The following is a 264,998-nucleotide window of genomic DNA, read 5'->3' on the forward strand; positions in this document are numbered from 1 at the left end:
GACCTTCAGCATGAAATGAAAAGTGTCTGATGCCTCTGGTGTGTTTGGAGGGGCTCTCTCTCTCTCTCTTTTTCCGAAGATGGACAGCCATGCATTATTGATTACAAAACACTCCTGCGATGCTATTTCATCTTCCTCGCGCGGCCTGGGCCCGCGAATTTAGCTTTATTTCAGACCCTGCTTTGCATCGATGCCCGCGCCTTTTTCGATTGGCCGCGTGGTTTTGTTGTTCGTGCGATGACGCCCACCCTTCCCTGTTAACGCCAACCCGGGGAGGCTAAATGGTAGGTATGCAGAAAGAGCTCCCCTTTATCTTCTCCACATCCCCGCGTGGAGACGGAGAGCTGCACAAGACAAAAGACAAAGGTGGGCAGAGACAAACCAGTGTGGTGCACTGAGAGGCTGAAACGCTGTCTAATGGGTATCACAACAACTGTGTCGCATCCAGCAGCTATATTTAGTATTTTAAGCTTATGGAAATAAGTCGTTGTTATAACATATATCTGCACACTTTGTGGAAATATCTAACACTGGCATATGGTTTGTATGTGGGTTCAGTACACCCAGTGAGTCCACAATTTCTGTTTCACTGCCTACATTTCTCATGCTGCTATACTCTCATGCCATGCATATTGTTTACAGATTTTTCTGACACTCTGCTGGTTCTGCTGGTGTTATTTTGCACAACCTGTGCGCTGATAGCAGGATCTCATCTTGTGAATTCAAAGAGTTTCTGTTGCCGACTGTGAGATGTTAAATATTCATTTTGACCAATTAATATTCTATAATTTCCTACCTCAGACTGTAGCAGCAAACGTTGAGGGTTCATGTTGAATTAGATTAGGGGTTTTCTCAATAAAGCAAGCAAACAAACAATAAATAATAATCCCTATGCATGCTGGAAAGCTTGAATACTAAAGCAGAGAAGCAGCCGTCCGGAGAGTGTTGCTGAGCAATGGCCTTACCTCCCTTGTCCCCTGTTGAGGGTGGTCACGGGGGAGGATGCCCATGGCAACCACGGCTGTCAGATGCTGTTTCCATGATGGCAAAGAATGATTGGTTTCATGGATCCGGACAGTGCTCTCTGACAGCGCAGAGGGAGACTTGGCCACACCTGGGAGAAAGGAATACTGGCAGGATGTGAAATGTTACTGAACAAGGTCGTTCCAAGGGTCATCGCAAGACCTGTCACCCGCCCCCCTCCCCAACGCCTCCACCCCTCCAGTCATCGAGGAATTTACAGCCAGGCCTCGTGCTACATATTGAGAATATTGGGTCTGACTTTATCCTTTGTCTGAGTCTGACTCTGTCTTTGTGTGCCACTGCGTGAGGTGGTGGTGAATTCGCAGACAACAATGTCCTGGTTTGGGGAAAGGGACTCAGGCAAGAGCACCCGTTCAGACGGGGACTGATGCATCTGTGGATAGTCTGGTGTCATTAACGTGCAGCAGAGCCACTGACTGCTAAGAAATCAAGAGATAAATCTTTAATTGCGGTATCTTTTTTTTTTTTTTTTTCACAGGACACCTCAGCCGCAAGTGATGCAAACAAGCACCGCATTCTCAAGTCTGACTCATGTCTAGCCTGGTCTGTGGAAAAGCGCAGCCAGTATCATTGATGTCAGTGCTGCTGGCGAGCCTTGTTAGCCCGAATGACAAAGCTAGTGACGGGACTCAATAACAGCGCTCTCCCTCCCTCTCCGCACGTTTTCCACAACACGAGTTTAGCATGTCTCCTCCCGGAGAGGTGGGCTTCCTGACAATCCCACTCCCGGGGCCCGTGACAATTTTAATGATTGATCGCTCTCCTCCTGACTGAGAGCGGACCACAAAAACGAAAAAAACAAAAAAAACAAATGAAAGGAGAGGGAGGAAAGAGGGGCGTGGACAATCCCGCAAGGTCAGAGAGATGTCCAATCTTTTGTTTTTCAGCGGTGAGACCGGCGGCCTGTGGAGCCCGCGACAGGACGGGCAGAGTAACTGGCGGCGTGGCAGGAACAGATGTTCTGACACAATGAACATGCTCTTGGTTGGCTGCTTATTCACTGAAAGTCAAGGGGCTGACTTCCCCTTTTCTGTAACAAAGAAAAATGCAGGCGAGAGTCGAGGCTTTCCACCTGTAGGCCTGGGGAAAATGTTGCTGAGGCAATCAGGTTCGCACTGTTTGATTTACTGTGTGTCCTGCTGCAGACACATAAACACATCTATTTATGGGCATGATACTACGTTAAAGCGCCACCAGTGTGTGTTTGGGTTTTTTCAAGACTCTTACTATAGTACAGCCAGTTGCAGCACGTGTTACATTTAGCATGTAGCATGTAGCATTCTACAAACTCAGACCTCTCTTTTTACTGTTTCTTAAACCCAAAAAGCAATAAAGTAAGATGATCATAAATGCTCATTATTCAGTGTCTTGATTTCACGGCCACTCTTGCTCCTTTCTTTATTTTAAAACAACTGTGCTTTGTCTTCCAGAAACATGTTGAAAATTCTGCTGTCCGTCCCAAAGGCCAGATTATAAGCAGACAGAGACAAGCAAATGAGACCTGAGGCATCCTTTTAAATATTTGCATGGGTGTGTGCAAAGGTTTTTAATAACTTCAGCTCGGGAGGAGGGACATCCCATCACTTATATTAGTATCAGGTATTGACCTGATACTACGCCCGTGCACTTGCGCTTGTAAAGCAGCTCGGATGCCGCTGCACCTGATACCGCTTTGCGCCAGTGTAACGTTAACCTTCTTGTTAGCTGCGAAAGTTGGCAGTGGAGCGGTGATGTCTGAAAAACCCTGCTCTGCTTGTCCGGAGAATGAGTGAAAATGTGTCTCATGTCATGTTATTGTCAGTTTATTATAGAATTAGTTCATCATTAGGTCCTCCACTTTTATTATGTGTGTGACATTTCAGTAGTTTAAGACGCCCTTAGTGTGAGAGTAATTTTGGTTTCTACCTGCCATTGTTTACAGTGGGGCAGTTGGGGTGTGACAGTCTCTTTGTGCTGTGTAGGAAAATAAAGGAGATGGTATGCTGTCCTGCCGCATCGGTGGTGATTAAAAACTAATGCCTAATGCTAAATTGTAACTGGCACGTCTAATAAAAAGGAGTTGAACTGCAATGTTTTTAATGTCCACCCCTGGTTAGCCGAGTGTTACGAAAATGCAGTTCAAGAGCTGGACAGGACATTCACCACATTCACCACAAATCAAGTCCTCTTTGGGAGATCTGGGGAAAACCACAGTCTTCCAGGCAGCTGAGATCAGCGACACAGTCCGAGGTCATCTACACAGTCAGCTTGGCAACTCAAAGGTCAATAAATGAGCGAAACCATTCACAGCTCATTGTCTCTCTCTGCTGGTGATAATGGGCAGTGACGTTATTTCACAATGTGCCTATTACCTTCTTGAACAGTCGATTGGATGTTGTCTGTGGCACTCAAGTTTGAGTTCATCGCTTTTTCATGACATGTTTTTGTTTCATACCTTTATTTCATACCTTTAAGGGACTAAATACAGTGCTGCTTAACAGTATTTGCACCGCTTTATTTGTAAAATCAATCTAAAAGTAGAGAAACCAGTCAAAGTAATAGAAATAATTATAATATATAACATATTATATTATAATAATTATAATACATATTATACTTGTGCTTTTAAATTCTATTTGTGAGTTAGAAAGTATTCGAACCTTAACATTTCCAGTAACTGCTGATCAGTCGTCTACAGCGGTGGAATTTGGTTAAATCTTAGTCCATTCCTCGGTACAGAAACACTTCAATTCAGCAATGTTGGTGGGTTTCCTCACATGAACTGTTTACTTCAAGTCCTTCCACAACATTTCTATTGGATTAAGGTCAGGACTTTGACTTGACCATTCTAAAACATTAATTTTGTCCTTCATTAACCCTTCTTTTATAGAACGGCTTCTGTTCTTGGGGTTGTTGTGTCTTTCTGCGTTTCTCTTCAAATCCAGCTCACAGACAGATGTCCTGACATTTTCTTTTAGAAATTGCTGTTTTTTTTGTCACACAAATGAACGCCTCTCATTTAAACAATAGCAAACTGCGGATGGGCAAAATTGTTCTTTTTGAAGAGCAGTGGCTTTGTACTTGCCACTGCCATGCACACCACGGTTGTTCAGTGCTTTCCAGATGGTGGAGTCATGGACATTAACATAAACCAACATGAGAGAAGCCTTTGCTTGCTGAGAAGTTATCCTGGGTTCCTTTGTGACCTCTTGGACTATCATGCGTCTTGTTTTTGGGCCGACTTCTGTTGGTTGACCATTCTTGAGGAGGGTAACAGTCATCTTAAATCTCCTCCATTTGTTCATAATCTGTCTGACTGTGGATTTGTGGATTCCAAACTCTTTAGAGATGGTTTTTTAACCTTTTCCAGCCTAATGAGCAACAACGACTCCTTTTGTGAGATCCTCAGAAAACTCTTTAGTCATACACTGCCATCATACACAAATCCCTATTTTTTAATCCCTATTTTAGGTTCACATACATTTGCACCTCACTGATATGTAATATTGTCTCACTTTCCTGAATAAACAAACATACAATATAATATGTCTGTTTCATTTGTTTCATTGTGTTCTCTTTGTTTACTTTCAGGACTTCTAAAAGTAGACAAAAAAGAAAAAAATGGCTGATGTTAGCACAAAATACAAATACTTTTAACAACATAAGGATAACTATTGTTATCCTACAGGTTCAATATTCAATAACTTTTGTTTTTATGTGTGTGTGTTACCGGATTGGTCTATTTGGGGTGCTTTTTTGTGTGTTTGTTTCTATTTTAATTGTCCACTTTCGTCCCCTTCCCTTGCTTAAAGACATATTTGAGACTCCTGACAGTATGACTGACACACACACACACACCTAAAAACAATAAATATTTAATCCATTATTTATTCTTAATCCACATAATTGCTCAAAGACCCCTATCGGTGCGCATAAACCTGAAGCTGCACATACAGCGAACCAAACGGTAGATGTCTCCATAGTCCGTGCAGCCGTGTGTCTTCATGGAGACGCTGCTGTCTACAGATGACAGAGTCGCCATTTTGAAAAGCAAATCGTTCACAGCACACCCGCCCTGAGTACTGGAACTATGCCGCGGGGCCGGCCTCGCAAACTGAGAGTTAAAAGCAGCGACGAAACAGGTAACAAGTACCAAAATGCAAGGAATAAAAAGTACAGGTTATGCGCTATCCAAATTACCTGCTCTTACTTAGCCAAACATCTCCGCAGCGTTTATAATAACACTTAAACGTAGTGTATATAGTCCCCGGATATAGTATTGCGGGTGGGCTTTGCTTTGTACGGCGAAGGAGTGATTGAGGCGGAATGATATTAATAACATTTCGGTGCCTCTTCTTATTGGCTTCCAGTCTAAATTGGTGTCCGCGAGGAGAGGACCGGAGCTGTCATGCTGCGATAGCTAATGTAACGCTTCTGGCGGATAATGTTTGTTTATTAGCAATTCCTTGTTAGCTTGTTGTTGCTAACTAGCCCGCGTCGCTACCGTTAGCTTTGCGGCTAACACGCTCAAAATGTTGGCCATTGTTATTTTGGTTCCGCGAAGCTCTGCTGCTGCTGCTGCTGCCGCTGCTGCTGCTGCTGCAGCGAGGCTGTCCAGCTGCTGGTGTTCAGTCGTGTAGGTCGGAGCAAGTTGTCACATCAAACGGCAACTTCACTGTTGAAATGTGTTTTCTGGATGCATTCGTTTTGCACTTAAGATATCACAATTGGATTGCAGTGTCTTTCTTTTTTTTTTTTATGCACGTTAGCTGCAGCCTTATAACTTAAATGTATAATTTCGCTTTATGTCTACGAGTTAAGTTTACAACTAAATCAACAGAAACACACTTTGCGGAACAAGTGGAGACCCGATCGTTTCGTTTAAACCAAGCACACCATGTCCGAGCAGTGCAGGTGACTGACGGCCAAGATGGGCGTGTGGTACCGAGCTGTTTAACGCCGATATCGAGCTGTATCACTGACACCCAAATATCTTCACAAACACAGTGATAGTGTTCACTTTCCAAATTCGTTAGGTGCACCAGTGTGTATGAGTGCATTATAAAACAACAGCAGGCAACTAAATCCCCGTTATAATGTTCAGTTTATATTGGAATAGCACATAAAGGCCAATAATTCAACTGTCAGCCCACTGACTAAAATGGGGTTGTCAAAATAATATGAACAAAATTCAATAGAACTACAAACCACGGCCTCCAAAATAAAAACGACAGCAAATATTAATTTCAAAGAGTGCAAGGGCTGTTATGTTAGATTGCATTTATTTTCACTAGTGTACCTAATTTACAGGCGTTAACAGTGAAACCAAAACACAATTGTATTGTTTTAAATCCATTCATGTTGAGTACACACTGCTGTGCAAACTCACATGGATACCAAGTCATAGTATGTGGCATCATAGCATCATTATAAGCTTCTTGTTTGATATTCTGGAGAAAGGATGGCCGTGTGATGTGGCGTATAGTATAAAAATACAATTTGGATTCATTCATTCATTTTCTGTAACCGCTTGTCTTCTGGGGGGTCGATGGGGGCGCTGGAGCTTATCCCAGCCGTCATTGGGCGAGAGGCGGGGTACACCCTGGACAGGTCACCACTCAGCTGTCTCGCAGGGCTAACACAGAGAGACACAACTATTCACACCCACATGCACATGCATTTAGAATCACCAATTAACCTAAAATGCATGTCTTTGGACGGTGGGAGGAAGCCGGAGTTCCCGGAAAGAACCCACGCAGACACATGCAAACTCTTGACACGGAAAGGTCGATGGATTCGAACCCAGAACCTTCTTGCCGTGAGGCATCTGTGCTAACACAACACACAACACACTACACAACTTTCACAGTCTTAATAAAGACGAGGAGTATAAACTAACAGCAGATTTGTGCATGACGACTAAAAGACTGGGGATCACACACTTAACAACTGCGTCAGATGAGGGATCACAGACTACATGAATTGTCTAAAGACAACTGAACGCATCAAACTCTCTTACAAACTCGAGCGTGACAGTAGCGGTATGCACCAATATCATATAGACTTTTGTGCTCTTGCCACAACTCGATTAATCTCGCCTCTATTTTTATGGTCCAGATACGTAATATCTCTCCTGCTGTCGCTGTTCGCCATTGTTGTTTTGATATTCCTGCCTCTTCCCGTCGTCTTCTGACACTATTTGTTGTGTCCCACTCTTTGCCAGCAAAGAAAAAGTGTTTGCAGTTGGGTCGGTAATCAGTTCACACTACCTGATTGCCTCTATATTTACTGCGGCCGAGGTCGGGTCGGGTCGGGTCTGTTCCCTTCACGCAGTTTGCAGATTGCCCGCCGCCACGACTGGCAATCGTGGGTAAAATCCGGCAAAAGATCTTGTAGCGCATCCTCAGCTCAAAGCCAGTGAACTGTTTTAATTGAAGAGGCTGGTGGAAGATGTGCCACATCATATCGGCTTCTTCACAGGAGAAAGCCTCTTTAATAGCATGACTTAAGTGTCACCTCTTTGTCCTTCTCGTCAGATGCGGACGCCAGCAAAAATAAGGCCGAAGGTTTCGGTGATGGAGAGCTCAAGGACAAGAAGTGCTCCATATGCTCGCAGGTCTTCACCACGGAGAGCCAGTTGCAGAAGCATCTCCGCGAACATGAGGTCAATGACAAGGTGAGTGCAAGCGTGGGAGTGTATGCAGACTGCAGAGTGGAGCATGCTGGCGCTCTTATTGTCACCACGTGCAATTATATTGTGTAATTTTATTTGTGTCTGGTGGTTGTGTCTCACTGATAGCTGCCCAGGAGAATCACTTTATTATCATCAGTCAATTGAGATTTAAATAACTTGATTAGTCTCATTTATGTTGTTATGTTTATGATGTTGATTTCCCGTATTCAAGCTGTTGTTCCTTGAATTGCTCTGAACATATTTGAACTTAGAGTTGTGGTTGTGCACTCAAGCCCTTACTAGAGCTGGGCGTTCATCTGTGAAATACACTTTTTGATAATAGAGGCAACTTTCTACCCAACACCTTCACCTGAGTTTATAGCTGTTGAAGCGTACAACACACTTGCTGCTGTCAAAGCTTCAATACCTGACAGTAGAGTCCCAGCTACAGGTTGGATCCGGGCCAATCTGCTGGCTTAACATTAAAGCTGGAGGTGTCCCGGATTTTTCAGCTCAGGTGATTTTTCACAATGTGGAAGTTTGAAGATGATGTAGATTAGATGCCATTGTCTATTTGGGAAACTCGGCACAGGTCTCCACGTAGTCTGTCAGTCACAATACCCGGGGCCGGCTGCTTCCTAATCTTCTGGAATGTGCTGGTATCAGCAGCACAGTGGACATGCTCTTATCTCCATAGGACATATCTGGGGTCAACCGGATTACACCTGAAGCACACCAGCTTTTACACCGCTGTGTATTTTGCTACTCAGTGCTCATTCATTTTGAAAAAGGAAATAGACGCAGCCTTAGTTGAGCTGATTTGAATTGACTCCATCTGAAGAAGACTTGAAGCTGGACCATAGACTGTATAATAAATATAGACAGTGCGTCCCCGGTTCCTTGCATTGGCCAAACTGACGCTGGTTTCCCAGGGATATGGGAGGCGCCATCTTACGAGTAAAGCAAAACTTACCAGAAAAATTTGACATGCGCTTTAGTGTTTTAGTTTGGCCCAAGTCCCATCCACTAACATGGAGGGGGTGGAGCTTATGACCTATACTGCAGCCAGTCACTAGGGGGAGCTCTACTTGCTTTGGCTTCGCAGCCAAGTGCAAAAGTGATTCTCTGATACGGAAAGTTGAATAGTGGCTAAAGAAACTTTCTTTGGTTGAATTAAAAATAATTGAATTTTTTTAAGATGTGCAAAGCTATTGATAAGATTTTGTGTAACTGAGCGGCTTCCTCCCTCATAATAATGGATTTGTTATGAGCCATTCCACGGGAAAATGCCTCAAGTTACTGTTTAACCTCTCTTCAGTGGTGTGACTGTGCAGAGCTATAATGGGTTTTTGTTTTTTAAGAAGAGCCAAAATATCTTATCCACCCACATTAGCCTGCATGGGGTCTCTCCCTCTGATGGTGCCCACTAACGGTCTTAAATAGCACAGTAAACATTATGTTACGGTTGAATCACAGCCGCAGTCTGCTGCAGTCCTCGCTTGCAATAACAGCGAACTGGCTTCTGTGACTATTTGCATGAATTTTCGTTCCCTCCTTCTATATTTTGTGCTCCAACAAAAGAACGTTCCTGAAATACGTATTGCCGCACACCAGAAAAGGTTGATCCGCACAGCAAGAATCCTCTGAGTCACCGTGCGCGTCAGAGTGTTGCTCACTGATTTTAGAGTATATTTGTACTTTGTAAAGGAAGAAAATTTTTGTGTGCGTGGAGGATATGTTGCGTGGAGGAGGGGGTGCTGGATGTGTTTTTGGAGGTTTTTCAAAAGCTGGAGCCATATTTTTTAATTAATAAAGCCTGCGTACATATACAGAAAAAAAAATGTACCGTAGTATGCTTGATTATATGTGTGAAGTTGGCTTTGACGAAAGGCCTATGAATTCTATTAGAGCTTAATAGAAAATATTACACCGTCAGGCAGTCAAAAAGTGATAAAGCAGCATTCTGTATAAGTTATAAATAAATTTACAGGGCTGTTTCATGCAACAGGCCAAGCTGGGATTGCTAGTCCACCCTTTTCTTTTCTCTTTTACTAGTGGTAGGTGATGTGATTGAGGAGAAAATGGAATAAATTCAATCGCAAGGAGTAGCAGGGAGAGGAGGAAGATAAATGAAATTATAAATATTGCGTTAGGGCAACCACCCGGTTGATGAATGCATATCTTTGCAGGTTGGTTGGTGCGGGTATTATTATTAAGTCTTGACGTGCATATCTGAGCGTTAGCAGTACTCACATCTTTTCCACAAGAAGCACACACATTACATACATAAATGCAGAGAAGGTAGGTGCTTTGCCCTGAGCAAAACAGAAAAAGCATACTGGAGTGAGGCTGGTCTCAGACTACAGGAGTTTTTTAGAAGTTGCCCACTTTTAAAATCAGGTTGCATCACCCACTTCAGGAGAGAAACTTCACAGCTGTTCTCCACTCTCATCTCGAACGCGTGGTCTCTCTGCAGTATTTCAGATTATCCTGACAGATCGGGGAGCATTGACAGAAAATGTAAATAAGTAAATAAATCTGTTGATCTCAGATCTCATTAGTGGCAGTAGATATACCTGCAAGCAGGTTTGCCAAACACCGATCAAGCCAGAAGAAGAAGAACTTGTGTGACTTTGGACTAGTTGGGAAAACTAGCCAAAAAAGCCAAAGACTAGGCCAAGTGTGGATGAGAAAAATGGTTAAATATATAAAAAAAATCAAAATTGGTAGAGCACCGGTGTGTGTTCAAACATCTTGGGAGGTTTATGAGCAGATCTACACACCTCTCACATTACTAGATAATCTGAGTACCGTGCAAGGTACTGATTTGACCTGTAGTCTGAGCCCAACTTAATGAAACCTCTCCTCTCTCGACCGTCTTTCCCAAAGATGGCAACTAACTTCTTCTTCTTCAGCTGCACCTGTAGTTGGGGCCCATTTCAATTTCAAGGCCCCTAGGTTCGCTTTCATTCTCTGAAGAGCAGTAGCCTTTTTGTCTGCCACTCTGTGCAAGACTCACTGGTGTCATTGTTGCACTGCTCTCAGCCTTCGCTGGATCCAGAAGGCATTCTGAAATTAAGTCAGCTGGCTCATCGAATAGAAATGGAATATAATATTGGGGCCATCTCTGCCTCATGGGAAATACTGAGTTTATTTTTATGCTGGCAGTTAATATTCAGTACTTAGGCATCATGGTTGTTTCCCCCTCTGTCTGTCTCTTTCTCCCCTTCACGACAAAAGTGGCTGTTGAAGTAGCACATTATCTGAGATGCAGTTGAGACTTACTCTAGTTCATCTCTTTACTGCCTTCAACAAGAGTAAGAGAAGCTATAAGAAATGCACTGCAGAGAGAGAGAGAGACGTTTGAGTCATTTCCCAGTTGCATTATTCACTGCATTCTTTAACTTCTCTCCCTGTCTGTCTCTTGCAGCCTCATCGATGTGACCACTGCGCACAGACGTTTAACGTGGAGTTCAACCTCACACTACACAAATCCACACACACCACCTCCGACTTCACCTGTCCGGTATGCAACAAAAAGTTCTCCCGCATCGCCAGCCTCAAGTCCCACGTCATGCTGCACGAAAAAGAGGAAGTAAGTCGCCACCGCCGGTCACCGCGACACTTTGCGAGAACTTTATTCCTCCGTGTTGACCACTGTATTCGCTTCTCTTCCACTCCCGCAGAATCTAATCTGCGCAGAGTGCGGGGATGAGTTCATCCTCCAGAGCCAGCTCTCCATGCACCTGGAGGAGCACCGCAAGGAGCTCTCGGGCGTCAGGGTCTACACCTGCAAGACCTGCGACAAGGAGTTCAAGACGTCTGCGCAAATCAAGGAGCACATGAAGAGTCACATCAAGATGAGGTCAGAGAAGGGTTTCAGATGCTGATTTAGCAACTATTTAAAGGAACTAGGAGCCACTTAGAGCCCGAAGGCAATTTAGAGTCTAACATCTGCCACTGCATAATGGCACTTTGCAGCGTCGTTATCTTATGCTACATGACATACCATTTTATTTGCACATTTTTTAATTCTGAGCAAATTCAGATTTGTCTGTGAAGATCGAGTGGCATCCGTATCTGCAGTTAAACTCTTAAATTAATTCCAATAAAGAGCCGAAAGTGGGTGAGCAGCTCCGTAGAGTGAAACTCATTAATTATAGGGATCGCAGATGGACACCCCTTAAATATTTAGTCCAGTCCTCCATCACACTGGATTTGCGGCCATTTAAATCCCTTTCAAAGGCTTTAATGACGGTCTGGAAAGAAAAGATGAGCTTTTTATTTGTTCTCAGGCAATTCTTCCTTGTCGTATGTAAACGCTCAAGTAATCCTTGTAAGGGCAGCTGTTCACAGTGTTGTGCGTAAGCCTTCTGTAGTCTATTACTACTGGAAGCTAAACATTAGCTCCAAGGTCAGAAAAGAGATTCTCAAGTGAACTTTACACTTTTTTATATCTCAGAATTACACATTGGGAAATGGACTGCTTTTATGAAGTAAAAGTAGTTGAAGCTCTTGAACATTTACCTTCGCTTTACTTCAAATCCACAATAAAGTGGATTCAGGCTCTGTTGAAAAGGTAGTATGGAGCCTTTCTGCAGCGCTGCTTCGTAATTATGGAGAATAGTGTGTTTTCTTTTCATGCTAATTGAATTAAATGTAACACGTAAAACTGTTAGCACACTACAGTTTTCATGGTTTAATGATTAGCACTGTGGATTCTGAATCCAGCGATACGAGTTAGAAGAAAAAAAAATCTTGGTGGAATTGGGGATCTGAGGTGTAGTGGTTAGGGAAGCAGCTTTGGGACCGAAGGGTTAGCGTTAGGGTCAGACCTCGCACCTAACAGGCGCTGAAAAAATGGAAGTCCACTGCGAATGGATGCCTCAAATGCAGTTTCATTTAATACCAGGAAAATAATTTCTGTATTGGAGCAGTTCCAAAATGGTGCCTATTAATTCCAGGGTTACATTTCTAAACCTCTGTGATGCACTGCTGTAATGTTGAGCATCCTTTGTGTTCCCTCTGTGGACGTGTTGACGTCAATTCGATTTTTTTTGTGTGTGTGTTTATGTCTTCCACAGGCCGCTCACCTCTAGTTCCAGAAACTACAAGAAAAACATAGATCGCAGCGGGTTCACAAACAGCTGCCATCACTGCGGAAAGGCTTTCAAGAAGCCCAGCCAGCTTGTCAGACACATACGGATACACACAGGTGAGTGAGAGGCACACAAATGCTGGTTTACAGTAGAGATCTAATGCATTTTATACTCAGAGAAGCTACTGTAGAAACAGGGGGGAATCAAGTACACGTGCACATATAATCATTTAGGCAACAACTTGTCTTTATTTTTGCTCATTAGTGAAAAAGGTTAAGGTCAGTCAGTCAGGCTGTTTATATTGTCCCATATATGCCATATATGATATAAGCTTTAATATCAACCCTAGATGACTTTGCAAGTCCGTGTGGAAAAAATAAGTTGAAGGGTTGTATAGTTTTGAGTTGCCTCATTCCATTGTTTTTTAGTTTAGTTCTTGGCTGCGGTTCCAATTCGCTTTTAATATTTTACTTTTTTTTTATTGATATCAAAAAAGTGCTAATAAAATATTGAATTTTCAAGCTTCAGAGAAACCTGTAATGGAGCCATTCTGGAGCCAGGTCTTAAGTAATGAGGGCTCACTAGGGCGCACGTAGGCGCAGTCTGAGACTTTGAAAATGTGTTTTTGGTGGGTGGTGTCGGAGCAGACGGAGGAGGTGCCAGTTTTTATTCTCAATTCAAGTTTCTAAATTCCAACTAAACTGAATTTCTAGGCAGTGTTATTATTATTAGAACTGCAGTGTCACATATGTCTGTCTTACGTTTTTTTCCCTTAAGGCCTGACACCTGACATAACTCCACCAACCCCTCCGTAGTTGGCTTTGTTTACCCTCTATTTCTGGAACACTGTACTCCCCGGCTCGACTCATCACTCAGCTGTCACGCAGCGAGGTTGAGTGAGCAGAATTTCGATTTATAATGTTCTCGTGTTGCTCCGTGACAGTTCAAACCTTCTGTGAGTAATGTAGCCTGTAGCTTCCGCCCACGTGTTGTTTACACACCATTCACATGCTAAATTGCTTCGCTGGCTAGCTGGCTGGATGAATACCGGTAGATGGAGCGGATTCCTCTGTGTTTTCAATCCCCGACAGCTGTAATGCAAGAGCTGGCCTTACGTCGGCTCTGTGCGGTCAGAGCTGTGCAGTCATACTGATACGAAATCAGGTATTATGACACTGACAAAGAGGATGAATTGCTATTCATGTGGATTTAATGAGTCATTCTAGACACTTTGTAGAGTGACACAATCGAAGTGGCATATGGATTTGTCCTTATAAATGGAAACGGCAGAATTTACATCTCAAGCTTGGAGCGTTCTCCTGGGAAAAAACATTTGCCCTAAGGAGAGGATAATGTCAGAATTCTGAGACAGAATCCGAGACGTCTGAACAATCGCAAAATTCTGGCGTGCCTGTACAAATTTGACACACGAATATATATAGTACCTCCTGTATTACTGAAAGATGTGGGTTTTTCCCTGTGCTTCTAACAAAAAAAAAAAAACACGAAAAAAGTGAAGCATCATGCAACCAAGTTAGTTAATCAGAGTAATTTCAGGTGAAGACAGGTGAATGCTATTTCTCATGAGCTGAATTTGATTCTGATCTCAGCTGATTATTTAATGTTGTGCTTTCTTATGCAACAATTATTATTTTTATCCATTTTCTCTGAAATGTTTCACACTGGTTTTCAGTATAATTGCATAGATTTTAGTTTTTTTCATTCATTCGCGGCGGAGCTTTAGCCTATCCCAGCTGTCACTGGGCGAGAGGCGGGGTACACGCTGGACAGGTCGCCAGTCTTTTTCAGGGCTACCACAGAGAGACAGACAACCATTCACACTCACATGGCCAGTTTAGAATCACCAATTAACCTAACGAGCATGTCTTTAGACGGAGAGAACATGTAAACTGCACACAGAAAGGCCCCAGTCGGCCCATGGACAATCAATAATAATGAGTGTAGCTATCTCAAACAGTCTCCCAGTATGGATCTTTATATTTTGAGGTTATTCATTTAGATTCTACAAACTGCAGCTGTCACAAGTGTCACATCGTTTGCCAGTGTTTCCTTATTGCATCCGTCTGACCCGACGTTGCCCTCGCCCACAGGTGAGAGACCCTACAAGTGCTCGCATTGCGGCAAGGCTTTCAACCAGAAGGTGGTGCTGCAGACTCACATGGTGAGACACACCGGAGAGAAGCCTCACCTCTGCATGTTCTGCCCGGCTTCCTTCTCCCAGAAGGGGAACCTGCACTCCCATGTTCAGAGGGTACATTCGGAGGTAAGGACGCACAGTGCAAACACCAGCAATTTTGTTTTTGGAGGATTTCTTTTGTAATTTATTTTTACACAGGTGTAGTAGGTCCAATGATTCATCACCTTCCGGAGTTAAGAAAATGTTGGAAAAGCTGCGAAACAGCATTGAAAACAAGCAGCTGCCCTAATAAGGTTTTGCCCATATTCCTTCCTCATATTATTTTGACAATGTGTAATTTATAGGTTTTCCAAAGGAGAATTGAGACTAATTAACTAATTAACTAACATAAAGTGTAGCATTTTGTAGGCAGCCACATCTAGGGTTTTATTTTCAAGCTGCAGGATAGAATGAAACAGCCTTTGGTAAAATGAGCTTTTAATGTGAAACCCTCTAGTGTTCTTTAATTGCAAAGTTGCAGTAGAGTGTATTGATCAACCAGCAGTAATTCGGGAACCTAAACATCGAAACGTCTCGAAAGAAGCGTTTTAAGTGCTGGCAAAAAGTTTTGCATGCATATATTTGAAGTGCTAACACAGCTGGCCATCATGCTTATGAAATATCAAATACTTTAAATAGACGTTTCATGCTGTTTACCAGCTTTCTGTAATTCAGTATCATTACATTTGTTCTGGTTGTTTTCCAAGGTGTCTGTTTCTTTTTGTGCCTCCTTCGCCGAGACACTGAAATGCCATGCTCACAGCTTGTTACATTCAATGCCGCGGGAGGCCTTGTCATATTGTTTGTCTGGCAGAGAGGGAATGAGGTGAAATTGCCGTCCTTTGTTCGTCATTTGGTTTTTTCCTCCTTTGTAAGCACTTCACAGCAGCCGGGCTTTAAGAGCCCACCTGATTCATGCGGCCTAATTCTGTCCAGGCCTCGGCCTCTTAATGGTGCTCTCTCTCGGTGTCAAAACGTGGTTGAGAGGTCAGCAGAGAAGCACACATCAAAGTCCACCCTACGTGACCAGATATTCACGTCAACAGATGATAAATTCTCCCCCGTGCGTGGACGTGCATGTTAAGAGTTTGCCTGTTGATGTGTGGATTGACTGGGGTGGGAGTATCTCCTGGTTGATGAGCGCTTCCGATAATGTGGCCACGGTGTGAACTGGGTCAGCTCTGCGGCAGCCTGATTGTAGAGCTACGAAATGATCTCCATCACGGGAGGTGGAGTAGGTCCCACATCAGTGCCAGTACATTTTTAGCAAAAAGGTAGCATTATAACGGAAGCTTTGTCCCTACATACCAAACCTCGCTCTAATTTACTGCACCACAGGAAATACCAGCTCATAAACAAGTTTCTGTATTTTTCTTTTGCCGTATAAAATAATATATATTTTATGTCTGAGGAACCTGAAGGAAAGCCACAGGAAATAGGTGCTGTAAAAAACTGACTCTGTATCAAAACACTCACACTTAATTCGCTGTGATGAACTGTCAGGTGGAGCCAGTACTTGGGAGTTAATATTTTAAGATTAGCTTTGCTCTACTCCTCGTATTCAAGTGTGTTGCAAGTAACATTGCATAATCATTCTCTTTCAGTGGTTCAAGTGGTCAAATGGCATGTTAATTCCCAACGTTTTTTACTTTCTCGTGTTTCTCTCTCTCTCTCTCTATCTCTCTCTTTAACCCAAATACATTTGAACCAATTGAATCGAGTTCTCCTACTTGCTGCCGTGATTGTGTGTTCCATGCTTCCATGCTAAAAGCTGGTGATGGGGCCAGCTGATTGAATTACTTCTGGAAAGCCAAACGGCAGGGCTATTTGAATAATGCATCTAATTTCCAGAAGTGTTTTTCAGCTTTACTGTTGCTGATGGAGTTTGCTCTTATGATTGACTCACTTTGTGAATAAATTATAGTAAAGGTGTTATTTGCAATAGACTTCATGAGCAGATGCACTCTTTGGCGGCAGGGGAGAAAAATCATCATGTTCAGTGAGCATGTTGTGGACGGCAACGCTGTCTGCTTATGTAATAGAGCATCTGAAACATTTGCTCATCACAGATTCTGGAGCTAAAGCTCAGAAAACCAGTTGGTTTCCTTGTAATCTGTGATATCAATTTGTTTGAACAATATGCACTGATCAGACATATCATTATGACCACTGACAGGAGAAGTAAATAACATTGACCGTCTTGTGACAATACAGTGTTCTGTTGGGAAACGTTTGGACCTGGCATTCGTGTGGTTGTTACTTAGACATGTAGCACCCACCTAGACCAGACCAGGCACCCCCACCCCATAGCAATGACACTCCTTGATGGCAGCAGGGTTTAGGAACAACTCAAAAAACATGAAGAACAGCACAAAAAATAGGTATTGACCTGGCTTCCAAATTCACTAGATCCCAAACTGATCAAGTATCTGTGGGATGATCCACAGAGGCCCCTCTTCTCAACCCATAGGACCCAAAGGCCCCCCACTAACAACACCATAGGACACCCTCAGAAGGAACATGTCCATTCTCTGAAGAGAGACCTACACAATATTAGGAAGGTGGTCATAATGTTATGCCTGATCGGTGTATATCCACAATGGTACGATTGGAGTCAATTTGGTCTAATAATTTGTTTTATGACAGTTAACAATGAAGTAATGCATTAGCAGTACCAGGAGTGTACCTTTGTATTTTTAATCTAAGTTCCTAAGCAACCTTTTTGAAAGGATTTTAGCAATTAGACTTTAACTAATTACGGCTGATTTCTACTGATTGTGATTCTTACATACTGCATCAGAAACACTCGTCTTGTTTTTCTAGTTCTTTTTTTTTTTTCATTCTTGACACGTCTATTTCTGAGTCTTTTTGCGTGTTTGAGTGCCTTCCAGGGAGAGACTGTATGAAAATGGGCTCATGCCTTTTGAGTGTCGCCAAACGCTAGGGTTGGACAACACATTGATGATTGAGTATCAGAGCATACTCCTGCTTCAGCAGAGACACCAAACCAACACTTTTAGTGCTTCAGAATCAACAGACACTATTGATTTCAACTTCTTCCAGACCTCACTGTTCCATCAGACTCTGCCAACACTTACAGTTCAGCTGACACCTCTGGTGATTTCAGAGACCCTACACTAGCGGGGTTACTTGCCAAGGGCTAGGGAGGGTTGCACTTGGCTGTGGGAATCTGACCATTTCTCTAACTCTCTGAACTCTACATTCACCTCTGATTAAGCAGAAGTCAGAGAACCTGTGCCATTATTTCATCCTTTAAAGTATTTTCATGTCTCGTTGCTCCGCCGTCGTTGGCTGTTTCGCTACTTTTGATTTCCAACGTGTTCAACAAGTACGCCCCAGCCCTTGCTCTTCACCAGATCCACCAAATCAAGTTCAGTGCATTTCAGCAGTTTTATGTTCTTTCAGTCCGTTTGACATATTAAATGTTTTTTTTGGATCCTAAATGTCAGCAGACACTTCACACCATTTCAGTGCCACAAATCCAACACCCGACACCGATTTAAGTCCTTGAACTCCCAACGACTGTCATAGATCTCTGTGACACGCGATTTTCAGAATATGGAAGTACCCTCGGATTGTAGTAGCTGTCTAAAATGTTCTCTTCTGCTAATATCCCCAATCCCACCAAATTTATTTCAGTCAATTCTTCCACCTCTCTGTGATTTCTGTCATCTTCCACCTTTTCTTCTAGATCCAGTTTCTGTTAAAATGTATTTTTCACTGTGATCATCTCCACTCTCTTCACTGCCAGCTCATGCGATTATCTTTTCCAACACTTTTTCTTCTTTTCCATTCTTGTCCTCCCACGCCTTGACCACCGCTAACAGAAAGTAATAGTCCTCACGTGTCCAACCATTTTCCCCGTATGTTTTACACCTGTGCGCACTCGTCAAATACCACGAACCCATCATCCTGTCGCTGATGATACCTTACTTGGGCTGCTTGCCCCCGCATGCCCTCATACTCACAGACATACGCCAAATGCATCTTTCTGAGTGACTTCAGAGTTGAACCGCCTCACTTCACAAACTTTCCCAACTTCCTGAGTACTTACTGTCCACTAACGCTGAGTTTCCACTTTACCAGTAGTTGTCCTTCACAGAAAAGCAATCATTTTGTTGGTGACGACTTTAACATGGGTTTGTTTTTACCATTCTTTCGATTCACATCAGCTTTTGACATTTTGGCATCACACTTGCTGTCATTTCAGTTATGGATGTCCTCTTAGTGTTTTGATTTACTTCACCATCTCTCTTACACAAATACTCCCTCAATTACTAGGATTTTCCAGACGCACGTTGAAACTCTGCCAAACACAATCAAATGTCCTCATACCTACTCTGGTTGTTTGCTCTCACCAAGCTACCCTGAGGCAGATTTAACTCAATCCACAGCTCAGAATTCAGCACTGCCTCCTTCACATTTCAGATTCAATGGTGGTCAAAGCTGTACTTTAGGCTACTGACAATGCCTAAGACTGACCGACTTGATAAAGAAGGGAGGAAGCTGCGCGGACTGGCAGAGATCTCTTCCTCAATAAAATGTCATCCATTACAAAAACTGTACTTGGCATATATAAATAATTGCCCTCTCTGCATTGTTTGGAGAATTTAGGTGGTGATATTCAAGGAGCAATTCCTTTCTACTACCTGGGAGATTACAGAGAATGATAAAGCACTGAATTTTTTCCTTTTTAGATAATTTATACCTACAAATGACGACACGCACTCTTGACATGTGCTTGTACTAACCAGCCATAATTTGCTGTCTGCTGGCATTTATACAAACAAAATACCAGGAAACAAGGATAATACATCTAAAGATCATTTGAGCAAACAGTGGCTGGCGAGAAAGCTAGTTTTGTACTTCAGGTTCTGATCCAAACTGTAGGTACAGTGTAGCTTTGTACCCTGTGTCGTAGCTAGAGGGGGGCTCCATAATATAATGGTAGGGAAAACACTGACATTTCTCACCTGGGACAGTCGCAAATAAATAATTTCTCGTTTCTGCGTCGCAGTGATTTCATTACACAAATGCTTATGATGACAAATGCAACTCCCGTAAGCTCTGCGTAGATTTGCTGCGGAATAAACCAAGCTTTAGTGTAGCTTCCATTATCTGCTACTTATACTTGATAACAAATCAAATACATATGAAGCACTGGTGATCTCCACCAATCACTGTCCAGAATCTAGTACCAATCATCTCTAAGGCCTTGAAAATACGTAATTTCTTTAGTGGCCAAAGAAGTAGGATCTGTTGACTGCTTCCAGCTGAAACAGGCACCCTGAACATTATACAGTACATTACTTGCTCCCTTACAGAAGTTTCTGGATGTTCAGTGACCATTAGCAAAACACATACATACTGTATCTTCTTTGTTATATGTGTTCATGTTCTCTTTCAGACTAAAGGGGTACCACTGTTCCCGTGCATGGACTGCAGCTGTGTATTCAAAAAGCTGGGCAGCCTGAATGCCCACATTAGCAAGATGCACATCTCTGTGATTGAAGTGCCCTCCAGCACTGTGGTAAGAGATACAGAAAACACAAGCACGAAGGTTGTTGCATGTTCTGGATAAAGCATCTGCTTTGATTACATTCAAGTGTACCCAGTCTTTTGACTTTCCCGGAAAAGGTTACTGAGACACACTGGAGGTCTTGCTACAAATATAGTTGGGATTTAAATGTTAGTGTTTAGTGGCTGTGATTAAATCCCAAGGATAACAATACTGCTCCATTCAAAACTTTACTTTGGCATTCATGTTGTGTGTTTTTCCATGTCTGCTTATGCCAGACTTGTGCTTATTTCTTCTTCCCTGTGTAATGAAACAATCAACTAACTCTCAATACTCAGAATTAGAATTATTTAACAGGAATATACCGCATGTCAAACAGCACATTGCCAGATTGATTCATTGCTGTATCTTCTTCACACGAGTTCAGCTTGATTCAAGATGGTTATTGGCTTTGACTTACACAATAGATTATTACTACCAATGTTTCTCAAAATGTAGAATTTTATTTCCTTCCAGCCAATTGTTCCTTTTTCAAAGGAAAATAGTGCTGCTTAGAAAAAAAACCTTTTCATATTCCTATTTTTACTAGTAGATAATTATGATTTTTTCACATTCCCAAGTGGCAGAACCTCTAAAAGCTTCCGACTTATTTCCTCTAAAAGCACTCGCTTTCAGTTTTGTTCTATTAAACAAGTTTCCCTCTAGTCCCTCTAATCAAGTACGACTTCTACCAAATTTCACCTGGTGTACAGTCGAAAATGTTGCGTAGACCCTGCCAGTCTTCTACTTTGTGGTCTGCCTGGTTTGCAACAATGGTAATAATGTGATAATTATTGCGTCATTAAAAAATACAAAGAAACCTAACCCTAAAATTTCTTGAAAAGTGTTTTTGAAGCTCAGTATGGTGCCTCTGGCCATCGCCATCTTGGCAGTGCCCGGCTCCGCCTAAATTCTGGCTAATCCAAAAATGTCCAGAGATCTGGAGTAGGGTTGAGGGAGGCCAGTGATGCCCAGGCAGATGGGTAGCGAACCCCCAGCTCCTTCACTGCACCCACCCCATCCCACCCCACCACACTGGACACCACACCACACCCCCCTGACCCAACCACACAGTTTCTTAAATAGGGAAATTTCCTAACAGACCAAAATCGATATTTGTATCAGTTCTGTAAATGTATTAGATTCTACTATAAAGTTTAATATTTTAAGATGGCAATTTATAGCGCTTTTTTTTAAGTTGTTGCCACCCTCAAGTGGCTATTTGCCGAACTGCAGGTTATAGCTGTTCTCGTCATTTTTCAGCCCAGAAGTTGCCACTTTACGTAAATACAGACGGTAATAATACCGTCAATTTGTTGTCTCTGTTGCGATTCCACGTTATGTCTCAATATGTCCAATGCAGACATTTTTTTTAATAATATCTAATGATTTACTCATTTAATGCTCCAGGGAGCCCATAATAAAAGTTAGTCAGCCCTCAAATTCTGGCCTGTCCCGGCCCTTTGTCACCCCGCTCATTGTCTTCTCCTTTCATTCCCCCTCCTCTCCTCCCATAGGAGACAGAGACAACGGGTCAGTCGGCAGGGGGGTCAGAAGGCGGCGAAGGGGTGACGGATGTCATCCAGCAACTTCTAGAGCTGTCAGAACAGGTCAGCGGGGAGACGGCTGAGCCCCAGCCTGCAGAGCCAGCTATTGCCATGGAAACTGCCATCAACCAGGACATCCTGCAGGTCAGTGAAGGACATTCTCACCCAGTGTTATTACAGTACAAAAAGCACTATCTAGAAGCAATCTTGACCCATCATCCTCAGATAATATCTTAGAGATTTACCTCTGCTCCAAGCCTTGAATGTGGGATACACTCTAAAAGATATGCTTGTGCTTCTCTTTGTCTGTTCGAGGTAGCTAGGCAAAAGCATGCACATATCAACCAACAGTTTAGAGCACTGAAAGTGAGTGCGGCCATTTATAATGAAATGATTTAGATGGAGGTGAATATATTCGGACGCAGATGAAAAGAAAAACGTCTGTCAAGCTGCTTCTCTGCAGGATTTTCGACATTGCCTTTGAAAGCTTTATAGAGAAATGCTGCTAGGAAGTTTAATCAAGCCTAAGATTGCTGACACAGCGAGATGTGATTAACACTGAGCTTTGGTTTTGGATCAAGGCTTTGTCAGTATATTATTATGAGCTTTTTCAGAAGTTGTTAAATGACTGATAATTACAATATATTGTACACGATCAGACCAAGTTCTGTTTACGGATTTGACAAGATTTCATTATCAGCACTTTGTGTTTGCATTACGCTGTTTAGATCTGTCTTTGATAGTTTCATGTACTTGGTGTTTATTTAGTTTTTAAGAAGAGCTCTTTGGGTTCTGTTTCTGTACAGCAAGCTTTGGAAAACAGTGGCCTGAGTGTGGTCCAACCTCTGAGTGACGCCACATCCAGAGAGTCACAGAACCAGAACAACGAGGGCGCCGTTGTAGAGTGCAAGAAAGTACGAGGTCCAGACAAACCACCCAGGGAAAAGAAGAGGAGCATTTTCAAGAAGCCTGTACAAATGCCAGGTATGGGGGACATTGTGTGAGTTTGTAAATTAGTTTAAGGTTTAACTGGCTCGTCCTTTAACTTATACATCTGATTAAATGCTCATATTTAAACTCAGTAAATCCAACAGTGGAACAACAGGACATCTTCTAACTATATTTCAGTTTATTAAGCATTCATTTTTGCTGGCTTCTTTTTAAAGTAAGTTATAAAAAGTAATAAGCAAAGGATTCTTTTTTTTCCCTCACTTCTAAATCTCATCAGTATCTTTATTAATCCTTTAATAAACACAGAAACACCAGGTACCTCCTTCATTTTTCTTTCCTCTCTAGGTTCCATCAGGGAGGAAGACGGCGTTCGCTGGCACGGCTGCCCATACTGCTCCAAGGAGTTTAAGAAACCCAGCGACCTTGTCCGCCACATCCGCATCCACACCCACGAAAAGCCTTTCAAGTGCAAACAGTGCTTCAGAGCGTTTGCAGTCAAGAGCACCCTCACAGCACATATGAAAACGCACACGGGTATCAAGGCCTTTGAGTGCCAGTGCTGTCTGAAGTGCTTCTCCACTTCAGGCAGCATGAAAGTACACATGCGTCTGCATACAGGTGAGAAGCAGGAAGCCAAAGCAAATTCATTATTTTTTTAATTTTATTGTCTTCCTCCTCATGTCACTTAATTCAGTTATTGCACCAACATAATCAGAGTGGATAAGGTTATGTTTTCAGTTTCCTGGCAACCTTTCTAATTAAGATTTCAGCTATATGATCTGGTAAGTGAATATTAACAAACTGCAAAAGCAGGAAATGTGTAAATACAGTGGCGCCACTACAGCTAGAGCCCTCTAGATTTTTATTCATGTATTTGCAATTGTGCTGGATGTGCTGCATCTTAGAGATACAATACATCAAAGGATGTTCCCCTGGGCATGAAATGTCAGCACTACTGTCAATAAACACAACTGAAACAGTTAGATTATGCAGCTGTGCAATAGTCTTTGTCTCCCAGTTAGCTCTAAGCTAAGGCTTTTCATAAAGGCTTTGTGATTTTACAGTTTCATATCTTGGTCACTTTTCTTGCCTTTTGTTTAAGTTTACGTCTTATTTTGTAAACTTTCATTGTTTGTACTTACACATGTACGACTCATTCTCAATTCTCTAAATATCAATTCTCCAAAAATGACATTTTCTCCTCCCTTTTTCCTAGGTGTTCGTCCTTTTCCCTGCCCTCACTGTGACAAGATCTTCCGTACGTCAGGCCACAGGAAGACACACATTGCTTCTCACTTCAAAAGCTTGCAGCAGAAGAAGCACAAATTCCCACGCAAAACCAACAAACCCAAAGTGTCCAAAAGCAACCTACCTCTGCCTGATATGCCCCTGCAGGAACCCATCCTCATCACTGACTTGGGTAAGAACGTGCGTTGACAGGCGTCTGTGTCTCAGGTTGTAGTTGGGGACTTCATCTGCTGTTAGGTATTGAGCAGAATGTTGGATGGAGTTGGTGCTTTCTGTGTCTCTGCGCAAAATGGATGGTCTTTTCATGTGGGAGACTAAACAACTCTTATGTGGCCCTTAACAGGCCTCATTCCATCCCAGAACCCTCGCCTGACTTTCCAACAGTACCTGGATGTGGTGGGGAATGACCGTCCGTACAAGTGCCAGTTCTGCAATAAGGCCTACAAGAAATCAAGCCACCTCAAACAACATGTTAGGTCTGTATTCTCAGTATATAGTGTAAAAAAGGTGTTTTTAGAGCTAGCACAACTATCTTTAATAATATGCTAATAGGTTATTCATTTTCTTCATATACTATACATTAAATTAATGTGACATTTTTTTGCAATAATATGAAAAACACTTTATGATACCAAACTGCCCTCTATTTAAAGCCTCTTGATTTTCTTCACTAGAAAACCACACGTACCACTTTTCTCCATTATATAAATACCAACCAGCAGCCTTTTGTTCTCAAAAAGGTGTCTCTCAGTTTTACCATAGACTGTAAATAAAGATGGACGATGGAACAGCTGCTCAAAAGTGAAGCTAAAGCAAGTAGAGCTCCCCCTAGTGGTTGGCTGCAGTATAGGTCATAAGCTCCACCTCCTCTATGTTAGTGGATGGGACTTGGGCCAAACTAAAACACTAAAATACTTGTCAAATATTTTTTTTTTTAGGCATGGTTTCTGTCATTTTTGGTAGTTAATACAATGCTGATGCATACTGAAGTGTCCATTCTTCTGATAAGTTTCGTTCTAGTTAATTATTTGACGCTATAGAAACAGGATGTGATATCACGATGACTACCAGCCGCCATGCCAATCGCTCTCGAAAACGCATGTCAGTCTGGTGGAAGTGTGGGTGGGGCATCGATAACGCTGCTCCCCTTTTCAGACAGCAATACGCAGACTCTGGCTTCAAACTCGCTAGATGGCGCTGCCCGTATCCCCGGGAAACTAGCGTCAGATTGGCCAGTGCAAGGAAGTGGGACGCGTTCATATTTATATACAGTCTATGGTTTGACCATGTATGTTCAATTCAAAATGTGTCAATATAAACATGTCCAAATGTGAGGATATAAAAGGATGCATGGCCTTCTCAAGCTCAGACCTCATTTTTGAAATACTCACTACTTAAAGATGATTGGACAACATATTGTGACTTAAACTAGAGTCCAGTGTTACACCCAAGTTTCTGACTTAATGTTGTTTATGGACGATCGAACTATTTAAACTAATTGCAAAAAGGGTCCAAGGATGGGTCCTTGGGGAATGACACGGTAGCGGGGCTACCAAAAAGAGAAAACGTCTCAAGCAGCCAAGCATTTTGTATGACTTTTAAGTTTAAGGCAGAATACCTGATGTCAGCTCATTTTTATGTTTTTCTCTCAGGCCAAATCTTCTCTTTGAATACTTCCCCAAGAGAAAGACTTTTTGTCATCAGGTTGTGCATTGGTTTCTAACACAGAATTTATTTACCAGCACCACTGGGAAATTGATAGCGGTCAAAGCAGAAAACCTTAGGTGTGAGTTCTTAGCTTTTGTTAGAAAGTCAGCCTAGAAAATCATATTGGTCAGCTAATGAAAACAGTTTTTAGCTGATTCTGATTCTTCCGATTCAGTTCGGTAACTTAACTTTAGCCTATGACTCGAGCTCATCGACAGATAGTCAGCGGAGGGAGCAGAGGAGCAGAGCAGAGAGAAATGAAGACCTGTTGACAGAGGTGATCTATTTGGTGAGGTTCAGATTGTGAGTACCAAGGGAGGTGAGATTACACTGATGCAACACAGGAAAGGGTGTCGATACAGTGTAGGTCGATAGAGGAAAAGCAATATACTCGTGTCAATATTTGTGTGTATCTACAGTACATGCTATATTTGAAGGCCCTTTGTTTGTTTTAACAATATTATAGATAAAAAGTACTATTTTTTCTACTATTTTTAGATGAATGACATATAACATTGAGACAGTAGCACTAAGAATGATAAGAAATCTAATCATTCAGCTGCTGTGGATTTAAGTTGGCCAAGTAATATAATGTCATGACAGCTCACACCAAAGCATGCATAGTTACTTAGTTATGAAGAGGTAACATGGTTTTCTGTTCTTTTTGCTCATCCTTAATCATTGCACCAGCAAAATCTCAAAGAAAGGCTTTGTGTCGTGGTATTGCTGTGTATTTGAAACTTTGCTCTTACTAGTTTGTTTTAATTTTCTCAGGTCTCATACGGGAGAAAGGCCCTACAAGTGTGTGCAGTGCAGTCGGGGTTTCGCCTCCTCGGGAGTCCTCAAAGCTCACATCCGGACCCACTCGGGCCTAAAGGCGTACAAGTGTCTCATGTGCGACACAACGTTCACCACCAGCGGCAGCCTACGGCGCCACATGACCACTCACAGTGATCTGCGACCTTACATGTGCCCCTACTGCCAGAAGACGTTCAAGTCGTCGCCCAACTGTAGGAAGCACATGAAGACGCACAGGTTTGGATTTTGACGCAAAATTTGTTCACATGTGAGACTGTCTGCAGTGTTTTTGTGGTGGACAAACTGATTCAACCAGAAATGCAATTCTTAAGCGCGATTTGTACGGTGTAACGTACAAACGTAGCCTACGCCGGTTGCGAGCCATTTACAGTCGCTCTGTGAAAACGCTATCCAAATACTAGTCGGCTCTGATTTGATTATCTCGCCCCTGCCAAACCAGGTATGAACTGGCCCAGCAGCTGCAGCCGCAGTCGGGAGAAGATCCCCTGGGTGCAGGCACCGTGGCCCACGACATGCAAGTGGAAATAGAGGGAGACTCTCTCCAGCAGGCCCCGGCTACCACAGCAGAGCAGCAAAGCATGCTAGGACTTGGCCAGAGCGAGGTTGTGAATGGTAGCCAGCAAGTGACACTGGAGGCGCCCTTGACTGACCAAGCACTAGTACAAGGAGAAGGTGAGAGCAACTTTATTTGCAATTAAGAACTGAGTTGTTGTAAAGAACTGAATCAATGTTGGGTAGCTGTGATGTTTGTTGCAATGAAAACGTCCTGCTTTCTGAAAGTCAAGCAGCAAACCAGCCCTGCATCGTGATCAACTTCTCCACGGTCTCCATCTGTTTAGTTTAGTGCTCAGACACACATGGTTTCACAAAATACGGCTAAGCACTCAGCCTCCAGGGGAGCTTCAACACTTGGGAGAGCAATAGAGTGATGTAAATGATCCCTCTATAAAGATAAGGATCTAGTCTCTGAATTGCTCATCATCGCTCTCCTGCACAAAACAGATTCAGTTTGAATTACTTTTTTTCCATACTTAACTTTCCGTTGCATTTCTACAATGAACATTCCTCAAGCACCAGTCTACCTCATTTTCAATATGCATGTCTTGTGGTCAGGTTCTGTGATCTTGACCTCACCAATCAATATTTGAAGACATTTTAATAGTGCATAGACAGTGATTTACCCTGCATACCAAGGAAGTGCACGGTTCAAATTTAAATTTTGTAAATGTAGACATTTCCCAAAAGCAAGGCCAGCGCCTAGTCGACCTCTATCTTTTTTTTAAGGGGTTGACGACTTCAGCTCTGTGTTGAATAGTTTTTGTTACTCTAAAATTTTTCTCAGTCTGCATAACTATGCCTGATGAACTTTATAGTCACATAAGCAAACTGCTGTTTCTTCCACACGGAGTCTGTTGTACTTCCAATCAATGTTTGTTTCTGAGAACGCTTAACCTGCGCTAACCTGTTTTCTTTGCATCTCTTTGGATTGACAGACTCGTATGTGACTGCCCAACATGCTTTGCCTCAGAACATCAGCCAGTTTGAGACACCAGCACTTCCTCAGCCCGCATTTGATCAGCAAGCTCTAACACAAGGTAAATAAAAAAAAAGAGTTAATTCGTTTTCCATGTGTTTATTTTTTCCAGTTTTGGACTTTTGGACATTATCTCTGCAGTGAGGGAAAATTCAGTATAGAGTTTGTCCTTGTATGTGTGTGTGTCTGTAGCAACGCCACCCACATACAAGGACAAACTCTATGCTGAATTTTCCCTCACTGCAGAGATAATTGGGTAGTCGGGTAAATTTTTGTTTCTACTTCTTGCTTCACTTTCAACAATGGCTACTGAAACTTTCGCCAAAATTTTGCCAAAGACGAGTCTTACAAATGTTTGTATCTCCGAGCCTCCTCATTTAACCTTTCCTCGATGTGTTCCATCTTTATTGATCCAAAACAATCAGTTGGAAAATTGCGGAGATGGAGAAGCAGCCGGAAATACTAAAGCGGAAAAAGGCTGCTACCAAGCGGACCAATCACAGCTCTTGCAGTCCCTGTCGCTGTGACGCGTAGTTACATTTCTGGGGAGGTGCACGTCAGGCTGGCGTTAGGGTCTCCATAGGACCTTTGCTGTCAAACTGATGCAGAAGCATAAACCGTGCATTAGTTCCCGCTTTTAAATTGCTCACATTACATGAACAATCTGCAGACCTGTCTTCTGTCTCTCTGTCTTCATTCTTCTGTCTCCACTGTGTAACTCTGAATCCACTGTAGTGCTGTCATGCGTACAGCGTGCTTGCTACCTCACTCCCACCCACTAACTCACCGAGTCTTCATCATGCCAAATGTTTTTTTGCCAACCCGCAACCTGTGTAATCAGACAAGTGAAATTTGGACAGCTGCTCCCGGCAGCATTACAGACAGACGGCAAACATCCATGTGCCGTTACTTTCATGTCTGACAAGAACAAACCTGGAGTGTTATCGCTTTAGGGATAAACCCTCGATTGTGATTAAATTTCCAAGGGCACGCTTTTCATGTGTCTAGACAAGAGGGCTCTTGAGCATCTTATCGTGCAGTATTTTAACCTCCAATGGTTCGCGGTCGGGGCCCAAGAATTGTAATTATATTTGTGGTTCAAGTGCTTCAGCTAATGCCACCGACCCCTGAAGGCATATAGGGGTAACTGTATTGTTTACCTGTTTCCATCTCGCTCACAGAGTAAGGGATCTGTAGTAGGGACAGAGCTGGAGTCCCTGACATTCATGGCAGAGGCAAAGACCTTGAACAAAATCCGGTCCATCATAAACAATGTCCACCACCCTCTACACGACACCATAGTCAGGTAGAGAAGCTCGTTCAGTGACAGGCTGCAGTCTCTGTCCTGCTCCACGGACAGGTTGAGGAGGTTGTTTGTCCCTCAGGCCATTCGACTCTACAATTGCCTTCCTGTGAGGAACCAACTGGACTGTGGTCATTGCAGATACTGCTGTATATTTTTTACGCAGTCACCTCCCTTATCCCAGAGTCTCCTTTGATACATCGCTGAGGCCCAGAGTTTAAAGTTCTGTGCTTCATTCACTTTGTTCAGCGTTAAAAACATTAGAATTTCCAGAAGGGAGCTTTGGCTGCTTCCCTCTCCTGGTTATTTATAGTCAGGAGATATTTTCAGATGTGGGCACAATTTTCAAGTGTTTGAAGAACCTAATTTAAATTCATAGCCTTGAGTGGCTGAATAGATTTTTTTTTTTTTTTTTTTTTTTTTTTAGATCCGAGCTGAATCAAGAAACCCAGAATTTGAAAAGGGTGGTTTTAGCTTAGCAAATCAAGCATTCCCTCTTCAGGACTCCTTCTCATTACATACAAGTATTTCTGTCTGATAAATGTGCGTTCTGTTAAAATGGAAAAATCAAACAACGGTTATGTTTTGTTCACTCGGGAAGGGGCAGATAAAGCAGTGAATATCTACACTCACCTACCAGTTAATTAGATACACTAGCGAAAACAAATGCATTCTAATATACCAGTTGTGCACTTAATCTTAGCTTCATAAAGGTTTTATTTTATTCGGTTACCTTTTTTTTGGCATCCTCAGTTGAATTACTACCTTTCTAGCCTTGTTTCAACATAAACTGGACATTATAACGTTATTAGAATGCATTCGTTTTCACTACTGTGCCTGATGTTTTTTCAAGTAAGTATACACCAATCAGCCACAACATTATGACCACCGACAGGAGAAGTAAATAACATTGACCGTCCCGTGACAATGCAGTGTTCTGCTGGGAAGCTTGTGGACCTGGTATTCATTCATGTGGATGTTACTTGGACATGTACCACCCACCTAGACCAGACCAGTCACCCCCCACCCCATAGCAATGACAGCAGCCATCCCCAGCAGGATGCAGCCTGACACAGGCATACTCACAAAACAGTTTAGGAACAACTCAAAAAACATGAAAAACAGTACAAGGTGTTGACCTGGCCTCCAAATTCACTAGATCCCAAACTGATTGAGTATCTGTGGGATGATGCACAGAGGTCCCTTCCCTCTACCCATAGGATCCAAAGACCCACACTAACAACTTTCTCCCCAGGACAACCTCAGAAGGTCCATGTCCATTCTCTGATGAGTCAGAACTGTTTTGGAGGCACTATGTCAGGAAGGTGGTCATAATCTTATGCCTGATCGGTGTGTCTATAAGTATATCTGTAAATATGGCTGGTTATTCCTATAACTGCATGCTACCTTCGTTCAGAAATCAGCAAATAAATTAAATTACAACAACTCCTCAGTCTTGATAATAATAGAATATCAGCACGTTGCAAACCATCGCGGACACATTAGATTTCCTATCTCGAGGTTGTTGTTTTTTTTTTAATTTTCTGCACAGATAACTTCCAATAACGGACTCAGAGTTGTACATCATCGAGCATGTCTCTGCTGCAAAGTGTAATCTCAGTGCCGACCAGGCAGTTTCAATGAGTGATGGTATTATGCCCAATTTTCAGCAATTTTAGAAAAATCAATAATAGCCCGTCCTCCCTGCTGGCCAGATTTCTGACTGCTGTGCAGATGCTGGAGCAAAACAATCGTGCTCCCAGGTTTAATAGTTTCCAATTATTATTTTTTGCTGGGAGGAAGATTTGTGCTTTTCTTACTCATCCATTGAATTTGTGCTGACTAGTAAATCCACTTCTGGTGTTAAATGCATGATGTAAGGTTTACCTTTGTGTACAGTTTTTCTTTCTTTGCAAGTTGTTTTGCTCAAGAAATGGCAAAGTTTCTTGAAATCAGTTCATCCTAGTACCTCTGTTGGCTCCCTCCAGGCTTCACCATCACCGAATCGAGCTACAATCAGTCCCAGTTCTCCACCGTCCAGCAGCTGCAGGATTCCAGCACCCTGGAGTCCCAGGCCCTCTCCTCCAGCTTCCACCCCCCAAATCTGCTGCACGTTTCCAGTGCGGAGGTGGTGAGTTTGGCGTCCTTCAGCCTTGGCTGCATTCACTTGGTCACAGATTATTAATATTTCGTTATAGATTTGACAGTGAGTCTGTTGAATTACTAGTTTTGTCTTACGCCGGAAGCTCCTTTTATAAAGTGGATAATTACATTACACTTGGAGCAAGCAGCGGCATAGATTAGCATTTGGAGTCTCTCCTGCAAATTATAATATAGAATGCAGTCGTATGTACATAGAGCTAATTTGCAAAGTATCTACAAACAACTCCTCAGATAACGCGATTCATTTATTCTCTCAAGATAGGATGTTATTAAATGTTAAGCAACTAGCGACTTGAACTTTTGGAAAGTGAAGTTTGCCAAATTGGTTTGTCACTCGTGCTTAATGAGAAGGTTGATACCGAGTTTTATGTTTCCTCTTGCTTAGAAATGACTTTATAGTAAATAAACATACATTTCTGTGTGGAGTTTGCAAGTTCTCCCCATGTCCAGATGCTCCTACATTCACATTTCAAATACATGCACGGTAGGTTAAATGGTGATTATACACTATGCCGGCCCTGTGTATGCATGTAAATAGTCTTAGTCCTGTAGAATGTACCCTGTCTCTCTCCCAATGACAGCTAGGAAAGCCTTCAGCCACCCACGACGTTTAGTCTACAGGACAAGGAGCTGTTGATAATGGATGACCCTGATCCCTCTTGTGCCATGTGCACCAACTTATAGAATAGTTCTTTCAGCATCTGCAGAAATGGGCTCTGATTACATTATATTGTGTGAATCCCTACAAGTACATATGTTTAGTGTAAACAACTATTCATATTGGTTTACAAGGACACAGGTCGAAAGTGTTGCAATACGCACCAATCAGGATAAAAAGGTTAATAAGAAAACTTCATGCTGATAGTATAATTATATTTTTAGCGTCATTGGAGGCCAGGCGAGCCTTTTCCCTCTGCTTCAGGTCCGTGTGCTGCTAATTTTCTTGCATCCCGGTTTTAGCTTGCTCCACGTGTAACTAAAAGTAGTTTTGTTCAGCTCGCTTAACTTGGTTAATTGTAATGTGTTTAAATGAGCAGAGCAACAAAACTTATCGATGCATTTGTCTGTTATAAGCGGAGAGCATGCTGCTGATTTGTCTTTGTTAATCCAGACGAACGGGCTTCTTCAGCAGAGCGGTCAAAATGAGCTCCAACTGGCGACGGAGACGCAGGACTACCAGGATGACAGTGAAGACAACACCAAGAGAGCCTACAGGTCAATCTACAGAGTCATTTCTTGTTGCATGTGTGTGCGTCCATGCATGTTCTTGTGTAAACCTGCATGAGTGGCTTCAGAAATTACCTCCTCCTACCCACCATTTAAATCCCAACCCTTTTATGAAACCACCAGAAGTGGTAATTACAGCTTCCACACTCTTCTAGGTCTCTCCTTTTGTCCTCGCACATTATTTTCGCAACTCCGTCAGAATAGATGGCAGTACTGAACTGTTCTCTAAGGTCTCCTCACCTGTTTTCAGCGGTTAATTCCAGCATTTGGCTGAGCAGTTGAAGGACATTCCCCACTTGCTCGTCTTACCAGAGCTCCTCATGTTATATTGCGTGATTGTACTCTAAAGTACTGCAAATCTTTTCCCATTCTGATGTTGTCTACCCCCACTTCTTACCCCCACTTCCCTGAATCCATAACAAGCCTCCTCCTGCCTTGCAGTGAGCGCAACCTAATTTTCAGCAAAGCACTTGGCGTTCTGGCCGAAGAGTTATTTTTTCCCCCTCATCAAACCAGAAAATCTGCCTTCAAAGTTCTTCAAGAGCAGTTTTGAAAACTCCAGGGTGCCCGTCTGTCTATTCATTCCACCATTTAGGGCGGATTGCTCTGCTTCACTTGGGCTGGAGGACCCTTGGGGTTGCAGTTGTTTGTCTGTCGACCGATCACTGGGCATAAACTTCTGCTCGTCTCTTCTTTGTCTTTTGTCGCCTCCCTAAACAAATATTACTGTAGCTCAATGATCGGCATTTTCTGGCCAAATTCTATATCTAATGAGTTCCTTGGTCTTCATAAGTCAAGCTGAACCAGAAGACTCAGTATACAAAAAAGGTCAGAGCCGCCTCTATTTCCTCAGGGGGCTGAGGTCATATAATATCTGCCGGAAGCTGCTGGAGATGATTATATAACTTAAATATCTTTCATATCTATTTCTATGTGATCAAGCTACAGGACACCAAATTTCCCTCGGGATAAATGAAGTTCTAAAGTTATCTATCTATCTATCTATCTGTCTATCTATCTATCTATCTATCTATCTATCTATCTATCTCAGAAACCCTGTTTTCTGTGAGACACCACAAAAGCCGAGTCATCTTATTCTCCCTGGACAGTTTTCTGGCTCTTGGTTTTCCCTCGCTGCAGTGGTTGCATTGTGTTTAACACAAAAACACGTATTTTTCAAAGTTTAAGAAAGATTAAGGGAAACTTCATAAACACTGAGCCTGGGGATATAAATGCCCTTATTTCTCTTTTGGCTACAAAGGCCTCAGTAACTTCACCTGACTTTGATGTCAACGTCTTTTCATTTCAAACTTTTCCTCAGATAAAGCAATACTATCGAGACACATGCCGAAGCGATACATATCTGTCTGCTCATGTATCAAATTTTTAACCTTTTGAAGCAGAGTCACGTCCATAGTTTTATGAGTTTCTCTCAGTTCGTTCATATTTCTAGTTAGATATTTCCCTTCTTGTCAAACTCCTTTGCTCATTCTCACATACTGTGTTTCCATCCCGGACATTAGCTTAATTATCATGCATAAATCCCTCTATGGTTACCGTCGTCTTAGTATTACTGTAGTTGGTTAGTATTAGATTGCTTTTTCAAGCCTGTTCATGTGGCAGAAATTAGTCAGTTCATAATCAGACTCTTAAATCAAATTTCTCAATATGACATAATAAAAGTATTATTTTACATTTAAAGGGGAACTACTGTTTTTTACAACCTGAACCTTATTTCTGGCGTAAAATACGATCGTTTACTCACCCACATAACTTTTGTGTAATTTGTATTCCTTCGGGAGATAATTAGATCAGCGTATATCCATGTAGTGGGAGTGACTGGGGCACCGAAACGCATCCTCTAAATAACGCATTATCTGCCGCGAAACTCGTTCATTTCACCAATATTTTGTTATTGTACGCTAGTGCTATTCCCCGTTGAGTTATCATCCGGGCTCTGGATGATGATAACGGCTACCTCCGGAAGATAATGCGTTATTTAGAGGCTGCGTTTCGGTGCCCCAGTCACTCCCACTACATGGATATATGCAGATCTAAACATCTCCCAAAGGAATACAAATTACACAAAAGTTATATGGATGGGTAAACGACCGTATTTTGTACCACAATAAGGTCCAGGTTGTAAAAAACAGTAGTTCCCCATTAAGGCACAGGCACATCAAGCCAACCATCAAAGAACTACAGCTGTTGAGTGTCGACTGTGTTGTTGCCTCACATTGCTGCTGTCTGGGCCGAAAATGTGTACTTGAACACACTGCAAAGACTGCATCCAGCAGCCAACTAGAACATGCAGTCTGCACCTGCACTCCTCACAAAAGAAGGTGGCAGTAGTTTGTGGTTGCCAGAAACTGAAAAAAAATGAAACCAGAGGAGCTAGAGGTGTGGACACACAGACTGTCACACATACAGTAGCTGGCAGCTGAAAGATGAAAAAAAAACCCAACCTTCTCTGACCCTTGCTCTTGACATTGTCGCTTATTTTCGCCACTTCCTCTTTTCTTCTCGTGAAGCAGCAGCCCGTCAGAACGATCTCTCTTGACGACACTCTCCGTCGCACAATTTAGCATGCTCAACTGGCTGAAAAGCCAGCAACAGAGGACTGATTAGTGCCAACCGGGCAGGACGCCGCAAAAACTAGACACTGGCCAATGGTCGACTATTGGCTCGTAAACCATAAACACTCCCGTGTATGTGCATTAAGATTTTCACTACAAGCAGCAGATTGTGTAGTGTGGAAAAAGCAAGCTCCGCACAAAAACGTCCTACCAGTAACTGTGATCGACATGTATATCTCATTTTTAATTTGTAAAAAGAAATTGAGGGTAAAAATTGTGAGCGATTTCTTACTTCTCCGGGAAGTGAGGCCTGGCTAAGAAATAGTCTGGCACATAAGCACGCATTAATGCAAACCATTGTCATCTTTCCAAAAAGACATGAAAGTGGTTTTCATGTTCTTTTGACATGTACGCAATTGAGCAAACATCACTTACATCACTTACAATCCCTATATCTGCAGCTCTCCTCAGCAAGGTGCCCCTACAAGAATGTGTAAATGTCATGTGGCAGCTGTGGAGTGGTAAATCACGCTTGGACTTGTTTTTCTCTCTCACTCTCTCTCTTCAGATGCGATTGGTGCAACAAAGGCTTCAAAAAGTCAAGCCATCTGAAGCAGCACGTGCGATCCCACACTGGGGAGAAACCGTACAGGTGTAACCTCTGCGGACGAGCCTTCGTGTCAGCCGGAGTTCTGAAGTCCCATCTCAATACGCACACAGGTGAGCTCGCTTTACAACAGCGTCTGCAGAAGCTTGGAGTCTCAAAAAGGTGTACTAAATTACTTGCATTGTTCACACAAAGCTTTTTAAGGTCATAAACCAAGTCATATATTCCATTATCCAATTACTTTTGTGTGAATATTTAAAGGATTTAATTCCATTTAGGTGCAACCTTCACTTTCTGATAAAACAGCTTTCGTTTATCTACCAAAGCCTGGTTTGCTCTTCATTCACACCACAATCACAAATTAAAAAGTTTTAAATTAACACTGTTACACCAGCGCTTCCCACAGTCCTGTGTGCTGCATAATTGAAAATATGTGAAATAGGAAATATAGGAAAAATATGAATCATGAGTATTTAAATGCAGTTATCAGAAGTTTTAGTTTTTAAATTTTAATGATGGATACGAAGGAGGTTTATTTTTGGGGCTTCTTATTAGTTGTGTGAGTGCTTAAAGTTTCCTAATTTAAGTTTTTAAGTCTTTATTCTTCTTGTGGAAAAATTCCCTAAAAGTTTTAAGCGCAACTTCCTGAAACCTGCTGACACTGTGTGAAACTCTGCCTCCGTCATCCCTCGCTAACAGGAGTGAAGCCCTTTAAGTGCAGCGTTTGCGACGCCTCGTTCACCACCAATGGCAGCCTGAACCGCCACATGATTATCCACATCAAGACTTTCAAGTGCTCCATGTGTGACGAGACCTTCCGGACCAGCCTGCTGTGTAAAAGGCACATGAAGAAGGAGCACGCAGTGGAGGATCAAAGTAAGGATACCCAAATTTAGCTTCAAGAGGGGTTGGGTGCCAGGGTATCTCCAGTACCTTTGATAAAATATCAAAAACGCAAGTCTAATATATGGGGTATACAGTAATACCAGACCTGTTATCACAGTTATAGGTCTGGACAGTCAAGAGGTGGAGGAGGACGACGACGACGAAGACGGCGACCAAAAGTCATCGAAGAGGAGGGGCTTGGAAATCATCACTTTCACGGAGGAGCAGGCGGCGGAGCTGGCGAAGGATCCCGGCGAGGAGGCCTCGGTGTCGGAGCGAATCCTGGCCCAGTCGGCGGCGGAGAGGGATCGGATCAGCGAGATCAAAGACAAAGCCGTGGAGCTGGAGACGGAACCAAAGTTCGCCAACTGCTGCAACTTCTGCCCCAAGAGCTTCAAGAAGCCCAGCGATCTTGTCAGGTATATGTTCTATTTATTTATACATAAGCGGAGCAGGGCAATCCTCAGGAAGCAAAGTCTAACGGGTGTCAAGTCAGACCGCCTCTGTTTGAAGTTAAAACCAACCATACTAGTGTATTTTTACTCAACATAAAGTTAGTTGCAAATTAAATAAATGTACACAATTTTCTAAACGGGAGGTGTACTGTTGCACAATTAAACACATAAATATAGATTTAATCTATAACCTGTGGGCTTTGGGTAGCTGTTGTGGAAACTGTAGTCTTTTTTTGGCAAATATTTTAAACTGGAACACAATAAAGCAGAGTCTGCATACAAAAACAGACTGCACCCTTGACTGCGAAACTGGAAATATGGCAGCCACTGTGAGATTAAGTCTAAAGACGCCATGTAGATTCTTTATAGATTTACCATTTTGACCCAACTTATTAACTGCGCATTCCCTACAGTCTAATCTAATACCTGGATATAGGTCAAAGGACTCCAGTGCAAACCAAAGATGAAAAGGAATTTCAAAAGTTGTGATATTTCCATTTTTCTTTCAGGAGCAGAATCCTTGATGACTGTACAGTGTTAAGATATGGTTTAACATTGAAAAGCAGAGAAAGGTTGTCACAAAAGTTCAGGACGGAGTGAAGTACAAAGTCAGAGAAGAGCTGAGGAGGACGAAATAAAGAAATAAATGAGGGCTGAACATCAAAATAGAAAGAGAGGATAGAGAGACAGAGGAAGACAAGAATGTCAACCAGACGCCATTGTTTTCTTTTTATATCCCTATAAATTCCAGTGCACTAACATACTATGTCATTCAGCGAAGTGATATGTTGTTAAATACTGTCTGTGTGTTAAGCGAGTCACGGTGATACATGTGCAAATTGTCTTCTTTTATATGTAGTTATAATCAGTCTGAGGTAAAATGAATGCATGAATGTTATTAATGGAAGGAATTACTAACAAGGGGATTGTGGTCAGTTAAATATTTATCCAGTCTGAAATAATCCCATCCATTCCTTAGACCCTTAACCACAAGGCGGCCAAAACAAGCTTCCTCATCGATTGGCCAGGGTTTAATATTCTCAGTGACCATTTTAGGAATGTTGCTGTTCAGAGTCTTAAGAGCTTTAAGAGATGTAGATGTTTTTCTGAAATATTTTACTGCGTTTTAATGGTGTTTGCTTTAAGCTGTGAGCTGATGCGTAGTGCAGAGCCAGTAAGAGCTGCACAGACGCTAATTAGTGTTAAAAGTATACACCTACCGACCAGTTCATTATGTTCAGTGGTGAAAATGCATGCATATTAATGTAACAGTCCTGCACTAAAGCTTAACTTCATGACTGTTCTTATGTTCAGTTTATACTGAAACAGCATCAGAAATGAGGTAATTCATTTTAACTTTAATTAAAGTGTTTAGTCTGTCAGTCAGCCAAGCCCATTGACTTCAGTGAGGTTGCCAAAATAATAGAAACATCTCGGTACAACACAATTCAGTAGTCCCACAAACCACAGCCTCCAAAATGAAACCACAGTTGAATCGACAGCTCTCTCGGTTATTTTAAACTCATGCTGAATAGTGGTGGGAGTTTCTTAAAAAGAGCGGTGGCAAGCCAAAGCTTAGCTTTACCAACTGTCAGAACAATTATGAGATCAAGACCTAGGTTTAAAAATACTGCAGCTCCCTTTTATACCTATTACAGTGTGGGAAATATTACTTTATTTCGTGAGTGCCTATATAGTATACAGAAAATATCAAAATACCACTCTCAACTATATTACAAATCACCTTTTTCAGCTTTATGAGCTTTTTCCCGCATTGAAGTGTCTAGATTTTTTTTTTACATAAAACAAGGGTTAGTAGGTCGTTCAAAGTCCCCATGCAATTTACAGAGCCAGTTCTGTGTCAGACGTCCTGATAAAAGATGAAAGATGTAAAAAAAAAAAATGACAAGTCAGTAAGAAAGAAAGAGAGTGTGAAAACATTCTGTGTTCAGGCTAGCTTTATTCTAGCGGTGCAAGTAAATATGTGTTTTAAATCCCTGAAGGCGCTTCTTTGTTTTTTTAGACCTGCAAATTCTTATACACTTACTGTGAAGCTGTTCCTCTCCTAAACAACTCGGATACTCACCAGCGAGCCACATTCATTATTTCAATTTTCATATCTATAGTCACCCTTCGTCCCGCAAGAAATTGCCAAAGCTAAGGCACGAGATAGAAGATTGCTCCTGGGTGATAACCAGTGAACACTGGCTTGGCTCTATATAGTCCTTTCTTTTTCTATTATTTCACTCATCCCGTATTTGTTTTTTCTCTTGGCAAAGAAATTGAAATTGCACGCGCTCCCTGTATTTTTACCCATCTTAAGCCTCTCGTCTGTCCTTCTGCACTTTCAAGTTTGACCGTGTCAATCTGATTTGAATGCCCAGGCACATCAGGATCCACACTGGAGAGAGGCCTTATAAGTGTGATGAATGCGGGAAGAGTTTCACAGTGAAGTCAACCCTCGACTGCCACGTGAAAACACATACAGGTTAGTGTTTAAACAATAGACTGTTTTGCCAAGTTGAGTTTGACTGGTTCATGCTTACATGTATCCTACCAGATGTTTGAAGAAATGCATTGAGAACAGTACGAAAGTTCAGGAAAAAGATGTAATTTCAGAGATGGATTAAAGAAATTGTTTGCTATTTTACGAAACTGTACTGTAATATGAATTTTCCAGTGTTCCAGTGCTAAGCTTAGCTTTCTGGCTGCTGCTCGTGGCTTAGTATTGACAGTGAGAGTCATTTATAGCTTGTCACCTAAATGAAAAATGTAAATACAATTATTTTCCATAATGCTGAAATATCCTTTTGGGTAGAAATTTGTGACCACCATGTGTCCATCTCAGGTGTTTTTGAACCTTGTTAAATTAGGGCTGGAAGCTACCTTAGGTGGTAGCTGACTCTGAAGCACTTCCTGTAAGCTCAAGCGTCATTGGTACAGTTGAAACGTTCAACAAAAAAGAAACTTGTTGACCTGACGATTGCCATGTCTTTGCAGGTCAAAAACTGTTCAGCTGTCACATGTGCAACACCTCCTTCTCTACAAAAGGCAGCCTGAAGGTACACATGCGCCTCCACACCGGCTCCAAGCCCTTCAAATGTCCCTTCTGCGAACTCCGCTTCAGAACGTCAGGCCACCGCAAAACCCACATCCAGTGTCACTTCCGCCCAAACAGCGACAGCCGCAAATCCAAGCGGCCTTCCTCGCACGCCGGTCAGTCCAGACAAGGTCAAGACACGGGTGCTGGGCAGGTTGTGGCCTCGGGTCAGGGGCAGCAGCCGGCCGCTTCGGAGGCTCTTCAACCTGTGGGTCTGCTGCAGACGCCCAGCTCGGACCCCAGCATTTACCTCCCGGCCAACCAAGTACTGACAGGGCAATTTGACCAGAATCTGCTGCCGCCAGGACTAGTAGGACAGGCCATCCTGCCCGCCTCCATGTCAGGTAAGGGTAAATGGATGGGATGGTTTGCTGGTTTGCAGAGCTGTAGAAAGCAATCAGGAGAATGTTTCTTAAGTCAAAGTTAATGTGGTTAGGAAGCATTTGAGAGGATTTAATGAGACAAAACTATATAACAAAGTCTCAAATTTAATTATCCTGAAGAGTCATTGTGTTGTGTGTGTTGTGTTATGGATGAGCCACCAATGACACATCTATTATCGACTTTTGGCGCACACTCTTATCGGAACGTCAGTCTGATGATTAATGCACTGAAGACTGTTGGTGCAACTGAACTACTTCATGGTTCATCATTTTTATTGGCGGACGGTCGGTTAGTAATCAAGTGGCAACCTCGGCACTGTTGCTCCGGACAAGATGACATACATCCCGATAAGGCCGATGTCCGCAGAGCGAAGGTGCTTTATCACCGCAAGCCACCTGTGTGCTTCCTTTCCTCCAAACAAAAAAGGCCATTTGACAGTTTTGGAGCCAAATCTACTTTTATGTGATACCAAAAAAATCCATCAAAGCAGCTCCAACCATTCACTTATGATCTTTGTAGTCTTTGTAGGATGCGTATTTGACAGAGATAAAGTGGATGGGTATCAAAGAAAGAGGACGTTTAAGCTTCAGTAAAAGGCTTTCACGCAGCAGAGCGCTGTACGGTTTCCCTGTGTGTGGAAATGATACTAAGGCTTGACGTAAAAAGAGGATTTTCAGAAATCTAGATCAACATTCATTGAAAAGCTGGACGTAGATTCATTTTCAGGTTGCCTCGCTTTTCTCAAGTTTGGGCTCAGGGATTGCTTTTATCAATTACCATTAATAAAAAGCTGAGCTAAGTAAAGTCCTTAATAACCATTTAAGTCAAAGACCTTGACTAAAGTCTGGCCACCTTTTAAAATTACATTCTCATACGGCTCCTGGAGCATGACGGCCGTAGAGGTGGTCTAAAAAGTTTAAACTCACCAATCCTGATGCTCACTCAGCTTCTTTTTTTCTCTTTTTTTTTGTGAAAAGTACACAGTTCACTAAAAGAAAACCTTTCCATGTCCCTCCTCCCTTTCCTCATCAGGGAAAAAAACTGAATAAATATAGAATTTTCTTTCTTGTCAGTCAGTTTGGTGGAGCTTATTCATGAGTTATTCATTTCCCTTACTTGAGAAATACTGTATTCTCGCTCCAGCATAAACCAGCAAGGACTTCTGGTAGCTTAGAAGTCTAGCAGCAGATATAAAGTGTTGGATGTTGTGCCAGCACACCCGGCCTTTAAGTCCAAACGTAAAATATCTGTATTTACCTCCAGCATCAACCTCTTACCATATATTATAGTTACCTCTCACCAGTTTCAAATGTAGCCCTGTCTTTATGCTGGACCTGGCATAACCTATCCACTATAGCTTATATATGACCAAATTTTCCACAATATAAAAAAGTGTGGCAGAAACAGTTTGATCAGAACAGTAGGTTATTTAAAAGGTAAAAGTGTAGCTGCTGAAAATGCTGCCCTTTTGTTGCCTGAAGAGTTCATCAGAATCACATTTTAGTATTAATACGTGACCAATTTTGTGGTAATGTTGAATATCTAAATATATCCGTGTGTGTTTGTGTGTGTTCTGCAGCTGCAGGAGACCTGACGGTGTCTCTACCAGATGGCCTGACGACGCTGGACGGCATCCACTTGCAGCTAACGCCTGCCAACCTGGTGTGTCCCAACGTCCAGATCTCTGGCATCGACACCAGCAACATCAACAACATCACACTACAGGTTAGAACAGCTTTTACTTATTCTTGTGTCAGTACCTTAAGTTGTCAAAAAGATTGTGGTCAGCAGCAGTTTAGATTTGTATAAAATGCCAATGTGGGGTATTACATTAGCATTTGATATCACAGTCATAGATAATGTGATGACACAAAGTACATCTTATATATTGCAAAGTGCATGCTGTCTGATTGCAAAAAGCAAACATTTTTAAATGGTACTGCAACAGTATAACATTTATAAGAGATGTCCAGATAAGAGATGACCCTTTTCTCAGACAAAGTAAAGGGAGTTTTATTTGTATACTTGCAGCTTGAAGCTCAGTACTGATATGAGTAACCTCTAGAATGGAGCCAGAACAGAGAGCATTGTTTCCAGTAGTGTTTACTGTAGAGGAAGACTTTAGGGAATTCATATTTAGAACGAAACAATCCCGGAGCCTGCTTCTTCTCAATGAGACTGTTGCATGGTACATGCTACTAGCATGTAAAACGTGCTGCTTCAGTAGCTTTGGCATGCCTTGCTGGAGTCTTTATATTCCCCGGTTGAGTTGCACATGAATGTCCTCCAGGCAGGAGCAGGCTATCTGCTCTCTGTGTTCTTCTTTTGGGTTTCTTGTTGGGTGCAAATCAGTTTAAATATGCATTACTTCCATGTACTGCCAGTGCTTACCCGAACGAGTAGTTACTTACTGCAACCCCGGATTCTGTGAGTATAGCTGTAGTCTTTGCAGTTGTATGAGTCTGAGTACATGAGCACTGCATCAGACCCCATACTAGTATTGGTGTCAAGACGACACTGATTTCTAAAAGCCTTTTATTTTCTGCAATTACATCATGGCTAATTATTGTTGCTATGAGCATAAATTTCAAACCTTTTTTAATTACAGGCATTGTAAGCCCCAAATAATATCACATTGCTTTACGTCTTATATTTTTTCCCATTTATCCTTTAATTAAGCATAAGACAACAGCAAACAGGAGGCTTTCTAATTATTTTCTCTGTGCGTGCGTATCCAAACCATGTTACCCAATTATTTAAACAGCCTAGTTTGGGCAAAACGGTTTTTTTGATGTGCTGATGCCAGCTCAGTGTTATTTTTGGTGCCGCAATTCTCTAAAAGCTCAATAAAGGGGATTCACTTGCACATTTCATTTAGCCAACAATGAACAAAGGCAAAACCACCCTCTCAGGATTTTCTCTTAATGAGGAGATTTACTTTTAGATCAAGGATCATTTTCGTGTGAGATGTGTTTGAGCCACTGAGTTATGCTCCCGCTGCATTGCCAAGGTGGCAATGTGTTTGCTAATGATGGTTCGTCCAAGACATTCTGCTACCTCGGCTCTACAATGGATGATTGGATATTTTTCTTGCCACAACTTTGCTAGTGAGTGTATATGCACTAAACCAAATGAGCCGTGGAGCTGAGGAAAAGTTCCCCTAGAACACCAAAATGAGATTCAACACAAAGCTGTCGCACGAGAAGACCACGATGAGTTTTGTTCAGTCAACTGTCAAAGCAATAAATTAAAATTTTGTTTCTGAAGCATGTGATCCACACACTGGGGTTCAAATCCGTATGTTTTTTTTTTTTAAATTGTTCAGAGGGTTTTGTTACTCGTGTGCTCTATCGTGTCGTAATAATGACAGTGATGTTTACAATGTCGTCCACAGTGGTGAATGGTTTGCAAGACGTTTTATCATCATTCACATTGATTGAAGGACGTTATTTACATCATACATCATACATTTATATCATATACTAGAATAAAGGATAAGTGCTTAGTATTTTTATGCCAGCTGTGTCCAGTTGTAAACACAGCAGCTCTTTAATGCAGTAAATAGTGGTATATAGTTTATGTGGTTCTTAAACATAGACTGTAAATGAAGATGGACGACGGAACATCTCCTCAAAAGTGAAGCCAAAGCAAGTAGAGCTCCACCTGGTGGCTGGCTACAGTATAGGCCATAAGCTCCGCCTCCTCTATGTTAAGCGGATGGGACTTGGGTCAAACCAAAACATTAAAATACACGTCAAACAATTGTGTAGGGCCGTGACAGTTGGCGAAAAATAAATAAGTACAGTGTATAATTCAACATTTCTTTGTAGCTGGTGGAGGTAGAGCAGAGCTCAGTATTAATTAAACAAAAACGTGAGTGAGTCTGGCGGAAGTGTGGGCGGGTCATCAATAAAGCAGCTCTGCATGTCTCAACCCTCTGACCGTACTGCGCAGACTCTGGTACCAAACTCACAAGATCCCCCCACCCAGCCACCCACCTCCAAGGAAACTAGCGTCAGCTTGGCCAATCCAAGGAAACGGGCACGCATCGTCCATATTTACATACAGTCTATGCTCTTGAATCAGTATGTTCGTACTCTGTTACTACGCTTACTCTCTCCTATAAATATTTTATGCTCTGAACTGCTCAGTTTCCTGTTGAAAGTCATCCAAAAAATATAGGACACGGGCATTCTTGGAGAAAGTGAGCAGTAACATTATATTGCATCGCAATTGTGCATCAAAGACTTACTTTGTCAACAAGTATTACAAAGAAGTCTTTTCCAAATCTTCTCTGTGGTTCTTAAAACAAAAAAAGGAAGAAATCCTCCCGCCTCACGCTGTTGCTGTCAACCCACGCAGAACCCGTCTCCATTTCTTTATTGTTATCACTCTTGCATTTTCATCTGAAGTTTTACACTCTTCCATTCCACAGATTGACCATGCCCTCCTCCAGCAGACCTTACAGCAGGGCAGTCTCCTCTCTCAACCCCTGAGCGTGGACACCGGCCTGGTCTCCCACTCTGGCAGCCAGCTCATGTCTACAAGTGACCCCTCGGTGTCTGCCAATGTTGTCATCCACCCACTGACCAGCCTGGCTCTGCAGTCCTCCACCATTACACCTGCGCAGGCCACAATGGCTGGACTCTCTGACCAGGATGCTTCAGGTGTGTGTGACAATACAGTGAAGAGAGAAAATTACTACCAAGACACTTCCTGTTACGAGACTAATAACTGTCTGTGCCTCACTGTGGGCGGTTCAGGTTCTCAGGACCTAAGCCATGTCATAGGCAGCTCTGGGCTTGTCACAGGAGGCAGCAGCGGTCAGGAGATCACTTTGACCATCAACAATTCCAGCTTGACACAAGCGCTCGCCCAGGTCCAGGCCCAAGCTTCAGCGGCTGGATCCAACACTGCAGCAGGAAACCCCCAGGAGATCACCCTCACCATATCTGGTAGGGACAGCTCGATGCACCACGGGTCCATCTAAATAACACAAAGCTTCAAGTCTTGTCTTTTCACAAGCCCAAAAACAGGCTGTCCAAGGCAAACAAATATGAAAGGAAAATTCCCTCAAGGATAAGTGCAATATTTATTGATTCTCTCTCTCAGCTGGACACGCTGGCTGGTGGAGCATAAAAGCCAGAGGCAGTGATAATTACAGGTCTTTCTTACATTTTGAAAGCCGATTCGGGATTCCAGATTTTTCACCTTCCACGTATATTATCAGCGTCATCCTTCGATGGTCATACTGTATAGCTCCTGGAGATAAACATGCATTGTATCCACAGTGCAGAGGAAAGTTGTAGCTGTGTCACTGAGCCCACAAAGTTAATATTATTCCTTCCGGCGTAACTGTATCCTCCCTGGGCACAATTTAGCATTTTGATTATTGCGCTTTAATTTAAATCCTTCAGACTAAGTCTTTAGGAAGCCTTTTGCTTTTATTTATAGCCTAATTCTTTATTTGTTTTCATTCTCTTGAAGCTACACAGTATCGACCAGACATTCATTGTTGTGGGGGTTTTTTTCCAGCGAATTGCTACATGTTTTCTCCAGAGGATCTGCAGTAACAAAAGCACTTTTTTTTAACACCATAAAAGAAATCCTTTCCCTCAGAAGAATTTCCTGCCAATGCAATACAAGTTCTGTTTCACTGTGAAAGTCGAACAAACTCTATTTTATAGTTAAAAGGTGGACAACTGTGAAGGGGTTTAATTGTATGGTATGTGGTATCAAAAGGTCCTAAAAAGCTTACTCTGGTTATTCAAATGTGTCTATAATTTAGCATTTTTTAAAACATCAATTAGAAAATCAGTCAAAACACTGAATGCATTAAAAATAAAAAATAGAAATAATAATACTTTTAAATGCAAGTAATTTTCCTTGAATGCATTTGCAGGTCAAGATCTGCTGCCCCAGCATAACAATCCTAATGGTGCGGAGATGAACGGCAGCATGACCAACGACCACCTCCTGTCTCAGAGCCCCGCCAACACTGGAATGACAGGTTAGAACGACCGAAGCAGAAATGATTTGCGCGTTGCTAGGAGCGCTCCACAACTTGGAAAAAGATTTTTATAAAACAAAAGCACTCTCTTTAAAATTACTGACATTGTTTCTGCTGCGTTTAGCATGCATCTGCATAAAAACTGTGATTTACGCAGTCCAATTTAACTCATGCACGCTAAATAAAATCATCCGATAAGTCAAATTCCACAGTATAACTTTTTGACGATGACTCTGCCTGGTGTGGAACATCAAATTTAATAGAAGAAGACGTTTCCCCCCCAAACTTTATTGACAAAGAGTTGACTGAGACTAACCAAAGTTGTCAACAGTGGTGCCTACATGGATTCCAGCTTGGTTCATCTTGTCAGCCACTTGTTTGGACAACAAGTCCATGTTTCCGTCCCTCCCTGAGCTTGTCACGTCACCTGATGTGTACGCCACAAAGCCTGCCAGAAAAACATAGTTACGTAGTTACATAGTCAGTCAGTGAAGCCATTTGACACGGCTCTAATAAATGCACAGAAAATCCATCGATGCCTATATCCGTTAACGTCAGTGACCTGAATGACTCACTTGAAAAACCTCTTGACTCTGGGCCACCACTTGATAAATGTAGGCAGTGGCGTAGCAAACAAGTATGAAGTACACGGAGCTTTCTTATCGTAAATATAACCACACTGACTGACTCACAGCGGATTAAATTACCTCCAATTTGATGGAATGAGCAAGCACTGTATTTGATTTAAACATTAGACGACACTAAGAGGACTGAGGCCTTTCTGTAAAGGTGACTGAACGTAAAACCCTTTCTGTTTGTCACAGTTCGGAAAGTGCTTCAAACACAGAAGATATGTGACAGATGAGTGTGTAGTTTCACTCTCCTGCGTCGCCAGTCCAATAAGGAGCATGACTAATGATAGATGTGAGAGTAACTTTAGGTCACGTCCCTTTAATGGTTCAGTAGGAGCTTCCCTTTCCTTCGGACAGATCCCGACATAAAACTAAAGTGTTGAGCTTCAAACTGTCTCTCCATCGGTGCCCTTTTCATGAAATGCCATGGTAAGGTGTGTTCCCCCCACTGTGGAGTCATCAAAGTGTATGGGGGTCTTTCAAGACTAAAAAAGCCTGCTACAATCCAATATCATTCAGAAATATAAATGCAAAATGCAATGGAAAATTCACACCACATGTCGATTCATATGGTGACCTTGCTATGGTATAATGGTAGATTTTCCACTGTGGGATCGGTTGTTGCATGTATTGCATCCATCTTTCTTTCCTTTCCTTACTTCTGTCTTATAGGGCTATGCATTCCCCAAATTCCTCATTTATAGGAAAATATTCACTATATGCTGCCCATGCATCTTTCAAGAGTCGATACATTTGAGTTTGAAAACTCGTTTTTGAATTATTGTCACTTAATAACAGTGCAGGCCAATCTACGATAAGAAAGTAAAGGTTTGCGGACTGTGACTTGAGCAAATATGATCTGCTTTGTCGGAGTTGGCTTCCTGATTGTTCTGTTGACTGGTTTGCTTGTCACCTCGAAGCTTAATCAAATTTCCAGTCTCATCTCTCTCTCTTTATTACCCTCCTCTCAACTCAAGTGGAAAACATCCCCACTGCTTCTCGGAGACACTGAGAGCATCTCTGCTTTTGTTGATTAGATTCAAGCATTCCTGTCACTCCGTATGCAAATATGGCTCAGCCTGCGCGTCGGCTGAGAAACGTCACAGTATTGTCCAGTGTTATTCTCCACTGATATTTCTCTGTGACCGAAGCTAATGCATAGGTTAATATTTTCTAATGAGAGAGAAAATGACCAAAAGGTCTGGCTGAAGTCACGTCAACAAATATTTGGCTATTGTGATGTAGGGGTTATGAAACACAGATCTGCGTTTTGTATTCATCTAAACAGTCCCTATCTTACACTCAACTATGTGGTTTGTAACCATAGAAACAATTCCAATGCAGCTTGGGAGGATTTTACTCAACAAATGAATCTGTAATATTTGCAATAAAAACCATCCTTCATTCTTAGAGTTAGGCTGAAGGATGCATCCTCTGATAGATGCTATCAGTTGTCTCTTAATCTAGCTCTGATACACCGAACGGAGAGTGAAATAATTGCAGTAACTAAATAATTAAAACATAATAAAGATAATCTTTAAATGCTTTATTTTTCTTGTCAATATCTCTGCAGGGAGTGGCATTAAAATAGAATCTGCTACACAGAGTAGTACTAGATTGAAAACCCATTAAATTGCCATCACTGAAAAAAATGGTATAAAAAATGGCCATCCTAAAGGCATCCAGTTGCATTCCCACAAACAGTCGGCTATCGTGACCTGGTCAAGTACACTACACATTTCAGTTTCGATACATTTGCCACAGAAATGTTACGGTTTTGGACGTTGTCACACTCTGTGGACATCTGGTATCAACAACCTGATCACGAGTGCACAGCTCAGAGTGTTTCTGTTCACGCCCACCATTTGCATCCATCTCAAGTCATCACTTGCGATCAGATCTCAGTTCCACAATCACTATGCTAATAAACATTTGGGGCACAGCGGAAGATTTTGGAATAACGTGTTGTCTCTAAACAGTGCATAGCCAACACTGTCGCTTCTGAACCATGAACAGCACTGTTTGTTGGCGACATCATAATAAAAATAGTTTGCGGTGTGTGTGAAAATGTTGGAAAGGGTAACAAGTACCACAGTCTCTCTCGCCTGCCGTGAGCCTATTATTTATTTATCTCTGCAGCTAACATTGGTTATTTTTTAAACAGACACAAAGCTCTCATTATAACTCAAACCCTGAGCGCGCTGACTCGCACAGTAATGGAACTGCTGCTAACAGCCTGCTGTGACGATATAAAATGGAAAATTGTCCATAATTGGAAAAAAAAAACTTACGCTTTTATTAGCGGTAGCCTAAAGTACAGTACAGCTACCTCACTTGTCTAATTTGCATACATCATTATTTTACTTAATTAACAAGAGCAAAAGCTTTTAAAATAGTGTTGTAAAGTGAATGAGGCAAAATTGAGTTGGCGATCCTTAATTGTGACCTAGGACACATTGTGTCTTCACACTGCGAAACTAGTTTGGCTAACTTTGGTCCGATCAATTCGATCTCATTTGGCCTGTTCAGACCTTGCATTAAGATCCAATCTGGGCAATCTTATATGCCAGTGGCTAGCTTTAGGTATGTGTGTTCACATTTGACATTAACATGCATCTCCAAATGTGCCCATAGTTCGCTCTCCAAATCAGATTCAAGCTCTCAAGAACGGCGCTATTTTGTGTGTGTCATGGCTTTGGCAGGCCCATTGTGTCTTGTGCATGTTGATGCCGGGTGTGAACGGGGGCCACAGACAAGCTGGACAATAACACTTATCTCTCTCACACTTGTCAGTCACCAGCCTTCCACCTAGCACCACTTTATCACATACTGCTGCGTCGCAGAGCCTAGTGATGTCCCCCAGCGCCGTGGCCAGCGATGGCAGCGTTACGTTGACGCTCACAGATGCACAGGGTATGCTGGATGGTGTCACTCTAAACCTCAACACACAGGTAAAAACAAATGAACAATGCACTGTCATTAAAGGTGTGCGAAGATTAAATTTACCATCATGTATTTTGTTAGTGCACTTATCAGTATATCTCTTGTTTAGGGTCAGACCTTTCCTGCAGTACTGAATGACTCCGGCCTAGGAGTGCAGCCAGGTGCCCCGGGCCAGCAGGTTATACTGGTCAGCCACCATTCCCAATCCACGAATGGAGCGTCTGACAATGGATATAATGTGAGTGTCTTGTGTGCTTATCTCGCGAAAGAGGTGCCAAAGAAGGTGCCAAAGAAGTAATCTGTGACTCTGTGTCTAATCTAGATTACTAGTGATGGCCTCAAGGGTGTGAAAGACAACCAGACGGAGACTGATAACCGGCCCCAGTGTTTCTACTGTAACGAGGTGTGCCAGAATGCCAATGCGCTGCGACGCCACTGCAGGCAAGCTCACGGCAAGGACCGTTGTCATGTCTGCAGTGTTTGTAGGAAGGCCTTCAAGCGAGCTACACACCTGAAGGTAAGAGCGCCCAAATACTGTAGAGAAGTGTTTTTTAAAATGCCAGATCCATTTCATTAAATGTTTGTTGAGTAGAGCCTAAGTTAATTGCACATGATTCATCAGCCAGCGATTATCTTCTTGCCAAACACAGGATTTGGATCTCTTTCAATTCGCGAAATGTTCCAAACCCCTGCAATTACCACTTACTGCCATAGAGGCTGCCAAAGAGAACAAAATGAAGATCTTCAAAAATACAACTCTAAGCTACTAATGGCTTTGATTTAATGTTAATGGCTCTTGTTCTGATTCAATGTGGTCACTTGTGTAGTGAAAAAAAACTATTGGATAATTACTGCATGGCCGATTATCTTTCATCTGGCAACAAGTTACTTAAACCCAACTGATGCAATGAGTAGCTTCTCATTTCTTAAACAACCATGTGGAAAGACATGTCCTTAGTCTGTTTGAGAAGGGTCAAATCATTGGCATGCATCAAGCAGAGAAAACATCTATGGAGATTGCAGAAACTACTAAAATTGGGTTAAGAACTGTCCAGTGCATTATTAAAAACTGGAAGGATAGTGGGGAACCATCGACTTCGAGGAAGAAATGTGGTCTTTAAAAAATCCTGATTGATTGTAATCGGCGAACGTTTGGTGAAATCAAATTGAAGAAAAACAACAGTAGAACTCAGGGCTATGTTTAATAGTGAAAGTAAGAGCACATACAATGCGAAAGAAACTCAAGGGATTGGGACTGAACAGCTGTGTAGCCTTAAGAAAACCACTAATCAGTGAGGCTAACTGGGAAAAAAAAACTTCAATTTGCTAGGGAGCATAAAGACTGGACTCTGGAGCAATGGAAGAAGGTCATGTGGTCTGATGAGTCCAGATTTACCCTGATTTACCTAATACAAATCATCAGTAAAAATTCTAACATAGCTTTGCAGACACTTGCCTACCTGTTGTACCTATCACCTGCTACTAGGTGGCAGTGTAAAACATGTTTATTTTCAAAGCTTTGTCCTATGGCGGAATAAAACTTCCTTATAGTAGATTGAAACTAAGTTTAAATGTTGTTGGGGTTTTTTTTGTTTTTGTTTTTTTCACGCTTTCCCTCTGCGGTCACTTGAGCCAAACTTTCAACCAGTCTGTTCAACAGTACTTTGCATAGGCTAATACCTCACTTTTCGTAAACAGATAGCAATGCAAATGAATGTGATACCGCCAACAGGTAATCCTCAGGTTTTACGAAAACTCCCATGACACAAATATTTTTGTCGTCTCAGACTAGAAAATGATGGAACAGTTTCTGAGGAAACTGATATATTGTCAAAGGGTGGCCTCACCTATTGAAGCATGTAACAGGAATTCATTAACTGACATTTCAGATAGGCCCTTAAACTGTCACTTAACTCAACAAAACACTTTCATCAAGTGGTGTTTTTCAGCCAAGTTGCACAGATGAGTTTGTCTGCTCCACATTCCCAGGGACCCTCTTCAAATCGTTGTGAAACACTCAAGCAAATATATACCTGCGAGAGTAGATGGATATGGCTTTGTGTGGAACCTCTTTCCCCGCCATATGTTATGTTTCTATGCAAAGGACACTGTGTTATAGGCTTCTGCTTTTTAAAGTGCTCTTCTTTACACTGAGCAGTAATTGTCTCTCCTAATAGCACTGAGATTAGCTAGGTGTCACAGTGAGAGTTCTTTCCTCTTCTGGTCCCCAGGCTGCTCATTAGTCTACAAGCAGAACTCGGATGTTGATTTTAGATTATTTTTTTAAAAAAAGCCCAGGGATGAGAAAGATAAATTAGCAGTCCAGTTATTTTTCATTTTCTTGGCCTATGGATAATAATTTTGCCATTTAATTATAGCCAGACATCCCAAAAACATTCTTTTATATTCTGGGAACATTGAAAATTATACAATGATGAACTTTTACCCATGATCCTCTCTATTTCTGCTTGATGGGAGGGGCAGGCCAGTGGGCCCGTTATGTTTATGTCACAATATTTTCCATTTTATATTTTATGGGATAAATACTATACCATAAATAGATTTTGCAGTTACTCTACATCCTGTCTTCAGAGTAAGCAATGTTCCTGCTTCCTGGATCCACGCAAACAATGACTCAAAAAGCTCCTAAGTGTGTGGTAAAATCTCTGAAAAGTAGGCGTAATGAAGTCACCTCTGAAAAAAACAGTGCGGTTTATCAGTCACAGTTTCAAAATTAAGTTTCAAACTTTCAAAATTAGGGTTTTAAGTTTTCAGAGCTTTAAGACATAATTTCTTAGGGCTAATATTTACAAGGTTTCAAACCTGGAAAACAATCCAGTGCACTGGGAAAACTCTTCGGACTTTCAAAACATTATGCAAGCCTTTAAAACTTAAGGCCTCATTTAACATACTGTAACCCACGCACATAGCCTACGCCTGAGCCATTTATGCTTGTGCACTCATCAGTCTGGCTCGCTCTGGAACACTAGTCAGCGCCGTGTCTTTTTTGGAAGTCGGTTTAATTACTGTTTCTACATTCTTCTTCACTGTCAACAATGGTGACTAAAACCTTCGCCGAAGACGAGTCATACAAATGTTTGTATCTCCAAACCTCCTCATTTAACCTTTCCTCAAAGTGTTCCATCGTTATTGATCCAAAACAATCAGTTCGAAAATTGCATAGATGGAGAAGCAGCCAGAAATACTAAAGCAGAAACACGCTACTACCAAGCGGATCAATCACAGCTCTTGCATTGTGCATGCCAGGCTATAGTGTTAGAGCCTATGTATGGTCTTGGCTGCCACCGTGGCTATGGTGTCAAATTTGCACAGAAGCCTAAACCACCTGTTAGTTTCAGTCTTTTTCAAGCTTGAAAAACATTTTGTTGCAGTTTCACGGCATGGCATGATATTAATGCCGTTTTTTCCAAACAACCTACCTAATGTTTGGCTTCAATTCAGCTCAGTTCTGCAGATTCAGCATTACTACTATTATGTCCTTCCTCTTTCAGCCCTCTGTGAACTTAAACAATTCTATTGCAGCACCATTAACTAATGTTTTCGTAATTCTTTATCAATGTTTCTTGATCAATTTTTTTACTGTGCTGAATAAATATTACACTGGGTAGTATATTATGCACCTGCCAGATTCACTTTTTAGAAGTCGATGGGACATTCCCTCTTTTCAAATGTTGTACTTTAGAAAGGCCAAGCCAGTGCCAGTCGATTGATTGAATTAATAATTGACCTGTCCCGGATTCTAAGCTGTTTTCTAGCTTGGTAAGGTTACACATTTGTCATTATGAAACAAAATGTTATCACAAATGTCACGCACACTAAAGTTCCAGTAGAGGTTTTTACTTTTGTTTGCTAGACAGTGGAATTACATTTTTCGTCAACCTGCCTACAGGAACATGAACGGGTTCACCAACCAGGCCCGTCTCCCAGCTCACAGAAACCCAGACTCTACAACTGCTCCTCCTGCGTGAAGGCCTTCGCTAAGCGCAGCCAGCTGGAAAGACACAACCGAACTCACACAGGTAAAAAAAAAAAAAAAAAACAACTGCGGAACAAGTTTGCATAAGGCATGTCATAAGAAAAATCACCAACATACTGTTTCTAATTACTGTAAAATCAGACATTTTAAATCGACACTACTCTGTAAAGCTTGTTACGTACTCCTCGAGAAGCAAGAAATTTGTTCTTGCTCTTAGCACTGCAAGAACAAGAAAAAAGTTTGTTCTGGCCAGGTCATTAATACTTCACGAGAAGCTCAAATGCAGAACTCCAGGGAAGTCCTCATAGGGCCCTCCTACTGCAGCATACGTCACACACGCTAAGCATTGTGGGAAATGTGGGAGATGGACGACAAGAGATTATTTTCGGATGTCGGCCAGTCCTTTTGGCGACCATGTCATGGCATCACGCCGTTCATTCAGCATGCACTCACACCCAGTATACCAATCTCTAGGAGAGATTAGCGGTCACACTGCGAATATTAGCATTTCCGCTTTTCCGCACCCCCACCCCATAGCAATGACACTCCTTGATGGCAGCAGCCATCCCCAGCAGGACGTTGTATGCCTGATCGGTGTACATTATTTAACATTGGTTTGCAATTTATTCATTCATTTATACGTTCGAGTACATTTATACATGTGATTATTTATTTCTTAATCCCTTTTTAGTTCATTCAATATTTGATAGATAGATATGGATTGTATTGTATATAGTATGGTAGTGCTGACGACAAAATGTTGAATAAATGAAAATGAAAAAAACGATGACAGCTATTACATAGCTGGTGCACAGCTTCCATGTTGTGCCGTTCCCCATTTCACGCAGTAAAATTCCCTCATATGTCTCCACACATAAGATGATTATTGACTGAAACACGGTGAACTCAATGTCATAACAGGATTTGACACAGATGATATAATATTTATCAGCTCTCGTCTTTCAGACTCGCTAATGCACTCAGACGCAGCTAATGCTAATGAGCAGCTAAATGCCTTGAAGGACTCATCTCTCTGTGAAATCCTAAGCTCCCAGGCATGATTAACAGCAATTACTGTATGTAAAGCATCTCTTGACCTGTTACCATTTCAATGGACACATTTGAAAGCTTTTAAGGGACACTCTTTGGACCTCTTCAGACTGGTTCATGTCACAACATTGTGGCAGAAAGTACAAAACCTTCTGATACCACGCTTTTAGTTTGTTTTCTTGTGCCTGGATCTTTAGCGTAAAAAAAGCGACCATGCACTGAATGTCTTGGAGGACTAGTTGTATAGCACCAGGTTCCTTTATGCAAGGAACCTATGCTTTGGATGTTTGGAATCAAATAGCAGCGATGTGAATGACACATCCTTGCATTAGATGTTGGAAAGGATCTTTGTTGTCTGAGAGTTTCTGCTTTGTCATTCTGATGTGAGAAGAAAGAAAACGTGGCTTCGGAGAAAGAAATATAGTTCACAAAAACATCTGTTATCACACAATGGCATCCAGCAGCCGAGGTTTATACGGCCCCTGCTGTTTGTTGTCCCTCAACAGGAATTACTGTCTATAAAATGGCACTTATGGATTTAATATTCCAATATTCTAATTAAAATCATCTACGCGTCAATAAGCATATGCAAAATTAAAATATACTTTGCACGGACACATTATAAACGTCTAATAATCTCTACCAGGGTGGATTTTATCTGTGCTAATTAAACCATAGTGCAAAACGGTATGTCAGGGTCATTTAGTCGCCAGTATCATAAAATGCTTAACTCAACACATGCATATATATATATTTTATTTTTTTATTGCAGGCGAGCGGCCCTTCAAATGCACTCAGTGCGACAAGGCCTTCAACCAGAAGAGCGCCCTGCAGGTCCACATGGTCAAACACACTGGAAAGAAGCCCTTCAAGTGTGAGGTGTGCAGCATCAGGTTCACCCAGAAGAGCAACATGAAGCACCACATGAAGAGATCACACGGCTACGGTGAGCAGCTGGGATTTGTGGAGTAAACATCAAACTTCTCGAGAAACGATCAGATCAGAGAAGCGTCGGCAAGTTTCTTCTGAAGAGAAGACACTGGAGCAGTCGGGTTCAGGTTTTTTCTTTGTTGTGCACCTCGTTTTATTGGCTAATTTTCTAGTCTCAACCTTCTTCATTACACGCTATTTTAAAAAAGTTCAAGGAGACAGCTCAGAATCGCAGCTGGCACTAGCATTAGATAGTCCTGAGATCTCCCTGGCGTGGGTTAACTCTTGTCCGGCTGTCTAAGCCCCTGAGAGATCTTTCAGGTAAGGCTCTCTGTCTGACCCTCTTCTTCTTGGATGACACGAGCCAGCGAGGGATTTTCCAGACAACCTACCCCCTCTGCTTCTTTGTTTCTGGCTCTCTTTTGTTCTGTTCTGACTTTTTTGAGCTTTCTATACTACACTGCATAAATCTACTCTACACAAGTTTGTTAAACCTTTTAGCAGATACAAAAACAGTTTAGGAACGACTCAAAAACATGAAAAAACAGCACAAGGTGTTGACCTGGCCGCTGAATTCACTAGATCCCAAACTGATTAAGTATCTGTGGGATGATCCACAGAGGCCCCTCCCCTCAACCCATAGGACCCAAAGACCCCAAACTAACAACATCCTGTTGCCAGACACAGGACACCCTCAGAAGGCCCATGTCCTTTCTCTGATGAATCGCAACTGCTTTGGAGGCTCAAGGGAGACCTACACAATATTAGGAAGGTGGTCATAATGTTATGCCTGATCAGTGCATTTTAAATACAGTTAGTCTGTATTTACTTGTGCACATAACTTAAAGTTATAACGTTATTTAGCTTCACTTATCACTCATCAGATTTTTTGGCAGTAGCACCCATGGAACACTTTAGAATGCACAGACAGCTGTTTGTGCAGCTGGGACACAAAACAGTGATCATCTCTCCGTATCAAGTTGATTCACTCAGCAGCAGTATTTCCAAGTATCAGTGTAGATGTTATAGTAGTGTTATAATGAATTCCCCTTTCCCAGAGATGTTCCATATCTCATAAAGTAGGCTGTGTGTTCATAGGGCATTGGACATCAAAAGGTGCCCCCGAGCCTTTCAGATGTCGAGCTAGAGGCCACACTGCCTCACTTCATGATCATTATCCCGAACGAGCCTTCTCAGTGCAAATCAACAGTCTCCCCCACGCTCGTCCGCGATGGGCACGCACGCTCCGTACTGCAGGCTCGTTGTTGCCGTAGAGCAGTAAAAGCTGCGCCCACAGATCCATCGGCTTCGTTCACTTGAAGCTTCTTCTTTGATATTAGCTGGTGCACGTCATGAATTTATTACCGCTTCCCGTCAGCCTCAGGTAAGACTTAAGCCGCGGGTCCCCTTTGGTTAACCTTGGCCAAGAGAGCGACCAGCACACACGTATACACACACATTGTTATTCATTTCGTTAAAAAAGGTCCGACCTCGGGGGCCCGGCTGGCCCCTATTGAGCACGACTCGAGGAGGAGAACAGTGCTGACGGATCTGTACGACTTATTCAACTTGAAAACCCAACTCGACAAAAGCGTCCTCGCCTCGGTCTGAGTGTGTGTGGATAATTTAAGAAGTTGTCTCCTAAACAGTGCCCTCTGGAGTGTCGCTGGGAATAAGGCTCAGACCGCACACAAGGTCAGAGCACGCTGAATTCAGTTTTTCAAAGTTTCCTACGGCCATGCTGATCCTAGAAGACTTGCAGTTTACAAAAAAAAACAAATATAAATTAGCTGTTTTAAGGTCAGCTAATGCTTTGCTCATTTACACAGTCTCACACTGAGCTGAACACTAAGTTTGTGTTTGGACTTGAAATCAAACACAGCGTGTGCAGACCGCAGCTAAAGCTCCCTGATGTGACAGAATCCCGAAGTGGGATGGAAAAGACAACCGCCCGCTTGTTTTCTGCTGCCATGCAAAGATTTCCATCAACATTTATTTACTTATTTATTTATTTTTCTAAACAAGAAAAGCACAAAACAATTTTAAGCTCGGGTGGGACCAAGTGACCGAGGTAAACTCCAGATGTCATTAAAAAAAAAAAAGGCGAGGCAATGTCTTTATACTATGAGAGAAGGGACTTTTAAACTCGAGTGTACTAGAAGGGTTTAAAAACCTCCTTGCTGGATCACCGTGAAATTATGTACAGGCATGATCCCCAGATGATTTGGTGATTTCTTGCTTGTTGTTTCTCTGGCGCCACCAAACTTTGGGGTTCGAGTGCACCGTTGGATACGTCCCCTCAGTTTTCACAGTGCCAAAAGGATGCATCCAGATCGCTCCAGAGACCTCCCTGACTTTACATCTAATCGAGCTCATTAGAAGTTCACTTCTTTTTAGATTTGCATGAAATTACGTCCAGACATCTGTGTTCTCTCTCAGCGTAAATTACCGTGACCCCTCTTTAGCTTTTATTTAGCACTCAACATATGTGTTAATCCAAAAGCTTTGGTTTATGACCAGATAGAGTCCTATTCCCATTAGCCTCAGCTAAATTTTGCACAGTTTGAAGCTTGAGTGGGACCGAGTGTCCAAGCTAAACTAGAGATGTTGTAAGAAAAGTGTACTTGTTCAATTGAGGCAATGTCGTCATACTGTTAGAGCAGGGACTTCTAAAATCAAGTGTACTACAGTGGTTTAGAAGCACCATTGGCTGGATCACCAGCTAATAGTTTTTTGAAGTTATTTACAAGCACGATCCCCAGATGGAAATGTTTATTCACTTTGGTGATTTCTTGCTTTTTGTTGTTGTTGTTGTTTTTTTTCTATACCGCCACCAGCAGGTTGAAACTTTAGGCTTTAAGTGCGCCATTGGATATGTCCCCTCAGTTTTCACCGTGCGAAGAGGATGCACCCAGATCACTCTGAGACCTCCCTGACTTTACATCTAATCGAGCTCAATAGAAGTTCACTTTTTAGTGAAATGAATCAACCGCATTAAATGGATTTGCATGAAATTAAGTCCAGACATCTGTGTTCCCTCTCAGAGTAAATTACCGTGACCTCTCTTTAGCTTTTATTTAGCACCATCATCAAGTCAACACATCTGTTGATCCGAAAGCTTCCGTTTATGACCAGATAGAGTCCTATTCCCATTAGCCTCAGATACATTTTGCACAGTTTTAAGCTTGAGTGGGACCAAGTGTCCAAGCTAAATTCGAGATGTTATAATAAAAGTGTACTTGACCAGATAGAGTCCCATTCCCGTTAATCTCAGCTGGATTTTGCGTACATGTAGTACATGTTAGTATTCAGTACTGTAAACTAACACTGTGAGCATGAACACAAACAACTAAATGGTATAATTCTTTTGAAATAAAAAAATAAATATATAACTGCAAGAAAAATAATAACTAGGAGCCATAACCGTAATTATTGCTAGCCGTTTCAAGGATGCCTTTGTTTGCTTTATGTTATTGTTGACTGTGTTCAGAGGAGCAGCGTGTTTCGATCCACAACGTCTCCGTAATCCTCTGATTTTATTGCATCCCGCACAGATTCAAGGCCGCCCCAGACGCAGCGAAAGCGGCCTCGTTACACAACCTGAGCCTCCTCCGTGTTTCACGACGGGGATGCTGTTCTGCTGTTATCTTTCGAATGTTCATTTGAGCCGCACTGACTCATCACAAAGCTCTAATTGGGTTTCGAATGTCTGAAGGGTATTATCTCAGAAACACTGTAATTTGTCAACACGAATTTGGGTCGCCGCGCCCGGAGTCCACTTTCATTCGGAGAAAGAAATGCACGTGGCTCAGCCAGACGCTGTTGTACCTCGATCCTGTCTTTTTTTTTCTTTTATTCAGCCTGGGCTCAGTTTTCCTTTGGACCGCAAACTACTTAATGACATTTCCTGCAGTAGTCACAGCAACATCGAGCTCTTGTCAAAGCCTTTTTCTTGTCCATTCTTGACAATTCTCTTCTTCATTCCTTCCTCGGAGAGCTCTTTTCTTCTTCTCTGTTCTTTCCCTCGTTCTTTTTTCTGTGTTCGGTGATACCAGCTGAAGACAAGATTGAAATATCACTAAAAATCTGCTTATTTATCACCATTTCTATGAGGTATTGATCATTTTCTCCACCAGCAAGCTGGTGCGCAGGACAAAAGAGCTTTTTATTCTTTTAATATTTCACTTCAGCGTTTTCCATTAAGCACGGAGCATTGTTTCGAGGAGGTGTTTTAAAAAGTTCAAATCAATCTTGAGCATTCGTGTCATCGGGGCTGCCTGTTCAGGTTGTTTGTCTCCATCAGAGACTCCGTTAGTCGTTTAGCTGGAGAAAAATAGTTTTTGTTTGCTTGCGAACGGATTCAAAAGCTCTCACTCGTGCGCCTGCAACTTAATGAATATGTGTTTGAAGTGCTTCAGATGTAGAGCAAAAATACAGGGAGGGGGGTAATTAAATGACTCCCACTGTAAAATTTAATTCAGTGTGTGGCCTGCAGCAGGAGAACAAGCGTGTCTGAACCTCTTAGCCTGAGCCGGAGTGACTTACTGTTGTCTCGAGTTATTTTAAGCTGAACGCGCTCTGACACACGGCTCACATCGCATTCACAGCTCATAATGAGCGTATTCCACGTCTGTCGAGTTGTATTATCTCGCCCGTGTAACGGATGCGGCATCTTCAGGAGGAGGAGCGAACTGGCAGAATGTGAGGCGTTAAAACAAATGCTGGAGGAGTGAGGAGAGGAAGGTTGCTTTCTTGACGAATGGTCTCATTTGCATGTCAGCCACTGGCAAATTGAATCCAGAAGCGGAGCTGCTGGTGCTGCTCCGCAAACGCGTGTTTAATGGGCTTTTCTCCTCGTATACAAATCTCCGTCATTGCCAGTCCCTGAGAGAACCACTTCGCTGAAAGAAAGTCATGCAAACCCACGCTCAATTTTCCCCCTTTCGCCTTCCAGGTCAAATCCAAGACGTGGCCGTGGGCAGAGAGGAGCCGGCGCCGCAGGTCGAGGTGACACCTGAACTCGACCTGGAAGTGGTTCCTGAGTCGTCCAGCGACTGGCACAACGTCTTCCCCTGACGACGGTCCACGTGACCCCAAGAGTCACCAAGCACTGTCCCGAGCACTGATTGAGTTTTACAGCTGAGCAGCGAAGCTTTGCCAAACGAACCCTCCTCCCCCCTCTCAGTGGGGGGTTACAAGGTTAGAAAAAGATCGAAGACATTATAAATTTGTTCCAGTGTATGACGAGGGCTTTTACCCCAGTAGCAGTCCCATGCTGTTTATCCAGATTAACAGTGAAGTAAGTGGAGTCTGGTTCCCTGTGATTGGCTTAATGACTTTTTATCTGTTTTGCTCCCGTCTGATTGCCATCAATATGATAACCTCCGGAGAGGTTTGGCCCAATAAACGCAGGCATCCCGGAGAATTCTCCGCTCAGGGGATGCAAGTCCCTCCAATGCTGACCCTGTTGGAAAGAGAGGAAACTGTATTGTGCTGAAAAGGCTCCCCGGAGACTAGAGTCTTGTCTGCTCATTACTGGTCTGCTCACAGGGAGCCGTCGCCATCTGTACCGCTGTCAGAGCTTCAAAAGCGACTGTGTAACAGCATATAAGACAGAAAGCTCTTTTTTTTTTTTTCTCCCCTACTGGTTTACGGGAAACTTGTCACTTTTTTTTTCTTACATATTTATACTGTTATATAACTCATCTGGAAGTGAAATGTCATTGTCACTTTTTAGTTAGAAAACCGCCACCTGTGAGGGATTCAGTGCTCTTTTGAGTTTCTTGAACGACCGTGAGACGAAGCCTTACGTTTTCCCGTTATTGTCCTGTCATCGTTTAGATCCGCAGCAGCGACCATTTGCGTACTGTAGTTCCTTTTGTAAACAGTGCAGTTAGATTGCGTATATATTTTCTGATGAACTGCCGCGACGAGGATGGTTTCGATATGTGTCATTTGAGCATAATGTTCCATTTGTTATAAAGCAAAGCCAATGTACAGACAATAAGATGTTCTCTCCTTTTTTTTTTTTTGCAGTTGTATTTTCTATTGTCCATAATAAATTAAGATTAAAGTAATTTTTCTACTAAATCAGAGACTCACTTCTTTTTATTGCTTAGTGACTACATACTTAAAATGATCTATAACCTCTTCAACACTGTTACAGGAAACGTGTGGGCTGTCTAGTCAAAAGTAAAACGTAGGTATACTGAACCTGTGCACGCACACGGAGGATGAAAGCCACGAAAGAGACATTCCCCTGCTAATTTCATGCCTTTTCCGCACACAGCGAAGCACGACAATGTGACTGCAAGCTAGCAAACGTGTATCCAGATGCACCAATTCTGCTGCAGATGTTTTATATGGAGGGAAGCATGTTTCTGAAGCCCCGAGAGTATGTGTACTACATTTTGATGAGCAAGTACAAATAAAAAGTTAAGAGAGAGAGAGAAAAAAAAAAAAACAGTCAAAAGGGAAGGGAACAGTCAGACTGACAAATAATTCTCCAGATTGTTGTTTTTGGGCTTGGTATACACCAATTTCTGGCAACACAGTGAGGGTACCAAGAGAGACAACCACCCCCAACAAAAAAAAAAAACATAAGCCTGGTTATAAATTTGGGCAAAAGCTTTGAATATACCTCCTCAATATTTTCAGTACTGCCACACTACGTCACATAAAACTTAAAAACAGCCTGTCAGGGTTCGTATGTATCGCAGTGTGGATGATACTAATGTGCAGGTCTGGACGAGCGTGGGGAAACATAATGTTCTCTGTTTTGTTAAACGAAATATAAAATTCACTTTCTAAAAATAAATTGATCATGCATCAGCAGGTTTCCAGCACAGCCAGAACAGACAGTGTCAGAGATAAGAGAGAAATATTAGCAGATGCTAATGTGCTGCTACTTCTCTTTTTTTATGTCACACTCATGCCTGATGACTTTGTAATTTGACCACTCTATATATTATGCTGTGGACAAATGATAAAGTAGCTGTGCAGAGCTTTAAATTCCCATCTCTTTGTATGGCTTCAAACTCATATATCTTGTTTCTCTAACCAGCCTTGGGCCAGAGTTAATTTGTCAATGAAATCTGAAGCGACAGGCCCTTGCCCACAAAGCCCCCATCCATTGTTATAACAAAAGGGCTGTTTATCTGTCTTATTATAAACCGCTTTAGATCTGGCAGTAGTCAAATTTTTGAACTTCAAACTGAATCAGGCAAGCTGTTTCTGAGCTAAACTAACCTAATGTCTTTTAAGCTCTTGAGACCCTACGTCCTCATATGTGGACATTAACTTTTAGGTTTGTGGCAGCTTATTCTACATTCTGCTTCATTTAGACCTGTTGTCCCCATAACTGGACACTTTAGTCTGCCATCTAGTGGTAACAAAAGGTCAATACACTAATCTGTGTAAAAACATGATAGCGGGCATTTCAGCAGATTCGTTCTACAGCCGATCACGGGATAAAAGTAGACAAGGAACAAAATCTCATCAAATTTTACGCTAGAAACGTGTTTATTTATCCTTATTAACTTTTCTAGTTTGATATGACATGTAAATCTAACAAATTCTATCAACAGTAACCACCACCACCTTGCTAATTAGCAAGTACTCATTTGAGGACATTGGGACTTCATTGGACATGAAAATGAACAGTTTTGAAAAGTTTTATATTTGAGCAATGAAGAACAGTGTTTGTTTGCAATCCAATTTTTGCACAGCAATGTTCAGGTATTGAAATAAATAGTTTTATAATTTCTTACACATTGGTGGCTTTATTAGACATAATCCCAGTGTCCACATATGAGGACATTTTTTTCAAAAACTACTTCCTGTTGAAAGATGATGCTTAGTTTTTATACTCCTTAGGTCCTACTAATCCCAAATACCTTGGAGAAATAAAAAATGTCTACCAAACAAAAGCTCGGCTGTCAGGTTAAGACACCATCTGTTGCACCACCATCTGTTGGATACATCCTGTTCTAAGTTACTCCCAAAGCAATCTCTCCAGACAGATATGTAGATATTAATGACATTTTCTACTATTTGTAATTTGAGGTAAAGCACAAGAAGACTTTTATTATGAAGTACTGCAATGTGTTTTGTCAGCGAGCTTACTGTTACCATCAAAAATGGATCTACAGAATGAGACGACTGACAGCTGTCTGACAGCTAGCTGTATTACTTCACCCTGTGCAATTCTGTCTTGTTTTTTCTTTTTGCAAGTGCAATATCCACTCTCATTTTGGTGCAATACTTGGTTTTCGTGAGCAATTCCTCCTATTGAAGTTTGTCTTTATTCATGATATTCATGAATGCCATTATTCAGCCTCCTACTACTCCAGCATTCCATTAAAATTAGTTGGATTTTCACCAATTGTAGTTATTAGTAGTAATGATAGGTTAGCTACTTTAGACTTAATACATTATGTAAATATTTTTTGCACTTTTAACATTTACTTTTATATAGTTTCTCTTGTCTTACCTCATTCTGTTTTTATTCACTGCTGCTGTGACACCTTAATTTCCCCACGTTGATTAATAAAGTTCTATCTTATCTTATCTTGAATAACGCAGGGAGTAATGGATAAAGAAGGAGCAGCCACAGTGAGCTGTTATGTAAAGCTGCAGGCGACCGGCTGGCTTCACGCCTCCCAACTTGTCAGCCAGGTTATTATTTCAGGAAGGAGAGATCAAGTGAGTGAAGAATAAACATTTGTTGAGAAAACTCACATATGCAAGGTAATAGATTGGCATTTAGACTCCCTTCGATGACAAGGGAATGATTTTTTTCCTGTCTGGCAAATAGTTCATTGGATGAAAGCAGTGACGTAGAAATTCAAATTGGAAGAGATAAGGAAATAGATCCCACATTCACTGGAGGGGAAAGGATAATAAATGTACATGTACTCTACGTGTCATAGCTTTCCATAGCTTTTCTGATGCCTCACAGCAAGAAGGTTCTGGGTTCTAATCCATCGGCCGACTGGGGCCTTTCTGTGTGGAGTTTGCATGTTCTCCCTGTGTCTGCGTGGGTTCTCTGTGGGTACTCTGTGGGTACTCCGGCTTCCTCCCACTGTCCAAGACATGCTTGTTGATTCTAAATTGGCCATAGGTGTGAGTGTGAATGGTTGCCCTGCTGTGTTATCTCTGTGGTAGACTGGTGGATAGGCTCCAGCCCCCCCTCGACCCTCCAGAGGACAAGCGGTTACAGAAGATGTCTGTAAACTTGTATTCAGGCTCAAAGCACAATTCATACATACGGTCGGTGTCTGGCATTTTTTTTCATGTGCAACAGTATGACCTGGTTATTTAAGAGGGTTATTTAAGAGGATGAAAGACATTACAAAAGATGCGGTAAAAAGTATTTCCATTCTGGAGAAGTGCCCCGGCCAGCCTTTGTACTTGTGTGATTTCAGTGTGGCATGAAAATACATTCTATACCGTGTGTGATTATACTTGAGCCACAAACATGAGTGCTCCATCGGCTCCAGTCATGAGCCCGGAGAGCTCGGCATGAATAATGACTACCCTGTGACTCACGTATTCACGCCATTTTTTGGGTTTTTTTTTTAAAAAAGAAACCATGTCACACCTTTGTTTGCTGTGATGTGGTGACCTGACCCAGTAACATCGCTCCCTTTCACTGCAGTTTTTTTTCTTCTCTCTTCATGCAACGCTACACAAAAAGCACTCGAAAAATTAAAGCTGGTTTTATCATTTTTATTTTTTTATTCTCAGTTAAGTGGCTGGTCATGTTTTATTACACATACAATAATGAGGAGGGTGTTTACATTCATTCCCAGGATCCATTCAAAGAAATAATAAAAAAAAAACAACAAAAAAAAAGAACACGACACGGCACTCTTGAGGCTCAAGCGCATGCAAACAGTAGGAGGTGGGGAGGGGAGGGGAGGGCGGGAGGCGAACGCTGCACATCACTCACGTCTGCTTTTGGAAGATGGATGCAACAGCTCAAGTGGTGATGCCTGACTCTCCTTTTTTTATTTTAATTTTACAGAAAAACTTGCACAGTCTCAAGGAACATTTTATAATGTGCCACAGAGTTAGTTACAGAGCACCTTTTTGAAATTGTGTGTTGTTGTTTTTTCATAATTATAGTCAATAAAGAAAACACAGTACATCGTATTTGGTAGTCGGGGCGGAAAGGCACTTATTGCTGCTCTACAGTATGTTTGCATAGGATACAAAGACAAAGATGAGGCCTAAAGTAGACTACAATAAAGCATTGAGGAAAAGCCTGAATCTGGCATCATGCTGCAGCTCCAACACCCCGCCTCAGATTCAGTGCACTAGGACGTAATTTAGTTAAATACGGAAACAGTAAATTAATCCTTTCATTATCTCGTGGATTTTTCAAATGTTCAATGCCAGTTGCAGAAAATTGATTTAGAAGGTTTAGAAATGTAACTTTTTCGCCACAACATCCACGGCCGGCCCTTAGGCCCCATGATGACAAACACATAGATCCACATTCACGACAGGACACTTAACTACAGCTGAGACATGAAGGAAGGAAAACGCGCCTGGCTCTCACATTAACGCCAAAAACGTGTTAAGTCGTTCACAAAACAACGCGCAGACACTGGTGTACGTCGAGAGAAGGGGGTGTGCACAGAGGGGGTGACAAAGACGGCACGACGAGACAGAAAACCGCTCTTTTTTTTTTTTTAAATAAACCGAATCCACCCGGCCTTTCATCCAACCAGAAAGCGGCAATGACGGTCAAGTCAGTCGGACTTGCACCGGCCCTAACCTTCTGCTGCTCCGGGTCGGCTTCAGTTTGGCCACCGTTTGTTAGAGAAACAAAGACATCCACAGAAGCCTAAAAAATTATAAATACATTTATATATATATATAAGGACAGAGAGAGAGAGAAGAGAGAGCCATAATGAGGTGGGAGGGGGGGTCATTCAGGCTGCACATGTGAGCGGCTTCAGGATCAACTTCAGCAAAACATTTCACACCGGTGATGATGACTGCACAGACTTAAGCACAACGCATGCAGGGTAGGTAGGTGGGTGGGTGGGGGAAACAGATTGTGTCGCTATCTACCAGCCAAAATAGTGGTTGGGGGGGCAGTAATAGGGGGAGATCAGGGTTTTAGCAAACATTAGAGTGTTAACAGAGGCGTGGGGGGAGGTGTGTGACAAGATTTCCTCCTTTTTCTTCCTCTTTTTTTTTTGTCCCCCTGTGCTCTTGAACATCTGCCCTCGTGCTGTTGGAAACGGTTGTAGACCTCAGCGTTTGGCTGGAGAAGCACTCCTGCTTCCCTGCGTAACAGACAAGACACATCGGATGAAATACGACGGGTGTGCCTCAGCGTGGAAGGACTACACTGATGTTTTTTGGAGTCCGGCCCATGGTCATTTCACCTAGCTTAGCGAGTGATGAAGGCATTTGCCTCATCAGACCGCTTTCTCTAGAGGCCCGGCCAACACTTAAGCAAAAAAGCAAGTAATACGTAATTGTAGCCAATAACTTCTGACAGCAAAATTTCAGCCTTCAACGTTGATGATGGTCATTATGAGTCATCATCCATTTCAAAATATTAGCTGTCTGGATTAGCTGTCACCGCTCTGCCTTTAGGGAAGAGCAGATGGAGCAGTTCATCAGGTTTCATTGGCTCTTTTACCAGTCACACGTAATTAAATTAAGTAACCCTCCAATTTTTTTTTTTTTTTAGTTCTTGGCAAAAAATGAGACCACAGGCTTAACATCGAAAAGTCAGTGTAGTCGTTTCATCTAAGCATTCGACAGGTTTGTTAGTGTGCAGTTTTTCAAGCCTGTGCAGTGATTCACAGGTACAGAAGATGATTTTTTTTATGATTAAATGATATACAGATATGACATGTACTAAGCAGAACTTATGAGAATGTCAAACATATGTACAAATAAAATGCCATACCAGGTCAGCATTGTGAAAGAAGTCACAATAAGTCATAATAATGTCATAAAAAAGAAAATATAGTAAATATAGAAAGAAAGAAAGAAAGAAAGAAAGAAGGAAAGAAAGAAAGAAGCAAAACATTATCTAAAAGTTAAAAAATGCATAAATATATAAAATGTATTTTTTTTTTTTTTTACAAATTACTAAAGTAAGAGAGATAAAACAAATTTCTAAGTTTATAAAACAAAAAAAGGGGGAAAGTGAGTCAAACTGTAATTTTATTTCTGTTCTTTTGGTGGAGAAGAATATTCACATGAGAGTCAGTTTTTGACAGTCAACAATGTGATGTGACGATGAGAAATTATGCTAAAAACATTTTTTAAATTGAAATTATAGCAAAACAAAAAAGTATATGTGCGTGAAACAATAAAACATGCTTTTGTTTTCTATGGCAAAATATGAAAAATGAAACAAATGTATGAGAACGTAAAAGACAAAAAAAATGTAAAAAGTTTGTTAAACATTTGCACAAGAGAGTCAAAAATACTAAATTTAAAAAAAAGAATCGCCCATTGTCAGCTGGTTCCAGCTCTCCCATGACCCTCGAGAGGATAAACAGTAATAAATAATGGATGGATGATGGATGGTTTACTAAGAAACGAATTGAATCAGGTAAGGGGTTAAAACAAATGTATGAGAAAGTAAAATACAGTTACGACAAAGTAGTAGTATAAAGACAATAATAGGAGAGAGCAAATGGAAATATTACGAGAAAGGAAATCATAACAGAAGTAAAAAGCCGATTAATCCCACTGAGTCACTATGGGATGACTCACAGGTCTTTTTTTAATGCTCAGAATATTGTTTATGTGGGGTGTTCCTAGATCATTTGGCATTAAGGAGGAATAAACATTGTGCGGTAGGAGCTGTTCTTTGTGATCATGGATCCTTCAAAGTGTGTTTTTTCATTGCGGTTTTTCAGGCCTTTAAGAGTCAAAGGTTCAGAGTTTTCCATTAGTTTCTTTTTTGTTTTGTTTTTTTGTCCCCAGAAGTTTCAGATCAGACATCCTATTTGATCACAGAGCAGTCACCGAGACTCCATTGTGCTATTTTCCCTCCTACTCCCTCACCCAGATAAAAAAAAGAAAAGAAAAAGAGTGTATACGATTCTGAAAGGCGGAAAAGATTATACAAATGAGACAAATCTTTATGGATTGCTTAAGAAGATAATCCATATTGTGGGAAGCTTTTTACTCCTCCTCATAAAATGAGGGCTGTAGATGGAGCTTTTGTTCTTGTCATTTCGGATGAAATTCATTATCTGTCCCGAAAGAGGGAAAACTCAATACACAGCACTTAGATTTAAATCTCAAATTGAAAGCAGAAAATGAATGGAAATGAAGTGTGAAATGTTAATTAAAAGTTCATATGTCTTTATGCTCATTTCCATTTGGACCGCAATGGCGCTTATGTGCGGAAGAAATGGAAGTGATGGCGTGATGGCACTGAGTCAGCGCTAATTAGTGGTATCACAAAGATTCGAAATAGTCCCAGAAGTCCGTCGTCTCAAGAGCTGTTTACTCGCTCGCAGCTTAGTGACAACGATTTAGCTGTGTAGAAGGGGATGCAGCCCTGGGGGAAATGTGGATTTCTCTCCTCCCTCAGTAATTGCTAAACTAATCAAAGGTGCAGTTAAGAGTGGCTGCCTCATTAAAACCTGACTGGCGTTAAGTACAAAAGCCAACCACTACTTTTCGTGACGTATGAAAACAAAACAACTTATGAGGAGTTTCTCTGCAAAGTGGAAAGTCAAGCGGGTGTGAATACGGCCGTATGAAGTAAGCGCTAAATGAATACGTGCTGAAAGGTTGGCTTGCAGAGTTACGCAGCTTCAGACTGAATGTCCCGGAACTTTCAACGTGGGAGTTTGAAAACTTCATTTCGCTGAGTCACAGCAGGAGCACAGAGTCACCGCTTCCAACTGTGCTCAGAGCAGTTCTGGCATTTCATGTCTGGGGGCTTTTTCGTGAGCAAAACTCTGGCTTCAACCTACTACAGTGAAGACTTGAAAAACTATGTTGAACATTTACAGTAACAACCTGTTATCTCATCACTGGCAATGTTTGTGTTTACACACCGTCTTGCTAGCAGAGGTTTCTTGCTCGTTTAGCCTAGCTTTACTCGCTTTAGCTAGCAGATGTCGCAGAACTTTGGCATGTGTTTATGAGTTTAAACATCCTATTTAGTATTTATGGGCAGTCTATGCAACTATTTTGTCGAACACATTGCAGTGTAATTATGAAAGAATATATTTAATACTTTATTTTTTTTAAGCTGTAAGCTTTGTATTAGCGCATGTTAGCAAACATTTGGCAAATTCACACCCTGAGCAGACATGAAGTGACATTAGCTTGTGACGGCAATTTCCTGCCAATAGTCCCGTGATTTATTTTATTTTATACATAGATATTTTTTTATTTTGCTGTGTTTATGGCGTCTCATTGCTAACCTTAACCAGCTAGGTTTTAAGCTAACCGCTAGTTTACTGTTTTTCTGCAGCGAAAAACACTTAGATAAAAATGTGTTTTATTCTCTGTTAATTTAACATCAGCAACATACTGTACATTTATCGACTAACAACAACTTTTTTTAAAAAAAGTTTAAAATCTTATTATGGGACACCATTTAGCCTATTTAGAACTAAAATTCTGAATAGTTAAACCCTGTACTGTCAAAAAATAGACTTCTACGGGATGCAGTTTGTACTTTGCAGTTTGTTTTTTGCCCTTTTAACCATGAAAATTAACTAAATAAGGAAGTTAATGTAATTTCATAGAAAAATTAAAAAACAACAACAACATTACAGGACTTGAATAATAACTTTTTCAGGTATACTACTTTGTGAGTCCAAGGAGACTGCAACGCTTGGCAGGTGATCGATGATACTGCATAACGCTGTTTAGATTATACATACAGGTATATTATGCACAAGCAGCTTTGTTTTCCTTGAAAGGCAGGTAGAGTGTGTTAGCCACAGCCCCTCTAAACACTTATCAGACCTGGATCTACTATCTTCAGCATGATTATATCAGCACTGGCGTAAAGCTCGTAGCATGCATGAGGCTCAATCTTGTCTCTAAAAGCATCTGATTATTCTGCCGCTGGCTGCCGTAGTAATTAGATTATGATGTCTTCTAAGCGTATCAATGTTGAACAAATGTGCAGTGCGTTAAAATCAAGTATCCCTCCATCACGGATCAGTTACTCACTCGGTTGCTGATCACATCACTGAGGCAGAAGAGAAAACAGGGGGCAAGACAGTGATTAGGAAAAGAAAAATTAGTGATTTCATTTCCAGGAAAGACTTGCAGTGCGGAGAAGACACTGGGAAATAACAGAGTGTTTGACAAGCATTTTTTTTTTGTGTGTGTGTGTGTGTTTTGTTTTTACCATTTTGAAGATCCTAGTCAGGGAGCCTTTGCCGTCCCCTGCGCTGGCCTTCTTGCCTTTAGACTGTGACTTCTGCTGGCCCTGGAGAGAAGGAGTCAACCTATGTTAAGTTCAGCATCGGATTCATTTTCAGTTCAGTTTAGTACAGAGTGGCGAGAAATTCAAACAGTTACGAGAGAAGAGAATAAAACACATAAGACCCTCGTCTCCAGGCCTGTGCTCAGGAGTGATGGATCGGTGTGCTCTCCGAAACCCCCAAATATTGGAGCGCCACTTGGTATCGATTGCGGCGCACTCCAATTCTGCCCTACTTTTGCAGTATAATTGTGTCCCACTTCAGGCAAGAATCTTCCTCCAAGTGCTTGAATTATGCATGAGCTATAAAAAGCTACAAAGCAGCAAGTTTTCTGCTCGTAGGAGAGAGAAATTCATTGCACAACGTTCAGCTTTCTGAAAACATGCACAAGTCAGACACACGGTGTCTGGTTATCATCATGTCGACATGTTGGGTGTTTAAATATATGACAGCAAATGCAAAACTACCAAGCTCTTGTAGAGATCTTGAAGATTTATTCAGTTTTAGCAAACCAGAAAAATGTGTTATCGGCACTTGGGCACAACCGCCTATAGTGACTTTGTCCTTTCAAGTAGAAAAATTTACTTTTAGACTTGTTTTTAAACCAGTTTCCAGTTTGAGTTTCCTCCTGGTGAAAAGCTCTTAGGGACTGTTTAAAAATTACTGGAGCGGACAAACTTACTGCAGAGACAAAAACAAATAAATCTATATATAATTTCTCAATGGGAAACCAGATTGCACCTTTGTGGACAATCGCATAAGTAAATGTTGTCTTTTTTGAATTCATGCAGCAATGAATGATGCTGCAATGAAATGCAACTTCAGTACGAGGAAATAAATAAGAATGACCCCAGTTCCTTTTTGTTCGCTCCTTTTCCCCTTGCCAGCAACTTTTGTACAGTCCCTTAGTTGAGTCTGGTTTCCCCATTTTACCCACAAACCACCCTTCCTCACACTCTGTTATTATGAATATCCACTGTACACACATGATATGGATAAGTCAGCCTGCATTGCCACAAAATGGACATAAATGGACTGAAGCCAGGAGGAAATGAGGGTGTTATCACCGATGTATGGACAGATTACAAAGGCCTAAGTGGTTGATGGTGAGTAAATGGAACGAGAGCCACAGGCGTCATGTGGTTTGAGAGGATGACCCCACTTACACCTTCAAGTTTAATTAGGCATGATACCTCCGGGTTTTTTTTGTTGTTTTGTTTTGTTTTATTTTTCATTTTCTAACCACCTACCAGGCCCATCTTGGCTGCTAGTCCTCTCCACTGGATGTGCAGAGAGACAAGAGACAAGGACAAGAGGCAGGGGGGAGAGGAGACAAAAGGAAAAAAACAAAAAGAAAAACTTGTGTCTTACTCAGCGCAAAGGCAGGATGGGAAGGAGAGGAGGCAGGTGGGAGAGTCCGTCCGGAGGGAGGGGAAGGAGTCACAGGGTCACAGTGGGTGAAGGAGCAGAGGAGGAGCAGATATGAGGGGAGGGGGGAAGAGAGAGGAGCAAGGCAGATGCTCACATTGGAAAGAGCACACATTTAGAGACATTCATCTGCAACAAAGCTAAACACATAGAACATGTATTGGCTATCTGCCTGTAAACTGCCTGAACTGTAAGTGTCGAATCCTTTATTAGGGATCAGTGAGCAAAGCAGTATCTACCACCCGTCAGCCACAACATTAAAACCACTGACAGGTGAAGTGAATAGCACTGGCCATCTCGTCACAGTGCAGCGTTCTGTTGGGAAACGTCCCTATGTGTTACTTTAACTTACAGTATAGCATCTAACTAAAAATTGCCGCAAACCAAGCACAACTAGACGCCCCCCCATGGCTAAAGCTTCCCTCAGCAGGACCGTGAACCCCACCAACCCTGCAAGAATTTCTCATGACAAAGACCCCAAGGCACTGACTCCTAAATCCCCAGATTCTAATCTGATTGAGCAACCGCAGGATGTGTGGGAACCATGCAGGAACCTCAAGAGCTAAAAAGAAATGAGACCAACATGGAAGACCCAAAAACGGGAGACCACGGGAGACTACTTGAGACTGGTTTGGAAAAAAGAGGAGTGAATTCCAACTTCATACACAAATAGATAACCTGTTTTTGTCTCTGCAGTAAATTTTTCCCTGTCTATGGAAATTATACTGTTCCATTTTTAAATAGCTCACCCGTTGACCGTCCTTAAACTTTTGCATGATTATGGGTCAAGGCCATTTTTGAATTAGCCAGGAAACAAGCAGAGTCAGGGTGCTTTCACACGTAGGTCGTTGTTCCCCCTTTTAGGCTGGTGTGAACTCAGCTATCACACTCAGTTCCAGAACAAATGAACCGAGCTCAGCTCAGTTAGAGAGCGTGGTCTCAGACTGGTTGCAATCGCTCCCTAGAGCGGTATGTTTGCAGTGTGAACAACCGTAGCAGTTTACCAGAGGTATCTGGGAGCAGCAGTCCTCCTTCTCATCGTACATACATAAACATCGTTTTCTACGTTATAGCCTTCATGCTCGGTTAACCTGAACATGCCCACACTCTCTGCTGATGCTCCATTTTCGATTTCCTGTAGCACAAAGACCACAAAGTTCACAGTTTGCTGTTTGCAAGAACATAGTGTTGACGGCGTATCATAACGTTGTCTAAATTTCCCTGTGAACATGAACTGAACTGAGATTAAATGCAAACTTGTAACAGTGTTGCATCCATTATTCTCTGAATCGGAACGGAAAATAGGTGCAGAGGAAACATGGTCAGATCCTGATAAAATGGCGCGGGCTGGAGTCAAGATACCGAGCTTCAAAACTGCTCTTCAGGAATCCGAGCAACAAGAGCACACCTTCAGAAGTCCTGTGTACAGGCCCCAAGGAGGTCTACGCAATATTTTGGAGGTGGTTTTAATGCTGTGGCTGATGTGGTTACGACTGTAACGTAACCGGTTGTCAGTGAGTCGGCCCTCCAGTAATTGCCTAAAACTAGTTCTAATGGAACACTGTGATCTATTGTTTTTAACATAAATACTCATAAATACGAGGATTCATTGAGATGCACCGTCTTTCTTGAACCCTCCTTTGCGGGACCTAGACGCCGTAACCTACGCAAGTAGCCAACGCCGGTGCTAGCCATTTACACTTGTGGGCTCGTCAGTCTGGCTTGGCTTTCACCGTGGCCTCTGCGTTAACTTAACGCAGAAGCATAAACTGCCTATTACTGACTGTATATCAGTATTCTCAGGAACACGATGGGATTTATAGAACATATCCATGTGTGCTCGTGATCTTCAACAATGTAAATCAGACTCACCCTAGACTTGGGAGGGGCGGGGGACACCTGCAGAAGTAATGGTAACAGAAGGCAAAGAGGTTTTGACAGAGTTAGTCACAGAAATAGCAGAGCGAAGACATAAACATGAAAGAACAGCGCGCGTTTGCTGAAGCACTTTTTAGCGAGCGAGCGTTCAAGAGGTGCAGCACAATTCATTTTCAGGGTTACTCACGATCGTGCGGAAGAAATGGACCACGGCGTTCTCTGCTCCGCGCTTACGTGGGGAGGTGGCAGAGGCTTTCTGAGGGCCTGGAGAGAGGGCACCTCGGAAAGAGCCCTGCGAAGTAGAGGAACAGTAGACCTACTCGTTAGATGTGCACTCACTCATCTCGGGGTCCTGCAACTCTTGAAAGCCATGTTTCATAAGGCTTTAGTTCAAAGCTTTTACAGTGAACTCAACAATAAAACACAATGCTGTGTCCAACTTACCTGGTGGATGATGGGCACAAATACACCAGAGTCACAAAATGACTCATATTAAAACAGAATTCTGACATAATTTTTTAATGGTCGGTTGTTTACCTGAAATATAAATGACACATTTTGCATTGGATATAAAAATGATTAGCAGTTAATGTAAGAATGTGCGATAACAAGAACTTGTCCCATCACCTACCGTGAATGATTATCCTGCCTTTATATGGTTTAATCGCATAACGCTGCAACACTTTAACAACGGCTTAACAATTAAAAATAAGTTAAGATAAATGCTCTTTGTGCACGTACCTCTGCAGTGGACGGATAGCATGAGTGTTAGTGTGCTCACTGCAAAGGACGCTGCTCGTTTCAAATGTTTGCCTATTGGCAGTTTTCACCTCCTGATCCGATGCATTTACAGAAGCCACTCAAAAGCGTTCCGCCGAATTAAAGTCTTTACTCTCGAAAAGTCATGCAACTCATTCAGAAGTGGCGGCTGGGATGCGACTGCTCTTCAGCCATCGGGAGCATTAATAGCAGCCTCGTACTGAAAAACAAACCTCGCACCTCATTAACCTTTAGTGGCACAACCTTTGGCTGCGACTCATTAAAAGCGAATTAAAATGGTGCAAAATGAGCAGTGAAGTCGTGGGTGTTTTTCACAGTGCTGCTGGTGCTTTCTTGTCGAGGGGTTGATCTTGGCAAAGAAAAGCGTGGTTATCGGTTTAAAAGAAAGGAGAAAAAAAAGTGGTGCATTTGAAAAAAAGTTAAGTCATGCAAAACAGCACAGAGATATAAAGGGTACGTACACCATTAACAACCCGCAGCCCACCATAGGGAAAACCTACTCCACCTACCTACTCAGTAGGTTCAGTCTTTTCATCCATGTCTGTGACCCCTTTAATGTAACAGGAAAATGTGTGGTTGTGTGTCTTTATGTAAGCGTATGTGGGGTTGATACACATCCATTACCTCACATCAAAGAACCTTAAGGTAACCCGAAATGGAGGGGCGGTGGGATGCCTCATTGCCACTGCCATTACACAACATGACACACGTGTAGTGGGTTTTGTTAAGCTGGGCCTACAGATAATTAAATCTAAATAATTTGCAACGGTTCCTCTTATCTGTCATTGATATCAGTGGGTCCACCCCCCTACTAATGATGTCCTCTTGCATGGACTTGCTTGATTCTCTATGTGATTCTCCTTCTTTTTTTTTTTTTTTGTGCATGTCCGTCTCTGCAGGTCCTGCAAATGATGGGAAATGGAGTCGCAAATGAAAAGAAGTCGAGGAAACAGAGTGGCCTCAGTGACCGTGCCTTTTATTTTTGGCGGAGAGCGGAGGAGAAAAACAAAATGTGAGGGATGGAAGAGGAAACAAGAGATCAAATTATTCGGGCTGGAATTGTGCTGGTACAGTCTCAATTTCAGCCAGTTGTCCCTTTGATGTGGATGAGCCTCCGCTCTCTCTGTTTGTTCTCTCTGTTCTGTTCTCTTCCTCTTCTTTATTTTTCCATTCGGGGGAAAGAAAAAAAAGAGGTGGCAAGATGATTCGGAATACGTTCTTTATCCGCTCTCAGGAGGCTGAATTATTTCACTGCTGCACGTGCATTGAAATGTCAGGTGAATATGATGTATATTATAAAAAATAAATAAAAAATGGGGACACCATTAAGCTCCTGGCATGCGGTGCTGATAAGTGTTATTTTTCATTTGATTTATTTATTTTATCAAGCCCTGGTCAGCTATCAGGACTCCTTCTATAAAATTTGTACTTCAATAGCGTCTTTGAAAAGAGGTACGTTGCAATCACTGATGCCTGTTTGATGTCTGAAGAGAAATGGGTTCAGGTGTGTGTGTGAGAGACAAGAAAGAGTTCATTTTCCCAAACATCCAGAAACACACTGGCTTTTTTTTTTTTGTGCTGCCAGGACTGTCTACATGTCAAACTGTTTGTCCGGTGTCGTGACACCGTTTCCTGGTTTCTTCAGTCACAGTCAGTGCTTGCACTCTTCTTATTCTTCAGGTATTTTTTTATTTGTAAAGCAAGGAGACAGAAAAGATTGACTGATTTTGTGGATTTCCAAAAGCGAATATAGTTTGGATTTAAGTTGTTTTCTTGTCGAGAGCTGAGCTGGGTAGATGGAAGATACATAAAACGCCCCTCTCATACCCGCCGTCCATTATCCGTGAACCTACTGCACTTTGAGCTGCAGGGCTTGAACGCCGTTGAAGGTATATAGAGATGTATGCTTATTTATTTCCTTGTTGAAAGTTACTTACATTCAAACTACATTTTTTTTTCTCCTAAGACTTTTAGCGTATCCAAGCAACAGTAGGGCTTGAACGCCATTAAAGGTATATAGAGATGTATGCTTATTTATTTCCTTGTTGAGAGTTACTTACATTCAAACTACATTTTTTTTTTCTCCTAAGATTTTCAGTGTATCCAAGCAACGGTACAGGAAACTGCCAGGTTGATGAAACTAGAGGTGACGCCCAGTTTTAAATATTTCCAAATTCAGATTTAGAGAATCCACAATCCGCATTTTTAGAATAACACTTGATCAAATGAGACTTGGTAGACGACTGGGCCTACGCTGCTGTTTCTGCGGCTCTTGTTAGCAGCAAGCAGCTAATTTCGTAGTTAAAACTCTAAAATGATATGCTACACGACCAACACCAAATAACTGACTAATTTAGGTGAGTAGCTCATGAACGTAGTGGAGTTTTTGGCAGCTAGAGATACTTCCCTGACTGGTCGGTGGAGACCAAAGCGGAGCTAAAATGTGTAAACGTGACCATGAATGTGACTCCTAATAAATGCTAATATAACACCCTATCTGCTGGACGATCGCTGTCACCACATTGACTTTATCAGATTGAAAGAAGATAAACTTTTTAGCAGCTATAGTCATTTCTTAAGTCTTAGCATGTTGCTTCTCTTTCAGGAGTTTTTACATTTCCAGGGGTCATGTGTCACGAGCTGGATCAAAAGAAAGAAATCACGATTCAGGACGCCGCTACAGAGCATTCTTGCCCTGCAGTTTAATACAGCACAGGTCAGGTTAGAGGTCACGGCCCGGCCCGGAGTCGGCTGCATTATGGATGCTGCTTAATAATTGATCTTGAGCGGAGGGGAATTCGTGGAGATTCACGTCTGGGAATCATAAAGTAGTTTTCTAACTAGCTGCAGTCACTTCACGGTGCACATCTCAGAAAACTTGCACTCGACAAGTATTAAAAACTGCGCTGATGGTCTCCCGTATAGCCTGCCGTCAGAGGTCTGGAGAAAACATCCCTCTCTGCAACCTTCGCTCATTCATCTGTTACAGTTAGCTGCAGCCTGTCTGACTTCCCGTGTAATTTATACTGATGACATCCTTTCCGCTTCGCCCTGAACGTCGCGGGATGCTTCCCATCCATCATGGTGCGCTCTTGCTCGGGCAGGAGGGAGGAGGAGTAATAATAATTACGTTGAACTCTTGGGACTGTTTTTAGTTTATAGTTGCACTCTTCTAGATTCATGAACAGAGAAAGAGAGGGGCGGACAATCGATCGGGCTGACAAACACAGCGCTTTGTCTGGCAGTGTTGTAGATGCACAAACAACGGCAGCGGGAAGGCAATCAGGTCTTGTGCCTCGCAAGATCAAATACCATACTAAAAGGAGCCTCGTTAAGCCAGATCAGATTTATCAGATGGAAACAGACAAAAAAAAAAGGGACCGTGGAGAAATAATTGCGTGTAGAATTTGGGCTTTTGTCTTGTTTGGGCCAAAGGGGAAGGTGCTGTAACCTAGCAGGGGTTTTATTTTGAAAAGGCAGACATTCGCCACCATTTGAACGTGGTGGCACCTGCAGAGACTTTCAGTCTGCTTCCTCCTACGCCTCCTATGCCATGTGATCATGGAAAAATGTAATAGAGCAAGGGATCTTATAGATATAACTTATCTGTGCGTCTGTCAAGAAGCATATTTACTTCATTACAAATTTAAAATTGTTAGAAAGAATAAATCTGCAGCGCTCCCTCCCTCCCATTCTTATAATTTCCACATGGCCCTTTACAAATTATAAGCCTAAATCTATTCGCTAAGTAACACAAGCAACCAAAACCCACAAAGGAGACGCTTGAGCAATATTTGCATTTGCATAATTTCTCGAACTTGGGAGGCTACAAACCCGGGGAGGCTGCACCGTCCGCTTTCATGTGTGACTGATAAAGCAGGTCTGCCGTTATTTCCGCAGTATCAATCATTTGCAGCTTGAATTTAAATGACATTAAAATGCATAGCCGTCCAAAATCCCAGACAGTGTTTGTTTTTGCAGAGCAATAATTTCTCGTGCCCGGCTGTACTTATTTACCCCCACCCCTCGATCTAACCAAGAGATGAATACAAACACGCATTTTTGCATCTTAAGCAGAGAGGGAAAATGAGGCTCAATTTGGCGCAACGTCTGAGTTAAAGTCACAAACACTGTGACGCACTTTAAATACGCATTCAGTGACTCTCATAATGTGGGAATACGTCTCCGGGAAATGAGAACAATCATCTAGTGGGGAAGGCAGAATTTTGCTCTCTTTCTGCAGATGAACTGTTAGTAAAAGGTGTTTTCTTTTTTCTTTATGTGCAGACGGACACCAACGAGTCCAGCCATGCGTGCGTTGCTCAGCTCTATGATTGGAGATAAACAGCGGCTATGGTTTCCATTAAAATCTCTCTGATAACCCCCTTTTGCTTCGCAGTACGTGTATGTGATTAACGGACTGATCTGCAAAATAGATTCAGTTTATATATATATATATATATATATATATACATATGTGTGTATATATGTGTATATATATATATAAAGTTTTTTGCATTAGAACCGGCTGCTGGAGTCGCTTGGGGCTGAACACAGACATGAAAACTGCCACTTTAGAATGGAAGTAATGACAAATTAGAGTGTTACAAGTCGTTAGCGGAGAAACTAAAATGATTCATCACACTTTTTTTTTTTTTTTTTGTTAAAAACAGAAGGGAACAAAAAGAGAGAGACGTCAAGCCAAAAGCAATTAAAACAAAACAACCAGAGAGCAGAGGGTGTTGTTAAAGAGTTTTAATCAAGCAATAATCCAAAAAAAAAAAGCTCAGAACAGGATCAGGTTAGGAACAGGTCACCGGTCACAACAGATACAAACAGTTACAAGGCGTCACAGAGCAGCGGCGGGTCGGCACTGACCCCCACCGGCCTGCTTCACATAAACTCTCAGACTGGGTGTAAAAGACACTTGAACCTGAGGTGAGAAAACTGATGTGAGAGGGTGTCAGAGTCCCCCTCCTCCCCTCCTCCTCCCCTCCTCCTCCCCTCCTCCCATCCCTGACTCCCTCCATCCAAGACACTGCTGGGGTTACAATATCACAAAAAGTTTTGGTTTTGACAGTGAGCCGCTAAAAGCCTGACTCACACACACGCGCGTGCGCACACACACAAGTAATCACTCCTGTGCGGCCACTCAACAAATTTAAGATTCAAATTAAGACTTGGGAAAAAAATAAAAAATCCCCGTTCCTTATGAGTCTTCGTTTCTGCTTGAACAGCTAATGAACATGCAAACTCAATTTTCCCTCCAATTAGTGATCAAAAAAAAAGTGATCAAAAAAACCCCATTAGCTTTCAGATGCTGATATCCTGCTGTCATTTCGTGTCCTGAGACGTTAGTTTGTCTGTTTTTTTGTTTATTTTTGGCGTCATCCTACAACTTCAAGAACTTCTCTTTCTAAATAGCTTCATTTCAAATCCCAGACTCGGGGCTCAGACCGAAAAGCTATGCAAATAAGACAAGAGGACATTATAAAGCACAAGGGATCAGTGCGCGTAGATGGCTCCACACCTGCCGAGTATGAAAACAATCGGCCAACTAAGCATCCATATTCATAATCCAACGACGGGAAAAAAAACAAAACACTGACACAGTCGTTCCCATTAATACTGCAGCCTAGAAGTCAAAGCATGAATTAAGAATGTCTGTGGAAAATCTGTGCACACAGACCGGCAGGGTGGATGCGATTAATTAAGCTTAAAAAATATCCGTTTCTTGATGAGTTTCATCCGGAGGAATAAGGGTTTGCAGCAGAAAGTTAGTGCATGGTTTTTTGTTCTGTTTTTTTTTCTCTTTTTTTCTCTCACTAGAGGCAACGGAGGCGGGGCAGACCTGTCGTGTTCTTGAGATGTGAGCACTCATTGTTTGAAGGCAAATCCTCGGTGAATACATAAAATATATATTTGCACAACCTTGTTTTTAGCAAACTCGCCACTGGAACGAGGAATACGTACAACTCTGCGGCAAAAGGAGGAAAAAGTCAAACAAATACTGCAGCAAACCGGTGTCTAGCTTGACATCAAATAAACGAGTCAGAATTTGTTCTGTTGACATTTTTCCCTGAACATTTCAACAGCGAAATAATAATTTCTGATCAGCAGAACAGGCTGTAACATTTGTATATGTTTATATGTACCGTATATATATATATATAAAATCTTTCTTTTGTTATCCTGAATCTTACACTGAACACCATTTCATAGTTGGCATAAGGCGTGGGAGAAATGCATATTTTCATGCTGTTCAGTGATTTCTCTGCAATTATCATGCCAGAGCACCCTGATTAGCGCTCCGCAGGCTTCAAAACTCTGGACAAAAGAAAAAGATTAGAATCAGAAAGAATAGTTTTGTCCACAGGCTGCGGCGCGCCGTACCGCAGCTTTCATTTCAAACCATTATCGGAATTTAAGACAGTGGTCACAGCACTGATGGGACATTTAAAGATCCGAAATGTCTCAATTTCTTGCTTCTAAGAGAACTTTTAGGTTTAGCACGACGTCTCGGCATCAGCCTGCTGCGGCACTGTTGTCAGGACCAAAGCTTCAGCGACGACGTGAACTTAAGTGTCGGCGGAGAATTTGGTGCTGAAGCTGAAATGTCATCGCCACCTCCAGGGGGCATTGCGGAGAGCATCCCACGGAATAAAAGAAGGAGCGGAACCAGCAGGGCTGAGCAGCCTGATGCTTATTAGCTGTGACAGCAGTGCCAAGCTGCCCATCGTGTCTGGAAGTGGATGCCAGTGCGTCTAAACTGGTGGACAGACTGGTGTCACGAGGACAAATGAAACCTTCCTACAACAGTCGAGACGCACATTAAACCTAAAGCCTTTTCCTCTTCCCTTTGGCCTGATCTGTAAATTCTTACTATATATATATATATATATATATATATTAATGGTTGGAAAGCTGGCATCTGGACAGTACAATGCCTCATAATCATTTGCCTGCAAGACAAGATAAGCATATTCTTACTTTATAGGATGCAGGCTTTCATATATTCCCAAATCAGAGAGGATAATTGGCTTCTACGCTAATATACATATATATATCTCATTATTTGTTAATATACATCTTATATTTCTTTGATCATTTGTAGCATAACGTGATCTTTAACTCTGAAAGTGACTTAGCAGACTGCGCTATCGTGCAAACAGTAGTGAAGTACTTCCCTGCAGCCAGCATATCATGGGCGTTTTCAAGGAGAACTCAAGAGAAGTCGAAGAGTCTCCGAACAAAGCAGCTGCATGAACCCAGCGCCCCTGCAAGATCCACCGCAATCCACCTGCGCAACACCTTAACGGCACGGACAAGAGTTCCACAACGTCATCGCATAGAGAAGCGCCCGACCCGAGCCGCAGCCGCTCTCCAGTTTGACATATGTTCGAATAAACAGCGTAACGGCAGCAGCAACGCGTGAAGCGTCACGACATCACATCTACAGGTATGTTAAATTTAACTCGAGAGCAAGACGCTACCAATGTCAGTACCGTTCAAAAATAATAAACAGGACAATAAAGAAGAAGTCTTTAAATGATTCAGAATCACAGCCTCATTGGGATAAAAAAATAAAAATAGTATTAAGACAAATCCCCCCACCCAAAGTCATCATCCAGTGTTGATTCATTATCAGACACTTAATATGAATCGCAGGACAACGTCTGACTTCGGCTCACCACGAAAACAACAGTAAAACCAACGCAATTCCACATGACAAATATGTTTGCGGCAAATTTTACAATTAAAAAGAAAGTGGTTCTGGGAGCGAACCGGCAGAATGAACTGAGATACATAAGGAGGCTCGAGCTTTTCTGTACGCTTCCTCACCTTGCCCTTCCTCTTCTTGTCCCCTCCGAAGAACTTTCCAATCTGATCCAGGAGGCCGGGGTTCTTCTTCCTCCGGCCCAGCCCAAAGGCGGCCTGTGCAGAGCTGCTTGCGGATGCCATGGCTGTAGTAGCAGTTGGTAGTATACTTGTCAAGTGTGGGATTATTATTTTTTTTTGTCTCTCTCTTAAATGAGAGGGAGAAAAAAGACAGAGGAGGAAAAAGAGAAAAGAGACGAGAGGGAGGAGAAAAAAAAAAAAGCTAGCCTAATCTAGGTCCTGTTCGGGGCAATCCGAGCCGCACTCTGAAGCCGCTCCGCTGTGCTCCTGGATGGTCTGCAGCTCGTCCGATTCGGAGGGTCGCTCTTTGAAGGTGTTGTCCTCTCGCCCCGGGGCATCTCGGGAGAAGAGGCGGACCAGGTGGGGGCGTGGTGTGGCCTCGTCAGGGTCAGCTGTGCTGGCGGGGGTCCAGGGCTGGCGGGGGCCCTCAGCGCCCGTGGAGTCAGTCACCGCCGGCTTCTCCGAGACGCAGCCATTGTTCTGGTTCGCATCTGCCTCACCCAGGCCTGCGCAGAAACAACAAGGGTCATCTATGGGCTCGGGCCTGCATGGCACACAACAAATCAGAGCAGCACAAAGGGCTCTTTTTTTTTTTTGACGAGACCGGGGCCCTTCCTGCTGCAGTGGAGACCAGCAGAGCTAATATTTCACATTTGAAGCAGAATGAATGTCACCTGCTGAGCTGGGAAAGAGGAAAGGCAGAATGTAAGTCATGAGCAACTGAAAAAATGTTCAATAAATTCCTAAAAAAAAAAAATTTGTCTCTGAGGTCACTAGTTCTTTTATTCTCTTTGTGGTCAACTTTCACATTGAAACAGTATTCTGGCACTAAGTTGCAGATGTGCCCCAACTCCCTACAACATCAGGGTGAACTTTTCACTTCAAACAAATCAATGCAGCTGCATTCGTTCCACTGAAATGGAAATGCGGGCCGCTCCCGAATCGTCCACTCTGACAGCCATCCATTAAACCGGCCAGCTCCCACAGCAGAGGACATCCAGTGCATTCCTCCCTCCACAACAATATGCACACTGTACGGACTAGAAATGGTGTAGCACTACACCGGAGAATCTGCATGCTAATACCGGCCCCAAACAGTGGCCTGTTGTCAGGGCTGCATAGTTATCACAGAGAAAACAAAGGGCCCAGTGTCACTAAAATAACTCCTATAAGTATGGATTTTCAACCCGATGCACAGTGACACTTATCTTATTTGAGCTGCGAGGCTGCTCTCGGTTGGGAGCCCAGCAAGTCCCAATCCGCGGAAAAAGTCAAAGCCGCGATTTGCTGCAGCTTTGGACAGAGCTGCTCCTAAGTGTGCGCATGCAATGAGTTTCTTAATCTTGTTTTCCCCTCTGGCAGATTTTCGTTCATCAGGCAGAGAGGCAGATGAAGAGCAGACACAAATGTGACGCGGTTTACGGAGGACGAGAGACCTTTGTGAAAACATTGCTTAGCTCTCTGCTTTGTTGTTCGCCTTTTATCTCGCACATTTATCCAGAAGCGACACCGTGGGACGGTGATATGATGATGACGAAACAATATGTCAGTAGCCTGTTGAGGACCAGATGGATACCCACCTTTGCTTTTGACCAAAATCTCATCAGGTGCTTCTAAAATCCCTTTTTTCTCTGCGCAGCTCTCCAACAAAAGCCTAATAGGTCACGGCATTGACAGTTATTCACTAAAAGCATTTGAAGAGTTCAAAGTGTTTTTCAATGCCTCCTGTAATAAGACATGATGGTAAAAAGGCCTTATGAAAAATTATCCACTATTGCAGCTCTCTTGCTACCGCTATCCCAGTGATCTCAAGTCATGTCCCTCCATGTGTCTAGTAATTTCACTCTTGTCAAGGTGAAAATGCCTTCTGAGAAAGAAAAAAATCTTTAAAGTTCATGATGACATGAGTCACAATCCTCAACTGCGGAACTAAAACTGAAAACAGATGTCACGTCCTATCTGATGACATTCTGTGAAGATTTAGTACAAATAAAATGTGCAAAAATGTCTAAAACTGTAGTCATGTCGAGTTCAAAGACGGGTCTAGATGACAGTCACCGCGTATTTCAAATACTTTGATGGCGAAACTTTAACAGTCCGTGCAACTGATGCGTCACTCTCGTTCAATTTATCTCTAGAGTCCCTGAATCAGACCCATGCAGGTAAAGAGATTGTTTAAAACCAATACTTTAAAACTCCAATACTTTACCATTAATCCAACAAATAGGTTTAAAGCAATTAAGATCTATGCAAGATGGTGATCAATGCCATTAACTGGTTGCTGTGGTGCCCCCCCCGTAATACTTTTGTATGATAGGATTTGCGCACACCATCAGAAAAGCTGAAGGATTTTTAAATAGATTGGCCGGACAGTTTTTTTCACAGCACTAAAAACTAATCTATGAACAATCCTCTCTGACATACGCGATTTAAGATTGCATTCTCATATTTCTCCGGGGAGCTCCTCAGCAGACAGCTCGACCTGCCAGCCGTTGTCGGAGAAGGAAAAGCTAGCTTGTGATCTCGACAGCCGACAGGGAGGCTCATTATAAAGTCTCTCTGAATCTCGTATGTCTGTGCTCTGTGACATGTCTATAGAGACTGCCGCGGAATTAACCAATCACTCTAGCTCATTTGTTTGAGGTGTGAATATATATGTGTAGTTTGGAGGGAGTGTGACAAAGTCTACCAAATTAAAGTTACGTTTTTTACGTAAGCGTGCTCATGCGGATTACTAAACATTCCTGAGAAATAACATCAGCATCTGTCCACTCAGAAACGGGCTCCAAAGGGGAAATTCAAACAGTTATCTGTACCTGTAGTTGCGCTTATACGGTTCAATTATTTTTTTCGCACGTCACGCATGCTAGTTCAGGCCCGTGGCTAATGCCGAACACGCGCGAGACCGGCGCCTCTTTCGTAACAAGCCAAGATTTGAGAGCAACGCCTGATTAATTTTCCATTTTGTTTGTTTGCTTCTCCATAATGCCACAAAATAGAGAGAGGAAGAGAGGGTTAGTGCTCAGGCCTCGTGTAAATGGCTCTAAATGGACTGTGTGCGACTGCAAAAGCCGTAATGGCTCCCCAAAAAGCATGCACTGTATCAGCCAAGATGTCACTCATTCGAACGGAGATTATTGCCGTATATTATTCTTACACACCTGGTATTTCAATTTTAACATCAAGTTCATTATTCGATAAATCCTTGGGTGTAACATGCAAATGAAAACAGCTGAGAAGATACACTGTTCGTATTGTTCGCACGCTCAGGGAGGTGGGCAACCAGCGCCCTGGGGTTGGGTGTCTTGCTCAAGGTTGGGCCCTCCTTCACTCTGCCCTTGCACATTTCTTCTTATCGGTTCTGGGAGCTGAACCAGTTAACCCCCAGTCCCACAGCCGCTTATTCATCCGCTACCCCAACTATTTGCTTAATGGTGTTTTACAGCCGTAATACAAACTTAGTTTAGTTTAATCCCTTGCAACTTGTTTTTCTCTAAAGAAAAACTTTAAGTGATTTATGAAACCCGACACATGAGGGTTATTTTCTTGAAATTATTAAATATGTAGGTAAAAAAAAAAAGAGTAAAATATGGTACAATTACAGTGATTTTCTCCAAAACTTAAGATGTTTAGATTCTTATCCATCACCCGGTGCCATCTGGGAGACAACTAATGGGTTTTCGAATTCACTCCGCGGCACCACAACACACAGCCAGAGTCATAAAGACCTATCTTCAGGGACATGAAGGAAGAACAAGGAGTCATGCAGCAGATGGTGCGTGGGTGGCCACACCAAGTATCAATTTGATTTAGGTTTGTTTTCTGTTCAGCCGCACAGAGCTGCAAAATAAACTCTATCCTCATCTCACGGTGGCACAGCCCCCTAAAATCATGGCACCACATCGTGACTAATTACGCGTCTGAAATATAACTCCACACTTCTTGTTATTAGCAGTAACAGTAAATAGGTTCCTCTGTGTGTCTGCTATTTGACCTCAAAGGGAGGAATAAGTAAGAGAGCTGCTGTTTTTCTACACTTTAGTGGCCAGCCCACGAGTCCTCTTGAATTTCCATCATCCATTATCTATTGCTCTTTTCTCATCTCAGCGGTGCCGCCAATCCTCTACCGGAATACTAATAAAATACAAATTACAGAGACAAAAACATCCCGACGTGGATCATCTTTTAGATGCCTCCACAGTCCGCAACAGTCCTGCATAATATTCATCAAGAAAGTTACATGTATATATAATTTGAGGCTTTTACGCCTCAGAGCGCATATTGGCTGTAACACATGTGTGGGCGATTGACAGGACTGTTGATCAATGCGGATGACTCAGTGATTACTGAACCAGTACGCTGACATCTGAGGCTAATCACTCTCTAACCCATACTCTTTTGTGTAAAAACAAACCTCCCGACCCACACACGCGTCCCGCTAATAATGGAGTGATCCAAACCCTGTCGTTTTTGAGCCAAACAATGACTGTTGCTCCTGTTCTGGGATTTATCACCAGTATTTCAGTTTTCAGTGATTTTACTGGAGCTTTGTTTAGATCGGGCTGTTTACCCACCTGTGTAGTGGAGATAAGTCTGTTTTTTTGTGTCCACAGTGCACTTTATCAGACAGGTGTTGTCTGTATGTCTTGGTCTTCCAATATAAATATCTTCTTCTTGAACAATATGAGATTGAAAGTAAGTGGACAACAGCTATTCCACGTTTGGAGTCTACAATACCTTAAATCCATGTTAATTATTCTTGTTTAATGTAAAAGGTATCCAGTAGGGATGTCCTGATCAGTATTGGGAGACTGGTATTGGCGCCGATCCAGGCATTTTTAAAATGATTGTGTCGGATCGGGCTTTTGTAGTTGTTTGTTTTAGATCTGCGATGAACCAAAACTCTGTCCCTGTAGCGTCAAAACATCTTGACTAGCGCCAGAGCTGCCTAAAATCCCAGAAGAAGTAGAAGAAGAAGATTCACCACCTACAAAAAAAAATCCCAAAACAGAATCCATGGAGTACACTCCAGGCAAAGGCTGCACCGGAACGACAGCGACAAACACTGAATTCTGCGCTTAAGAGAAAAGTTCCCGGAAGATGGCATCGATAAGAAATATATTTCAGGGAAAGGAAAGGAGTCCATATCCGTAACAGAGAATACAGAATTGAGCTGTGGCTGTGAATCTGTTGGAGCCTCTGGAGCCAAGGTATGAGCTACCCCCTTGACACTACATTTGCTTTGACAGCCTCACTTATTGGACTCAACACAGTCGCACAAGATAAAAAAAGCCTTTATGAATCTACAGGGAGGACATTTTGTTTGTTTAAGATTGGTTCAGGACTAAGATTGGCCAATATTTAATATTAAATTATTGGGATAGGATTAAAACTTGATTGGGACATCCCTAGTATCCAGTAGTATTCAATTAATGTAATAGGACAAGCCAGAGAACAAGGTGTCCTTGGATTTTTTGAGATGAATTTCGCCGCCCACAATTTATTTGTGACAGAAAGTTGGTCTGGAACCATTTAGTTGGAAACTGATTATGCTCCACCAAAGAAATATCAAGCCAATCAAATTGTCTGGACAGTCTGTATGGACAGAAGGCGATGTATTCATCCACATCACATCCGGGCCATGGAGCTGAAATGGTTTACAACAAAATGGCTTTGGTTGGTTGGTGCATCTGTATTGGCTGAAACATGCCCCATAATGAAATCCAAATGTGAACGGAGTCTGGCTACACCATGCTAGACATTCAAACAACTGCTGTTTTTAATCCCCTTTTCTCTGATGTGTGATTAATCCTGCTCCTTTCAGGTATTTCTCCTGCACAACCTGCACTATTACATCCGGCTCTCTCGGCACTTCATATAAGGAAAATCTAAAGAGTAAAGGAAAGAGGAGAGGCAGGTAAGTCCACTGAGGCCAGCACGTTTCGCTGGCTGGGTCGCTGACAGCTGTGTGACAGAACTCCTCAGTGCGTTGACTTTTTAGTTAGGCCCAGGCTCCAGATCTAGGTAGTCAATCACAGGCTGACTCGTTTCCTTCTTGACTCAATATGCCCTTTAGTTTAATAACAACTGCCAAGAGTGAGAATCAATCAACACCTTGCAGAGTCTAATGCGACCCTCAGAACATCTAACCACCATTAATTGCAAGTGTCTTTGCCGCTCGGCCTGACAACTTTAAACCAATCACGTCGTAATGTTTTCAGTGTGACTTGACGTCAATGGAAGCTGTAAAGTCAGTTTCTCTCTGACAGCTTGTTGTTGAGTGCTTTGCTTAGTGTTTAGGAATAAAGAAAGCAAAAGGAAATCAGGCGTTTTTAAGTCAAGTACGGTGTGTGTATTTTTTCCCCCTGCATAGTCCTTCACTACACTAGAACAACAACTCTTCCACCAGCTGCACGACCATCGCGGTAAGGACACTGGTTATGCAAAAGAAGGATAACTTGTAAACAACACTAAGGGCCAATTATCCAGCAGTCTGATGCATAGCACTGCAGAGAGAAGCAAGGGACTGCCGAGAGCCTGTTCACTTCAATTTGTTGGTTCCTTTCATAAATACTGGATTTATTCATGGGTTGAGATCCCAAGATAATGAGAGTATCTTGGGCCTGCCCATCACTGGTTTAGCAGAGGGGTTCTTAGACCACCTGAGGAGAAGTCGCAAAGGTCAGCTTCTGATTAGAGTTCTGTCAAATGTATCACGCCGCAAAACCTGAATTTATTATCACCAAGAGACTGGCCTCTTTCAAGATATATTTTTAGTTTCCTCTAATGGACACAAGGCATTATCACAGCCCTGGGGTGACCAGATAATAGCCTGTTTCCTCATCTTGATTAATTCACCATAACAACTCCAAGAAGTCCCTACGACGAGGTGGCATGATAATGCCAGTGAAATTACAGGGGCGAACTAACGCTGTGGAAATCTGTGATTACTGTGCCCACAACAATTACCATCAGCACCTCTATCTCCGGCATGTTCCAGGTTAAATAGTTGGGCGAAGACACCAAAAATGGCGTGTCAGATCTTTGCTGTAAACTGCACGCAAGGGGAGAAAGATCAGCATCTAGAAAGGGAGGAGGTATGCAGGGAGTGGGCCTCAAGCTTCTCATTTTTCCTCCTCTTCCTCGGCATGAAGAGGATGTGTGGCCTGGCATCTGGGACAACAACAAGGACTGTGGTGGGACCGAAGCACGGGAAGCATTCCTCTGAAAAAACATCCATCGCTATGTGGCCTCGGACCAACCCTCCCACCCAGGGGCAAAAATCCCTCTGTCGCTGCATTCATGGTGGATCTGAAGCACCCACAAGCTCGGAGGAAAAATAGACGTTCTCTGTCTCCGAAAGCCCATCTGGCATTCACGACGCTGGTCATCCAGAGATTTTCCTGGAGGAGATAAGAGCTGCAGCAGAACCACTCCCTTATAACCCGAGCCGCGTTCATGACCTGTGAACTTTAAACGGCGGCTTGAAACGGGAGCAGATGTACTACCGCTAAGGAAGATGAGCTTTAGCCGAATCAAAACCAGAAATCGCTTTGAATTCCAGATTACAAAGCAAACACCGGGGCGATACAATGGGTAGTCTGATCTGTGTTTGCTCTGAGTGTCGCCGAGTTCCATCACACACACAGTAGCGTCAGAGCCGCTGTATTTATTCAAGCAGCTGTGAGGATAAGTTCAGCGCTACCAAATATAATGAAAGACGTGGCGTTTCATCACGCACAGCTCCTCACGTCAATTTGTTTGCTGACAAACAGCAGCAATTTTCTGTTTTATTTCTTTTTATATCCGTATTGTTTTCTTGATGGGAGTCGATCAAAGATTTGTATGTTTTCTCTCACATCAATAGATGTGCGGATAATGTGTTTTCCATTTAAAAGTTGTTTTTTTAACATTCTCTGCAGTATTAATCAAATATTCTAGCTATTACTAACTCTGTTACTGATTGATTTGCGCTGATTTATGTATTTTAGGCCTGCAGCTAATGATTTTTTTCAGCAACTGTACAGTTCATTTGTTTCTTCTTATAATTTACTGTTTGGTCTTTGCGCTTTTCCTGCTGTATTTGATCAACAGACCAAAACACTATATGGAAAATGTGCAAATTTTTTACTTGATGTACTACTTAAACAAATAGTTGAATATTACAGTTCAAGATAAGTTAAAGTTCACATTAATGCAATGGAACGGGGTCATTCGCAGTTCGGATGCCACGGCCTATCCGAGCATTTGAGCTGCCGACCGTCCGCATCCCTTTAAAGCTATCTTAGAATCGCTGCTTCCAGCCTGTCACAGAGCAAAAGTCGCCTCAAACTGCTTTCATGAATATGTCAAAGAGTTCCGCAGGCTCCCCATGTCACCGTATCCGAGTCCAGCAGGACACCTTGGGGACGTGTTAGGACAGGAGACTGGCAGCAAGGATCTGCAGCCGAGAGAAATCTGTAAAATAATAATGCAATGCAACATCAACGTCAACATGGAGCAGAATTTCAAACGAACGCTTGCGGACATCCACCAGAAGCCGAGGCCGTTTTGAGAGCAAACCACGGCGCAGTAATATTATGGTGTTACTTTTGATTGGTTTGTTCCGCACTGTGATTTGAGGTTAATTCAAAAAGCTTACTCATGAACCTTCGTGCTGAAACTCCTCGGCTGAGCTCGGCGTTTTAACGCAGTACCGTATCTCCGCCATGACAGACATGTTTGTGGAGGATGAGGTTTTCACTGGCAGCCCGTATGAATGGGTGCCTCTAGTATGACAGTGGGACAGCACACAAGAAGAATAGAGCTCAGCGTGGCTTGATGCCATCAGCGTAGCGCTCAGGGACGTTTCCTCACCAACGGAGAGGCCAAAACACGTTAGCACATACACACAGTTAAACGTGGCAGTGGACGTGACTCATGGCCTAGAGTCGTACGCCAGCTGGATGCTTGTGTCAAAAGCTTCAGCTGAGACATTACACTTTGATTTTGTTTCTGTATAAACACTGGCACAAGAGCCTTGTCATTCCAAGGGCTTTAATGCAATCTGAAATATGTGCAGTATGTCTACTGCATGCTATGCTCTAAATCTTGAATGTCTGTCATCAGTGCCCTGACCAAGACTTAGAGGCTATTCAGGTTCATACCGCAGCAAAACACATGCCAATAAATTCACTGATAAGGGACAGCTTCATTTTGCCGGTGGAGGATAGATTACTGAGGTGGATTCTGATACTGCCAGTCCTGTTCACACTGCCACTGACATCAATCTTCGCTTTTCCCAATCTGGACAGCTTTATAAACAGGTGCACTCACAAAGCACTAAAGAGGTAGTGATCCGTTTAACACATTTGAAGTCCCCCTTCGCTCCAAAAGGTGTTTTTGGCAGGATTTGTTGCATCAAAACTAGTCTGGAAGCCAATCACGGTCCCACGGGGAATTTCCACAAGAGTGATGAAGCCTGCATTGCGGACTTTTGGTAAGTTAGGAGACATTTTGTGATGGTTTTTAGTGAGTGGGGAGGCATACGTGTGATCTCAATCATTTCTATATGCGACTGGAACAGCTCTTAAACATATAAGATCTGGATTTAACTCAGAACGCCTTACCTAAAGCACGTCCAATGGCTTAACTTTGTTTGTTTACACGATTACCTACTACGCTGTTTTCACAGGTGCAAATGCATATGACACCTTTAAATGGTTTCCCCATCCCCTAGGATTATTGTATATTACCTCTAGTCTAATGCCTCAGCTTAGAGTGCGTCTACTGTACATTTTCGCTCTGGATATGGTTGGATGATTCGTCATATAGTCTGATTCGTTTTGAAAATACCCAGACCTTCAGCCGCAAACATGCATCTCTGTTACTCCGTCACGCTCACAAATCTGATTGCATCCTTCTTGTTTTTCCTGTCTTAGTGCAGATGCAGATCTCAGATTCAGTCCAGAGAGTGTTATCCTTCGGCGGGTGGTTGAGGACCACATAGCAATCAGGCTCGAGAGAAAATTCTACAGTGGGCTCTGCCTTGTTTAGGACCACAAGTGTTGAAAATAGGTGGAATCGCCCAGACAGTCCAATTTTAGCATCACAGCCACCACCACTGCATAAGTGCTTTCAGTGAGAGAGGTTGATAACATTTATGCCTTTTTCAAAATCACAGGCCAGAATAGCAGTGCATCTGTAATCCTTATTTTTTTGAGAGATATTCTCTGGAGATTCGAGAATTGTGGGGTTTTTAGTTATAATATGGTCTTCGGCAGCTGTGTTAGGTGAGTACCACTCTGTGTCTTCTTCTTTTTATTATCTATCCAAGTGGTCCAACAGATAAAACCAATGGCCCAGTTCAGACTTGCTTTTTACGTACATGTGTCTAGGGATCCGATCACAAGTAGACAGCTCTAAATATGCCTGTTTACACCTGGTAAATTATAGAATTTGGTTCCAGGCAAACCACATTAACCACATCAACCAAGATGTTTGATGCACTTGTAAAGTCTCCTATGTCGAATCCAGCTTATGGGCCTTGAGCACTAACTGTTGCAGGTAATACTAGATAAAACTTTAATATGAATCAGTTGCCGTGCTAATTGAACACATCACATCTGTTGAATATGTAGTTCTTATGTGTGGACCAAACCAACGTGGTTGCATGTGGGCCAGACCACCTCAGACTGTGGTCTCAGTGATTAGACCTTGATGTGACCGCAATGCATCTTGCACATTACTACTTAGAGATTTCTACCTGTGATCACATTATCAGACCTCAGGTGTGAACGTGGCCAAACACCTGAGACACAATTTATTGCCAGATGTAAATATAGGTGTAATCTGGTTGTTTCGGGACAGCATGTCTAAAAACAGGCACAGATGCTTGGTGCTCATCCACAGCCGCACTTCCTCTTTAAGTTGGGTTTGTTGTGTTTGTCCGAGTGGAAAAAACTCCAGTTCATCTTGTCTGACATACGGGATGCAGTAGCTAGGGTAGTACTCTCTTGGTGGTTACCCATCATCCCCTCCCCCTGGACTCTTGTAGCCACAGACCCAGCTGCTAACACACAAACACGTGAACACACACGCACACGCTCTGACTGTGATTGTCCTGCCAGATGGTTGAGGCCAGATGACGTGGTCTCCTGAACTCATGGCCATATTGAGGCACAATCTCTGACAACATGGTGTAGGACCCACAGAGAGACGGGCGATGGAGAGGCAATGAACGTCTAAACGCAGAAGCATTCAGAGGATCGGCAGCACAGCTTTCTCATTTTTTTATGTGTTCACCTGAGATCAGTTCATTCATCCGAGATGGGGAGAAAGAAAAAGCTGAAAGAAAAAAGAAAGAGATCAGAGGAGAGGACACAAGGTGAGAGGGGGCAGAAAAGGCGAATCTGAACAATGGTGTCAAACCAAAGAACACTGGACCAGTGATGGATGTTGCCCTTTAACAATCAGGGCTTTTGAGGGGGAAGCAGAGGAGGTGCTTCATGTTGGCAGTGCCAGGGGCCGTACCAGCCGGAGGCAGCCTCCGCCACAGAGACAAATGACTGAGCCACTGCACTTTTCTACGTGCACGGCTGACAAATCCACGGCCGAAGACCCAGCCCATTCATATTCTCGGCGTTGCGTTGTGCTGCACAGTCAGCAGTGCTCACACAATTTCAGCGACGATTTACAGTACACACAGAGATGGGAAAACAACTGTGTGTTTGCCAAATAAGTCACTAGAGTCTACCAAAAAAAAAGTCTAGCAGAGGGACGGAGAATTAACTTTAAGTAATATCCCCTTGCCTGTCTTCAGTAGATATAAACAATATACAGTATAAGCATATAAAATATACACACATTTATTGTTTAAAGCTGCTCTAAACAGTAGTTTTATTCAAATATTTGAAAAGATTCAAAAGATGTTGCCTAGAGTGATGAAACCATGGAGGGCTGTCATCTACACAACATTAAGCTTTACAGCCATTTAGCATCTTGCAGCTTAGTTGTTGGGCAGAAAAACTAATAGAGAAGATTGTAGATTGGAATTATACTCATGAGGAGGACGTAAATAGGTCTCCAAATGAGTGGTGGTGTGGCTACATACCAGGTATCTGCTAACAAGTTGATTATATTACGTTTTAAAACGTCTCAATATTGTGTTCAGTTTCCTCCTGCTGTTCACAATGGGACATAACATCAGGTTAACGCAGGTGGAGGCACAGACTAGTTGGCTGCGAAAAGACAATTAATAGTTGTCCGACGGTCTACCACAAGCTGAGCTTCTGTTTCTACTCTATATTGACTGTGAGGCATGTGCTAAGACACATGAGAAAACACCATTTTCTCCGTCGTGTTGTCGAGCACTTAAGTTGTATTGAGCGTCCTTTCCTAAGGGTCGTGCAGGTTGGTGATTCAACTATATAATATTTTGTTATTATACCTCACAGCGCTTGCCCTGGATTTGACTACCTTTTAATTTCACAGCTAAAAGGTTTATGTTCTTTAATCAGCGTTTTCTTTTTTTACTTTTTAATGTCTTTATTGCATTACGTGAAACGCTTTGAACTCCCTTTATGTAAATGTGCTCCGTGGAGAAACGGGCGAACAACCGTGCGGGCTAAAAGTCAAATATTGGGTTTGTGGGTGAGCTACAAGCAATACATTTCTTTTGCAGAAGATATAGCAGACCTGTTATTTCCATATCCAGCTATTTAAAGTTTTATAGACAACCAGCTGATCTTTGCGGATGTTTCTCTAGAGCTGCAGGGATCATCAATAAGGCCAAAATCCATAAAAGAGAAATAACAATAACAGTTGACTTGTTCTACCCTTTTTAAGATGGAAATAGATTACATTCAGTGTCTACAGCAAACTATCAAGTCGGCAGAGTACGGAAGAAAATGCAGTCATTACTGAATAAAGCAGAGGGAGCTGTGCCAGGCCAGGAGAAGGGCACGTCGGCAAATGAAAACCCAGCTGTGTACGTCACACACAATGCTGCGGCAACTCCATCATGCAGAAAGTAAACCAAATCTTAAATATGCAGAAACCTTCATGGGGGGAAATCTAATTTCCAAAGACCATGTTCTGATTCAGTTTTCATTAAGGCTTGACCTGTGTGTTTTTTAGAAGTTTCTCTACAGAGTTAGTAATGAGCGGAGAGAGAGGTGGATGAGCCTTAGCTCCTACCTCTGCTTCCTATCAGCCGGTAGTAAAGAAAAGCACTCTGCCTAACCTCACACGGGTTGAGCCGAATCAATGCGATTTGACGCAGCCTGTTCTACCTGTAAGATTTCAAGAGCAGCCCGTAGGTCCCAAATGAAATTAGAGGGGAAGCACATAGCGCATGAACTAAGTGATAACCGGCCAATATTCAATTTCGCTGTTAGAAACTCAAGTGTGATCTTGAGAAGGGATGGATCGGGAAGGACAACTGATCTTCAGGGGCCAGTGCCTTATCATGATTATCAGCCGCTTGCTTTTGCTGTCTTTCATCATGCGGTCTTTGCGTTGAAACGTTGAGCCCCTTTTCATTTAGCGAGAGAATCCAATTATCCGCGTTGTTTGCGCTGTCACAGGGCTGTCGGGTGCCACTGCGCGTCGATCACTTTCACCGTTTTAATAAAAGACTACAATAAGGCAAACCAAGCGGGTGCTGTAGTTGTACATCTGACAATGCCGAGCAGTGTTCATAACACGGATCTAACAAGCTGCTTTGTTTTTCTCCCCCTATAAGCTGTGCAAAACAGAGCCCAAGTCTGATTTGGATAATACGGCTATTAATACAGCTGTCCTTAAGATTAATTTAATACAGTATATTATTGTTTTCTTCTTCACCAGAAGCCATTAAATGTTGCCAACGGAATGCACATTGTGCGTCGATGTAAAATATTTCTCATAGGTACTACTGGCATCCACCTTTCCTGCACGAGCTGAGTTAGGATTCACAGGAAACAATAAGCACAGTGTATTGGATGAGATTTGGAAAGGAAATGCTGAAGCATGAATTTCATCCACTGCAAAAAAACACAACACTTTCTTGCAAAAGTTTTAAGAAAGTTTATTTGGTACTTGGTCTTTAAACCAGACCATAATCTTCCCCTAACCTTAGTGTCTAAAGTAGGGCTGCAACAAACAATTATTTTTTCAATTGATTAATCTGTTTGTTTATTTCTTCGACCGGTCGATTAATCTATCGATTAATTTTCAATATAATGTATCGACTATTTTCTGTAACTTCTAAAACAGAACTTTTCCAAATATACTTTTTTTCAAACATAATGATGACATTAAACCCATTTTACACTTTAAGTTTGACCAGCTCAGATTTATTGAGTTTAATTGATCTGACCATATGACCGTATTCTATGCTTATTTAGCATACACAGTATGTATATTTTAATTCAATGTCTTGTGCTGATTGTAATTGGAAATGCAGTCGTATTATCCTGTAGAGGGCTACCACTTTGTGAGGTTGGACCCCTGGTATCCCTTTCAGAAGCTGCCTCAATTCTTTGTGGCATAGATTCAACAAGGCGCTGGAAACCTTCTCAGAGATTCTGATACATACCGACATCATAGCACCAAACAGCTTCTGCTGATATGCGGACAAAACATTCATAATGCAAAACTCCCTGTCTGCCACATCCCAAATCGGTCATGACAAGGAGTTTAGCGTGTTCAGCTGGACTCCATGCATTACGTGAAAGCGAGAGTCCTGTTAGCAAGGTTAGCACAGAACATACAGACGAGGCTTCAAAAGATGTGCATATGTGGACAAGGCCTGATATGATATGAGCATTTGTGTACTAAGGGTACCAAAGAGTTCTCCATTTCTGAAATATCAGGAAATAACAGCCAAACCACATTCAAGTCACCGTCAACCACCTTTCTTCCTCACTCTGACACTTTAGCACATCCTATGGACCATGCCCACAAGACTAAATGGTTTGAGCTTCAGCCACACGACTGGCTGATGAATTATTTGCTTTATCATGCACTTGAAGCTGTGTGTAGTTTCCAGTGAAGCGACAGGCGAGCTGTAAATTGTACTGTATCGAACGTCGTATTTCCAGAAGAAATGCTTTTATAACTGGCCTCTTCTCAAGAGTCTTGTGAGTGAACAAAGGAAATACAATCTGAGCTGTGATGAGTTTTTTTTCTTTTCTCGATAGAAATTTGAGCAGATAAGAAGCTCAAAAGCAACAGAGACCGTAAAAAAGAGAGAAAAGCAGTAGGTATTGATGAGCTACGTAATGAAGTGTTCAAACGTCCTAGGACGTATCTAATAAAACAACATTGGGATTGTATCTTTCTTTAAATCATTACTACCTCTAATACTAAATCTTTACACAAGGACAAATAAAGTGCCGTTAGATCTGGTTGCCGGTAATCAATCAGCTGTCTTAAACGCTGGATATGATGAATGCATCCTACTTTTTTATGGCTCACTTTTATGTGTCCAGTTAGAGTCAGTGACATCAATTTCTTCCTTCATTCACTAATTCCTGGTGTGGGGAACCAAGCTTCTGTTCGAGCCAGAGAGAATTACAGCATTAACTTTCCCTGGAGCCTCATCACAGGGACTTTCACAAACAAAGCCTTCAGTAGCAGGCAGCTGAATTAATTCCTCGCTGACAGAGTGCAGTTTCTTCATGCAGACAATGTAATATGAGGATAAAAATGGCACCCTCAGGGCACACTCAGGAGTAGTCACTGACACAGAGCACATGAGTATTTATCCGGTCTCTGGAAGCCTTACTGCACACTGGAAAAATAGATAATACTCTTTTTCCTTGAATACCATGTTCTCAGACTAAATATCCAAGTGTTTTGCATGAGAACAGAATGGCCTGCAACATACACAGATGAGGCATAACATTATGACCACCTTCTTAATATTGTGTAGGTCTCTGTGTGTGCCTCCAAAACAGTTGTGACTCATCAGAGAATGGACATGGGCCTTCTGAGGGTGTCCTGTGGTGTCTGGCAACAGAATGTTGTTAGTGTTACTTCTCCGGTCAGTGGTTTTAATGGTAAGGCTGATCGGTGTAAGAGCTTAGGTAACACATACTTATTCATCTCATTAAAGCCCTCTCCATGCGCATGAGTGCAGGAAGAGGCTGACGCTAAAAAACAAACTAATTACAACGAAAACATCTTTTCAAGCCAAGTGCTCCAGAGATAGAACCGGGGCCCTCCACTCCGGCTTTCACTCCGTACGAACACGACGGCTTCTCAGCTTAAAGATGTCCTTGATGTGCTCATTATGATTGGATGATAGCAATGCGTTTGTAAGGTCTAACCCACAATCTGTAATTCTCAATAGCGCGGCCTCTCTCGTGATCGTTTTCTAAAGCCTCCTCTGGCAGTTGAAGCTTCAATAAGATAGACTGTAAAGGAACACGGGCAGCATTGCTTTACAGTGTAAATGCCCCTTCCAATGGATAATGTGGAGTTTAAGAAAATTGTACACAGCTCTAATAACACCTACACCGCACCAAAGTTTACATACACTAAAGTACACAGCTTCTAGGTGGATGTTATATTATGATGGCACAAAAAGAAAACTAGAAGAGACTTTTGGGTATAAAAAATTCAAACATGGCAATAAGATAAAAAGTCAAATACTGCAAACAGTGACATTTAGGTGAACAGTAGCAGAAACCTAGACAAATGCTTCGCGAGGTTACGTGCTGTGGTTCTGCTCTTGTCCATTTGGTGTGAAATTGGCATTAACATTGTCATTCTTAAAGAACCAGCAGCTTTGGTTGTGTTGAGGCAGTGGGAAAGTAGCACCTTCATGCCATGGTTCATCCCACACAGGGCAATCAATCAATCAATCCCTCTGCACTACAAAGCTATTACCAATGACAAGCATCTCTTAGGCGTCTGCAACGTTTGGGTAAAACTCTAATGACGAGTCGTTGCAGCCCTAATGCCATACTTAACATAAGTAAGAAGTGTTGCTCAAGTGCTCGAGGGCATTGTATGCTACGTACATGGTAATCCCACAACAGCAGCCACTGCTGAGCTACATATGTTTTGTCAATGTTGTGGTAAAATAAAAGGGTAGGGTTAAATGGCACTGGGAAATGGCTAACGGTATTTTTTTGGACAGGAAATTCCGGAAAGAGAGACAGGAACTGGGAAAGCAGACACATGATTGTTTCATTGCAATGCTGAAGTTGAGGCTAGCTCATCAACCATCATGCAATGCCAAGAGTTGAGCAACAATTTCTGGGTTCATGTTATTAAAAATGACTTGTCGGCAGTTGATTATGCCAAGAGCCTGTACATGTACGTACCTACTTACAAAACGCCCCCTTACCTACTGCCCAGAAACGTTGGGCTAAATGTACAACGACCCATATAGCCCTTTAATCCACCTCGCTTTTAAATGGTCTGTCAGGCAATTGTTTAAGTCCTTCTGAATTTTCTCAGCCTCTCCTGGGTTTCTGTCTGCAACGCCTGTTAATTTCTCTTCACTTCACCCTGTGATGATGAAGAAATTGTGACCCAGACAGAGCCAGGATGGAACATGCAGACAGATAGAGGGGGTCTATTTTACCGAGCGGGGGCCTGCTGCAGGCCTGTCCAGGTAATGGAGTCATAATGGGCTTTTAACTGCCGCACAGCTGATGGTGGTGTTTGCCCTTCGGTGAAAAAAGCAGTGCAAACAGGAAGTGCAGCACAGAGACATCCCAAGACGCTGGACAGGCCGGGGTGAGTCACGACGCCTGCTGATGACAGGTCCACCAAAACACGCTTCAATAAAGACCGCTAACGTGCCCGTCATAAACCACTCACGCCGTGCCAATTTGGTGGAAATTCCTGATTTTTTTCTTCTGCTCGCACTCTGGATCAACCTAATGGCGCAGGATTACTTCGGCCTCGGTGCACAGGTCACATAAATGTGTCCAAATAGCAATGAGTTAGAAAGTGATAAGAGAATGGGATTTTTACACACTATCAGGAGGCAAGAACCAGTTAAACATTAAGCATTCAAGCAAAATCAACACATGACTACTGAGGTGCACCAAAGCGGATTTTTCATCAATAAAGACAAATAACACACTATGAAAAAGCTTTAATATTCACTCACCCCTTTAACAAACCTTTAATTAAGACAAATTGCTCTTTAACTCCACCTTCAGTCTTCATTTACCAGATTAATCAGTCTAAATACCAAACTAATTATTTCTCCTCGTGGTTTAGGCACAGTTCTTTGAGGCAAACTCCTTAGGAGAACCAAACAAGCGTGGCAGGCACAGCACGGCAGTCAGTTCACGTAGCCTGCCTCTTGACTGCTATTTTAAAGAGATTGCCACTTAAACCTTAAACCTGCATCCTAATTCATTCTTGTCCTCATCATGAACTGGCAGAAGCACTGCTGTGAGGAAGCTAAGGTTAAATAAGAGAGCAGTGTACAAAAAAAAAAAAAAAGGGCTTCGTGATGGATGATTTAAAGGGCAGGCCACCGAAGAAACAAGCAAGCACGGCTGCTACTACGGTAAGTATCTCCGGTAAATTCATGCCTGCACCTGGATGCTATGTTTTCCCCGAAGGCAGTGTGGGCGGCCGCTTTGAAGTATCACTCGTGTCAGTGGTGGACCCTCAGAGTCTGTTCCATGCTGATCAATGACAAGTGTTCAACGCAGGGGACATTAATTACTGTGGCTGCGGGAGGAGGAGCATATCGAGTGGATCAATCTGGCGAAGCCTCTGCATGGTACAACCTTCCCGCTGATTACAACCAGAGAGTGAGCGGGTGGCTCTATGGCACCGCGTCCAGGGGTAAGATTACACAATCAAACAAGCTGCCGTGACACAACATCAATGCGGGCACGCGAAAAGTCAATCGTGCACACGGGCGCACAAACACAGCCTGATGAATTGGTTTTGCATAATATTAGATCAATATTGACTTTTCCCTGAAAATGAGTCAGTTAGTGCCTTCCACCCTCTAATGCATTTTCAGTGACTTTGTATTTGTTGTATAATCACTCAATACTTCATTGAATGTGTACTGAAAGACCTAAACTAAAAGACACATTCAGACCGGATTGACCCATTTACAAGTGTACCACATTTTCATTATTATTATTCTTAGCTGGAGTGACACTGGCAGTAGCAGCGTTCGGTCTTGTTAATAGCAGTTTTGTAATAACAATGTAGGTGATGTAGTTGAAAAATATGAAAATACCATATTGAGCAAGCTAGGTAATGAGTTAGAGCTAGGTTTTGAGCAATTGAGTTCTTGAGCAATTGGACAATTTGGCAAACATTTAGCGGCACGACATTAGTATGGATTTATCACAACTACATAAATGTCCATGCATGATATTTACTTTAGCTGTCGGACCTATTCTTAGCTAAACAGGAGGACAGATTGAGCTACTTCCCAGCTCTGAGGTTCCACATAAGTGGTTTAAAAGTGACATAATCAGCCTAAAGCAATATTTTAAAATTAGAATAGATTTATCTGTGGGAAGGACCTAACACCTCCCCCTGTACTTCAGCCAATTATAATGACACATAATGAAACAAAACTTTTCACAACTTAAAATATCTCCACGGAGCAACACTTGGCTAAGCTGATAGCAGCAAGTGTGAGTATTATTTAGGGCCAACTCGGAAATTTAGCTTTAATTAGGTACAGCACAGTAAATCAGTCGGACTGCTGTCATCATAGCTGCTTGAATCTACAGTTGCCTTTTTTTTTTTTTTTTTTTTCGGTTAATTGGTGATTCTGAATTGTCTGTCTCTCTGTGTTAGTCCTGTGATAGACTGGCAATCCTGGGTGACCTAGGGTGGACCCCGCCTCTCGCCCAATGACAGCTGGGATGGGCTCCTTTTGTTAATCATTAATCCCTACCAGAAGGAATAGTATGTTGATATCGGGAAATGAGTGTGGTAGGACGCCATTTGGATTTAACTTTGGGGCGTGTTTCAACCAGTAAAAAAAAAAAAAAGTAGCTCTGCAGACAATCGGGTGGTCCTACAGAGCCATTTTGATGTGAAACAATTCAACTCACTGCGACTATGTCACTGTTACTCTTCAGTTGATTGGATCCACAAGATCTTTGCATATCCCAATGGAGTGGTTCCAGGCCAACCTTTTCGTCCTATCAGCACATTAGTGGTGTAGACTACCACAAGAACTTCTATTGTCGGTCTACAGCAGTCAGTGACAAGAGACAAATCCTATTTGAACTGTGTCTAACTTACACAGTTACACAGTTTTGTCACAAAACTGCTGAAATACAGTATGAGACTGAAAGCACACAAGACTACGACACTGGATGGATGCTGCCGTTCCTTAAGTCAGTACACGTGGACAAATCATTCCCCTCTCTTGCTTTTCCCTTAAGCTCACCCAGAAAACAATCGAGGCTGACACAGAGTGGAGAAACAGGCTGCACTTGTCTTCCATCCCCTGCCTCTTGAACACACGATGCTCCTTCCCAGACATATGTGGTCAAAGGATTTAGGTTCTTATCCTCCCGAAGAAGGAACGACCTGCCCTATCTTCCCCGAACTTCAACCTCCCCCCATAGCTTTGTGTGATTACTGTTTCTGACACCAATGATCGGCCGATGCAATGAAAGCCTGCCGTTAAAAGTTCTCCAGGCGACTGTCAACAGCACATACTGTATGCGAAGTCATAAAAAAATAAAGTCATTTCCTTCGCCCTGGGAGGTACCTGATGGCTGCTTCTTCTCTTGGCCTCTGTCATTAAAGTTGACAAGAAGAGCCACCAGGAAGCCTTAGAGACAGTGATGGTTTCATTCATAATGAAAGAAAAGGACAGTGCCAGTGCTGATTTCATGGTAAAAGATTGTTGCTAAGCACTGATTGAGCTTTTCTGCTGACCTCTCCAGAGTTACAGAATACAAGAAGGACATTTAAGCAAAAAAAATTAAAATATCAAAGCAGAAATTGCCTTTGATTAGACCAGCTGCCTCAAATTTGAACCGGCAATTGCAAATTTCTTCTGACCTCAAGTATGACCCCATTCACCAGCATCTACAACTGTCAACTTGGTACCAACCTGCATCTTTCTTGGGCATCAAACTCTGCCCTCATCTGCTGAGCTGCAGTATTACAAATGCACTTCTTAACCCCTGTCCACTCACAGCCCGTCAAAGCGTCTCGAAAGGGGAAACTTCTGAAAACTGCGAGGAAAAGACTGAGAACTCTGGGGTACGCGCAGCACTAATTTCTGGGATTTCCTCATTATGATGAATGGCCGGCTTCCACAAACCACAAAATTTCATTCGTCACTGGCAACCGCTAACTTTTCACCAGCCAGACTGCTCCCTCCAAACAAATGTCACAGTGCAGGATTAGGAGCTCCTGAATCTGTGTGGTGAAGCATAAGTCTTTCATTGTTGCCCAGGGGTGGAAAAAAAATAAAACAACACAGTAACTGAGACAATGATAGCTGAGTTAAAGGAGCTAAGGCTGTCATTTAGGTTTCCACTCCCGCTTTATGACTGAGGCTTCAGAGAGGATGGAGGCAGGAGAAAAACCAAGAATTTATATTTAATTAGGATTATTAACAGACATATTTGTGATTGCATATTTATATATTATTAATTGTGCACCAATATCAATGCATTTGTTGATTTCAGCTGGGGCGGGGGGCACAGTCTTTAATTTGGTAAAAAAAAAAAAGCTCAATAATTGTGCAAACTGTTAAATATTTCTTTCATTATTTATGAAGCTACATGCGTAAAAACATGCACATTTGCTTTTGTGTCGGCTGGGAGTTCAGTGTAACGTCAGTACACGTGTAGGTTCTGACTCAAAGCGTATTTGAACGTCTTACCAAAGACTTCATCTTGTGATTCGGGTTCCACTGTTGCTGCTGTTACTGCTGCTGCTGCTGCTGCTGCTGCTTCCTCCATTGCTTTGGGTTCAGGTGACGAATCCTTTAATAAGAACACAAAAACAGATTGAAGAGGTGAGGTGCTGAGGCGCCATGGCAACAGAGCAAAGACAAGAGACCAGCAGCCAGAGAGAAAGAGAGAGAGAGAAAGAGAGAGAGAGATAGTTGTGCTTATTATTTTGAGGCTTTTGAGTCTTTGTTAGAGAAGAATCACGCTGAGACTCATTCATCTAACATTCAAAAGAATATTATTCTTTGGAATCACGTACATATTGAGTTTGAATCCACTGCTGATATTAAACTCTGTATGTGTGGTCATCGGGACTTTACATACTATAAAGCACCTGACAGATTCACAGAAAGGTCTTAGTCTGTTTTTAAACTTTAATAGCAGCTTGTTTATGCCTGGCGCAAACTCAAATGGAAGAGATGAACAGTAGCGATCAGGCATAACATTATGACCACAGACAGAAGAAGTAAATAACATTAAGGAAAAACAGCACAAGGTGTTGACCTGGCCTCCAAATTCACTAGATCCCAAACTGATCAAGTATCTGTGGGATGATCCACAGAGGCCCTTCCCCTCAACCCATAGGACCCAAAAACACCCCACTAATAACATTCTGTTGCCAGACACCACAGGACACCCTCAGAAGGCCCATGTCTGTTCTCTGGTGAGTCAGAACTCTTTTGGAGGCACAAGGGAGACCTACATAATATTAGGAAGGTGGTCATAATGTTATGCCTGATCGGTGTATGCTGTAATGTAAACATACACATCTAACAGACTGATACCTGCTTGGGCATCAGAATAAAAGTTGAGCTTATGCAGATAAATCCGCCATGTGTAACAGGTGTCGGCTGGGACATCGACTAGGGACTAATTTGATACAGATCTCCACGTGATTTAATTAAAATGTTTTGCACCATGATCGCATCTGTTTGAAACCCCCCCGAAAATTCACAGATCCTGCAGCAGGAAGTCTGTAAAATCAAAAACTGAAGTCGACATAAAACTCAAAAGTGCACCCACGAATGCTTTCACACATTTGTCGTGTCACTTTTGCTCCAACGAGGTGACATTCTTAACAGCAGCGCGTGGGCCAACACGTAGAAAACAAAGGAAGTAAATAATGTTTGTGGTTACACTGAAAGCACACCCGCCCTCGTCAGGTTTCAGTACATGAAGTCATAATCTAGACAGTCTGAAAACTGAATCATTACGCTTTTGCATCTGGTTGAGCTCCTTTAAAAGCCTTCCTCACTGCATAAAGTTGCATTCTGTTTCTACGTACAGCCTCCGGGTGAACTAAATATGCACGTTTTTCAAATTCTAATCTCCAAGTTTTATAAATCCTCTTAGCGATTCCCTCCCCCCACCCCTCCTCCTCCTCCCTGATGACAGAGTACAATTAACGGCTCCAGTTCGCACGTCCGAGTGGGTACGCCAACAGGGGGAATCAGCGTAGGCATTCAAAAACTGTGGGCACGCTGCTCTACCGCTAAAAGAGGATAGAGAGGCGTGCAACTGTGACGCAGTCCCATCAGCTGAGGGGAGGCGAGGAGTAGTGCTTATCAACACAATGGTATAAGCGTCACGCTTTATGTAAAGAAGTGACGTACGTGGCGCTTTCATATGAAGAGATGTTGATGCGGTTGACACTGACGCATATCAGCAAAGATGAAGCATGTTTTTATTTATTTGACTTATCAAGTGACGACTAGTTAAAATAATTTAAGTCCAGCTTTCATAAGTTTGACAAATATGAGCCCTGAAATAGTCTAATAAACCTCGCTTAGTCCTATTTTTAGCAAACTGGAGGAGGACAGTGTAAGACGAGATGATTAATAACATGTGCAGGACTAGGCAGTCTGAGACAAGGATTTACCTCGCATCAGCCACTGAAAATCCCAAATTTAACAATAAAACGCATAAAGCGGAATGAAAAAAAAAAAAGAAATCGATCAAATGGTGAAAGTAAAATCAAACAGTACGAATAACTTACTAATAATTCAGAAACCTGGACAATGAACACGCATGGAAAGTGACTGCACCCACACACACAAAAAAGCAAAAAGCAAAAAGTTTTACACCAAGAAAAAAAGCCAAAATACCAAGCTGAAGTAAAAGTGGCAAACATTTTTCATGTTCAAAATGTCACATCTTGCAGTGTGATCAATAGTTCAGTGTCTGAGATAATGAACATGATGAACAAACAGGGGATGTTATTGTAAAAGCAAAACAGCAAGAGGAATTCGGTGAAAGAAGACCAGCTGCACACCAATTTCTTTGCATTGCTAAAGCTTACATTATCACTCCATTCCTCCAGTCTGGCACATTCTTCATATTTTTTTCATCATAAAGTGCTCAGCTTTCAACCTTTGTTGGATTTTGTCCACACACGCCCACGCACATAGTCTCGGCCGTCTTATCTCTCTCCATAGCCTTGCACTTCTTGTGTAGTGTAGAAAACAAGCGACGCAAACAACAAAGAAAAAACACATCACGAGATGAAACACTGGCGATTGTATTTTTGTTTTTTCTCGAACTGTTAACTTTGGTTGCAGAGCAGAGTGGTATTACTGGACCAACATGTAATGGGGGCTTTTCAAATTTGCATCTTCATCTAAGTGAGGTGGAAATTATGAGAGGCATTCTAGCCCCGAGCACTTAGGCTTTCAGATTTAAAAGGACGCAACGTACACAAAAACCCGGACCCTATTATTAAAACATGGCATGAAAAGACAAAATATGTGGTCAATTTTTCCCTAAGTGGACCACAGCAGCAACTTCTTTCCTTCCTTCCCTCCTGCCATCCTTGCTGTCAGTGTGACTTCACACCTATTCGTCCCTGGGGGCTCATTAAATATAAGTCCTAGAGACCAGAGCTTCCATAGAGGTTGATGAAGCATCCCTTGACCCTGTGGCCTTGGCATATATCCACCATCAGTAACTTCCCGGATCCACCCATATTTTTAATAATCACTAGAATGAGCTGTTTTGCATTGTGGGGATCAATAAAGTCTTATCTTATCTTATTTAGTACACCACTATAAACCAGTGCCTTAGCATTTTAGGATTCTCTAATGGGCGTTGGTGACTGATCCACAGAGATGCCAAACAATCAGCATCTTGGCAGGTGAAGGCTTGTTCCACAATTTGGCAAGAATCATCTAGCAATGTAGCTACACAGATTGCTTTCAAAACTTGATTGCTGTGTTCAGCCCATGATAGACAGCAAGACCGTTGGTAGCCAATTTCTTTTTGTGGCTGAAAGTTGCTTTGGATCCTCTGCGTTGGGAACTTTTTTTTACCCTGGCAACGATCTGGAAGAGTAACAGTGACGTAGTCATTCACGTAATCTGAGGCCTGTGGCACTGAATTTGTTTACAGCACAATGGCTATGCATGCTAGAACATAGACTGTATATAAATATGGACAATGCGTCCCCACTTCCTTGCATTGGCCAAACTACTGCTATTTTCCTGGAGATACAGGAAGCGCCATCTTGCGACTTCCGAGAGTTGAGCCACGTGGAGCCACGATATCGATGACCGATGCGTTTTTGTTTAATTAATATTGCGGCCTGCTTTACCTCCACCAGTTACAAGGAAATGTTAGATTATACACTGTACTTATTTATTAATTTTTTTCCCACTTTCACGGTCCTGCAGGACGGCTTCACGGGGAGGCAGGCATGGCAATTTGCAGTGATCATTATGTCACATCCTGTTTCTATAGCGTCAAATGGTGTTTGAAAAATGGACACTTACGTATGCATCAGCATTATATTAACCAACTAAAATGACGGAAACCATCCTTGAAAACAATTTATTTGTCCTTTCCTGTTATAATTTGGCCCAAGTCCCATCCACTAACATGGAGGAGGCGGAGCTTATGACCTATACTGCAGCCAGTCACCAGGGGGAGCTCTACTTGCTTTGGCTTCACTTTTGAGGAGCTGTTCTCCATCTTTATACAGTCTATGAGCTAAACTGCTGGTTCATCCAATCACGTGCAGAGTATTTTCTGAAAGTGCCTTTAATTTGGCACTGTTAGATTAGATCAAGCTCTAAATATCTCAACATTATAAAGCAGAGGTTGATAGGATATCAATCAGAAATTGAGGAGATGTATGAGTGGAAAGAAAGGGACAATATATAGTCCTAAAGATGCTTGACTAGCTCGACTGTTTTAGTTACACTGCTTAAAATATATGAAAGAAATTGCTTATTAGCATGCTCGTTTGTTTAATGGCCATCTCGAACTGGCACCCTCACACATCAGAGCACACCGCTCCACTCAGCCCTCTGATCCCCATCCAGCGCTAGGGTACTGGATAGGGTTCAGTGCTCCAGAGCACTCCTTAGGTTTGAGCTGCAGAGAGAGGGGAAGCGGAGTGCAGCGATTTGAAGACATTTTCAGGGCCTGGCTGATTTGAGACTTTCAAAGAGATTCAAGTTCGCCATCCTGTCTGCAGTTTGCTGATAGCTTTGCACTTCAGTGTTTCATCTTGTCCACTCTTCAGAGATGGAAGACAAATGGAGTATGTACACCTCACCTTTTCGCAAAAATATAAAAAGACACAGTGCAATCTTTGTGCCTCGACCTTCAAAAGGGACGGTTTTACTTAATGATATCCATCAAAGGGCAAAAGGACAATCACATATCTCCAACATGTGTCGCTTATTTAGAGAAACACAGAATAGCAAGCAAAGTATCCAAATCCCGTTGCATCTTTTGCACTTAGCTGTGGTATAGTGGGTAAAATCCCGGCTTGGAGATAGAGAGAGTGATAGATCTCACGCAGAGGAACTGAAGAGATAGAAACAGAAAAGCTCAGCTGGTCACATTACATAGAGTGCTTTAATTGGTACAGCTGGTAGTTTCTTGGGCTGTTGGTTTACTAGCTTAGCCTCAAGCTCCCTCATCTGGAGACTTGACTCGACTCTCAGTAGTTTCACAAATGGCACTGTCTTATAATCAGGCACAAAGGAGCACACGAAGATGGAAGTAACATCTCATTATGAAGTTACTCTCAACGAGACAAGTTTATGGTTTAAGCTGCAGAACCAGACGCAGAGCTTGTTGACAGCAGGAATAACATAAAGCCCTTTTAGACAAGATTTAATTAGGTAAGATTATTCACGGGGAGAAGGGCTTCAATTGCTTCCGAATCTCTGATTTTGGCATATTTGGTTTTAATTTCCTGTGGCAGTTTGTCCAATTATTCTAGTGCTGTGACAGATTTACTAGTAATCTCTGCATTAGTGGCAAAACTGCAGGGGAGGAACTTTAAAAAAAAATAAAGTTTTTCAAGCAAACTGGAAAGAAGATCAACACGAGTAAAAACACCAATAGATCACTGTACCTCCTGCTATCAGTGTTTAGGCTGACATCAGCAGCACTGTCCTGCTCAACACTGGATCAGCTCACTCGAGAAAATATGATGCAAGATGTCGTTACATTAGACAAACTCATAGGTTAGTCCTCAACTTAACGGCCTCTTCTTCTTAGAATAAAATTCTAACCTGCCTAATATTGTGTAGGTCTCCCTTGTGCCACCAAAACAGGTGTGACTCATCAGGGCCTTTAGGTCCTATGGGTTGAGGGGAGGGGCCTCTGTGGATCATCCCACAGATACTTGATCAGTTTGAGATCTAGTGAATTAGGAGGCCAGGTCAACACCATGTGCTGTTTTGGCACAAAGCGTTTTTGTGTGTGTGCCTGCGCCAGGCTGCATCCTGCTGGGGTGTGCCATTCCTATGGGGTGGGGGTCTGGCCTGGTCTGGTCTAGGTGGGTGGTACATGTCTAAGTAACATCCATACGAATGAATGCCAGGTCCAAATGTTTCCCAACAGAACATTGTATTGTCACAAGATGGTCAATGTTATTTGCTTCTCTAAATGCACTAAATCCTAGCTTCATGAAGGCTATGGTGTTCAGCACTAGTTTTAAATGACACAGAGCTGTTGATTCAACTGCGTTTTCCTGTGAGGCAGTGGTTTGTAGGACTGTTGCGTGTTTCCAATATTTTGACACAGCACATTCACGGCATAGCTCCGGACCCTACGTCGTGACCTGACGTGCACCTCCCCAGAAATGTAACTACATGTCATGGCAATGCGGACCGTAACGGCTGGGATTGGTCGGAAATGCATTTCTTTGTTCACGTGACTCAGCGGCTGGAAAACCACAGAAAGTTCTTCTTTGTTCAGGCTCATACACACCATCTACTCAGACGCCTGCTCCACATTCTGTGCGGCAGTGATTTTAGTGAAACTAACCGCCGGTCCACATTTATTATCTTCAGCCCCAACATGAGCCGCTCAGTTCCACTCGCCATTGTGTGAAGTGCAGAGTGAAGCTCAACGGCGCTGGCCAGTCGCCGCCTTGTGTTTTGGTGGCGTAATTACAAAACGATCACGGCTCACAGGTATAAATGCTCTCGCCGACATAACGCCCCACGCCGCAGCCACGCCGCAAACGTGTCGCGGTACTGTAAATTACGCTTTGGTGTTCAATCCAGTCCAGTTGAACAGAACCACAAACTACATCCTCCAAAATGATCATATAATTAAATTAATTTCTGACACCGTATCAGCGTGAACTGAACATTTTAACAGTCGCGAAGGGGGATTTGGACCAGGACTGTTGTATTAGAATGAATTCATTTTCACTGGAGTACCTAATGAACTGGCAAGTGAGTGCACATTTGCACAATCAATTATTCATGACTACACTCTGCAGCTTACTCAATGCACTTTCCTAATTCTACTACCTTAATCATTTCCTGTTTCAATGCATTATACTAGTATTTCAGCTATAAGTGATTTCCATAATGTTATATTCCAATTTTTTTCCAAGTCAAGTCGACAAAAATGGCAGTAACTGTGTACCCTTTACTTCAAACGCAAAGTTTGAAGGTTTTTTTCCCTCTGTTTGTTCATCATCAGTAGAAAACCGAAGATCTGAGGGAGAAAAGTGCGCACTATGTCCGGGCCTTAACACCACATCCCGATCTTCACTGCTGAGGTCTGAGATAAGTGAAAAATCAATCCTCTGTAGCTGAGCAAGAAAACCATCTCAGCGTGAGGTGGAGCCTCTGGTCGGCCGGTAATGTGCACAAACAACACAGTGCGTCCAGAAACGCGTGGTGCAATGCAAACGGGCGTTTAAAGTGTTTAAACAGTGGCTGTGTGTTAAGGTTGACAGGTTGCGCTAAATGAGTCAACTGTAAAGGGCGGCTGAACAACTGCCTACCTTCCGTTTGTTCACTGGAGAAGCTTTGCGCGAACTGGTGACTAAATCCGGCAAGATCTGAGCACACAATAGTCTGAGCTTCTGTCTTTGATTCACTGTTGACGACACAGCACACAAATTGCATCCAATATTGCGGGGGAGCAGAGCTAATGTTTCCTGTCTATCTTCTTATTCCGCTCCCCTACAATTGCTTACATTACAACGCTGTTGTTCTGAATTTAAATCCATCTAAATCCATCTGCTCTATATGTCTGTTTCTATACTGGCACAAACAGAGCAACTTTTTTCCTATCCCAACTCTGATTTCATGTGGGATTTACAGCTATAAAATATCTGTGGTGTTTTTTTGTTTTGTTTTTTTCCGTCTGAAAGCGTTTTGTCAGAGCTGCTGCCGAGGTGTGACAACGCAGGTACGGGTACAGATTCTCCCTTTCCTGAAACGATGAGGCACTGGTAGCGGGATCACGTCTCCGGCAACACCATCTAAACACAATCAGCCCTTACTCTGTCACGCCTTGTTCCTCTTCGTCTCTATGACAACCTGCTCTCCTCCCAGATCTTTAAATTAACCTACACGGTGCGTCAATCGAGCCGGAGAATGGAAAGGACATGCCGAACATAAACAGCGTTGCTTTAGGGTGACCTGCCGCCCCAACACCTCTCCAACCCGCTGCACACTTCACAAATTGATCCGCATCTCTCGCTCCTGCTCCTCTCTCTCTCTCTCTCTCTCTCTCTCTCGAATGTGTTTTGCAGGCAAAGGAAACAAATCATGTGTGGGATGAGCCATCAGCCTCCCCGCTGGTTTGAGCTGCCCTCTTCCCCAAATGATCACTCTGATCGCCCACTACAGGCGCCAGCTAGGTAGCGAGCCGTAAGGCAGACCGCAGGCTTACCCAGCCTCAAATACCAACATTTATCCCCCGCCGACGTTTCTGTTATGTTTCTTTTCTCGCCAACGAGCCCGCTACCTCTTCAGATGAGATCGCGGCCTCAGACGTAACGGCCCAATCTCATTACAGCCGCTGTAATTTCAAAAAAGACGCGACATTAAAAAAAACTTAAACAAGGCTGGGGTTAATTACATGATGCCATTAAATTACATTACTGCTGTCCCAGTTTCAGGCTGATCCTCCTCCACGCTTGGTGTACAAGGAGCAGCGTGTGACCTGTAATTTCTGTACTCACACAGGAGAAAGATGAGCAAAAAAAATAATTTAAATCTCTCGCATTTTTTTTTGTTCTGTTCTATTTAATTACAGCACTATCTGAAGCAGACATTTCCTTTCATCCCAACCAATTAAAAAAAAAAGCCTTATTTGAAGCGCATTAACAACTTTGTTTGTTTCAGTGCTGCAGTTAATTTCCCACTAGATCCTATCATATCTGATCATGCTTTCTGTTTAGACTATATTGGTGTCAGGGGTTTACTTTCCTCAGCTGTAGACTGTCAATACACAGATCTGCCCCGATGCTTTCAAATGCAGTAATCGCTTCTGTTCCAACAGTTCTGACCTGCTACATTAAGCGGCAAGACACCACCACACACCATCAGCCAGCACGCTGCCTCTCTGTTAATTATTGTACATATAACGACCTGATTCAACAGCAATAAAAAAGATGCAAACAAAGAATTTCTCTGCTATTCAGAAAGCGAAACAGCGAAAAAGTACATTGTCTGAATGGATGTCAAGTGTGACAAACCGCTAGCTGGACTGAGTCCCGCTGATCACGGGGGCCAACGCTAATGGTTAAATGAGATGTGTACCTGGAGAGGGTTTAGTGTCGGCCCCGATGCACACCATCATCTGTTTACTCTCCCCGGTTCAAATGGATTCTCTCGTGGAGCGCCGTTTCGCCGAGCGGCGGGGCTTGTGGTTTTCAAGGGGTTATTACAGGGCGAGAACCATGGAGACTTGTCGCACTTGAGATGTTGCCACGGCAACTCGGCTCAATTAAGAGCGGGATGCTGGCGGTGAGGACTGTTTAAAAGGCAGTGTGCCGAGTATTATCTCTTAAAGTTTTTTTGCAATTGAGTCTATGCCGCAGTGCTTTAAAAAGCTGCAGCTCCAGAGTGTGCCGTTGTTTTGGGATTTTCACATTAAGAGCCTTTATTTACTGCTACAGCTGTGCAAAATAAAATACCTCAATTTAAGTATATAGGTAGCTGAAATGACACTGTTCTTAGAGTGACATTTAAGTTAAAATAATGGGTATATAGTGAAATTAAACTTCCCATTACTGTTATACCCTTCTCCCCACAAGAGTCGGTGCATTATCGTGTGATCCAAGCGCTAAAGGAAAGAAAGTCAGCAGCTGTTACCACTAAACTGTGAATAAATCAAATTACTTGTAAACATAAAAATCCATTCTCTGCAAAGACCTTATACACACTGCCTGTGAAGACTTTAGTTAAACAAAGGAGATCTGAAGTCATGCATATTGTTAAGTGTGACTGAAAGCTCAGGGAGGGGTAATAAATCAGCTTGAGTTCAGGAGCCTCACGGCTCGGCTACAACAGGGTCCAAAGTCCCGCTGATAAAAGCAACCGCTCACACTGATAACGTTAGAAGAAAATTCTCCGACACATGTTTCATTCTCAGGTCACAATTACCAGAATACTTCCACAGGCATGCACACTGCAGACTTTACAGCGAAGGACTCTTACCTTGCTGTCTGTGGGTGACTCCTTCTTTCCTAGATGCTGTCCCATGCTGCTGACAGTGGCTGTAAGAAAACACAGATAATGAGTTTAGGCCAGGAGAAGAGTATAAACAGCATCTTTGCCTGATGATCACATACTGCTCCTTATCCAAGCGAGAGGGCCTACTTCCTGAGTCAGCAATTCCACTCAGCTATAAAAACACCGGGGTACTCCCTGGTCTTTCTGAACTTTAGGATGAATGACACTGGCATGCGACACCTCCAGCATTTCCAAAAAATGCCATAACAGGGCAATTTCTGACTTTGATGAGAAAACCGCAACTAAGAACAAGTCTGTAATAGGTGGATTGGCTGACATGAACATCTTAAAGTCATCAGGGTTTCTCTTTTGGTTCCAGTTTTTGTCACTTCTTGTTTCTTTGGGATAGCGCTGTTTGTTTGGGTTGGTGAAATACTCTGCAAATGGGCCGAGGCTGCTCAAGACAGAAGATCTCAACGCAGAAGATCAAAAACACAGGCCACATTACTTTTGATAGTGGTTATGTTATTTTTAGGAGATTTTCAAAAAGCTAAATTTTGCTCTTGGTGGCCTGTTAGGGAAGCAATATTATAGTGGACGTGTGTAAGCCATATACCTTTTAAGTAGGGGTTAGACTTTAAGATTCAGATTAATTAATTACAAAAAAATGAATGCGTTAAAAAAAAAGGTACGCATTTAATCGTAGTTTGCATTCCAAACAACGCGGAACTTTTGTCAGTGCACGATTTCCTCGTACACCGATTGCACTGATGCACACGTCAGAGCTCGGCTAACGGCTACCAAAATTGAGGAATCGGATGAAAGATTGTTGGAAGGCAAATTTTATTTAAAAGAAAAAAAATAATAACTACCTGATGGAAGCCTTGATTAAAGTAGTGTGTTGTGCAAATTGTGCAAATAAAAAAGTTTGCATACCACCAAAGCACTTCAACCCTACGGTGCCATGTAAATGCAAAGCATGTTGCAGTGAGCACAGAAACCGCTGGAGCTGTTAACGTTAGCAGTCCCGGTATGAGTACAGACAAGACGAGTCGGCAGCCCAAATTAAATGTATTTTTCCAGACATTAAAAGAGCCTGAGTTTACAATATTCATCTCTGTTTTTGGGGCAAATATTGTTGCGATTAATCGAGATTAATCTAATTAATTCGATTTTTTTTTTTAATCGAGCCACCCCTACTTTTAAGACTTTCCCCTTATTAATCAAAGATCCCCCAACTCAGTCTGTTGTGTTTGCATTGCTGTACATGACGCCTCTTTTTTTTTTTATCATGTATCCACCTCTCATTATTTGGAACATGTGGCCAACGTGCAGTCTAATAATATTCAGTAATGTCTTCATGTGGCATCTCTTTGTGCCAACACAGAGCATGAATATACAATTAGAAGACCAACTGTGCAATTTGTCTGTCTTCATGTTTACTCCTCTTTGTAGTTGGTAAAAAGCCAGTGTGAACATAAACCGTCCAGAACTAAGAGGCAACAAAGTATCTCTGGTCCCGCTCAAATCTGGTGTTAACATGAGCGATCAGGTCACAAATGACCCGATAAAAATGCGTATCCCCGTGCATCTCGAGCCACCACTTGAGATGCAAGCGCCGTTCCGTGCTCTGTATGCAAATAAACGCCTGCATCATTTGGGGCGCACCAGAATATTGGTGTAACAGCTGGTGTCTCTAATGGATCACTACTGCCGTTTCAGAACCACGAACATCGATGTCTGTCGTGTGTGTGTGCTCCCCGGGGAAATTATGCAAACTGTGGACCGTAATGAGCTGTGTAGTCTCTGTCGTTCACTGAAAGCACACGTGTTAAGTTATTTATCATTTTATTTAGTGACCTTAATTTTCTTAGTTAAAAGAAACTCCCTGTCAATAAATGGACTTTTCTGGTGATGATTCAAAATAACAGCAGCTGAATGAAAGATGCAAAACTTTTGTTATGCAAGAGCATGTTATTTGAGTGGGCAGTGCATCAGTTGACAGCCAGGGCATAAGAGTGTTGTCACAAGTGGCCCAGATCACCTCCAAATGTGGTCTGAGTAAACAAAGCTTTAAGTATCTGTGGTCACACCTGGCATTAAAATGTGTCTCCACATGCGTCATCTGCCAGTGTTAAGAGTCCCAGTTTTGCAGTTTGTATGCAAATAAACATCAGCTTCATTTGAGATGCATGATCTAATAATAATCTAACCACTGCACTGTTTGCAGCTGTGAATGAAAAGACACCAGTCACTATTAAGGAACTTCCCCAGATGGGCGGCGATGCAAGGTTCGAACAGGGCCAATGCATCTTGGTCGTGTTCGAACTTGTACTTGTAGCTTCAGCTTTCAAAGTGTACCACCGTAAGCATGCTTTCACACCTGAAAATAATAATTCTTATGAAAATTTAAGGTGATCTTCTTTTCAGTTCGTTGAATTAGGTGTCCAACAACTGGTTTGAAGAGTAGAAACTTGGCCACCTTAAGCACTCACCACCTTCAGAGGTGTAGTGTCATGAGAAGGTGGCCATTACGTGTTAAACGTCAACTTAATCATAAAAGCTGTTTCTATCTCCCATTAACTAAAAAAGGCAAAAAACCTCAAGCAGTGTAAAACTTAAATTCAGAGTAACTGAGAAAGTCATTGTACAGCACCTGTATTTCACTGTATTACTTTTAACCTCCATATGGACGCAAGCATACAACCCCGGTTTTACTTTCTAACATAACAGGGGAAAATTCTGAACTGATGTTGTTAATATTTTAAGCCGGTTCAATTTAAAGTGTCACAATGCTGCCCTAAATGTTCTCTTAAATCAAGTAAAGTTAAACCATTACTTCAAAGTTAAATTTGCTTTACAATAACAATCCCAATTCCAAAGAGTCAGTTCTTCATTTAAGCTACGACTGTTTCTGTTTGAACCACTTTGTACTGCACATCAAACTAAATGGGCAAACACAGCAAAGTTTGTCTGAGGCCAGCCAAACACCGTCTTAGCCTCCACCTCTCCCTGCGTTTGTTGTAGTGTTCTGTTCCTTCATCCATTCATTTGAATATTTTGTGCTTGTGGTCTGTTTTGCCCTGCAGCGCTACCACTGCTGCAGCAACAGCCTCACGTTGATTAGAAGCTACTTCATTAGTATCACCCTAGAATCCGATACAGCTCTCCAGAGTTGGTGAGTTTATTTTTGTTTAACACCGACTTATTATTTCTGCTACAGGGTACTGCAAATGACTTTCATCGTGACCATTATCTGCTGCTTTACCATCTCATTAAAGGTGTCCTGGATGACAGGAAATAAGAAAGCAACGGTAGGGTACCTTTATTCATCAAAATGTGGCATAATTACCAGCTTTGACTGAATCACATGATAATAAACATTAATTACGATAGCCTAGATAATCCGGCAGCACTAAAAGATGAGACTGATTCTGTGCTTCCTGTGCCGGAACTTCTAAGCTTCAGATAAGAGTATACAAAATAGCAACAGAGAGCAGAAAGCAAACTGAGTGACTACAGCCAGCGGGTGTACTCCCGTGTCCCTGAAGAGCACCAACATGTCCTGAAAGGCAAACTCACCTAAAGGGAAGATGAGTAAGGAAGGCTCAGTGCTCTCCGTCTGGAGGAGGTAAGAAAAGTTTGTGAAGCTTAAAGCTCACACTCAACATAAAACCAACCAAGAATCACTGAACTCCAATAAAAGCAAAACTACCGAAGATGAAGACTGAAGTGAGGCAAACTCAAAGTGTGAGAAAAGGTGCAAAACAAAAAGAAACCTAAAGGGCTAAACACCGCATCAATCTAAATCTAGCATCCACCACTCAAGAGGAAAAAAAATGTTTTTCCTCTTAAGGACCTTTACTTTGAAGTTTGGCTTTTAGGAGATCTGCAGCCACCGGAGAAGACTTTCATCATCTTTGACACTTGGACTATTCGTTTTTTTTTTTTTGGGGGGGGGGGGGGGGGGGGGTGCAATGCAATGCACTAAAACTCTCACATCCCCTGCTGACAGGGCAATCAGTCCAAACAATATATTATTGACATGTTTAAACAATCAGGGGAAATATATGCGATGATTACAGCCCATTCATGTAACCACACACATATGCTTGATTAAACACAGGGGTCATTTCAGGTTAATTAAATGTGAGCCTCCCGTGTGCCCACGATGAACAAAGACTACCCACTGAGAGGTGTTAATACATGCTTTGTCCTCTGAAAATGGGATACAGAGGAGTGCTGTTTACCACGGGCAGCCCAGTTAGACAGTGTGCTTCCGCTCCTCGGGAGGATCAGGTGTAATTAAAATGCAGTCGGCTCGCAAAGTTCAAGATTTGAAGTCACAGCAGCATGGCCGAAGGTAAACACCCCTGGACCCAGAGGAGCACGGTTTGCAACAAAGAAACTGCTAAAAGAGTGCATTTAACAATTAGAACCCCTCCTGGGAACGGAAAACATTAAAAATCCTTGAAATAGGGTGAGTTTCTCTTTTGAAAATCCTTGTGAAAGGATGTGCTGATGCATCTCTAAGGACGGGAGCAGCGGTGTGTGAAAATAAGTTTGTTGATGAGGGAAATTTAAAAGCCGTGAGTATCATTCAGCTCACTTTAAAAAGCAATGTTAATTGCTATTTTGGCTACTTGTAAGTAGCAGGAAAAAAAGCTGTAAACACACATTATCGCCCTGTAAAGGTGTGAATGTTAGCTAACACTTGTTTATTTACACATGTGGAAGAGCACCATTAGCATTCATTTGGAGCCATACTCACAGCTATGTGCAAATGTAAGATTAGCAATAACTCTCCTTTTGGAGCTGGTTCGGCCTTCACCAGCTTCTTGGTCGTGATTTCGGCTGCTGTAGGAGCTAAATTCTCACTAGCTAGCAGCTAACACAGTCTCCCTGCTCTTTGACACTCGGAAAAAAATCATTTTTTGTGCTGCTTCCCTGTTGCGTCTGTTGTGGTGAGAGCAAACGGAAAGCATTGATGTCAGCAATTAACACAGTGAAATCCGAGTAGTTGCCCAGCGGCTTTCTGGTCCAACTAATCACCCGGATGTCTGCGCTAATGCCAAACTAGCGGCTTCAACAGAACCTGCTAACATCCTGTGAATTAGGCATCAATGCATTCTAATGCTGTGGACACATGGGACTATAAACAAGCATCTAGACAAATACTGAACAGGATTTAGTTCATTTAGTTAGAAATTCATTAAAGGAAGTGAAAAGTTTCATAGGCTGGTAAAATTGACATGACTATACAGTATGCGTTCATCTGCACCAAATGACCTAGTGCGGGAGTGCCCAATACATCAGTCAAATCAAGATTAACAAAGATGAATATAGCTTTTAACACTGTAGCAACAATTAATATGACTTACGGTAGGGGGTATACATATATACATATATATATATATATATATATATATATATATATATATATAGATCACTTTGACTTGGTCAGCGTAAAAGTAGCCTGTAAACCAAAAAATTGTGGGCACCTCTGACCTAGTGTTTTCATCAGCTGGGAACATACCAAGAGCTGGGATTGGTCTGCTCTGTAGTAGCGCGTTTCCACTTTAGTATTTCCGGCTGCTTCTCCATCTCTGCAATTTTCGAATTGATTGTTTTGGATCAATAACGATGGTCTTGTTTTTTTAAGTTATGTGGAAAAACTTAAAAACATCAATATTTGATTAATTAATTAACCCTTTTCATGAGATTTGATTTTTAATGTGGAAACTGCAGAGTCCGATGACAATTCGTTGTCAGTTCATCGCTGGAGCCATCCCTGTCATGTTACACATCGCCTGGTAATCCAAAATACATTGATAATTGCAGCTCTAAATAGCTTGTTATAGCTTAAAAACATTTCTGACAGTCCTTTCTGACACATTATGTGGATAAAGAAGAGGCGCTGCGTGTTGTTGGATGTTTCTAGTGCACCTCTGCATAATCACACATGTCTGCAAACAGCTAATTACCCACTTGACCTACATGCTCATTCCAGCCATTACAATTTTATGGCTAGTCACTCAGAAATCAATAGGTTTCATGCATGGCAGAGTCTAATGTATTTCCATTAAAATCTCGAGGCGCTTGTCAACTTCCGCTGAGCGTAGAGCTGTATGCTATTATAGGAAAGCTTCTCATATTGTAGTTATAAAAACAGCTGACTACATCATTACAGCATTAAAACATGTTTGTCAACATCAGGGGTGTCAAACATACGGCCCGCGGGCCAAAACCGGCTCGCCAGAGGATCTAATCTGGCCCGTGGAATGGATTTGCAAAGTGTAAAATGCTGAAATTACACTGAGAACTAGTAGTATTTGGGAAGGTTCATTAAGTATATGGAATGTCCTATGTTAAACATGGTTCCTGAACACATTTTTTTTTTTGTGTTGTTAATGGTATGGACAGGTGTCAATCTGTTTGATTAGCCTATTAAGTGATGTTAAAGTTAACCTACCGGGAAACACTTGTTGCACCAAACTGTACGATAATACTTCTGGTCTGGCCCGCCTTAGATCACATTGAGCTGTATGTGGCCCCTGAACTAAAATGAGTTTGACACCCCTGGTCTAGATCTTAAAACTGCGTGACTCTGCAGAGAAATATAGACATAAATACCTTTCTTTAAAGTAATATTTCATTGAATTAAAATGAATGGATTGAGTCAGTCCCGCTTGTAGTAAAAATAAGCTATAATACCCCTGCTGACAAAACAAAAGCAAACAATTATACTGCCAGAGGCTGTGCACATAGCATTAAACTATCCACTAAGGACTCAGATGTTTGCTGGATGCAGTGAGACGTCGCCGGGTTTCTACTTGGTTTCGTGTGAGGCCTTACTGCCCGTTTCCCTTCCGCACATTACACAATCGGAGCTGAGATCCTGCAAAGACTCGCAAGAAAAGACCATTGCATAACAGAGTGTGAGCGAGAGAGAGGCGTAGTGGTGGAGGATGGGTGGCGTAATAAAGGCTGCAATTACAATCGGCAGAAGTACGTTTTAGAAGAAAAAATTACACTCTGCACTTCTTTGCTTGGCTCTCATTTTCCATACACACGCTATGCTACACACTGCTATAATTCAAAAGGAGATAGGGAAAGAGCCAATTTCTACTAGTTTAACCCATATGGGCAGCTGTTACCTGCCAGGTGTGCCTGAGTGGATCTCTTTAGACATTTCTGTTTGTCATTTAAATAAATCATTAAGATGGAAAAAGCTCTTATGGCGGAGTGCCTGCATACAAGCCAGCACCTGGAAGAGTCCATTACCACTCAAAGCGGACACTGCAGCACATATGAGCAATTACATCTGTCTGAGCTGTCCATTACCTGAGGCTGTTTGGAATCGTCAACCCCTGCTAATGCTTTTTACATGGCTTAGATGCGGACAAGGACCGGGACTCATTAGTTTTTTTTTAAAAAAAAGCCTTTATGTTGACACTATATATACAGCAATCAGACACAACATTATGACCACCTTTCTAATCTTTGGGTAGGTCTCCCTTGTGCCTCCAAAACAGTCGTGACTCATCAGAGAATGGACATGGGCCTTCTGAGGGTGTCCTGTGGTGTCTGGCAACAGAATGTTGTTAGTGGGGGCCTTTGGGTCCTATGGGTTGAGGGGAGCCTCTGTGGATCATCCCACAGGTACTTGATCAGTTTGGGAGCTTGGTCGGGGTGCCTGGCCTGGTCTAGGTCAGTGGTACATGTCTAAGTAACATCCACATGAATGCCAGGTCCAAAAGTTTTCCAGCAGAACACTGGGCTGTCATAGGATGGTCAATGTTATTTACTTCTCCGGTCATAATGTTATGTCTGATCGGGTAAATATACATAAAAACAGATATATACAAAAAACTTTTGCCATAAATCCTGTGTTTGCAGCAGGCACTGAACTACTTCATCCTTATTTTTATCCTCCATGACCATTACAGTATAAACTTTCGCACTTGAATGATGGCTCATCAAGAGAGAATAGCTTTTTTGTACATTTTGTTGAAAAAGAAAGGTATGTGATTGGAGAGTTGCTGGTAGGCCCGACTGCAGAACTGATAGAGGAATTGTACCTGTAATGACAATCTTTACAGGGTTGCTTCCTGCCAATTTGGTTTAGGTAACGTTTTATCAACTGATAAAAAGACAATCCTCTTTTTTTTTTTTGAGAACAGAGGGAGTACAGCTATTTCTTTCACTGACTGTAAGCCTGAGAAGATGAAAAGGATATTACTTCACTGCGACATAAATCTCCCTGTCAGGAGGCGATGAGCTTTTTAGAATGCTGACAAAAGGGAGAATGGATTACCCAACAACAATCGCGGCAATAAAACTCTTAGAAACAACCACGTATGAAAACAATAACAGCGAGGCTTGCTTTATCAACCGGCAGAGAGTAAGCTTGCACTTCTATTTGGGGGAAACAATTACGTACAAAGCCACAGACAACTATGTGCACAAGGATTTCACAGCACTGAGATTGTTTTGTCTGAATGAGACTTCTTCAAAGAAAGGGTCGACCAGCCAGAAACAGACTTTTATAGGACGCAGAGTCAGAAATGATGGATGTGTGGAGCCAAGTAAACAATGTGGCGCATTCTTTTCCTACTAATTCCTGTACAGCATGCTCATTCAATTTTCCCACAAAGGCACACAGAGGAAGAAAACCAAACAATAATATTTTAGGAATATGCCATTCATGGTGGTGAGATTTTGTTGTTGTAGTTAAGGGAGCTGGGGATTAATGAGGGCTTCACAACAGCGGATCAGTGTCTTATCAAAGACAGAGGTCATTAAAGTGCTGAAAACAAAGCAGAAAAAAAACAAATGGACAGTTAATGTTGCATCATATTAGTATATACATCGATCAGGCATAACCCTATTACCACTGACAGGAGAAGTAAATAACATTGACCATCTTGTGATATTCAATGTTCTGCTGGGAAACTTTTGGACCTGGCATTCGTGTGGATGTTACATGTAGACATGTAGCACCCACCTAGACCAGACCAGGCACCCCCATCCCATAGCAATGACACTCCTTGAAGGCAACAGCCATCCCCAGCAGGATGCAGCCTTGCACGGGCACAAAACGGCTTAGGAACAACTAAAAAAACATGAACAACACAAGGTGTTGACCTGTCCTCCAAATTCACTAGATCCCAAACTGATATAGTATCTGTGGGATGCACTGCCGGACCCACAGAGGCCCCTCCCCTCTACCCACAGGACCAAAAGTTCCCCAAAAATAACATTCTGTCTGTTCACAGGACACCCCCAGAAAGCCCAAGGGAGCCACAAGACAATATTAGACAGCTGTCTGGCTAATGTTATGCCTGATCAGTGTATAAATACATCCCACCCGGGCATCAACCCACTGATTTACTGCGGTTATTATGTAGTTCAAATTTCGGCCAGTTTCACGTGGCCTCTTCTTTTTTCATTAAAAAATCATACGAGAGTCAGATGTTGCACCTCTAGGCATTTTTGTGGTTGCACTTTTCAGCGAGCTTCCACCGGAAGCTCAACTATTGGCTGGGTGTGAGAGAATCTCAAAGAAGATTTTATGTAGATATTTTCAACGTTCAAGTCACCAATTCACAGGAAGACAACCGTTGTAAAGAATAAATGGAGATCAACTCCTGTAAACGTGCTTATGTCTGCTGCAGTCCGGCATTTTAACATAGGTCTATGGAGTGGCTCTCTTTTGGATCCAGCCTTAAGTGGTAATTCAGAAAACTGCACTTCCATATTGGTTTCTTTTTCCACTTTGGAGGTTCCTGCTTGGTTCTCAAGTTGGTAGTAAGAGAAGTAAGGTGTTGGCTCTGTTGTAAAAAGGACATCTACTAACATGCGTCATGCCGCCTTACGGCAGATTTAAGTACCCTAGCCACAACCTGGCAAAGGTTACATTTTTCACTTGCAAGCTGCATGTCCATCTCCTAACAAATTAGACACTTTATATGTTATATGAATCACACATTTGTAAGGACACCTTCTGAGAAGCATAGGAATGCACTATAAAACTATAAACATCATCAGTCAACGGAATCCCAAAGAATCTCAAGCAGCAACATCCAGACAGACTTAAGTATTCTGAAGAAATTTTAAATCTAGTCCAAAGTATGGTGTGTGGTTTTGTTGTTGTTTATGCATTCCCAAAAGAAATCTATTTAGTGCTCAGGGCGGCCTTTACTCTCTTATTTATCAAACTGTAACATTTTTCTAAACTATCACATTTTAATCAGTAGCTCCGACACTGTAGAGTCAGTTAAATTATCCAAGGGAGGGAGCCTAATGTTCAGAAACTATATTAATAGAAACAAAGACACTCTGCTTCGCCTAAAGCAGTGCTATTTATATGGTGGTCAGGGTTGGGTAGTAACTGATTACATGTAATCTAGATTACGTAATCAGATTACAAAAATCAAGTAACTGTAATCAGCCCAGACTACAATACAAAAATGCGTAATTAGATTACAGTTACATTGTTGGGGATTACCTGATTACATTTTATCATGCAAACAATGCAACTTTTTTATGATAGCCTAGCCAGTGTTTTCATTTGACAAGCAGCCCATTTGTTTGTTCACTAGATGTCATTATCATCCATTTGCCTGTGTAGTTTCTTGACAAGAAAAAGGTTCAAATCAAAACCCAAGATGGAGGAACCGTCAACGTCAACCAACCCAGATAGCAAAATCAGATTGGCAGATAGCAGACCGCTGGTGGCATACCACTTGTGGTCCACCGTTGGACCACCATCTCTTGAAATTTAACTTATCATGAATATTAAGAAAATACATAAATAAATGTTATTAAAGTGATGGATGAAGTATAACTGAATAAATGAAAAAGGTTTTAGACCAATAGTGACAAAATATTGGGGCATTTGACGACAACTCGCTCGCGGACCGCCAGTGAACCGATGAGCAAAACTCCAGCGGACTGCCAGGTCTATCCCCAGTGGGCTGACGGTGGTCCGCCAGCCTCTTGCTATCTGGGAATAGACCTGTTCCAGTCGGCAAAAATACGTTCAGTACTTGGCAAAATCGCCACAACTTTGAATTAAAGACAGAGGAAAATAAGATTGTGTATGTCTTGTACAAGTTGTGTAAAAAGTAATCCTAAAGTAATCAGATTACGTTACATGTTTTGGGTAATCCAATAGATTACGTTACTGATTACAAAATTTGCCATGTAATCTGTAATCAGTAATCGATTACATTTCAAAGTAATCTGACCCAACCCTGATGGTGGTGCACGTTTTAGCAATTTCTCGGTGAACATCGGGGTGCAGCAACTTTCAAAACACTTGTGTCCACGTGACCGCAAGCCGTATCCATTAGGGAATTGTTCCAATACATAACTTCCTCTTAAACCAAACATCTCTCTGTGAGCCTCTACATTTCTCTTTAAGCGCAGACCCAAAACAAAGGCGATGTAATAGGACAGTTGGGTTTAAAAGGAAGATCTTAGACCAAGGATATCTGCTTCTCCTTGCTTCCGGGCGATATGATAAGCTAAACTAATCAACTACTCGGCTCACAAATGTTATACATATATATACAGACTGTTGGTCTGACATGGGACCTGAAGCTCTTTGATCCGACACAGGACATGTGTTTTCGCCACTGACATCGCACTCCAAGACATCACCCATAGAATTCCCGACTGTCTGCCGCCATCTAGGCAATGCCTGCCTCCACCTAACCCCACTAATTTAACAATGACAATTCAAAAACACCCTAGCCCGTGCGTGAAACTGAGACAGGACAGACCGCTACAGCAATTCAGTTTAAAAGAAATTCATGAATCCTTCCAATTGTGAAGAACAGGGAAATTAGCAATACAGTCCAAAATTGGTCTCTGTAAACATGTTATTTCTGATGTAAATTTGGGCATTTTAACATAGGGGTCTGTGAGGATTGACTCACTATTGGCTCCAGACTCAAGTGCTCATTTAAAGAACTAGAACAGATTTTGCCATTTTCCGTGTTGGCTTCATTTCAACCCCCAGAGAGTTGCCACCTGGTTTTGTGAAACCTGTCGTTGGGTTAATGCCCCCATCAACCTATCCTGAAATTTATGCATGAGGACATATTGTTAAATGCACATTATTATGTTTAACTGGCACATTAGACGGCTTGTCCCCTCTCGGCTGCAGCTATTATGCTTACTCTCAGTAACAAGCCTGTTCTGCATCCATGTTACAGCTCTTCGACCCGTGTCGCTCTCTCCACTGAATCATTCTGTGTGGACAAACGATTAATACCTCTCTTCTGTGGAGGGTACACAAAAGGCGGCCAACCAGTCTGTGCACATCCTCACATGCAGTTCTCACGCACAAACGTAGAATTAAGAATCCCTACCAGCCATGTACTCATCTAGCTTCTACGACCACGGCATGCATATTTGATTTAATAAAAAAAGCCTGCGAGGCACATCGCTGCACAAGATGCTGACAAAAACCTTTCTCTGTCTACCACCACAGCCGTAAGTGGCTGGAACATGCGTGTGTCTGTTTGCCATTGCTTGGACTCTTTGTTTCGCTTAAAGTTTGCTCTTGTGCACGACAGACAACGGCTTCTTTTAACCCTCCAGCTTCCCTGGTGACTGCACCATCTTACGCCCAACGGGGAGAGTCTATTACGTAATGCGCCTGTGCGTGTGCCTGTGAGTGGAAGACAAGGGACGAGTGATGAGATGAGCGATCCACCGCCTATCTACCACTGAGAGTACTCTACACTTGACATCAGATTTGAGGCCAGAGGTCAACATCTGTCCCTGAGGGAGGGCGTCTGTGTGCACAGTAATGAGCGAATACCGAGCCTGACATCCAGCCCGGTTGCTTTCAGTGTCCTCGTTTCTTTTCACTCTCCTTCTCTTTCAGCCCTGACTTGGTTTTTCAAGCATTATGTTTCATGCATTCCAAGGCTGCCATGCGGTGTATAGGATACGGATCACTGCTACTAAACAAGCCTGTCCCAAACCGTAACACCTACTCAAACCCACGCACATAACACACCCACCAATTTTCCTATTTCTGTGCTACTTTGAAATCTTCGACAAAAAAATCGGTTACCAGTTACCAAATAGCAATTGCCCAAACAATAAAATAGCATCCACCCATCAAATCAGTATGCATAGGTCAGTAGCAAGAGAGATATTTTATCCTTAGCTTTCTAAGACCACAAACAAAGCAGTAACACCAGGACACAATTATATGGTCTATTTGCTCTAACATAACTTGCAAAGGTTAACACTTCCAGCTAACCAGCTAACAAAGGTATTCCTTCCAAAGGCCACAAAGAAAAACCATTAATTATTTTAGTTAATCTCCCTAAAAACAAAAGCATAACAAACAATCTATTCACTAGTAGCACGTGCAATTTATTTCCCCATTCTGTGAAAGCTTAATTTTGATAGCCTGAATGTTAACAAAGTTTAGGGTAATTTAGAAAATACAATTAAATTCCAGAAGCGCTATCTTCATTTGCCTATTGCCAAAAGTAGATAAAAGTAATAAAACTATTAAAATGACATTTTCAAGCATAGAGTATGGAAATAAGTGCCATCTATACAGGCATAACGGGATTATGTTAAAATGAAAAGTCATAAGCTTTGTTCTTATCAAACAAGTAATTTCGAAACACAAAAGAATTGTCCATAGTTACAATGTTACATGAACCATTGGCGTCAACATTAGCTTAGTTTCCCGGCAGATAAAATGCGGCAGAGACAGTTATCTTCCTGTGAAAACTGTCAGAAGGTCATAAGAAATGTGAAATCTACTTTTGTGAACCTCTGATTAATATCAGCTTCAAATATTAGTAGAAAGAGTGCCACGTGTTAGCATTCTTCATGAAATGTGTTAACTTTAGAGCTACAAAGGTTGGGCAGTTAATCAACATACAGTGGGCGTCTGAAAAAGTTAAAATGTAAATTTAACATATGACTTATGAAGTGTGACAATCAGATACGAATAAAGAAAATGTGAACTTGTTTCTACTCGTCATACTAAGCAAAGCAACTAGTTGACTTGTGTAAGTATCACACAAACAGTGATGGGGATTTTCTGCAGTTTTCCAGATAGTTCAGTTAATTGAAAAGGTAATCAGCAGATTGATCAGTTGATGTAAATAAAGGTGCAATACTAGTTAAACTGCCAACCACTGGCAGGAGAGAGACATTAATCTTGTGTTTGTGTTTTTTAAGGTTGACTTTCTCTGGATTTGCAGGAATCATCTGCATATTTGGCAAACCACTCAACCTGAAGATCACTATGTGGGCGGTAATTAAACACAGTTAATCAACACAAGTGACTGGCAAAATGCAATGCATTATACTCATCATCCCAGCATCGTCTCATCATCATAACCATCACCAACTCCGCAGTTTGAGCTCAACACTGTATAAAATAACTGAGGGCAGAAGTATGTGGGACCAGGCTAGAGGAGAAGTCAGAATTTTGTCAGTTTGGTGACAAGTCAGCTGTGACCGGCTGGCTGAATTACAGCAGCTCCACTACAGAGAGAGGCAATTCTTGCCTGTGGGCTCCAACTGTCCGGCTGAAATATCAAGGCCGCTTTTTTCTTAGCTGCCTGCCCTCTTAGCATGGTATAATTGGTCTCAGAGTTCAGTGGTTTGTCCAGATGAGTGGTTCTTTCTTTGACTGAAACATCAGACTGTGACACTTTCCATCCTATTCTTGCAGACACAGGAAGGCCGTGGCTGAATAGACACATATGCAGCCGTTGTTGCGTATACGTTTCTGCTATGGGACTTCTTAGAAAGACCACATGTGGCTCTAAGGGAATACCAGGTAGAAATAACACTCCTTTGGGTTAAATGCTACGTATAGCTATTGCTTTGGTAATTCCAGCATAGATTTGTTTTGCTTTGTTAAGCACAACACTCGTCTCTTGCAGGGGTGTCCTACTGATAGAGCCTAGGGCTTGAACAGTAGGCTCCACACACTTCTCAATGGAGAAGTACAGCAGCTGCCACCTGGGTTTTTCTGTCTAATAACCCAAGCTACAACCTCTCAGCTTGGAACTGGAGGAAAAAATATTGAACTCTACCATCTGTTGTGATCGCAACAAGGAGTTGACACTTTGCAGGCTGCGACACCAGTGTGGATGAAGAGACATGCTGTCAGAGTATGAACCCAAAGCTGACTGCCAGCACCACGCCTTGGACAAAACTAACAAAAACTACAGTGCTGTTGTGCAGGAGGTGTTCGCGTAGCAGGTAATGTGACTCAACCTGTCCGCCAAGAACAGGCGCAAGCAGGAGGGGAAGTGAGAAATGAGAGGAAGTTTGTGCGTCTACAAGCACGGAAGTTGACTAACCTCAGTGTATCACCTGTAAGACACAGATGTAGTATGTGGAAGTGGTGCACATGCATGCACAAATTAAGTGAGTAGGATGGAAAACTTTGGCAGAACACCAAACCAGACTATTGCTTAACGGTTTGCAAAACTATAGTTGTAGGCTGGCATACATGCAGCACGCTCATGAACACAAAGGAATGCCACATGAACCACGTGATGGCTTCAGCAAACCTCTTGGCATTCTCTCTCCTGGTCAAGGCAAATCTATGAACCGCAAAGGAATGTATTCCTACGGCCTTCGTAGCTCAGGTGCTCAAAGGCAAACAAGAGTTTTCTTCTCAAACTATGTGAAGGTTAAGCTGCAGATGCTGGCATCTCACTATGTCAATATAAACATTGCATAGTTGGTAATAAAGTTTTAATATCCGACCGAGATTTCTGTTTGTATCAAAAGGAAAACAGTAGTAAAGTCATGTTATGTGGCAATGCTGTGAACACGTCTGCGTGATATTGAAATTTCATTGCACTGCTGACGGGATAATCCCTGAGCTTTTCATCATCTGAAGGAAGCTAGAAAAAGTCGAGGAATAAAACTACAAGTAATCCATATCAAATAAAGCCAGAGGTTATCTTGCACAGAGGTCCCTTTCTAGAGGACATTCAGGACGGCAGGCTTTAACAAATCAGTGCAGTTCAGACATAAGCAGCCACTCATGTGTGAGTGCTTTATTTATAGTCTGTGCATGGCAGAGACAGTCAACGTTTGATTACAGATTTGGACCCCAGTCGTGCTTTTGACTCACAAAGCGTAAAAAAAAAACGCAGCTAAAGGCTTATCAATGAATCTTAAGCTGCTGCACATGCTGCTGCACTTTCACCATGGTTTCAGTGTTCACTGTTTTGTTCATTTAGGCCCGTATGGTTTCTGACGCAGGCCTTCAGTGTTTTTATGTAAAGTTGGGTAACAAGGGGAGCTCACTGCAGACAAGTCCTCACCTTAGGATGCAGAGTGATGTAATACCTATTTTCCTTGGGCGTTTACATTGCATGCTTCAGTCTCCTGAAAGCCAGCAGGTCAGTCTGTCCACTGGTAAAGACAAAACTGCACCCCATTAAAACCCTAAACCACAAGGAACAATGATGCTGTTCTTTGGGAAGGTAGTGCAATGCATGTAAGACTGATCACTTGATGACTAATGCCAAGATAAAGTTGAAGCAATTTTATAAGTGGAGAATTTCTGCAAAGTGCATTGACCAGCAGGTTCCTAACAGATAACGTTTAAGAAAAAATGTGGGTATTGCTGGGTAGAAGCCAACAATGACATGTTCCCTTCTCTTATAGCCCTTACAGACGGTGCAGAATCTCGGTTTAAAATCTTCCAATATAAAGGGGGCAGCCTTTGGGGCCTGTTCACAAGCCTCCGTCAACACGGTTTACAACTCTAAAAGTGTCAACCTAATCTACAGGTAAATTCGGCATACTCATGATCCACCTATCAGTTCTAGTTTAAACTACAAAGCTGTTTTCCACGTTAGCTCAGCGCTGCAGAGTCACAAAAAACAACCGGAGGTTTCCGGTAGCAAACTGCATAGAGTAATTCAAATAAACCATGACATCTGTGAGGTTACGCCTCCTTGGTGCAAAACATGTACGCCGAATTTAAAAGAGCAACCTACTGACTGAGAAGAAAGCTTTAAAGTCACCGAAAAGTGTGTGTTATGTGAGAAGCAGACGAAGAAGCGTTAAATCGCTCAATTTGTTAACCAGGATTGGAGCGCGACATTAAGCGGGGAGGGTGGCGGTTGTTGTAGACTAGAGCTAGCGGTGGGGGCAACCCCTGTCAAAGCACATGACAAACGCAGTGACACGGACTGGTGACAGTGATGCTTGAACGACACTTAACTGCAATTTCTTGTATCGAGGTATTAAGACAAGGGCGAGCGCGGAAACCACATTCCGAGCATATTTTATTCTCTGCAGGTTTCCATACGGCAAGCTGTTACGCGCCGTAGACAAGTCGACGTGGATAACATGTTTACTATCGCCACACCACGTAACCTGCGATCGAAAAATAAAGCAGTAAAACGACCGTGAGGCGTCGACGCGCGCGTGTGTTATCTGTGTTTACACATTTGTTTTTTTTTTGCTTGTTTGTTTTTTTTTATGTGTGAATTAGAACCAGCTCGATAGTGCACGTACCCTTCTCCGTTTAGTCTGTGTCAAATGCATCCACAGCTGAGCCTTGCACTGGATGTAACCAACTGTCAGTCTTCTCTCGCCAGTGGTCGACGGTGGTCGTCGACAGCTGCAACAATAACGCCTTTTTTCCCCTTTATGGTGCGCCGTTGCTGGAATCACCACGGTGTCTCCCGTTAGAGGAAAGAGAGAAAAAAAAACAACACAAACAAAACAGAAAAGGAAAAGAAAACGTGTCGGTGCTTCCTGATTTAGGTACAGTGGTGGTGATGATGTTGTTTGCAAGGGGTGGGGCGGAATGTAGCCTTAGTCCGCCAAGAAATGTGGGCTAAAAAAGGCACGTTGGTGCACGTCTGAGCATGATTAGTGTCTCGTGGTTCGTCGTGGGGAGGGTTTCATGAACGCCCGTGGTAGTGCTGCGGTGATCTTAACCAACACAACACGCGAGATTACTCAATTAGCTGCAGGGTCTGCTCACTCGGAGACACTCTGTTCCTTAAGTACTGACAGTCAGTGGGTCAATGACTTGCTAAAAAAACACCAACAGGTTGCTGAGGAAGAGAGATATAGTCTTTGGTCTCTAAAAGCAAGGAATATGGTTAATGGCCTTGTATTTATGTAGTGCTTTTACTGAGATTAAAAGATACTTGGGACTGAGGTCCTTGTGAGGAACTGCTGACCCAGTGGTTTGTGGACAACCCGCTCTATCTGCTGAGCCACAAGCCATGTGGCCATCACACCATAAATCACACCATATTGTATCATATCATAATATGGACAGTCTCACATGTTATATCATTACTTATTGTATCGTACAATACAATTCAACGGAATATTAGAATAAGAAAAAATAAGAATAAGAGAAGCCTTTATTGGTCCCGCAGTGGGGAAATTGTAGCAATATCGTATCATATATCGTAACAGATCATAATATCGACAGTATCTTATATATCATTCCATTGTATTATCGTCATATCGTATCGTATTGTATCATACTGTATCATACTGTATCAAATACGATACAATGGAATCATATATCATTGCATCATATATCATAACGTATCGTATTGTATGGTATATCATAATGTATCAAATCGTATCACATCATGTATCGTATTGTATCATACTGTATCGCATCGTACTCTATCACATACGATACGATGGAAAATCGTATTGTATCATATATCATAAGGTATCGTATATGTATTGTATCGTATCGTATCATACTGTATCACTTCGTACTGTATCACATATTATGTCATATAAGATTCAATGGAATATCATATTGTATCATATATCATAACATATCATCCCATTGTATTGTATTGTATCGTATTCAGTATCGTATCGTATATCATGTATCATATGTCGTATTGGAACATACTGGATTATATATACCGCATAATGTAATATCCTCTATAATATAAACTCTAATGAACAACATACCTCCTCAGAACATTTGAACGCTTGCTCCGTCATGCCATACGTATGGTCCATCCTACAGGACGCCACCCATGTCTCACGCAGGGTCTCCATATGGATGCCCTTTGTACACTATCTTTGCTGCCCTGCAGCTAGTGCCAACTGGAAGATGACTGTCATCATATGTGAGCATATTTGCCCACTAAAATGATGTCAGACTGTGTTTGTAAATTGGTAAAAAAAAAATTAAATCACAACCGCTCTGGCACCATTGCATCTTCATTATTATTATTTATTTATAATTTTTTTTACAGACATTTTACATTTGATCTAAATCTTTGATTGCTGCTACACTACCTGCTTAGACAGGACACTGTTTTACAGGAATAGGTTGCAATAGGATTTACTTGATGAATGATTAAATGTTGTTCATACTTTTTGATAAATGACATGTTCTAAATCATTTTGAGTACAATTGTGTAAACGTGTTAAAATAAATATTCACGCATTCTTTTGTCATGTCAAATAAAACACTTTGCACACATGTGATACAGTATTTTGTCATGTTCTGCTAAATGTAATCAAGTACATTTGTTGTGCTATTTATACTTTCAGTTTCACTTCACATTGAACTTTTTAGTCCACTACATTTATATCATAGCTTTACTATATCATAGCTTTACTATGAGTAGCTCCCTGTTGCATCGCTAAAACTCTAAGCCTCTTATGCGTCACTGGATCAATGGTATGACGGGTGAAACCCATTTAGCCGTTTACATTCTTGATTTTGTCATTTCTATTGCATTTGTGACAACACTGCAAAGGGTGAAACCTCAATGGTTAGGTTGTCATTGGTTTTATTCTAACATTCAGAATAAGTCAATGTGTTGCATACACCGATCAGCCACAACGTTAAAACCACTGACAGAAGAAGTAAACAACATCTTGTGACAATGCAGTGTTCTGCTGGGAAACTTTTGGACCTGGCATTCATGTGGATGTTACTTAGACATGTACCACCCACCTAGACCAGACCAGGCACCCCCACCCCATAGCAATGACACTCCTTGTTCCTAGGAACAGGTGTTGACCTGGCCTCCAAATTCACTAGATCCCAAACTGATCAAGTATCTGTGGGATGATCCACAGAGGCCCCTCCCCTCAACCCACAGAACCCAAAGTCCCCACTAACAACTATCTGTTGCCAGACAACACAGGGCACCCTCAGAAGGCCCATGTCTAATCTCTAAAAAGTCAGAACTGTTTTGGAGGCACAAAATAATTTCTCAGAGTTGGAAACATAGATAACCACTTTAAGGTGACTTTTGACAACGTCTTCGTGATCTACCGCTACTGTTTAAGTCCAAACTCATGTTGTGATTTTCTCATGTTGATATTTCCAATGTCATCTACCTTTATCTCAGGTTGCTGGTATATCCCCAAACTAAATGAATTGCTGTTCAGCAGGGCCTTTTTGGCGGTTCCTCATTGCTGTTATAAACTGATATGGTGGAGCACATAATTGATTGCATTGTTCATGTGAGTGCGCATCTTTGAGAATTTGAACTGCGGTTCTTTAAGTGCACTCATATTTGATTTTAAGCACTCTACAGATTACGGAGCTGAAACCTGGCACTACTGCCAAGACAAATTCATAACTGAGAGTGGTGTACCGCACCACTGTTTTTTCCTTCTACATGATCCTCTTTATACTGTGCAACCTTGAATTGTTGATTAAGGTTTGTTCAGTGTAACAGGAAGAGTGATCATTGAAGGAAAAAAGTCACATTGACGCCTGTTAGGAGGAAAGTATCCAAGGAGATACACAAGTTTAAAGTTCCCGTTGGGATTAGGGTGTTTTGTCTGTGGGTGAATGTGTGCACGTGTTTCTGAACGCCTTCTTTTTTCATCCCCTGTTCTTTGTTTCCTTTAACCTCCCTTTCCTGTCTCATCTCTCTTTCCTATCTGCTCAGGTAACAATACAATTTAATGGACCATGTCAGTGAATGGCAGAAATGTCTGTTTCATTTCCTGGAACATTAAAAGGATGAGCACTGCCACTGAAGCCAACAAAGGTATCCCCTGGGCGCTGCAAACAGCTGCCTACTGTGGCTCATGACTTAAATGCAAAGGTCAAATTTCCAGTGTGTAAACATGTGGACTAAAGAATCTTCAGAATAATTTAAGGGGACACTCCTCTTTCTACAAGATACATACCTTTGTCACTTCAGACATTTCTTGCATTGAAAAGGGGCTCTTGTTTTATTCTGAGATTTTCAAGGCATTTGACCAATTTTGCCTTTAAATCAATAACCCCTATTTCAATAACGAGAGATCAAGGAGGTGAAATACAACATTTATTGAGCAAGGTAATAGTTTGGCGCCTCCATGACTCGGCATTATAAAGCTAAATCTCGGACGATGCACGTAGATAGGGACATGACTCCCCAGAGAAACTGGTGATGGCGGTGAAGAAGAAGTTGACAAGGGGGTATAGAAGACCTCTGATGAAGACTCCTACAGGATGACCATGGAGGAGGAAGTGGAGATGTAGAGGAGGAGGGTTGTGCAATGGACAGTCTACAGATGGAGCGACAGAATGACAGTGGCTTTAAGGCACAGGGATGAGGGAATGATTGGCTGGGAGTCGGGCAAATAGTTCATTGGGTGCAAGTAGTGGTGTGGTCGGAATTGTGGACAGACTGATTTTGACAGCATGGGAAAACGGATGAGATAAGAAAATAGAGCAACAACCCACATTTACCGGAAGCGAACAGATCATGAACCCTTGTGGAACTTTCGCCTAAGCTTCATACAATATATGATCCAAACAGCCAATGTGTTGTAGTATTACTTAACACTCGTTATCTGATTTTCAGTTTGAAATAATAATAAATTACACAGCAAATCTGCGGTCGAATAATCTCTTTTGTCAGCCATTTTAAGACAACTTGTGCCTTTAGACTGATCCTCACACAAAAAAAGACAACCACAGGCGACAATATGATGGAATCCCACGGAAACGAGAAGACTTTAAGATATTGGCTGAGAGCTTCTCTTGACGTCTTCACAAGGTCCCGCCTGACTTGATAAATGCTCTCCTGACTGGTTTTATCCCCAGAAGGCAATCCTTTTTTTTTTAGTTTTTCAACTCAAGGGAACTGCTGAATATACTTTTTTTCCTCCACCACCAATTTGCCTTCAAACTGTGCTTTCTTCGACCCTACCCCCCCTCCATGCCGCTCTCTCCGGAATTCTTTCAATGCCCAACATACCCAAAGCCACACAACGCATTAATGCATTAAGGACTCTTGCTAGCAGGCGTACTTTTCTTAAATGGACACATCGTTCTCCACCCATTCATGATAGATGAATTCATAAGATAATGTAGTGCATTAGGCTTAAGAAGCTTTGAGAAACTCCCTAAAGGCCTCCCATAAAGCCTGTGAACCCTTTTTAGACCCTATTAACACCTCTTATTTTAGTTTTTCCTTCTCAGCTAGTTATTTACCCAGCCCAACCCTTTGGGTGTAAATGTGTGTAAATGATAATGCGAGGCGGGCAGGTATAGGGCAATTTGCTGAAGGGACGCAGTACTCGTACGCAGTAGTGGGTCCTTGTTATTATAACCTTTATTTGACCAGATAAAAACTCATTGAGATCAAGACCTCTTTCACAAGGGTGACCTGGCCAAGAAAAGCAGCAGCACACGTCATGGTGATCAAGACAGACAAACAACAATAACAAACAACCAGTAAAAGATAAAACATAAAAATATAAAATATTAAGATGCGAGAAATAAAGTGTAGACCAGTCCTACCAAACTAGTTGGGAATGGGCTGGACCAACAGATCATAACTGCCATTAGTGCAAGATCCTATTTGTTGTTATTTACAGAGACGTGAAAAGATAAATTAAGTAAGCCTAGGAATCAATACTTCTTTTAAATGCATCATTAGAAGAAATGCAATTTTTACAACAATTTCTGTGTTGTCCTTAAGATGCTCCTGAGTGATATTGACACGAGCAGTTTCCACACCTTGCTGGCAACTTGCAAGATGCCATCGATCTGCATCATGGAATTAAATGTGCGCTGTTTAGCAATGAGAGAATAGTGTTTTTTTGTTTTTTTACTTTCATCACCTGCCAAATCTTGCACAGCTAATGGCAGACCTCACAGATGGAACAGGCGACCACAATTCCTCTACAAAATAAAATGTTTTTATTCATATTTGATGGAGATCTGCATCTAACAAAAAAATAAAAATAAATCTAATCTCAGCCCGAGAAGCTGCCAGCATGATAAAGTCTGTCTATTTCTTTTGACTAAACCTAGACATTACAGTGGTCCCTTCTTTTGGCTATGAATATTTTACTTGTCATATACAGAGGACAGGCACAATATCACAACAGTATGTAAATGCAGAATGCTATACTGCTATCAGATGTTAGTTAATGGGGGTCATTGATGGCTGCTTATGCATTTATTACTTCTGCAACTTCGCATTAAAACCATTTAATAGGTAAAACAGAAGTTGGCTTTGATTATGAAGTAGTTGCAGGGAATACAGTGTGTTTGCCAGTTAAATAAATGCTTACTGGTATTGCCAATCAAACATTTGACTACAAAACAAGACAACAATGATGTGTGGCATTCTTTGACTCAGTGTGAAATATTTCAGGGAGTAATGGAACAAGAAGGTTAGGTGAGGAGCTGCACACTTCCAACGTCCCGCTGAGGTAACCAACTCTTTTCACTGTGTCCTGCTGTTCACAGACTTATTCTGTTTTGCTGCCTTCAGCAACTACAACCACCCCCAAATTAATCTGGATTGAAATATTTGAGATTGTCACTTGAATGGTGACCATTTTCACCAACTTAGTTTAACGTGAAAGAACAGTTAAGAGCGTCATTAGATTCCCAGGTATTCACAATCCAAATTAAGATGTCTATCCACTCATCTCATGAAATAAAAAGTCACTTGGGATTACCAGTTTAATTACATTACCTATTTCATTTCATTTTTTTTATTTCCATCAGATTTCCATCAATTTGCCGATAGCCGAACGGCTAATTCCCAGCCACTCTCTGCTGTGCTACGTTACAGATCAGAATGGTTTGACACTGTTTAATCATAAAGTGGTTAAACAGTCAAAGGTTGTCTCATGACAATTTTTCCAGCCAAATGTTCATCCTATTTATCCTGCTGCCGTAGTTATCCTGCTTCAAGATGATCAGAATTGAGAGTGTAATATGATGATGCTGCAATGGCCGGAGATATCAAATCGCTGTGATAATGTATCCGGGAGGACTGGGTCCAATCCATCCTGATTTAGAGCTCCGGATAGTGTTTGTGACTGCAGAGGTTGGGCTTTGTGGGAGTTGGGTGGCGGTGGGGGTTGGGAAGCATGGGTTTGGGGGTTATTGGCAGAATCAACAGTCTGATTGCCTAGCAGGGAGATCAGCCCAAGGCAGAGAAAATGACTCAACATTGTCAGTCATATAATAATAACCCATTAGCTTAGAGCCTGGGCCGATCTCGACAGAGATACAGTAACTTGTTGTCATGGAAATAGGCAGGCCTCCGTTGAGGTAATGGGCCTAAAACAGCTTGGATTATCCATCAGAGTAACTCAGAGGAAGGGGGAGTTGTTTGTCGTGTATGTATCTGCGTTGAGTGAACGTGTGCATATCGCTTAGCAAAGCGCAGGGGGTCATATTTCTTTTACCCTGACCTAGAAATCTCGATATCCTCATTTAACGTCTGAAAACATAACTCACATAAAATAACTAAAAAAGAAAAAGAAAAACGCAGGGTGTCTGCTGTCACCAGCTGCAGACGAGGACAGATGGTGAATTAGAGGCCCGTTACAGACACATTCTCATGATTTCATGTTTTTATGTATCGCTGGATGTTTTGCTTGATTACTTGCTAGAAATAAATCCAGGTGTCTTGCTGTCATCTGTATTTGTCTGGGAGGTAATTATCCTGATTGAAAGTCTTCATGCATACACCAGCAAGATGGCTTTCCTTCCAGCCGTAGCGAAAAGCATTTATTTAGATGTAATCTGAAGGTCCTCCAGCTACCATACGTATACAGCCTTTCAGGAGAGGGAATGTTTTGGATGCGTGTGAAGCTAAGCTGCGATGTGCCAGTACTTTTCCGTGGGAATTGTGTTTTTATTCTTTCTCTCTTTCTCACAGCTACTTATTTGTCTCAGGATATGGTCAGCAACCCAATCGTAACATCAGGCCTCCAGCTGCCTCTAACTAGGCTTTGATTAACACCTAGAACATAAAGAAAACGTAATAATGATAAACTATTATTTAAGTTAGATCTTGGTCACCTTGGCCGAGCGTTAAGTGGCTACTGGAAGGGTGAAATTGCGTCCAAGTAATTGAGCCAGCGACCTTTCATTTTCAAATTTAAATATGAGACTTATCTCGACGTACTAATGCTGACATAAGTTAATTTTGAATGTTCAGCTGCTGAAAACTGCGCTTTAAAGAAAAGGTCCCGGACTTCCACCCAAAGGTCACTCCGGCTCATTTTACGAGCAGTCGCGCCCTTATCTCTATAAATGTGGCTAATGATCTCCAAAAATACCCGATGGATATTAAACATCGCCTTGTTTCTCCCTTTTTAGGTTTAATCACGTAGAAAGGGGGGGAAAAGCGCAGATAGCATCTCGCGGACGGAGCAAAGCCATGACCACGGGCGGGCATGGCAATAAATACAAATCATTCACACAAAGACTCTCATCTCACGCAGGGTCTGACTGGTGAGGCTGATAGCTATGGCGATGTGGTTCGGATATAAAGAATGTGTGCTGCTGAAATCCTGAATAGCCACAAGAGTTCACCTCGAAGTATAAAAGAAAGAGAAAACTAAATGGAAGGGTTTAGTTTCCTCTGAATGCATTTCTTCACGAGGTGGAAAAGATTCTTAATAGCACTAAGGCTGTCAAAAGGCCAACGCGGTGCCAGTCTCAACGCTCACACACAATTCAAGGTTTGCCGGAAGCCGTGGCGTGGCTGCTTACTGTCTGTAACAGTTACGCTATGAAAGAATCCAAAAGACTTGAATACTTTGAGCACAAACTTCAATAAATGATAAGAGCCTTATCATTTGTGCCGTCATTTGTCAAAGCAGCACACTAACGGTTAAACTTTTCCAGCTCTTTCTTCCTGGCAAAAAATGTGCAGCACGCCTGATTGAATTCAGGACAACTCACTCAACAGAGACAGCTTTTCTAATTTGCATCCTCTGCCCTCTGCACAAAAATCCAGCTTTGAGTGGAACTGACGTCATATGATATAATTCCCACAAACGGAGCTGGAGCTGCCATACGCAAGTGCGGTTTGAAAACCAAAGAGATGAACCTGCGTGACTTTCTGAAAATCAAACTGGCTAATGCAGTGTTCTCATTATTTCCACAGATGGATACCCACTGAGCACGCAGCGAGGGGATCAGTGCCAGAAGACAGCGCCGGGCATTCTGTTGACAGACAACAGATCCCCATTGCAGCTGGATTAAAAAAAAAAAAGAAAACAAAAAAAAAAGTTTTAATTGCATCAATAGAAAACAGCAGCATCTAGTGGAAGATATTCATAGAACATCCTTAAAATACATAGTTTACAGGTTTATAGAAAAAAGAATAACAAGCTATAATGTGTTTTTTTCTCTTAGTACTGTCATAAATTTCAGTTTATTGGACACAATATCAATTCTGATGTCATTTTAAAGGTAAACCTTGTTTAAAGGTTTAATTTACTTTTGTGAAAACTGAGAAATCAGTTCCTTTCTGTTCAGAAGTTTGACAGAATAACTCACCATGCACGGTTAGGGTTTAAATTTCAGCATTTTCGGAGCTTGACACAAAATCAGCTCACAAAAAGTTAAAACTACCCGGTCAATTTTGACTAATTCTCCCAAAGCTGTCTCATTCAAGCTTACTGATTTTGCCAATGTTGGCACCAGAAGCTTTCCTTCACTCCAGAGCCAGGGACGCATCGATCTGTGTTTGTTCGAGCGGGCTTAGGTTGCCTGCAAGTAAACAGTCTATGAGCAGAGTAAAAGAGGAGGAACGCTGTCACGTTTGCCGAGAAAACACCTCAAACAAAGTCTTTAGAGTGGTTATAAAGTGCCGCAGTTTAGTTTAGTTTAGTTTATTTAGATCCCCATTAGCGTTTGACTTGCAGCAGCTATTCTTCCTGGGGTCTTTCCATCATCATGACATCTACAAAGCATTAACACACAACACATTAATACATAAAAACAAAAATATATTACCTGCTCCTACATTGAACCACCACAAAGTATGAATATCAGGACCCAATTTACAAATACACAAAAAATACACAAAAAATAGGCTACTGATGGTTGAAATTACATTCAAAATAATAATCTCTTAATTTCATTTTAAAATTTACCATATTTCTTTGTTGTGTGACATCATTTGGAAGGGCATTCCAATCCTTCATGGCTCTATATAATACCGTACCTTGAGAGAGTGCCCTAGGTAAGATAAAATAACCTCCAGCAGCATGTCTAGTGGAATAATTATGTATGTTTGAACTAAAAGATAATTTCTTATACAAAATGTATGGCATTTTAGTTGTTATAATATTTCTGAGAAAAACCATCAACAAATATGACATTCTATGTTTAACCTCTAGCCAACCTAGACTGGCATGCATACGACATACATTCGACCTTGTTCCACACACAAGTGCAACACGTGCTGCTTTATTTTGTATCCGTTGCAGTTTTCTGATGTTAGTTAGTGAGGTATTGGACCAAACAACTGCACAATAATCCATATGAGACAGAACCAGTGCTTGAATGACTTGTTTAGTAATTTGTGTTGTTAGATATTTAGAACATCTCCTAATCATTAAAAGAATGCTTCCAATTTTGGTTATTATCCTCTTAATATGCATATCCCATGATAATGTACAATCTATGACGACTCCTAATAATTTCACCTCTTTAACTTGTTCAACCAATTGATTACCAATCATGACATTAAGCTCTGGACTTGAACGCAGCGAATGGTTTGATCCAATAACCATGCTAGTTGTCTTTGACACATTCAAAATTAATCTATTACAGTTAACCCACTCGGAAACCAACTTCATTTCTTCACTTAAATTTCTATTTAATCCATCAATATTTCTTTCAGCTAAATAAATTGTTGTATCATCAGCATACATTGTCATGTGAGCTGTTTTCAATGCCAGAGGAAAATCATTGGTAAAAATTGAGTACAAAAGAGGTCCAAGGCAACTTCCTTGGGGTACTCCATGTCTGACTTGTTTTAAGTCTGACTCACTTCCATTGAAATAAACCATTTGCCATCTCTCACTCAAATAACTTTTAATCATTGACACAGCTGATGATGAAAACCCATAATGTTTCAATTTTGCCAATAATAATTCATGATCCAGAATGTCAAACGCTGCAGAAAAATCCAGGAACACAGCTCCTATCATTTTCCTTTGCGTGATTTCATTCCACCAGTCATCTAACATTTGTGTCATAGCTGTAGTTGTGGAATGTTTTTCCCTATAAGCATGCTGAAAATCCGTGAATAAACAATTATTAGAAAAATATGACTGAATTTGCTCATACACAATTTTTTCCATGATTTTACTCAAACTTGGCAATAAACTAATGGGTCGACTATTCGACTCAGAAAACTGCAACTTTTTATTTTTTGGAATTGGTATTATTTTTGCAATTTTCCATCCTTGTAGCCATATATTTTTAGTCAAACATAAATTAATTATATGTGTTACAACTGGGGCCACAATACCAACAACAGGTTTCAATAACTTTCCATCAAGAAAATCAACCCCAGGTGACTTATTTTTACAATTCATTAATAATAACTCAACCTTCGAAACTGTAACAGTCTTGAAATCAAATATACATTCTTTACCTTCCATTATTTGGTTAATTAGTCTATGTGTGTAGTCAGTGTCACTATACTGTACAGTACTTTTTAACTTGTCAATTTTATTAATGAAATAATTATTCAAATGATTAGCAATATCCTTGGGTTTGGTCAGGAACTCTCCTCCAGTTTCTAAGTAAGATGGTGAAGACTTAGTGTGGCCCTTAACTAAAACATTTAGTGTACTCCATAATCTTTTACTATCATGCTTCATTTCCTGAACCATATTATCATAATATTCTTTTTTCCTCCTCCTGTTTAACTTTGTAACAAAATTTCTTAATTTGCAATAAATTTGCCAGTCTGATTTAATACCAGATGATAAAGCAATCTGTTTTGCCTGATCTCTTTCAATCATATGTTCTTTAGTTTCTCTGTCCAACCATGGTGAGTTAACAGTCCTCACTGTGGCTTTCCTCACAGGTGCATGATGATCTATAACACCAGTTAATGTATCATCAAAAACTTTAAAGGCGGCTTCAGGATCTTCAAGCAATAGAATATTTGATATCTTAGCATTTGAAACATCTCTTACGTATTTTTCTTCATCAAATGCTTTAAATGACCTTCTCTTGATTATTCTTGTCCCTTCTTTGGGCACCTTTGTTTTCCTGACTATTGCAATTAAATTATGATCGCTGCATCCTATGGGCATAGATATAGCTTTGGAGCAGATCTCAGGTGTATTTAAATAGAGATGATCAATACAAGTGGCCACTCTCCTGCCTTCATTATTAAAGCTAATTCTTGTTGGTTTATTCATTGCTTGGGTCAGTCCTGAAGCTGCACATGTATCAACCAATGTCCTTCTCATTGGACAGGATAATGACTCCCAGTTTATGTTCATATCTGCCATAAAATATACTTCAGAATTAGTACAACAGGCAGAGTCAAGCATTTCACACATTATATCTAGGTATTCACAATTAGCACTGGGGGGTCTGTAACCACATCCTATAAGTATAGGCTTGAGATGCTTTAAGTGTACTTGCAACCAAAGAACTTCAATATCAGTTTGCATTAAATCATGTCTTATTCTTACAGGTAGGTGGCGCTGAACATAGATGCAGATCCCACCTCCATAAGCATTTCTGTCTTTCCTATAAATATTAAACCCCTCTATCATCAGTGATGTGTCCTCAAATGTAGCATCTAAATGCGTTTCAGACACAGCTAAAATATGAAAATTATTTGATAAGATTATGTTCTCCACTTCAACTAATTTATTTCTAATACTACATATATTTATATGGGCCATTTTTAGGCCTTTCCTTGGCAATTTATGTGACATTAAACAATGTGTACATTCTTATCAGTCTTGATTCAATTTCAGAGCAGCAAAAAATACATTTAACATAGGAACAAATACCCACACATATTAAAAAAACAAATAAGTTCACGCTTTGTATTGCCATTAAAATTGTACCACTTGTCTGTCCGTGAGAAACAGCCAGCCTCCTATGTTAGCATTTAAATAAACTTAGTTCTGATTAATCCTCCTTTAAATCATACAATCATATCACTGAGTTGATAAACTGCAAATGCATTCGATTAAACTTAAATTTCCTACCCTTAATAATCACATATAGTAATAATCATAACGGGAACCACACTTATTTTGATATAGACAAAATCATACTTTCTTTATTGATCACCCATAGTTTATCCAATCTTAAATTTAAACCATCCAAGTTTAGGCAATCATTATATAACAGATGTGTGTTCTATTCAGTCTGTGTTCTGCATGCTTACCGCACAAGTTAACTGTCTTTCTTTTTCAGGGTAGATCATATCGAGTCCATCTCCACATTGCGCACCAGCTGCGCTCACACTGTTCAGTGAGTGCCGACTGTCCGCCGACTGTCCGCTCACCTTAACTCCAAAGTCATTCGGGCGTTTCAGGTTGCTTAATTGGACTTTTAACAATGAGCAGATAACTTGACAGGAACTCTTGGTCCGGATAGTCATGATCTGTTATCCATATGGCTAAGACATCAGAGGATGGCAGACGGGCTCCCAGATTGGAAGCCTGGAATTTTTTTGCATGCCCAATAGACCCTTTTCACAGCAGACATCCTGACTTGTGAGCCATGACAGTGAGCCACAATGCATAAAATCAGGACCCCTAAATGGAATGCATTAAATCATTAATACACCCGTGGTTATCCTGCAATATTAGTTCAAGATCTCTGACGTGATTGCCTCTGCTAGCATGCTAATGCCACCTGCAGATCTGTGGAATAATGTGTTACATGAATGTGTGTGTGTGTTTGAACGAACAAATGGGGTTCCAGTCTACGCCTGTAATTGGGTTTGTTGCACAAACAAATAGCATGAAAGCAAATTCTGTTTTCAGCCATAGAACAGAAGTATGCATGTAATAAAGACTACAGCTTAAAGGGGAACTACTGTTTTTTACAACCTGGACCTTATTTCTAGCATAAAATACGGTCGTTTACTCACCCATATAACTTCTGTGTCATTTGCACTCGTTTAGGAAATAATTAGATCAACGTAGATCCATACAGCGGGAGTGACGGGGCACCGAGACACAGCCTCTAAATAATGCATTATCTGCTGCGAAACACGTTCATTTTGCCAAATTTTTTGTTATGATACACTAGTGCTATTCCCCGTTAAGTCCGGAGTTACCTGTTATTGTCATCCGGGGTCTGTAGGTCAGTCTGTAGGTTTATAGGCTGCATCTCGGTGTCCTGTCACTCCCGCTATATTGATCTACGTTGATCCAATTATTTGGTGAGTAAACAACCGTATTTTATGCTAGAAATAAGGCCCAGGTTGTAAAAAACAGTAATGAAAGCGTATCTATCTATCTATCTATCTATCTATCTATCTATCTATCTATCTATCTGTCTAAATAAATAAAACAATTAAGTATGACATTTAGAAACACCAATATATATGGAATATAACAGAGACAGTGGAAAGTCCAGTCTACAACACTTATGATGTACAAAATGTTGTATCGTATTACAGTACAGTATCCTATTATCTATTTGTTTTCTGTATGTGCTGTTGTGTGTCTGACCTTTGAATAACAATTGCATTGATCATTTAGAGGTTACATGCAATCCAATCACGTCCAAATAGACAAATGGCTGTTGAGATGTGAGTGCGCTCGCCGTCCCGCTCACGTCCTCGTCAGCTGTCGGCGCCGTTCCTCTCGACCGCGAGCCACAGCGAGCACGGAGCAAGCGCGCGGTCTCTGAAAGTCTTGAACTGTTTCACCCTGACCCGTCCTCATCTACGTCTCTCGGCTCCGTCGCCTTTGCCGCCGGCGAAGCTCGGTGAACTTGTGCCCGTTTCATTGTCCGACACAGAACAGTTTAATGAGACATGAACCAATACAAAGGATGTCAGCAGGGGAGCACGGAAGGCAAACAATGCACACTGAATAGTGCCTTGCCTTGTGACATGGAAGCAATCACCATATCCATGAGGAAATGTTGTCCAACCGGGCCATTTCATGGCTAAAAGGTTACTTTCTACAAATCAGTCTGTGCTGCGTTATGAACTATGTCACAAGAAGGCAGTGGAACGAAATAAAGTTTGTTGTCGAGTTAGATGGACTTTCTGGGCTCTAGCTTTCTGCAGGGTTGTATTGGAATAAGGCCTCTGACATTCAGTCGGTGTTGTGTGTTACATTTGCTGAAATTATAAAAGAAGAGGAAGTGGGAGGTTAGAACATGCGGTGGGAGCTGTCAGCTGAACTTGCAGCGCCTTTTCAGCTTTGCAGATTTCTGTATTTCTGCGGATTAATTGTTCAGCTCTGCAGGCAGCGTCCAACTTTTGGATAGAGAACCAAAACCGTCCGAAGAAGCGCCAAAAACACATTGTTTGTTCACAGGGTACGTCCCAGAAGAGGTGCAGAGACCAAAAGACAGTGAATAGTGACCGTTCCATCTCCAGGGTGATCAAAAAATGTTGGTGCGACTCTATGGCTGTTGCACGTTTGCTAGCAAACTTGAGTTATCAACTCAATAGGCGATGATTGTCTGTGTTGTGTTCACTGCTTGTTTCTGCTGCCCCCAACTGGACGAAAAAAGGTTGCATTTATTACAGTTACTATAGATTTACGAAACCATACTGTCCAACTCGGTCGGGTGTCTCATGTTCTCGTGGTTTTTAATCTGTCAACATACTGAAGTAGATGACTGAGCATGCAGGAGGGCAGTGCCTTCACTTCAGATTCAATCAGAATCAGAATCAGAATCAGCTTTAATGGCCAAGTATGACACATACAAGGAATTTGACTCCGGCAACTTTCGACAAATGTGTCATCTAACAGTATTTCAGTGCAACGAGGTGGCTATGAGTAGTCCCTGAAAATTAGAGCCGGAAAGATTTGTGGATTCAATGATTAGTCGAATGATGGGAGAAAAAAAAAAAAAGCAAGAACTTTGAAAATCAAATAAGCATTCAAGTTAAAAAAACAAAACAAAAAAAAACAATCCAAACAAAAGCAGATCCTTGATTGTGAAGATTTGCAGCATTCCTGTTTAATTATTTATTTATTTATTGATTGAATAAGTGGCACACATTTGAGTTGGGTATTTTTGCCTCGAGGACAAATCAAGCAATTTCAAGGCGTCGCCTTGGTTCACTCGACTGTTACGGTTTAATAATTTACCCAGAGGGTGGGAAAAATAAATGAATCACAAATAAATATAACTGTACTCTTGCACTACCGCACTGGACGATTAACTGCGCTTGGCCCGGGTCGTCTGGCAGCTCGCTCAGGCCCATGTTTTGTCAGTGTCACCTGCCAGTGTGACACAGGAGATAAATATTATGGCGATATCGCTTTGGTAACGTGTATTGACTGAAAGGCAGCGCCATAAGCCCGGCTCAGTAGATTTCCCACGAAGAGGTCAACAGGTCACACATGAAATTGTCATCAACAACTCAACTTGGGCCTGAGCGCGACCCTTCAAGTCTGCCGGGGAATGGGGATGCGCTGAGGGAGCTTTGGTCAAAAAACTGCTGGAGAACTGCCCAATTCTGATTTGAATTTTGTTGTTCGATGTATGTGTGGGTTTTGGGGATTATCTCAGTTGGATCTTCCCAGGATTTTAATAAAACTTTTGAACAATCAAAGAGGAGTCCTGTTCTCTATTTGCAACAATGGATAATAGATCCCGATTGTTTGAGAACTGTTACTGTAAATGCACCACTTTTGGTGCATTTACTATAGACTCAAAATAAGGTTCCAGCTAATATTTATATATAGCCTGTTGGCTATATGTGGCACCAGCATAACCCTGAACCTGTTATCATCGCTTTTTTAGAAAGCTCATTTCCTCTTTATGTCAAAAGAGAGTGAAGCTCAAATAAAGCAATCCTAGCAAGAATGCCGGGCGAAATTGCTTTGTGATATATGCAATTTTGACTCACCAGGCGTATAATCACAACATTTGCACGCAAGCCATACTGTGTCACAAACTAACTGAGTCAGAGTGAGAAAATGACACTGGCCTCTGGCATACAAATTATGTAGGGCCATTTTATTCACAAACGTGGGGAATAAAACGCATCCAAATCTCTCTCTCTCTCTCTCTCTCTGTATATATTTTTTTCTTTTTCTTCTCTTCTTTTTTCCCCTTACCATTTCTTTTGTGGGGTGGAGGGTACGGTGTGAATAGTACAGACCAGCCCCCGCTACATTGTGAGGGGGAGAAAGTCCAAACGCAGAGAAGGAGGATACACGCTGGATCAGCGCGCTCGGTGCGCAGACGCATCAGGTGCGCACCAGAAGAGAGAGAGACAGAGAGACTCCAAGACGCACAGCGGCAAGAAAAATGATTCATACTGCACAAAAAAAAGGACTAGGTAGCTGTGGGAAATTTGCGTACTCGTATTAGACCCAACTGTAACGTGCAAAACTAAATCGGGGGATCTACTAAAATCTTAAGTCAAAGATACTGGATTGAAAGAGACTGTGTGCTGCAAGAGCGCTAATGGAGACGCGCTGGATCACAAGCCCCTGTCCTGGAAACTCCGTGTTATGAGGCAGCAGAGGACCACAGACATCCTATAGGTCAATTTGGCAACGTTTCAAGTTCGACCTTAGAGGAAACGATAAATCATGAACTCCTCGGAGCCTCCTTGCGTTTTGGAAGAGCCGTGGAACCTCAGCACAGCGGAGGAAGAGGACCAGAAACTTTTATTCGGGATCGGCACGGATAATTTCATCACGCTGCTGGTTTTCGGGCTCATCTTTACGCTCGGCGTGCTGGGCAACTCCATGGTCATCACCGTGCTGGCCCGGAGCAAACCGGGGAAACCTCGAAGCACCACCAACATTTTTATCCTCAACCTGAGCATAGCGGACCTCTCCTACCTGCTCTTCTGCATCCCCTTCCAGTCCACCATCTACATGATGCCGACGTGGGTGCTTGGTGCGTTTATTTGCAAATTCATCCACTACTTCTTCACCGTGTCCATGCTGGTGAGCATCTTCACCCTGTCCGCGATGTCCGTGGATCGATACATTGCCATCGTGCACTCCAGAAAGTCGTCCTCCATCCGGGTGGCGAAGCATGCTCTGATCGGAGTGGTGGTGATTTGGATACTCTCTCTGGCCATGGCTGCGCCCATCATGTATTACCAGAACATTTTTCACAGGGGGGAGAATCACACCTTCTGCTGGGAAGTGTGGCCGGATCAAAACCAGAAGAAAGTCTACGTGGTTTGCACCTTTGTTTTTGGTTATGTGTTGCCCCTGCTGCTCATCTCCTTCTGCTATGCAAAGGTAAGAGATCTATCCACATGGGTCATTCAGTGATTGTTTCAAGTGCTGAAACCAAAATAAAGTAAATTTGATCTCCATTTCCTTGTTTACAGGTGTTAAATCACTTGCACAAAAAGCTAAGAAACATGTCCAAAAAGTCAGAGGCATCAAAGAAAAAGGTATGTATTAAGTCGGTCTGTTAGATTTCAAGGCATGTTCTTGCAAAATTGCCCGACTGTGATCTGTTGCATACACTCACTAAATGCAGGACAACACGCAGACAGACAAAAACATAACTGAAATCGCACAAGTTCACAGCCTGCAAAGGAAATCTACTGCCGCACCTAATGTGCTCATTGTGGAATTATGTGACCCCTTAACCTCTGAATAGCACTATTATCTGCAATGATGATAATTACGATGGGAAAAAAGATGTCGCCCTTCACATCTATTTAAAGAACGGGCAGCCAGCATGATGAACCTGCACTGATACACCCTCCATTTATCTGGATCACTGTTATTTCATGGTCCACTAAGCTGCAGCCGCTTCTTCTGTTGACATACGGTTTGATGCAAAGCAGAGGTCAGCGCTGTTGGCCTTTTTCTTTTTTCTTTTTCTCTTTTTTTCCTTTTTTTGTTGGCCGTCACAGCCACTCGCCCACTGTCCGCCCACACATCACTCAGCGAGGGACCAGCCCGTCTGTACCATTACCTCCAGTTCAACAGGTAGCCAGAGGAAGCTGGGGCCAGAGTAATGAATATTAATGCTGTACTGCTTGCTGTTAACTAGCACACTCGCGGAACGTGGCCAAGAGGCAGTGCGCAATCAAACTGCCGTCTAGCCTTCATTATTCTCAATGGAGGTCATTTAGCTTCACCGGCGGCCGGTTGTCCGCTGTCGCCTCCTTGATTGTGGATCTGTTTATCTGTCTGTCCACTGTGCTTCACAGATGCTCAGTTTAGCAACATGATAGATAGATAGATAGATAGATAGGTTTTTATTTGTCACATGCACAGTTATACATAGTACAATGCACAGTGAAATGTATTCTTGTACCTGCAGCCAGTAGTAAAAAATAAGTACTACAGTAAAACAGTAGTAATTGATCTGATAGCCGTCCAGCGCGGTGAAGGCAGGAGCACCCACCAAACACTCCCGGCTTCACAGACAAGAGAGGAGGGATGGATGTGAATATGCAAGTTGCTGGATTCCTCTCTGTAATTACGCTTTATTGCACAAGGCTCCAAACTACTGTGCGAGGCGTATCGGGAGTTTTCATATATTCCCGATGATTTACTGCGTTCAATGTGCTGAGCACTGATAGGGAAGGCACTGGGGGCATGTCACGATGTCAGCTTTGTGATTTGCTGCTGGCAAACAGTGCATTAAACCCGGAGTGTGATACATAAATTAGGTAGCTACTGTTAAACTATAACTTATGTCAGAATAGGCAGTTTGCCAGATATTAAAACTGTTATCTGCTGCAGTGATGAACATATAATGCTGTTAAAATAAGTCATTTTACACCAAACTCTGCAAAATCAACACTATTTTCCTAATGTGTTTCCTTGGCAGTGTGTTTGTGTCCACTGTGTCGGAAGAAGTACTGAATGGGAAAAAAGATGAGTGTACAGTATATGGTGGCCTCCGTAAAATCAATGGAAGATAAATAATGCATGTGGACTAGGAAGCAAATACCCCAGCTACTGTCTTATTTTCATTTCTGTTGTTTAATTCTTATTTATGCTTGCAGGTTCTAAGTTTATGTAAGCCTTTATACAGCAAAGTCCTGTTTAAAGTTAATTTAATAGCACGTATAAGCAGAAGCAACCACAGAATACGTTCAGCACCACTTTAAAACTGCTCCGAAATATATGTTTTAAAAACAGCATCGTGGCAGCTAGCCAGAAGCTGTCCTTTCCACTCGCTCTCCATGCTATGAAATTAAGGCGCCGCCAGGCAAAACACATTTTCAAGAGGAAATGAATTCTGGCATGACATCTGGTCTATCACACGTCTTATGATGACTCTACTCTCCGGCAGATTTCTCCTCACTCTAAGTGGAGAGCTAACGCGGCAGTTCTGATGCACTTGGCGTGGCTCAGTCCAGAGTTAACTAAATTTAGTTACGAGCAAAAACAAACCTTTTACCTGCGACAGCGCCGTGCATTAATCTGAACTGAAAAACAGTCGAACGCTGGTGTGGTTGAATCAAGTGTACACGTGGGCTTTCAGTGATGTGACTATTGAGAGCTATATTGACGTTGCAGCCGTTTTGCCTAAGGTTTGTTTGACATCTGAGTGAAAGTGAGAATTTTAAGCTAGTTGATCCCCCCAGCTTCTAGCCTTTCAGTGCTTTGGGACTGCATTAACTACTTCATAGTTTACATTACTGTTGGCAGAGATACCCAGTTTTTACACTACAGGAACTGAAAATGATCGCAGTTGTTACATTTTTGGAAGTCTCGTCAGAACTCTGTTCGCTTCCTTTGTCAGGGGAAGTACTTTTCACAAAAGGAACCTGAAGTGACGTGAGTGCATGCTATGATTGTTGCAGACAACAAAAAAAACAACATAGCAAATAAAAGAAAAACCTTGAAACCCTGAGATAAGCACCAAGGCTTTGTCGATCCAACTTGTGAAGTCAACCTTTGCTTTGTAGCTTAAAGTTTACTGTTAGTGAACGCTGCAGGCGTCGGTAGACTGGGTAACCCTCTTATACACAGAGAAGTGATTGCGACAATACAATGTGCTGCTGGGAAACTTTTGGACCTGGCATTCGTCTGGATGTCACACACGTAGCACCTACCTAGACCAGACCAGGCACCCCCACCCCATAGTAATCACACTCCTTGATGGCTGCAGCCATCCCCAGCAGGATGCAGACAGACACAGACACACACACAAAAAAACATGAAGAACAGGACAGGGTGTTGACCTGGCCTCCAAATTCACTAGATCCCAAACTGATCAAGTATCTGTGGGATGATCCACAGAGGCCCCTCCCCTCAACCCATAAGACCCAAAGGCCCCCACTAACAACATTCTGTAGCCAGACACCACAGGACACCCTCAGAAGGCCCATGTCCATTCTCTGATGAGTCACAACTGTTTTGGAGGCACAAGGGAGACCTACACAACATTAGGAAGGTGGTTGTAATGTTCTACCTGATCGCTGTGTATTCACTTATCTCAAATGTTGCTGTATTAAACAAGCAAAGCGTTAAAGACAATGCTAGCATATGGACAGAGCTAGCCCTTCTTGCAGTCACTACTCTCTGTCTGAAAAGAAAATACCATCAACAACACTGTTGCTCCTTCTAAGTTCAGCCAATGCTCCAGTCCTTCTATCAACACGCTGGATTTGGTGGTAGTAACCAAAGCGGCAAACAATGTTTCCTCGCTTTAAACCCTTGGGGAACCGTCGCTCCCACTGGTCGTCGCCTCAATTGCCTCTCAAAGTCGAGATCAGTTCCACTTGGTGCCTGCCCACCGTGCGTTGTTTTTCGTCTATCATCGAATTTCATCTGTGCTACAAGTCTCTTCCTTTTAGTGGCAACGCCGTACCAACTGCCAGCCGGCTATTATGTCACATCAACATTCAGTTTGTGGTGCAAAAGCCATAAAAATTAAATGAGACATAGAGAAGTGCAGTGGACCACACAGCGGGCATTGTAAAAAGTGGAGGGACTGTGCGCAGGCAAGTCTTTAATAATTTCTGTGGTTCACTCGGGTCTTGACAGCTCTCTGTCAAGGTCTGTGAAATATTATGTCAGTGGCAGCTGCGAAGTACAAGGTTACTCCCACTGTTGCTTACATCAAGACAAACTTCTTATCACCTGCGTGCACCCACAGTACGACTCGCACAGCCATTATAAGTCAGAAAACTCTCTTTAAAGCCATATCTAACAAAACGGAGCAAATCTTATTTAATCTTTCTGGAATGTCTTTTGTGCAAACCAGTTTTAAATAAATTCCCCTTTAAGTCCCCCTCAGGTTTAATATTGTGTTCAGATAAGGAAAGAATATTGTTGGTTTTTGGTTGAAAAAAAGAAAGCCTTGAGAATTATAGCTCCTGGTTAATGCCCTTGGGAGATCAAGAGCGACGGAGTTCATTTTACTTGGCAAACAATAATGTTTTAATGGATTCTCAGTGTTGAACCAGAGGTTAGAAAGACAGTAATGAGTACTCAGTGTAAGGGTTTGGAGTTCGTGTCTGTCAGACATCCACACGGAGCGCACAGATGGTTAAGGTTAATTATGAAAATGAATATTTGGCCAAGTCGTCTTGAAATTGTTTAACAGCATCTGTAAACTGAAACCTGGACATCGAATGCTTCAAATCAAGAATTTCTCAGTGGCTTTTGGTGATCTAAATCAACGTTATTGAGCATTTTAGAAGAGAAGTTATACTTTCAGGTTTACTGATAATGTTTCAGTGTCTGAAGTCCATCACACACCAAGTGGACAGTTTTCCATTTGCTGGTGTCAATCGCTGGTGGAGCCTGTCTGTGAGAGTGATCACTCCGATAGGCCGATCAGCTTAGCTAACCGGTGCATGAGACGAGAAAACAACGAGGTCAAAGAGGGCACAAACAGACTGCTCTTGTAGTTTTTCATCTTCATTCAATCTGAACATTCCGAATATTTTCTCAACATAAATAAATAAACTGTAGACCAATGGATCAGTGTGATTCAAGAGAGGCCAGCCCTGTGCAATGGTCTGTAGCTCCTCCAGGCTAATAGTTTCTCCTTTTGAATGACGAATACGGACTTCGATTTGTGCGTCCGGACAATAAACTGTAGAAAAAAGTGGACGCAATGACTGCTGTTCAAAAGTGAAGTCAAAGCGTGTTGAGCGCCCTCTGGTGGCTGGCTGCAGTATAGGTCTTAAGCTCCACCCACTCCATGTTGGTAGATGGGACTTGGGCCAAAGTAAAACACTAAAGTACAACTCAAATAAATAAAACTACGCTTTAGTTAACCCTCTGGAGTCGCTGCCGGCGCGTACAAATCACATGACCAGTTTAAGACGATGTAGCAGCAAGACGAAGCCTCACTGAGACTCCGTTTCAATTTGTGTAGAAGTGCTAACTTCAAACTATATACCAGTTTTTAAACTGTGTTGATAGGCCAAGTAATACTGGACTTATTAAAACTAATTTATGGCATGCTTTTTCCTGAATATTGTCATCATGTTTGGTGCGCGTTTAGTGCAGGACATGATTATTATTAGACATTACTTATTGTGACGCCTGATAGTTTTGCAAATGGTTGTAGATAGTTGTGCAAAAAAAATGCCTGATGCATTTCCTGCATTTCAATGTAAATAGCTGTAAATAAATTTGTTGTTTGCTAAATTTTTATATAAGCTTTTGAAATTTACAGATTAGATTTGCATTCTAAGTTATAAAAATGGTTCATTAAATATGTTTGTGGTTTTCACAGTGAAAAATCTAGGTTTTTTTCCTTCTCGGATTTGTTTTTAGTGTGGTTTTAGGTCCACTGTGCTAATACAGTATGTCAGAATGAAAGAATAACTGTAAAATCACACGTGAGGTTGTGCTGAAAAGAATGATACCCAACAAGGCAAGGTAAACTGTTTTTAAGATGAAATATAAAGGTAAAACAAAAAGTAGTCAAAAACGGCCAGTTATACTATAGACCTCAGAGGGTTCAGTATTATACTGCTGATGTACGTTTTCCTGTTACAAACAGGATGTGACGTAATGGTGACTGATAATTGCCATGACAACTGGGTAGGTAAAGAAAGATTAGGACACGGAGTAGGAACGTCAACATAACCGTTTGATCAGATGAGTAGTTGTGCTGTAAACTGTGCTAAACTTTTTAAACCTAAAGTTAAACTTTTGTTTTGTGAGTGATTAACTTGATCAACCAGCTAAATAAAAACAGCATTCGGTACTCAGCATTTACAAAATCTTCCGTAACCATCCATAATGGTGCAGTTTATAATCCAACCAGAACCATAATCTGAAGAGTCTATAAACCAAATGCATCAGTGTGGCCAATGGGAGGAAGTGGAGATGTGTAATCTAGAATTTTCTAAAGTCTATGGTCCGTACCCTAAGATATTAAAATACAGCTTTGTATTTGTACTGCAGAAATTACAGAAATGCAACACCAGTCGGTGAAAATTTTCTCTTGCCGAATGCATCAAAATACGATCATGTTTTTGTTGCGTTTTTCTTTCGAGAGGAGAAGTCAGCCTCGTGTCCTGATCTCCCGCTTTCACTTTGCTCACTTTTTGATGCTTCTGAATGCATCACTGAACTGTGACACTCTGGGATGTTCAAAGAAGATGGATCATCGCGAGGTCAACGTCTCGGATTTCAAAAATGAATCCGGACAGCTTTTAATCAATTATTTAAAACTTTTTAGTGACAAGCTGGCAGATTTTGACAAAAGCATGAAAGGCATGAATTTAATTAGCTCTTTCACCCCGCGTTGACGCCGCTGTTTGTATTAAGCTAAATGATGGCTCTCAGTGGGTTGAGGTGCAGATATGAATGTGTTATGGAGGCTATCCAAACAAAGCACTGCTATAAATATACTGCCGCACTAAAACTGTGGGAATATCTCCTCGGATACTGCACTGTGTGCATGTGTGTGTGTGTGTGCGCGTTGAGCTTGGCCTTATATCTCAGGCCAATATGACCTTTCATTTCAAACTGGATGCGATCAAGTCGGTGATATTTATCTCTCATGCGATCGATAACAGGGAGTTTCATTAATAGTTATTCTAAAACTGATCGATACTGGAAAATGAAAGGATTATCACAACACAGTCAATCAGACTGAGCAAACATTTGCCCAGACGTGTTATCGTTATTGTTATATTGCATGTTGGTGGAGAGATTCATGCTAGAACAACACCTGCAGTTGGGTCTGAGTTGAAAAGTTCATCTTTTGGTTTCCAAAAAGAAAAACACTTACTTCATTTTATTTTTTCGGCCTTTGGGGCACTGCAACAAACTGTAAACACAAGATTGACGTGTTATAATATTTCAATATCCTAAAGCTGTTAAGTGACAATCTCTGAGATTTTCTTTTAAATAAATGTCTAATTTGAAAAGACAATGGTGACTATGGTCATATTTACATATTTGTAATTTCATTAATTGGATGTAAAAAGTTATCGCTAACATAATAGCTGTAAATAGATATTTGGGTATTAATGCTGAATTGTTGTCAGATGATAGTCGATGGGTTCAGAGATAATACAAACTGAATTATTATTTTTTTTTTCAACAACAAATTATTATTTCTTTATGCAGTAGTCAGAGGAAACCTAACGTGGCAGCGGTTCAGACGGCAACAGCTGGGATTGGCAAGCACAGACAATTCTCCTTTGTTCAGCACATCACCTACTCAGATGTTTTCTCTGTGTTCTGTGCTAGAGTGATTTCAGTGGAAGGAACTGTTGATTGACATTTATCAGCTTTACCTCCAGAAACTCAACACAGCTATGCCGACACACTATGAACGCTTTCATCGGCGTGGCCCCCTACGGCTCTGGATAGACCAGTTGGGAGAGTAAAAAGATAAACTTCATTGTTATTGTTCAACAAAGCATGACTGGCATTGTTGGCTTTTTTTTTCTTTTTAAGAGCTTGACGGGTAAATGGAACCAAAACGAGCAGCCACACTGAGCTGTTCGATGAAGAGCTGCAAGTGAAAGCCTGCACAACTACCCAGGGAGTCAACTTCCCTGCTGTTCGTAGACTCATCCTGTGTGCAGCAAAAACCGTCAATGCGGTTGCTTACATAATAATGGAAAGTTATCAGTTATTGCTTCCTCCTGAATTTGGTGACCTGCCATGTTAAACCCGTCGCAAAATCAAACAGCACAAACATGTTAAACTGCCACTAAACATGCTGCCCTTGGTAAGCTGAAGGATATATCTGGTTCTGCCAGTTCACCACTGTGTTCACCAGTTAGCTAGTTTCATTTGGACTGATTTTGCTGGGACATACCGGGGCCTTTACACAGAAAATAGCCTCGGGCTGCTGCCTCGGTCCAAATGATGTTGATGAGAGCTGTAAGACCGAACAGCAACGCTGCAGGCTAGAAAAACAAAACAATTAATGATAATAATAAAAATGATGCAGACGTGAGCCTACTTAAGAGCACAGCACAGGTATAATATATATTATATAACTGATTGATTGTTAATATAAAAGTATGCACAAGTGCATCTTGAATAATACAACAAGGAGTCATTCACTGATTCTACAGTTTTTTGGTAAAAGAACAAAAAAACAAAAACAAATCTACACACTTTGTGGGTTCCATCAATATAAGCCGATGTGGTGATTAATAATTTTGTTTTTTAAGTTTCTACTTGATGAAAAAAGAATGAAAGAAAAGCCATCACTTAAAAAGTCCTGGACCTAGCAGATCGGTTGTCAAAAGCTTTTAACCATCAAGTATCCGTTTGCATGCCAATAACCTCTGCCTATTCTGTTTACCCTGGAGTTCCTGTATCTCTCCCACTTAATCCTCCCATCTCTCCCCGCTCTCTTCTCCGCTCAGTATGTCACGTCACACTTTCATCAGCTATGTGATTTCTGACAGCTACGTGCTCAGAGGGTTAGGCAGAGGCGCGCGTTTCGGACGTCCGTTCTAACATTCCTCGATGAAAACCACGGGGAAAGCAGCATTTTTAATTAATTGTTAAGTATTTCTGTGACGGGAACTAATTAGTCCTGTAACAAATCTTCTTGCTTCCCTGAAATGCAGTGGAGGGGCTCAGCAGCGGAGGCAGCATGTAATGAGATTTTTAAAATTTATTTATTTCTTTTTTTGATAACACTTTCCAGCTAGCCTTTGGCTTTACTGATAGTCTTGCCAGAAGTAATCGCATCCACAACTTTACTTCTTAGATATGCCGGAGTGAGTCATTTTGCAGTCATATCGTTTTTTATTTACTAATTAACCTATGCTGTGCTTTATATTTACTGCCTTTTTTTTTATTATTGCTGTTTTGTTGTTCCAGTCTTGCAGTGTGAAGTGTCCCATATCTGCACAAAAGGCCCGATACAAATAAATTAAAAGTAATTAGGTGCCAAACACAATTATGACATAAACACCCGAATGCTGTTTGCGCCAAGGTCTCCGTCGTCTTCAGCCATTATCCGCGCGCCGACGTCATCTCACTCATCAGACCATTTATTGCTCAAGCTGATGTTTTCTTTCACGGTGTGAGAAAAAGAGTTCTCAAGGCCTCGCAAGTCTTACGTATGAGAAGCTTCAATGCGAACCTGAAGATTCTGTCCCAATACGTTGTTTTGTTGACACCTGATCTGAATGAGTTACACGTTTTTTATTTTATTTCCAAGTGACCATATTATCTGCGGACTGTGCGAGTGAATAAATAATAAGACGCGAGGATCATGTAAACATTTGGAGGACTGCAGCTGGATGTGCTAAGTGAAATGTCAACAGGATAATGTGATTTATGTGCTGCTGGTCAGTTCAATGTAACACAATTAAGGCTGCACCCTACGAGTGTGAAACTGCATGCAAATGAGCCGGCTGCATCGGTTGAAGCGGCGGCATCGGTTTAAAGCCGCCCCGATCAATATTTTACATTAACAGTAGCACACCGTGAATCCCTTATAGAAGGAAACCCATAAAAAATTATTAGTGCAGCTGTTTCCCTCGGCTCGTGTTTTAGCTTACTGTTAATGCAAGCGTTGTTTTTGGCTGCGGCTGGTTTCGGGTTGGGAGTGAAAAAGGCTCTGAAAAACACATTCCTGCTTTTGCACTGTGGAGAAGGTTAGCTACTGGCTGGTGAAATATTTAGCAGCTAAAGAGACAGACATTTTTCTTAGAAGTTGGAGCCAAAACAGAGGCAAGAGAGGAAGAGAAGGAGTACTGGATTATCATCACAGCCTCTATATCAATAGTGCCCCTTTAGGGGAAATTGGGATTATTAGCTCATCTTTTTTTCACATGAAACAGTTTCATTTCTCCCTGCACCTCGTCTTTGACTGGAAACAGGTATGTAGGATAGGTTTTCTGAAGAGCAGAAGCAAGACATTAATCTATTAAAGTTCCTGTAGTTACTAAACTCTCAAACTCTTGCTTGATTCCTACATCCTAGCTAAGACTTAGAATCGGAAAACAAGATGCATGTGTTGTCCTTGATAAAACCTCCAATCTTTTCTCTCTCTGTCATCTGCGGATCCCAGACTGCTCAGACGGTGCTGGTGGTGGTGGTCGTGTTCTGCCTGTCCTGGCTCCCTCACCACGTCGTCCACCTCTGGGTGGAGTTCGGGACCTTCCCTCTGAACCAGGCCTCCTTCGTGCTGCGCGTGGCCGCCCACTGCCTGGCCTACAGCAACTCCTCCGTCAACCCGGTCATCTACGCCTTCCTGTCGGAGAACTTCCGGAAGGCTTACAAGCAGGTGTTCAAGTGCCAGATCCGCGCCAGCGACTCCCCGCTAAACGACGTCAAGGAGATCCGCAGCAAAGCGGAGACGCCGCCCTCGACTAACTGCACTAATGTTTGACCGGCTGCGGCCCGGTGGCGTGAAATGTAGTTATGCTAGCTGTCACCCCGGAGCTCACTGTAAGTCATAGTGACAGAGCCATCGGACATGAGTGGGTGTTTGCTTCTGATGTAAGTATGGCTGGATATTGCTGCACTTGTATTATTCCACATATGCGCTGTTCATCATACCTGGTCAAAGGGGATTGAGCCACAGTGGCTGCCCGGCATGACTGCTTTTTTGATCTGCCCTGGTTTCCCCTTCTCTTCTTTCATAATGAAAACCTGTGGTGTCTGTATCTCAGGAAAACGATTCCCTCCGTCTAAAGTGAATTAGTTCATTGCAGATATTATTTACATATCACATCAAGGTATATCTAGCGACTGCAAACAAATACGAGGTAACTGAACCTCCAGGCTTTTATTGACGGAGGTATTATTGATTGAAATTCTAGACAGAATCATCTGCGACTGCAAAACCTTTGTTTGTCTTCAGTCCAAAACAGTAATACTAGTAACATTTTAGGGAATTGCTTTTTCTCATATTCTTACTGCTGAACCCATTATGCTCCACTGGCCGGTTTGCTTTCTTATCAATAATTAGTTGGTTGGTCAGCACCGGTTTCCTGATGCGTCGTGTTGCTGCAGTGGAGCTTGAAGCAGGGAGTGGAGGCTGCTTGCTGCTAAACGGAAACACAACGGCAAATCCAAATTTGAAACAAATCATTTCTTACAGCTGAGGCTACAACATCCAACTCTTACGTTGCGTTCACACTACGTGCGAAAGTTAAACAGTTTCCGAATGTGCTACACTGTACGCTCAAATGCTCATTGACAGCGTTCCGGGTGAAACGAACGCATGTGATTGGTTGACGTGTCACCACAAGGGTTGAAGCCAGCTCAAGTTTGACATGTAGCGCATCGTGCCCGTCACAAAGCAATGAATGACGGCCATTGATTTCAAAGCTTCATATCGCCGGCTTCAGTTGATCCTTTGGTCCGTTGGCTTGTTAAAATGTTAGCCTCAGCTGCTTCTAGATGTCAACATTAGCCTATTGGCAGTATAGTTCCCATCACTTACGGCCAGTGTTATCACACGACTTCACTTGCTTTAACCATTTGAAAGCAGCAATAGTGCCCCACTGTGTCACTGCAAACCCATTTAAACAGACTTTGTTGACTTCAAACTTGGCTTCATGGACTTCATTCGGTGCAGTCCGTACGCATCGCTAATTATGGAAGCATACCCCTTAGCTGATAGCTCAAAGTTAACTTGACTGAAAAGCGACTAACTTTTAAGGCTTAAAATCCAGTCTTTATTTTTGTGAAATTTGCTTAACTTGCATTACACTAATGTGCGAGTAAAATTAAGACCACCTTAACACTGCAGACTGCAATATGCTGTTCATGAGGAAAGCAGTCAGAAGCATTGGCTGGGAGGTGAATGAATTATATAATATATCTTGTTTTCAGTCTCTGCACGTGTTAAATACAGAACATTCAGTGTGTGAATGGGCGTGTTGTGGAGTCATTAAAAGGTACATCAGAGCACTGCTCAAAAACTCGAGCGTATGTGTGATGAACTCGATCTTTTCAAGCGACCTTTCCGTCACTGCCGGATGAAAGGTCACCGCTGTAGATAAGAAGAAAAAAACTAAAATAATGTCTGTGTTTTAAATAGATTCGGTTGTAAATATTACGAACACTGACGCTGATATTAACACATGCCTGTGAATGCCTCACTCTGTACTCTGCTGTGATGCCATGTTGACAGTTTTCGGACTGCGTCGTGCCGTACGACTGCGCCACTCTGTGGACTTCTATAAAGCTCAATGCCTGTTTTGCACCCTATCCGGTAGCCATCTTTCTAACAACGACTCTAGCAGGAGCTCCTGTGCACATGGAAAAATTCTGATGTTGTATGCCATACGTATGTGACGTGCCAAGCCTTCATGCAGCAGCTTTACCTCAGTATGACAAAAGGACCCACAACACTGCTCGGACCTACCGTTTCACACAACATTTTATGTACATCTTTGGAACTTTTGCAGGAATGTGTTTCATTCTTCAGGATTTACCCGAAAAGGAGAAAAGGGTTGTGCTCGGCATGGGACTTTTTCAGCCCGAGCCCTTTTTTTTCATTATTTATTTATTTTTGCCGCAGCAGCTGATGTGACTGATTAACACCAACTTCATCCTGAGAGGAATAATTAATCAGTGCAATCAGCAGACTCTCATCCTCCCTGTCAGCTAGGACCTCAGGCGTGAGTGTCAAGGATTTTTCTCACAGAGGTGCAGTCGATGGCTTCACGTGCTGTAGCTGAACATTTAGCTCTGACTGCAGGAGCGGGTTGGAGGAAGGCCCTGGACGTGAGACTCTTTCTGCGCATTTCAGAAGCACAGCTATTTGCTGGCGCGGCCATATGTCATTGTGAACGAGTGGAAATTGTCTCCGCTTAATTAATTAATTAATTAATGTGGAACATAAACCGAGTGCTGTTTTCTTTCAAATGCCCACGTAAGGAGCACGTGAACAAAAGCTTTTCTTAGTAAAACATGCATCATTTAATTTGGTGACACGTTGGATTACAGCCCACAAATTGCAGCAGGATTATTTAGTATGTGTTGAATATCGGTATCGCAGGAGCATTTTGTAAACGTGGGAAAGCACTACAGTATTTACTGTGTAAGACAATTAAAAGATAGGGAATAAGGCGTAACAAGAGTGACAAAAACTTTGTAATATTTCCAATAACAACATTAAAAATGGAGGGGAAAAACAGTTATTCAGATATTCTACAAAATAATCACATTTTGAGAAGTAGAACGTACCGTAACCTCTGACCCTGGATGAATAAATTAAATTATTCATAAAATTGGAGTGCGCTGTGTATGTGGGCGTCAAAACTGAAATTAAAGTATAGTTACTGGATCTGTAGCCTGGAGAAAGAAGCTGTTGTCCTTCCTTTTTCAAGGCAATTACAAAGTAAATAATGGCAAGTGGGCTGCAGTACGCACCTCTGATGATTTCATTATAAATTACACTAGGCAGAAAACAAAATCCGTCCAGCACGTCGTCAAAACGGATTTCAAAGTGGACTAATCGGCAATGCCTGCCCGTCAGTCATGTGTCGTATAGTTACGTAACTCCAGCAAGGCAATTATAAAAAAAATACGAAGTGGTGTTTTCATTTCTAGGGCCCATCTAAATGTACATTTTGCACCCATTATTTCCTGTCATTTTATTATTTAAACAGCACACTGTATATACCAAATGTTTTCTCTGTAATTTGCAGGCTGTGTTCTAAAGTGTTGTCTCGGGGGAAATGCGAATAGTGTGAGAAAACAAACATGCCTGAGTAAGGCCGTGGAATCAAGGTGCTCTTTCTTGGTTTAGGCTTCTTGTGGGAGGCACATTTTTATTTATTCATTCACTAACATGATAATGTTTGTACAGCCCTCCAGTGCTCTGTGTTTTGCCGAGGTCGTCCTGCTGTGTCTTTTGAGTGTGTTTCCTGTATTAATTCAGATGTAATATCAAAAGAAATTGACCCGCACACGAAAAAAAAAAAAGAAAAAAGAAAAAAAAAGGTTATTTTGTTGTGTTTTTAATCTTTCTGTGCTTGGAATGCAACATGTGAGAAACCTGCTCTCGCTGAAGTACAACATATCTGGATGGTAATTTGAAATATATCCAGGCTTTTGATTGTGTCTTATGCAGTGCTACTTATATTCTAAAATTATATTAAAAGGCTGTGGCATTTCCTTGAAGAAATCGTTTTATTCCATAAAAAGTGCCTGCTTGAATTCTGGTGTTTTTTCACTAAGGTTTTCACTTCTATGAAAGTCTTTCCTTCAAGCTAAATTCTTCACCCCCCCAAAAAAAAATAAAAAGTCAAGCCTCGCTTCTTTCACTGTCGCAATGGGTTGTAGCCAAAAGAAAGAAAATCGCAGTGTAGGTTCCCACCAGTTGCAGGATCCCCTCAGTGTTTGCGGAGGACATTTCCTGGCATCAAATCAACCCAATGATCCCAAAGAGGTCTGAAGAAACAGCCTGTTTTCCCATGATGCCATGCTCTCTAAATATGTAGCTTTTTCAGGGCAACTCTCTAAAGAAGGTCGCAAATTGGTGGGAACCCTATGGAACCGTACCTACGTTTGCTTCTGTGCATCAGGACGTCATCTCACCTCGAGTGTTGGAAATAAGAAACAGCAGTCGTGTCCGCAGGTGCACTGCTGACATAAAATCACACACGGGACATTTGGTTATTGGCGCAGAAATTAGATCCAGAAGAAAAGAGTGACATGACTCCTCTTGCCAGTGACAGAACCGTAGATGACTGCAAGAATCACAGTGAGAATTTGACAGGTTGTCAATTTTTTCTCGAGGTTGTACTGCAGGGACCGTTGTCCTTTTTTTTTTTTTCAGAGCTTACATAAAAATCATTTTTAGCTGTGGCTCAGGGGATGGCAATGGTCTACCATGTTTTTTCCTTGTCACCAAGGCTGATATTTTCTGACAGTATCTAAACAGCTTGGTATAGAGGCCTGTGTCCAGGGGATATACTCTAGAAACTACGGGGGGTACATATGTTTTCATTGCCATCTCAAGTCCAAAATTTCAACTTCATTCAGTCAAGAGGATAAAACCCTAATGACTTTAATGATCTTTCGTCATTTCCTCACTTACTTGTCTCAGTTTTAATAATGCCCAGTGAAACAGGTTGGCATTTATTTAATACAATAGTAAAAATTTAAAAAAGAAACATGAGGTGTGGAACTTTTGTCTCCCCTTTTTGGCTTTGATAGTAATTACACAAACACTTTTTGACACAGGTCTATGTTCAGTGCCCTCCAGTCGTTTTCCAATTCACATATATTTTTTTTTTCTTTTTGCTTAAACTCATAGAACCTTGGTTACATTTGTAACTCTGCCATAGGATCCACCATACTCCTAGTTGCCAAGTTGTCATGATTCCCTGTTCAGCTCTGGCAAAGATCATTAGCAGACGTAAAACACATCACTGGCAGCGCTGCTACAGACACCAGTTTTAAAACTCAAAGGGATTACCAGTCACTGATTCAACGTTGTGTTAACTTCTTTGGCGAGGGCTCGAATGTACACCAATCCGCCACAACATTAAAACCACTGACAGAAGAAGTAAATAACATTGACCGTCGTGTGACAATACAATGTTCTGCTGGGAAATGTTTGGACCTGGCATTCATGTGGATGTTACTTAGACATGTAGCACCCACCTAGACCAGACCAGACACCCCCACCCCATAGCAATGACACTCCTTGATGGTAGCAGCCATCCCCAGCAGGATGCAGCCTGACACAGGCACACACACAAAAACAGTTTAGGAACAACTAAAAAAAAAAAGAAAAGAAAAACAGTACAAGGTGTTGACCTGGCCTCCAAATTCACTAGATCCCAAACTGATCAAGTATTTGTGGGATGCACTGGAACAAGCCTGATCCACAGAGCTCCCTAAGCTCAAGCCATAGGACCCAAAGGCCCCCACTTACAACATTCTGTTACCAGACACCACAGGACACCCTCAGAAGGCCCATGTCCACTTTCTGATGAGTCACAACTGTTTTGGAGGCACAAGGGAAGGTGGCCATAATATTATGCCTGATCTGTGTCATAGAAATTGGCAGAGGCATTCATGTCCTCTTCAAAATAAATATAATAATGATATAATGACTCTGGTGAGCTCACAACCTGTCTCTTTGAACCGCTGTCAGTTCACATTTTCAATTTGTCCAAGACCTCAAAGAGTGACCAAATACTTACCAGGCTACTTTCATTCAATTAACCTCAGCTGCACTTTCTGTATAGAGCTGAAGACCAAAAGTTAGGAGGTCAGCATATTCACCTAAGCTGATGACACAACATACCTGCTTAATGCCACAATGATAGCAGTCAGGCAATAGGATGGAGGAAACCCGAATGCAGACTAAATACAGACTAACAGGCAGGAAAGGTAATGCAATAAAGTGACTTCAGCAGGAGATTGACTTAAGGCCGGCAGGCACGCCAGCAGGTAAACAACAATGAAGGACTACGATGCGTCAAATGACAGGGAAAAGAGGACTAGTATTTTTTTCCGAAGGATAATGAGGCAATGAGTCAGGTGTCTGAGTGGGTGTGGCAAGACTGGAAATCTGGGCACCCAGCTGGACAGAGGAACGGTGTTTGCTTCTGGCTAGATTGGTCAATGAGAATAATATAGCACAACAGATAAATGCCTCCTTTCTGTCATTTTCTCCTCTGCTTAAGAAACTCCTAAGCCTCTTGAAAGTCCTCATCCCTGCTCTTAACAGACCTCAACTTAGGAGCACTCTTAAGAGATAAGATTCTTTAGGAATACCTTATATCTCTACCAGGATCTATACTCTTAACTTTGAGAGGATCGTCTTAGAAAACATCACAATTCTAAGACTTTTCTCTGGCCACTAGGAGCAACTCTTTGTGCTAAGAATCTTTAGGGATAGGGCACCTGGGGTCCCTCGGTAGGAAGGAGAGAGATCACCGTTTTAACTCTTATTGTTCTGCTAAATCGATGCAGTACTTTTGAGTAAAACATTACCACGCTACAAAGGCTTTGTCGCTAGTTTAACATGCAGTTCATTAAATGTTGGATGTCTGAAAGCTGCAGTGGGATGAATTTAATAGTGTGCACACGCAATGGGACAACACCATCTGTCAACTTGTCGGCGTTCCGACCCATGCGTATTTAATAAGTACTTAGACTTAGACTTAGACTTAGATAAACTTTATTCATCCACAAGGGAAATTGCTTGGTCACAGTAGCAGTAATACTCTTAAGAACCACAGATAAAAGAAAGATTAAATAAGATCAAATAAAACAAAATAAAATAGTATAAGCAAAATGTACAAAGTAGCATATTAGTATATATAAATGTACAAGAAATAGAGATAGAAGAATATTATATACACAGGTACTCGTACCACACCCATCTACAACACTACTGTGTGGACAAAAACACTTCCACAGAGAGACAAACAGTATTAACACTTGACAAGGTGAATGAAATGCCAGCTGCAATCTCGCTCTTACAAAAAACTCTCTGTGATGCATGGTCGACGGTACTGTATATAAAGATGGATGAACGCTACGCGATGTCACTCATGGGATTACTGCCGAACGGCTCCGGCTGTCGCTATCCCAACACCCGCCCCGGCTCCTGGCTAATCCAAACATGGGCAAAGAGGTGGACTTTGAGTGAAGCTAAGGCAGACAAGTGACATCCAGACTGACAGCTAGCAACCTGTGAAGGCACCCACCTGTCACTCATGTCCCTAATTATGCATAACTTTCAAGCCTTGATATTATTTAAACGGGTGAGTCATATAAAGATTCTCCCCCGGTACAGCTGTCATGAATAGAGAAATTATTTTTTTTGGACTAGGCTGTAATAAGTTTATTACTGCTGTCAAGTTTGGTATTTTAACATTTAGGTCATTGGGAATTGACTTGATGTTGGAGTCAGCCTCAAGTGGTGGAGGTGGCACATTGGTGCACTGTGGCACTGGACAAACTCAAACTGCAGAATGTTTAAAACAAGGTAGTCTACTTGCCACATCTGGGTCTTAAACAGTTTATGGCCATATACATGTGTTTTGTCTGTCCAGCTCATAGACTGTATATAAATATGGACAATGCATTCCCACTTCCTTGTATTGGCTGAACTGACGCTAGTGTCCCCTCAATGCTTCCACTCGAGTATTCGGGTCCATTTTCAGCACAACTAGGCAGAGCTTGAGTAAGTCCAGCCTGTGGAAGCTGAACTTCGTCGAAATGGTCATTTTGTTCGGACAATGAGCCATGCTGCGGCTGCGCGTGGCGCTCAGAGATGACATCATCCAGGTTAGAGGTTAGTAGGTCAATCTACAGACCCCGGACGATGATAACAGGTAACTCTGGACTCAACGGGGAATAGCCCTAGCGTATCATAACAAAATATTGGTGAAATGAACGAGTTTCATGGCAGATAATGTGTTACTTAGATCGAACGACTCCAAATGACACCAGAGTTATATGGGTGAGTAAACGATCGTATTTTATGCCAGAAATAGGGTCCAGCTTGTAAAAAACGGTAATTCCCCTTTACCGAAAATGACAAAAAAAAATTGACGTGTACCACTGACATGGAGGGGGTGGAGCTTATGACCTCTACTGCAGCCAGCCACCAGGGGGAGCTCTACTTGCCTTGACTTTACTTACACTGTCAGGGGATAAAATAACCTGCCTCCTTAGACAAATGTATTCTCACGGCAGAATGCATTTTGAGTTACGTCTTTATTTCCGCCTAAAAAAGCTGGCAGCTATAAGTGATGATGACCAGCTTTGTGGAAGTTTCCTCTTGTCGTAGCGCTGAGTCACAGGTCGAGTATCGGTACACCATGACTGGCAGTTGGTCTTCATAGGCTGTCTTCATTATGCTGTTAAGCCCCTCTTAGCTGTGGCCCTCAATGGAAGCTTTAGCTGCCTACTTACCTAATCATGATTAATACATGTAAATGTGAACGAAACAGACGTCAGAGCCATTTATAAATCATCTTTGGCATTCAGATTTGGCTGCTTGAATGGCTTGAACTCAAGCCGGTGCAGCAACAGAGGGACTATGACTGTCGCTGACGCCACAGCCATCCCGTCCGGGCCTCGAGAGCATCTGTGCCTCTGACGAATACGGAAATAAACACGTGCAAGAAAGGAAGAGGTGGGGTAAAATTACATGTACGTCGAAGGATAAATGAGGCTCTCTTGTATTTATCCGAAAGAACCACACAGTGATGTGATAATGATTCCTAACTGTCTTTTCATCACAAACCCGAACTAATACGCTGCTTTCATTACAAAAGTACACTCTGGAGGAACACACAAGTTGTTACATAAGTCCTCTATTCCTTTCTTGCGAAGACACATTACTTCTAATTTCCACCATCACACCTTGAGATCTGCACAAAAAAGACTTGTGCCACTCGACGCCACCGGAGGGTTAGAGACAAAAAAAAGCCGCTCTCGCTGCAAGGAGTAGAAAAACACATCGCTCATTCAGTCAGTCAGTCAGTCAGTCAGTCACTTATAAACAAAGATGTTGCTCACCGAGTGCAGGCGGTGCAGCCTCATTTCCTCCGAATTGGCTGTTATCTAATTGACGTTGATGGAGAGAGAAGTTCGACTTCACTGAGCAGCAGCGGCGGCGCAGGCTGCGGATACAATATCAAAACAGAGAATCTCAAAAAGGTCGCCCGCCGCGTGCGTGTTCACCTCCGAAATTATTAATTACGGCGCACGCAAGCTGGCATTAATTCCACTTGAACATTTCTAATCAACTGTACTCTTGCAATTTTGCATCCTGGTTTTAGCCGTAGCTAAACCTTAATGGGTTCAAGCTGTCCATTAAATGAAACCCTCCTCGCTGCACCAAGCAAGCTGAAAGGAAAATGAATCAATGTACAAAATGTGCGTGCGGGGACCCTGTTGATTCTGTGTGTGTGTGTGATTAATAAGAACATGTGCTGTGTTCAGTAGTCATGCTGCAAAGCAGGTGAACGTCATGCTGTGAGTGTTTGCACTCTTGTAATTGTGACTGATTCACAGTCGGTCGGGACATGGTTAGTGCACGGCTGGTAAAAATCTGCATCAATTAACACGAGTGATTTTCTTAATTTAGGCTAATAAGGGAATATAACGTAAAACACAGGATTGATGCATTTAATTAGCTTCGGTAAAAAGACAAAAATAAACATGGCTATGAAGTGTTTCCATTTATCTAACATGTCCTGCGCTTGACAGTGGGGAAATATCATACATCCAGCAGGATCCTCTGTGCCGCCCTTTGTCGCGCTGCCTTCAGGTCGCTGTGATCGTGTGATGCATGGACACTGAAAAAAAACCCTTTCCAAAGCGAAAAACCAATTACCACAGCTACATGTCTGTTCCCAGAAAAGCATTAGGGAAACAACATGGGCTTTCCCAACCACAGAGCTTTGGGGCTGACTCACTGACAAATAATACCCCCCCCTCAAAAAAACAAACAAAAAAACATGTTATATGAGGATGTGTGACCTTGACAGCTCGGTATCCAAAGGGGAAGAAAGTGAGAGACAGCACCGAGTAATCTAGCAATTTTTCAGCTTCAGCAGGGGGACCATGGTAAAAGAAATGTGCCAATTAGTGCTATTAACATGAATTAGGAAAACTGATTAAATATTATTATCCTTAAGTAAGTTTTAGTCATTTCTAGCAAAAGAGAGTCTTGACTGCAACACGTGAAGATCAGAGGCGCTCAGCATCCACAGACACAAGGCGGCATTTAGCGCCAGGAACACAGTCTTGGTGCGTGACAGCAAATTGGCTGATTTGCATTCAGGTCAGGCTCCGAGCCCGCGCTCATGGCTACAAAGGATGAAGAGGTCCCTGATGATGGAGTTAAGTCCCTCTCCTTTTACTTCGCCGCCAAGATATCGGCTATTACCCATCACGCTGACTGAAGAGCGTGCTGTACTACACTAACGGCCTCGAATACTGATGCGCTGATAATACCTGAAGCCTTATAATGGCCCCAGACCTCTCCACGCCGATGTAATAATTATTTTTGATATTACCCACATCATTAATGTCTTCCAAAGAGTCATTAGTTTGCTACTAATGCTGATTGATATGTGAAATCATTAGGTGAAAGACAAAGCTACTTTAAAACCTCTTTTCCATGTGGACTGGGGCGTGTTTGAATTTGGTTTGAGGGTCACCGAAAGGTCTCCACAGCCTCAGTGTCTGCCGTCTGATGCTCGGACTGGTCTTTGTATCTCATCTCCACTACCTCTGTTGGCATTGCTTTGGACATAAACTGGATTATATTTACAGCAGACAGAGAGGGGGGATGTTTTGTTTATCTGTCTGTTGTGCAGTCAGAGCATGCTCTGGTGTGTCTTACTCATCAACATGATGCACATTGCACATTTTAATTGGGATTTTCGGCTGTTGTCCAGGTACAGACTGACATATCTCAGCCTCTAATGGATGACCTGGTATTGTAAGAAAGGCCAGAGCAGACTCTACCTGCTAAGGGCACTTAGGTCCTTCAGAGTGCAGGGAGCACTCCTGAGGGCCTTCTATGACTCTGTGGTGGCATCAGCTATCTTCTACAGAGTGGTCTGCTGGGGCGGCGGCGTCTCAGCGGCAGACATGAAGAGACCGAACAGACTGGTGACGAAGGCCGGCTCCGTTCTGGGCCGCCCTCTTGAGCCTGCGGAGGTGGTGGGGTGATCCGAGGATGAAAGCAAAGCTGTCAGCCCTGATGGAGAATCAATTCCACCCCCTTTATGGCACTGTAACAGCAGTGAGCAGCGCCACATGAACGACTCTGCCAGTTATGACACAGATCAGGCATAACATTATGACCACCCGCCTAATATTGTGCAGGTCTCCCTTGTGCCTCCAAAACAGTTCCTAAGAGATGCCTTAGGAATTCGTGGGGGAATTTGGGTTGAGGGGAGGGGCCTCTGTGGATCATCCCACAGATACTTGATCAGTTTGGGATCCAGTGAATTTGGAGGCCAGATCAACACCTTGTGCTGTTCTTCTTTTTTTTTTTTTTTGAGTTGTTCCTAAACTGTTTTTGTGTGTGTGCCTGTGTCAGGCTGCTTCCTGCTGGGGATGGATGCTACAATCAAGGAGTGTCATTGCTATGGGGTGGGGGTGCGCTTTGTACCACTGCATTACCTCATTGGGCAATTTTTACTGGACCTCCAGCGTATTTCTTTAATGAAATATCTAAACAACTTGATGGACATAAACCTTTTCAGGCCAAAATCCTGTTTTCCAAAACTACCTGCAAAATAGATGTTGTCTTCAGACTCAGCTGCCCTGCTAAATATCAGCATGTTAGCATTTTGATTGTGAGCCTGTTAGCATGCCGTACCCAAGTAAAGCTTGATAGTGTCCTGTATGGATACAAATTAAAGTCACTTCATGCTGTATCTGAAGGATTTTTTGTGATTCTAGGGCATACTGCATAAATCTTCACTAGCATTGTGTCCTCATACTGAACAGATAAACCTGTACTATTGCTATAACTGGAAAGATGCTATCACTGCATAAAAATTTTATACTGTAGCAGTCTCCAAGGACATCATTCAACGACGGTTGTTTTGTTTATGTTATACAGACAGTTACAGGTAATGACTTTCTGTGGTGAGCGACACAGCTGCTTTCAGAGTCAATTTCTGAAAAATGCTACCTAGTTTTTTTCCATCATTGTTGTTGCTAGCGAGTGGAAGTACCCATTGTTTGTGTGAAGAAATACTGCCCACATCAGTTTTTCTGCAACTCCTACAACACACCGCGGCTTCAACACTGTGAATGAACACAATGGCGCTGATGAGTTGTGTGGGATACCAAATGAAATCTTCTTCCCACCCCCGAGCACGGCCAAGGTGTTTACTGTGTGGGATGCGTTTATTTATGAGATCATGCAGGTGTCAGCTGCTGACTTGCAGCTCTTCTGCTGTGTGTACAAAAACTTTTCTCCTCCCAACACCTCAGTGTCACACATGTCCCCCGTGGCTTCATATAATTTCTATTTTGATTTTGATTTTCTATTCAGATTACTCCTGCTAAGAGCTCCTGTTATGCACATACAGCGACTGAAGGTCGTTTGAAGTGTATCACACTTTATTTTAATCCAGTAGTCTGAGCAAAAATGCAAACGTACATTACTTAATGAAGAAGAGCTGAACTATGATTTTTATAGAGAAAAAAAATCTGGTCTATTAAATGTTGCATTAAAGCAATATTCAGGGTCTTGCACAGCTTCAACATTAATGTACAATCTGCATGTTTGTTATGCTCCAGTAGTATTCATTTAGAACTGTTTTGAAGTATAGCAACGCAAATTACACCATGTCGGCTGTGATGGCTAATATTCATATGAGCCATTAAAATGAAGACGATAAAAGTTGCCACTTAGAATTTTTATAGGAAGATCAGCATGAATTCTCTTTTATCCTATTGATTTTTTTTTCCCTCTAGCAGAGCAGCAATTCAAGTGTAACAGTTATTCCAGCATTTGTTTAAGAGCATTAATCCATACAGAAACATCAGCAGTTATCACTATAAAAAATAAAAACATTTTAAATCTCAAATTAAGTGAAATACAATTGACACTGATTGACATGACAGACCAACAGGCAATAGAAAATGACATATATAATGAAAATATGGTGAAAACAGTGAAAGAAGAGTAAGAGAGACATTGACATATGTACCATTCAAGAAAATATTTCCTATATACAGAATAAAATCCACATGATAAACGTGACATGAGTTGTTTGAAGAGTGCAGACAGATTAGGACTCATCATGTAAGGTACAGGAAGGGGTTTAGCAAGGGCTGTGACAATTTATACATGTATAAAAACATTCTTTCTTACATTTAAAACAAACACAGTTTGCATTTCTCCTACAGAAATCATCTAGATTCCCTCACTGGTGAAGATTTGTGTAGTTACAATTATCAGCAGAAGCTCAAGCAAAGCCTCTCACTTATGTAAATGTGTCACATATATTCCCTTTACAGGTACACCCCTGATATGTTCATTGACATTTCTTAATTCATCAAAAAAAGGCTTTCTTAATGAAATGTGACCATTCCACAACAATGACATAAAATTAAATGCATCACTCATTGTAAGAGTCATGAAATGATGTTATCTGATCGAGTGCCAATTAAGACCAAGAAATGCATCAGAATATTTCTGATAAGTGTAACTGTTGGTATCTCATAAGAGCATTAGGTCCCTGGATCATTAACAACTTAAGATGTTAACATCTAACAACACGTTAATACTTTTGAAATTCACTCGATTTAGCTACTTTCAGTTCTGCTCTTTAGACCTTTTTAAACACACAGCGACTATACATATTCAGAAACAACAACCTTAGTGTTAGTGGGTCATTGTTTCCTATACTTCAAGTTTTCTAGGAGAAGGGTCAGTTCATCCACTTTTGCTGTAGGCAGCATTTATGTCAAACTTCGCATAAGCAGCAATGTTCCAAATGTCCAAGTGTCCAAGTTGAGCAAGACACTGAACCCCAAATTGCTTCCAATTCTTAGTGGCGTCTGAATGAATGGGAATGTGTAGAAGTGGCTGTAAAGCACTTTGAGTACCACAGGCAGAAAAGCATTATAGAAATATGAGACCATTTAGCATTTATTAGTACGGTAAGCAGGAAATCTCCTATTTGAGTGACCTGACCCTTACAGTGCTACAAAGTCTGATTAATCTTTTGTTAAACTAACTAATTTAGTGGTTTATAAAGCGTACCCAAATTGTGTCACCATTAAAGCCATACTTGTCTTGTAGCTCTGAGGTTGAGATGTGTTTACAGCAGATCACGCCCTGAAACTCCAGCTTCTCTGAAAAGGCTGGAAGGGTTTCTTGAGGTTGAAGAACATGAGATGAGGCTTGACTCGTGGGGGTTTCTCAGGTATGGCAGCTGCTTTGCTTTCCTCAGTGGGAAACCGGGAGTGGTAGACTTCTGGGTAGGACTTCTGGAACTGAGAGGGGCAGAGAATGTATATTTAATGTGCAGTGCCATAAAGAGACGGTTAGGCCCTTATTGAGTTAAAATTATACGTCTTTGGATAATTCAAAACAAGTCAATCAAATATATTTCCCATTTATATTTTTCAGGTAACAATAGTGATTATGAGCAGCACTCAGTCCATGTTGCTATGTTACCCTTGACAAGTCTCTGAACACTGTGTAAGAAGCATTGCCGTCACTATAAAAATCCTTTTTCAGGCTATGGTATAAAAATGAGAGCTACTAACTGAAGCAGACTCAAATGAATTCTGTTCACAGATCCAGGCGCCTGTCTTCAAGGATTTTAATCCTTTTACACTAAAATGCTCCTCAAACATCAAACTAAAACAAAACACGCCCCTGTTAGGATAAAAGTTACCACTATAAGTGGATAATTATTACATTTAAATCATTTGCACTATAGAAAATCAAGTACTGCCATGTAATGCTTACAGCTTAGTGTTTGCAACCAGTTTAACTTTTTTTGTAATCCACAAGCTCATCAAACCAAGATATTTTCAGTTGGATCTGCGTTTATCAATGTTTTAACATGTCCATAAAGAACAGGCATACCTGTTTGAGTCTTTTCTTCTTGTCCTTAGCAGGGAGTTCTTTGTCTGCAATCAGGCCTTCCAGCAACTGCTGGAGGGGTATCTGAGTACCTATCACCCTCTGCTCCTCACACTCCACCCGACGGATCTGTTTACAAAAAGCTGGAGATGCGCTGAAATCTGTGTCTGAACCTTCATACTTTATCTGAAGGAAGACAAAAAGGAGATCAGGGGTTAATGTACATATTTAGTGATTTTTAGTTGTTTTTAAATAAAGAACAAAAAATGACATTTGCTCTTTATTTAAAGCATTTCTTTATTTACTGCATCGTGATCAAAAACTGTCTTTTTGTGAGGAAACAGAATGAGTCCACAGAATAAAACAAAGCAAGTCTACAACTGTAAGGCAAACAATGTTGAACAAAGACAATCAATAGAGTCTGTGTTCTACATTTTCTGATTCACCGGCCAAAACTAAATACATGCACAAGTCAATATTAATTGAATGTGTGCACAGAGGAATGGATTAAAAGCCCAAAGGATCACCAACTGTCATCACATGAGGCTGATCAAGACAGCAGGAAAAAAAAAAAAAACCTTAGAGAAAGTGTCCCTTAGGTATTGTCTCTGTTAAAGTTCTATCTTTGCCATGTCTCACGACTGACTCTCTTTGCTCACAAGCAGAAACTGTTTGTCAGTCCCCATTGCTCAAGTGTCACAGCAAAACAGACAGGTTTACCTTGAAGGACTTAATAAAACCCCTATGGATGTTTTTTGTATTTGATGGTGTTTCCCATAGCAACAGGTGCAAGAACATCAAGTTACAATTCAGCAGTAACTATGCTGTCACTGAATATTAGATTCAGATTAGCAATACTGCTTATATTTAATATAATTAATGTTTGAGTCTAATGTATTGCTTCCATGTCTAGAGCCTCTAATAGTTTCATTTTGTGAATTTAATTATATCCCGTTAATCATTATTCTGCTGTTGGCCAGCACATGACGCTGCTGACTGTCCCCCCTCGTATTGTTCCGTTTACTACTGAGGCAAATCCTAAATGGTCATTTTGCATGTGAAATGTGTGTAGTTCTCAGATCTTAATCTGATTAATTAATATCTCAATTTGCCGGTAGCTGGACCAATTTTCACCACTCGGCCACAAGGTGAGAGAGCAACTCCGGCACATCTCACTTCACACAGGGTGTGAACTGGTATAGATTAGAGGACATGTGTGCCTGGAGCAGCAGATGTGGCAGAAAATGGGTGAATGTGAATGATGCAGAAAGGAGCAGAACCGGCCTACCTGCAGTCACTTCTTATGCGTAATGTCTTCGTTTGCAGAAAATGTACTGACCTGAGCTCTTTTGAGGTGGGACAGGTGCTCGTCAACTTGGCAACGCAGCTTGGTTGGCACTTGGAAAACAGTGTTGTGGTGTTCCATCATGAAGGTCACCAGTTTTGTGGCAAGTAACTCGTCTAAATCCATGTCATCTGCTGAGCCCAGAACGCACTGAGAGAACATCTGCACCATCTGGACAGCGACCGCAAAGGGAGATGGATAAGAGACTAACTTACAGCGACACACAATAACTCAAATACTGTGGTGTATACAATATTATTACAACCTTGAATCAGACTAACTTTATCAGTCACGAAGCAAAATTCATTTTTATAACGGCTGTAAAAGAGAATGGAAGCTGTAAAAATAAAGCTAAAATGTTGAAATTAAATGTAAAAATACTGTGCATTCAACAGAAAACGGAGAAATTATATAACTATACAAGAGGTCAGGACCTCCTGTGATATTCAGAGGAGCGTTTAGTGATCAAATATGAATATGAATATGCTCCTCTGGCTAATCACGGCGAGAGATATAGTCCATCATGAAGAGGAGTTTTGACAACATCCTCCTCTCTGATGCTGCATGAAGATTTTCCAGCTCCACCCCTAGGACCGAGCAAGCCTCCTGAGTAAGTCTGTTGAGTGTTTTGCTAATAACACTTGAATTTGCATGCAAACACAGTTAGAGTTCGGGGCTGTTTTGATCCTGGTAATATTATCCTAATGACCGAGCGAGATGCATACTTAATGTAGTCAGAGTCGAAAATAAAACATCAAGATTAAATCTGTCAGTTCTGGAGGGAGAGTCAAAACAGTCAAACTCTGAAAAATTCTAAACTAAATCTGAAGGCAAAACAGCTGCAGCAAACACTACTTATATGACGTTTAAAGATTCTGGGTTTCCTTATACACTGTCTGGCCAAAAAAAAGAAAGTCACCACCTGGATTTAACCAATCAAATAGGTACGAGCCTCCTATTGGATAATTACTGCATGGGCGGTTATCTTTCAGCTGGCAAATTATTTAACCCCAACTGATGCAACGAGTAGCTTCTCATTTCTTAAACAACCATGTCGAAAGACACATCCCGTGACACATCCTGTTTGAGAAGGGTCAAATCATGCATCAAGCTGAGAAAACATCTACGGAGATTGTAGAAACTACTAAAATTGGATTAAGAGCTGTCCAGCACATTGATTGTGATTGGTGATCACTTTAACGTTTGGTGAAATCAAATCGAAGAAAAACAACAGTAGAACTCAGGGCTATATTTAATAATGAAAGTAAGAGCATTTCCACATGTACAATGTGAAGGGAACTCAAGGGATTGGGACTGAACCGCTGTGTAGCCTTAGGAAAACCACTAATCAGTGAGGCTAACTGGAGAAAAAGGCTTCAGTTTGCTAGGGAGCATAAAGATTGGACTCCGGAGCAATGGAAGGTCATGTGGTCTGATGAGTCCAGATTTACCCTGCTCCAGAGTGACAGAAGAGAGGCATACACCCATCATGCCTAGTGCCTACTGCACAAGCCTGTGGTTGCTGCAGTTGGTCAGGTCTAGGTTCAGCAACATTATGTGCCCGAAGAATGAGGTCAGCTGACTACCTGACCAGGTTATTCCATCAATGGATTTTTTCTTCCCTGATGGCATAGGCATATCCCAAGATGACAATGCTAGGATTCATTGGGCTCAGAGATTGTGAAAGAGTGGCTCAGGGAGCATAAGACATCAATTTCCCTTTGGGATGTGCTGGAGAAGGCTTTGCGCAGTGGTCTGACTCTCCCATCATCAATACAAGAACTTGGTGAAAAATACTGGATGGCAATAAATGTTGTGACATTGCAGAAGCTTACCGATACAACGCCACAGCGAATGCGTGCTGGAATCCAAGCTAAAAGTGGTCCAACAAAATATTTGAACGCTTTTTGTTTTTTAATTTTTTGGTGGTGACTTTTTTTTTTTGGCCAGGCAGTGTAGTTCGGCAACAAGTACATTCATTCAGCTTTAAGCTTCAGGGATTGCTATGTAAGTGAATTGCCCAGAAACTTTTTTTTTTATCACATATTGTGTTTGGAACATCCTGAATGACCTGCCATGCTCTGATATTAATATTCAGCTTTTGCCGGACCACAGCTGGCCTTGAATATTATCCATCTTTAATTCATAACCACACTAGGGCAGAAAACGCACAACAAACTTTCATGGGATATTCTTTCTGAGGAAGATGAAGTTGTTAGTCATTTCTTTGCAAGTTTAATTTTTCTAAACATTTTGAGTGTCTGTCCTTGTGGCCTGTGTTTCATATAGTACCAAGTACTCTTGCAGGAATGTGCGTTACCGTATTCCCTGGATTGTATTGTCTTGCGTATCATGATATTTTGAAGGGGAGTACAAGTCTAGAGCTGTTGTGACAGGAAAGGTTGCAGTGACCCTGAAGTGTGTTCTCCCTGAATACATTACACTTGGATGTCATGAATAATCTTGTACTTTAGCTGTGCTGTACCAAATGTCTTCAGAAGGGCAGAGAGGTGAAAAACAACTACGACAACTACGACGTTTGTACTTACAAACACGAAACTTTAATCCAACGCTGGAGAGGATATATTTTCCCTCCGCTTTTTCCCTCAGCTTTTTGGCCATACGCATACATTAAAATAGTCTTATAATTACTATCAGTACTATATTATTATCAGATGAGGACTGATACAATTGTTACTGTGGGTTTTCATTAATGATGAGTATTTGTAAAATGAATGAATAGGAATAAGCACCAAGTATTATGCAGGTGGTGCTTTCATATTTAAATGTAGTTCTGTGTCTGCACACATACAGATTCTGATCATTTTTACAAAGAGAATCTTACTCTGAATCCCACTTACTCAGAGCAGGCAGAGACCTTTTTTTTCTACAACTTCCTTCTCTTTGCTTGAGAACTACACCGATCAGGCATTACATTATGACCACATTCCTAGGTCTCCCTTGTGCCTCCAAAACAGTTGTGACTCATCAGAGAATGGACATGGGCCTTCTGAGGGTGTCCTGCGGTGTCTGGCAACAGAATGTTGTTGGTGGGCACCTTGTGCTATTTTTCAGGTTTTTGAGTTGTTCCTAAACCATTTTTGTGTGTACCTGTGTCAGGCTGCATCCTGCTGAGGATGGCTGCTGCCGTCAAGGAGTGTCATTGCTGTGGGGTGGGGGTGCCTGGTCTGATTTAGGTGGGTGGTACATGTCTAAGTAACATCCACTCAAATGACAGGTCCAAAAGTTTCCCAGCACAACACTGAATTGTCACAAGATGGTCAAAGCTATTTACTTCACCTGTCAGTGGTCATACTGTTATAATCTGTATAACCAGTACAACCATGCAACAAACCATGGAAATAAACAAAATATGTAATATGTTTTATATTTCAAGTAGGGATGTTATGACAGCTAAAATTCTGGAAACACAATGACACTTGTTTTCTTCTGAAACTGAGGAACTACTGTATAAAAGTTGAGTCTGTACTGCAGAAACTGAAAATTTGGTTCTTAGATTTTGTTGTTGTTGTTTTTTAGGATCTTTTGTAGCTCCTACTTAAGGGTAGGTAAGCCATGGACAAGGCATAGGCAACCAAAAGCCAGTATGCAAATGGTGTCACAGAACATTTGTTTCTGAATTGGTAGAGCTATAGCTGTGGTCGTACTGGGTCACAAACATTCACAAAGGCTTATGTCAATCTGTTTAGACTACTGTACTGACTGCTGCTCATAATGTCAGCTGGATACTGTCATCAGTCTGCAAAAACACTAAACTGTATGTTAATGTGTACGTAGAAACACATTCATTTTATGTTTTGGTTTTTTGTATTGATATTGACCACCAAAGGTATTGTGACATCTCTAGTTAGGAGCTTTATAAAAGTAGAAGGACTATCACACTGTGTCCTCAATGATAATTATGGGACTTTCCCAAAAACACTTGTAGTGCAGAAGTAGTAGAACAGTATGTAGAGAATAAAAAAAATAGGATTAACTACCAGCGTGCGTGTAGCAATGGTGTCATTAAGTGGAGGCAGGTGGGGATTCTGGCAGACCCGAGCCATGAGGCGCAGTAAAAGCTGGAGGCGTCTTCGGTTAGGTGGTGGAAGAAGGAGACAGCTGACTTGAAGAGCCTCAGTAGCTACCTCCTGCTCCTGCAGCAAACCTGCAGTGATTAAAAAAAAAAAAGTTTTATAAAATAGCCCTCGATAAGGGCAAGCAATCTGGAGACAATGAACACCAACAGCAGTATAAACGTATTGTAGTGAATTCACATTGTGAAGCACTCACTGAGAATGTTAACAAAAACTTCATAAAGATGGAAAGTCAGGAGGGGCTCTTTGAGTCTCTGGAAGTAGTCTGCTACTGTTTTCAGAACATCCCTCTCAAAACCTGGGTAGACTGGTTGTTTGGTTTCGTTGCCATTAGGCCCTGAGAAGGAAAACAAAGACAGTTGCTCTTCACAAGAAATTGCTTTTCCCAAGAACGGCTAAAAAAAACAACAACCCCCATAGTGAAAACAATACAATGTTAAATTGCAATATTTTAGGGTTAAGGTTATCTATAAATGTGACGGCACTGTCTAAAAAATATGAAGCCAACTTTCCCCAAACATTTACCAGTATAAATAGAAAGCTCAATAGTTTTAAAAAAATTGTTTAATTTGTCTTTCAGGTGCTTGTCCTCACAACAGTCCCCGTCCCTAAAGAGTCTGATCCGTTCTCAAAGCAGATGGTGTTTTTCGTTTTTGTACGTTTGTTTGTTATATGTTTACTTAACATTTTAGACTTACACTTGGCGAGGCATTTCATTGCTGATACCACCCAGTAGGGCATGTCCTCTGCAAGGGGAAACGATTTATCATTATAATCTTGTAACAAAGAAACAAACCAACAGTTCTTTTCTCTAGGTGTGAATCAATTTGGCATACCTGCTCTGTTCTCCAATACGACTATGCCTGTTTTATTAACACTGAACACATTGTGAACAATGTGCTTGCCGTTGACATGCGCCGGATTTAAAACTCCATCCAAAGTCTTTAGGCCCAGGACTCTCTGTAAACTAAAACAAGAGTTGGCATCACACAGCTGGAAAAAAAAAAAAATATAAACAGCATGAACTATATAGGTGTTTAATAAGGAATGGGAGAATGGGTTACATACTGTGCAACAGTCAGCGATTTCCAGATGTGGTCCACTTGTTTTGGAGTTATCTCCTTCCTGCGTATGAGCTTGCATTCATTAACGTCTCCAATGGCCACACTGTGCCTTTTATTCCACAAATCTGATGTCTGATGAGATATTAAAGCAAAAGTGAATGAAATGTATAGTGCAATAGCAATCCCATAAAACACTGATGTAGTACAATCAAATAAAATTAAATCCACTTTTGAAAACTGTGACAGAGGTGTGTTGATGCTAAATCCATGTTAACATTTAGACTGTACTGAACACTGTATGTAGGAATGCATTGCGATGTAATGTGTGGGCTTACTACCCTCGTTCTTCCTCCATTTATGTGTAAATGTGTTGGACAATTTTTGAAATGCCCTTCAACATGGTGCTGTCCATTGCCACATAACCATACAAACATACAACAGAGCAGAGAAGCAACTATACCTGCAAAACTTAAAGTTAAAAGTAAGGGAGCACTTTTGTTTGGCCCGTGTACTGCACTGCATTACATCAAAGAAATAAGTAAATGAAAGCGATTTCTCAGTGTACCGAATAACCTTGAGAATAGAAGCATGTAAATGACACCATTAGCTAGTAATTGAAACAGGGAAGGCACTTAAAATGATCTCATCTCACCATTTGCTCTCAATTAAATTTGCATATTCTTACACACTTCAAGCACAGAGCAAGTCAGTGAAAGCGCAGGAGGGGTGGAACATTTTTGTCTGTTCCTCACCATGACAGCAGACTTCAGGGGTGCAATGTTTTCCTGCTGGGGCAGCTCCTCATAGTCATCCCAGCGGATGAGTCTGGGCAGGTCCCTGCTGTCTCTTAACAAAGGTCTTGTTGGAAAAGACTTGAGGGGAGACAGTGTGGGGAACCTGGAGAGACAGGCAACAGCACTGGGCTTAGCCAAAGGGGGGCAAGAGATGCAGCAGCAATATTTTCTTGCGTATGAAGTTACATGAATATCAATACAGCACGGCAAAAAAAAATACCTGTACAGATGGCCATTGTCTTCAAAGTCCTCTGTCCCATGGCGTCCTTTGATGTCTTCAATGACATGAGCCTTGAGGAACTTCCTGAGCAGCTGCAGAGTCTGGTAGCGAGTCACCTCGGGTCCAAAGTTGTAGTTGTACCTCAGCAACTCATGCAAATAATCCACAGCCTCAGATCCCGTGAAACTGCAGTCATAGTAGCGGAAATTTGCCCAGTGCCTTTTCAGAGGCATGCCTCCACGAAAAAGTTTAATGGTTTCATTCCACTGTGTGAGAGGGAGACATAGAATGGGGTGTGAGAGGATTGGCTGAAAGTCAAATAAAAGATCAGATGCAGTATATTCCAAAGCTTTTTGTTTTCGTCCTACTAATATGTCAAAGCTAGCATATTTTGTTGGTGAACTGTCCCATAAGGGGAATGTTCAGGCGACACAGTAATATAGTGGTTAGTATCGTCTTTGTGTACCTACGCAGATTTGCTCTGGCTTGCCTTCACCGTCCAAATACATGCATAAGGTTAATGTGTGTGAATGGTTGTGATTGTGCCTATATGACTCTGCACCACTATATACAATGGTGGCCAAAACTATAACATCTGATACCTGAAAATATTGACTTTTATTATTTTTTTTTGCCTCCGAAACATGATCTCAGTTTATAATGTCCATGAAACATGCAGGTGGTTGCTCTGAGCACAACAAATATCAGATAAAGTGAGTCCTACTGTTTTTATCCACTATTTATATAATATAGAAGTTATTTTAACTTATATCAATATATTATTTTCTGAGAACTTCAACACTAATGTTATCTCATCCAACTCAATTCTTTCCTTTGAATGTACAATAGACCTGTCCAGTTTGTTTTCCAACTCGCCCCAAATTTGCTCAACGTGGGTTGAGGTGAGTCCATAAATTTCAACGTTCCAGCAGATTCCTTCTGTCGCCAGTAGTTTCAGCAATAGTTAGAAGAATGTTTAGGGTCATTGTCCTCTTTGAAAATAAAATACAGGTGGTACTCCATGCCTCAACAGAATGTTTGTTGCCTTTCTTATCCATAATGTCATCAATTTTCATTAAGTCACCTCTCTTCCGGATGTTGAAATGCCAGCCCACACCATAACCGCCTCCGTGTTTTGTTCTTTCTTGCCAAACAACTGTTGCCAACCAACCGTTGGCAAGAAACACTCATTTTTATGTCTCTCCCCCTTCCTCCTTCCAACATACACTTTTTGCTTGTTGCCAGACTGTGCAAACTTGGACCCATCAGCCCACAACATTTTTATACTAATCTTCCTTTGTCCATTCTGGTAATTACAGGCATTTCACTCTATTTTTCCCCTCTCAATAATAGTTTCTTTGCTGCTATTCTGCCAGCAAGTCCTTTTTCTCCCAGTTTCCGACACACTTATTTAAAAACACTGTTGCACCATTAGTCACTGTGGCCTTGTACATTTAGAAGAATCACACAGCTGTGTCCTAAGACTCTCTGATCACTATCAATTTAATCATGATCACACATGTCAATGACTACACAAGTAATTTGGCTTCTTCTGTGAAGGAACATGATTGTGGGAAAATAGGCCTAACTGGTTGGGTTTTTTTTACAAGTAAAATCCTATATATCCTTATGATGGCTCTATTCTATGGGTTATAGATCATACTGATGACTTTGTAGATATTTAATTTGTTTTATGGGTTATTTTACTAGCCAATTTAACAAAAACAACTGAAACCTGCCAAGTGCTGTAATAAATTTTGGTCACCAGTGTACTGTGCATTACTTTAGGATAGCTGAATGCAATTAAAGACCCTAAGCCTGACATACTTGTAGAAACGGCCGATAGTGACAGTGGAGTAAACAGTGTGTGATGCTTTTACATTAAATACAAAAGGTAGCTACGGTAGTGTCAAGCATACACATTTGACATGTAAACAATGTGAATACAGCATTATCTTTAATGCTAACTGAAGACTTGCAGTGAATGTAGCGATTAGATACGATAATAATTTAATGAAAGGGGCAAAAAAGTGCAGCAGTAAAAGTGTTTATGGTTGATGCCCACTGAATGACAGCAGTTTGTGACATTTATTTTGTAAAGACGATATTCAACAAGTTTGAAATGTCCCTGTGCCCCACAAAGACAACACACAACTGCCGTGTTAGCTAATTAACTTAGTTACCGTTAAACTTACGACTAAACCGAGTTTAAAAGTGTGCCGAATGCAAAATAGCAACTGTAATTTACGACAATGAACACACGTTAAAAGAGTAAAACTAGTAATTTGCACTATTACACTGTAACAGAAAACTTAGCGAGCTTAACAGTTGACGTTGGCGTTAGTTAAAGCTTCCCAGCGTCACGTTGCTAAAGTTACCAACAAACTCACCAGCTTCGTCGCCCTGTATGGACCCGGTCCGATAACGTTACCTTCCATTCTGACACCAAAAAAAACACCTTTACTCCTCTGAAAACATAGAGATATAAAAACTGTTTCCTTTTTAATGTGTTTGTAAAAAGCTTTAGTCGAAAAAAACAGGAGTCTGAATAGAAACGTTGCTGCCAACTTTGAATCTTGTGCGTCACATAATCTGAGCGACGTGATTGGACGGTGGGCTGGTCACGTGACCGGCAGGAATGCGGAGTTCATGAATGGGCTCGAACTACTGGTAGTTGTAACCATGGTTGTAACCGTTGTATCAAGAAGAACACAGCATTAGCATAATCTTAAACTATTTATCTGTAATTATCCAGAAATAATTCAGATTTTTCATTACGAGCGTATGAATATAATGTCATAAAATAGCATGTTAATGCAATGGTAAGCGACTGCCCGTGCTTAATGTAATTGATTAAATGTTATAATGTGCCACTTCTTCTTGAGACACTTTATTAGTCTGATTACTGGGAATTCAAGGGCCCTTTTAATGAAACACGAAGCACTTAGTATAAAAATGTATAGAAGAACGCAGGATGCTGGATGGAGCGATCTAAGAGACGGAGACAGTCTGAAACACTAAAACTAAATGACAAGTGGCTGATGACTATTTCAACCAAATTCATGTTACAGCTTTGAGAAGGACTGCAGGCATGACAGACAGGCACAACGGAAATTACAGTAGGTGAAGAAAAGGAAATAATTGCATGGATGACCTTCTCTAGATCCCTGGAGGATCCGTGTGGTTAATAATTGAAACCATTCATAGCCGCACAGAGGCTATGAATGGAGGCTTTACCCTGCTTTGAAAATTTCAAAGAACAAAAAAAATATATAAATATATATAAAAAAGGAAAACACTGCAAAACATATACCAAGCAAAGAATCTATTGTTGACTGAGGGTCAACGCTGGGGCAGAAAATGTATTCATGTTCTTTTTCGTTGCATCATTGAAATAATCTTTTACATTCAGTTCCTACTATCAACAAGACAATTATAATAATGACCGAGGGGCAGTGTATGTTCTGTAGAGAGATGGAGATCTAATAATTAACCTATCATTTCACATTGAATGCACCCATAACCCCAAACCCCAGTGGTGTCTATAGCTAATTTGCATATTCATGAGAACTGTACAGGGGTGAATTTCATTTTTTATTTTTTATTTTTTTTACATGACTCATCCCTTTAAATTTTATGAAGGCTCAAAATTAGGGTCTGATTTGAGTGACAGGTGACCGATGTGCAATGTCAAAGGTCACTCGAAGCTCGCTATAGCTGAAACACACGAGTAAAAGAAACACCACGGTCTGGGTACTTGCAGCCAAAGTTTAACAAATGCCAGTAGCTGAGTATATTAAAAGCCGTGTGTGTAGCTTCCTTCGCCACCTGAGAGATGAGTGATAACTGTGGAAGCACATTAGGGCACTGCCATCATGACTTAAGATGTCTGTAGTAGGGCAGGGGTTCTTGATGCCCGAAATCACTGCCAAGTCTTCTGGTGGCATCATGAACCTAATTAAATTAAAGACCTCTGATAAAGTGTGTCAGCTTCGGTAACTCCGGTGACATCCCCATCTAGCACATTCAAATCAGGTTTCATTTCATTTGACAAATGTGTCTCCTTACCTTGCTTCACATACTTTGCTGCAATAACGAGGAGAGGCAGAGTTGAGATAGTGAAGACTTCACTAACAAGATGGTCCCGGAATCAATAGAACCATCAGAAGTGAGGTTAGCCTTCATATCAGCAGTTATAGAGGAGAAGCAGTAATAGTGTGCCTGTGGAGACCAGACAGACACTGACAATACCCATGACCTGGAACTCACAGTGCGAGTCACACATCAGCATGCTGTGATTTTGGCCAGCCAGGACAGGATTGTGACTGCATCACACATCAAGTGCACATTTGGTGAAATTCAACTTAGATAAATGTGTGTTGAGTATCTTTACTGTTATAAGACCAGAAGCTTGTGAAGCTGTGAAAACAGATTTAAAAAAAAAAACAGATTCAACAAACTGTGAAATACTTTTGTGAAATAGTTTGGCATAACTACTCACACTCATTCATGTCAGAATTTTGTACATTCAGCTTTGGAAGCAATTACAGCTCCAGGGTCTGTGCGGAAAGGTCTTCACTGCAGTTTCTCCTCATTAATCTTTGCAGATACAAGCAGGTCAAGCTTTGTCGGGCGGAATGAATAGCATTTTTCAAATTGTGGGATTGTTGTCTCGTTCCAAGTTACAGGTCTCTTGCAGAATGCATCAGGCTTTATGCGAGATATGCTAAATTCCTTTTGAGGAACAAGCTAGTCTGCATTAGAGGAAATAACTTCAGTTTATTAATTTAAAAGGGCCATGAAATTGTGAAAATATCTGCATATTCGAATGTTCACAAGAGATGAAGATGAAAAGCAACAAGTACATTGTGTTCATCACTTCTTGTTCGTTTTCATGCACTGGTTTGCTAAGCCTAACCGCTGTAGACAAGGGTCAGGCCAGCAACGAGGTGCGGGACAGAGAACAGTCTTGGGTCACAGACTCTCAGCAATGGTTCTAACAGTGGCCAACAGCTGAACATAAGCTTGGTGTATCACAGCTCTTGTCGTAACCTTCAAGGCCTTCCAGGGCCTGCTGCAGAGAAGCGAAACATGATACTGTCACCACCATGCTTCACAGAGGGCTGTTGGGCTTATGATGATCAGTGTTTGACTTACACCAAAAATGTTCTTTGGTCTGATGGCCAGTAAAGTCAACTGCATCCCAAATGTGACAAGATCACCAGGATGGAGAATGGAGTTGCTATCTGTTTTTGTATGTAACACACATACTCCGTCTAGGCTGATTTATAGCAGTGTCAACCTCTTTGCATTTTTAATGTCTGATTTATTTGAATTCCTCCGGATGCTTAGTTACTTTGAAAAGTTCTTGTGTTTTCCACGAACTTTTCATTTCTTGGGGTGTTTGTGGTAGAAATTCGCCCCTCATCTTAAGTCGGGCCATTCAGTTATGAATAGAGATCCATTTTCACTTTGACAATGACGACTGAAACATGTCCGTTCAAACACTTTTTATTTGTTCTTTAGGGTGCTTCCCAGAAATGAGAGATTAAGGAGGGGATGCTATAAACTCCCCAAGGGCTCCACAGACTTGCCAGAAACATATAGAACGGGTATGTATGATGCATAAGCCAAGAGATGGCTTTATAAGACATTGCAATGAGAATAAGAAGGAGAATACTGTAAATTGGTGCGGTGGGCAAAAAAAAAAATTAAAAATCCCGTTAACACATCCCATGGCATCAGCGTGTAGGAGTAAGGACCAGAGAGCAGTTGTAACACAGTGATCAGAAAGGAGAGTGCTAGAGTTTGCCAGATTATAATGGTTGCTTATTAGCCATCATTATATCTTATAATACTTTAACAAAGCATCAAGCAGACCTAAACTGGAAAAGATCATAAAACCTGTTTGGTCGAAATTGTTCTTCCCTGCTGTTCCTCCAATTTTGGCTCAATTACTTGATTGATGAAAAAAAATAAAGACTCCAACCCATAAAATGTATTGTCGTCCATCATATCGGCTAGATTTAATAACAACTGGTGCACCTGAAGTAGAAGAAGTAGAAGTACAAATATTAACTGTATATAGTGAGTTTGCACCAGGAAATTTTATGTTTAACTATCTTGGCTTTTTTACTCATATACACTAGGCGGCATAAGCACTCAGTCATATATTTTATGTTCTTGGTGCAACATACATCCCCTCTGATTTTCAGTATTTTCTTCTTGGCTACATGAACCACACGAATAATTAATTGGAGGCAAGTCAAGGAAACTTGTACTATTTACAGGGATCAAATCAGATTTTGCCAGCAGATGTCTAAAGCTGGAGGGATGTTTTGCTTCATCCTTTGAGTTCTTCGAAATCAAATCAGTGGGTCTGTGCTCAGACTATATCAGCATTTCAGCAAATTCTGTACTTATTGCTGAGTATTATCAGCAGCACTGCTTGGATAGCAGTGCATAACACATTCTTCCTGAGTCATTGTGCCTTTTCCGCTTATTTATGCTAATTTCTAAATAGCCTCTTCCACCATCTCCTATTCGTAATGGTCTTATAAAGCCGCCATTTCAGATGCAAAAATTACCTCGCATTATTAAATTCTCAGCACCCGCACAATTTTATAGGATGCTTGGACATCTTGACAAATATGCTTATTGCTTTCTTGCTGAGAACTAGACGAGAGGGTTGATACTTCTCATGTTTGTTAGAAGCTGAAGCCTTTTGGCTTAGCACAACATTTAGAGACAGTAGGAGAAAGACAGCTGGGTTCTGTCCAAAGGTAACAAACCTCAATAGGGGTTATGTGTACTATTTCAGTGATTCCCTGGTGTGTTGCCACTGACCCTCTCACATGTCATTTGTCCTTTTACACACAGACTGCAATAGCTGTGATTGGTCTGCTTGGTAGTAGCGTGTTTCCGCTTAACTATTTATGGCTGCTTTTCCATTTCTGCAGTTGAATTGACAGAATTTAGGTTCTGAGGAGGTTCGGAGTTACAAGCATTTGTAGGACTCATCTTCAGCGAAATTTTGGCAAACGTTTCAGTCGCCATTGTTGAATGTGAAGCAGGAAGTAGAAACAAAAAAGAACCTGACTGGCAAAAAAGACATAGCACTGACTAGTGTCTGGTTGGCGATTTAACAGAGCAAGCCTACGTACGTAGCCTACCCTGTCTATAGTTAGTTTGTGTTAGTTTGGAGTTGAAGAAAAATAAACTCTGGTATCTTTTAACAAATTTGCCCCTGTTTTCAGTTGTTATGCTAAGCTAAGCTAAGCTGTTTGCTGCTACAGGCATTTGCCTGTCTAATGTAAATATAAACCAAGTAGTAGTCAGAGCTACTTTTCTGTGTCTTGGTCCATAGACCTAGTAGAAGAATCTGATAAGTAAAGCCAATACAGAAGTGACTACAAAAATCTCTCCAATTAAAAAAAACGTTCAAAAACTCTTTTATGACTTTTCTTAATAAAGTGCTTTATAAAGTGCTTTATTTGTCATTATACAACGAATACGCTATTCATCATACAACGAAATTTCATGGTCGGATGGAGGGTTAGTCCTGAGCCGTTGCGACTGAGCGTGCTGCCACTGTGGGCCAACCTGACCCGGTGCCCAGCACCCATGTTTTTGATGATGGAAATAATTCAAAACTTAGGTAAAGACAAAGAGAGGTACTCAATGTCTGGGGACATGTCTGGTCTGATTGACACGTCTGGTCTGGATTGATTGACAAGCATGATCAGCAACGGCCATATGCCATCTCATGGCCTCAGGATGGTAGGTCCACGAAGCTATGGGAGACATCTATCTTATTATTATACAGTCAAAAGAACCACACTGAAGCATGCTTTGATGTGTGAACTTCTAAGAAGACAGAGTTACATTAGAATATAAACTAACATCAAGCTTATGGCCAGCTTTGCTGCTTAAGAAAACAACTGAAAAAAAAGTAAAAGGCATCCCGCAAAATGTACATCCTTGTGTTTGCATCCACACTGGTTGCCTTGCTCCAAGACCTGTCACTTTCCAGCATGACTGACAAAAGAACTGAGGAAGGCCGTACTACAGAGACATCAGAGGTGTGCTTTTGTGGCACGGATTGAACTGTTCACGGGTGCTCCTTTGGGAAGAGATGACATCCACCAAAGGGAGGATATGGCATTATAGCAGCAAAGGAACCTTTTTTACAATGACACATAATAACAAGAATAAGTACGCCGTTGCCTCTAGCCAGTTGCCTGTCGGAGTCACTGCTGGTATTGTAAACGGTAAGGTCAGGCTATTTAAAAATCCACAGATCAGTTGGAAGCGTCGTTTAGGACCACATGCTGAGATCTGAAGAAAGTCATGTTACTTGATCTCTTGCAGTTTTGTGAAAGCAGTACCTACAGGGATTAATTTTAGGCAGATTATTTAAGCATGCAGAGCACACGAGGGCAGCCGGTGCAAGGGCAGACAGCAAAGTGTTTAACCTGAAAGACAGTCCAGTACAAAATATGCAAAAGGAAGGTAACCTGTGAAGACAAAAGAGGATGTGTACAAAATACAAGATAAACAATTCAGAAGGGTCAGGTAAATAGTACATTATGTTTGGACATTTAGAGGCTCTTATTCAGATTTTTGAGTTAACCTGACTTATGTTAGGGAAGTTTTTGGATATGTACTGTGCAGACACTAGGAGTCAGTGTGAGTTGTACACAAGTCAGTTGACCATCAATTTGAAAGACAAAGGTAGAGATCCACTTATGGTCACAGGGAAAAACACAATTTTAAACACTGTAAAAGACTTATTTCGGGTAGCGCTGATGTCTCAACGCGGACCATTTCCTGAAGTAGATTGAAACAATAAAAGTGTTGTATTTTGTGCAGCTAACCATAGAAATTATAACAAAATGTCACTGAGTTTAGTTTTTGTGCAAACACTTTCAGGAATACAAACGAAAAGAAAAAAATAGAGACAATTGTTGCTCATTTTTAAATGAAAATTTAATTTTGATTTAGTTTTGCTGTCAGCACATACTTTGGTCACTAGGTTCTAAGAAAAATAATTCCTGTTCATTTGTTTTCGAGTGCCCTTGCTCTCTTTTAGTTAGAAGTTTAAAGTGTCATTTTCATAGTTTGGTCATAGTCAGAGATTGTTCTTTAATAACCCTTGGTTTGTGGTAAAAGACATTTATGGTTGTTTTCTGTTACTTTACTGACGTAATTTTTTACATAAGATCACAGCAAACACATCTTCTTCTTCTGTAACCGCTTGTTCCTGCTGGAGCCTATCCCAGCTGTCATCGGGCGAGAGCCGGGGTACACCCTGGACAGGTCGTCAGTCTGTCGCAGGGCTAACACAGAGAGACAGACAACCATTCACACTCACATGCACACCTACGACCAATTTAGGATCACCAATGAACCTAATACGCATGTCTTTGGACGGTGGGAGGAAGCCGGAGTACCTGGGGAGAACCCACGCAGACTCCACACAGAAAGGTAAACACAATAAAGCACAAATCTGTTCAGACTCAAAGATTACTGCTAGACATTTAGCTTGAATTCATTTTTTTTTAATAATAAACCCATAATTAAATATTGATAGTCACCCTTTAACCAATCTTCCAGTCAGATGTCTATACAAAACTCCTGATGTGTGTGTTTTTTTTAGTATAATTACTATTGTTGGAGACCTGTCATCAAACTATTATCTCTGCTGTGAGCAGCACTGGAACAACTCCCCACTTTATTTTATTGTCAGATATCAGACTGTCTAAAAAGCATGCGTTGCAAGACTGTATTTCACATTAAGAGGTTAAACACAGTAAGACGTGTAGTATAAAGGACAACCAGCATGTTTCATTTTAATCATTAAACCCACTACAAAAACATATACTGCACATATAAGAGGTGTGTGAAAATAGTACTCTACGCTTTTAAAGACACTATAGATTACCTGCAATGTACCGACACCCATCAGGCATAACATTATGACCACCTTCCTAATATCGTGTAGGTCTCCCTTGTGTCTCCAAAACAGTTGTGACTCATCAGAGAATGGACATGGACCGTCTGAGGGTGTCCTGTGGTGTCTGGCAACAGAATGTTGTTAGTGGGGGGCTTTGAGTGGAGGGGCCTCTGTGGACCACCCCACAGATACTTGATCAGTTTGGGATCTAGTGAATTTGGAGGCCAGGTCAACACCTGGTGCTGTTCTTCATACATTTTTGAGTTGTTTCTAAATTGTTTTTGTGTGTGTGCCTGTGTCAGGCTGCATCCTGCTGGGGATGGCTGCTGCCATCAAGGAGTGTCATTGCTATGGGGAGGGGGTGCCTGGTCTGGTCTAGGTGGGTGGTTCATGTTCAAGTAATATCCACATGAATGCCAGGTCCAAAAGTTTCCCAGCAGAACATTGAACTGTCACAAGATGGTCAATGTTGCTCACTTCTCCTGTCAGTGGTTTTAATACTGTGGCTGATCGATGTATATTGGCATATTGTAAAAGCATTTTAGGCAAGTCCTATATACTGAATATATGTTGCCAGGGTCATACAAATGTGCAAATAAACCAACACCAGGAATATCACTATGAAAATATGTTATATCAATCACAGTGAAAATAGTAAAGGAATAATATATTTGGTCAATACTCCAATGTCTTGTTAAGTCAGCAAACAGAAGTCCACTACATTTGTGGCAGTGGACAGGTCTATAGCTGTAAGGCGCTGTGGCTTAGTTGGTCAAAGCGCCTGTCTAGTAAACAGGAGATCCTGGGTTCGAATCCCAGCAGTGCCTTACGATCAACTAAAGAAGGGGGCTCCAAGCCTCGACACTATTTTCAAGTTTAGTGCCCCCTAGTGGATACATAGAGTAAGACAGAACTGACCATGCCAACTAACACCAATGTTATTTATTAGAATAATATTAGCAAAGATATTATTATCTTGGCTAAAAATAAAACAAGAGTCCAGCAGTGCTACAGAAGTGTCAGTTTTAATAAAGTAAGAAATTTGTTCAGGGTATTTTGTTAGCAGCGCTGATAATCACAAACTCCTTGCGGAGATTGAAAAGACTCTCAGAAACCCAGTCCAGGACGTGACACATGTGCAATACACTGGCTCCGATTTTCACAGCAATTTGAAAATGCCAACAGGTTATCAGACGTGACATGTGGTTTAAAGTGTGCTGAAATCCACAGTTCATTTCCTTCCTTCACACTCCAATAGTTCAAAAATGAAACAAAATGGACTTGGAGGGGTAGAGAGAGGGGTAGAGAGAGGGAGCGAGGGGAGCTTAGGCTCTGATTCAAGCCTCGTCTTTCACCATCTTTCAGCCTAATACTCATGGCCACAAAAAGGGGGGGTCTTTCATTTTGGTGGGAAAGGCAGGAAGATTATAATAACATGTCTTTATCTCTGAAGGATTCTGACTTCTACAAGATTCAGATACTGGTTTACACATATGTTTGCCATAAGGTCCTTTGTGTTTACATGGGAGATTAGAACCTCTGACTGCTTGTGCTGATTTTAGATTGAAAAGAAAGAGTAATAAAAATACACACAATGGGAAATAAAGTGACTAAATAGATGATTTGGATATATTAGACATGAGCTCTCATTCGAAAATATCAAAGAATTGAATAACACATATGTTTTGTAATATCATATTTATCATAAAACACAATGGTAACACTTTGCTTTATAAGCACTAAACCAGCACAATAGTTTACACACCATAATGTACCTGTAACAAGGTCAGTTATAACTTCTCCTTCATATATTGTCCTTCATTGTCTGTTTATACACAATTCTTCTCATATGGGGCCCATGTAAGAAGCCTTATGAAGGAATATACAATATGGAGTTCGTAAATTGTTGCTGGTCATGGTTGGCCTCATATACTGTATGGCTGCCCTTTTGTTTGGCCATTGGTGAGCGTCCGTGGTCGTAATGTCATTATTTGGACCCTGTCAGCGACTTTTCAGCCCATTCAATGCGTTGAATCATTCAGATTGGCTGTTCAGTTTAGCGAACCAGTGCTGGAGAAGAGAAATGGGAGTGATGAAAGCAAGAAAGCGACAAAGAGTCCACAAACAGATGATTCAACTCCAATATCTGAACATTTGGAGACATTTTGACCATCTGGAATAAAGGAACTGAAGAACGACTAATGCATCGTGATGCCGTAGAGGCTAGCTCTGCATGACGGTTTTCATAACCGCAATCCTAGGTATTCCACTTTTTCTGTTTGTTGGCTGTAGTCTTTGCGACGCGTGCAAGTGTCATTTTTTGGCCCAGGCACATGAGGCGACACCATTCGGGTCTTTTGTTGTCGGTAGTTACTACTTTGTGTTGTCTGGGCCTCAGGCCATATTCTATCTTAAAACAAGTGTGTTCATTATCTGTTTGTACACCATCCTTCTTACATGGGTACCCACTGGAGGAGTCGCAGTTGTTGAGAACTGTATTAATACAGCTTTAAAGCCTTTATATACTCCATTTCTCATACTGCTACATAACAGTAGCCTAAGCTTCTCCAGACTTGACATTTTTAAATGAAATATTCATGCATATAATCCCAAAAAATGTAAATGCATTTGTAATTGTGTATTCCTAATCAACAAAGAAAGATGGGTGATTTGACATCATCAGTTCTGGTGATGGCGATGCTATGAATCTGTCCACTCAACCAGCATTGTCTGATGAGCAGCTGGGGGTGGGGGGAGGGGGATGCATTTCATCAGCTTTAATTCCACATGGAGCATCATGGAGACTGATTATTTTTCATACTCAGGACTGGCTGCATAGTCATGACCAACCGGCACATACTTTAAATTAATACCGCGTGCGTTTCATGGCCCTTAAAACATCTGCAACGCTCACGTGAACAGCTGTCTTTTCTGTGGTTTGTTGTCAATAAAAACCTGGCCAGTCAAGAATACGACTCAGATGAGGTGACACGATGCCTCATTTGGACTGTGCCTGAGACAGGCGATGAGATCAATCACTTAAGGCCCATTAGCAGCTTGTTTTTTTAATGTCGTATTCATTACCACAGCGATGCACCGAATGCTTTTATTGCTCTCTAAATCCCTACAGCGAAGTTCTTTTCAAGCATTTCACCCAAGAAGATGGCCCTGCAGTCTCGAGGGTCTGAACCACATTATTCACCTCTCACGTAGTGCGATGGCGTTTTTAGCTTCCTTTCCAGGATCCGGTAAAGAGAAGGCAGTAAAAGGCTGACACTTAACTCAGCGGCACTCTCTGACAACTTCTCTGAACACAAGAATCAAGCCTTATTCCACAGTGATTGGCACATCTTTGGTCCATGACGCCGTGTGACTGTTATGTGTGCAGCTGCAAAACACAGAGTTAACAATTTCTTCTCCTTTTTAACTCTCGTGTGTAAATGTCCCAGGTTTTTTTGTGTGGGGTACATTGCTGTGTCTTGAGCTCCGCGGTGCGTGATTGAGGAAGAAATGACAAGATGATTGGCGCGATTTGATTTGAAAATTGCCAGTGACATTTCATTTCATGCTTTGAAAGCCTGCTGCACACAACTCAGAACCCAAAGCAGGATGCCTCTGAAGGCAAAACTCTTCCGCCTCCTGACCCTCGTTCTTCTCAGAATCTGCCATACTTCAGATTTGCAGCTGTCACCGTTGTGACAGATTCATTCTTCGTTTGGGGAGACTACGAGTTGCCTGGCAGTTGTTTTGACACTTCCTGTCTGAGGGGTTCAGAGGTGCTTTCTACTGGTTCTCTGTTAACTGACAAGAAGTAATTTAAAGTATTATGCTGATTGTCATAATATCTTAGGGGCCACACGCACCAAACCAACACAAAGGAGTGCTGGCAGCGAAGGCCGACTATGGGGTCACATACTGTCTCCTGTGTCTGGACCACAGACTGTAGAGAAATATGGACCGTCTCAGAGCGGAACCGTTTTTGTTATCAAGGTTAATCACGTTCATTCACTTACAGTCTCAAAAATCTGAAGTTTAACTTGCAGAAGAGACAGCACAGATGTTGACGTGCCTACTCTCACATTTCCACAGGGCCGCTTCACTTAGTGGTTGTCATTGCAACTGCCAGTCTTCATGATGGCACATCCTGTTTTTATAGCGTCAGAAAGCTAACTAATACAAACATCAGCATTATATTAACTACCCGAAATGAAAATTGTACGTAGTTAGGAATTTGATTTGTACTTTATGGTTTTAGTTTGTCCCCAAGTTCCACCCACTAACATGGAAGGGGTGGAGCATATAATCTATACTGCATCCAACCACCAGGGGAGCTGTCATGGCACCCAGATTTTTTTACAGTCTATAATCTGAACCAAAAAGTTGCACAGCAAGGGCTACAGTCAATGGATAACTGGCACATATCCACTGGAAAGCTAGAAAGCCAATAAAAGCAACAAACAGTCTGAATGTTCAGGTTAGATGATGATGTAAAACGAGAAAAGCCTTGTGTGTGCCATTTCTCATCTCGTTTACTTGTGCCATTTCCGTTTCTCTAAGTTGATCAGCCAGTTAGAGTGATCTCTGTCAGCGACACACTTTGCATCTGTTTCGAAATGTCCTGAGTCGGCTGACAAGTTCCAGACGGGTGCCACAGATGCTCACCAATGGCCTGACTCCAGAAAACGGCCAACCGTCAGCTCTGTGTGTGACAACCTTCAGAGGCTGGGTTCTCAGACCGACTGGCATTGGTCAAGTATCGTGAACAGACCAGACAACAACAAAACGAGCACATTTGGTACCCCCTCCATCAAACAAAGCCTTTAAACAAGAAATTAACCCAACCAGGGGCCACCTTGTGCGTGGCAGTCAGGGCAAAGAGCTCAAGCACCTCCACTGATGAAGGTCCCACTTTCGCTAAGTCCGTGCAGAACTCCCCACAGTACACAGTCCAAGGATTTTGTCTCTCTCTTTGCAGTCTCATCCTGCCATATTGATTTGGGAGTTTACTCCTCGGTTGGATGCAGGACGAGGAAAAGATTAAGACTGGTTAATAGTCATTAACATGCTGCAGCCGTGTCTCGTAAGACAGCACAGCAAGCCCTGACCGTTCATCCACAAACACACTATCTACCATTCCTGCAGAGCAGCTAAAAAGTTCTTAGAATAAACAACTCCACCACTATTCATTAAGGTAAACTTTTGCTGGCCTACAGGAACAGTGGTACCATGCTGTGCTGGGATTGTGTGTCTTACCACAGTCTGTCTGTCTATCTATCACCGCAAACTGCTCATTCAACAACCAAACAAGCTACGTAATCTGTTCATGCCCTCCAAAGTCCGCCTGCAAAGAACTTCAGAACTTCATTTGCTGATGAAAAATACACCCGCTGGACAGCTCTACAGAATGGTATTAACAGATGGGACTTGGTGTGGTGGCTGACATGCCCTAAGGTACTGCCTATAGATGTTTTCCTCACATTCTGTTCATGTTCTTTAATATTGCCCTGCCCTCCCATTATTCTGCCAAGATTGGATCTATTATTCACAGTCTATAATGACTAACATTAATACACAGTACAGTCACCGTGTCTTCGATATCAGCGATCAGCCTCACTTAATGAGAATCCGCAATCAGCAGTTAATGAAAGGTTACTCTGTCTATCTAAGGTGTGACTCAGATTCATTATTCAGTATCTCAAATGACATCACGTCATTAATCCACACTTGAATTAGAATTAATTTATTGTGATGACATTAAAATTAAAAAGCACCGTATCCTCAGGGAGGACTCTTGAATATGAAAAAGAACTTTGCAGGCTCGTTCTGCAGAGGCCTCCGTAGCACGGCGGCACGTTGAACTAACTGAACAAAGTTTTAAGAGTCCGCTTCCTGCACAATTCATGCCTCTCTGGCCAGGTTCTCCACGGGTTTGTTGCTGTAGTATCAACTCCAAAGAGGAAAAAAGCAAGAGGATTTTTGTGTATGGCCTCATCAGTCTTAAGGGTGTAAGGGGGAGGATGCGTTTCTTTTGTAACCAGAAAAATGACCAGAAACTTTTGTGGATTAGAAATTGGGGTCATTACTCAAAACCGGCACTTTTGAACACCTTCAGCATAGGTCACTGAAATACTTCCCTCCTCGGAAGATTCTATGCACGAGATCGAACAACTGCAGCTAAAAATGACAGTTCATAAGGGAGGTTACATTGGTGACAAAAGGAGTGATTTAAATTCAGTTTTCCTGTGATATTTCAAGCCTGCATTAAAGCTCATGCAACCGCGAAGCGTCTTTTTCTTTCTTTGCATTGTAATGCTGTCAATTCTTTTTATGTGTGTGTATTTGTATCCGGTTCTAAAGCATTGCTCTATTCTGTGTGTAGTGGTATAAAAGTAAGAAACATTCTTCAGATTCATGCAGTCTTTGCATCATTTCCAATATCAGACCTTTGTGATTATCCTCGCGTGCGTCACAGTAAAAGATAAAAGAATGAACCCGAGATAAAAACTGATTCTTGTTGGAGCTACTCGAGGTGCCGGCAGGTGCTTGATGATGCACACATTCTGATTTACTCTATTTTATTCAGAGGAGTGTTGTTATTCAAAAAAATAAAAAACAAAATACAGCCTTACATTCACAGTCACTCAGATCGTTACAAGCACCGCACTGGTAGTGTGAAGGGTCTCCCTTTAATCTCAAAAAGCCTCAGTTCTTGATAGAAGCATTCCTTTGAGACTCTGCTCCATGTTTACACGATTGCGTCACATTGATTCTGCAGATGTGTCAGCCGCGCGGCCTTACTGCAATCTCCTGTTCTCGCACACCTTGAAGGTGTTCTACTGGATTCAGATCTGGGGACTGGGCAGGCTCAGTGTTGTGCTCGAAACCTCCTGGGTCTCTTTCACAGTGTGTTTTGAGTCATTGTCCATTTGTACTGTGAAGCACCGTGCAATCAGGTTTTCATCATTTGGCTGAATCTGAGCTGACGATATATCCCTATACACTCTGTCTCATCACCATTAAACACTAGTGACCCAGTGCTATTAGAGATTTTTTTTCTCCCTGTCATGGTGGTAAAGGATAACACTTTGTTCTGCAGCTGAAGCCTTCATCCTGGCTGGAGGGGGGTAAACAGTCCATGATCTGAACGGGAAGAGTTTCTCATGATGCCTGCAGCCCTTTTCCTGCGTCTGCTGTTGCAAATGTCCTCAACTTCAGGAAAGCTGCAACCGGTGATCCTCTTTACTACTCCCTGGTTCTGCGCCTAATCTCCAGTCGCACTACCTCATGTCCGTACTAAATCTCGTTGTGGCTGGAGATTAGTCCCACCAGAGATCCTTCTGTATTCACCCTCGTAACCAGTTTGGGCTGACTTCTACTTTGTGACATGATGTATTGTTATGTTGTAAGCAGCGTTTGGAAGATGGTAAATTGTGATTATAAACAGATGAACAGATCATACCCCAGTCAGGCATAACATTATGACCACTGACAGGTGAAGTAAATAACATTGATCATCTTGTGACAATTCAGTGTTCTGCTGGGAAACTTTTGGACGTGGCATTCGTGTGGATGTTACTTAGACATGTAGCACCCACCCACCTAGACCAGACCAGACACCCCCACGCCATAGCAATGACACTCCTTGATGGCTGCAGCTATCCCCAGCAGGATGCAGCCTGACCCAGACACACACACAAAAACTTTTAGGAACAACTCAAAAAATCATGAAGGTGTTGACCCAAACTGATCAAGTATCGGTGGGATGCTCCACAGAGGCCCCTCCCTTCAACCCATAGGACCCAAAGGCCCCCACTAACAACATTGTGTTGCCAGAAACCACAGGACACCCTCAGAAGGCCCATGTCCATTCTCTGATAAGTCACAACTGTTTTGGAGGCACAAGGGAGACCTACAGTGTTAGGAAGGTGGTCATAATGTTATGCCTGATCGGTGTATATAGTACTGCATTCATCACAGCATGATTCATTTCTATCCAGGTGTCCAAAGTGTGACAGGAGAACGTCCCGATTCCATTACACCACCATCAGCAACCTGCATTACTGACACATGGCAGGTTAGGTCAAAATAAAAACTGCACATTAGATCATTCTACATGTCTCCTGCTGTCCAGTTTTTGGTGAGTCTGCGCTCCTGAAATCTCAGATTTATGTTCTTGACCAGCAGGAATAAAACCAGATGTGGTCCTCTGCTGTTTTCTGAAGTGTTGTCAGTCTTAATGCTTTTCTACATTTAGAACATTGTTATAAATAGTGGTTATCTGAGCTGGAGTAGCCTCTACGTCCGCTCAAACCAGCCCGATCTGCCTCCTCTGTACTCCAGCATCAAGGCTGCTCTGTTCTGCTGCTCTCTGGATGCTTTTTGTTTTTCACATCAATCTGAATAAGCTCTGGAGAATGTTGTGTGTGTGACTCCCCGGAGATTAGCTGTCTCAGAAATACTCAAACAACTCCAACCACCGTGCCACAGAAAAAGTCAATGAGATTAGACTTTTCTCTCCCATTTCTGGGCTAGGTGTGAAGACAGCTGTATTACTGGCACATAATTGGCAGATTGTATAGTTGCACAAATGATAAAGTGCTAAATGAGAGCACATTCAGTGTTTGTCACCAAAAACCATTTTGTGTTTTGAGTTCAAATGCATTTTGGTCATTATAGGACTCTTGCAAAGGAGATATTTATTTTAAGAATGTTACCTACAGCTGTCAGTGTGCATGCATCCTCCCAGTGAATGCATTTACACCACATGTCCTATGCATTAGCAGAGACCAAATTACAAAGGTCTTATTTGGATCAACTGATCCAAGCATTGCACCACTTGTGGTCAAAAAAGGATACATTATACAGTTAATCCATATATATTTGGACTTTTTTTTGTTATTTTAACATACTCAAGTCACAGTTATTCAATAAATATCAGTTTAAATTTGAGGTCATTCACATCCAAACTGGAGGAAATGTATAGGAATTGCATCTCTTATTTTAAGAGGTCACAAATGAACAGAAACACATAGAAACAAACAAAAAATGATGATGTTTCTCAAGACTACAATAACACAAGTACAGACCAGGAGGCTTCCATTGTGTTTTACACATGATGCTGTATCCCACGGGGTCATGAAGGGGCCATTCAAGCCGTCTGCATCCATTTTTCCCCCCTGTCATTCTTGTACAGTTTTATGTCAGCTTCATTTCATGGAAGAATGCTTGTCAGGAACTTTTTAATTGTCAAATTCTAATTTTGACTTTTTACTCTTGAGGCTCATGAATAGTTTGCACCTTTTGGTGAACCCAACTAAAAGTCTGCCCTTTATGTTCTTATTAATTTCATTACTATAGAGCTCCAGACGTCACAAGACTTTTTTTGTTTTGTTGGCAGGAAAACTGTGAGGAAAAATGAATGGCGCCAGCGCTGATTTCAGGCCGTCAGAGTTTACTGCGCACTTTAAACAGATAGAAACTGACCAGTACAAGGCAAAAGTCGACATATTATATGTCACAGACCCTTATCATGGCCCAGGTGTGCTTTTTTTCAAGCACTGAAACAGCCGGAGTGGACAACGTTCCTGAAATATAGTATCCGGATATATGTATACCTCATTAACTTCGTCCTACTCCGGAGAGTTACTGAAAGCATACATTGAAGGATTTTTCTGAGGAGGTTCATGACAGTAACCCAATTACAATAACAAGTAACTGTTTAATCCCCAATCCTGCCAATATGGCGGTGTTGTGATTGCCCTCATCTCACGATCCTTAACAAATCTCTCTGAATCATCGATAAGCTGCATGTGAAGTCCGGTGAATCACATGGACCGTGTCTCTGTGTTGGAGGCTGTGGTTTGAGCCATTTAATTGTACTGTGTTGTTACCCATTTTAGTCAGTGGAGTAGGCTAAATAACAGAAACACTTTAGTGTTTAATTCAATCCAGTTTAACAGCACCACAAACTACATCCTCCAAAATGATCATACAGTTGAAGCTCAGATTTAGAGCACGATTGTTATAATAGAATAGTTTCATTTACACAGTAGTGTACCCAATGTTTTGGCAAGTGCGTGTAGTCTCTCAGCATTTACATCCAGGTGTGATTCAGCTATTTGTCACCGTTTCCGGCACAGAGATCGTGTGTCATCTTCAAACACATTTCTGCTCTATTAAACCCATTAAGAAGAATTAGCCTGATCTTTGTTGAAAGCCTCGTCTTCTTCCTTGTGGATGTGTGTTGTCATGGAGACGGAGCAGGTTCACCCGATCAACATCTGGCTCCGAGTCAGATTAGGTCTAATCAGGCTGACCGTCTCTTTGCCCACTCTCAGTCCACGTCTCTGCCGCTCTGCAGCAGCTTCTATTCATCACCCCTCAGCCCGTCAGGCAGAGCTAATGGGTACAGTACCGACGAGCGCTCAAAGGCGTCGTTATCTCTTCATTGGAGTCAAATTCAGCTTTGAGCCTACTGCAAAGCATTAAGTCTTTTAATTCATATTCATCTCCTGGCCTTTTGTGACTTGTAAGGAGGATTTATCCCCAGCCCTGCTGACACTGACTTTTTCTCCAGACAAAGGGTAGATTGCCAAAGTACAATTTGTCTTTATAATCTTACTTAATCCTATCTACACACCACAATCTGCTCTGAGCTGCTTCTCCTTGAGATCACAGGTAATTTAGAGAGAGTCTCTACAGTGGTTAAGAGATCACTGAGAATGGATTTACACTCTCTGGAGATTTTACAGTGTTTTGGTGACCTCTGCAGGTGAAAGTTTTATCTTTTGTGTTTCTCCTCCATGCATGCCTGCCCCTCAATACATGGCTTTTAATCACCATTTTACTCCATTTTAACTAACTTAAACAATACACAAACATGATGGGTCGGTTAAATTAACTAAACAAGGTTGAAGCCACTCAGGCCAGCCCACAAAGGACCGTAGGCCCTGGCGTCTCCCCTTCAAACCCCCACATACCAGACTGAACCCTGATCAGAAATAAGACTGAAAAGAGAAAACCCATCAAACATAAGCATTGACTCCTGCTCCAGTGGCTGGGAGAAGAAGGTGCAAAAGAGAAACGGAGCCATGGTTCCTCCCCTTATTTATCAGATCCGTCTGATTACTCCAGATCAGCTTCACCTGAGGGAGAGAACGCAAGACAGCAGATTTAAACGTGTCTTTACAGCTCTTGACCAGCAGAGGGGAAAACCGTCACCTCTAACACAGGGAAGACAAAGAAGGCTGAAAGACACAACCAATATGGTGTGGCGGTTAGCTGGTGCCTCACACCAAGAAGGTTCTGGGTTCAAATCCATCACCCAACTGGGGCCTTTCTGCGTGGAGATGGCATGTTCTCCCTGTGTCTGCGTGGGTTCCCTCCGGGTACTCCAGCTTCCTCCCACCGTCCAAAGACATCCATGTTAGGTTAACTGCTGATTCTAAATTGGCCGTAGGTGTGCGTGTGAGTGTGAATGGCTGTCTGTCTCTCTGTGTTAGCCCTGCAATAGTCTGGCGACCTGTCCAGGGTGTACCCCGCCTCTCCAATGACAGCTGGGATAGGCTCCAGCAGACCCCGCGACCCTTAATAGGAATAAGCGGTTACAGAAGATGAATGAATGAATGAATGAAAAACATAAGGACTCACACTGTTGAAGTTTATTTTTAAGGAGCATATATAGATAATATGACTATTATCTAGTTGCCGGCAAATCCTCATTAGCAGTGTAATTACTGAATATGGTAATGTCAGTCTGAAGGTCAGCTGGTTCACTGCTTTGATCCAGAAGGAAACATTTCAGTAATTGGTGTTGCGCCTCGGTGGCCAATGTTCGAAGCACATACCACATTCCTCTGTCTCTCGCTGCCCGTCTTTCTTGTCATGTCATTTTTAACTGATTGCGGTGCAATAACTTGCTGTAAAGCAGACGACTACACAAGGTTGGGGATGCCTTTTATTATCTGTCTACAGCAGTATACTAGGTAACGTAATATTTATTGTTGCTTGACATCAGTTCCTTGTAGCCTTATTTCACCCACTGGCTGCTGTGAAAGTTGCGACGCAATTACCCACATGTGAATCCCAAATTTGTAGTTAGCACTGATGCCTCACAGCAAGAAGTTTCTCCCTGCGTCTGTGTGGGTTCTCTCCGGGTACTCCGGCTTCCTCCCACCGTCCAAAGACATGCTCCTTCGGTTAATTGGTGATTCTAAATTGGCCGTAGGTGTGAGTGTGAATGTGAATGGTTGTGGGCCGAACCTCAGTTACGACCGTGTTCCAGACCGGATCTCTGCATCGTCTGGAGCAGTCAATTCTGGGACAAATAAGCCCCAAACTACTGTAGTCTGACATGCCCTGTGCTATCTTACCACCACCAGGAGGTCAAGGTCTCCAGTTGATGAATCAACTGTGACAGTCCTATAGTGACAGCAAAAAGCGGCACAAGGTGTTGACCTGGCCTCCAAATTCACTAGATCCCAAATTGATCAAGTATCTGTACCACAGAGGCCCCTCCCCTTAACCCATAGGATGCAAAGGCCCCAAACTAACAACATCCTGTTGCCAGACACCACAGGACACCCTCAGAAGGCCCATGTCCATTCTCTGATCAGTCACAACTGTTTTGGAGGCACAAGGGAGACCTACACAATATTAGGAAGGTGGTCATAATGTTATGTCTGATCGGTGTGTGTATTCGTGTACAGACTGCGGCAACAAATTACCTTAAATGACAATAAAGAAGGGAGGCACAGTGGCGAGGTGGTTAGCACTGATGCCTCACAGCAAGAAGGTCACGGGTTCGAATCCATGGGCCAACTGGGCCTTTCTGAATGGTTGTCTGTCTCTCTGTGTTAGCCCTGCGATAGACTGGCGACCTGTCCAGGGTGTACCCCGCTTCTTGCCCAATGACAGCTGGGATAGGCTCCAGCAGATCCCGCAACCCTTCACAGGAACAAGCGGTTTCATGAATGAATGACAATAAAGAAACGATTAATGGGTTTTGTTGAGAACTAGTGAGAAAGTGGCTGAACACTTACAGTAAAAGGGAACATGCTTATTAGCACGATGATTTATCCTGTTCGACCCTTGCCGTCGAGAATCCCCTCCTACTTTTTTCCATTGAAATGCGTTGCTTGAGGAATTGAAATACTCACACCTCATGAAAAACAAGTCCACTACAGTCACACCTGCATGGAAACAATTCAGAGCAATTGTAATGTTTAGAGTGCCCCACTTGATGGCAGCATTGTGGCTTCAGAAACACATGCTTGGACATTAGTATACAACGTTAACACCATTTCTATGGATAATAACATCAAGATCACACTGAGAAACCTGGCCACTTTACATTAGGCTACAGTGTGCTTTACAAAACTTGACTCAATCCATCATTTTGCGCGATGAAATGTGATGCTGAAAAGAATTTCAACAAATAATGCATAGAAATTCATATTTATATGAATATGCATATGTCTGAAATATTTCTGTCAATGTGCCTTTCTCTGTTCTAGATGTTTGCTTGTTAAGCTATTCAATCTATTTCCTCTCTGCTCAGTCAGTCAGTGTTTACTTTCAGATGCTTGGTGAATAGAACTGCCTGATTTTTTTCTGAATATCCTCAGAAAATGAACTTGTTTGTGTTGAATGTTTTTAGTATTTCGAGTACAGAGAAGGGGGGAGAAACTGTGGTTTATTAAATTTCCATTCCCTTTTACCTGCTTTTTACCTTTTGACCAAAAAGCACTGGGGAAATTAGCACGAAGAAATAAAGTTTCTTATAGACCTGGAACACACATTGTCACAACTTCTATTCAGACAGTCAGAAAATAATGCTATACCCATAAAGAATGCTCCCAGTCTGCTTTAAATCCCAGAGGAGCGCTCATTTAGTTATTTCCTGTTGGCTTGTTTTTGAAGAGTGGCCTTTGTTTCTTTCAGATTAAAATTCAATGTGGAAAAAAACCAATGGAGTGTAATAAGAAAAACACAAATAGCCCTGCGTAGCCAGCCAGGAGGTATAGAACGCCATTTGTGTTTCATTATTTATGGTGAAGCCATACACTTTTTTTTGAAAAAAAAAAGAAAACATGTCCTTTCCTCACGTTGCTGTGGAATTATACACTGCCTGTAGTGGAGTTGCCATGCTCCACTGCTTACTAAATCGACAATTCCCCTCAGCCGGGCACCGTTCTCGAGCACATCACGCCAGGGCCCGTTTTGATGACATCATCACCGCTGTCACTCTCGCCGTGGACCGAGGCCTCCGGGTAAAAGGGTGTCACGGACTACTGCACACCCATATCTGGTCGTCCATTGCCCAACACAGCGGTGTCCCCTACCAGAAGTCCCCGCAGTGTTGCTTTTGCAGCGGCAGATTATACTTGATGACTTCATCTTAATCACATTCAGCTTCATTTTCTTTTATCTGCACAGCAGCCACTGGCTGTGGAGCGCTCCACAAGTGGGCGCACACAATTCTCTTTGAGCGTATGCATGTACACGGAGGGGAACGCGCACAAGTCGGCACGCGGTCGAGCCCGTTTCTTGTTCGTCTGAAGGGAAACTTTAAGCCTTAATTCCACATTAATTTTAAATGGGTGACTTTTAATCTAACTAATAACTACACGGTGCACTTTCTTTTTAATGTATAAACACAATGAACAGACAGCAACGGTAACATCTACACTCAAAAATACATCTATGCAAAGCTATGCATTTCTAAGGCATTTTAGAGTTGATTGTTCATTTTTATTCTTACACATGATACATTGAAAATGGGTTTTACACTTTTAGTTACAGGCCTTCAGTAATGTTTGCATAATATTAAGTTATAATATTAGAGTTACGATGCAGTAATGCAGGATACAAAGACGTATCAAGACATTAACATAAGTATAAGAAGCTCATCGTAGCTCGCCGTGATCGTATAGTGGTTAGTACTCTGCGTTGTGGCCGCAGCAACCCCGGTTCGAATCCGGGTCACGGCATTGTGGTACAATGTCACGGCAGATGAGTTCCTTTTATCCCCATGCCATCCGCCTGCTCAACTCTGAGCCTTAACTGGACTTAAAATATCACTGCACTTTATTCATGTAGCTGCTTAATACTTAATACCGTAAATTTATGTACATATACAACTACCCCCCCCCCCCCCCCAAGCTTACCAGTCTATATTTTTATTTTTATTCTTATTTTTTTATTTTATTTTTTTATATTCTATTTCTCTATCGGTGTACATTACACTTATATTGGTTACCTTGTGTGCAACTACTGTTTACTGTAGTAACTACTGTTTACTGTAGTACTTATATATTTTTTTACTACTGGCTGCAGGTACAACAGTACATTTCACTGTGCATTGTACTATGTATAACTGTGCATGTGACAAATAAAACCTATCTATTATCTATTATCTATTATTAAGAACATACACTGGTCAGCCACAACATTATGACCACTGACAGGTGAAGTGAGTAACATTGACCATCTTATGACAATACAATGTTCTGCTGGGAAACCTTTGGACCTGGCATTCGTGTGGATGTTACTTTGACATGTACCACCCACCTAGACCAGACCAGGCACCCCCACCCCGTAGCAATGACACTCCGTGATGGCAGCAGCCATCCCCAGCAGGATGCAGGCACGCACACAAAAACAGTTTAGGAACAACTAAATAAACACATGAAGAACAGCACAAGATGTTGACCTGGCCTCCAAATTCACTAGATCCCAAACTGATCAAGTATCTGTGGGATGATCCACAGAGGCCCCTCCCCTCAACCCATAGGACCCTCCCACTAACAGTATTCTTTCGCCAGACACCACAGGACACCCTCAGAAGGCCCATGTCCATTCTCTGATGAGTCACAACTGTTTTGGAGGCACAAGGGAGACCTACACAATATTAGGCAGTGTTTTAAGATATTTTTCACTATTTTGGTTGCAATGATATACAGTTACATACAATATTACCGAATCATCACTGTCTTAAGTAGCATTTTATTGTAGTAGTTAGTTGCAGTGGAGCTGGGGGAAAAAAGAAAATACTATAATGTAGATTCCATAAATTCCTTGTAGTATTCAACCATGTCTTTCATTTTTAGATCAAGTTATTTCACCTTAATATGAAGTTTAACAGCAATGCATGCCACTGTATTACCTGGAGTAACTCTACACAAATGCATACTTGTTGATGTCTGCGTCTGCACTGATATAAATGTCAATGTGCTTTAATTTCAGTAACATTTTGTTCATAACTGAAACAAAACAGATTTGTGCAATAGTGCAACAGACTCGTTCATTTGCACACTGCCCTAAAAACCAATGGGTATGAGAATGTGTATTACAGAATAAAAAGACAGATGTGAAATAACCTGAAGTTGTCTGACCACTGTCAATGGATAAAGCACAGAAAACACAGCAGCCCAGCCAGGGCTCAAAGTGAGCCGGGACCCTTCACCGGTCTTTGAACACTTTTGACCTTGCTCTGACTCCAGACACACACTCGGAGAAACATGGTTTTCTCAGACATGGCAGCGGGCCAAAATAAATAACTTGCCCTCAGAGTGTCGGCAGAACCGCAAGAAATCCAAAACCAGGACCCGGCCCAGCGGCACTCACTCACAGGGCTATCAGCGAATGACTTGCTGAAATTTTAATTGTCCGAATGCATCATGTGGTTTGGAAACAAAATCAAATCAGGACGGATCATCCTTCCTCTTTGACACCCGTCCAAAGGAGAGTAGCATTTTTGATTAGGGTTTCATTTATTTATTTTAGGTGGCTCTGATTTCAAGGTCGGGTTACACCAACTTGGGGGACAAACAGATGACATTGTATGGATAGGTAATTCAAGAACCTGCATGCTTCGATGCTCTCAGATAAGAGGGAGATAAGAGACAGGTGTCTTGCAGAATAGAGGACATCCATCTAGAAATTCAATCGCCAAAGCTCAGTCAAAAATGGTTTCCATGAAATAAAGAGATTGATATCAATACCTCGCTCAAGTTAAGGCGCGGAGAAGCCTCTTCGACAATAAGCTTTTCTTGTTCCGAATTCTTAGTAGCTGCACAAAACTCACTAAACAATAATGTGGCTTTCTGAATGTCACCTAATGATGTGTTGGAAGGGTGAGTGCTTTACTGCAGACTTGATCCCTTCCTGTCCAGTGTCACCGTCGTATCACTTGCCCGATGTCGCCACGCCACTCAGGTATTACAGCAGTAAATGTGATTAAAGAAATGTAAGAAGTAGACAGTAGGCAGAAGGAGATCTCCGGTGAGAAGAAGCTCAGAGTGTGTGTGTGTGTGTGTGTGTGTGTGTGTGTGTGTGGGTACGGAGGTTACGCACGGTGAGGTACAAAAGAGGTACAAAAATAACTAAATTTGCCAAATCTTGCAGGATGAAATTTAACTTGCGCTCCATTTCGATGCTAAAGATCAGTACCTTGGCAGCAGATGAGCCCCCTCTCGTTTTCCCTCCTTATAAAAGCAAACGTTGCAACCGTTCAGGCTCGAGCTGCTGAAGTCGCATCTTCAGAAGACACTGGAAGCCTGGGTGAGTGATGGCACGGCACGACTGTGAGCAAATATTGGAAAAAGAAAAAAAAAAAGAGGGGGGAGGGGGGTGATGAACATCTCTGACATTCAAGGTAAGGACACATGGTCAGGAAGAGAGAGAGGGAAAAAAATCAATGCTATTCCACTCTGCGACCAATGAGGGCCAAATGAAGCGGGACCTTATGCAGAGTCACTTGATCCCTTTCCAGAGCGAGACCGCGCTCTCTATGAAAACAGATCAAAAATATTCCCAGACTTCAAATGGAGGTCGGCGTGTGAGGCGCGACCTCGACGACTGTTGTGATAATTATCTATCAGTTCGTGACACGGGGCCCCGTGTTTGAACGGAATAGTGCGGCGTTTAATGCGGCATCCGTCGCGGGTTATGAATAATCGCCCGGGCCATTAATAATTGGACAGTAAATATTCATTACAAGCCTCCATATCATGACATTAAGGCCACGTCTGTCTGGGCCAATTAAAAATGCATAAGCAGTAATGGGGCTTTATGAATAACTTAGCAGATGCCTTTCAAATGCCAGAGTGAGGAAAAGCAACAGAAGACGTATAGCATTTACAGGATACTTTATGTAACAAAACAGAAGATTTAACCAACATCTTTGAGGTCCTTTGCATAAAAATAACACATTGACATTAATCCTGTGCATCCTTAATTCATGCAGCATGACCTGTAACCATAAACTGTTGAATGAAAGGGTTTTATCTGTACCTAAAGTGCACTGTACTGGCGTTTTTTCAGTTTCATACCTGATTGTTCATCCAATGGTGACCAGTAGATGTCAGGTTTGTATAAGAAAAGGTGTCACAGACATCTACCGTACTCCTGCAGCTGCAGTCATCCTACAAACATATGGCATCCCCAACTGACACGGACGCAATTTGCAAAAGTGTCCGATGTCCGTGTGTGGATTTTTAGTTTTATTTTTCCACCCTTCGAGAGTGCGGTCAGCAATATAGCAGCATCCCTGGCGTCGGTATAGATTCACCGCTTTTGCTGCTTCCGCTTAATGGCGCTTCATCAGGCCCGAATCTTGCTGACAAGGAGTCATGAATTGTGGGAGCTCCCACCGACGGCTGGCGGTGATCCCGGTCTAGTGTGTCACCTGTGGACACTTCCACGCCTCCTAATGGAGCGCGGAGCTGCGTCTGAAATCGCTCCCCGTTTGCCATACAGTGCGGCATATTTACTGTTTGAGTGTTTCGTGTGCCAGTGTGTTCGTTATATGTTGTGCCCCCCACAGGAAATTCCACTATGCAACTCCATCGTCAGCTTTTCCAGTGTAACGTGCAGCATTTTAGAGCTGTACATATGCTGATGAAATGTTTTAAAAGAGGTTACTGAAATGAGATATTGCCTAAAAATAAAGTGCTAGACTCGACTCTGCAACATTGCTGTCGCTGTTGGCGCCGGTAGAGTGTTGTGGATGCACAAGTGAGGCTTGAGAGTAGCCTGTAGTTTTATGTGATGCTCCTCAGTCTAACATACCTGGTAAATACCCAAAAAACTATCATACAAGTCAGCTAGGATTGCGTGTGCAGGTTGTTTAACAACACCGATGGACAACTCATTTGAGATCTGAATGAGGATTAAAGAACACTGCAGGTGTTAATGGGTTAATTGAACTCTTTGAGGCCAAGATGAACCTGTATGTTTGTTTTTTTTATTTTCAATTTGAATGTGACAGGCCCCAAATTGCATTCATCTCTGGAATGCACTTACAAGTCTTTTTGACCAACACGTTTTTTTGGCAGGGATTGTTTTTCCCCTGCGAACACTCGCCTGTCATGTGCACGTGTTTTCCGCGGCCAAAGCACTTTTGACTCAACCGCTAACCCTGAAAGACTGGGATTGGATCAAGCGATAAAAACAACCCCCGTGGCATTAATAATGACCGCACTGATTATTCAGCCTTTCTGTTTTTCTGGTCAACAGCATGTTAAGTTTATTTTTCTCAGTCCTTTACTAACAAATTCTTAAAGCTTTTTTTTTTTTTTTTTTTGGATCACACTTTTTTTTGAAAGTTACCAGCATATGAATAAAAGAAAAAAAGTACATTGTGTCATTAATATGACTGAACAGATGATGTTTCGCTGGACCTCTTCTATTGAGGCAGCCATAACATTATGACCACCTTCCTAACATTGTGTAGGTCTCCCTTGTGCCTCCATAACAGCTGTGACTCATCAGAGAATGGACATGGTCCTTCTTAGGGTGTCCTGCAGTGTCTGGCAACAGAACGTTGTTAGTGGGGAGCTTTGGGTCCTATGGGTAGAGGGGGTGGGGCCTCTGTGGATCATCCCACAGATACTCGATCAGTTTGGGATCTAGTGAATTTGGAGGCCAGGTCAACACCTTGTGCTGTTCTTCGTGGCAGGTGGCATCCTGCTCATTCATTGCTACGGGGTGGGGGTGCCCGGTCTGGTCTGGGTGGGTGCTACATGTCTAAATAACACCCACGCGAACGCCAGATCCAGAAGTTTCCCAGCAGAACATTACATTGTCACAAGATGGTTGATGTTATTTACTTCTCCTGTCAGGGGTTTTAATGTTGTGGCTGATCAGCGTACAATGTAACAATGCTCAAATTTACAACCTAAAAAAAATCTTATCCTGATGCATGTTGCTGTATTGGCGTAATCACTATTATAGACAGTTTTATCTGGATTTTTCAGACAGTATGCTCATCTGCAATGCCACGTTTGGCGTATTACTGTAGATGAGCGACTCAGTCCATGTACACATAAAGCAACCCAGATGCGTGGGATATTGTGACTGGTGCAACAGGGTGTTATAACGGAGATGTGTCACTGCTTTGTCAATAAATATGTTGACGTTCCCACGACACCTCAGGGACCAAAAGAGCGCAACTTAGTGCAACCCAAGAAAAACTTGCGTGGACGAACGAAACTCAAGCAAATTGAGGAAAAACCCATCGTAATTAGACAACTTATGTACCGCAAGTACTTGAAACAACAGCAAATATAGAAACGCTATGCAAGTAGCACAAACGACCCCAGAAATATTTCCAAGGGACCCCTTAAAACGATGAACCTGGGATGCTCTTGCTGTCTTTATGCCCTTTTCTTTCGTTTCCTATGTTTCCTACCCGTTTCTGAAACAGTGTTGCCAGATATACAATAATTATTGTATTTATACGATAGTTTCAGGGCTTATACGATATACGATATAAAAGGGCAAATATATGATATTTTGCCATTTGACTGACAAAGGCAGTTGTTTTCTTTCAAATGGCCAAGCCTCCGTGTTTATTCCTTAGGTTAGTGCAGTTCCATGCACAAATGAGTTTAAATTCAATGTCCTAGTGTGTGATTATTTTCAAGTTGTTTTAGTACATACGATAGTTTGGGTCAAAATACGACTATTTTAAAGTGACAGTACGATATTTCCTTATTTTCCATCTGTCAGCACTTTAGTTTAACATTCTGATCTCGTGATTCCTTTTAAGCCTTTTGCTCATTATTAGCATCTCGGTTAGAATAATCCGTCAAAATACACAGTTCTTTTGCAGTTTAACTGTAATAATTATAATTTAAACATTTATTCCGACCCTTTTCATCTCTGTTTGCGGTGCCCGTGAAAATTTTCCATGCGCATTCCTGTGTATGCTATTGCTGTATGAGAATTTGCTCTGGGATCCTGTATTTGCTGTTGTTTTTGGCATCTGCATTGCGTTTTCTCGTAACTTCCTTGGGTTTTGTCTGTTTGCAAGTGTTTTCTTAAGCTGCTGTGCATTCCAAGCTCTCTCTGCCATCGTACAACGCAATATTTAGGAAGACTAAAGAAAGTCTCTGACAGCCATTCACCTTAATATGCCTATGAAATAGATTTAGTGAGAAAAATGGGACAAATATTCAATCTTATTAACACAGTTTGCTCTAAGCATGTTGTTAGTTCTTGGATTTCAACTCTTGGCTACACCAGTAGCTTTTGCAGTGTGCCGACCCACTGTTTAGCAATTGTGTGTTGCTGGAGCACAATGTAAAGTACTAGATTTGTCCAAGAACTTACTGTATATACACAGAGACAACCACCTTCCCCACACAAGTACATTTGTATCGGTCAGTCGCATCTGCTTCTGGATATTTGCCAAATGAATCACATTATGATATTTACAGCGAACAGCACACAGCCGACACAGTTCTTGTGTCTGGTGACTTTTACTTAAGAAGACTCAGTGTCTCATTGTGACAACACTCATCTTTTGTAAAAAAATTAAGTAATCTTTGTTACGGGAAAACTGCTCCTTGCGATCGACGTGAAACAGCGCAATGATTAACATCGTAGCACAGGGCATGTTATCGTCAGTGGGTTAACCGCCGGCGTGTCGGCCCAGATTCGAGAGCTGTCAGGTTCACGAGTGCTGACTAAATCCTCTTCTTCCAAACCACGGGGTGTTATTCTTGGAACAGGTGGTGCATCTACTTAGCCGAACAGCTTGTTTTGCGTGGCTGCTGAAAATAAACATCGACTGATCCAGAAACTTATTACCAGTATCTGTCCATTCGTAGACTGTTTCGTTACAACATTGCCCAATTGAACATAACTTGTCTATAATTGCTTTTTTTTTTTTTTTTTTTTCACCTTTGCATTCTCCATCGGCTCCCAGCTTTTTTTTTTTTTTTTTTTTTTTCTACCGCCAAGTGTTCCCAGGGCTCAGCAGAGATGTTATATCTGCGCTGCACACTGCAGACAGTCGCGGAGCCCCGGAGCACACGAGCGGACATATATATCACTTGACTGTGTGTCAGGACGATTACTGGATAAAGATCACAATATGACACTTTTCCTTTTCTGTGCTGGCTCAGTGAACAGAAGGAAAGCTCCTGCAGCTCAGCATGCCCCTGTCCAGGATATTGATCACACTCCTCAGACCTGAGACCTCTCAAGCTTGTCAGGGAAAAATCATTCTGCTTTTTCTTTTCCCTAAGAAATCACACTGATACTGTGGGGAGAGAAGGCTCTTTTTTTTTCTGATAATCTAGTTAGTGATTAAATCTTTATATATATATATATATATATTTATACTTAGCTTAATAGTGAGATTTGTGAAAATCAACCTTTATCATTATATATATCAGGTTGTATTTGGCTGATGATAGCCTAAATAAACACATGCACAGAGTTTTTTATTTTGATTTGATTTTTTTCATACAACCTCCTCCATATTTCTTTAGCACATGGTCCCAAACTCAGGCTAAAGTATCTCCTAGCACGGATAGATGCTGTTGTTTTCAACTCAAACGGACCAGTAGTGGATTTTCTTGGGGAATAATTTCAGCCAGTTTCAATTTGTTGCCACGGCGAGCAAAAACAGCAAACGGACGCATTCATTGTGACGAGGGAACATGTCACCGGCTCCAACTGCGTGTCTTTAATAGTCTTTGGAGAACAATAAGGAGCTGTTAATTATAGTTTTGGCCTTTCCATCCATGTTCACAGTAATAAACCCACAGTATCACCTGACGTATCTGTAAGGCCGTGTCTTTTTTGTCTCATCCATAGATTTACATGGTAGTCATGCTGATGTGCTCACTTCCTGTGTGTTCTACCTCATTCAGTCACACATATGATGATTCTCGTTTGGTAATATGGAGAAATACACACGGCACCTGCAGATGAGTGCTATTATTCTTTCCTCACAATCCTTTTTCTGAGTGCTGTAGGGGAACAAGGGCCCCTATGACCCTTAATCTTCCCTATTCTTTCCTAGAATGACCGGAAACAAATCAATAGCGCGAGCAAAAGCGCTTTTATTTATATATGCAGTTATTAGGTCATAAGCTACAGTACGCCACACTTCATTTTAGCAACAGCTGAGGCCTCCGGTGGGGCCGTCGCTCCCCGAGCCCCGTCCCCGCAGGGACGTTATGAGAATCATAAATAATACGTGCTAATGAGATATGAATTGATTACGCGGGGGGAAAAGCTTGACGCTCTCAATCCATCACGCCAAATGATGTTTAACAATAGATTACCAGCCAATAATTCCTCCGATATGAGATTAAATAGAATAGCAGGGCAGTTTTCACCAGACTACCGCTACCGCCCTCTCCTCCCATTTACCAACGGGTGGAAATAAATCTGCTCAATTACTGTACCACCAATCCGTTTTTCACCGCTAAGGACATTATTATTTCATTTAGAGCTTGTTCATGCATCATAGATTATTTCATTTTACCCAGTCAATACAGAGAAGTGCAGTATTTTATTTTATCCACTGGGGCTTATGGTGAAGTGGGGTTTTAATGGAGTATACTTGGCTCAGGAAGAGCGGCTTGCTGTAAACGGAGAGAAACACAGTTATCACTGTTAGAAAAACTTAAATGTATATATTGCGCTCACATATTCAGTTTTCTGCGAGATGTATACATTTGTTCTATGCTCTCCTCGGGCACCTGACAGACAACGGGAAAATGGTTCTCCTTCAAACCTGTGATCAATTGAAACTACATTAGCTGTGCCTATAAGATGATTTGGAACATCACTTCAATCCCAAAGAACAATGAAAATTGGATAACGCACATGCTCACTGGGCTCTAACTTAGCTGCAAATCATGTTAAGGTTTTCAGTGAAGCCAAAGTTGTGATTGGTTATTTCTTCTTTAACTGCATCAGGTTGTACCTCTGAGGGTTTACGTGTGATGATCTGTGTTAATGTGTGTTCTTATAGCTTTTCTATGGCTCAGAGACACACAGGCCTGGAAACAAACAACGCACAGAGAGGAGGTACTTGGAATTAAATTCCAAATAAAGGGGTTTTTGGTCATTAGTTGGTGTCTTGACTCTTGAACTCAGAAATGCAGCGTTTTCCGCCCGACAGATGACTTACATTGTTAGGTAACTGCAAAGAAGCTACATTCTGAATGCAGAGAGATTTCAGAGACAGGCTTTAGTGAGAGTGGCATTAGTACATCTTTTTTTCTTAGGAGTGCAATGTTAGAGATAGAGAACGGTTCACTGATCAAGTGACTTTACTTCCCTTGGTGACCTGTCTCTGTAACTGCTCCTGTCCCATCATGAAACAGACAACTGAACTGCTGTGTAACTCTGAAGTTGGCTTTTAGAAGTTCTACACTATGCGGCGTTTCCTAATGAGTCTGAACATCCCTATCTTTGCCAGTTCAGATTAAAGTGTCCATCTGATCAGACTAAAATATATCCACAACCCTGACATGAAGTGTCAAGACATTTTGTATACTTACGGCCCCTGTATGATTACCTTGCAAGGCAGCTGGAGATTTGTGAGATCACAACCCATTTCATCAGTCTTCAGTTTATTAACTTGTGGCTGATCCACACTGGTGCAGATCAGTTCACACCCTGTGAACTCCTGGCAGCTATTGCTGCGTTTACCTAAGAGTGCTCTTTATGCACAAATCTTCAATACAAAGACAACAGGAATCATCTACTGACATGCTAAGAACGAAGTAGCTAGCTACATCGTTACTGACTGCTTGCTAGCTTTCCAATCTCCTCAGACTATAGTTTGTGTTGTTGGGTTTTTGCTTTGGCACTATACTACGCGGTTCATTGTTTGGTTGCGGTTACCCCGTGATAGAAGCTGCCTTCAAATCAGGGTCATGTTCATGTACAGTGTTCTCGGAAGTCTGAACGGCCCAATGTTGTTGTATGCACAACATCGTAGGCCTGAGTTCATGAGTCGTGGCAGATTTCTAGAAATGATAGAGGTGCATGGTGGTATAATATTTATAAATTAGTAACAGTATGTCTGAGAAACGGCTTCATCCTTTTTATTATTTCTACATCAAGTTACCTGGTCCTTAGCCTCAGTGGTTTCTAGGCACCAAGAGCTGACCAGCAGTAGTATTCTTGCCTATGTTAACACTTCACTGACAAGCATTTTGGGGTACATCACAATTTCCATTTAAAAGAAGCAGGATAATGGTTTTGTCCAATCACCTGCCAGGTAGGTTTCCAAGAACAACTTCCTAGATCAGGACTGCCTAGTAGATCGACCGTGATTGACTGGTAGTACCAGAAGATTAGGTCCCATTCAAATAAAAGTGTTTTGGATGTTAGTCTATCATCTGTCCTCACTAGGGCATTTGACACTTGGTTGACGTACAATACAATACAATACGGATTTACGGGCAGACAGTCTGAGATCTCCCCTTGCATGCACGGTCAAACCAACAACCATGCTTCCTTCAGACTGCCCCAACATGACCCCCATGCCCAGTTTTGGAGAATGTGGGCGAAGTAAAGCACAACCACCGCAAGCTCCGCCCAGTTGGGGCTTAATTTCACTCTTCAGAAATCCATCACAATGGGTTTGTCCATAGTATATACACTCAATACGTTAAACATGCGAGCTGCTGGTAAAATTACAAGCTAAGTTTCCAAGTAGTTAGCTTTTCAATTTACATCCACTAAATAAGGGGTATAGAATGGAGTGGTAATGCTGGACCAAGTAAGAAATAATTAATTAATCCATTGAAATGTCTTGTAAATTATCTTACAGCTTACTTCTTTGTTGTTTTGAGCATGTTAGCATGCATCTAAGTCTATCAACCCATGGTGCTGGAAAACTGTCCATTGGAAGAAGCGTGCAGTGGGCCCTAGTGTTGTCATACACGTTTCAGATGCACGCTAAGGCTCATACTTCAGTCGATACACGTGTCTCACACATCAATTTATGATCCCTCCATGATGATCTTTAGAAAATAATCCCACTTCTCCACACTATAGTTTATCTCAAGCGCCAACTGTTCTCTGACTCTTACATGTCTTATCTCTAAGTCTTACCCATCATTCCTGAGTCCCTGTACACCTTGGCTTTGTAGCATCCCCTCCTCATCCCTTCCATCCTGTCTTCCTAGTACCCTTTCAATCCTCTGTCTCTTTGCTCCCTGCGTGGACTCCTGTGGGTAAGGAGTTGAGTGGGCTTGTCTAGTGGCTGAAGTCGGGGCTGGATTGGGAAGAGGTGGCTGTCACAGTGTCTGATTAATGACCCGTCGGTTGCGTGTCCAGCCACATTAGGGCTCCATGTATCTACCAGCGTCCACACGGGGCGAGGGGCTTTGTTCTGGGAGGAAATGGTGTCAGTGGCCCACAGCCGTTTGCCTATAAAAAGATAAAGATTTACTGTCATCACAGGGCAGATTAAAGCCCACAACGGTGACATTGATTTTTTTTTTTTTTAAACCAAAAAATTCACATTTTGGGAAAACCCATTCCAGGACTAGAGAGAGATATGATCAGCTTATTTGGAAAGGATAATATGGAATCTTCTCCCAGAATGAACTTTGAAAGAAGTAAATTGTAAATATTGATTTCTGAAATGAAGTGTCAATCTTGGTTGGGCCAAGATTATTCCTATCATCTGGCTCAACCCCCGGCAAACGATGAATTCAAAACTGCTGACAAAGTGGAGTGTATAGGATTTCTGTTAGGAGCAGTCGGCAGCGCTTTACCGCTTGGCCGGCCTGAGCCCCTGCCGGTAATGGCTGTTCAATTTTATCAGATAACGGAGGAGATCTCATCAGAGGCGAAAAATGAAATGAACTGTGACTCCGAATCAGGATCCCTGCTCTTATCCCAGCAAAAATCATCGGCGCGGGGCCCAGGGCTTTCCATTATTTCAGGTCACTTCATTACGGCCCTGCACACAGGACCCAATTGCTACAAACAAAGCAAGGCCTTCCTGTCTCACCCAGGGGTCGAATGTGAGGGGCAGTTTGATAGGCTCTTGACGTGTCCAGGGTTATCCTATTACCACTTAAGAGGGTTGCTGAAAGGCAGCAAATCTCGCCCACTTGTTTGTTATCCTTTCTCACCCTTTTGTATCATGAGAGGTTTTATTGCTCACCTTATTTCTCGCGGTGGAAAATAATTCATCTTTTCCAGTTGTGGTTCAAAATGGATTTTTTCCTTCTCAGCTTTGTTCTCATTTATTGTCGTATGGATGATGAAGACAAGGTCAACTGAAGAGCACGCATTTGAAATGCACATGTGAAACAATACTTTTACGTATAATGGCACAACACGTATTACCAATTTATTTTGCATGAACAGAAGTTTCCCTACTCCCAAAATAAGAAAAAGTTGCTATCAGGCCTAAATAAACAGGGAAAATAACTAATGCACGATTATCACTTGCTACTTTCTGAAGTGTGTGGGTTTATATGTGTGCATGTGAGTATTTTTCTTACTTGCAATAATGAATGAAATAAGCTGTTATCGCCTAGGAATTTGTAGCTTTGTGAGTAATTACAGTTTTTGTTCCAGCCTCCATAGGCTCAGTATTGATCTCCGGGAGGAGGGTGGTCGATACACAGGGGGGCAGGGGCATTTGATAGCTACATGGGAGAAAAATGACGTCGGTCTAAGCGGGGAGATTTGTAATAGAGCGATAAGACGAGCTAAAGGTAGGGAAACAAAGGCTGAGACAAAAAAAGAGTCGGCATTACTCAACGGCTTTGAAAATATACTTTGTTCTGAGAAGGGACTGTTTCTGCATCTGTTACTGGCAGCTAATACAAAGGGCCGGCTGTAGGAGTAGACAACTGACGTCAGAATAATTAAGTCATCAAATAACTAATTAATAATTTAGAGATGTGAAGACAAATTTACATGATGAAACGTCTACGTCTTTTTGTTTTCATCTTTGCAAAACGTCATAAGGAAAGTGCTAAAGCAATTCAGATATGAATAATCTGCAATGAGCGCTGACCGTTGGATCTACACATTGACCCACACAGGCTTGAGTTACACTGTCCCATTACAGGCTGCTGTTTAATGTCACTGAGGGAATGACACTGAAAAAAAGTATATATATACTTTTTTTCAGTGTCATTCCCTGTTCACACATTTAAAACACTGTGTACGCAGCTAAATAAAGCTAAAAGAACACAAACAACATTCAATAACAAAAAGCAATAAATAAACAGTCTTAAATAGAATCTATTGTGAAAATTTAATGCAGATACCTTCAGAGAATGTATTTTTCTTTTACTTTCTACGTAAGACTTAACCTCAGATTTCAACGCTCCTGCAGCAATATCAGAAGACGAGAGCAGACATTCTGCAAAAATATAGGTTTCCACTTTGAAACAGTAACAAAGTCCTTGGAAATTAGCTGAAGTTGTGGTGTAGGAAAAAGTCAGAGAACTGGGATTTGCATCCCTTGTGAGATGAATATATTTCTACTAGTTTTGTGTTGTGTTTGTGTACTTGGGTTCCGACTTTGCTGGTTGCTAGGTTAGGCTTGGGTGAAAAAAATTACTTGTTTAGCTAATGGTTAGAAGGAAAACTTATCATTACCCTAAAAGGAGTGACAGTGATGAGAGCAGTACAGGAAATTTAGTTATGGTCACATAGCGTGTAATGTTGCTGTGGGTGGGTTAGATGCAAGCACCCTGTATCATGGTACCAAAACCAAAGGGGCCTGTCTGGGAATAGAAATCCACTCTATACCTGCAAACATTTCTTAAAGAACCAGCAATTTTTTTATGTCATTGATTATGGACTGTTTCTGTCCGTCTATTTGTTGTTGTTGCTATTTTGTAGGTATGTCAAATGCTGTTGGATCTATTGTTGTTTAATAGTCCCAGTTTTGGATCTAACTGACATAGCGTCAGAGCGTTTTTGCTCTTGCAGTGTTTTATAGTGGCGCAACGTAACTAAGTATATTTACTCAAAATTACTCAAGTTCCATTGCCACGTTACATTATACGTCTACACTGCTTTTTGGAATATGAGTTTTTCTACAATACCTTCATACAATACCTACCTACCTTCATTACACAGCAATGTACAATTACTGTACTCCCCAACAGTTAACCTTTTAACACCTAAGCCTCAAAATGTCTGCCTTTTTTGCTTATTTTGACAAAAAGTTCAGAAAATGTCCTGTGACTAAGTGCTTTTGTCCTTTTTTCCAGAATACCTTTAAACTTCAATATCTGGAAGTGATTTGCAATTTACTGCACGTTGTAAGGGTGTCATAACCTCACGGGAGAAGCACAAGTAAAACTGCCTTAATGACATCACACTGGCTGTAAAGTGCACTGTCTCAACTTTCAGAAATGGTTGGATTTTATTTCGATAGCGCAAACTATGACTTAGTTATGGGGATCCGAATTTCCCTAGCCCAAACGCAAATGCAGTTCCTCAAATGGCCACTTGGGGGCTGGCTCCAAAAGTGAGTCCATCGCCGTGTACCTTCATGTTAAAATTTATAGCAGAACAGAAATAAACGTGTTTGCAGCCTGGTGTAGAAATGATTTTGGTCTCTATAGCTAATTTTCCCTTTCATAATGATGTGAATTGATTGGTGGATGTCGTCACAGGCGTCTAGCTGTCTATCTAGGCATAGGCTCTCCACAGCTCTACTCCTAAACTCAATTTTGAATAAGATGGCAATTAGGCACAATCATTGATGTCACTGGTTGGTGCAACAGAAACATCGTCCTGATATACAGTCAAAGGCTCCACCTTGTGCAGTGCTAAAAAAACAAAAATATTAATTTATCTGTGATCGTCACTTATCAATACAATAAAGTTAAAAGCCCTAAATAGAAAACACTTTAAGTGTAAGTATGCAACTGCATTTTTTAAAAAAGCAATCAAGTGCTATAGATAAAGCACAGAAAATACTTTGATTAACAAAGGCACGGTTCTTGTTTTTGTATTAAAACCATAAAATCAGACTTTTGTGGTGGTCTAATCTACTTTCCAACATGAGATAAGCTGTCGTACGGTTCATGTGGCCGAGTGTTGTCCCAGCTGGAGAAGAACATCCAAAGACATTCCTCCGTTTGAGAGACACATGCCACATGAAAGTCCCCGAAGGGGTGAGCTTCCTAAAATTGGCCCGCGTTGAAAAACCCTCAGGTCTGCCATCTCCTCGGATGCTCCTGTGTGACCGCGCAGAGGACTTTTACAACAAAAGGAGAATGGCTTTATTCCCTCTCCTATCTCGTCCTCTCAGAGTAACACAAAGTTGACATTAATAGAAAATAAAACAGGGAGGGGGAAAAAAAAAAGTCTTGAAACAAAGTTGAAGCCTTTGGTTACGTTTCAGAGCACAGGGCAATTTAAAAGCCTGAAATGTGGAATTAGAGAGGATTTGATGCGTTTCAAATTGAACGGAGGGGGACACCGTCAGTGGCGTTTGCACCTTCAGGCATTATTTAAGTAATGTCTTGTGGCACGTTTGAGGCATTGGAAGGCAAGGGCGTAGAAATGAGGGATTTATGTGGACGCCGCTGCAGTTTTATCTCCCTTCTCCAGTCTGAGTGCACGCTCCGCTGAGTAAAAAAACAAGCAGACGTACAAGCAGATTCAGATCATACAGTGTTATGTGTTTGAGCTATCTGGATATTCACTTTAAACAACATCTAAATCAAGCTGTTCTCAACGGACCTCATCCACTCCTTATCGAAACACAGGCACCGCCAGATAACTTGATTTGCTTAAGGAATGGAGGAGATATTAACAGCACTTGACTACGGCAGTGGCCCCTTCTGTTGTTCGTATTAAACCTATCCAGCACTTCATTATACCTTAACTCTCTGGAGAGTCTCTGCATACAGTCTCTCTTTATCTCCTCTTTTCTCCTGTGTTTTGTTCCCTTCTTCTCTCTCCCTCTCTCTCTCTCTCTCTCTCTCTCTGTCTCATGATACAAGCATCCCGGTTGCCGACAAGAGCATCATCAACATGCGCGGTGTGCCGGTGTCATGCAGATAGCCTCTGTGTTGGTAATGGAGGGAACAGCGATCGATACGGGGAAGGAGATGACTGCGGCCGCGGAGCCTCTGTTTGGCTAGCCCTAATCCTGATGAGTAATGTTGCCGTCATAATAGCAGAGGAGAATTTAATGCTGACACTTAACTCGGTGATAAATGGCCCGTCGGGGGCCAAGACGAGCGGGCCCGTCACAGGTGGTGAAATATTAATTTCATTCCGGATTCAGAGACTACGTCGCGGAGAGGGGCGCGGGAAAAGTCAGAGATGATCGGCCAGACCAGTCGTGATCTGATGAGGAAGATGGAGGCAGTTGTTGTCTTTAGGTTTTGAGAAGAACTTATTTTTTTAAGTTGCTCTGTTATTGAGCATGATTAATAAACCACTGATATCACCATGTGGCTCTTCTATCTGATGAAAGAAGCAGTCGGAGTGGAGCGTTTCCAGGTTCTCTTCCACTCTGTGGCACTTTGTGTTGTAACATAATTTCAAGACATTATTTAATACCATGCACAATTAATACCGCATAGAGACATCAGAGATTTTGAGCTGTGGAAGGTAAGGCCGTACTCAGAATGTCTCTGCACGGGATGAGGAGTGGACTCTGATGAGCTTGACCTAGCCCCTTGACCTAGGAGTGGGGTGGAGGAGGGTCGCAGCACTTGGAGCTCAAATGACTTCTGAAAGCACCATTTGACAGGGAGGACGTGATTGGCTGATTGATATCAGGGTAAAATCTGAATGATAAAAGCGGAAACTCTCACAGTCAGCTGATTAAAACAGGATTCCAGCACGTTAATTTGCTCTTTTGCAGTTCCATATGAACGTTATCTTGTAATTAGGGTGCAGTCTGGGACCATTAACCAACCAACAAACACAAGTGCACAGAAACAACTTTACAGCACAGACGGACTGTGATTTATCATCATTTAGAAATGAATGATTTTGTATAAAGCGGCAGTCCTGAAGATTTTCGGTGACACTTGCGGCTACTGACGGTAGCAACCAATGAGGTGTTGCTACACAGTGAAAGGAGTTGTTACACGGCTAAGAAGTCCTGCAGCTCTTCACCTAACTGCTCACTGTGGCTGCCCCTTCTTGTTCCGTCCCCGTCTGAAATATTTCAAACTGTTCTTGTGCCAAAAATGATGAAAACGACTTATTTATTGAAGCGGTTTTTTTTGGACAAACAATAGCAGCAGGCACTAATCTTGCAGACGAACTAACACTTTCCTGTGGCTAATAAGAGTCAGCTCGTGTTATGCCAGTTAAATTCTTTTAATGCGCAGGAATGTCTGAACCCATCAGCTATCATCTGACGGATATTTAGCATTATGCATTCATATTCAGATACCTGTTTATAGAGATCCCATTAGCAGTTACATGCTGTAATACAACATTTATGTTGATTATTGGCACCCAGTTCATTTGATAATGAATATATATATATATATATATATATAAATACTGTAATGCTTTTATCATTTGGTCATATGCTGAGTCACAGTTCTGTTAATGCTGACAAAAAAGACAGTGTCTCATAAGACATTTAGTTAAATGAAAGCTTTTAAGATTGCCACTTTAATACTGAGGAATTATCCAAGCATTTGGCTTTGAATTGGAATTAATAAATCCAGTTTTAGTTGAAACTCCAAACTAGGAGAATAGGTTCTTTAAACCAAACCTGAGATTTTCCACGGGCATTATTCCATGTGATTTGAAAGGCTGTTCAGGCCACAAGCTGCGGGCAGGGGTCAGGTATCATCCACCCAGTGCCAATTGTCCCTTTTGGCAACATCTGGAGCACTTTAATCCTTCCCTCTACCAAATTTAAGATATTAAAAAGACATTTCACAGCAAGTTGAAGTCCTACAGCCCCCAAAGTTGGATGCACGCCGGATGTCGACATGTTCATGAATGCACCAAACCACAAAAAGCAAATTTACATAACAAGTCACATAAAATTCAAATATTAGTCCACAGTATGACCCTCCACATGCTATTGTGTGATTATCACACATGCTATTGTGTGATAATCTTGTGTGAAATCGGTTAATGGATTCCACATCCTGGCTTAGAGCACTTTCTTCATGTGCCATACAGTATGTGTAAGCCTCTTTCTTTATCTTTGTCAAAGCTAGTTTCATTCACGTCATCTTAATTACTGTATCACAACAATGAAACCGGAAAGACCAAGAAAGTTTCTCACTTTAAGAGACAGTTTGTGAAGTTTTACGACTTCCTTCGGGGAAAATAATAAAAAAAAATATATAAGTGAGGCAGCTGGAGAAGATGACGCTTCTTCTCTCATATAAATGCTTTTAAAAGCTCAGGGAATGAATATCTCGAGGGAAACTAAACACCATATACAAACAAAGTGCACTGTTTATCTGCAATTATGATCTTCGAGCAACATAACTAATTCGGTTGTGCCTTTTTATGTGATGCACAAAGCGCTTTGAAGTTTTATGTGCTGTATGTCACAGCGCAACTCAGGCAAGGGAAGATTTTAATGGTAAACATTTTAATTTGATTGTTTTTTTGTGTGTGTGTTATGCATATGGTACTGTACAACACACACAACGGATCATTTTTCACCCAAGCTGCATTACGATATCTGGAAGGATATTCTACATCGTTTCATTTTTTAATTCGTCTGAAGGGATGTTTTGATCCTGCAGGATTTCCGCTGTACTGTAGGCATTTTTTTTTGGAGGATGACGTTCCCACACTAATCCATTTACAGTGGCTTCACGTTGAGATGGTTTCGATACTCAAACTGTTTGCAGGCCACACTGGGACCTTGTGTACAGAAACTTAAATTGATTTGATTCCTAACTCCCTTATCTATAAATGTTTAGGAACGGAGTAGTTTTTTATGATTTATTACTTCAAAGCCATAAAGTCTCCTGTTGACACGGAAGCAAAGAACTCACTTACTTCTTATCCAGCGCGGCCTATCTCGGAGGCCACCGCGGCTCGGCCCAGAGCTGCACTTCCTTGCGCGACTCAAAAAGGCATTTTGATTTTGTTGACAGAGGTTGGTGGGAGGAAATAATGGAAAAGATAAAAACTCCAATTATGATTTTTTTCCCTCTTCCTCTGGTAAAGCGTTGCTCCGTTATGACAGATTGTATGATAAATGATGCATTTGAAAGTCGGTTGTTGTTGAAGATGTGATGATTTCTTGAGCGGCAAATAGGCTCCCTTGACCTTTTTTCTTTTTTTTTCTGAGATGCAATTGTTTGGTCCCATGATGTAGTGACTGTTTGTGATGCACTGAACGATACAAAGTGACGGTGCGGAGGAGCCCAACTCCAGATATTGTCTTTATCTTAATATTCTAAATGTTACATTATCTCACGTTCATCATGCAGTCTAGTCTTTGTAGAGTCTACATTCTCCCGTTGCACAAGTCCATGCACAAAACTGTCTTCTGCTCTGCTTTGAATTTTTTTTTTACATCGTTCCTGCTGAGACTTAAAGACCAATGTAGCTAAGCTGGAATGGACTAACGCAGCCATTTGACCTTGGGTGGCTTATTTGCTCCAGTGAGACAGCCTAAATATTTACCTGTCATTGTTGATGATACTCCAGGCTTCAATGCCCCTAATGGTTTTGATGGAGAAGCAGGGCTTTGCAGCACCCGGGTGATGGAATTGCAAAATTAAGCGCAGTGAATTGGGCTGCATCTTTAGGACACTGCGGGTTTAATTCTGTGTCTTATAACACAACTCCCTTAATCTGTAAAAGACTGGAGCAAGATGGAAGAGTAGCGGGGAATTCACAATGGAACAACAACGTGTCAACCGTCCGGGTTTAACCTTGACCGAGGGGGGGTCTGTTCAGTGGGAGCGGGGTGTGGGAAAGTCCAGGTGGTCAGGTACCGGACGAAATTCGTGATAATCAACATATAATCACAACATTACAGTACTAACGTGGAGCAGCAGAGGGGCGCACCACTGACCAGAGGGTGAGTCAAGTGATCCAAACGTATCCAAACTCACTTATGCAGTATGTAGATGTATGTAGCCTCAGTGACATCATGTGGACTATTGTATTGACTGTTCAAATTCTGAATTGTCTTTTTCTTTAAAGCCAGAACTGATTATGAGTGGGAGGAGCTGGGGATGAGCCAGTCACTCCCATTATATGGATACGCGGATCTAAATATCGTCCGAATGACTCCAAATAACACCGAAGTTATATGGGTGAGTAAACGATCGTATTTTATGCCAGAAATAAGGTCCAGGTTGTAAAAAACGGTAGTTCCTCTTTAAAACAAGTTAATAAACAACATAATTGCGGAAAATGTATCCTACGCATACACAAATAATGAGGCTTGTTTTTTGGAACACAATTATAAAACATATTGACACCATTTTAAAACAATGAGCATGCAAATGGAGGTTACTGGTGAATGAACTTCACTCTAGACCCGTTTCCCAAACCTGATGTACACAAAAATGTGTTTTTAGTAAGAGACACCTGAACCAAAAGGGGATCTCACGTCACAATATATATATTTATATATATTTATATATTTGTATATATTATATGTATATATTATATACAGCTGTATTTTTACTTTTTTTATCTTATTTTATTCTTTATTCTCAGGAGCTACCGCACAAAATTTCGTTATGTCCTCACATAATGACAATAAAGGATTCTTGATTCTTGATTTTTGATTCTTGATATGACTGGGACAAATTAGACAACAGCAATGCTATGTACTGATACTGACCTGAGATGCATTGAACAAGGCCGTACAATTTGGATCTGGTCTAGCTTTAGGTTCTAGGTTCTTGGAGAAGATCTCCCGTCCCTTGCCTCCACCCCCGACATTTCTTTATTTTTCCCCTTGTTAAAGACACGTGACTTCCTATAGTGACACTGGATTAAAAGTATGGATCTAACTTTGGTATTCTGGTTTGTCAGCACGTGCCAAACATGGAATAGCACTGGCCCTCAGGTCCTCGCTAGTCTCCTCCTTCTCATGCTCTTCCTCCACGCTCAAGCTAGCTCTGAAGTCTGCTGCTTTGAGTCTCATAGCCACGCACCAGAGGGATTGCTGATCCCCATTTCAGATACCAGCCCTCAATCTCTTATCATTTACAGCTGTCCACCAGTAAACAACAAAACGAAACAAAACAAAAAAATGATAGAAATGGATGAAAGGGGGGAGGAAAGTTAAAGGGACAAAGTCCTTGGCTCCCTCAGAGGTTTTACTCCCTCGCTGCCATTGTTGGACTCCTTATGATGATAGCCATCAAAATCATAACTGTTTACACTGCTGTCACTGCCTTATCCTCACACCAGAAGTTTTCCATTCCAAGATTGATTTGTTTCGGCCGCGTTTATCTGTCCAACAAAGACGACAGAAAGCCTGGGCTTTTTTCATTAAACTTTTGATTGGTCCTCAAGCTAAAGCTGCTTCCCCGGGAAGGCAGCGAGACGGAAATGTGTGGACAAAACTTCCCTTTCTACACCTTTTTTACTACGCCGTGTTATGCAGAGTTGGCCACCCTAGTCCTCATCCAGATGCACGGCACAACATGGACTATTCAGTGCACCATCTGGCTAATATAATAAGGTAAAGTAATGCATTTTTAACCCTCCCTAATTGGCGAAGTCATTTCATTATTATAAATATTAGGTATCTGTAATGGGGAACACTAATTCCTTTGACTAGACTAAAGATTCCCGCCTTCAAATAAGCATGCTAATCTAATTAGAAAGCTAGCGGAGCTGAACGACTACATTTTCTCATACTTAGCATTGGAGGGCCGGGGCTTTGTGGAGCAGATGTGCTGTGAAATTAATTTCCTCTGGTGTAACCGGAGACGCTCTTCTCACCGTCTCTGTTATGAAATTTCCATTTCACAGATGATAACCTATTATCACTTTATTCAAGGGAAACGTGTTAATGGCCAGGAGGAAGATTGAATTATTCATATTTGCTCATTTCTATTCTGCGGCGCGGCCCTGCTCTTTTCATGCACTGAGAGAGGGCTAATGTAAACATGACCAGAATCCTTGTAAATTGGCTTGTAGAGGAGGCTGTTAGCATAGTGCCTGGGGACTGATGCTAGACGAGGATAACAGCTGATATCTGTAAAGTACAGGCTGTGTGTGTGTGTGTGTGTCTGAGGGCGTGTGTGTGAGGAAGAGAAAGGGAAACAGACTGTGCGTGTGTGTGTTTGCGACGGAGAGCGAGTGAGTGAATGAATGAGTGAGGCGGTGCACGTGTGAAAATGTGTGTCAACAGTGTAACAGGGACGCTACCAGCTGGTAATGGGAGCTAATTGGACCAGGAAGCAGTTAGCTGCACTTCTAATATGCGTCATCTTCGGCTGCATGCGACATATATGCGTCAACTTCTATCTCACACACATTTTCTGCACAGCTTTTGCAGATTTCTTTCTTTCTTTCTTTATTTAAATAGCCAAAAAAGTCACATGAGGGCAATTTAGGTCAAGTTTTTACCCTGTGATCAATGTTTCCGACGACAGCATCCCAGGAATGGACAGAATACCTTTATTTATTTCTTCACTTGGCTTTAAAGTGCTTCAGCATGGCGGGACAGGAAGGAGCTCATTCACAAATAATGAGGCGTCCCGTCCCAGTGACGTAGCCGCTGTTCATTCACTAAACAGATCTGACCCCCCACAGGACACCAGTGTGTTGCAATGGGCACAGATAAGCCCGATGTGTATTTGTCTGTTAATTTGCTTCCGTTTCCTGGAATCCAAAAGCATGTGGTTGATATTTAGTTATTAGTTTCTACGCCAGTGATGTTTTCTTTTCTTTTACGTGTTGACATATATATATTTTTGGCCGTATAGAAAACCTTTTATATTTCATTTTCCTGTGTACGCTAAATACTTTTCTATGTAAGAGAAAGCCATATTCGCAGTTTTGGTTTCAGAGATATGTGACAAGCAATTCCTTTTTTTAAGAAGAATGATTTTTATGCACATTTGACGAAAGGTACATTGGACCGTATTTAGTGAAAAGAAAAGTTCTAAAAAAAATTAGATGCAAAGTTAACAAATCAAAAGTCCAAAGGCGGAATGATGGTGTCTCTCATAGCAAAACATTTGCCAGGGCATTAGGCCGTCTTTTCAGCCCAGACTATTTTATGAGAGAAATTAAGCGCAGAGAGAGACACGAGCCGCATGTTTCCCAGAAGTTGAATTGGGGTCTGTTCTTACTTCTACAGCCAATAATGAGATTATATTTGAGCTGAAATGTGGCCATCCTCTTAGGAAGCATTGCAGATGTCTACCCTTCCAAATACATCTTTCCCATGGGAATCTGTATGCAGGACATTTACGTGGTTTACATAATGCCTCCGGGCATGGCGGGTATCGATTATTAAATCTATGATGGATAAAGTGATCATGAATACAAACAAATGGTTTTCTAAATTCGCCACGGATGCTGTGATGCGTCACTCATGTCAATGATTCAAGAACACATACATTAATTGTGATTTTATAATAGGTACATGTTCAGCAAATGCAAAATTAGAATATTATTCTTTAATATAACTTGTGAATTTTCTGCTTCCCATGCCAGGAAAAAATATACACGCGTATTCAAATAGTCAGTGATCACTAGGTGGCAGTATAGTATGCCATTATTGCATATATGCATATTCCACTGAGGTCCACTCCGAGACTTGTCCTGCAGCTAAGTGATGGGACGTGACCCTGACATTTCAACGTCTTATCCCTTCTTTGAGGGAAAAATATTAATAGCGCCATCTAAGACCCATTTATTAATAATTGTTATATAATTATTACCATATAAGGTGCTGTTTTTTTTTTTTTTTTAAATATTTCTTTGCCTTGTATTGCATTGTGCATAAATTAGATTTTCAAATATATTCAGTCTCGTTTAAATGTTTCAAATTTATCTCTTTTCGGTGTCTGCATTAAAAAGAATATGTGTATTAGTGCAAAATGTGGTGATTTTAGTGTCTCTGTAAAACAAGCAAACCCTCTCAAATGCTGAAACAGAACTGCTTCAGAGATGCATACTTGTCACACATTACACCGTTTAGTATTTCATACAGAAACGAGCAGACTCACCGGCGATAATGGATTTTGGCGGCGTCATTTGTCCGGATTCATTTTAAACCGTCAACTAAAGGGACAGACTCATGCATATGCATTGAATTAAAATGACTAAAATTCAAAAACTTGTCTAACGAAGTGACTCTGACCGCAATCCTTTTTGAGGACCCCTCTATTATACCGCTGCTTAACACAATCTATAGCAATCCAAATCCTTATCAATATCAATTTACTCATATCAATAAAGAGCAGGCTCCCCCTGGATCAGTTCTCACTGGCATCTGTCTGACATTGCGGGCCCCTCATCACACCCAGACAGCCCACCCTCCCCTCCCCACCGCGCGCGCACACGCCCACGTACAAACACAGCAGCCTTTGACTTTGGCGTCAATAAGGCTGACCGTCTTTGTGAGAGTATCGACAGTTATCAAAAAATGCCCTTGATGTAATTTCATGCCTGTCGACACTCGCAGGCCATATGCCGAGGATTATGGGACGCAGGCGCTGCGGAGCCGGGGGCCTGGGCCTCGGCCACTTTATGGGAGCCTTTAATGGCCCTCGCTGCCAACGTTTAGAGCCACAATGGCCGAGTACAGCAGACTGTCCACTGGGGGCTACCATCAGCCTCGGCTACGGAGCAGCCAGGGAATCCCGCCCCTCCCACGACTGGCACTTACTTATCACATTAAAGCGTCCGCGGTGTCACAGCATATGTCGAGCCTCCGCGTCGGAGGCTTTAATGTCATAAGATCTCTCATTTACATTTTCGGAGGTATTCACAAATGCACAGTGAAACAGAAGGGCGGTGAGCAGGCAGTGAGTGCTCTAGTGAGGGAGTTTTTATGTATGTGTCTTTCTTTCAAAGTGTCATTGAGACTGGAGACAGTGCAGCAGAGGTGGAGTTTTCTACACAATTCTAAAAGCATTATAACTAATTATTTAGTATGATTGGCCTTTATTAAACCTGTGCCGTACAATTGTAAGAACAACAAAGTGACTTTAGTCGCGACACGTCTGATCAAGAATGTAATATAATAATGCATATTCTAATCTTAAGTAACACTAAACAATTTAAACTTTTCATCCGTGTTCCGCCTTTAATTGCCGTTAAGTATTACCTTTAAATTCAGACACTTCTTAGGGCCTATATAGAGCTCCCTGCAGGCCAGAACGTCTCCACTTTCCCTGCAGCCTCCTCTCTATAGCTGCATAAAATGACCATAAGTATAGGGATGCCCAAATACATGTAAAGACTCTTTTAAACTCCAGTGGATTATCCAAATTGAGTTCTTGAGTTCTTGAAAGTTTTTTTGAGATACGGACACCGTGGATGAACAAATCATATATATATTCCTGGCTTAGACCACATGATGTTTGATTTTCTCTTGAATAACACTTCGCTTCATGCATAGAGCAGTTGTAAAGTATCCACGCGCAGTATCAGTTTCAGCTTCAGCACAGACGATGTCTTTCCGCATCCTCTGGTAGCATCGCAGGTACAGGTGCAGCACTGAGCCGAATACTTTTGTAGTGTTTTGTATGTTTGCATCCTTTTGTTACCTAGAATTTAATCAACTATCCCCCCACCCCCCCTCCTTTTGTGCTTTGTTTTTCAGAGGCTGATGTTAGCTGAGGCGACTTAGCTGTTTTGTAGGCATGTGCACATCCTGATCTCTCATAATATTAGTTAAAATCAATGTGCTGCTTTTTTAATTATTGCTCATGGTACAAAGCGGGGAAGGCTCATTTAAGGGGGGATCGATATGGGAGAGCGATTGGTAGACGGTGGAGCTGTACATCAGGCGGCTTGATGTGAAAATCATTGGGGCCTGTGCAGGCTGTGGCTCGTGCTGATCATCCTGGTTAGCCCCCCAGCTGGCTGCAGGGCCTGGGTAATGGGTGAACCCTCCGTGAACCAGCATCCTTAGCCTCCACAACACCCCTTCCGTGCGGCACACAGTCTCACGCCGCCCCAGCCGATATGCAGGGCAGAAATAACACATCATAAACTCTGTTACAAATAGAATCAAAAAAGTAAGGCAGAAAATCCAAGCGCATTTCTCATTCTCCCCTCTTCATCTCCGCATTGATTATCTGTGCCTGGGATTATTCTCTTTTTATTTGGTCCTTTTCCTTCTCTTGTGTTTCTCGCCCCCACCCCATCCCCAGATACACCAGTGCATTGTTCCTCCATGTGCACTTCTATTATCTCTGCTATCTGTCCCCTGACCACGACCAGGCCTGACTGGATTCTTGCGCTACCCTGCTCTGTGGGCTTTAAAGAGGTTAATAACTTGGGCCTGCGGACATTATTTAAGAGTGGCCAGAGGAAATGTAACGCTTCTCTGTTTCTGTTGCTTTAGATCCACCTTTGACCCGGGAATCGTCCCTCCCTCCCCGGCCCACATGACAAACACAACCTTGTATCCACTGCATCCCACTTTCCTCCCCGTTCCCTCACACTCACTCTCCTCCTTCCTCACTTTTCGCGAAGGCTGGCCCAGATCTCCTTCATCATGCAGTTTGGCCCCTCTGGCGCTAAACTGATACAAATGACGTTAATCTCGAAAAGTGTGAACGGCAGCGTTTCGCGGCCTCCAACTGTTATTTGTCACCATTTCTGTCTCCAAAATGGCTCCATTTTGCACAGAGATAAAAAAAAAAAAAGTTAAAAGCCCAAATAATTGTTTTCATCATTAGGTCACTAAGCATTTATCATGTAGTTTGTATATCAGCGCGCAGTGGATGATTTATACAGGCTCTCCAGCAACCAATGGGACACCTCCATGAGGGTATCAATCCCTATAAGCACTCATCCAATGTGCAATCAGCATCCAGGAAAGCTGGCTTGCACATTCAATGTTCCCAAACGGACAAAAAGGGGGGTGGGTTAAAAAAAAAAAAAAACCCTTCTCCTCATGTCCCACCTTCAGCCGTTTATACCAAACAGCAGCAGAAGTAAAACTATCTCTGCTGCACCAGAAATGGAAGTTGTATGACAAATACTCTGCTATCTAATGACTGCTTTCCGTTTCAGTTCAACGTATTGAATTTTCCCGCACTAGCCATTGTTAGGAAACACATTAGTAAGGCTTAAAACACATTTTGACATTAGCTAAAGTCCCTTCTGCAATCACCTAAATCAAATGCTTCTGTTTTGACAAGCTACCAGTTTAGAATATGTCCAATTAGAATTTAATACTGGTTAGACGCAGTGACCTTTCCCTCTATATCACATTGTGAAACACTAATGTAATGGTTGTTTTACATTTGGCCGGCCTTTTGTTTAGATGGTCGTTATACATCATCTGCATCGTTCATGCTTACATACGCACAGCGCTCGCGCACTCATTCACTCACCCCGAAGTGAGACGGTTACTGCGGCGCATCAATCATTCGTCCATAAGCGAGGTTCATTTACTAATTAAAATCTTAAAAAAACAAAAAGGGGGGGGGGGGGGGGGGGGCAACATTGACTAAGCACTAAATTCTTAATCACAAGTTTTGACCAGCAACTGACAACACAATCCATGGTGAAATATCAATCAGGCTGATGCAAACGACTTTTATGAACCGGCCTTTTTTTTTTTTTTTGTTTGATCACCAAGGTCATTTATTTTGCCTTTAATTCCCCCTCTTAGCACGATGCATTCAATCATTTAAAGTGTACTGTGCAGCGGATGAGTCTTCGCGTGGCTTTCTCTCATGATGACAAAGCACATTGGATGAAATACAATAAAAAGTTCAGATCTGAGTCAATAAATTACATGCATGCTTAATTCCCCATGCTTGTGAACGTTGATGCCTGTCAATTTCAAAGGGTCCGGTGTGCTTTATCTAATGAAAGAGGCGGAGGGCGCAACGCTCTTTCATTTGGCTAGAAAATGCTCTGTTCAGCCAGATTTAAGATGAAATGATGCCTTTTGGTTATGGACTGTGATTAATATCAAGGACATCAGAGTTCATCTAAATATAGACGATCCGCGCTCGCCTTTAGCCATGCTGAGTCTGCACCACGCAGAGATGGCGCGCAGATAAATATCATCCCAATGCCAATAACAACATGGAAGACGTGACTTCGAGGATCTGACTTGATAGGGAAAGATAAGATTAACAAAGGCAGAACAATAACAGGAGCAGTGACGCTGAGAAGGGCTTGAAGTTTGGCCGTCAGCCACAGACTTTACATGAAACCTAAAGAAACACTGGGTTTGGGCGGCACAAATAAGGTAGAGAAAATACAATACATACTAAAAATGTGCATCGTCAGCTAGTCGGACAAATTGTTCTTTAAATAAAATAATGAAATCACGTGATTTTGTTGTTTAAAGACTGCATAACAACACCAAATCATATCCAGCAAGAGGATGCAGACCATGCTACTTAACTAGCTACTAGCTACTTAAGCTAGTCCCATTTAAGCAGTACTATTTTCCAAGGTGTTTCTCTTTTATGGTTACATTTGTTACTGTGGCATAACAAACCAATTACTAACATATGGGGGCATCAAATAGGCTCTTTCAACTATGTACAAGAAACAGGGGAAAAGCATATTAGCTTTAGCTACGGGTGTAACACAAGTTACCTGGCTAGCTAGGTTTTTATCTCTGTTTCGTAGATTTTTACGCGCATTCTTGTGGAAATTACTTGTTTTTTATGTTGGGAAAACACAAATTAAAGAGTGAGTTTCTGTCCTTAACTCAGTTTTACCATATATCATGCAGGCTTTTTCCATGCTTGGTTTACGAGGTAGATATACCGCCTTCAAAAGAAACTTGTGAGCTAGTGGCTACAACTTGGGGAAATGTGTGTACACAAACGTTCTAACATCACTAGAGAGTTGTGAGAAAACCTGTGCTAGGCAACTGCTCGCATCTAGAAGCCAGCGAGGCCAACAGTATGGAAAGACAACGTCCGGGGTGACATAATCAAGTTATACTGAAAAAATTAGGCTGTTTGGAAAAGCAAAAACTATAGGCACAATACAATATATTAGCTTACCATCCACCTTCTGAAAATGTCAACAAACAAGTAACAACTTGTGAATTTTGACCCTTTTCAACTGGGTAACGCAAAGTAGGAAAGGCATAATGAAAAGATATTCCATTGGGAATATCAAAATTCTCTTCAGACATATTATAACATGAAAAACAGAACATTATACGACTAAATTACAGTATATTCATTTACCGTCCACCTCGACCATTTCTGAAAGACATCGGCAGACACGCCGCAACTGGCTGATAAAAGATTATTTCCACCTACAAGGTTGTGAACACCACAAGACGGCGCTTTCGTACGTCCTCTTCTCGTGACTGTGGTGAGCTTTGTTAAAGGCAACCACAACGTAGCCACTTCTGATTGGTTTCCACCAAATGGAACTCATGAGCTTGTGGCTGCAGGCATGTAGATAATCAGCAAGGCTAACATTTCAGCGAGTTACAGACAGGGTAATATTATATCGGAAACGCAAAGGCATACTGAAGAGATGACACTGTCTGGAAAAGCAAAGTTTTCATTCGAAAATGTTATACAGTTAACTCACCGTCCACCTCCGCTATTTCTGAAAACATCAGCAAACAAGTCACAGCTCGTGACCTTTGACCTTTCTGAGAATTTCCACTCATGAGTATAAACATCCAATCCAATACAGCTTTATACTGTAAAACACTTTCCACCAAAGTGAACCAAAGTGCTGTACAGAATAAATAAATAAAGGGCATAAATTATATAAATTATAAAAAAACATAAGACATGACCTCATTTGAATGTAGCCATAGTCTAGTAGTTGCAGGGGTATTCATATCATATAAGTTAAAATCATACAACTGTTCAAGGTTATTAATGTGCATCACTTTAATATTTTATTTAATGAGTGAGGCTAATGTTTAATATAGTGTACAAGTAGTTAGGGAGAAAAAAAATCCTGTTCTTTGTGTACGTAATATTATCAGCTACAAAGTACAGTTTTCCCTCTGAAATGTGGTGTCGTTTAAACGTAAAGCCTTTAAAAAGGGAAATGCTCATGTAAAGTAGTGCATGTGACTCGAATACGTGAATAAATCCACTTTTCATTATTGTATGGACATATTTAAATAAGGATCTACTTTAATATCCGTTAAATAACGAGTTAGGTACGTCATTTCAGTCCATCCTTCTTGCTGAGTGCTGACAAAATAATGTGATTTATGGTGAAACAAAAACCTCTCTTGACAAATACAAGTTGTGACAGCTCAAACAACAGAGCACAATGGTATTTTTCATGATACACAAACATGTTGCCCCTATACAGCCCTGTAACTGCACCCCCCCCACACACACACAGAAAACCCAGTGAAAGCCCCAGATCTGCGTCTGCTTTCATCGAGATTGAGACAAGTTTCCCTTTGATGGGAGAATGTAAATGTGTCATTTATACCTGTCTTGTCTTTTATCATGATAAAGCAGTTCATACTCTGGGAAAAGGGGAAAGAGAAATGCAAGCAGTAGCTTCATTCATCGCCTGTCCTGTTTCATTCACACGCCTGTGATTCTCTATCATGCTCCTCTCAGCAGCCGTCAAGAGGCCGGCTAGCATTGAAACAAATCTCTCATATTCTGCTTTTTGATTTCATTCTTTCTCCCTGTCGTCTCTCCTATTAGCTTATTCATTCTTCACATGTGACTGCCAGCCTGTTAAGGTCATATTAAACCAAAGCAATCCACTTTAAATGGTTATCTACGACGCGCATTAAAAAGCTCTTTGCTGCCCTTTAAATATTGTGATTGGGTTATAGGGGGGTCGCTGTTTCGGAGCGCTGATCGCTCTCCCAGGAGCCCGCTTCAGAATATAAATTGAGTAATATTATAAAGGCGGGCACTCCAGAAGGACTGGGTAATGAATAGGATTCATGATCTGAGGAGGAACAGGAGGTCATGCAATGAAGTGAAATACTCTAATAACTCCAATCCAAACCCACTCAGATGATGATACATTAACTGAGAGACCCTTGTATTCCTGTTTTTTTCTCTCTTGTGTCAGACTATATGAGCATTACGACTACTCCAAAAGCACTTGCTGTGAGAAAAAAAAAAAAAAAAAGAAACGAGAGAGAGAGAGACAGAGAGAAATGGTTGTGGTAATGGTTGTTTAAAATTCTCATTTTGGCTTTAACATCAAGGCCACCTATAAACGGTGGGAGTCGGATCAAATCTCTGCAAATCTTGTAATCTTCTGCGAAGAAATTAATAAAAGAAAAAAAAAAGAGATTTGTATTGTGTTACTTATGCAATTTCATGATCTTTCGCAAATGTCTCAAGAAATGTACCCGGCAGATCAGACGCCAGATTACTCCCCCTGTCCTGTCTCCCGAAGGCCTAAATACAAGATATTAAGATTTTAGATGTAATCCCCCTGCGATTATGATTTTTTTTTTTTTTTTCCTTCCTGTTCTGCGAGGAATTACATTCATCATCTTACATTGTAAGCTGTCTTTATTTGAGGTGGCCCATGGATAGTTTTGCATGTTATCCCTCCAGATCAAGATAAATCTGGTAGATGCCATCATTGGCCTTGCGCTACTCTGCATCTGACCTATCTCACTCATACCTGAGAATGACTGATTGCATGTTATTTAACCGTGGCGCAAGTGGGATTAACATGAAAGCTTTGACTCTTGGTCATAACATGTCAAACACACGTGGCTATAGTAGCCATGTGAGTGGCTCAAAACTATACCTCCTGTCATATCATTTAAGATGTTTATTCTTGATGGTGATATTTCAGATTACTAGAGGGGTTCTAGTGTTATTTTTTTGCCTTTGTGAAGGGATCGAAGATGTGCAAAGCCTCCCGCCGACTGGTAAACATTTACTGTTATATCATGCTTTTAATAGAAGCCAGTAGGCTTTCTCTCTGTCAGTGGATCTTGATGGAGTGTATAGGAGTGCTGGAATGAGTCGGGCTCCTTGCAATCAGGCACAGGGAAAATGGTTAATTCCACTTGTGATGACACCGGCTCGGCAAGCACAACAGTTTTCAAGTGCTGACACTGACCAGTAATGACTGAACGAATGGATGGAGAATAGAGAAGGTGTGTGTGTGCGGAAGGGGGGAGGGATGGACAGAGGAGGGCTGCGAAAGGATGGAGGAGTCAGTAAAAGAGACACTAGTAAAGTATGAGAGAGAGAGAAGGAGGGAGTAAGAGAGACACAGCTGCTTCTGCACAATCGCTTTTCAGCATCTACAGTCCCAGGCCAAAATACCATTAATACAAGTGTCAGAGGAGTGAGTGGAATCAGGCACAGTGCGACGGCTTTGAGTGGCTTGAGAAGAAAATGCCCGGGATCCTTTGGGGGACGGGCCTGTCCAACACGGCCGTCCATTCTTCTGGCCCCCTTTGTGCCGCTGCCTCTTCTCTGTCCGTCCTCCCTTTTATTTTGGGTGAAGATTAAATTGCACATGATCTCTAATGTCTCCGGTCCTCCGCTTGTCGTAGGTCGGCGACCTCCACGCGGCTCGGATAATAGATACATCCTCTGTTTGTCTTGTGGCGAAACGCTCGTCCGCCACAGTCCAGTAACCCGCCATTGTCACGCAGTCCGAGGCAATTAAGTAAAATGGTGAATAAAGCCTTGGTGAGTCCTTTCAATATTTATTACATCCTCTTTGTGAAAAGAGCTATTTAGTCCCTGTATCTAAAATGATCACTAATGCAATTACAGCTGCATTTAGAATACACATTAAGGGTAATCTTCACCCCTTAGAGAGGACCCCAGTGCTCCAATGAAAGGAGATAACAGATGAAAGTTACAGTGTCTGTGAATAAGAAAGAATACCTCCCCTGTATCTGCTATTCCAAACCGCACTATATGTTGAGGCTGGTGTGGATCAGCGTTTTCTTCTTATCTTTTAAAGTGTTAATCTCTGCAAAACATCATTATTTGTTTGTTGGTTTCTTTCTACTTTTGGCTCCGGAGTTCAAACCCGCATCGCCGTGTTGTTTGTGCAGTGCATTTATTTTTTTTTCTCCCCCCCCCCGTTTCCTCAGTTGTCCATCAAGCACCCGTGACCAGCGCCGTGACATCCTCTTCATTAAATTTTCTTTTCGCCGACGTCTCCGTGCGTGGCACTTTTCTTTTCTTTGTCAGACACGCCGGCTGTTACTCCCCGGCTCGCTTTCTTCTCCTCGAGCAGATCTGACGCCCAAAACATAGTCTTGATATATGTTGTGGGGTCGGCTGTCAGGAAGTTTGGCTTCTGTGATGAGATAGTAAAGTAAGTTTGAAATTTTCAAACATGAAAGTGGAGCTGAAAATAGGAGCGGTGAGTCAAACAGGAAAGGGTTCTTGTCAACAGGCTTACCAATAATAAGCGTTTGGCTACGACAGATGTAGTTAGCTAGGTAGCCACAAAGGACTTAATTAAAACTCTTACAGTAGATGTGTGCTGTGTTTGTGGAAAAATTAACAACATTTGAAAGGGGACATGTTTCCAAAAAGGCTGGACGACTCCAAAAAAAGAGAAGCGTGCGGCCGTGCCTCGGTCGCAGTAGACGACATAGGAACTGTAAGTCTGAAGTGAGGGAAATCTTTCATTCAGTTTAATTCACAAAAAAGATGAACACAGCAGTGTGGTTTTACTCCAAACGGCAAAATCACAGGGACTGCAGGAAGCTGGGGTTTGGAATGAAAGCTTGTGGCCGTGTAAGCGGTGAATATTGTCATCAACCTCTCACCAGCTCAGAATAGTTGTCTCCATACATGCATGCGCGTCTGAGAGGCAGGGTTGACGGTAATCCATTGTTTAGTAATACAGATTTACTTTATAGTTACTATAGTAGCTATAAATATACTCTTAATTACTTTGGATACATGTGGGGAAACAGCTTCTACCAAATGTTGTTGTCAGGTTTCTGGTGAAGTAGGACCCAAATGCAGGATGCAAAGGGGAGGCCGGAGTAGGAAACAAAGTGACTTGTCAAACACAAAAGGCACTGCAAGAAAGGCAAGGGTATCCGAAAACTACAAAAACAGGTGAGCACCAAAACCAAGACAAAATCTCGGGGAACACGGGGAAATGAACGGTAGGACATCACAGACAACCTGACAATGGACGGAGGGAAAGGCAGGAAAAAACACATACAGGGTGATGGAATAACGAGAGACAGGTGAGACTAAAGAGGGGAGGAGCACAAAGACAAGAGACACAAAGCGAGATAGGTAAGGGGAATCAGAGAGGCGGGAACTCACAGACAGGAAGTGAAACTTAACATAACTGATTACAAAATAAAGCAGGAAACACCAGAAAAAACAGACAAGGTTACATAAAACATTCAAAACCATGACAGTGGTCTAATTAACGGTACTTTCTTTAGTAGCACCTCAGAGTGTTAGCCCTGTACCTAGGGCTAACATTTAATCTCTATGAACAGATATCTGCATATGAATATGCGGGATATTTAGGCAAGGAACAAGATTTCTCAACTCCAACTCCATTCTCATGTAGCTCAGGTAGCTAGGTGGACGGTAAACGATGTCCTGTGCAAAGAACAAGAATCTTGGCCCTGGCATATGTGTTACCTGTTGTCTGGATGTCCTCTGGATACACACCGGAAGCCCTGAAGCGTTGACTGATGGCAAGCTAGCAGTTAGTTAGCTGCTTAGTTAGTAATATCAAAAAAAGTCAAAGTGCTTCATTGTTAATTCTGCCATATGTGCGGCACAAGCTTGCGTTGTGTTGAAATTGTGTTTCTCAAAGACCCACGGTGCAACACGTTAAACACCAGAAATATACACATTATATAGAAATATATAGATTAAAAAAAAGGAGTCAATAAATGCCACAAAACAGATTGACGTGAGCTCAATGTTGCATAAAGTCGCCAGTGCAGCCCCCGAGTTCATATCTTTTGAAACTGAAAACTAACCACAGTGTCTTTTTCCATGTTTGTACATGGCCAGTGAGCCCTAAGAGCTGCAGAGCTGTACAACACACTTATATCTTCCAAATCTTTGAGCTAACATAGAATGTGCTTGAATGAAGTTGAGCAAAAAGAGACGGGAAGTCTAGCGGAGCCGGGTAGCAGACTGCAGGTTGGTTGCTTCACAAAGGTAAGGTTACACTGAAGCAAATATTCCATCATCCAGCAATGAAACATTGACTCCTGCATGTCTGTAGTCTCTGAAACCTACTTCCCTCTATGAGATGACAGCTTGGAGCCAGTCCCTCTCTCTCTCTTTCTCTCTCTCTCTCTCTCTCTCTTAATTGACTTCCCAGTTTGATAACACATGCCTGTCTGATTGGAGCCGGGCTGTCTCGGTGATGCTCAGAGGAACGTGCCTCTTCAATAGCAGATCAATTAGTCTATTAAGATAACCAGGGACATAGGTCCCCTACCCTGGCTCCCATCTGAAAAAGCGACCAGTCGCTGTAGTCACTGTTCTTTTAAGCAACATCCAATTTGTGACACTTGACCTGTCAACTACATCTGCAAAATAAATAGATTTCCACATTTTCTTCATGCGTATATATGTGTCCATGAAGGAAGAATTATATATGCCCTTAATCATGCATAGATGCTTTGTGATGCAGACAGATGGCCCGCCTCTTATTATTTTGTACGTGAGTGATTCGACTTGAGCCCTGGCAGGTGGCTTGAATATTCATTTCATTTTGATAATTCCACAGATTACTCCCAGGAACCTTAAAGCTGCACCCGGCAAGATTTATATGTAAAAATACCCCTGTCTTATCAGCCTAAATCACAAAGTGCAGACTCTCCCCCCGAAGAGTCACTCAATTCGTCCAAACGTATTTCTAATGCCAGAATGATCGCTGCCATTTGATATCACCAGCATGCTAATTGTCTTTTTTTTTCCCCAGCTTCTAATTATTCAGTTTTTTAGAGACTTATAAAACAAACTGTTAACTGCAAATGCACCGTTGCAGAGTGAAGGACACCCGACGGAGAGGAGCGACTCAGTTCAGTTTCCCAGTGTTGTAGGCAGAGGTCTGTGCTCCAAATAGGGGGTAAACTGACACCGCATCATTACATCAGCTCCACAGATCTGGTTTCCTACCTCTGCCCATTGAGGTATATCCAGCAATTGTATCCTTCCGTAAGTAACTTTTATAGAGGCTGCACCGGAGAGAGCCTCCAAGCCCAGGGGTCAGGGGCCAATGTGCTGATGGATTATGGGGTTTCACTGTGCCTGCCGCTGCTGACAGGCTTTATTGGTTGGGAGGATGAGCTTGTAACCCTTTATATAATTATTGTATTAAGGCCAGTGTGCCCCTGCCTTGCTGGCACTTGTCCCCGGATCAATGTGGAGATAATTTCAGAAATGAATAGTTAGTATCGACCAGCCCCCTCCCTTAGTGATGGCTTATCAGCCTCTCGGACAGGTCGTTGTAGATTATTGTGCCATTGTCATTTATGGTCTCTGTCATAGAATTTTTTTTTCAAGCAGGCCTGGTTCTAACAAAGACAATTCAATTTGAAGTGGATTTCATTTTGTGTTTTTTTTTTTTCTAGTCTGTCGTGCACAATGAGCAATAAATCACAATTGTTCGTGTTTTTATCTGCTTCTTCTTTTTTTTTTCTTCAGCTGTTCGTCTAACACACCGGTGTCGGGGATGGTCTCTCAGGACTGCGGTGAGGAAGAGGAGGGTGAGAATCAGCACTTGAACTCTTGGCTGAAGGATTGAGTGAGCTTTGGTTCAGACAAACCAATGACCTCCAGGCCTGGTGTTTGTAGAGGAGGGAACTGCTCTATTTACAGCCTTAATAAACAACCCCACAGAGGGGACACGAGAACTTGAAAATCACCTCGAGAGCTCCTTCTTTTCTTCCGTAATTTTTTTAAAAGTAAGGCACGTACATCGAATAAAGGGACACGACCAAAACGGTGGTGGGTTTAAAGACGCCGCCATACTGTAGGTGCGTTCGTGTGTTTATTCATTGAGTAGCCTCTTTGTTTGAGCGAGGCGAGCCCCCCCGGTGTCATGTTTGTACTTTCCCCTCTTGCCTCCTAAACTGTGAATGACAAGATGTATCCATCAGAGGGCCGGAGCTCGATTTCAATAGCAGCTCAGGGGGAATCATTCAGAGAAATGTAATTTACTCACTATTGGTCAGTTTGACCCCCGACCTCAATCACTTGACTTGGTTGCCATAGAAACCATTGAAAAAAGAGCAAGCGGGGAGTCAGATAGCATCATTTCAGCTGCTCATCCAAAACACCCAGCAAGTAACACAATAAGCCCGGGTGGTGGAAAGATACAAATAAAGCGTAAGAGAGTAAACTGGATTCACGGCTCATCTGAGATGCGTGGGTTTGTTAGACTGATTGGTTTTGATCATTACATAATTATATCAACACCGCTATTTGTCATAACTGTCAGACGCAGTCATTTTTTTCCCGCTGCTGACAGATTAATTACACCCAATTATTTCAGAAGTGTTCTCAAACTAATTAGTCATACAGTTACACAGCACTAATAGCTCAGGGATCAAAGAAAACAAATGACTATCATACATCATTTCAATTAACCAGCATGATGGATTAATTAACACTCTGTCATTTTAATGCCCTGGGTGGTCGGATATGATGAGGGATGATCAGAGGAGGGTTTTCACTTCTGTAATGGGGGCGAAGCTCGGAGCTTCTGTGTTGTAAACACTTTCAGTGCAATATTAACAGCATTTTAGTGGAGGCGTTAGAAACAATTCACTAACAATTCACTACTTTATCAAAATATGACTCTGGTAACGCGCCACAGGGATTTCATTATGGGGGGTGTTTCAACCATAGACCGTATATAAATATGGACTACGCGTCCCCACTTCCTTGCATTGGCCAAACTGACACTAGTTTCCCAGGGATACGTGAGGCGCCATCTTGCGACTTCGGAGCCAGAGTCTGCTCTGTACGGTCTGAGATCTGAGCCATGTGAAGCCACGATATCGATGACCCGCCCACACTTCCACCAGACTCACTCACGTTTTCGTTTAATGAATACTGCACTCTGCTCTGCCTCCACCAGTTACAAGGAAGTGTTGGATTATACACTCTCACGGTCCCACTGGACCGCTTTACGGAACGCATGGCGACTGGTAGTTGCCATTATGTCACATCCTGTTGCTATTGCGTCAAATAACTTACTAAAACCTATCCAAACATTGACACTTGAACATTCATCAACATTATATCAACTACCTAAAATGACAGAAACCATCCCTGAAAAAAAAAAGATTATTTGACGTTTATTTTATTGTTTTGCTTGGGCCCAAGTCCCATCCGCTAACATGGAGGAGGCGGAGCTTATGACCTATACTGCAGCCAGTCACCAGGGGGAGCTCTACTTGCTTTGGCTTCACTTTTGAGGAGCTGTTCCGTCATCCGTCTTTATACGGTCTATGGTTTCAACCGATATGTAGAAAGAAAAAAAAACAAAACACAGAGCACAACTTCAAGAGTACTGTATTTAAACTGGCATTAACTTAAGTGTCTGCGGCGCATATTTGAAAGGCTATATTTTACCCCTGACAAGGATCTTTCCCTTAACCTAACTGAGCATTTTTGTTGCCTAAATCTGACTTAAAGCGAGAGAAAAGAACAATACAAAATCTCCTGGATGAAGGTCTTTTGTCTGCTACCACCACCACTAGTCCAACCAATTAGTCTCATTAAAAAGAAAGGAAATTTATGTCAGTATACATGACTATTTCATGAATGGGACTCTGTTGCAAGCATATATAATAACTTCACTGTCCATATCAGGATGGAGTTCATGAATATGTATAAAGGCGACTTTGAAAAGGCTGTTTGAGTGTTTTTTTAAAAATTTTTTTATATTAATTTGCTGTTAGAGGAGGGCACATGCAGGATTTTGTGTCATCATACTCAATCATGTTTTACATTGCGAGTGGATATTTGTATAAAATCATTAGTTGACTTGAAGCATTAAACTAGAATGCATTTATGTCTTTTTTTAGTTTTGAGGGAGCATGACCTGGGACATGGTTGACACTTTCTTTGCACTGCTAGCACAGTACACATTCCTTACATGCAACGTTGGCCTCATCTAAACACAGCAGGTCTCTCGTGTGTTTCATCATACACTGCCCTCTGACGCTGCCTGCATGTCTGATTGACCTGTATTCTCATCAGAGCCTTTTTAACCAAAACAGCAGAAGCGAAAATTAGTGTGTCCATGACAGTTTAGGTCAGCGCTGACCAGCTCTTTGAGTGAGGCCCTCCATCACTCTCTGCAGCTCAACATTCATCATCAGAAGACAGGACACGGGCTTTTTACTCTGCCTGTCAATGAGGCTGCCAGCTCAGGTCTTTTTTTTTTTTTTTTACTAAAACCAGCTAAAAACAAACAACCAAACAAAAAAAAACTGCCAGATGCTGCACAATTTTGATAGACGTGTCTATAGTCCCCTCCGAACTTAACGGTCCATACAGAGGATTGAAGTCAGGATCTATAGCTTTAAATCTTTCCTGCTGCGCTGGAACCCCAGGGAGGCCACATCTCTCCTTTGGCTTCCTCTCATGCCTTGTTGACCCACAGCGATTAGACAATATATCTACATTGTTGACCCTACTAATGAAAGTTTGACATTGATTTCTAAATAGGCCATCGTTGTGTTTTACTGTAGAGCCTGACGTGGCGGCTCTCATCTAGCGTTTGAAGCTGCAGGCAACAGTTTTCCACTGCCTAATCCAACTCAATATGGCAGACACACTCACTCTTCATTTAAACAAACAAAAGCAGCACATAATGATCAGCCCTGCCATTATGGCCGATTGATTTGATCTGGTCCAGGGCGCTGTGGATTTATTTTCTTTTATGCCCATATAGATGTGTGTCACGGCCTCGATATGCACCACGAGCATGCATGCGCATGTGTGTGTGTGTGTGTCAGTCCCTATCCAAACAAATGGAGGCAGTTTGGGCCAGGGAGCCTGGAGCACTGCTTGTCCTTTAATTGCCATTTACATACTGGCAGAATCATTAATTTCTAATTCCCCTATTATTTGTCACCCAACCCCATCCCACATCACTCTCGCTCCGTCGTGTCAATGTCAGGTCCTGTCAGTGTCATCTGACTATAGGAAGGCGCCATGGACAGCTCTCCGGGTCCTTCCTTTCTCAACGAAGGCTCACTCTAAAGCTGGCGTTCACCGTGTTAAACAGTGTGCCAGGTACTGTAGTGACGAATAAGAAGAGGAACGTTTGACCACTGATCATCATAAAACTCACCATCTTTCTTAAAAGGTTTAATGTGGTAAAAAATGATCTGTCACCAGATCTCTCACCTGCTCATTAAATAATAAAAAAATAATTAAACTACTACATTTACTACTAATTTGCATATAATTGTCCAACATGACATATTAGCCTGGAAATGTAAATGTAAATAGACTGTTACACATTCAGGGACGCATTTTAACGTTGGTTGGCGTCTTGGATCCCAAATCATAGACCTTTACACTTAACGGCTTTAATGAAATGTATATCATTTCACTATCTGAGAAGTACTGCTCTAGCCCAATGGCAGCTGGCATTGGCTCCAGCCCCCCCACGACCCTCCAGAGGACAAGTGGTTACAGAAAATGAATGAATGAATGTCGTTCCCTGGTTGTTTGGACCATTATGACTATGTATGTACCGTGCAGTGTGTTCTGGTTTCCCATGGTTTAAGATAAAATATCTAAAAAAGCAGGTCTTGTGTGTTTAAAATCAACAACAGAGCTCTGATGGTATAGGACAGTGCTGAATCAAGCCTACCTACTGGCTACTGGCACACATTCTTCGAGAAATGTGCAGGATATTTCTGCATCTCTGCAGTAAACGCTCATTCCTTGTAATCATACCACAGAACAGTGGAGCCTGAAGAGTCCAAGAAGAACATGACAAAAGAACCCAGACGATAACATCTGTCTGAGCTCAACTCTTGTGTCCAGCTCGTATCGTTGCATCCCGGCTTTCAGGAGGCCTCTTCGAAAATGCACAAACATCAAAATGCTTTTTTTGTTTATGATTAAGCCGGGGCCACTGAAATGAATTCCATCGCTTAACTTCCAGTCAAAGGAGATTATTGAGCTTTATGATGCAGCAAGTGAAATATCAATATCGCTGGATGGGGCTACTGGGTTCTTTGCACACTGCTCTTTTGTTTGGTTGTAAATGAGCTGCATCAAACTCAATGACCACAGAAGCCATTAACAATGGACACATTGGATGAAATCCATGATGCAAACGTAAACAGTGGGAGTACCAAAGGAGAGGATTCACTCAATATTACATATCATATACAGTATATAAAGTCTTATAAAATAGATTTAAACAAAACGACTAATTATATGAATATTATGAGAAGCATTTTTTTTTTTTACCAGACCTTTGAAAGCATCACATTCAGGCCAAATCTCTGCAGGGATTGTGACCTTCTTGTATAGATTTCACTAAGCCAGGTAAGTGCTTTGCATGTAGACATTTGCTATTGGACCTGTCGCTGGCATCAGAAGCCCAGTAGTTGCAATTACTCGCTGATCATCGCCACGAGCCAGATAATAATTAGAGGTTGGCAAAATTCAGGGCCAGGCTGTGGAGCTATTGATTTCTCCATGTTCCCTCTTTGGGAGGATCAAGAAAATAAGACATGAAATTTACTGTCTTCATAAAAGTTTTACTAAATCAGGCCATTTGAAAGGACTATTGACAGCTTTTTCATTACCATACATAGTGTTCTCCGAAGCGTTTTTGAGTATTAGCAATAAGAGGGCAGCTTTCTCCTTTGTGTCTTTCATGCACCAATAAATAATGGCTCCTTTGGAATATTTGGAGGTAATTTTAATCACCCAGTCGCACACGTAACCTCTGGGAGGTTATAACAGGATTACTTTCCAATTTAACATTGACAAAGACTCCTTTAAGCTTGCAGCTGAGAAATGCACATATGAAGGCGTGTAGAGAGGAAAAACAATAGAGAGACATTTGGTTAAGGGCTAGGAAGCCAAGGAGGGAGTGGGCGGTTGAAGTCTGCAATATTTTCCTCTCACTTAAAGTAAACTGCATGTTAAGTATCAAATATGGCGTGTAAAGAAAGAAAGAAAGTCTTGAATAAGGGAATTAGAAATGACAGAGACATGAAGAACAGGCTGACACATAACGCCGGCGCTCTGCATGCACGCAGACAAAGTCAAAAGCAGTTGGATTTGAGTTGCTGCGGGCGAGAAAGAGAGAGAGAGAGATGTGCAGGTTGAAGCCCAGGGGGTCATTTCCCTTCCTCGATGGACAGACTATTAACTTTTTGATTGGCAGCAGGGCTGACGCTGCCTGTTCATCATTGAGCCCTGTCGATTCCTCAGCATCTGGAAACGGCGCATAAATCCGAAGGCCCGAGTATGAACAGTGCATCTCAGCATCCTCCTGAAAGGGCTGCATCACACAGGCCATAAAGAAAAACAGCAGCATTTCACTGACGCCGATTTCCTCGCTGGCAAAAAGTCACAGAAATAAATGACTTGGAACACTCTGCGGTGGAGAAGAAGCTGAACGCTGACAGATTTTCCTAAGAGCGGCTTTGGTGTATTTATTTTTTTTGCTTTATTTCTCACCCCATCTGAGGTTGACAGGAGAGAAACAGGAGTGGACGGGATGATTTCAGCAAATTTTGTTAGAAAAAATGGCGATGCCTGGCCAACAATGCAATATTTAGTGATATAACTTTCCACACCTTACTTGGGCCTTCACTTTAATTACTTGTTAGTCTTTTATAGTGGAAGAAAATATGGCTGTTAGGGTTTATGGGGGTGGAGTGGGGGGGCAGAGAAAAGGCCAGGCCTGTTTTATCTGCCCTTGCACACGCATCAGTGTAATGATGACAAAACGGGATGTTAACTAATGATTAGTAGAAATGGTTGCAGTTAATTAGTTGGTCCTTCGTTTATCGTTCCATTTGCACATTTTGGGGAGCAATCGTTATTAATTAGGGCCATCATGCCGAAAGGGGTGAGGTGGAACCCTACAGCCAAGTTAATCAGGCTGCAATGAAAGCTCCATTATCCTGCTCCGTCCCGTTGGCCTGTGATCTATTAGCATTATCTAAAAGCTGTAACAGGATCAACGACAAGGATGAAAAAAAAAAAAAATCAAAGGGACATAAAGAGGGTGGGGTTTGATTGGCCCAGTTCTTGGGTCACTGGTTATATGGAAGAACCCCACATGATATTCTGTGGCTCTTTGTGTCATTGCATAAATCTAGGCTGTTGGTATTGAGTGCACTGGAAGTGGTATTTAGTATGTGTGACTATGGATTTGTGTGTATGGGTGGTGGGGCTGTCCTCGTACAACTTGGCCTGAAGTTGTAGGTGAAGTTGAGGGTAAAACAGACAGTTTGATTAAGGGAGTTTTTAATTCAGTTTAATCTGGTCTCAGCGGGAAATTGACAGAGCATGGCAGAAACAGATGACCTGATGATTTAAAGCATAGACTGTATATAAATATGTACAACACTACCACACTCCCTTGAATTGGCTAAACTGACGCTAGTTTCCCGCGGATACAGGCGACTGCTCTACCTCCACCAGTTATAAAGAAATGTTGGTTTATACACTGTACTTATTTATTGCTTTACTTTTTACTACTCTTACCACATTACAGAGCAGTTAGCATTGCAACTGGTAGTCAACATGAGGTCACATCCTGTTTCTATGTCGTCAAATAACTAACCAAAATGAAACTTATCAGAAAAAAATGACACTTTAACATGAATTAGCATCCGAAACAAATTCACGTGTTTTAGTTTTGCCCAAGTCCCATCCACTAACATGGAGGGGGTGGAGCTTATGACCTATACTGCAACCAGCCACCAGGGGGAGCTCTACTTGCTTTGGCATCACTTTTAAAGGAGCTGCTCTGCCGTCCATCTTTATTTACAGTCTAAAGGTTAAAGTTAAACGTTTTCTATATTTCTCTTTAATAAAGTACATGAGCCTGACATATGACATATGTTACACCTTTATTTATCATTTTCCTCTGTATCAGTGAACACATCATTGAGCCCCATCATTGTGCAACTTAACTGGTTCATTCGTGTCTATGAATCTGAGAACAGTAGTTTACTGTATTCTGAATCAATTCAACACATGTCCTGCTGCCAGAAATAGTATCAGTATCCAAAAATAGTCACATGTAAATTTACAAGTCGACTACTTTATGAGTAGTAAAGAAATCCTTTAGTTAACTATTAAATAATAAGCAGAATGTCCCCTGTTTAAACATTGAAACATAATCCTGACATAATAATGGGAGACATAATAATCGGGGGATGGGCACAATCATTGCTACGCTTCAGTGTAGCCTAACCATGGTAGTTGACCTCACTGTTGACACGGCCCCTGACAGAAAGACAACAGCTCCATGATGGATCACCTGCATCTTTAGTTTATGGTCCTGCATCTGATCCATGCAGACTTTGCCATAGCCCACGAGTGGCCTACACTTTTTGTGCTTGTGCGCTGGTGTGTCATCATTTGGCAATTACACTGCTAGCTAGTTGGCGGCTAGTCAGCTATTTACAATGATGATTAGTCATTACTCAAATGCTGATAAATGCTGAACAACAATTAGTTTTACTTAAATCTCTTATTTTAGGATAAAAGTGAAACTAAATTAGTAAGTATTTTATAAAGTCGTTGTATTGGCTTAACTAAAAATGGAGAAAATAAAAACAAGCTTACAATGCTCTTGCAGTAGTCACCTTTATCAGATGTTCTCTGTAATAGACTGTATAATTTCCGTAGAACCGCATCAGATAAAATTGCATGAAACGCATTTCACGGAAACGACCCTCTAAGATAGGTCATACTGGGTTTCTACAACTCCCGCTGCTGTGGAATATGAGTAAATGTAAATTTCTCCAGCACAATAAGGTGATTATGCTTGAGACTTAGTACCATGAAATACTTGCCGCATTCATCACAATTGACCAGGGACTGGGCACCAAAGTGTAAAGGAGGAAATCAATGCATTTTCCCAGCTTATTTCATGCAAATGAGCTCTGAAGGAAACTGATATGGTTAAAGCAAGGTTACGGGGAGACAGAGAGAAAGGCCAGTGTCCCCGGGAAATCAATAGAATAAACTTGAGAAATGATTTAGATAGAGCAGATATGAACATTGAAATAAACAAATAACCTTAAAGGAAATCAATCATATAATTTAAAGAGTAAATGGCTTGAACTGGGGTGATCTCCCTCATGGTTTAGACAAATGGAAGATTTTTAATTTCATCATTGATATTATGCCAGACTTGGAGATTTTGCAGATGGTTGCAACCAGGAGGAGGGGAGAAAAAATCAATTGAGTCTAGTTCTGTGGTCTTAAGAGATGTTAGATATTTACAGCATGGAGGTATGGAGCCTTGTATAAATTTACATTTTAAGAGATAAAAGACCTCTGTATTTTATCTTGTTATTGATAATAGAAACTGTCGACTTTTATCCTGTCCCATCTCGGGGAACTCTGGCTTGTCTGCCGAACGTGTTTGTGCATGTGACTGAGACAGGGGGTTGAGAGTGTGTTTGTGTCCATGAGAGGGAGAGAATACGAAGGAGACAGAGCAGTGGTCTGAGGCAATTTCAAGCCTTTATTTTCTTGATACACAAAAGGCAGGCTTTGTGTGCGGTTGTCTTTTTTTTTTCTTTTTTTTCCACCCCTTCCCCCTTTTCCCCCATCCCGCTTCCACGTCAAGGCAATCGAGGTGGCATAATTGCATCAGAGGTCCAGAAATATAGGCTTGCAATTTAGAAGGAGGATGAGAAGAAGAGGAGAATGAGAAGAGGGAGAGTGCGTGCAGGGAGGGCAGGAAAGGCATCTGAGACAGGTTCATTTACGGCTGAAACAGGGACAGAGAGGTTAAGACATTGTGACAAGAGACAAAGTAAATGTATATGTAAATGCAAGAGGTTGTTATCACTCCTAAAACACTATGCAGCTCTTTCACGCTTTGGAGACCCAAATTATATTTAGGCCACATAAAATCCAATAGTCCAACTGTGACCCGCTGCTATGTAAATGGTTCAGGTAATTCTTTAAAACACTGCACTGGTGGCCGAACGGTGGGAGCAAATAACAACAAAGTGTTTACATCATTTGAATGATTTAGGACTACTTGCAGCGATCACTTTAATGGACTCCAGTGTGCTGGCACAGACTTCCAGGTTACACCTCTCCCTGCTCCTTCCCGCTGCATTTCTACACAGACCTAACAAGGAGCGCTTGGAAGAAGACAAAACCAAACGTCCCACTGGAGTGCGCTCATTCAGGTGTTCGGCCTTGAGTAATGGAAATCTCTACGATAAAAGTTCACGCCGTTTAGTCTGCCCGGCGGTGACGCAGCTTACAAGGGACTAGTAAAGCATTTTTATTTTAAATTTATTTTAAAAAAGCCTGTTATGCTGTGGTTGTAAATGAGAATTTGAAGTCATTGATTTATTTATTTATATTTATTCAGTAAGGATTGAATGCATCATTTTGTGTGAGGCAATGTTTTTTTAACATATGAAGAAAATGATATTGAAAAAGCTGTAATCAATATTTTTTTAATATAATCACATTTAATCAAATTACAATGTGTAATGTTAAAAGGGATCTTTCTGCTTTTTCAGCAGGACACTAAAAGTATACGTATAACATAGAAGAACACTACTGGATAAAGGGGAAAACACTTTCACGGGAGATCACGCGAGCCGAAAGGAGATTTAAATTTGTACGTTATCAAGCAGCGTGCGTTTGTGGCTCCTAGTTTGGATGCCAGCCCAAACTTCTGTCTGGAGTCGATCCGTTGCGAGCTGAATACGCCTCGGCAAAGATATGCCAGGCCTATCACGTCGTTCGGACAGGCTTTATGCAGCAATGGACGGAAAAGTAACACCCCATATATTTTTTTTTATATCTGAATGGCTCTGATCGGTTGCAGGACAATCCAGCTGGGTGCAGAGGCATTTTGTTTTCATTGTATCAGTTGAAACCCGCCCCGTAGTGAAATCCACGTGTTGTGTTACTAGACTCTTAAGATTTTTTTTAAGTCTGACTGGTCTGACTATACCAGGCTATATTGCTCGTCAAATAACACATGGATAAATTCGATAAAGGTTTTAAAATTAGATTATACTGTACCTTAAAAGGCCTTATGTGGCTAGTTGGCTGTTATTTGATCTCAGTTGATCAGTTAGCCCCATATAATGTCCGGTGATCAGGCTTATCCCACTTTTATTTATTTCAGTCATGTTAGTGTGTCATCGAGCAGCGGCACAGGGCGGCAACTGTCGAGAAAAATATTGATTTGAAGTGTCGATTGAATTAACACCATATCTATAATGTTGAACGCTATGTCTGTAATCATGTAACCAAACTGTAGCTGGATAGAGGGGGGGGGGAGGACACGGCCCTGTGACCCTGACCGATAGATGAACTGCATGAAGCTATACAGGTGACTCTTATCAGAACGTATATGGAAGCATGAGTAACGCTAACTCAGCAGATTAGGGACAGAAAGGCCCTCCAGCTAGATCATGCACGGATGTAGGGTACTGCAGGTGTTTTTGTTAAAAAAAAAACAAAAAAAAAAAAGCCACCAGGAAGACGAGATGAAAACAACTGTGGCACATGAAGGATATAGATTGTACTAGAAAGAAGATGTTATATGGTAGGAAAAGACACGGGTATTTCCAAGAGACAAAAAAAATAAAAAAATTTGAAAAGGGGCTGTGTCCAACCTGTGTATGTTAATGAGGCACAAAGGTTTAAAAATTGTTGCACAACACCACAAAGTCAGTCAGACCTCATATGGCATCCTGAACTGACTTGGGTTTATTTCTTTTTGGGAATAAACTCTGCTTGCATCTAACTTGGATCGTCTTCAGTGACTCTTTTTGACTTTTTAAGACTCCAGACACCAGTAGATTCTAAGAACCTAGATTACATGTTGAATTAAAGTGGTATAGGCTACTATCTGGCCCTTCCCTGTACCTCATTTTTTCTTTTTTTGACACAACTAGACCGTGAAGTAAACGCCTTAATCAAAAGATTAATGCAAATTGCAGAAGACAACAGATATCAATGTGCACTGGTTTGCTTTTATAGGTGCTGTGCTATCATACTTTGATCAGACAGAAGCAGAGAGGTATTAGCAGCTGTACCTAAGAGCCAGACTCATTTGCTTTGCCACCAGCATGCCTTTTTCCTTTTCCTTTTTTTCCCCCCACCCCGATTGGCTGCTGTTAAAAGAGGTGTATCCAGCCACCCCTTGTCCACTTTAATTTTTAATTACCATCTTCCGCTCACCTTTGTTATAGTCATGACACGCTCGCGTTAAGCCGTGTACAGCAGGCAGGGAGGTAGGAGAGAGAGAAAGAGAGGGGGGGGGGGAGCTCGTTCTACTGAACAGAGTGGTTGGATTCACTTCTCTAATTATGCAGGCAGACGTGCTCTGGGGTGAACTCTGGTACCAACATGCTGCCTCTGACATGGGATCAGGGCCCCGGGGCCACCGCTAAGGCCTGCCGGAGGATGGGGAGGGTGGGAGCATTGAGAGGGACAGCTGGGGATAAAGAAGAAAATCTGCACATGAATGAATAAAGAGGGACAACAGGAACAGTGGAAATTAGCACCTGTGGCGTTATAGATCTGTATTTAGCAGTGACAGCCGGGTTCAGATTTAAATTCAGTTTCGATTAAATATCTAGCAATATCTAGTTATTGCAATTTTACTAAAAAGAGGTGATATGTTGGTTAGAAAGGTGAGCACTTTACTAGCTGCAGTCAGCCCCCTGAATGGGGAGACCTGTAATGAAGCATGTGAATTAACACATTTTACGAGTCATGTATAATTGATATGAATTGATTCGTCCTTGCACGCCGCCAATGCTTCATTGCTGTGTGTGTGTGCGTGTTTGCATACTCATAGCGGCGTCAAGCAGGACGAGAGAGGAGTCGGGAGCGAGCTGCCATTAGTGCCAGCCGCTTTGATGGATGCAGTAATTGATGGGTCAGCATGTCGCAGAGCGGCCGCTAAAGCTTTGTTAATTGTCATAAGGAGTTCAGATTGATTGGGGCCGCCGCATTAGGACATACAGTGGAACTGATTGATGTTTTGTCCTGAAACGGACGTAATGGACGGGTCGGTGTGGCACTTTATTTATTGGAGTCATTAATGCAAGCCGCGGGACAGGAGTGATGCCAGTGGCTAGGGGAGAGGAGGAGAGGATTATGAAACAGTGGTATTAAGTGATAGTGTACTGTGCGTGGACACAGACAGGGAGAAAAGAGAAACAGGAGGAGACAAGATTAGATTTCTACTGACTTCATTTGGTTTTACATTTTTGTGTTCGTCCACGTTTTATATGGTGGCTCCAGAGAGTATAAACCCGGCCTACTACAATATCCTATTTTCTGTCATTTATGTTTTACTAACCAAGCCCACCAAAGGGCTCAAAGAGTCAGGAGCTCTTAACCCCTTAATTAAAATCAGTTAAAATCAGTAAGGCGTGTTTATAAATCAGATGATACACTATGTCTGTGTTAACAAAAATACACTAATCAGCCACAACATTAAAACCACTGACGAAAGAAGCAATGCTCTGCTGGGAAACTTTTTTGGACCTGGCATTCATTCATGTGGATGTTACTTAGACATGTACCACCCACCTAGACCAGACCATGGCTGCTTCTATCAAGGAGTGTCCTCAGCAGGATGTAGCACAGGCACACACACAAAACAGTTTAGGAACAATTAAAAAAACATGAAAAACAGCACAAGGTGTTGACCTGTCCTCCAAATTCACTAGATCCCAAACTGATAAAGTATCTGTGGGATGATCCACAGAGGCCCCTCCCCTCAACCATAGGACCCAAATTCCCAAATTAACAACATTCTGTTGCCAGACACCACAGGACACCCTCAGAAGGCCCATGTCCATTCTCTGATGAGTCACTATTGTTTTGGAGGCACAAGGCAGACCTACACAATATTAGGAAGGTGGTCATAATTTTATGTCTGACTGGTGTATGTGCAACGTTTAACTATAAGGTAGCCTGGCATAGGCATGTGGATTTGATTATAGGGGCGTGTCTCAACGGATAATCAGAAAAATAAACATCTCTGCATGCAATTAGATACAACTTACAACCAATCAGAGCAATTTTGTTGTAAATAAAGGGGATTTATCTATGTGGGTTCTTGTCTGTACTTGCATTAACTTGTATGGAGTCAGGGGAGTCGAGTCAAGTTTGCTGCAGTCACGATTGCACACTGACAGCGCCGCGTCCTCTCGTCTTCCTCTGCCAAGTGCTCAAACTTGGTGCTGATAAACACCCAAAGTCAACTCAACAGCGCTCAGATAATAATAAATAACATTAATCTATAGTCACCTGAAATAAAAGTATAATATACAGATTTAAGTTGTTTTTGCCTAAAATGCACATCAGATTAAAAGTGGACTCACTGTGCTCCACCGTATATACTTTGAATGACAGTGCAGTGGCGAATGAGACCAGCCTCCATAGCAGCTCTCCCAATCACTTACTTAATAACACTAAACGCCAGGGACACATAACAGATGTGAGATGTGGTGTTTTTTTCCGGAGGTGTTGTGGACGCCGCGAAAGATGTTGTGTTTTAAACAGGAGTCACGTTGAACACAGGCGGCTGAAAGAAGTTACAAGCCCGGCCAACTTCTTTCTAATCACGTTAAGGAGAACAAGAAAACAAGAAATTTACCCTTAAACTGGAAAAGTGGAGCCTCTTAACCGGGCCGCAATTGTATTTACAGACCTTGTGTTGTACTGCGCCACCAAAGTGAAAGAAAAAAAAAAAAGAAAAGGAAAGAAAAAAAAACAGAAAGGGAGAAGGAATGAGGACACGCACTGGGAGGCGCACGCAGATATTCAAAAACAATAGGACGAAGACGAGCTTATGCCATTAACAAGATTACATCCCGAACCGTAAAGGGATGTTGTAGCAGAATAAACATAAGCTCGTCACCATGGCTGTGGCAGGGTAATAGCTGGAGGGGGAAGCGCTGGTTTAACCTCTGCGCGCGGCGAGACTATGAGCCGGCCGCTTTGAAATCACTGATCGCATTGTTGGCGCTCTGAACCGTTCGACCTTCTCTTTGCAATATAAATAGCGGGATTTTTTTTATATACTGGTGCATCATTTACAGAGATCACCTTGCATTCAATTCAATCTAGATATACAAGCTCGGCGCACAGCGTTTAGGTTTATGTCTCGCTGGAAAATATGTCCGTATTTTTTAAATGCGTCCGGGCAGAGGGCCAGTCCAGAGCCTCATAAAGCCCCCTGGTGCTCTGCGCTACAACGAGTAACCATGTAAAGCACTGTACAATCACGGGAAGGGGGGATGAAAGAGAGATGGAGGAAGCCGCAGACAGTAGCTCAGTGACAAGGTGTAACACAATTAAAACAATAAAGTCTCACAAATGAACATGTCACTGTGGAAGCTTATCAATTAGGCATCAAAGTGGAGCCCCCCCCCTCCACACCCCCCCTCCTACGAGGTGCTTCCACCTATTCTTCCTGTCGCGCGACACCCTAATAACTCCCCCTCTCCTGTCGACCAGGAACCTATTTGTATGCGTCTGAGTTTCCTCCTCGCACAGCGGCATGGTCAGACGCTCTATTAATCTTTCTATATGAACAGTTACTGGCGCTGATGAAATTGGGCCCAATGAGGCGAGCCTCCAGTGGCCGGGATAGGCCCCATTCATCTTGATTTGATTCGCATGCTGACACCGGAGCACTCCGATGACAGAGGTTAAGTCGGTGAGTGGCCGATGCCTTCTTGTTTGCTCTTTCAACTCCCCACCTTTAACCATCCGCCGCCCGTAGCAACGAGAGGCGGGAGAAGCAGGGGGTGTCTCATGTCGATTTTATGGGGGCACAAACTGGAACATCCGATAACTCCCGCACGGCTGATTTCACCCCCTGTCACCGGCCCGCCACATCTCAAACAAATATATACAGCAGCGGCACTTCTCCTTGATAGTGTGTGACTTCAACAGATCAGAGATAGATGGGGGAATAGAATCAGCTGCCTGACAAGCGGCACCTTCTCTCATCCAGCAATTTCACAGTGTCATTTTGGGATTATTTCATTACTTGCCATGATCCATGACTGAAACTCATTTTGGCCCTGAGTGCCCAGAGAAAATGTGTGACATGCAGTTGAGGAGAAGTGAGAGATGGTAGCGGCGGGCAGAAAAAAACTTGGAGTACTTACTATCGAGCCATTTGAATAATTAAACCTCAACTCTTTAAAGTATTCATAGGAAAACTTTGGGTTGTCACTTGATACCGTGAGCGCATGGACTGCATTTTTCTTGGAAAGAAATGGTTTTGTCTTGCGGTGCAGCTGTTTATTTGTGATCTGCATTGGCCGTTTAAGTAATTAGTACAGCGGTGGCCAGCTAGCGATACCAAATTGTCTGTTTCCATGCTTCAGCAGCCACTGAGACAGCTCATCGAGCAAGGACTATGATGTCAGTAAGAAACACATCCTCGGGCCTGCGGTGGCTTGTAGCACTTTGCCCTCCAGCACCTCTCGCTTTTGCGAGGTGCCTCTCAGGTTTCAGAAGGATTTCAGGCAGAGGATCCAAGGCAGGAAGTATCGCCACATTAGCTCCATTAGATTAATTAAGAATGTTTAATTTCTAAAATGGAGCATGAGACGGAGACATGACTCACAGCTTGCCATTTCCGTCCTATCTTTAAAGAAGGGAAAAAACGGAAACCTTCTTGATGGTTTGGCATGCACAGAGGCAACACGATACCACAGTCGTTTTCAGTGCATGCTCCACATTGGCACTTTATGAAAACTAGCTGCTCTTGGAGAAGAGCATGAATGATGAGGTGGCTGTTTGAAACAGGAACCTCCACTCAGAGCTCCCTCTCTCTCTCTTTCTCTCTCTCTCTCTCTCTCTCACACACACACACACACAAAGCAAACATAATCTGGTGAATCATGAGTGTTGACACACAATGTACCTATATTGCTATTCATTCTTTATTCAGGCATTATCTCCCCGTGGAGTTGTCGTGGACGCATTCAGCTGCACGTTAAGAGGCTTTGTTTATGCTGCTAAATTCATCCTTTACAAAACCCCAAATGTTAATTGTTCCTTGTCTGTCATACAGCTTTTCATGTTTTGAATGGGAGTAATTCACACCGATAGGAGATTATCGCCACTGACTCCACTGTTACCTCGCCAGCATGCTCACACATCTGTGACGATACGTTCATACGTCCACCGCTGGTATTGTTACCTCCCAGTCGGGGTGCACTGTAAACCGCTTAGACATGGAGAGCTTTACAGCCTTTATAGCCTCACTCCCCGAAGTCAGCAAGGGGGACTGGGGGAGCCTCATTGGAAAGCTCACACACAGCTAAAACAGCAGCTGGTGATCGTTTTGAACTTTTTGTCCATTTTGTCTGTATTCCTTTTTTTTTTGGGGGGGGGGAAAAAAGCTGTCCGTTTGTTGACAATGACAATGACCTACGTCCATAAAGAGAGTGCGTCATGTACTTTGGAGACAAGCCAACAAATGTTTCAATGAAAGATCATAAATCAGCTGTAGACCAGATGGAGGCAAAGCCCAATTTATATGGTTCACTCATCTAGTGTATTTAAAGCAAGGAGCAAGGGTTTAGAAGGTGACAACGAGCAGCACGACTGTATTTTTGTTTGGACTGAAGTGAGGATTTCTCGCGCAACTTCGCCAACTTCCAGGTTGCATGGAAGACAGAGAGATGTATGAAGTGGTCAAAACTCCAGCAACAGTGGTCGAAACTCCAGCAACACTTGACATTCGCAATGGTTGGTGAGACATATAGTCAGTAACTTCTGGCCAGTCAAGAACAACAAATCATATACATCCACTTATGCATAGCGGAAAATCAGGCAACTACAAAGGTAGATTAGGCACCTGACCATGTGTCTTCAGGGTAATCATTGTCCCAGGCTGGTGGAGAAGAGGGACTCTAACAAAAGACAAATGTAACACCACGTCTCATCTTTATTTTCCACAGCCTTTGATGTGATTAAGTCCAGCCTAAAGCTCGGTTTATATCTCTGTGGGACATAGGCGGTGTAACCTATGCACGTAGCCTATGTCGGTGTGAGCCATTTATACTTGTGTGCTCGTTTCTACTCCCTGCTTCACACATTGGCGACTTAAACTTTAATTATTGCGAGTCGTACAAATGTTTGTATCGCCGTACCTCCTCAGTTAACCTTTCCTCGATGTGTTCCATCTATATTGATCCAAAACAATCAAATCGAAAATTGCGGAGATGGAGAAGCAGCCGGAAATTGTTAAGCGGAAATAAGCTACTACCAAGCGGACCAATCACACCTCTTGCGGTCTGCGTCGCAGTGACACGTAGTTACATTTCTGGGGAGGTGTACGTCAGGCTACGGCATTAGGGTCTGCATAAGGTCTGGGCTGTCGCCGTAGCCACAACGTCAAATTGATGCAGGGGTATAAACTGCGCATAAGTGTTGGTAATGTCCATCTGAACTTTGTGGATAACAAATTTACCATGGTTTAAGAGCTTGCCTAATTCTGAAGCTAATTTGAAAGAATTAGCGGCTGGTGAAATCTGCAACAAGTCCTCATACTGTAACAGTCGTGAAGCAGTGGTTTAGGAAGGGAAAAGACTGAAGTCATTATTTGCAATAGCCATTTATATCTATATAGTTCCAGCTAACTGAGAGCCCAGCTCACCTTAGATCTCATTGGTTCCTGTCGTACTGCTCGGCATGT

At 41.9% G+C, this 264,998-nt stretch overlaps 5 protein-coding genes across 9 annotated transcripts; 2 read left to right on the forward strand and 3 right to left on the reverse strand.

Annotated features, from left to right (window-relative positions):
- Window positions 1-7,562: 7,562 nt before the first annotated feature.
- On the forward strand, window positions 7,563-62,664 carry znf236 (zinc finger protein 236). Of its 3 annotated transcripts, XM_084557560.1 has the most exons (31): window positions 7,563-7,699; window positions 11,127-11,291; window positions 11,383-11,561; window positions 12,781-12,911; window positions 14,907-15,079; window positions 20,421-20,543; window positions 22,088-22,261; window positions 22,924-23,101; window positions 23,414-23,686; window positions 24,285-24,488; window positions 24,660-24,792; window positions 26,798-27,058; window positions 27,282-27,514; window positions 28,336-28,437; window positions 31,668-31,810; window positions 32,954-33,057; window positions 36,214-36,365; window positions 36,952-37,128; window positions 37,256-37,556; window positions 39,977-40,080; window positions 40,593-41,036; window positions 42,656-42,801; window positions 45,512-45,743; window positions 45,840-46,031; window positions 46,979-47,086; window positions 50,512-50,669; window positions 50,771-50,899; window positions 50,984-51,178; window positions 54,572-54,701; window positions 56,481-56,654; window positions 61,593-62,664. In XM_084557560.1, the coding sequence occupies exons 2-31, from the start codon at window positions 11,271-11,273 to the stop codon at window positions 61,712-61,714; spliced, it is 5,196 nt and encodes a 1,731-aa protein (XP_084413686.1). In that variant the 5' UTR covers window positions 7,563-7,699; window positions 11,127-11,270; the 3' UTR covers window positions 61,715-62,664. The 3 variants fall into 3 exon arrangements, with proteins under 3 accessions (XP_084413686.1, XP_084413685.1, XP_084413687.1); XM_084557559.1 differs by lacking the exon at window positions 7,563-7,699 and having other exon boundaries at window positions 11,194-11,561; window positions 45,512-46,031; XM_084557561.1 differs by lacking the exons at window positions 7,563-7,699; window positions 11,127-11,291; window positions 11,383-11,561; window positions 12,781-12,911; window positions 14,907-15,079 and adding an exon at window positions 15,185-15,246 and having other exon boundaries at window positions 45,512-46,031.
- A 3,743-nt stretch (window positions 62,665-66,407) lies between these two features.
- LOC311497435 (myelin basic protein-like) lies at window positions 66,408-84,131 on the reverse strand. Of its 2 annotated transcripts, XM_084557748.1 has the most exons (6): window positions 84,010-84,131; window positions 75,575-75,679; window positions 75,382-75,408; window positions 73,332-73,361; window positions 72,006-72,086; window positions 66,408-67,938 (listed from the first exon to the last, which is right to left on the reverse strand). In XM_084557748.1, exons 1-6 carry the CDS (start codon window positions 84,127-84,129, stop codon window positions 67,906-67,908), a joined length of 396 nt encoding a protein of 131 aa, XP_084413874.1. In that variant the 5' UTR covers window positions 84,130-84,131; the 3' UTR covers window positions 66,408-67,905. The 2 variants fall into 2 exon arrangements, with proteins under 2 accessions (XP_084413874.1, XP_084413873.1); XM_084557747.1 differs by lacking the exons at window positions 73,332-73,361; window positions 75,382-75,408.
- Window position 84,132: 1 nt separating this feature from the next.
- On the reverse strand, window positions 84,133-133,698 carry LOC311497434 (myelin basic protein-like). Its single transcript, XM_084557746.1, has 4 exons — window positions 133,439-133,698; window positions 115,880-115,938; window positions 105,887-105,989; window positions 84,133-84,572 (listed from the first exon to the last, which is right to left on the reverse strand). Exons 2-4 carry the CDS (start codon window positions 115,922-115,924, stop codon window positions 84,274-84,276), a joined length of 447 nt encoding a protein of 148 aa, XP_084413872.1. The 5' UTR covers window positions 115,925-115,938; window positions 133,439-133,698; the 3' UTR covers window positions 84,133-84,273.
- Window positions 133,699-150,925: 17,227 nt separating this feature from the next.
- On the forward strand, window positions 150,926-162,482 carry LOC311496374 (galanin receptor type 1-like; the record flags this gene model as incomplete). The annotated part of the gene is made up of 3 exons (XM_084556215.1): window positions 150,926-151,591; window positions 151,684-151,749; window positions 161,790-162,482. The coding sequence occupies 3 exons, from the start codon at window positions 150,926-150,928 to the stop codon at window positions 162,108-162,110; spliced, it is 1,053 nt and encodes a 350-aa protein (XP_084412341.1). The 3' UTR covers window positions 162,111-162,482.
- A 12,598-nt stretch (window positions 162,483-175,080) lies between these two features.
- Window positions 175,081-187,452, reverse strand: LOC311497304 (DEP domain-containing protein 1B-like). 2 transcript variants are annotated; one of them, XM_084557563.1, is made up of 11 exons: window positions 187,195-187,452; window positions 184,805-185,070; window positions 184,543-184,687; window positions 183,795-183,922; window positions 183,563-183,693; window positions 183,425-183,472; window positions 182,923-183,063; window positions 182,631-182,797; window positions 178,624-178,800; window positions 177,288-177,470; window positions 175,081-176,686 (listed from the first exon to the last, which is right to left on the reverse strand). In XM_084557563.1, the coding sequence occupies exons 1-11, from the start codon at window positions 187,240-187,242 to the stop codon at window positions 176,522-176,524; spliced, it is 1,599 nt and encodes a 532-aa protein (XP_084413689.1). In that variant the 5' UTR covers window positions 187,243-187,452; the 3' UTR covers window positions 175,081-176,521. The 2 variants fall into 2 exon arrangements, with proteins under 2 accessions (XP_084413689.1, XP_084413688.1); XM_084557562.1 differs by having other exon boundaries at window positions 184,543-185,070.
- Between the last annotated feature and the right edge of the window lie 77,546 nt (window positions 187,453-264,998).

Source organism: Chelon labrosus, assembly GCF_963514085.1.
Source record: "Chelon labrosus genome assembly, chromosome: 12".
NCBI lineage: Eukaryota > Metazoa > Chordata > Actinopteri > Mugiliformes > Mugilidae > Chelon > Chelon labrosus.

Bases quoted from the DNA above. Each gene is read 5' to 3' on its own strand.
- znf236 (XM_084557559.1), top strand. From the start codon at position 11,437: ATGCACCTGGAGGAGCACCGCAAGGAGCTCTCGGGCGTCAGGGTCTAC. The intron at 24,793-26,797 runs GTCTGTATTCTC...TAATTTTCTCAG, and splicing joins CACCTCAAACAACATGTTAG to GTCTCATACGGGAGAAAGGC. The intron at 37,557-39,976 runs GTATATGTTCTA...TTGAATGCCCAG, and splicing joins AAGCCCAGCGATCTTGTCAG to GCACATCAGGATCCACACTG.
- LOC311497435 (XM_084557748.1), bottom strand. From the start codon at position 84,129: ATGGCATCCGCAAGCAGCTCTGCACAGGCCGCCTTTGGGCTGGGCCGG. The intron at 75,680-84,009 runs GTGAGGAAGCGT...TCTACTTCGCAG, and splicing joins ACAAGAAGAGGAAGGGCAAG to GGCTCTTTCCGAGGTGCCCT. The intron at 75,409-75,574 runs GTGAGTAACCCT...TTACTTCTGCAG, and splicing joins TCCATTTCTTCCGCACGATC to GTGTCCCCCGCCCCTCCCAA.
- LOC311497434 (XM_084557746.1), bottom strand. From the start codon at position 115,924: ATGGGACAGCATCTAGGAAAGAAGGAGTCACCCACAGACAGCAAG. The intron at 105,990-115,879 runs GTAAGAGTCCTT...TTCTTATTAAAG, and splicing joins AGTCACCCACAGACAGCAAG to GATTCGTCACCTGAACCCAA. The intron at 84,573-105,886 runs GTAAGACGTTCA...GTTTCTGCGCAG, and splicing joins ATCACAAGATGAAGTCTTTG to GCCTGGGTGAGGCAGATGCG.
- LOC311497304 (XM_084557562.1), bottom strand. From the start codon at position 187,242: ATGGAAGGTAACGTTATCGGACCGGGTCCATACAGGGCGACGAAGCTG. The intron at 185,071-187,194 runs GTGAGTTTGTTG...CCTCTCACACAG, and splicing joins CATACAGGGCGACGAAGCTG to TGGAATGAAACCATTAAACT. The intron at 176,687-177,287 runs GTATGCCTGTTC...TGCCCCTCTCAG, and splicing joins AGAAGAAAAGACTCAAACAG to TTCCAGAAGTCCTACCCAGA.